Source organism: Serinus canaria, chromosome 14 (genome assembly GCF_022539315.1).
Source record: "Serinus canaria isolate serCan28SL12 chromosome 14, serCan2020, whole genome shotgun sequence".
Taxonomy (NCBI): Eukaryota; Metazoa; Chordata; class Aves; order Passeriformes; family Fringillidae; genus Serinus; species Serinus canaria.
This window is the reverse complement of record NC_066328.1, coordinates 9084213-9301690: the sequence shown is the minus strand read 5'-3', so window position 1 is coordinate 9301690 and position 217478 is coordinate 9084213. Positions and strand designations below refer to the sequence as shown.

At 42.0% G+C, this 217478-nt stretch overlaps 11 protein-coding genes, 1 long non-coding RNA gene and 2 other non-coding genes across 24 annotated transcripts; 5 read left to right on the top strand and 9 right to left on the bottom strand.

Moving 5' to 3' along the window:
• The first annotated feature begins 1588 nt into the window (after nucleotides 1–1588).
• On the top strand, nucleotides 1589–15836 carry RAC1 (Rac family small GTPase 1). Its single transcript, XM_050979925.1, has 6 exons — nucleotides 1589–1758; nucleotides 7970–8041; nucleotides 9371–9488; nucleotides 13227–13289; nucleotides 13977–14136; nucleotides 14283–15836. Exons 1-6 carry the CDS (start codon nucleotides 1724–1726, stop codon nucleotides 14411–14413), a joined length of 579 nt encoding a protein of 192 aa, XP_050835882.1. The 5' UTR covers nucleotides 1589–1723; the 3' UTR covers nucleotides 14414–15836.
• A 549-nt stretch (nucleotides 15837–16385) lies between these two features.
• On the bottom strand, nucleotides 16386–28858 carry DAGLB (diacylglycerol lipase beta). The gene is made up of 15 exons (XM_009091865.4): nucleotides 28694–28858; nucleotides 28044–28195; nucleotides 25686–25860; nucleotides 24918–25179; nucleotides 24713–24838; nucleotides 23575–23702; nucleotides 22538–22664; nucleotides 22117–22200; nucleotides 21589–21666; nucleotides 21103–21183; nucleotides 20892–21019; nucleotides 20348–20416; nucleotides 20180–20252; nucleotides 18924–19177; nucleotides 16386–17450 (listed from the first exon to the last, which is right to left on the bottom strand). Exons 1-15 carry the CDS (start codon nucleotides 28786–28788, stop codon nucleotides 17258–17260), a joined length of 2025 nt encoding a protein of 674 aa, XP_009090113.2. The 5' UTR covers nucleotides 28789–28858; the 3' UTR covers nucleotides 16386–17257.
• A 361-nt stretch (nucleotides 28859–29219) lies between these two features.
• KDELR2 (KDEL endoplasmic reticulum protein retention receptor 2) lies at nucleotides 29220–41776 on the bottom strand. The gene is made up of 5 exons (XM_030229663.2): nucleotides 41573–41776; nucleotides 34969–35069; nucleotides 32421–32579; nucleotides 31105–31357; nucleotides 29220–30432 (listed from the first exon to the last, which is right to left on the bottom strand). Exons 1-5 carry the CDS (start codon nucleotides 41661–41663, stop codon nucleotides 30398–30400), a joined length of 639 nt encoding a protein of 212 aa, XP_030085523.1. The 5' UTR covers nucleotides 41664–41776; the 3' UTR covers nucleotides 29220–30397.
• An 8645-nt stretch (nucleotides 41777–50421) lies between these two features.
• Nucleotides 50422–82011, bottom strand: OTOA (otoancorin). Its single transcript, XM_050980166.1, has 28 exons — nucleotides 81933–82011; nucleotides 81634–81662; nucleotides 81501–81531; nucleotides 81380–81407; nucleotides 80428–80515; nucleotides 78865–78996; nucleotides 78030–78265; nucleotides 77719–77822; nucleotides 75228–75334; nucleotides 74639–74778; nucleotides 72070–72193; nucleotides 71493–71708; nucleotides 70814–70981; nucleotides 70367–70507; nucleotides 69731–69786; nucleotides 69245–69362; nucleotides 68652–68725; nucleotides 67294–67429; nucleotides 66252–66442; nucleotides 64732–64825; nucleotides 63496–63625; nucleotides 60012–60199; nucleotides 56215–56370; nucleotides 54654–54796; nucleotides 54126–54262; nucleotides 53082–53179; nucleotides 51016–51212; nucleotides 50422–50458 (listed from the first exon to the last, which is right to left on the bottom strand). Exons 1-28 carry the CDS (start codon nucleotides 82009–82011, stop codon nucleotides 50422–50424), a joined length of 3378 nt encoding a protein of 1125 aa, XP_050836123.1.
• Nucleotides 82012–86754: 4743 nt separating this feature from the next.
• On the bottom strand, nucleotides 86755–104191 carry METTL9 (methyltransferase like 9). 3 transcript variants are annotated; one of them, XM_009091869.4, is made up of 5 exons: nucleotides 103924–104191; nucleotides 100252–100442; nucleotides 98033–98242; nucleotides 97412–97596; nucleotides 86755–87486 (listed from the first exon to the last, which is right to left on the bottom strand). In XM_009091869.4, exons 1-5 carry the CDS (start codon nucleotides 104095–104097, stop codon nucleotides 87284–87286), a joined length of 963 nt encoding a protein of 320 aa, XP_009090117.2. In that variant the 5' UTR covers nucleotides 104098–104191; the 3' UTR covers nucleotides 86755–87283. The 3 variants fall into 3 exon arrangements, with proteins under 3 accessions (XP_009090117.2, XP_009090116.2, XP_018771477.1); XM_009091868.3 differs by having other exon boundaries at nucleotides 86755–87489; nucleotides 103924–104190; XM_018915932.3 differs by lacking the exon at nucleotides 103924–104191 and adding an exon at nucleotides 103449–103588 and having other exon boundaries at nucleotides 86755–87489.
• IGSF6 (immunoglobulin superfamily member 6) lies at nucleotides 87496–94496 on the top strand. Its single transcript, XM_009091866.4, has 6 exons — nucleotides 87496–88310; nucleotides 89915–90262; nucleotides 91181–91287; nucleotides 92321–92374; nucleotides 92962–93045; nucleotides 94173–94496. The coding sequence occupies exons 1-6, from the start codon at nucleotides 88244–88246 to the stop codon at nucleotides 94209–94211; spliced, it is 699 nt and encodes a 232-aa protein (XP_009090114.3). The 5' UTR covers nucleotides 87496–88243; the 3' UTR covers nucleotides 94212–94496.
• Nucleotides 104192–106726: 2535 nt separating the features above from the next.
• Nucleotides 106727–126578, bottom strand: LOC103817671 (transmembrane protein 180-like). 4 transcript variants are annotated; one of them, XM_030229893.2, is made up of 8 exons: nucleotides 126220–126578; nucleotides 122753–122927; nucleotides 121918–121961; nucleotides 120299–120989; nucleotides 117457–117611; nucleotides 115914–115997; nucleotides 114742–114885; nucleotides 106727–109615 (listed from the first exon to the last, which is right to left on the bottom strand). In XM_030229893.2, exons 1-8 carry the CDS (start codon nucleotides 126576–126578, stop codon nucleotides 109483–109485), a joined length of 1785 nt encoding a protein of 594 aa, XP_030085753.2. In that variant the 3' UTR covers nucleotides 106727–109482. The 4 variants fall into 4 exon arrangements, 3 of the variants coding, with proteins under 3 accessions (XP_030085753.2, XP_030085750.2, XP_018771480.2); XM_030229890.2 differs by having other exon boundaries at nucleotides 106727–109612; XR_007778864.1 differs by lacking the exon at nucleotides 106727–109615 and adding an exon at nucleotides 116652–116768 and having other exon boundaries at nucleotides 114835–114885.
• CDR2 (cerebellar degeneration related protein 2) lies at nucleotides 126500–142119 on the top strand. Its single transcript, XM_009091871.4, has 5 exons — nucleotides 126500–126706; nucleotides 131857–131969; nucleotides 136468–136616; nucleotides 136779–136943; nucleotides 138028–142119. Exons 1-5 carry the CDS (start codon nucleotides 126628–126630, stop codon nucleotides 138893–138895), a joined length of 1374 nt encoding a protein of 457 aa, XP_009090119.3. The 5' UTR covers nucleotides 126500–126627; the 3' UTR covers nucleotides 138896–142119.
• A 2-nt stretch (nucleotides 142120–142121) lies between these two features.
• On the bottom strand, nucleotides 142122–169773 carry POLR3E (RNA polymerase III subunit E). The gene is made up of 21 exons (XM_030229889.2): nucleotides 169678–169773; nucleotides 165624–165705; nucleotides 164482–164532; nucleotides 163714–163791; nucleotides 162101–162216; nucleotides 161721–161803; nucleotides 160891–160998; nucleotides 160413–160462; nucleotides 160019–160138; nucleotides 159382–159467; nucleotides 158343–158387; nucleotides 158171–158262; nucleotides 157354–157474; nucleotides 155740–155821; nucleotides 153522–153581; nucleotides 152440–152597; nucleotides 152101–152165; nucleotides 150134–150630; nucleotides 145636–145713; nucleotides 144711–144836; nucleotides 142122–142480 (listed from the first exon to the last, which is right to left on the bottom strand). Exons 2-21 carry the CDS (start codon nucleotides 165657–165659, stop codon nucleotides 142424–142426), a joined length of 2109 nt encoding a protein of 702 aa, XP_030085749.1. The 5' UTR covers nucleotides 165660–165705; nucleotides 169678–169773; the 3' UTR covers nucleotides 142122–142423.
• Nucleotides 169774–169881: 108 nt separating this feature from the next.
• TRNAL-AAG (transfer RNA leucine (anticodon AAG)) lies at nucleotides 169882–169963 on the bottom strand. The gene has a single exon. It is a non-coding gene; the product is annotated as a tRNA-Leu (tRNA).
• Nucleotides 169964–175583: 5620 nt separating this feature from the next.
• Nucleotides 175584–199419, bottom strand: EEF2K (eukaryotic elongation factor 2 kinase). 5 transcript variants are annotated; one of them, XM_018915937.3, is made up of 20 exons: nucleotides 199292–199411; nucleotides 198340–198440; nucleotides 195015–195336; nucleotides 193189–193239; nucleotides 191316–191416; nucleotides 189716–189776; nucleotides 188848–188885; nucleotides 186506–186677; nucleotides 185239–185388; nucleotides 183588–183720; nucleotides 182789–182916; nucleotides 182186–182387; nucleotides 181863–181915; nucleotides 181043–181120; nucleotides 180218–180280; nucleotides 178814–178948; nucleotides 177672–177860; nucleotides 177197–177321; nucleotides 176459–176637; nucleotides 175584–175815 (listed from the first exon to the last, which is right to left on the bottom strand). In XM_018915937.3, the coding sequence occupies exons 3-20, from the start codon at nucleotides 195255–195257 to the stop codon at nucleotides 175706–175708; spliced, it is 2211 nt and encodes a 736-aa protein (XP_018771482.1). In that variant the 5' UTR covers nucleotides 195258–195336; nucleotides 198340–198440; nucleotides 199292–199411; the 3' UTR covers nucleotides 175584–175705. The 5 variants fall into 5 exon arrangements, with proteins under 5 accessions (XP_018771482.1, XP_018771481.1, XP_050836205.1 ...); XM_018915936.3 differs by lacking the exon at nucleotides 198340–198440 and having other exon boundaries at nucleotides 199292–199418; XM_050980248.1 differs by lacking the exons at nucleotides 180218–180280; nucleotides 198340–198440 and having other exon boundaries at nucleotides 199292–199419.
• Nucleotides 199420–199484: 65 nt separating this feature from the next.
• On the top strand, nucleotides 199485–203178 carry LOC127060169 (uncharacterized). The gene is made up of 3 exons (XR_007778865.1): nucleotides 199485–199622; nucleotides 199766–199907; nucleotides 202467–203178. It is a non-coding gene; the product is annotated as an uncharacterized LOC127060169 (long non-coding RNA).
• Nucleotides 203179–203468: 290 nt separating this feature from the next.
• On the top strand, nucleotides 203469–203550 carry TRNAL-UAG (transfer RNA leucine (anticodon UAG)). Its single transcript has one exon. It is a non-coding gene; the product is annotated as a tRNA-Leu (tRNA).
• Nucleotides 203551–204540: 990 nt separating this feature from the next.
• On the bottom strand, nucleotides 204541–216416 carry LOC103817883 (putative short-chain dehydrogenase/reductase family 42E member 2). Of its 2 annotated transcripts, XM_018915941.3 has the most exons (12): nucleotides 216323–216416; nucleotides 215001–215392; nucleotides 214382–214477; nucleotides 213332–213389; nucleotides 212592–212710; nucleotides 211110–211185; nucleotides 209602–209684; nucleotides 208233–208370; nucleotides 207176–207241; nucleotides 206447–206510; nucleotides 205883–205956; nucleotides 204541–205302 (listed from the first exon to the last, which is right to left on the bottom strand). In XM_018915941.3, exons 2-12 carry the CDS (start codon nucleotides 215220–215222, stop codon nucleotides 205057–205059), a joined length of 1242 nt encoding a protein of 413 aa, XP_018771486.1. In that variant the 5' UTR covers nucleotides 215223–215392; nucleotides 216323–216416; the 3' UTR covers nucleotides 204541–205056. The 2 variants fall into 2 exon arrangements, with proteins under 2 accessions (XP_018771486.1, XP_050836207.1); XM_050980250.1 differs by lacking the exon at nucleotides 216323–216416 and having other exon boundaries at nucleotides 215001–215892.
• Nucleotides 216417–217478: the final 1062 nt, after the last annotated feature.

Sequence of the window (217478 nt, the reverse complement as noted above, 5' to 3'; positions counted from 1 at the left end):
CTTCATCCTTGTCTTTGTGTGCTATTTTGTAATTATATTGTAAATGCTGCTGTACCTCTTTTTCATAGAAAAAGCTCTAATCGTCCCTCTGTTATACACTGGATAAAAAAAGAACCAGTGAAGGAAGAGATAGGTGGTGGAAAATCAGGAGCAGTTTTATGTATCCCTGGAATCCTCCCATGTCCGTGGGCTGACATCAGTCAGACACTGGAGGTGCTGCCCTGTTCCTGTGCAGGATCTCCGAGGCCCCGGAGGCTGCTGCAGCAGGCGGGAGCAGCAGGAGCGCGGTGACCCTGCCCGCACCTCCCTTCCGCAGCGCCCTCCTGCTGGGCACAGCCTGGCTGCCCGGCCATTGGCAGCGGCACAGGCTTGGCTTTAAAGATACTGAACTTACATGACAACTCATTTCAGGTTCCATCTGTGTGAGGGAACACGCACATGCAAGTGTTGCAAAAATAGCCTTTAGGTTCACTGTGGTAGGATTTCCTCTCTGATGGGAAATATCTGAGAATTATTTCTGCTCAATGAAAGAAAAATGAAAGGGAGTAACGGTCTTGGAATGCTCTGTCCACTGATGAAGCTGCCTTGTGTGGTATCAAAATAACTTAAAAATGTTCTGAAATTATGAGGCGATCAAATCACTGGAAAACCACCCCTGATGGTGGTTTCATTCATCCTCACTTTGCAGGAGCAGTGTGTGCATGGGTCCTCTCCTAACACTTCCTACCAGGAGCAGATGGCAATGCAAACAAAGGGAACAGTGCTTCTGTGCATCAGCCCAACCAGGACATGCTCTGGCAAGTAGAGCTATGGCAAGAACTAATTGTAGAAATTAAGACTCTTGGGATCATCAGACCTGCTCTGCTTGACTTCTGCTTCACTACTTCATGGAAATAACTGGTTTGCTTGAGGAAAAAAGGAAACCCAAAGCTCTGTGAGGCCTGACAGTCCCTGGGTTCTCCCATCTTGAGAAGGCTGGACACACACTGCTCTGATCTAAAATTTGCCAGCACAATTAACAATGTCACACACAGGACAACGAGAGGAGGGAGGATGGTATCAAGATACATGGATAAAGGGAAAGAATCTGGCTGTGCAGTGGTGGGGCAGTGAGAGAGATGGTCCCAAGGCAGGTGCCTGGCTGGGGAAAGTGGGCACCTGCCCACAGCAGCAGAGGGGGAACGTTGGGGTGACCTGTGTTACACGTGCTCAGTACGTCTGTGGGGTAAACATATTAACGAGCCTCAAGAGATGCCGAGAATGACGTTGCTGCATGATGGGTGCCAGGCAGGATAGACGGGATATATGGTGGTGTCAAAGGCAGCTCTATGTTCGACAGCGACTTGTTACACACGACGGGGCTGCTGTGGGACGATGCCCAGCCTGCTGTCCCTGACCGGGTTGCGAGCTTCTGCCACCAGTGCCAGCGCTCAGAAGGGCTCCGCCTGAATACACCATGCACGGATCAAGGGCCGGGGCTGTGCTACTGACCCAGTACCGGAGTGGGGCTCCGGCCCTCCGCCCGCTCCCGCCCCAGCCGAGGTACCGCCCGCGAGGCGGCCCCGGCGCGGCCCGGCCCGGCCGGATGTGAGCGCGGCGCCGCTTCCTGCGCCCGCAGTCCGCCCTCTCCCTCCCCGCCTTGGGTGGTGCCGCTGCCTCGTCCCTGCTCCAGGCTCAGGGCGGAGGCGGCCGCCGCTCCTTGCTCCGCTCAGCAGCAGCCCCGATGCAGGCCATCAAGTGTGTGGTGGTGGGCGACGGGTAAGTCCGAGGGACCCTCGGCCGGGCTCGGCCCTGAGCCGCTCCGTCGGCCCTGGGGGTGTCGGGCCGCGGGGCGGGAGCGGCGCCCGGGCCCCGCCGCGGGGTGTGGGCGATCCCGGCACGGGGCGCGGGCGCGGCCCAGCCCGGCCGTCCTGAGGGAGCGGGGCTGGCTGGGGCCGGAGCCGGAGCCGGGCCCTGGCGGGCGGGCGGCCGGGGGCGGGTGGGTGGCGGCCGCGGCTTCCTGCTGCTTCTGCTGCCGGGCGGGGAGGGAAGCGCGGACACGGCGGGGCTGGGGAGCGGGGTATGCAGGGGTCGGCAGCCCGGGCGCGTCTCCGAGCCGAGCCCCGCATCGCCCCGGGACCGGGGCCGTGCTGGTGGCCGAGTGTTTCGCCTTGGTGCGGGCAGAAGCGGCCGCCGTGAATGAACAGGGTGTGCTGGGCTGTCCGGGCAGGCCGGGCCGCGTCCCTGCACTGCCACTGCTTGCTGGTGTTCTTTCATCACCGAAGTAGTCCAAGTGTATTAAAATAATTACTGTTGTTTTAATTATATGAGGAAATTAATATTGATTTGAAATAATTTTTTGTGAAAGCAACAAACTTACTGCCGTTTAAGATCTTGTTTTTTGACATCTGACTTTTGCAGTAAAACTGAGTGAAATGGGCTCAACTCTATGCAGATCATAAATGCTTTTGGGCAGAAACTGTTTTTTTGCCTGCAGACATCTGGTCTTGTAAGGCTCCTGTCTAAAGGAGAATGATAGGCCCTTGAAATACAAATAGTTAATGATATTTAATGATATACTTGTCTGTAAAGAGCAGTTACACCTACAGGATCCTAACATGGTGTTACTTATATGTGAAACAAGTTGGGGATGCTTTTTAGAATTGAGTTAACTCATAAGTTTAGCAATTGGATTTCACTGTGTGGAGCGCTGGAATTGAGAAAAGAGTTTGTGTTTGGTATTTTTGAATATTCTCCACAATACCATTTTGCTCAGCTCAGGGGGATTCTCTCTCTTCCTGCATGTCAGAGCTCAGGGGAGCATCCCAGTCCAGCAGGAAAACAAGACTTGTCTTATGCACTTTGAGGTTGTTTTTTTTTTTTTTTTTTTTTTAGGAGAAACAAAAATCCTAGTGTAGACTGAGCATAACTGGTATCACAGCAAACTTCTGTAGATTACAGAGGAGTGAAGTGTAGCTAAATGGACTCAGTACAGTGGTCTGTAATTTCACATAGTGCCTTATTTTATAAGTTATTTGTGTGTGTTTGGGGAGGTTGCTGATTTTTTTTTAAAGATATAGAATCCCTAAAAAGGCAGCAAAGTATGGCTGAAAGATAAACCTTACAGTGTGCCAAATTTGTTTTGAATCACTACGTGTGATTTGAAGCTATATGAACATAAAAATGGTATCTCAGTAAATCATTGTCATAGTATAATTCTTTGATGCCAGATAGGATAACTGTGGGCTGCTCTTTTGCTTATGTTGAATTTAAACCCAACAAAATTGCTTTTCTACACTCTCTCTCTCTCTCTCTCTCTCTCTCTCTCTCTCTCTCTCTCTCTATATATATATATATATATATATATATATATATGTATGTATATATATGTATATATGCTTGGTTTTTAAAAAATTCATCTGAACTCTGTATTTACAATGTTGTAAATAAATGTGATGCATCATGTTTGGGTGGGGATAAGATTCAGTCTACTTCCTCGTCTAGAAGTGAGAACTCAGCACAAACCAGCTGTATAATGTTCAATAATTCATTCAGCAGAACAGTTCTTTGGGTCATTTGCTTTGTAATCCTTCTTCCTAGCATTTCTGTTGTTCTCTGTCTTGGAAATGTAGGTGGTGTAGTTCTACCTGACTTTTGTACATATGTGTGAACAAAATACAGTAGTTTAATTTATTTTCCTTCCTTTTTACTTAGAAACAAATCTTTCTTAAGATTCTTTTTAGGTACTGTTGCTCATTTTTGGTAGCTTTGTATCATTCTCTGTTCACTGTTTTTAAAATACATTTAACTATTTGTCTTTCTTTGTGCTGTTGCTGCTTCAAGAGCTCCAGCATTGCAGGTATTCTAGGAAACGTCTTGTTTGGCTTAGATAAGGCCAAAGTTTTAGTGTTCCTGTAAAACAATGCAGGTTAAAGATTTGCTTATGTAATATAAAACTTGGGTATTGTTTTACCTGCCTTCCACAAAGATCTGCTAGGAACAAAAATAAACAAAGCTTTAGAAGTACCTGTGGTTATTTTTCTAATTTGTTAATGAGTAGGCTGTTTCTCATATGTAAGTCGCTTTTTGTTCTTAGAGTTTTTGCTCATGTATGTTTGGACAACTAACTTGCCTGGGAAAGTGTGGCATGTGTGCTAGTTTGGGCTATCATATTTCCCCCTTGTTTTTTTTTATTTTGCTGTGGGGATTGTTTGGGGGAAAATAAATGACAACTGTTGCTTTGAGCTGTCATGATAGAGAGTAGGAGGAATGTGCAGGACAGATGAAGAGCAGCCACTGGAGTAACTGCAGGAGTTGCTGTTGATTGACACTGGAGAAAAAGCATTGGTGGAAGTTATTTTTAGCAGCTTTTGTTTTCACTCCAAGAAGGCAGCTGTTCAGTGGTACAAAACCTTCGGTTATGTTGTGTAATGTTAGGAGAAGTTCTGTGTTTGGGAGAAATTGTCAATTACTAGATGACACAGAAGTTGTTGCCCTTCATGCTCTTTTGTTGTAGGCATTTTTTAATTGTAGTAATGCTGTAAGAGCAATAATTTAGGAGTTCTTGTTTGGAATTCTGCTTGATCTGAGGCCTTTGTCTGCTAAAGCTGTGCTTTTTTGTGTGTGTATTTGCTTTGATGGCTGGGGAGAAGGGGAGGGATGTATAAGGTAATTGGCTTCTTACTGAGTGTAATGCAGTGTTTGTGTGAGACACTGAACACCTCAGATCCCTCCCGTGCCATCTGGAGAAAGTGCACTGACTTGAGATTTGGTAACTTGTGTTACTGAAAAAGTTCTTTAAAAAGCAGTTGTTTTCTAAGTTTTGAAGAGCCTATTTGGGAGAGGGTGTGGCACATTGAGTAATAGAGCTTATCTGAGAGCTGGATGTAGCTAAAGCTCCCGTAGCAGCAGTACTGAACTCTTGATCCCAGGGTGGTACTAGAGAAATCTCAGCTGCTCTTTAGTGTCTGAGCAAAGACCTGGGCATCATGTCTGTCAGAGGGGTAGGTCATGTGCATCAGAGAAACAAAGAAATGGCACAAGCAAAGCCTTTTATGAAGGTTACCACCTGTTTGCAGGTAAAACATGTCTCCAAGGAGCTCTGCTACCGTGGGGAAATTTTATAAAACTTGTTAGCATAAATAAAGAGAAGATTTGTTTTGTTCTTAGGAATTAATACATATGTGGTTGTATGTGGTTATACATATGTGGTAATACATTGATTCCTGGGTGCTACTCAGAGTCAAAAAGGGACTCAGTGCTGTCTTTTGTTAAGGTAGTTTTGTTGAGCATTTAAAGCTGGATTTCTGCAGGCCATGTTTTTAATGACAGTCAAATGTTGCTAGGTTCATTTATGTAATAGTGGGTGGACAGAGCTGTGATTAAGTAGTTGCTAGAAATCTTATGACTAATCTTGGTGTTATTTTAGATTCTTAGTCTCAGCCTTTATGTATAAGGATTTAAACTTTGCCAAACAGTTGGAATTCTCTTTAGGGGAGTGCTTTATTACAGAAATTAGTAGTCTAAAAAAGTTGATAAAGTACTTAGAGGATGTACTTTATAAAGGTAGGCATTAGTGTTTATTTTTAAGACTGGTGACCATAATGATCTGATTCATGTGGCAGTGGGCCAGAAGGCAAGGAAGGCAGGAAACCTGGATGGAGTACGTCTGAAATGGGGCTGTTGAACGTGTTTTTTCTTGTTTAAATGGCTCTGGCTGATTGGTGCTGCAGAAACACACTGCAGGCACTTCTGAACTTGGAATGAAATCTCTCACCACCTTCCTGTGCTGTTCTGATTAGCCAGAGCAGACTTGGGAGTTTCAGTGCAAGGCAGGCAAAGGAGCCTGGATGCACAGAATAATTCTCGACCTGCTGCTGAAAATGTTGAGTTCAACATTAATTTGGAAGCTCAAATTACCTGTAATGACCTTACTGGAAGCTGAAGTGTCAGCCCAGACAGGTTCCAGAGGCGTGAGAATGTGTTGTCTCTGTGCCTCAAGAGATTTCCCAGAGCATTTGGCTGTTGCTCGGGATCCTGAAGGTTTTCCCACCTGTCCTTTGTGAGCTGGCCCAGCACAGCCGGCTGTGTGGTGTTGTGAGAGCAGCTCAGCAGCACATCCCAACTGATCTAACTCATCATCAGGCAGCCAAAATAGCAAGTTGTCCTTATGGGGGAGGAATAACTTTCCTTAACTCCCTGTTCTGGCTTGTAGGAGTTAGTTCAGGAGCTAAGATGGGATCTCCTCTTTGACAGCTGTTAAACAGGTATCTGCGTGGTGGTGAACTGCTCCTGGATTGTTTCCCACACAACTTTTTTTTTAAGGGTAAATCCATCTACTTTTGAGCACAAGTATATCTCAGACCTTTTACAACGAAGGAATGTTCAGAGATTGTACTTAATGAGGACAGAATTAAATGCCTCCTTTCAAGATGCCATTATAGCTTGGTAAAGAGAGTGTGTGCTGAAAGGAGAAAACCCTCAGTCTTTGTGAGGGGCTGGTGTCGTAGAAGCAGGTGAGAAAACCAGGGTGGGAAACTGCCTGGAATGATCAGAGTTGCAGCAGATAGGGTGTTTGTTATGGAAAGGTATTAGCTAAGAAACATAAGGCAAATTACAATTAAAAATGGATATGTGGAAGAAAATCCCAAATAATTTGGTACGCTGAAGTGTCTCTTCAGTAGCTCAGGAATTTCAGGTGATGTCAGAAGCTGCTGTCAAATATCTTCTTGGGCTAATGCTGTGAGGAACTGCTTAAAGTTGAATGGAGAGACTTTAGAGGTTGAGCCGTGACTTACGGATATGACAAAGCTCAAATTCACTGGTGAAGGATTTAGTTCAGGAGGCTCATGAGTCAAACCTCATACTAATGACACGATTACCGTAGGTGCAGCAAGGTTTCAAAGCTACTGCTGACTGGCTTTGAGCAAATCGCTGTGGTGATAAAACATCTGCAAGACAATGCAGTTTTCCCTGCCCAGGAGCAGGAAGGGGGATTGGGCTGGGAGGCTGTCTGGCAGCATCCCTGGAATCTCTCACAGGGTCTAAGGATTATGCACTGCAAGTGGGAAGCCTTCGAGGGAACCAGTCTGCAGTGTCACACACTCTTTGCAGATACTATTTTAAAAAGAGAAATAAGGCCCAGTTTCAAGTTTTCCAACACTTAATTGAAACTGTAACAAAAATTGAATGCTGTCATTAATCAAATGTTTGACTCCAGATAAGATGTGGGGGGGAGGGTAGAGAGGTTATGAGCTGGCTGCCAGAGTTTTGAAGGAATCCTGGAACAGAGCCTTGTCCTGCCCCCATTTGAGGCTCTTGTGAATTAGATCAGTAGGGAGAGATTTGCTGTTCCAGGTTTTCCAATCCTGGAATGTAATTTATCTTTAAATCAGTTAATGAAATGTTTGAGTAGTGGGTGAACGTATGTGGGGAGTCACTTTGTAATAGCAGTTAATAATATGAGAGTTATCATTTGTATTCATTCCTTAAATACTCCAAAGTAATGATGTGTTGAGAAATTATCCTTTTCAAGCTTTCTTTAACTTCACTTATATGCAAGTATACAATTTTCTGGAAAAGATATGAGTTTTGGAATTGTGTAAGGGTATTTGGAAATACTTCTCAGTTTCTTTTTAATTTCAGAGAGCTGGAAGAAGGCCACCTTTCTGAGTATTCAGTCAGATGACTAGGAGATATTAGTGGTCTCATTAACACATGTGGGGTTTTGGGGGGTTTTTGTGACTAAAAATTAAAGAAATTTGGTGATTTATCACTTCACAAAATGGATGTTTATACTAGGTGTCTTTTCATTGCCAGTAATTTTAAAGCTGCAGTCTGTCAGCTGTTTTCCTGCACAGTAGTGATTGGAGATGTTCAGTTGACCTTAGGTGTCTGGATGTAATTAGTTTTCTTCCCCCTACAGGAATATTATTTCTTGTTATTCAAGATGAATGTGTTTTACATGTGAACTTTCTTTCTTTCTTTGCAGTGCTGTAGGTAAAACATGCCTACTCATCAGTTACACAACCAATGCATTTCCTGGAGAGTATATACCCACGGTGTAAGTACTTATAAAATCCAGAGAACTCATTCCTGTCAGCTTCCCAGTGCCTGCTGCCATTCCAGATTCCTTAACTGAATTGTTTGAGTTGGCTGCAAGCACCCCTCAGGTGTGTGTGAGGAACACTTTGAGCTTTTACTGTAGCACAGTCACACCAGTGTGTGCTGATGGTCCCTCAGTTTTGGCTCTCTGTGCCCTCCGGGCCTGGCTGATTAGGGACCAACATTTGCTAACATTTTACCAGAGATGTTGTTCTCTTCCAAAATAGTGTAGTGTGTTTCTGTCTCTAATGTCATTCATAATAAGCAGTCCCAAGGCTGAACAGCTTATAAAACATTATATCATAGTCAGAAATAGTTGTCTTACATGGCTGGTGGTTTTTTGTTTGTTTGTTCCTTCAACTTTTTGTGCTACTGCCAATCCTGTGCCAAGCCAGCCATGGCTTTTTGGCTCCTCAGGCGAGACTGTGGAGTCTCATTTATTCTGGTGCTTCCCTTTTTCTTTCACATAAGGATTTGTCAGTATCAGTATTAGTGCAGTTCTCTTTTCCAGGCCCTGCTGGATGTGTTTTATGCATGTACAGCTTCTTTGCCCTTTTCAGATGTCTCTGTATTTTCATCTGGCTATGCTGCTCTCTGAAGTATTGATGAGTTTATTCAGACAATAAAATACGTTCTAATGAGGTTTATAGATCACTTTTGTTACCTGTCCAAGGCCTTGTTGCCTTAGTTACTGCTGTTTCCTCTTTTTTGGTCTTAAATTCGAGTTTTTGCATTACAATGTCTTGTGTTCCCAGTGAATTTAAAACCTTTGCACCCAGTGATGAGATAAAAATGATGCCTCCACTGGCCCCTGGTTATGAGCTTTGGTATTTCATTGGAGGGGGTTTTGATTAGCAGGATTAATTAGCTTTTTTCTTACCTACTGTTGTCATTAAGGATTTCTTGGTTGTTGCTTCTGTATCTTCTGTTCTAAATTTCCCTCCATGAGACAGATTAACTTGCTGAATGTCCCACTAAGACTGGAAAGTGCTTGCGGAGTACATCACCTGCTTTCCTGTACTCACTGGGATTAACAATTCCTTTGGAAGAGCCATGACAGATCACTTCTGCTCAGACTGGATCAAGTCTGTTGTGTATAATTTTTTATTCCATTACCCAATGTCACGCTTGTTGTTTGAAGAACAACTTTACTGTCTCTGGGGAGCTGATGGATGCAATGAAAATGTTCCCTTCCCCAGTTTTCCCAGTTTTTTCCCTCTGAGGGAAAAATCCTTGGGTGCCTTATTTTACTGCAAGGTAATGCAGCTAACTCTCTCTTTATTTTTAGTTTTGACAACTACTCTGCCAATGTAATGGTTGATGGAAAACCAGTCAACCTGGGTTTGTGGGACACAGCTGGACAAGAGGACTATGACAGACTACGTCCACTCTCCTACCCGCAAACAGTAAGAGCTGCAGGGTGAAACCAAGAGCAGGCTCTACAGCCTTGTCTAACATAAAGCATTTTTCTTTTTCAACATAAGGCCAACATTGTCACACCTGGAGTTGTATTTATTAGTAACAGTGACCACTTTCATTTCTTGTGCTGTAGCTGTAATTTATAATCTCTGGGGTGTGTGCAGTTGTTAAAAAGTTAAAATTTGCATGCCCTGTGTATTTGTGTGCACTGGTACTTGCTGGGTTTTGTGTAGTTGCAGCCCCAAAATTGTCTAGAACACTTGATTTAAAATAAAAAAAAACTACCCTGAAACTAGCTCAAAAAATCCCGGTAAATAGTCCCATCAGCTAGTCCATTGATTTTAAGGTTAGCATGCCTGCCAAAGGCAGGGTTTGTTTTTGGTGTTAGGCGATTTTTGGCTGCAACCTGACACTGTCACTGCTAAGCACTTGATATTGTTTAGTCTGTGTGAAGATGTTCTACATGTGAAAGAGGCAGCACTGAATGAAGAGATTATTGGTATTGACAGAGGCTGTGGTGTCCCAGCTTTCCAATGTACTTGAGCCCGTGGTTATTTTACTGCTTGCTGTAGTTGTGCTGTGACATCGATACAAATGTGCTTCTGTCTTCCCTGTGGCAAACTGGTTAAGTCCTGCCTCCATCCTGCATCTTTCCCTGTTCAAGGAAAACACTGAAGTGATCTGCTTTGCTTTCTTCTTTCCAGTGTGACTTCAGCTACAGTTAATCTTTGTAAAGGTGGTTTTGTAATCTGTTTAGAGCAGTGGCTTTTACCTGATGGAGCTGTGCTATAAGTAAAGAAAGGGTAATTGGCAGGGTTTTTTGGGCACTGATTACTCTTGCTGTTGACTGTCAAATAAATGTTAGTAATGTAAAATGTAAAATTATTTCACTCTATAGCATAACTGCTCTTGAATAATGTGAATCTTATTTAAGGAGCTCTGGTGCTATTTTCAGTAATCTTTCCTTAATTCACTGCTCACTAACTTACAGTCATTAGGCTTCCCCATCAGTTATGATCCACAAAATTGATATGAATTTGCCAGTTGTGGGCAATTATAGTTGAAATGTCAGAAATATCTGTCTATTTTAGAAGGAGGGAGAATGGAAAGCTGTTTTTCTCTAATACTTAGATATTCATAGGATACTTAAAACTTCAGTTTTGCTTAACATCATAAAAATACTTTCCAAAAAGTAGAAGTAGGTATGTTGAAAGATCTTTAGTAGGAACAGAATGTCTGTGACAAAGGGACAGAATGCACATACATGTCTTCAGCCTGCCAAAGTAACTGTGTGTTTCTGGTAGACTGCAAAATAATTCCTTGTCTAAGCATCCTGGGGAAAAAGTGTTGTCTGTTTAAGGATGTATAACTGTTCAGTACAGTTGTATTTGGAGTACTTTCAGTTATTTGGATGGGTTTTTTGCAGCAGAAAATGAAATGGGGCTGTAAGTCTTCAAGTTGTTGTGAAAAAGTCTTCAGATTTCAGACTTGTGCAGTATCAAAGATTCATCACCCCCACAAAACTAAGAAAAAGCACTGAGGAAGAGAACAGTGGTGCTGACGAAACCTGACTTTTTTTAGGATCTGTGTTCAGCCTCTTTTCCTTCAATGTGCTATTTAAAACTCAGCCCTTGCGTGTTCTCATGGCTCTCCTTTCCCTTTTTGTGCACCTGAAGGATGTTTTGGGCAAGGTGAAAGCAGCAGGTGTTGGTTACTTGGGCAGTGTGTGCTGAGATCAGTGACCCAGCAGTTAACACCTGGTAACTTCACAGTGAGGGTTTGGCATTAATTTGTACCTTTTTCTCCTTATTCATATTTTTATTTTATTCCTTAAAATATACAGGAATATAATATCTTCTCCTTAATGCATGTGAAATCTACTATTTCCAAATATTTGGGGAAGGAAGACATTGGGACAGAAGAGGTGCTCACATCTGTTTCCTCAGGAGACCAAACCAAAGAGAAATTGTTAGTTGGGTGCTTTTTGGGAGAGGTTTGGTCTTGCAGGTTTCCCCTGACAGTGCAGAACTGGTTTCTGGGGAAGGCTGGTGTCTGCTCTGGGTGCAGCTGGTTGTGCTGAATTACAGGGCAGCGTCTCTCTTAAGAAGAAAATCCTCCTTGAGAATATCTGTGAGCAGAAATTGCTGACTAAAAACATTTTCCCTTAAATCCATTTGAGGAGTAACTTTATCTCCTGCTGTTATTAGGTTGGAGGAACCAATGGTAAGAATATATCTTCCAGTCTGACAGATCAACCTATTGCCGTATGTAAAACTTTAAATAAACTTCAGTTCCAAGTTCTGTCATCTTGTCTTGCCTATGATAGTGATAAATTGGCCCCTATTTTTTGAACAAATACTTTTCTTGGAACTATCAAATTGCTAGATCTAAGAACTCTGTTACCAAATTTATGTGAGTTGCTAAGATTAAATATTTTCTTGAAAACAAATAGCTTTTCCTACTAGTGTGCAAGACACCTGAGATCTTCCAGTAATTCCTTGTGGTTACACCAAATCTTTGGATCTCTGGAACTAGTGGAGGAGAGAATCGCCTCAAGTGAAGCCCTTGAGTCCCCACGAACCAGCAGAATTGGAAAACAGAAGTAGTGGCCATAGTATCACATTATTTGATGTTGTTTCTTTCTTCTTCTGGGACGCTGCTGCGGAAACTTGTTTGGGTGATGCATGAACAACTGGGTTGCAAGTGCTTAGCAGTGAGATGTCAGCTGCTGACCTAACAAAATGCCTTGAAATGCAGCACAATCAACTAACACTCTGCAATGCCTGATTCTGTAGCACCTTTGGTACCGCAATAAGTACGGATGCAGAGGTAGGTTGGGGAGAGTTGGGCTTGTTTGGGAGACACCTACTGAGTTTGGGTCATACAGCAAGCTTACATCAACAGAGGAGGAGGAAATGAGTGTTGGGGTTATTCTGAATGCCTGCAGACCTGGAGAGTGTCATCTGTGAAACCTGAATTGTATCCTGTGGTTACTATCAACACATGCTCTGAAATGGTTTTACCTGCTCTTATTTAGAATCTTTTGCCTTCAGTTGAAAAGCAAGATGTGCAAGATCCCTGAAAATACCCTTTTTCCCCCCTGCTTTCTCATTATTTAGAAAGGAAAGGGAGGAACTTTGAGATTTTTATTCCCTTTTCAATCCTAATTTGGTTATAGAGAAGTTCTAAATCTTTTTTACTGGTATTCAGTAGGAGTGAAGTTCTATAAGAAGTTCAACAAGCTGCTTTTGATTTGGAAGTAGTAATTGTAGAAATTCTTGTGTAAATTTTTTTTTTTAATTTCATACCGTTGAAATTTGCCTTCGCAATTTAAGACTACTTTTGAGTTGTGTATTAACAGGGAACACTTTATAACATCCTATGCTGATGAGGTCAATGAAGAAGAAATGACATTTAGGGGGAAAAACCCTTGAAAGGCATTATTGGTGTCCTGGTTGCTGGCTACTGCAATAGCTGATTATAAATTTGACTGTGATCTATTTGTTATTTTCCCCCCTTTCTCTCTGGCTGCTTGTAGCTGCCTGGGAATGGATTTCCCACTGGGAAAGCTGCCTCTGATTATTGTGTGCAACTGTATTGCTGACCTTGCCTTTTGCAAGTGTGGTAGAGCTGGCAGTGTCAAGGAGATACTGATGATATTGGCCTGTTCATGACACTCTACAGTGGCTTCTCTGTTGGGCTGACTCTGTCACCTTGTTTTGTAGGATGTCTTCTTAATCTGCTTTTCCCTCGTGAGCCCAGCTTCCTTTGAAAATGTCCGTGCTAAGGTAAGGACGAGCTGGTACCGTTTTATTTCTGAATGTTCATCATACTTTTCACTTACAGCAGAGCTTGGAAAATATTAGGTACTTTTTTTTAATTGTTTTTCCCACAGGCCCCATGAAATGCAGTTTGGAAAAGCAGAAATCCATTTGCCTAACTTGTGAGTCATGGAAGTTCAGGGCACATGACACACTTAAGTACGAATTGTTCCTTGATGTGTTGATAACAGTAATTTAAGTATTCAGCCAGCAAGGTGCTGAGATCACAAACACGAGCTTTCCTTTTAGTACAGTTTGAAAAAAAAAGTGTTTTAAAACAAATGCATGTAAAAATTGGGTGCTTGTTCCTTGCATCAGCCATCCTTCTGCACGTGCTCTGTAACTGGGAATATTTCATGTCCTCAGACAGCTCAGCTGCACAAGGAGGTGTCTCCATGGGCAAAGGCAGGTCAGGTGTGTGTGAGGAAAATACAGCCCTTAATGGGCTACATTTTAAAAGTATATGGGAATAGCTATTGGCTTCATTGACAGTGATGTGCCCTTTTCTAATCCTGCCCTGATGGGATCTGGGTGCTCCCTCTGCTCCAGCTGACCCAAAGTGAAAGACTGGGAGCTTTCAGCTGTGATGTTCCAGGGCCTCCAGGGAACTCAGCCCCCACACAGGAGGCCCTATTTTTTATTTGTCTTTTTCAGTGGTATCCTGAGGTGCGGCACCACTGTCCCAACACACCCATCATCCTCGTGGGCACCAAACTGGACCTGCGGGATGACAAGGACACCATAGAAAAGCTGAAGGAGAAGAAGCTGACTCCCATCACCTACCCACAGGGCCTTGCCATGGCAAAAGAGATCGGTATGGCAGTGACGGGGTTACTGTTGGCTGGATCTAGGCTGTCTTTGTGGAAGACCTTGTACCTTAATTAAATGGAATGCCTGGCTTTTGTTGTGCTGCTGGAGCTGTGCAAAGCTGCTCTGTAACTGTGTCTCTGCTTCCCCCAGGCGCAGTGAAATATCTCGAATGCTCAGCACTTACGCAGCGAGGCCTCAAGACAGTGTTTGATGAAGCCATCCGAGCAGTGCTGTGCCCCCCTCCTGTAAAGAAGAGGAAGAGAAAATGTCTGCTGCTGTAAACTCACCCTCCCCCAGCCCATCGACCCTGTGCTTTGCTCAAACAATGGAGCATTCACATGCCAATTTTTTCTGTTATAAATTAGTTCTCTTCCATCAGTTCTTCAACCAATTGACAATTTCATGGTTTCATTTGTTTAAAGTATGACCCTTACCTTGCATCCTTCTAAGAGCAAACTCCTGAAAAGACACACCTATGTAAAGCCTTATTTTTAAAATCCTCTTCTTGCTCAATTTAATGTTGCCAAACTATCTGCTGAACTAAGTCGCATTGTTGTGCTACAAACACTAAGCACTAAAATGTTTTTTAAAGATTCTTCTTGAAAATGACTCTAATTTCTCGTAGGAAATGCAAAATCTCTTTCTAGTTTTTCACAGTAAGTAACAGTACCGGGGAATTAGCAGAACATTGTGCTCTAATGTTTTATTCTGAACTGTTTTCCCAGCACAGCCGTTGCCTCGTGGTGCCTCCAGCACCCATCTCTGGCGATGACTGACACGCCTGAGTCACAGTGTAAATGCTTTATCATTGGTAAGGGCTTGGTTGCAATCTAGTTCTTGCTGCTGTGATTGGAAAATTAACTATTCTTACTGAAGTGTATCTAGTCCTTTTGAAAGCGTTGTATTGTGATGAATAAATGGAATATTGGGTTGGATCAGGAGATAGTGCCAGACAGTATTTTGACACTGTACAGCTGACTTACACTACACTGCCAGAGTAGCTCAGCAACCATTTTCCCAGAGGTGCAGTAGTGGAGAGAGGTTGGTGTTCATGGGTAAATTCCTTTGAATTTCAAGTAGGGCATTCATGGTAGGTACAATTCTCAATCAGTCATTCCCACTTTTATGTAGTAAATGCTTTTCTTGTAGAATCTCTTCTTATTGAGCAATATAACTTGTATTTTAAAACCTTCTGATTGATAGAAGTTTGCTTTTTTTTTCTTTTTTTTTAGAGTAGAATGTTCAAGCATATCCTCATTTTCCTGTTATTTCTGACCCAGTAAGTTATGCTTTCTGAGGAGCTTTTAGTCTATTAACTAGGTGTAAAAATCATGTGAAGCAGCTTTACACATTTTAGTAATTTTTATATTTTAAACCTCTGTAACTGACAAACCTTTCAACCATCACTATTTGCAAGGTCCCCCCACTGTAACATGACTAATGCAGCCAAGTGTTCTTTCTGTCACTCCATGTGCAGCAGCGATCGCGTAACGGTAACTTGGGTCTGTGAGGTTCTGTAACTAGTGCTCATGTTCTGTACCTTCCAAAGTGGCAGGAATATGATGTTGACCTACACCCTTTCAACCACTAAAGCAAAATTTAAAAATAAAAGTTGCAAAATTGTGAAGTTTTTACATTGATCTTTTGCTAATGCAATTGGCAGTATGTTTTGCATGTATGACTTAATAAATCCTTGAATCATAAGTGTGGTAATGTTTGAGTTTCTGAGCAAGTGCCTCATTCCTGTGCCACTCTGAGCACATTCTTGTTCCATGCCAGCAGCCCTGTGTGCAAAGCCCAGGCTGGCAGTGGTCCCCTGAGAACCCAAACTAAACACAGCACTTGGCAACAGCTCTGCAGAGGCCTTGCCCTCTCAGTGTAGTTGTTACAGCTCCTGCTGCTGCTTGTGCAGTGCCTTAAAGCTGCTGGCATGGGGGGGGGGGCAGGTTCTCTGTTCCGCTCCCCTCTATGCAAACAGAAATCCTCTTCCTCTGAACCGGTCACAGTTTGTGCTTAAATGGCCCAGATTTCAGGCTTTTATTTAAAGCCCTGCTCTGTGTTGCCTCCCCTCCTCCAGAGTGGCTGCACCCAAGGCTGGGGCCCTGGAACCCCACAGGCCCCAAAAGCAGCACGGTCCCTCCTGCTGACCTCACTGCTCTGACAGCCAGCACTGGTACCTGTCATTGCACAGGAGCCAAGGTTTTATTTCATTTTGTCTCCATATCGACTATCACAGCAGGAACATCCACACAGTTAATTCTCAACCACATATTTTACTTACATCAATTTCTTTTAAATAAATGCTGCTGAGTCTTAAAAGGAAAAAAAATTAAAATAGTTACATACTAGAAACAAGGAATCCACTTTTAAAAAATCATTACAACTGGTTACACATTCTTGGCAGAATCAGAGTGGTGCTCAGTAGCTGGAGCTAGAGCAGGTGACCAACATGATGCCAGGGCCTGAATGTTATTTTTTTTTCCTTCTCATTAAGTAGTTTTAGTTTAAAATCAATAAACGCAGTGATGTAGATCCACACATACAAAATAGATTAAAGAATATTGCACATGTATATCCAAGCAGCATTTAACCACAACAAGCCCTCCCCTGCAACCCTGGGATCCCAGCACAATCTGTAAGAAAAAATAGTGCAATCACTGAGCCTGCCCTGCCCAGCCTGAGCCGGGCTCACTCACCCTGCAGCCCTGAGCTGCAGCCCCTGGGCTCTGCCATGGCCCAGGCAGCCAGGGAGGGACGTAGGAGCAGAAGTGGAGCTGCAGGTGGGGGATGAGGTCCGGCAAGGCTCTGCCCTGCCACGTGGCCACATGGTTCTCATACACATTCACTTTGGTCAAGCGTTCAGCTGCTGTGCCAGCACACACAGGCTCGGCTGGAGCTCCTCATCCTGATCCCTTCTGGAAAAGCCCAGCCTTCAGCACAGAGCCACAATCTGTGCTTTCACCAGCACAACATTCCCCGAGTGCTGCAGAGGCAAGGGCACTAAGACCCTTGTTCATTTTATGCAATGTGAGAAAAGTACTGAAATCCACTTAAGCATGAAAGTGGAATGTGTCCTGAATACCTGAAACCTGCAGAAAAGCCCCCAGGTCATCCTCGAGCTGTGGTTATACTGCACTGGGGCTGTACTCTCGTGTTTGACAAGACAGACACGATCCATGTTCCTGAGACAAACTGTTCAGAGCTTTGAGCACAACATCTGGCATGTGGTCTGTGATCATCTTGGGACTTATTAAAATGCTGCTGAAGACGGTTTCGTTTGACCATCTTGCCGTGTATTTGATATCTGAAGAACACAACCTAGGGAAAAAACACACCACAAATACAATGGCCCTGTCAGAACTGGAACAGGCAACCTGGAGGCTCTGGACATGGCTGAGGGAGGAACTGGAACCCTCTCACAGCAGCAGGTGGGATCCCAGAGAGCTGCAGGTCTGCCCTTCAGCAAACAGCTGGAATTGCTGCCATGAAGTGTCTCTGAGGGCAGAGCTGCACCACATTACACTGTGCTTTAACAGGGAAAGAAGCCATCAAAAATTAAAATAATTCTGCTCCCAAAACCACAGAATAGAGCCTAAACAAGGAGGGGGAGGGCACTGAACACTGCACATTCATGTGGTTAATGTCAAATTTAACACACATATATCAGGGAATAAATCACAGTGGTATCAATAGGATACCAGACAACACATTTAATGCTACACATAGGATGCACCAGTCTGTAAAATTAAATCCCAAATACATGATGGGGGCTCTGGTGTGCTAGGCCTACTTAGAAAAACTCCCATTATTAATTGCTGTGCTATGGAGTAAAAGAAATTAAAAGAAATTAGCTCAATAAAGCAGAAGAGCAGCCATTGGGAAAACCTGCCCAGGTCAGAGGTGTTCAAGTATCTAACTTGTAAAACCAGTATTAAAATTGTTAGAAATTAAATATGTGAAGCTTAAACAAAATATTGATCTACTGAATGGGAGGAAAGAAGTGAATTTCTTCTCCAGTCCTTTTCCTTCCTCTCTGTAAGGGGCAATTTCTCTTTTCTTATGTAATATAGTCTTGTGCAAGTTAAAAATGCTCTGATTTCTATTTCAGAACATGAGAGGCTATCAGGGCCTGCCTGGCTTATGGGCTATTTCAGGTTGCTTTGTCTAAAAAAATCCAACACCAACAAAAAAACCATAAAAAAAGCCCTGAACACAACACTTCCCCAACATAGCCACAATCCTCACCCTTCCAGCAGTTTCAGCTTTCTGGTGTTTTTGTCTCAGCTTCCTGCATCCACAGAAAAGCAGCAAGTGACAGGAAAAACTACAGACTAGGTGGGCACACACTGGGTACTGGGGCAGCTGCAGCTCTCCAGCTGGCTGGGGCAGCACTACAGGCAGTATTGCACCTCCTTCTAATCACCAGCACTCAGGGGATTGCTCAGTCATGAGGAATTGTTACCACTCCACCTCTAGCAGGACACTGCAGATCTGCAGTCTCAGGCAGAAACTGCCACCTGGCAAAGCTGAACTTGCCAAGTTTGGGTTTAAAGTCCTCACTTCAGCAGCTGCAATAAAGAGGCAGGATAAGGCATAGAGAGAACAGTGTCCAGGGCTTGAAGTGAAACAGAAACTGGGAGACACAGAATAGAAACTGAACACTGGGTAACATGCAATAACCAAAACTGGGTGCTGGAAATGCACAGAGCTGGAAATGTGCACTTTGAAAGAGACAAGGAGCTGTAAGTGGACTTCAGGGAGAAGGAGAGTGGTATCCATCATTCCACTTACCTCCTAGAGCTGCATTCTTCAACAACATGGATAATCTTTCCAGGCAGATACAGATGAGGATACTGAGGGGGTGAATTCAAGTGTGGCTCCTCCTCAAGGGCGTTGTATGAAGGCGACCGATGAACCATTAAACTCTCCTCGGCCAGGAGGGGCTGGGTCAGGGCATCCTGGTTCCTCCCATCCAGCTCTGTTGGGAAATCATCAGGATCTCCTCCAAACACCTCATACCAACACCCCCGCAGCAAAATCTGGTACTGAAATCAGAGAGAACAGTCCAGTTGAAGTTTGGCATTCCTTAAAGTAACTTATTCTAGTTGTGTGCTTGCACACACTTCCTCTGAAAATACAATTAAAAGATTAAAAATTACTTTATGCACGTGCTCCCCAAATTTTGTTTGATAATGATCTCCTTCCTGAATTTTCCCCACAGTAACATTAATTTCAGCAGTATGGATCCTTAGCCTCCAGTAATACCACAGAAAACATTACCATCTTTACCAGCTGAATTACTCCATGTGGATTCTTGCTCTGCAGGTTTAACTTTTCTTGCACCTGGAAATTCTAACTGTCCATTATCTAATTCTGTATTTATGAGGTCACACAGACCCTCTGCTCATCCCTAGGACTACAGGGAAATCTTGGGGCATGGCAGATTCAAATTCAGATGTTAAAAAATGGCAGTTCTCAATCTTTAAGCCACACCTCTGTACCTCCAGTACCATTCTGCCTGACACCACCTGATCCAGCACATTCAAAACTGGTTCCCACTAACAGTAAAAAGAGGTAAAGAATTAACACTGTAACAGAGAAATATCTGCTTTCCAAATGAATTCTGACAGTAAAATATAAGTAAAATCAACAATTTGCTTACCTCCTGGTAGTAGTTATTACACTATTAAAGTAAGTAATCTTACTAACTTTTCGTAATTTTAGCTGTTTGGGGTTTTTTCCCCATTTTTGTTTTTTAATCGTTTCCTTTTATCAGCAAAACTAGCAAACAGATAATTTCAGGCTTTTGATGTTGTAAACCAGTGTACTGGGAGTCTTACTGAATCCTAATCTCCAACAACACAACTTTACAGGATAGGAGAGTAACACAAATGTCACTGAATTAAATGCAAACAATTTTGTTCTGAAACACAATCGTAACTCAGTTTTAAGATGAAAAATACACACACCAGCAGTCACTGCATTAAATTTGAGGCTTAACCCAGGTAACAATTCCACAATTTTAACCAGGAACTGCATTTGGTTACCTTGGGCCTGTTGCAGTTTGCCACAATTCTCACTATTCTTCTCTTTAAATCCTCCATGTTGGGCATACTTAACCTGTTTAAACACACAGAACAAAGTAAAGCAAAGCCTCCTATTGTCTACTATCAAACACATCTCCAAGTATCAATTTAAAAGTATTTTCATCTCACCTTGCAACAAGGTCTTTTCCAACAATGACTGAAACAATGAAGTGCTTAGTGTAATCTGCAAGTGATTTGCTGAAAAAAAAGAAAAAAAAAAGAAAAAAGCAGTTTAGATACACTAAGGAGATAAGGACACTTTAGTTTTAGGATGATCATTATAATTCAGTAGAAATTCAAGCAGTGGCAGCACCATTTGCAGTCAGTGCCTCAGTGGGCATTCAGATCTTGCTGAAGGTGACAGAGTAACTTCAGTGCTGGCTCTAAGGGTGTGTGGATGTCCAACAGGCCAAGGTAGACAAGGCAGGTGAGTATTTGTCTGGAACAGTTATTTTAAACTTTATTTGTATTGCCTGACAGAATTCCCCAGAGGTGTTTCATTCTGTAACACTCCGCCAAGAACTCGACCGTAACTCCAGACAGAGCAAATGAATTTGAGTGGAGAACATATTAACTCTTCCCATAGTCAGCACAGAGCTAGCAGCTAACACACCTGGCAGCTGCCTTGACTTTTCCAGCTTAGACACAGAACCAAGCAACAGAAGCCTCTCACCTTAAGAGCCCTCCTGGGGGAGAGAAGGCATAACACCTCAGCATGGGGAAGGAGTTCCTGAGCATGATGGCCAAGATAGATGCTGTCCCACCACCCAAACTGTGACCAACTATCACAAGTTTATATTCCTGCAGATAGAAAGACAAACTTAGATGGACACAGAAAAAGCTGTGGGTAATTTTTAAATCAAATTATTTGGAGGGTAACTTACTGGGGCAATTGTGAAAGCCTGGTTTAAAATTCCATCATTTATTAGTTTTCGATAGATGTAATTTGCAGCTTGAGTTATTCCCTACAAGAGAGCAGTTCAGGTTAGAAGGGTGTCTTTAATCTGAGGTGTGACACATGTGTAGTTTAAATACAACACCGTCACAGAAAAACAACTTTTGCAAAGCTGGTCTTCTCTTTGCCATCCTCCTGACAGAGGTCTGGTTATAACCAAGAGGTCTCTATGGATTGCATGTATGGGTTAAAAAGGTTTGGGGATATTTCCTAAGGACATTAAGTCTGACAAGGGGATTATTAAAAACTCTACCTTGCAGTGCCAGGGGCAGCATTTGATGCACCAAACACTGAAATAATGCATGCAATCTATCTGACAAGGAGAACATTCTTCTGTTTAACCAAGGATCCCAGGTGTTTTTAGCTTGCTACTGCTGAGCTGACCTACAAAGAGCCACAGGCTGCACACACACACCTTATGCACAAATCCATTCTCCAGGACCTCCTCCAGTGTCAGGTCTTCACAGTCTGCTGACAGATCAGTGAGAATGTCCTGTGAACAAAGCCTTGGTCAGAGCTCCCTGCAAGGCTGTGTGCTCCTGGGTCATGCTCTGCTGCTCACCCCTGTCACAGGGACATCACCAGCTGGCTGCCAGCTGTGTGAGCAGCACAACACAGCCCACCACACACCACCAACCCCAGCAAACACACAGCAAGCACAGCTCCAGGCCTGGCAACTACCTCCAACTGCAGACACCCCATTATGGATGCACCTCCACTCACAGTGACTTGGAATTGCCCCTGCCTGTCCTCCCCTCACTCTTCCAGTAGCACAGAGAATATTTCCCATCCAAGGGCAAGAGGGGGCTTACAACTTAAACCTGGGAGACTCATACCTGTGAGTGAGTTATTTTAACACGTGCCAGCCTAACACAATTTCCTCTGGGTACTGGGAGTTCACTCATTTCTACAAAGCTAATTATTGATATCAGATGCATGATACCTCAAAAGACAAGGTTCCTCTCACAGCGACCACAATAGCTTCTTTTTTGTGATCCAAAGCAACAAAAAATGGAATCTCGTAGATCTGGAGGAGAAAAATGTAATCGGTAAAGACACCAACATTTTGTAAGGGCAAGCATTTAAAAGGGCAAGCTCTTATTGAGCTCCATACTGTACTATGGAAAGAAGCTGAATTGGTCTCTTATTTGGTTAGTCTAAGTGCCTTTTTCAGTACTGAGACAGATTTATATCAATGGCTTTGTGGCTGTTCTGTTAGATTAGAAAAGGAATCCAAACTGAATGTTTTCATTTGGTTTTGCATCTTACACTTCATAAATGCTGAAGGCAAACTAGACCCTTCAGTCCTTGCTTTCCCTGAATTCATCACTACAGGCTGCCCAAAGCCTGTCCAGATTGTTTACCTTGTTATGAAAGCTGATATGAATGAAGTCTCTGTACTGCAGTCCTGTTATTTTTAGGATGGATCCAAAGTGAAAGTTATGACGATCACCGCCCGTTATTTCAGAATCTGTTGGTCTATTTCTGCAACTGAAAAACACAGAAGAGAAAAACTTTCATGTTTCAATTTGTTAGGTTTCCTTTCAAGGAATCAAACTCAGTTGAATTTGCAGAGGGCCTACTGCCAGGAATCAAAAGTGCTTTCTTTTTGCAATAGCACCAGTAAACATTCTGATGCAAGATGTTATCTCTGCCTTGTTACAGGACCACTGGCAGAGCAAACAGTGCAGTAAGAATTCTTAACATTACAAGCCACTGAGAGAAAATACAAACAAGGAAAAAGGAAATTCAAACAAAAATTTGCACAACAATCTGATCTCATGTTTTATCCACAGTATTATGGGATAATTTTTTTCCAAGTGCTTTATATTTCAGTAAATCATATGGATATTTCATATCAGTAATTACAAAAAATTATTCGTCTAGTCACAAATGCCAGTGGTCACATACAGTAATCCTATCTAGCAATATGCAAAATTACTTACTAACCATAAACATTTCTGAGTGAAGGGGTCAAAAGGAACAAAAAGGAGGCTGGAGAGATAGAACTTCTGCTAATTCCTTAGGACAGAGAAAACTACTGATACACTTTTGTTTCTATATGTAAATCTGTGCCCAAAAGGAACCTCTAAAAAGCCTCATTTTAAAACATGTCTCATTTAATTTGAATTCTTCCTTTGTCATTTTACTAATTTTTTTTTTAATCTCAATTACAAACTTTTCCCATGAAAAAAACCCTAATCTGTTTGAGGGTGGAAAGGCACTGGAATTTTGTTTCTCTTAATTTCTGAAAGAGAACTCCAGCAGTTAGGCTCATGTACACCCAAGAATGATATAATTTGATGCAACAAAAATACTGCTATTGTAACTATTTTATTTCTGATAAGACTTGTTAAATAGAAGGCAGCTGTGTGTTTTTAAGCTCTGAGGTCAAACCTACCAGTCACCATTGAGCTTACAGAGTGCAGTATATGGGTTGGTATAGACGTAGTAGGGCCAGCCATAGGCAGCTGCAGCAAACAGCATGTAGTGAGCAGCATTCTCCAGCTCAACATCCAAATCATCAGTCTGGAGGCACACAGGGAAAGAAAAGGAAGCAGAGACAGGGAGGAAGTTGTGTTAGGCAGCCTCAGAATAAAACTGAACACAGGCTAGTGAAAATCAAGGCATTGTGAAATACACACTACCCAAAAGGAAAACCTCAAGGTCTAAGAGGAACTAAAAATAGCCACCTGTATTTCAGGAAAAAGTCTGTGTTTACTGATGCAGCTACACAGCTCAAGAATCTTGAAAAGCTCTCACTGAGTCAGTTTCTTCCAATGCTGATACATTGATAAGCTCAATGCTGAAAACAACATTCACTGCAAATATGCTACCTAAGGATGTCCAAGGGAAGGCTGAAGAGTCTGCAGCAGAGCTCTCTGGTACAGAACACAGCCCCATCACACTGGCTGCATTCCAGGAATGCACTTGACAGAGTTCCTTTTAAAGGAAAGGAACCAGGAACTGGAGAGTTCCTGGTTAAAGTAAAACTACATACACCTATGAAACACAGGCTAAAAGGAGGGGAAAAATTTACAAAGGCACCTTTTCACTGAAAATCAGCAAAAATCAGTTAGGAAACTAACCTGTCACTTGAAAGCATTTAAAAGATGCTATTTTTGCTTCTTACCTTATCTGGGTATTTGCAGCAGACAAACGACCCACAATACATACTAGAAGATTACCTTCTCAGTACTATGGAAACAGTATCAAATATTCATTCTCCCTCTGTTCCTTTTCTCTCCCAACTGTTCATCAATGATCAAATGTCCTAAACGGTTCCTTATTTTGCATTTAATTCCCCATTTGAAGTTCTACTCATGCAAAAGCAGAAAAATGTTTTTGACAAACTTATTGTTTTCACTGCATTTATTAATAATGTGCATTGTTATGAAATTTACTGCAGTGTTTAATTTTATTAAAAGAATAAACAAAACAAAGAAAACAAACTCTCTCCAGAAAGAAATGCATTTCAATTTGACCTGGCACCATCTCCCAGAACAATGACACCAGAGGCTGCACCAACCCCATCTTACCACGAGAGATGATGGAGAATGGCACAGGACTTCTTCAGGCTCTTTGGGGCAATTTTCCATTTTATCTTGTTCTTGATGGAGTAGAATCAAACCAGCTGCTATGTCACTTGGCACCAGATCAGTGTCCTGCACAAAGACACGGAAGACTCTGTAGAACCATCCCACACCTCCAAGCCAAACTCCAGAGACAAAGCAAGGCTCTTACTGAGAAGTAGCTGCGGAAGAGCTCGGCGATGCTGGTGAAGGCCACCCGGTGGTCGTCGTCCTGCACGATGCAGCAGCACAGCAGCCTGATCCTCTTCTCCCACACTCTGGTGGCAGAGCTCTTCACGTTGTACAGCAGCTGCCCTGACTGGCTGCTCTCCAGGTTGCGGCTCACACCGTCGGGCAGGTAGAACGTCTTCTTCCCCCCGAGGGGGTCAAAGACAATGACAACTCCAATGACAGTAAAGATGATGATAATCCAGCTGCCAGACAGGAGGGAGTGGGATACCAGACTGTGAAACCAGACACTTCTGACAAGTGTGCAAGAAATCCCAACTACATTTCTTGGCAGACCAAAACTGAAGCTGGGTATGGAATTCTGCATGGAGACCTCTTGCTGCTGTGCTGAGGCTGCAGCTCTTTGGACTGTGCTTGCAATGCTCTGGGAACCAGAACATGGCTGCTGGCTCAGTTCACACAGGGCACCAAACCTGGAACCACAGCCCAGTGCTTTGGAAGCAGCAGCACAGAGGAGCAGCAGCTCCATTTTTCACTACCAGCTAAGTGATCAGGTTACTACACTCTTCATATTTATCCCATTTTCTACACTCCCATTGCCCCTCTTATCCTTTCTGACCTTCACCTCCTTTCCTTCACTGCAGGACACACTTTCTTTCCCAAAGCAAGCAGCTTTTTTAGGGAAGGATACCAACTCATTTTCCCCTTCCCATACACTGTCAAGCTCAGATTTGTGGGGAGGCACCTTTACCTTGCAATTACTGTCCCAATGACACCATTTATGACAGTCTTCTCACACTGCACGCTGTTGTCTGACACCCACACAGCTCCTACAACAGCCCAGATGAATTCAGGGAAATAGAGAAGCAGGCGAGTATAAAGTATTTTGGGAAGTGATTTTCTTGGGCCTGGATTAGAAATTGTTCCTGAAATTAGAGAGAGAATTTAAAACAAGAACTGTTCACAAATGCACCTCAAGTACATAAAATCCTACCTGGAAATATGAACTTCCTGGGCTTTACAGAAAGTAAGAAACTTAAGTGAAACTATCAAGTTCTTTCATACCAATAGAAAGCTATCACTGAAGCTAAGAAAAACAACAGTGGATTTATATCTGTGATTCTTAGAATCTACTCTACTAAAACCCAAAACAACTCTAGCCAGAGACAGTTCTGCACTGAACTTGAGGCAGCAGTGCTGTGACCCACAGCACTGCTGCATCCAGGAGCACTGGCTCCCCTACAGCTCCTCATGACTCCTGGGGCCTGCTTTTATTATTCTATTTAGCCTTTAGCTGGTTAATATTTCATTTTCAGATCCTATTCTGCTGGAACTTCTTCTGCTGAAAAACTTCATAGTAGCCCACTACTATGAAGTTTTTTTACTGGACTTACTAAATAATAACAGGAGAACAAAAGCAGGACCATTACCAGGTCAAATACTTCTCAGGCTATTTTCTGTATTGTTAATTTACCAATAACCTCTTTGTTTCAGCACTCTAAGGCAATAAAAAAGGGAGTAACTTTTGGCCAGCTCATCCCTTAAACCAGTGATCCCAGGGTAATGGGTAGTGGGATGTGAGTGCTCAGGTGTAGACAAGTGATTTGTAAAGGCTGCAGAACAAAAACAACTTTGGGAATTGTTCCAATAACAAAGCTGTGGTTCACAACCAGTGATAAAGCCGTTTCAAAAGCCCTCCATCCAGAGGTTGCTTTTTCCCATTCCCAGGCTGCAGCCTGTCCTGCAGCAGTGTGGATGCTTACACAGACACAATCAGATGGAACTGTGCTTCCTCTAAACAACTTTTCCTTTCTCACGCCACCCCCAGGGTGTGAGGGCTCCAGGCAGGTTCCCTGCTGGCATCACTGATCCTCAGGACAGCACAAGGGCTGGTGCAAGACCGAGCACACCCAAACCCACGCACTCCAGCCTCAGTCCAACACACCTCACCCCTTGTTTTCCTGGAAATTCAGCCTCAGAATTACTCAATTTCTCAGTAACAATGGCCTTGCAGCTGTACTTTCATACAAGGTTCTTTCATCACTGCTATTTACAGTTACATCCCTCACCTCTGCAGCTTTGGTTAGACCTGGTGCTAACAACACCAAGGCCATGGGTTTGACCCCTGTATGGTCCATTCACTTAAGAGCTGCACTCAATGATGCTTGTGGGTCTCTTCCAATCCAGAATATTGCATGAAAGTTTGATATAAACATCACAGTCTGGCTGATCTTACTTCCCCTCCTCTGGAAACTCTAGGAAAACCAGTGGTCAGAGTCAAGGCCAGGATTATCATCCACACCTCTGCTCTGTCATAGTTTCTCTTCATGCACTCTTAAAATTGCTTAAATGGAAAGAAGTAGAAATACTTATTTACAGAAGCATAAATACTTATTTTCAGTGAGTCATGAGAACCAATATATTAGAAACTGTGGAGTTTCATCTGTTACTGAGACCATACACATATTTCAAATTAATCTTCTTAACATTACTTCAGTGATCAGGTGCCTCACCAGAAAAAGCTTTCCTAGCAATTTTAATCCAAAATGAACCTTTTCTACAAATAGTTAGAAGCTGCACTGCAGTCCTTACTTCTATTCAGCTACTCATTTCAAGTTGTGGTCCTGCTCTATTTAACAGTAGTCAATGTCAGTGTTATTATGACATTTATACAATTCATTTTTCTGTGTGTTTTTCCCCAGGCAGCCCACTGCAGCTAAGGGACTTTCACAAGATATGACTAAACCTGCCTATGCAAGGCAGAACTAACAGGATACTCCAAATGACTCTGGACACACTACCCTAATTCCTGTCAGAGAGGTGGAGCAGTGTTACATCAGAGGTCACACACAGATAGTTTTCAGGATGCTCTGATGGCAATGAACCACGAGCTGAACTAAGCTGTTGCATCTATTCATTATGTTAGATTCCAGAATAACAAAGGTAATACTATTAAAGCAAATATGTTAATGCTGTTGGAGTTTTTCAAGTCTGACTACCATTAAAACATTTTAATTTTTGGTAGGTTTTTATGTCAGCTTCGAATTAAAACCAGACATCTATTACAATCCTACCAGATAAACACAAAACATCATTATTAACCATTTACCTTGCATACTGACGTATACAAGAGCACATAACGCACATATTATGGAAGCCAGAAGAATGATGAGGCCGAGCAGGTAGCTGTGCAGCAATCCTCCCCCGGGACAGTTAAACTGCCCCTTGTGAACCGTGTAAAGGACAAAAATCCCAATCCACCTGCCGGGAAGGGAGATAAAACCAGTTACAGCAGGAAGGGAGAAGTGCCTGCTGCGAGGCGATCACCTGATCGATAGTGGTCGCCTTAATGAAAGCACTGCACAAAGATTAACAGCAAGGGACCTGTTACATAAGGGAAGTGTCGGGATGAAATCACTACACGAACACTCAGAAGGAATTACAATTCCGCCGAGTGTACACGGAGCCACAGTCCCCCTGCCCGGCGCTATCACTGCCTCCCTCGAAGCCCGAACCAGCGCGGCGGGCGGACACAAAGCAGTCCCGGGGCTCATTACGAAACCAGCCGAGCGCTACTCGCGGATTAAGCCCAGCGGGTGAGGGCGGCCCGGAGCGCAGCGGCAGCGCGGGCACCGCGCCGTGAGCCTGTGCACCGACCCCGAGCGGTGCCAGGGACCCACAGCGCCCGGGCCGCGGGCACCGCTCATCCCGCCGCTGAGCGGCCGAGCCAGCGGGCAGCGGCCCCGGGGCGCGCCTTACCACACCAGCCTGACGAACAGCTCGAAGGCTCCCGGGAGCACGAAGTCGTCGCTGCCGATGGCCCAGCGCCTGCCGAACAGCACGAGCCCCGGCATCCTGCGGGTCCCGCCGCCGCCGCTCCCTCAGGGTCCAGTCCCGCACGCGCCGGGCCCCACCCCCCCGCCCTCAGGCCTCACTGCCCGCCGGGGCGGGCCCGACCTCACGGTGCCGTGACGTCACGGTGCCTACTCCGCCCTGCGGATATGGCCCCGCCCCGATAGGGCGGTACCGCGCACGCGCCTGGCGGGAGCCCCGCCCCGTCCAGGGGCGCGCGCGCGAAGCCTCGGGAAGGGCGGTGGCTCCCAGAGCGCGTGCGCAGTGCGACCCCCAGTGGGCGGAGCAGAGCCGCGGGGCGGGTTGGGTTCGTGACGTCACTGTCATATGACGTCACTATCCTGTGACGTCACTCCGCCCGGTAACACAGGCTCCAATAGGGCCGCTGAATGACGTCAGAGCGCGAGGCCGAAAAAATGAAAAAACCCCAAAATGTTTTCACCATTTCATAAAGTGTTTATTGAGGATGGTAACACAGGATAAATCATGCAACAGCTCAGTAAAAAAAGGGAATCATTTAAAGGATGAAGAATGGTAACTGGTGCTGCTGATTCTGAAAAGTTTATAAAAAAAATATTAATTGTCCAAAAGAGACATCGAAAACCACTTGAAGCTGAACATGGAAGTTGCTTATAAAGCATTCATTAATAAGAAAATGTAGATATTGTTTAAAATGATCACCCACAGATTTCTGTAATCAACAACTTACATGTCTCCCTTTCCCACAGCTGTAATGGTGGAGCAGGGCTGGACATCCAAGATATTTAACCTTCTCTTCCTGAACAAACACAGTCACAAACATTTCCCACTAATTAACACAATCGCATCTCTTACCCCTCACAACCTGGGCTGCCAAGTGCTTTCATTTTTGGGATTACCTTCCCAGACATCATGGCAGACCAGAAAGAGCCCGTCCTTGTGGCCTCAAGTGATTTCCTCATTGCCCTCTTGCCATCAGTCTGTTTTAGAAGGGGAACAACTTCAAAATGTGACTGTTCCCCTTCTAGCACCAGCATATATTTTGAATAAGGAACTCCATGTCAGCAGATGGCACAAAGACTGGGCACCAGCACATCACATCAAACATCGGTGGCTTCAGATTTAGAGTTGACATATATTCGCCTTTTGGAAAAAAAATAAATATAGTGGAATGAAAACTGAATCAAAGGGAAAGAACAGATGACTACCATCCATCAAGGATGCACATATTTGTGCACTGAAAAAAAAAAAAAAAAAAAAAATCAGTCATTTCAAAGAAAATCTTGAAAATTAAAAAAACGTTTGCACTTGTTCCTGGTCATAAACAATCTCACAAAAATCTCACTTTTGGAACTATTCCAATTGAAACCATACACTGAATTTATTAATACAGTATAAGTTTCTTTATGTAAAAAATCTTTATACATAGTAATAAAAAAGATAAAGGCAAGATGCATCAAACAGAAATCTGCTGGTTGTTTTTCCTCCGTTCTTACAGAGCCGCTGATGACTACCTGCACTATAAAGAGCTGTGTTTCTGACTTTCTGTCTCAAGCATCTTCACCTTTGCTTGTGATAAGGATTGTTCTGTCCAAGCATCCAACAGGACAGATGCTGGTGATGTTTTGGCACTTACGCTGGCAAACTGAGCTTCTTTCCCTTGAGAACTGCAAGGAGGAGTGGGAAAGAAAACAGTCAGCAAAACAAAGTTATGATGCAGGAGAAGCACACACTGCTAAAATGTCACAGGGACCAAAACCCTCCACACCAAATGGGTCCACTGCAGACAGTCCTCCTAGGCTGCCTCTCTTCAACACATACTGGTAAAACCAGAAGTAACAAATCTAGCCTTGCCCTCCTGTGGCACCCTGGAGTTCCCCCTTTTCACCCACATAGGGCACACTAGCCCCCCACCACATTATGAACTATGACTAAAATAACACAGCTTTGTGGTTACATGATGGAAACTTTCAACTCTTGGTGGTATTTAAACCACTGAGAAAGGTGTCTGTAAGCACAGGATCAATATGTAACAGTGTACATGGTCAGGGGAAGCAGGAGGATCATGCTTATCCATGGAAGGTGACAGCTATATATATTTAGCCATACTTAAGTTTTTCCAAAAGTCCATCAGACCATTTATATATTTATATTCTACCTCCCAAAAATCTTCAGAAATGCCCCACACCAGCTGAAGGTGTACTCAATAAATGAAGGGTATTTCAGAACTAATTTGCACACAGAATTAACGAGCTCGTAATGCTGACCTAGCAGACCCCTATGAACCTGTTAACTGCTACATTCCACAACCTGAAGCTAGAAGTCACTGTATTACTTACCTTTTGTAACATACAAATAGAAGAAGTCACAGTACAGAACGGTCTGGACCACACCAGCAACAACAGCTATGAGGTCAAAAAATCCCTCAAAGTAGTAGCGCCAAATCCAGTTGACTAAGTACAAGGCACGGTACAGACCCAAGAAGAAAAGATAGTGAGTAGTGATGGTCTCTGCTTCCCCAGTTTTGCTGATCATAAAAAGTTGAGGGAGAATAGCAACCGATTCAAGATAGATGGAGAAGGTCCACAGTATCTGAAAGGAGAAAACCACAGGTATATCAAGCTGTCTTACTGATAACAGCAGGACAGAAAATATTTGACTTGGCTCAACTTTTCACTCTCTAGCAATGTTATGGATGGATGAATACCTATCCATACAGGTCCAGTATTTTGGCAAACTTTCCCTGGTACAGGAAAAAGTCAGTGAAAGCTTCATAATCAACCAGAGGAGGAAAGGAGGAAACTCTCTTGGCAGACAGAAGACTCTCCAAATCAGCTCTCTGCTGAGCAGGCACACACAGGTTTACTTGTGAGGGAACTTGTGTGCATCCAGCTCACACTACCATGAAATGCAGCTTACAGAGTCCATGCTGAGAAAGCTGCAGGGAAGATGAAGTCCTTTCCCCTGCTTAATGTTCTTCCATTTTTTATCTATTTGTTTAGAGAATGAATTAACACAGAACAAAATTTAAAATATGTCTCAAACTGTTGTAATTCAAATTCCCTAACTCTGTAATAAATTCCTTCAACCCCAATATAATAATGCAGCTCAGTCCATGTAAAACAAGCATTTAAAGTTACTCTCAATTTTGTAGGAAAAAAATTACCTGTTTGAACTTCCTATGTTTACATTTTAATATAATTTTTCTGCAATTAATCACATAGCTGCATTTTAAATATAATGCAATTCTTTTTTATAGTCTAGATCATTTGCAATTCTATAGAATTTAAGCAGTAGTATAATTCCTTTTGTTTTCACAAGGTGGCACCAACTATTCACAAACTGCATTCCTGGGGATTTCTTAAAGAAAGAGAACAAAAGGAATTCTGAATTAATACAGTCATCAGAGTGTACTGGGAAAAACACAGATTCTGCTTAATAAAATAATCTACGCTGATAACAGTGCTGGTCTCCTGAGGTGCCTTAAATTCGCACAGACATCTGCACCACACAGATTCATTGAGGAAAGGATTAGCCTGAACCTACTAAACAGAGACACCCTTCAACCATTCACTTGTCAGGCTAAAAATGCTCATCCTCACATTCTAAATATTTCAGCAAAAAAAAAATTATCTCCTGCCCACAATCAACTCACCTCCAGTGGAGAGAAGTCATGATTAACAAGGAAAGAGAGCCCACCAACAGGAACTATCAGGAACTCCACTCGGAAGGTGTCGTGGTTTCCATCATAGGTGGCCTTGAACTTCATGTAGATCAGGTACACGGTGGCGTACGAGCAAGCGATGTAGATAAGCTGAAGGCAAGGAAAGAAACAACCCCAAAACAATCCACAGAGGTTCCAGGATTAAATCACACTCCCTGAATAAGCACTAAGATGAGTAAGAGTGGTCTTTTTTGATTCTTTGCATTGTTTACGTGGTTTTGCAGGCTGTTGGTGGTGCTTAACTTTTGCCAGCAGAGTAATAATTCAAAATGAGCCATTCTGGGCCCTACTGGTTTTGTTGCTCTAAAGGCATCCCATGCCCACGGCTGAAGTGACTGCCCAAAGGTGAAGACCCTTTCCAGAACTAAGAAAGTGACTGGGGAAGGGATACATGTTCTGCAAGTGCAGGGGAAGCACTGGCCCCAAACATTTAGGTTAAAAATGTGCAGGTGCATACATACACAATAACAATGGAAGGGGCCTTTCTACATTCAGAAAGCCCAGCATGGTGTGGCTCGTGTGGCAATTAAAAAAATATTCAATAAGCCCCATTCAGAAAACCATTTAACACATCACAAGTTAGCTGATTTGCTTTGGACCTTTAAACATCTTTAAAATCTGAAGAATGGCAACTGGACACTGTTCTTCACCAACCAAGAGGCCCCAAAACCTAGGAGACTGAGAGCAGCAATGAACCAGAATTCAATTTGAGCTGATGCCTAAGCATTTTGAAAGGTTTTGGCACAGTAGACTTTATAGCTATTCCCTGTGGAATAAACAAAAAGCTTCATTTTACAGGTGAGAAAACAGAACTAGAGAGAATCTAAGACCTTCTAAAGGTCAATCTGCCATCATCAGGACTGAGCTCATTGTCCTGGAGTCAACACAGCACAGCAGACTAGCCAAATATTTTAGCTTCTGCCACTTTCAGCACAAAGATTAAATGTTCCTAGCCATTTATCACATCAAAAAAAGGTTCTTTGCAACAGAGAAATAACAGATTAAAAACCCCACTGTTTGCAGATGCTATTAATCACTATATGCTCTGCCCACAGACAAAATTCTACAAATACTGTATTAAGGAGCTCAGAAGCCAAAGGCTCTGCTACATGAGCACCCCAGATGAGTGGAGATAAAGAAGCACAGGACAGGATACAGGGAGCCTTTACTATGGGTGTAAACAAATCACAGCAGATATGGTCATAGAAGACACTCAGAAAGTGTGAATGAATCAAAATTTCTTACATTACAAACTTCATCTCAAGAATTTCAACCCTCAACTTCTCAGCTAAAGTTCTCAATTGTTCTCAACAACTGTGTACCATTATATCCTCCTACATATAAATTAATATAACACAAAGTTGTGTTGGGACACTCAAGCAGCTTCATCTTGACCCTACAATAATGAGCTGAAAAGACAATTATATCCATCAGCTTCTAAGGAGTAACATTTGAAACTGTAATAGAGGCTACCACTTTGAAAGTTAATATTTCCACATTCCTTCCTTTTCTGGTTAGGAGGGCTGCAGAACAAAGATGTGCTCATGGCCCTAAATCACAACCAATAAATAAATAAATGGCAGAAAACCCCTACCTTCTCCTTTAGTGCAACTAATGGTAACTTCCAATCAGAAATTACATATGGAAAAAGCTTCTGTTTCAAGAATATTTTATTTAATCCACAGCTCTTAATCTATACTGTTAATAATAAAACTTAAGCATCCACATTTCACTTGGGAAAACAAGTGGGAGTTTATGACAATATTTTATTTTACAATATTATTTCCCTAATTTATCCATCCATTTTGTTATTGATTATTTTAGTCTCCTCTTGGCAAAGTTATACTACCCTATAAATTAAAGCTGAAAAGCATCAAGAAAATTTAAAAAAAAAAGGAATTGGATTAAAAAAACATAAACTTAACTGCCCTCTCCCAGACCACTGCTTTGTTTTCTTGTACCCAGCACCAGAAATTGCAGGAATGAGTAAGTAAAAAACTCAAATTCAGGCTCACTGGCATTCAGTGGGCAAGTGACAGGGGTATAACTCACAGAAGCTACATTCCTTAAAGCTTACTCATGTCAACTTTTCATCAGCCTCTGACCAGACAGTAGCTGCAATTCTGGCAGTGCACTCTGAATACTAATTTACCTTGTAGTGAATAAAAGGAGATTTACTTGAGCTTTAATGTCTCAAATGAGAAATACAGTTTATTTAAACCATTTTTCCAAAAGCTTGTACTTTCAATAACCAAAATGTCATTTGTTCTAAATGTCACAGTCCTGATATAAACAGTTTTTTAAAATTGCATGTACACTGCAGAAAAGAAGTAGGATTTTGAGTCCATCTTCCACACTCTTTATCCAAAGCCCATCTAGAGCTTTGGTGCAGTGGGCCATTAAAAATGGCTTTTATTAATGGCATTATGGACTCTGCATGCAACCTCACTAGCTTTTCTAACTCTTCAGCATACTCTACCTTCATAGATGTGTTATACAATGAAATGAATGAAGTGAAGAGGTCCAGGTAACGGGTAGTGAAGACCAGTGCAAACAGAAGCTGGCTTTTCCCAGAAATACCTAAAGTGATAAAGGAAATAATTAATCATTCAGAAAGTGATGAGGTGCTTTGCAACATTTGATGACCAGGATGAGAAAGGATACATCCTTTATTTTTAAGCAGGTTGATCACAAAATTAGGACAAAATCCAAGTTCCCAAGCTGTACATCTAAGCCCATATAGCTCAGTAGTGTGAACATAAGTTACTCTGTACTGGAAGACGTGCTGGCACTACACAAGGTTTAGAATTTACTCACAGCAGGTAGTATAATCTCCAAAAATATCACCTGCAAGCTATCTGTTCTGTATTATCACTGGGTAAGGCTGCATTAACTTTCAGTTCTCAGAGTGCTGTCACATGCCTCAGTACAATCTTTAGATGCTGAATAGCTGGAAAGGTACAAGGGCAATACAGAACAGACCCAGTGACAAGCAGAAGGTAAGATGGCACCAATAATGGGATTTTAGAGGAATACATAGATTTTAAAACATAAGGCAATTCAATTCACAGACTCAATTGGCCACATGGTGAGAAAAACATCAAACAATCAAACTCACATGTTATAATGTACGAAAACAAAATTTTAAAAAGGAAGAGAAGTGAGATAAAATGTCAGACATCTACACTGCACCTTCAAAGCAACTTTCGATTCTAGGTCAAAGCCCCAATGTCAAAATGTTTGTTTGTACTTAACTTCAGGCACTAGAGCACAGTTAGAAGCATAAAAGCTTTGCACAGTCAGTCACTAAAAGCTTCTGAAAGCTGAGGTGAAGCATCACTCCATAATACTGATGTGGTGGTGTGTCACAGCAGGGGGACAAAACAACCTACTCTGTGCCTCTATCTTGTTATTCCAATTATTCTTGTTTTCAGTCATCCTGGGCGAAAATAATTGAATCTGTTCAGCTAAGCATGCAAGTCTTCTTCAAAAAAACAAGAGTGAAAAATACTCTGCAGGAGAGGCTGAAAATCCTTGTCCCTTTATACAGAGATATTTCTAGAAAGGCTTTTATTAACAGCACCATAAAGCAATTAGGAGAAGGCAATCTGCTATGGCTATTGAAGTCCTCTCTCACTCCAGCTTAAGGAACATGGAATAAACTGCTCCAGATGAAGGAACTTAACCTATGAAGTACAAGAATGGCTGAAACAGTACAATTAGAAAGGGGTGTGTTTGCACATTTCATATGTGAAACCTCTGCAAGGTGAGCCTGATGGGCCACCTACAGAACAGCCCAAGTACAGCACAGGGAACATAAACCATCTCAAAACCTGCAGGCTGTAAAGCTGTAAAGCACAAGCTGCAAGTATCACACACAAAACACACCACCCCCCCAAAAAAAACCAAAACAAAACAAAAACAAATCCCACAAACAAGCTACCTCCCAAAGTTTAGGGGAAAAAAAAGCATTTGGCATTTCTTAACTACAACCACATTGCACAGACAGCTGAAGCATCGCTCTGGGCTCACCCCAGGTCTGCTTGTGGGCATCACAACTTGCCAATAAAACCTCCCAGCAAGCAAAGCTGTCCTAAGGTCAGAACCCACAGGACAAAGAAATCCACCTGGACAGATTACAGAACAGCGTGATACTACAGAGTATAATTAGGCTAAATTATTTAGCATGCTATTTTCTTTTAGCAAATAACTGGGAACAGGAAAAAAACCAAAACCAAAAACCAACCAGCATATAAGGGACATTAACATTGAAAACAGCTATAAATTTGGATCTGGATATACTGTCATAAATATATATAACATACTTGACAAATTCTTCTAAGCCATTGCCAATCTTACCTCTTCAACTCCAAAGCTGTTATTTTTATTAAGGCTTTCAATACTCTCACTGATTTGTGAATCTTTGGAATAGTTGTGAAATACTGAAACCCACCCTAGACCCAAGATTAAACTAATTTTCAAGTAAAGTAGGCTAGACTAGACTAGACTAGGCAAGGTTTAAATTGTAAAGCAAAGGCCTATGAAGTAGTGGGAGAAACATCTATACTCCAAACAAAAACAGGGAGAGGGAACAGGTAAACACAGCAGTTGTACCACTCCGTGCATTTTAAAACTTTAGGAAATGTATCAATGTATGTGTCACAGCACTGACCCCCGGCTCACCACTGGCAACTGCAATGCACTGAGGCTACAATGATGCTATTCCCATTCTTCTTCCTCTCCTTTTACTCCCACAAAAATTACTTAGTTCTTGAACTAAAAAAAAAAAAAAAAAAAAAAAGGTTTTATTTCTTCTTCCAAAGCTCTGGGCTCTAATTTGGAAGAGCCAAACCTCTCCGTTTTGTTTCATCCTCACACATGGAAAAACTCCTTTAACTTCTGCACTCCAGCTTGGCTGAAAGCCATAGCATGAAACTTTAATTCAGGTGATTTTCACAGCCAGGCAGGAGGGCAGAGCTGAAATTGTAGTACTTTCTTATCAACTTCATTTTGCTGTGGTGAGTCGGGTAAGGAGTAACAGGCAGGAGCAGAGGCACTGAACTGTGCACTGTGTACAGCACTTACCAACTATGAACTGCACATCACAGCCATAAAACCTACCAACAAAAATTCTTCTAAGGAAGGTCAGCCCATACTTTGCCATGGAAACTTCAGACTTTTAAAAATAAAATAATTCAGTTCTGTACCACATCACCCACAGAACCACAACTGCCTTGGTTCTGTTAATAAGTACCAGCATTAAGACTCCTGTGCTTCCAATTTAAAAGTCCAACCTAATTTTAAAGACAAATTTTCTAACTGAGAAAGAGAATACTTTCCTTCAGAGAGGAAAAAAAATTCAAAGCTATCTAAAGCAGCAGTTTTTGTGAAACTACAGACAAATTAGCAGCAGCCTATGGCAAAGTACTGTCAGAAGTCTTCATCTTAGCATACTATCTGGTCCACAATAGACACATAAAATTGAGATACAGCTACATTACCTAGCAAAAGTACTACACATTTACTATCTATAGCACTTTTTTAGAGTATACAGCATATAATTGGACAGCACTGCAACCGCAGGTCACCTTTAACACTTGATAAATGGCACCAAGAAAGGCAAATCAATTTTCAGGCAGTAATTTGCACTGCAAACAACCTAATTTGACTTGAAATGGGTAAGAAAATACAGTCTGAACAGGACAATGTTTGAAAGCACAGGATTCCTCAAGTCTCATGAATTTCCTAATTATGACATGAAGTCAATAATGGAGTTACCTATTACATTCTCCATGGCTCTTCCTAATGATTTTTGAACTGTTATTTTGAGTGGCAAACATTTTTCCAAATTCTAAATTTGGAAACTCAAATAACCAGACATGCAAAAAATTGTTTCCCTGCCAGCTCTAAAATTCTGAAGTCACGATTTGATTTGATTTGCTTTCCCCTTATCTTTTCAAACTATTGACTAAATAAGAAAAAAAAAAGTTTCTCAAACACAGAAAACACAGACTGCTTCAAAGTGCAGATGAGCCCAGCCCTACCTATCTTCTTTAATTAGAGGAGTCACTCCTTAAGAAAGAAAATGGGGACTATGGGTCTTCAAAAAACAGCAGGTTGCAGCAGAGGTGCACAGGCTGTCTCCCTCATTTCCAGCTGCTTTTACAGGCCTCTGAGTTCTCCTGGAACAAAGGCCTCAGACACACACAGATGCAACCAGAAGAGAGGAGTCGGCACCATGTGCTTTGCCAGCTCTCCATGGATCACAGCCTGCAGTTCAGCCAGCAGTTGGAAGCCCTTTATTTTCAAAGACTCTACTGCTTCAAAAGTGCATGGTCAAAGTAGCAGCTGGTTTGCCTGTGTCTCCTTAGTCACCAATAACCACAAGGTATAAGTTTATTTGATTTATTAATCTAATAGCCATACAATGGAAATAAATGGCAGAAAGCCCTCTAATAAGTGGCTCTTTGTAGCTGCTTAACATTAATTGGTAACTACTTAGGGGTTATTGTCGTGCATGACTTTACAAACATATGCAAATGTATATTTACAACAGTTTCATCAATAGAAACCTCAAGTGACAACAATGAACCACTAGGAAGAACAGAATAGAGCCCCCAAAAAATCCTTTGCTTGTGGTCCTTTGAGGTATTCATGTTCTTCTCATTGTAGACAAACTTGCTAGGCCTAAAACACCAATCTCACAGCAATGACACAAATCTTCTAGTTCTGCCAGAGTCCTCTCCTGAGGACTCTGGCAGAACTAGAAGACACCAAAGAAACAACCCTGACAAACACATTTATGCTTTCTTTTTTTTATTTTCCTCAGGAAAATGAATTAAGCAAATATTTTTACTGAAAGAGTTCATGCATGTGTGTTTGTGTCCAGGGAAATGGGAGAGCTGTATCACCTATGTGATACAGGCCTGTTTTTACTTTTCTGTCTTGGAGAAAGCTGTACCAATGACTGGTGTGAGGCCACTTTCTAATGAATAAACTCCTACTAGTAGAGATTCTCAATCGCAATTGGCTTAAGGAAAGCAACATCAGACTACTTTTTAAGCAGAAAGATGGGCCCAGGTCACATTGTACTATACTGTGTAAGTAACCTCACATCCAAAGGTCACTCAAGAATCTCTTGGCTCAAACCCTATCTGAATTTCAGCCTTGCAATAGAATTTCATCTTTCTTTCTACAGACATAAAACAACATTCAGCTTTTAGATCATTAACCCTCCTGCTGTTAGCAATCTCAATTGCATTTCTCGAACACAGGACAAAGCTCTACTCAAGAGCTGGAGGAGGCAAGGCCCTCTCCTGCCAGACCCAGGCAGGATTCCTGTGATGCACTAGAGCCTGAGCCAGGTAAGTTCATCAGGAACGTGCTCTTGTGCTCCATGACCTCAGGAACAATAGTTCTGCACTACCACTGCATGTGGGCAATGGAGTCACTTGCTTGACCTCTTTTGTAAAGTTAAGAACTCTTTTTACTTTAAGTCTGTTTAAAGCCAAAGGTATTAGTTTACTTATTAAAAACCAAAACTATTCATTTACTCTTTTTTTTTTGTGCTACCAAGTGATGAGCTGGTGATTTGACAACATATAGAACCTGTACTTCCTCCTACCTGTAGTGTAAATCTCTTTCATTTCCCCATTCTCAGTTATTTCAGGTTACAACTTAAACTAATTCTTCACACTTTTAACTGAAAGCTTTACAGATACATCTGTTCAACAGTGCTAACCCGGTATTTGAATAGTATCATCAACACGGCAAACTGATTTCAAGAACAATCGCCCTCACTAAAGAAGGAGAAGCTCACTGCAGAGAAAGCAAAGTCAAGCTCACAGTCAAACTCCCGTGCACAACAAAAGCGATCCACGTAACACACACCGCAAGGAAATGCCCATTTTGAATGACAACAGCTCCCAATTTTCTGAAAGAAATCAGCTACGCTGCAGTTATGGGAACTGCCTGCAATTCCCTGCAACCACCACACCGTACACCGAAGGGAGAGAGCGAACCACGGCACCAGGAATTGGAGCACGCCCGTCGCGAACGGGGGGGAAGCGGCAGCGGGGGGCGGCGGAGCGGGGTTCGGCCGGGACCCGGCGCGGCTCCCGCTGCCACGTCACATAGGCCCGCGGCTCCCGCCGGGAATCTCCCTCCTACCGCTTCCTACTGCGGGCTGAGGGCCGACAGCAAACCCGCCACCAGCCCTAACACTGCTCAATTCCTGCACAAAAGCGAAGGAGAGAGGGAGCGTGAGGCCGCCGCAGAGGGAAGGGGAGAGCGGGGAAACTTCAGAGGCTGCGAACCGCGAGTCAGCGGCGGCCGGCGCTGCACCAAACCGCGGACACCGGCGGCCCGGGGGCCGGGCGCGGCCAGGGCAAGCGAGGGAAGGGATGAAGGGATGGAGGGACGGAGGGATGAAGGGAGGGCGGCTGCTCCCCCCGCCCGCCCTCCAAACTGGCCTCCCCATTCATTCGCCTGCCGCCGGGCAGTTACGTAAGGAAGGAGCGACCCTCCCGGACACAGCCGGAGCGGCGGTGCACAGGGATTAAAGTACAAATAATGGCAACCACAACACCTTTCAGGGAAACGCAGCTCCCGCCGGCGCACCCCCACCCCGGAGCGGGGTTGCGCCTCCTCCTTCCCCCTCTCCCGGCTGCTCACCCTCTCCGCCAGCGCTGCATTTGGAGGGGGCCGAGTCGCGGGGAGGTCAGAAGGAGGGCAGAGTCCCCTACCCTGCGCGAAAGGGAGACACCGTCCCTTTTCACCTGCCCGGCCCGAGTTCTGCCCGCCCGCCCCGGGGGCCCTCGGGGGCGCCCCAGCGGAGTCAATGCCCTCCTCGCCTTTCCCCGCTTCACCAGGGCCTCCTCCCGGGCCAGTGAGAGAGGCGGGACACCCCCACCCCCCCCGCCGCCCCGGCTCGCTAGGCTCTCCCCGGGGCGCGGCCGTGCGGGGACGATCGCAGCACCCCGCGGCGAGTTCGGGGCTATGCCGCCCGGCCCCGGCGGGGCGCCCGCGGGGCTCTGCGGCCCGGAGGCACCCGGCCGGTCCCGCCCCGCGGCCTCCGCACGCACCCGCGCAGGAGCGGCTCTTCCAGATCTTGAGCAGCAGGATGATGATGGCCGCCAGGTGGGACAGGTCCCCGGTGAGGCGGAAGATGTTCATGGCGGCGGCAGAGGCGGCGGCGCAGCCGGAGCCGGGGAGCGAAGATGGCGCAAGCTCAGCGGGCACCGAGCGACGTGGCCCGGGGACGTGGCCAGGCAGCCCCGCGCCGGTGCACGCCGGGAAGCGGGGGGAGCGCCCGCCCCGCCCCGCGCCGCCCTCACGGCGGGGCCGCCCCGGCAGCCGCGGGCCCGGGCGCGGAGGGGAGCGGCCGCTGGACACAGCCCTTGGGGCGGCCGAGGGGCTGATCTGTATATATAGATACAATAGGGAATATAATATATATTATATTATATGTATATTTTAATATGTTTTGGCGGCCAACAGTGTGAAAATCTACATCAGCTACTAGAGGGAGTCCAGCGGAGGCCCTAAAGGTGATGAGTGTCTCTCTTAGGAGAGACTATGAGGACTGGGCCTTGTTAGTCTGGAGAAGACTGAGGGGGGAATCTCCTCAATACATATAAATATCTCAAAGGTGGGTGCCAAGAGGGTCACAGAATCTGGAATTCCCACAAATGGTTTGGGTGAGAAGGGTACTTACATCAGGTTCCACCCCCTGCCATGGGCAGGGATGCCACTCCCTGGACCAGGGTACCCAGGACCCCATCCAGCCTGGCCTGGAACACTGCGAGGGATGGAGCAGCCACAGCTTTTCTGGGCAACCTGTACCAGGATGAGGCCAAATGCTTTTCCATGGTGCCCAGTGACAGGACAAGGAACAATGGCCATTAACTGGAACACAAGAAGCTTCACCTCAACACAAGGAAGAAATTTTTAACGTCAAGGGCTGCAAAACACTAGGAGAGGACTGAGCAGTCAGGGATTCTCCCTCCTTGGAGACATTCCAAACCCTCCTGGACACACTCCTGTGTCACTGCTCCAGGTGACCCTGCCTTGGCAGGAGGGTTGGACTGGGTGATTTCCAGATGTCCATTCCAACACTAACAATTCCGTGATTCTGTGTAAACTTCCAAGAAAAAAAAAAAAAAGGCAATTATTTCTTCAATAATCATGCCTTGAGAGGCAGCACACTGCCTCTTCAGAGTCCTTGATCCCTAAAACATAGGACATGACCAGCAAAGTTCAGTGGGCAGTTCAAAAGAGGCATCTCCTCTTAATAACTCCCCAATGTTCTCTGTAAAAAAACCCAACAATCCACAAAACAACAAAGAAAATAAGAGTAGCTGCCCAGGAAAAGGATTTCCAGTGGTTGTAGAAAACGGGTAACAGCTTGTTCCAGGTAAACAGTGGTGCTTTGCTGGGTAGCTCATTTCTTTAAAATCTCTTTGTTTACATTGTTTCACAGCCTTTTGAGGAAATAGCGTAAGGACTTTACTGTTACAGAATTATACACTGAAAAGTTCCCACAGCAGAAGGTTATGGACTGTTTGAAATTTAAGAAAAGGATCCTAACTACAATCTTTTAATTTTTCTGTTTAAAATGTGGCACAAACATTAAAATCTTTAGAGAGTTTACATAATCCCGAGAAGGGAGAACTGATTAGTACTTGCTATGGAGTTTATCTTTTATAGCAAGTACCCACTGTGTGACAAAACCAAATTTACTTATTTTCAGAGATTAGGAATGAAAGCCTGCCCTCTTACAACATAGTGTTTACAAGTACAGCAGTACAACTCCTTGACAAGCTCCCTAGTATCTTTTACTATGTCCTAAGAGAAAAGGTTGGATGTTGCATTTGAAAAGTTTTGTAGATCTGAACTCTAACAGAATAATTATTTTAAACAGATACTGAATAATTTTGGCATCAAATAATGTTTGATGTAACCACCAGTGAGTTGCCTACTTGAGGATACATGTTAAAAACCGAAATATAGTACTGGGAGAATTTGTACTGAAGAGGACAGCATTTGGCAGAACTCCCCAAACCTGTGGTACCAACTGCAACAAGAGGGGAGAAAGTGCAAATTCGTAACTACAACATCAGCAGCTGCAGTGCTGAGGCACTTCCATCACTGCAGGCATGTGAGAGGTCTGGAAACACAGCACTGGTTGGACGAGCCTGTTTGACACAGGCTTGATTGAAATGTGAGCAGTTAATATGTGAGATCTCAACAATTCTGAAAGGCTGAATACTGAAATAAAAGTAGCTAATAGAAACACTGACAGATGCATATCTGGAATCTATTTAATAGATACATTAAAGGCAGAGAGCTGACATCCATTCTCTCAACCCCTGCTCAGTTCATGCAGTTCATATTCAGAACTTGTTTGTGATCTAAGTTGTTTTCTGACATCTGATTAAATGTTGAAACATGTCAGGCCCCAATTAAACATGACCTAGGGCAGTTTCAGCTTGTGCATCAAACCAATGTGATTTTAACTATAGCAATGGCTATTCTTTGATAAATCAATACAGTTCACAATGGTTAAAAATTATCCAGGAAAGCAGTACCAGAAAATATTCCCCTGTTGTATCTGTGACAGATTAGCATTTTCCACTGTTTTTATATTTCTCCTACAGGAATTTACTTTCGTCTTCTCTCCTTTTCTCTTTGTCCCTCAAAGAAAGGCTTATAGATATTGAGATGTTAAGTATTTGGAAGGGTAATCTTACAGTTAATACTTCAGTGTTCAGTCACTTGGACTCTGAGCTCTGAACATGCCTGGGTTCCTGCATCATCAGGGCAAGAAAATCCTCTCATTAATCCGGATAGCAAAAGCAGACTGATGCTGATCAGAAAGGGGCAGATGGACATTGGTTCCTTTCTACTCATTGCAGAAAAAAAATGTAATACATTTTGTGGCTATTTTTGGGTACAAATAAAGAACCAGATGTGAACTTTGATAAAAATATCCTATGGTGCAAAACTCCTACATGTCCTGATGCCAGGCAAGGTCCGGTGGGGTCTTTGAGGCACTCTCATAACTTCTGTGTAAGGACTAGGTAGAAAGATATGGAAAGATGGTCTGATAATGGATCACAGTCTTAACTAAAATATGAAATTATGGATACCTGGATAGCACACAGGTCTGTTTTGCTTTATGACAAGTTTGTTATTTATCTGCATTTTCCAACAGTATTGTGTATAACACAGAAAATACACTTTCTGAGGACCAATTCCAAATGTTCTGGAGTACCAATAAAAGAAATTTAACTTACAGTGGAGTTTTTGTTTATTCTTTGCAGACCTGTCTTTTCTATCCAGTTTTCCTCCTGCCTTACTGGAAAAGGAAGTCAGATCCCTCCCTTCCAACAGCACTGGAGCAAACAGTCCCTAAGGCTGTCCCACATCATATGGCACGGATGAGAATATTTCACTAATCAGGGCTATAAGGTTCTTAGCTCTCCTCATCCCATGCATAGAGATCTTGTTTAAAAAAAAAACATAAAACAACCTAAAAACACACACACCAAGAAACCCCACAAACCTATCAAAATCATGTAAATATTTTCACTGAAATAAACAGACACCATTGCTTTAAGTTGTCTACCAGCCTGGAATATCAACCTTTTAGAGAAAAGAAAAAAAAAAAAAAAAGGAAGAGATTATTTGAAATTTGATATTTACTTCTAAAGAGAACAGAGTATGACAGGGGAACGAGGTACTGCAGTTTGCTGGCTGTTCCTTGACTGCCATGGGGAAATTGGCAGTGCCCACTGGGAAGCAGTGTGCGATATCTATAACCACAACACAGCAGGAGCCAGAATACAACGGTGCACTATGGCCAGGTACCTGCTCAAGTGACACATTCCAGGTGACTGCTGATTCCTTGCTTCTTTCTGGGCGTCACTGGAGTGAGTCAGGCCTCTCCCTTAGCCCCAGGTGTGTTTGACTGGCACACCTTGAGCAATGTCTCACATCTGCTCCAAGGGGGGGGCAGTCAGTGGGACTCTGACAAGGTCCCAGCCCAATATGATGGGGCTGCAATTTGTGTTACTGGAAAGTAAATGAGGGGGTGATGATCCCTAGGCACAGAAGTGAAGTGAGAAGCTAAATCTGCCATAATGAAGTATGTAATTGCCTCTGGAATATTTGAGCAGATTATACAGAAGGATAAAGGGCTTCTTAAAATTAAGGAAGGATGCCTTTTTTGGTTTTTTTTTTCAAACAGTATCTTTAGAGCCTCACACTAAGGAGCTGGTTAGCTCTGATGTGACAGATTGAGATCACTGGAAGTCAAACATTCCATGCACTGTACAAAACCTGACAACAGCCAGAATGCCAGCTTTAACAGGGGCACTCTTCTAATATTGTGGATGGGTAGTTGTTTTCTTCCTTTTGGAGATTTAGAGATACAGCAGATGTGCCATTTACCTCAGTACCAGGTCACAGAGATATTTTCATATTTTCTCTCCTGCTGATCCAGAATCAGTAGCCCTTTTCTCTTTTCTAAACACAATTCTGAACATAAAGATATCAGGCACTGAAATAATAAACCAACAACAGTGTTTCTTCCCATTTGTTAATTCCTAAAGGATCCTACATTCAATCACAGGAATGAAATGCCTCCTCTCACATTCTGCTGGACAGGGTCACCTGCCACAGGGCTCAAAGCACTCAGAGGAGCCAGGCCTACACCAGAGTTGTGACTGTCAGCAGCTGGACAGTTGGATATGAATCCCACACAAAGTGTAGCACTGCCCAGCAACCATCAGAAGGGTCACAAGTGGAGAGGAGAGCTGCAGTTCTCACAATAAGCAAATAAAATTATTATCATGGTCTATATTCAACAGCAGATTTATGCACAAATCTGATTTTTTTTTCTCAAAGATCTAAGAGAACTAAAAAAAATGTAGGAGAAATTAAGCTTGGTTTAAATAAATGTTACCCACATCTACAAAGAGCAACATTTCTTTAAGAATCAAATCTTTATAGCACATTTCTCTGTAGCATATTCTTCCCCAAAATCCTGATCATGCAAAAAGAGAGGGACTGTGAGACACGTTTCCCATGAATGCATTCCAATGTATGTGATCACGTGCATGTTGTACACAACACACATCTGCAGAGGGGACAGATGCCTGCACTGAGGGGTTCTGGGGTTTGTTCCATGGAAGTAAAGTGTACACGTTTCAGTTTCCTCTGGCAGCGTGCCGGATTGTGAATGGATGGCAGGTCACACACACAGATTACATACCATGCATACTTGTGCTCTCTTTGCCTTTCTCCCTTTTCCATCTAGTCTTCCCACAGAAATTCAGTTTCAAGAGTTCTGATGGAAGTGTCTAATGAATCCCAGATTTTGTAGAATGGGCTTTTCCATCAGTGACCTTTACAAGAGGGACATTGGCAAGAGTAAAATTGCTTTTCTACAATACTTGCCATCCAAAATGCTCACACCATCTCATGAACCAAACAGCATTTGCAATCTCACAGTGAAATCAGTACAACATTAAGTCAGTGCTCCACATTTACCCCTCCTACACTACTTTAGTAAGAACTAGATAAGCCCTTGACTAAACGTAAATGCAATGCCAAAGTTCTTAATGTAATTATTAATTTAATAAAATATATAAATAATCAAGCAGTCCAGCTATTTAAAAGCACTTGTGCTTGAAAGAAATTACAGCACAGATGGCACAAAACAAAGAACTCACTCCTGCTCCAATTAAAAGCTAAACTGTGACTCACATAATAGCAAATGGAATCACTCCCAGGTATATTGACAGAAGAAGATCACTTTCAACTCATAAAGACTTTTGAAGGGCTTGGTAGAGCTAAGTCACATATCTGACCCAAGTGGCTGAACTGGAAATGCTGACTGTCTTCTTGACATGAAAACACTCTCCTGCATCTTCGGAAGTGCACACACAATTCAAGTCAGGCAATTTCTAGAAATCAAAAAACCTTTTAGTACTTTCACATCTGTGTGAGGCAGAACTTTCTAATGTGAAAACACACATAAATCTTTAAAATGCATTTGATCCTCTTGGTTTTAGTGGACATTTGCATGTATTTGCTGGGATTAATAAAACAAACTTCTTTCTATTTAAATATATGTCTCAATCTCTTGTTCACATGCAGAAAAGCAAACACAGCTGGAGAAGCTAGAATCTTACCGTGAGGATTAGAGAAAAAAGTGCCAGGCAGTTTGCAGCAATCATAATTCTTTGCTTATAAAATGCAGAACTAAAGCATGTAGTATTATCTATAATATCATGTCACACTTGCCAGGGTTAGTTATAGGCAGAGGCAGTTCCCAAAGCAGCAGATTGCTGAAGAGGGAAAGGAGGGGGTGAGAAACGGCTCTCACTGCCTGCTTCGTCAGTAACAAAGCCCTGAGAATCAAGCTAGCCCCTGCTAACATTACAGAATATATGGGACTGTGGTGGAACTGTTACTCCCAACTGCAGCAAGAGCTCACATGCACCTTGCCCCAGCAGCAGCTGGGCTCTTCCCTCCAGCTCTCCCTCCCTCCCACTCCTATTGCTTCCCCACCTGAGAAAAAGTTCAATTCTACTTTCAGGGCTGAGAAGCCAGATGTAATGTTTGCCATAAAGAAATACAAATTACAGTTTGAAGGGCATTTGCTACAGTACAGCCCTGAAAGAAAAAGCTAAACTTTTCAGTCCATGCATTGCCTTTTTTAGTCTAGAAAATATAAAACTTTTGCAATGGCAAAATGGAAAACTGTGCCATGTGTTCATGGTCTAGAATCATGTTGAACAACATCGAAATGTACGTTCACATTAAGAAGATTTTTAATATACCTTTGTCCTCCCATTGTTTAAAATATTGAGCAGCTAATTATTGAGAAATATTGAGGCATGAGAAGCTAATATTAGACACTTAAATCATATGCTGATAAAACACAGGAAAATATCTATGGTTTATAATTATGAGAAATTCCTTTTTCTAGGTCTTATGGAAAATACTGGATCGACAGTCCTAGTAGTGCATGGGCCCAGTGAACAGTTTCCCTTTACTATCCTCACTTCAACCCCACCTGGAGTGACTGTCTCTTGATGAACATAACCAGGTTTCCATGCTGCATTTTGTCACATGAAATACTCATAGTATTGCCAATGCCCCCAGTGTCAACAGGTCTGTATTGAATACAAACAGTCATGGGGAAACTACATTTTGTAGAGGAGCTTAAATTCTAAGAGCCTGTTATCACTTCTTGTCTGAGCAGGATTTAAACCAGCAGCTCCAAGATGAAGCTTTTTTATTGCAACAGCAGTAACTTTTACTGCAGCTTCTACTACACCACACAGAAGGATAGCCCGTCCCCAGGGAATGTACACTTGAAGTAAAAGAAAACTCAACAAAAGGACACAAGAGTGTGACCAAATTAGCCCTTATAAAAAGCACTGGGTATCAGACATCAGCCTTCAAGTAACAGTCCTCTGCCATCTCTCCTCCCTATAATTCAAGTTCCTACCTAACACACAATCCTATATTTCAGTGATTTTCTCATGAGACACATAAGCCATTTCCAGTTTTTAAACTCAAAGTATTTGCAGGGATACTGTGTTACTTGTTAATGGTAAAGCTATAGAAAGCAGACAGTTCTCATAATGATGGCAGATGAGGGTCTTGCTTATAAGAATTTAACCACTCTGCACTCAGAATTCTCAGAGCCTCTTGATTCTACTGTTCAAGCTGAGCTGACACTCTTTTATCTCTAGCATCTCTGTTGTAAGCTCCAGGACACTGAAAATCAAAGCAAAGAAAAACATTAAATCTTTTGACAGGCCTTGCTTTGCAATCTTAAAGACTAAGTAGAACACTTAAGCATTTACTTTGCCTAGCTGGAATCTAAACTTCAAGCCCACCAGTGCTCTTATTAAGTATTAGCCTGTTAAAATCCAGTGAAAGTTAATGGCAATACTCTACTAAATAGAATTGTCTGTGGAATAAAATCTTATAAATAGCCTGGAACGGGCAAAATACAAAGTAAAACCAAGAACATGTTCCAAATAACAATGCAATAATTGATTGGTGTTACATGGAGTTTTAAATATACCTTTGTTATGTTTGGCTTTACAATAAAGATAAGATAAAATGTTTTCCCTTTGATTAGATTCAAAGATAGTCTAACCAAGGTACAAGACATCTTTGTAATACAGAAAAATTATTCAAGAATTGTTATCTTTGTGTTCAAAGCAGGAAGAGGATCCCACAGGCCTTCTTCCCTGTTACAGGTGATCTATGCTTCTGTTATAAAGTTACCTCTAAAAGAAAATATAACTTACCTCAAGCTCAATCCTTGAGGGTTCAGAAAGGCAGGTGCAGTGTAAACACAGCACACAGCCAGATGCCGAAGCCACTCAAACAAGGAGCACCTGGAAAGCAGAAGGTTTTATTTCTTAGTGTCAAGCTACAGCTCAGGCCTAGAAGTCTTATCTACACCACTCCAAAGAGGTGCAGCAAATCGCAGCAATTGAATCCTCGTTACATTCAGCCCTCCAGAGATGTCATTTCCAGTTTAACATACACAGCTCCAAAGAGAAGCATTTCATAGGGAGACAGGAACAATGGACAAGAAGCTCAACAACTCAGGTGATCTTTACCTGGAAAATTCCTCCCTTTGGCAGACCTCCAGCAGGAACAGGTCATATGTGAGAGGGAGCTGGGCTAAGAGCACTTCCCAGGTGCTTCTGGGAAGGCCTGCTCTAATTCCAGCAAGGGCATCATAGCAATTTAGCTGCCCTTACTTCTATTTCAGCATTTCAGCTTCCCTCTCTCTCCTCCAACAGCTTATGTCTTGCTGGTGTCACTGGAAACAACAATATTTGCTGTCTGATAGGGAAAAGAGTTTGCACATTGTCTTGACTATGTGCAAACTCTCTCACTGTAACACATCCATTGACATTGCCCAGTATAAACTGAAATATGAAGAAGTAAAAGATTAAACTACTGAAGTATAGGTACTAATAGGCTTTATTTCCAAATAGGATGGGAATGGCAGGAAAAGTTCCATAGCCCTACAATCTGCTTACCCACCCCAGTACTACCTCCTTTCCCACATGCACCTCTGCAAACAACATTCTGCTGCACATAAAGGCTCTGACCTGAAGGTCCAGAGATGGAGACCCTTGCCTTACATTTAGGCAAAGAATATGTGAAAGAAGGAGAAGGAAAAGCTCACTGTTTCAGACTACCTTTTACACAAGCTAGTGCTTAGCACAGCGTTGTGCTACTAGACAGCTGCTAATGCCATCTGACAGTCTTCCTCCATTACCTCTTGCTGTGGGTAAATCCAACATCCTCCTGGCTGTTTGTCTGGGTCAGGCATGTGATTTGAGGCACGAGTGTAGAAGCTGATTAGTAAATTCACTGTAACGCACCCTCAGAAGAGAGGCCTGACCCTGGTGCGTGCTGTGAGCCCTCACACCCCGCTGGTGTGTGCCCCTCCCCTAGGCAGGAGCAGGCAGGACTCCACTCACCGCCGGGAGCTGGGCTTTGTTCCTCCTGAGGAGATCCTGCCGTGCTCTGTGTCCCTGGGCTGCTGCTCCTGGCTCCATCCAGAGCCAGCCCCAGGCTCTGGAGCTGTGCTGCATCCAGGTGCTCCCGCTGCCATCCTGTCACCATGGCGGCGTTCTCAGGGCCCAGGTTTGCGATTTGCTCTGGGGACAATGCCTGAGAGGAACAAAAGACAGAAAATTGGCTTAGGCTGTCAATTATAGAAGGCAGGTAAGGAATCAGAAGTCAGCACTGCCTTGCATTTGGAATGAGGGACATTAGCCTTCAACACTGTGTTGCCATAAAAGAGCTCAACAGAGCTTAAAAGAATCCTCTGTATTCATTTACTTCCCTGACCACTCATCTATCTGTCACCTTTCTCTTTGATGCTGGCAGCTGACAGCTTGAGAAGCTTTCTATGCCAGCACTGTATTGTACACTTCTTCAATATATTGTTGGAGTTTAATTTTCCAGCCATTTCTTTTCTGATTTGTTCAAAGACTGATGGTATTGTGCAACCTTTTGTGTTTTCATTTATTTCCTCTTATTTCTGCTCCCAAGCAACCTCACTTGAACTTACATTTGACCTTTGATTATAGTTAGCAGTAGAGCAATGAGATGAAAAGACCCCATGCTTTAATCTTATTATTCAGTTTTCTCTTTTAGATTGAAAATCTCCCCAGTTTGTTCATATTAAATTTAAAAATTAAACATGGCAATCATAATCTTACAGTAATTATCCTATATCATATAGCAATTAAGCAGTTTGTAAAGCCTGCATTATTGAACAGGCTGGTTTGCTTTAGTTCTAGTTAACATTCTGCAGTCACAAGCATTTTAACTCTCCTACACAACAAGCCTTTTTTTCTTGCAACAATTCTGCACCAGGTTCTGCTTTGGAAAGACAAAATTCCCCTTGCAAGTAGGTCAGATGATGGAGCAAACCCTTGCCCATTTTTCATTGTCTACCAAATGGTGTGCTGATTTAAACTCAGCAAACTCATGGAAATGCCTACAGGTTCAGACATTTTGAACTGAACATCTTCTTAACCCACTTGAAGTCCATAATACAATGTAATTTTTCATAAATCAAAATCTGAATAATTTATACAGCTGCAAAATGAGGCCATAAAAAACCTGTGTAAAAGCAAAGTCTTCTTTGAATCTTTCAAATACAGAAAACTCTTCCAAAGAGGTACCCTGCTTTTTGTTAATCACTTTTTGTAGTATCATTACTACTCTTACTAACAAAAATGTTGTTTGTTAGAAATTCTACAAGATGAGATAGAGCTGTTTTGCAAAAAAATAGTTTCTGTAATGACATTTTAGGCTTATCTGAACTGTCAGTGGTACTGTGCACAGTTAGTGCTCAAGGAGGTTTTTATGGGAGCTGACACAGTTAACTCTCTGTTTAGCTCAACTGCCCATAAGTACATTGCTTGCCTGAGCATCTGAAAGAGACCAGCCCAGGCAGAGTATTAATCTTGTCACTAAGTCAAAGAAAGTCAGGGGCAATGATCTCAGGATCCCTGTTCTAATTTCTGGTCCACATTCAGGACTGCTGTAATTAGATGTGTAATTCCTTTCTGATCTGTATCTGCCTGCACAATCTGTTTTTCAGAGCTAACTTGGGAGAATGGTGCCAGATTTCAGGTTAATAAAACAGCTCTTGCACAGTCAGCAGAGAAATCTGTAGCTATTACAGCATCCTTGCAAATGTTAATAAACAGAGACAAAAATTCAGATCTGAATCAAATGCTGGAAGATACAGTGTCCATTCCCTGTTTTGTGATACTTGCTATTTCTTTGGGATGCATTCTGAAGGATGAATAAAGCTTGTCTAGCATATTTCATGGGCATCACAAATACAGATGATACAGCTGAAAGTTAATATTCCAGTGTTCCAGATCCTTCATAGTCTCTCACTTAACAGACCATAGAAAATTTTTTCCAAAACCCAAAACCTATAAATCAGTGCTGCAGTTTATTTATACCAGAGTAAAAACAATAGAAATTTAGTAACTTCTTCAGTAATCAAGCTCTTACTTGGAAAATTTCAGGAGGTATATGTCTTACTGCTGATGGCTGGAAATATGGCATCAAGCTTTTATCAAAAGCTTTTAATTCATCCTCATTCAAACCACCTAAAAAACCCACATAATAGAAACAAAACTCAATTCATGTTATTTTTATTACATTTATTTTTAAGGTAATATAAACTTTAAGCACTTATAAAAAATATATAATAAATGGTTTATTCCAGGGTGTTATATAGAGAGATACTGATTCTTTCTGTTTTGTATCTTTCATTATATTTCAGCATTACAAATCCTCTGACCTTAGCCATTGACACGGAAAGTACTCTACCTGAATTACTTTATCTTGGAAAAGTAAATTATAAAAGCCTATAAAATCATAAGCAATGTTATCAGGGAATGCTCATTCACAGTCTCTTCTGATCTGTGGTTAGGGAGCATAATCATGCAATGGGAGTGACTTCTTCAGCACTTAGGTGGTTATGGTGGGGAATCATTGCCACAGACATTGGGGATGCTAAAAATTATGAGGGTTCAATGTGCAGTTAAGTGATAACAGGGAAACAAATCAGGAACAAAACTGGGAGTGAGCTCTGGCTCAGGAGGGCTCTGAGGCTGCAAGAGTACTCTGGAGAAGTATCACTCCAGGCCAGTCCTGCCCTTGTGCTCTTCCCTGGACAGCCCATTCTTTCCAGGCAGGATACCTGGGCAGCCAGAGCACAGCTCCTTCCAGTACAGCCTGGTTCACAGAGAGTCACTGGGTCTGGACTCCTGATAGGTTTTGCTCTCCTTGATTTACCCTTTCCAGCTTACAGGACCCAAGTAGCTGCAGGCTGTGCTTCCCAAGGTCAGTTTGAGCAGATTTACAGAACCTTACAGAGAATCCCATGACTTTTCCTTAGTGCTTCTGAAATTGCTGGATTCTGTCCCTGCAGGTGACTCCTCTCTGGAAGAAATGTCTTTTGCCAGTCTACAAAAATCCCCAGCTAGGTGAACCCATCTCTTAATAGCAATGCTTCACAACCACCACCATCTGGAGTTGTAGCTTTGTTACCTGCTATAGTACCAATTTCCTGTAAAACAGAGCCATTCCAGCTGGTAGCAGCACCAAACACAGATTCTGTCATCTTCTTAAACTGCCTCAGAACAGGGGTGCTACAAAACAACAGGCCAATTCTTGCAACTGCAGCACTGCAAAAGGCAACAAGGTCATCATTACAAGCTGCATTTACATGGAGTACTAAATGGGCCTGGAATATACTTAAGCCTGCTGTAAGAAGACTGTAAAGCCCATTTTCAATTTAAAATATATGTGCACAAATTGCATACAAATATTTCAGGTTTTAAGCAAAACCCTGTACTTCTTGATGCAATACTTAAATGGTGGGACATAAATGGCAGAAGAAAACTATAAAAGAACATGTTTTAAACAACTGCTGCATGCCTTCTGCTTTTCTAAAAGCATTTAAAATGTAAAATAGTGTCCTTTAGGCTCTGCAAATCTTAATGGAACAAAAATGGCACAATAAATTTTATCAATAGAGTAACTAATAAATATTTCATTAGATATAAAATGCAGTACCTGAATTCAGCAGTCCTTATGGATGTGATTTCTGTGGAGTTCAAAGCACAGAGAACAGCTCCTAATCCAACTAAATCAAAACTTTTTAATGTGCTGATGGTCTGGCCAGAGTCATCTAGAAAACCTTGTAAAATAGCTCTTGCCTACAAAAGCAGTAAAATAGTATGCATGAACAGAGTAAATAGAATTGAAAGGTTTGTTACTAGATGATTGAAATCTTACCAGAAGCTATGGAGCATAAATATATATCCTGAGTCTCCCCAGTGTATGGTCGTGGCCTTCAGGAGGAGCACTGTCACCACCTACATGTGACACTAAACCAGGGCACTGTTACCCTACCACTTGCTAAATGCAAACGGTTACAGAGTGTGAAAACTCTGTACTTCTTCTGCCAGGTCACAGGGAAAGCCTTCACCACAAGAAATGGTGCTGGACTGCCTCACAGAGTCAGTTAAATTGCTACAAGAAAACATTAAATACCTAAGGGGATCAATATGTAATTTTATTATTTTTAATACTCAGGATGACTTGTCTTATTTAAGTGCCATACATGAGTGGTGACCTGTGTCAAGGATTAATTTTCAGATATGAATGGGATATTGGTACCAAAGTGCCTTTGCAAGCCAAAGTAATTTAGGATGGTGCTCATTTTAAACTAATCCTTTAAAAACTGAGCCCATCTCAAGCATGCCACCAAGACATCCTCCAAAGCCAGTGAAAGAAACAATCATCTTCCAAGATTTCCTAATCTATCCACAATGCTGAGCTTCAAATAACTAGCTTAACTAGCTGCCAAGGTTTTAAGACAACTAAAATTCAGCAGGATGAATCTCTTTTAACTTACTACTCTTACTGACAGCAGGAAACCTCAAAAGCAAACTGGGTTTGTATAAAATCCTCCCAAGTGCCTCCTTATCATGGTGCCCTTCAGAACAAGAATCTATCAAACAGATTTGTGATATTCCTCCAGAATTGCCACCATGCCAGCCTCTGTGGAGCCACAGAGCCCTGATGCGCCACAAAGTCAGAAATACACTGCCAATTGCTTATATAAATAAAAGGTTTTAACCCTTATTATGAAAGTCTCATTGATCTAACTAGAAGTTATTCAAGGAAAGGAACATGAGAGAAGTCTATGTGCTAATAAAGGCCTTCTAGGGCAATGGATGCTGGGGTTGGGGCACACTACCTATTCTGTTATTGTTCTTAAGAAGGACTCCTAGCAGTACTCCTAGCAGTAGAGTCTATTCCAGGGACAGTGTGAGAGGAGCTGCTCACCTCCTTCCACTGCTTAGTGGACAAGTGCTAAAGAACACACTCATCCCCATCCCAATTAACAGTGATTGATGCTGTCTTGGCCACCTCCTTAAGGAAGCCCCAGCCAGCAGACACCAGTGCTGACCTTTGTGGCCACTTTCACTGGGGTCACAGCGTCAGAAAAGCACCAGGGAGTAGTGTGGGTCTCTGGATCTATTTTCTAGGCAATTCCAGGGCTTGAGTCCCAAAGGGCATGAATCCAGAGCCTTTCACCAGGAGTACATTCAGTACCTCACTCACTCACCTGGGTAAGAGTCCACCCTGGCTGCTGACTAAGAGCAGAGATGGTGTCGATGGAGCGCAGGTCCAGCTCTGTGATTTCCTGTGCAGTGAGTGCCAGAGCAATGCGGCCCAGGGAGATGATTTGGTAACTCCTCCAGTCTGGCAGCAACCCCCAAACCTTTAGATGAGAGTCATTAATATCTGTTAGGTCATTATGACTCTTCCTCTATATACACCATTCTCAAATCCCTTGGTTCAAAAGTCCTAAAACCTGAATATTCCTCTTTGCACACAAAAGGCAGAACTTAGGTATTGTGAAGGTTTTTGAGGTTCTATACCAATAATGATTAGTTCATCTAAAAATACTGCAATTTTTACAGCTTGGATTTGTTGATGAGTCAGAATAGGAAGTGTGGCTGTAGGAGCAAAACCACTAAGAACAATAAAAATGGGAACCTGTGCCTAGATCCAGACTGTTATACTGCCAAGAAAGCAGCACCTGCACTACCCAGGCTTCTTCCCAGCTGCAATCACTCCAGGGAACTGATTTTAAGTTCCTTTTGTGACCAATCACCCTGGCTCAGTCACTGACAAGGAAAGACAAAGTAGGGAATGAAGTAATACAGACAAAGAACCAGTTTCTAAAGTCCTGATTCCTAGATTGTGTTCATTAAATGTTAAAATAAAAAAATAATTTAAAGTGTTTGTACAGATACAGTTAAATTTGTAAAGCTTTGTAAAAAACCCAAAGAAATAAGCAGGGGCTCTTCTAAACCAGTACCAATGTATTTAAACTGACAACTTCCCCTGCTTTTAACTTTATTTGTGATAAAGTTACAGTGATTGAAAAGCTGTCACTGAGCAGCCTGAAGGAAATTTTGGTATAAGGAAAAGATCTGCCTGAGTAAAGAATAATAAAAGTCCATCAAGAGCTGAATTTTCAGAGGCCAGAACTGTCAATTACATTTTCTTGACAATGGTAGAAGACTGTAGACAGTGGTCAGTATCTCCCTGGATGTTGCCAATTGCCTTCACAGAGAAAGACACTGGGTTTTGGCTGGAGGAAGTGACTTGAACAAGCCAGGCACACATTTTAAAAAAATGCTCACTTCAAAGCTCTCATGTACTTCAGCAACTCTGCTTTGTGTCAGTGAATGCATGACAGGTTTCTAGTATAACATCATGCTGCTAACTCCACCTAGAAAATTAAAACTAAAAGCCCAGGGCTGGGCTACCATCTGAGTCAGAAAAATATTTACTCCATTTTTGACATAGCTACAATTTAAGTTTTGTTCAAAAAGTTAGAAAGGACAAAGCTAATAGGGACTTGCTGAAGAGCATCTCTGCAGATGCCTACTAAATAGTGTTTGCACCATCAGATAGACATGGAGCTGTACAATCTCCAGAAAATATAAAAATAGAGCTCAGGAATCTGGATGTCTGAAATTAAGTACTCCTTACACAGAGCTGCAGGCTCTCTGCTCTGCACATCCAGCACAGAGCAGCCTCAGCTGCCAGGCTGCTTTTCCCAGCTATGACCCTCAGGTTAAGGATTTGTTTAAGATATGCATTGCTGGATTTGTACCTCCCAATTGAGTTTCCACCAGATCTTTTATGCTGGTTTTACAATGTCATAAAGGGTCTAAGTCTGGGAAACTTCAATCTTTTCCAAAGCAAATAGATAGTAAAAAGCATTAGCCCAATTTTAATGCTTTTAATTCTCTAGCTTAAGAGATACATGAAACACATGCAGGCAAAAATGCCAAGTGTCTGTTTCCTGATCTAGGCCATAAAGTACAGAATTTGAAGTACTTCATAAATAGTATTATCTGACAGGGCTGGGTGAAATCTCAGGCAGAAGGATATAAATAACACAACACATGAAACTGAAACACTCCTTTGTCCTCATTCACCTAGAACTACAGATCCATAGAGCTGTCACTGCTGCAGAGCTGGGAGACCTTCCACTTACAAGTGAGCTAATACTTTCATTAAGATACAATCTGATAACTAGACTTTTTGAATTAGTTTGGAACAATGAATAGTTCAGGCTTAATGAAACCTTTAATCAAAGATGTTAATAATATAACAGCATCTATGCATATCATTTCAAAGAGCTTTGCCTGTACTGTCTCATTTCTCATGCTTCATGCTCAGCGTAACACCACATTGCATTTTGAAATTAATATATAGGAAGTCTTCTTTGTCTAGCAGAAATCTGTACAAACATTCATAGACAGAATATACTGTTATTCAGTGCACTACAGATCTGTGAGTCTTTGGATATAGCCAGAAATGTAAGTGTATCAACCTTGTTAGCAATTTCCACACAACTGATATCACTCTGTAAGTACACCAGTATATTGCACTGCTGTAAAGAATAGTAGTTTTCACTATGGCAGGTGAGCACTGGTTTTATTTTCTTCTAGGATTACATTTCCCCCCCTTTCCTACCCACATGTGTCCATGCTGACAGAGGGAAGCTGACTTGGGAAGAATACATTTGCTGCAGTTGTCCTCCTGCAACAAGGCAGCAGACACAACTGCAGAGTCACCATCTGCTTTCAGAAATCTGTGCAGTGCCACTTCTCTTCAGGCACCTGCAGTTCCACTGCTTTAAAAGCTGAGCTTCACTGCTAAAAATTGCACAGTTGGCCTTATTTACCCAAAATCCATGGTCAGCTCCACTGCTGGCTGCAGCTGCTGGTTTAAGGAGATGCTGCCCAGGCCCATGCTGCTCCCTGCTCCTGCTTTCCTCCAGAGGTCATAGCCCTCAGGTCTCCAAGCCTCTTGCACTCTGTACTGCTTGCTGCCAACTGCAACTGGTAGATGCTTCCCAACCTCAATCTGTCAGAACGAACTGATGGAACCTAAAAAGGACTTCTACATGTTGGATCATTTTGACAGAAGGGGATTACAGAGTAGCCATGCAGAGATGGAAGCAGAGCACAGATAACCTCCAGCAGATGCTGCTGACAGGAAGCTGAAGCCAGGCTGGGGCAGTACCCTCTTCACCTCTGAGTTTTCTGCAACCAGAACAATTTGTCTTACTGCACCCTAAAGCTTTTTCTTGCTGAACTAAAAGTATGTTTGGGAATTTGCCCATTCCCTGGCAGTGCAGGCAACCACAAAGCAGCAAGAGGAGGTCACCCCAGGGAGAAGTGCAATGACAATAGGCATGGAGCAAAGTCTGACTTCTCTGCCAGCCCACTGTGTCTCAGGCAGGGCTGCTCAGAGCTCTCTTGGTGCCCCAGACCCAGGCACAGTGCTGACCTGCCCCCATCACAGACCTCTGTCCAATTGTGCTATTGGTAAAGACAGAATGTAGGTGGGATTTTTCCTCCCTAAAATTTCCCACTGATGGGTCTGTCCCTGCCTGTGAGAAGGTGGAAAAAGGAGCTTTATTCAGCCAACGACTGCCTTTCAGTCATTGGGTTTACCCCACTGTAAGCTATATTTAGCATCCACGTAGACAGTTTAACATGCCAAGCTTAATTCTCTGCAGGGCAATCAGCAGCCCCTAGTACTGCTTGCTGATTTTTCATTTATGAAAGGAAAGTGAGAGGCAAGCAGAAAAGTAATTCAAAAGTAAAACCACTTCACTTTTTCAGCTGCCAATAGCTCAGAACTACTTGCCTGTTGACTCTAAAGCAAGGGCAATAGTCCTCTATCACCACCTCACATTATTTTTCCAATAAACCATAGATATTCTTGTGGCAGTAGTGACATTGACATAGCACAGTTATTTTAGAACTGCATAGTTCAATAACACCAAATCAAATTACAGATTTAATTTTCCTTCACAGACAGGATAGTTACCTGCTTGGCTTTTTCCTTCAAGGCAGTCAGCTGGGAGCTGTTAAAACCTGAGACACCCCCAAGAAGTTCCACATTTTTGTCAAAAGTCCCTGGATCCATGCATTTCAGTTCCTGAACTGACCAAAAGACATTTGCTTCTCCTAATTTAATGATTTCATTTGAAGAAGGAGCTCTGGTTCTCAGGCAATCTGAAAAAGGTCAAATAACAAGAGTTTTCATCAAAGAGACAACAAAATAAATCAAAGCAATATTGATATTTAAGAGATCAACAGACTATAAAAATTTACTTCTGCTGATGTGATATTGATAAATTAATTATTTTGTAATTGAAAAATTAAAAAATATTTATATTAATAATGTTCTGAATATAAAACTATCAGTATCGTGCAAGTTTCTTTCAAGTCTAGTTCTCTAAAGGCAAAACCCAGGCAAGAGCTTGTTCTGAGTTTAAGCCAGAAGCCTTGATTCAACAGGAGTGAAATGCAGATGTTTGGGATGACCCTGGTGGAAATTCACCAAAAAGAGCTTCAGCTGAATAAACATCGCATTCAAACAGTGGATCCAACTCAGCAAGAATGTAACAGACATGAGAGGTCCTTGCACTCCGCAAGGCCTGATAGAGATATATGTCTTGTAAGACCTGCCTGACATTTAAACAAGGTGAAGACAAGCTGGATGTGTCAGAGAAGCACGGTGCTTGTTGGTTATGTCAAGACTGTTGTTAAAATGTCAGGATCTAGAGAGGGCTGTACCCTCACCATAGCACTGTTTGGACAGACAAACTGCTTTAAAAATCTTATTTACAGTCAGGTTCCAGGCCTATGCATCATCAAACCATACAGTTTCCATTGTGTTTTTTAACAAATCCTAGTCTTTGTTGACATAATCTACCTCTAATGTTGATGGAAAGCAGAAATAAAAATCCTGATGTGGTTGTTTACTGCTCCCGTTCCTGTCACTAATTTAGGAAAACCTTATTAAATAATTATCTAAACCAAATAATCCCTACATGTCTTTGGATACAGTCATTACCAGTAAAAAGCATGAATTTCACAGATGCTGTGCCTCAGCTAAGCTCCCCCAGATAAATAAATTAAAGTGAGGATGTACAAAGTAGATTTGTACTTTGAAAGGAGGCAGAGGAGGGATTTATTTGCATCAAAAGAAGCTGCAGTAGTGGGTAGAACACTGAAAAGATTGAATCTGTTGAGCAAATGAAAATGCTGCTCAGCTTCCACTGTACCAGCTGATCTTCTGCTCTCCCTTTACCTCCCTCTTGTGAAGCTGCATTGTTTCCCTTTCCCCTGCTGCAGAAGGTCAGCTTTTCTCATGTAAATACTGCCCATCCAGACACAGTGCAGCTCCCTTCCCCAAGTCATGAAAACCTATGACTAGGTGTCCTTGAAAAAAACCCATTGATTTTATAATTTTTAACACACCAGATACACTGATGCAATTAAAGAGGGAAATACTAATTAGATTTCTGACCTGATGCTGCCACTTTGCTGTTCCTTCTGCTATAGATTTAGCTTGATGAAAAACACACACATATATATATATATATATATATATATATATATATATATATATATATACACACATTATAACATCTCAGTGCTTGTGGTGAGAAACTGCCACTGCCCTCTGGTAGCATCTCAGATACATAGTTCCCTAATTTTGCTTTTCATGTTCCATCTTGCCTTAAGCACCTTGAAACCTTTGCTTTTAATCTTGATATAGACACAGATGCAAGAACTCTGTCACTGGTAATTGCTGCTGTTATTAACATTAGCTCACGACTGGTCTGTGAGAAATGCAGAATAGCATTGGTGGCATGAAAAGCTTTAATGCTATTCTGGAGTAATTTTCATAATACTCAATTTTTCAGTGATTTACAAATAAGTAATTAAACTTCACTCCTTACTGAAACCACTGTGTGAGTTGGTTGGAGCTGATGAGATATTTGGTAACAGAAGTTCAGTATCATGTTTGGGCTGCAGAAGCATTTCCTGGAGTAGCACAAACAATCCTTCCACTTCTCATCTCCCAGATTACCCCAGTTGAGCTTGTGCACCCCAGGTGAAGACTGAGGAGCCTCCATGGCCTTGGAACCAACCTATCCTTTGACAAAGACCCTCAGCTTCACTGGCACTGCTCTTGCAATGCAGGTGAGAGAGCTCTGCAACTGCACTGGACATGAGCTGGGCTGATTAGAGAAGTCTTTGGGATTCATGTAGATACAGAGGCTTAAAAAAGAACACTTAAGGACATAGGCATACTGAAATACCTGCTGCTGAATCTTCAGTCCTATGGCCCATGTCTAAAGAAACTGGCTTGTAATCTGCTGATTTACTTGCTGAAGGAAGGGTGAATTTCATGCATGCAGGTGAACTAATCCCCTACTATTTCACCAGCTCAGTCCTGCTTTTTTTAGAGCCTGATGATTGTGTAATGACTCCTCCGATCAAGTGAGGTCATGTTTTGTTTCAGACTATGAAAAAACACAACCCTCAGAACTCCCTCCACCTCTCTCTGTCTATGAATATAGACAGCACTGTAAGAGGAAAAGTCATTTCCAGAGACACACAGTCATCATTCAGAGTTCCTGCCATACAAGCAGATGGATTTCCAGGGTGGCTCAGGGCTTGCTGAGAGCTTGAACCTCTATTCTGCTAGGCAGAGAACCAAGGGGGAGATTTTCAAACACAAACGCAGAAAAGATCAAACTCCTTGAATATATTTGGGTCTAAATTCCCATTGGTGCTTTTCAAAAGCTTCCCCCACAGCAGGACTGTTTTCCATGGCACAGGATGGCACAACTTACAAATTCTGCCTGGGTGAATTTCAGATAAGAGAAAGAACAGTTGTTATTATAATAATAGAATATTGTCAGAATATCTATCTGATAAAAAGAAAATTATCCATTTGTCACCAGAGATTCTAATAGATTAGTTTGGTTGCTAATTAAAATACCTTTTAGATGATTGCAAACTTTGTCCATTTGGACATGAAAAACAGGGCCACCACTGTCAGATTTAAGAACAGATCAGTCACCATATGCTCATGTCTGGCAAAGGATTAACTATGTGCAATCTTTTGGCACAATAGTAACTTGTCACCTTCACAGGTTTTTAATTCAAGGGATTTCAATTAGATTACAAAGTAAAAATAAAAAAATTAAAAATAAATAAATCCCTCTAATTCAAATTATTAATTTTTTTCCTTTGTACACTCAGAAGGATTCCAGGAAATGCTTAATCATGCAATCCTGTAATGAAGGTTTCAGCAGTTAGTGCATTATACAAACTCTGATGAGCAGCAGAATGAAGACTCTCACTGTTTTATCCTAAAATCTGTAAGTGACTCAATACTTCACTTTTATCTCAGAATGCATTTGATGACAAAGTGAGACAAAGTCTGTTTGAGTTGCACCATCTCAGCCCCAAATGGCAGCACTTGCAGAGGCCCCCAGGGCAATACTGACCAGCTCTGCTGAGAGACAGGAGAATGCTGCCAGTGCTGTTGGAGACAGTCTCAAACACAGCTGACAGGAGCTCTTCAGCTGAAGAAACTGGTCCAATTGTCTTTGCAATTTGTAAAATGGTATCTGGGAACTTCAAAAGGAAAGAAAGAATAAATAAGGCTCCTCTCCCTTTTAAAACAAATCAATTTGTAGAGAAAGTCTTGTGCAGACCTTAGCAAAGCAGGGCTTAGGAACAGTTCAGTCTTGTCCCATTGTGCAGATGTTTCAGAAAAGAGTAATTGGCTGCTACTGAAAGGTCATTGGCACACATTTGAGGGGGAAAAAACTATGAACAAAGCAAATTCTGAGTGATTCTCCATCCTGTGTGCCCTCCCAGCTTCTGGCAACACCTGAGCACTGGCTGATTGGTGTCTGTGTCCAGCCCCTCCTGCAGCAGTGAGTGCCACCATTTTAATTTGGGCTTCATTTCACTTGTCTTAAATTTGCCAGATAATTGAGGATAGGGACCCAATTAAATGATGAGATATAACTTTGACCTGTTTGCCTTCTTTAGGCTTTTCTGCCCTCTCTCCTCCACCCTGCTAGACACCTTCCCTTCCTTTGAAGAGTCCTATTCTATCTGGTCAATTATAAGCATTATCTCCAGTGGAAAAGCTGCTGACTGTGCTCACATATTTCTGCTGAAGAATGAATCCCTCCTTCCAGTATAGTTTACTCCTCTGCATAAAAAAAATTAAGATTATATGAACTAAAGAAGGCAGGGAAATTACAAAGTGCAATGCTGAGGCCATCAGATATTGTTACTTGTGCTATGCTGGCCCTGGGGCAAAGGCCACATGAGTAAATGCTTATTTGATCAGTAGGATCCCATTAATAACAGGATAAGAAACACAACTTTTATGGTTGGAAGGCAGAAGGATGGAGTAAAGAGCACTGCAAGGTGTAAAGTACTAAAAATGAGTCTGTATCACTGTAAGTGCCCCTTTTTTTTCCTTTGTGACTGTAAAATTGTCATTGTACACATGCAAGTAATTGTTTATAGTAACATTACTCTCAAGAAGAAATTTCTTTGATGGAGTCAAGAATATATGAAACATTAACACAGGGTTCTTTGACAAAAGAATTATTTACCTAGTTCAGCATTCAGGTTATATAATTTAGACTGCATTATGACATTCACAATTCCAAGTTCTAAAATATATGTTAAAAAATTAAAACTTTTTAATAAAACCATACCTTTTCAGCAAGGATGTTTAACTCCTCTTTTGACAGCAGAACTAGGAATGGTCCAACATCTAATGTTGTTTCTGCTGTCCAGTTGTTTGAGGAGCTGAAAAAATATTTTGAAAGTTTGTATTAATAAAGAACATTACAATAAAAATAATACCAAAACTTCAGTGGGTTTATGATACTTTATCATACAGGAAACACAATTCTATGCCAATGTGATGATTCATTGCTACAAGCATCAGATTGCATTTTCTCTGGACATAGGGCACACAATATAACCAGAACTCACAATACAATCAGAAAAACCCTTCAAATATGGTGATGATGGAGTTCTCCCTCAATAGTCAAGTGTTCTTAGCATTACAGTGTTTGAAAAAGGAGAAATAATTCTTTCTTTGAAAGAAAATTTACTATTTTCCATCAGTTCATATTGCAATAGTAGCCTGCAAAACGGTTATCAAAGGAGAAGTAGAAACATCATCCAAATTTGACAAATGCCAGTCAACCCATTTGGTGGGTGACTTAATAAAGCACTTAGATAAGTTATTTTCAGCCTGACAGAGCCTACAGAAGACTGTAGTAAGAAATATATTACTATCTCATGTCCCCACAAACAATTTTAATTGCTTTGTTGCTCCACTATGAGGATGTTTAAATATCTTCAAAATTCAATGATATAAAATAACATAAAATCTTATTTAGCACAGTGTGCCATGATTCAATAAAACTGATTTGTATCAAGATCAATGCAGGGATGGGATCTGCTGGAAAATACAGCTATCAGCTATCCTACCACAGAAAAATGCTAACTAGCAGGAAGCTGAACAGCATCTAAGGTGATCAGGTGGATCAAGTGACCAACTTTGGGGTGAAAGGATGGTTAGAAACTGTGCAACCAGGCTCCCTTTTCAAAAGCAAGATACTTCCAATGGAAAATGCAAGACAGAATCAGTGTATTTTTGCCAGATAGAGGATGGCTTTGTTCTTGGCATGGCTGATAACAGTGAGGTTCCCTTCGCCCTCTGAATCTGAGTCCTTAGTGACACCCAACACACTGCCCACTCTGCTGCTACAGATGCTTGAACTTCATATCCCTCTGCATGTTTTCTGCTCTCTCCTATTGCCACAGGTCCTTGCAGTCTTTTTTTCTTGTCTCCTCACACCAGCACAGCAAATGCCCCATTTCCATTTTCCCATTCTTTGTGTTCCTGCACCATCCTCTGCTTGTAACCCCTTTCTCTTGCCAGGCCAGTGAGCCTATTTTCCTGCCCCCCCTCAAACAGTACACTTTCTCTCCTTTTCCTCAGGGATTTAAGTCATGCAGGGTGTCCCTGGGGTTGTATTTTGTTCCACAGTTATCACATTACACACAAGAACAGAAATGTCATTCTAGTGGACAAGAACTTGGACAGTGACAGAAGCTGCTTTGTGCTGGTTTCACTGCAGTTCATCTGGGCAAAGCAAATGTTTGGTGTTTGCATGGCCTAACTACCAGCATGACCATGGTGGTGTATCCAATACCTTACCCATATAACTGGAGGAGTTTGTATTTAATTTCAATCTTCTGCTCATGGCTGAGCTGTTGGCAAAGTTTGAATTGATGTAGGGCTGCTGCCATTGCCTTCAGGGACATTCTGCCATGTAGAAAGGCTGGAGGTAAGTGGCAGATTAGATTTCCAAGGAGGTCAACATCATATTCATCAGCAATGGAGCTGTTCTGAAACAAGAAGCATTTTCCATGTTGGCAGACCTAACCTGGGCTCTTGCCCTGTACCACTTAGCTGCATCACAACTCATTTAAGCTGTAAGGAACAAAGACACATCAGTTTGCACTGGCAACTTAATCTACATTTTTTGCTGAGACTGCTTTACATTTTTTGTTTTACCAATCCAACTGTTGATATTTCATAAGAACTTCTCAGAGCTTTCAGTATCCTTTATTCCATACTGAATCACACACAAAGAATGTGTGTGCACCTGCAGAGCGGGTGCAGTTCTGTCTAGCAGCACAGCCCTCACATGGCCCCTTGCAGCAGAGGGGCCCCAAGCTCTTGGTATTAGAAGGCTGAGATCTAAGGGGTTTCTCAAGCAGCTGCCAAAACACTGGGGATTATACAGCTGGTACTGTGTATAAGGACAGGAATAGCCACAGCTACATCAAAGAACTAATTTCCCCTAAAAATTGGTGAGTGCTGCAGCTCCCAAACAGCAGAAATCACAAAATCCTCCTCGTACCACCACCTCTCTCATGGAGCTTCCTGTGCCACAACAGCTCTGCTTGGGCTGGCACTGCTTGGAGCCAGGGGAGCAGCTCCAGGTGCAAACTGGTAAGCTCCAGGCTGTCCTGGCCAGCAATGACATTTCATGAGAACACTTTGGAACATGCATGGAGTCAAGGCAAATTGCTAAGCAAGCTATAAAAAGGTTTGTTTGAGGAGTAAACTATAAAATTAAAACAGTTCATAAATCCCCCAAAAAATACAGATGGATGGGTGAAGAACTCATGTGGTGACTCCCTCCTCCTCCACAGTGTCTCCTCCTATGCTGACCCCTCTCAGTCATACCCACCAAGCACTCCTGTACTTTTTGCAGGACAGCATCCCTTTTGTGAAGGCTTGGGTTCAGAAGGTCCATTCCAGTCTTGCCCACACGTTCAAGGAAAGGGACACACAAAGGGCCTGTAACGTACTCCAGGTACTCAGAACTGCAGAAAGAATTCAGGTCTCAGAATGCAAATCTGACCTTCATACACCCACAACCATAGCCATGAAATCTGTGACAGAAATATTTAGAGACAAGGCTGGACTTGAACAATCATGACCCAGACAGGGCAAAAAAATTGCAATTAACCCTCACCTTCCTTCAATATCCATCTCATTCCAGTCCATAAGGACATGAACTGAACTTCAAAAAATGGCTAAGAATTATAAGTAGTTGCAAGTATATGAAAGTGCTCTGAGATGCTTTAACACCATATGAAACAGGTTAGAAGCTTCTCCCCTTTCTCTGTTTTATTAGGAATAATTCTCTGATGAATGAAAACGGGGCAAGTGGCCTGAGGACCACAAGTCGTTTTAGAGTAGGTTTCCTTTTTATCAAAATCCGAAAGTCCTGCCAAATTAAAAAAAGAAATGCTCTTCTCCACACAGAATGGCAGACAACATTTGCAAATAAAGCCACAGCCCACATGGGCACAGGCCCAGCCCTGCCAGGGTCTGTAGGCAACAGCACCAGTAACTTCTGATGGCCCTGAACAGCCAACATGCAATTGCTGCCAAATAACTGAGTACTGCAGTTTATGGGAAGCTTTGCATTAAAGTCTATTATTATTTTATAGTTGTTAAATAGAATAGAGCCTTTTCAAATGGAATATTTTTTTTTTTCAATTTAAAAATATTCCACAAAAAGAATGGTTCTCAGTCTCTTTTATCCCCTCGAAAGAGAGACAGAAAGTGAGAAAGGGACAAAGAAAGAAAGGAAGGAAGGAGCTAACAAATTTTACAATTCAGGAGTTCTCATACATACACAAGTTATTTTTTTCAAAGGAAAAAGGCTGTCACTGAGAAGTTTCGCTAACTTACACAAATGTCTTGAAACACACTGGAATGTTTCCAACCATACAGAGCAATATGCTTCAGCAGTATCCATTGGTTTTGTCTTATATATCCACTCTCAAAAAGACCCCTAAACAAATAAGCAGACCTAAACAAAATCCTACCTAGGGGGAAAAGAATCCACCAATGTGCCAAAAATTTACTGTACTAGAAGACACAAAGTATTACCAACTTTCACTTGAGACAGATTTTGCCTACAGTCAGTGACCACTTCTGATAAATCACCATTTATTTGAATCATCAGTGCTCTTAGGACTGAAGAGATGATTTGAAAAGTTCTCAGAAGTTAAGATAGACTAAGATGTAACTCACGGAAGCGCCAGTAAGAGGAAGGGAGGAATGGATGCATTGGAGACTTTCCAAAATTTCCAAGCCAAACAATTAACCTAAAGGCAACAAAAATTTAGGATCTTAAACCTCTAGCAGTTTTGAAGAAGAATAAAAAATATGGCTTGTTTATTGCAGCATATACATAAATTAGCATATATAAGACTGTGCATATCATCTTCAGAGAGCATTTTTATCTGGCTTGTTTTAGTTTTCTTTTTGTAGACATCTGAGATGAAACATTATATATTTGGGAACATGAGAACATTTGTATGTTTCTGAAACTTCTATGTATTTCCAAACAGATTACTCATGAATTAACAAGTCAGAAGGGCTGTAGGAATTTCTTGCAATTTGTAAGTGACAAATGAAATTGTCAAAATGAAGTATGATAACAGACCAATTCACACATAAAAGATTTAAATAAAATATGCTAACAGACAAGTTGAGACATACAGGATTCTGAAAAAAGATCCCAGAAAACCCGAAGACAAAATAGAATTAACCAAATTTTATTCTACCTAATTCGGATATTGGGTAGTATGTTTATGTACAAGAAGTCTTTTTTGTTTGTTTACCTGATATGGAGAAAGCAGATGAAGATTATTTTCAAAGAATTTAAAACTGTTTAAAAATAAGTCTGTGTCCATACTTTCAAAGAGTTGACAAGTTACTCCTTTCACAAGCTGTCCTGTGCTGATAGGAAAGGCAAATTTCAATCTTATGAATATTTAAGCAGGATCTAGTCCTTCCTCCCCACGACCCCATCCTAAGACACAGTTTCTTCACCTCTCCCATTTCCTGTAATTAAAAGGCTCTTGAAAGTAAAAATGCAAACAAATTGAAAAATATCAACTAAGCCTTAAAACACCCAAACCTCTGCAATGCTTTGAGCCTCATTTTGGTTTTGCAGACCCTTTTTAATAAGGAAGGTGAATTATCCTGTATATATAGGAATAAATAAACATAAGGCAATACTTAACAACCACATATTGTTTACCTCAAAGTTGTTCTCATCACAAAACTAGTCTTAAACCCCATTTCAAAAGAGATACAGTACATACCTTAGAAGGTCAACAAGATAGTTTTCCTTGGACAGTAATTCATACAGATACAAAGCCTGAAAATAAACCCACCACAATTAAAGGTAACTTCAGTTAATCCAATTTTAAGAGACAATAACTACTGCAAGGTTTTTTGTACTCTGAGCACTCTTATGTTATCTAAAGGTACTTCTGTGGTCCAGCTTGAGCAACCAAAAGGTTTGGCATCCAGTTTAGCTGAAATTTTTCTTCACAAGACAAGCCATCATTGACTGGCATTACGGGATGATGTTAAAGCTGTACTGTCCCACAGCCACTGAAAAACTTAGGGCTGAAGGGAGCTCTGGAGATCATCTGATCCAACCTCTCATCTCTCTGGACATTACATGCAAATGTCTAATATGCAGTACTGGAAAGAGAAAATTTACATGGCAGAAACCTGGGGGCCTAAATTCAGCATATTAATGCTTCCTTTTCCATAGCATTGTCTCATAGTGCTGTCTGGGCTCTAAATGCCCTTTGGTGTTCATGTTGAGATAAAATTGGGGCAGTTACTTCCTTTCTTGTGTTCCTTGAACACAAATATATTACACCACTTTTCCAATTCTCCCATCACATGACATTGTAGTGGAATGGGAACTGCATTGCAATTTTTACCTGGCTGCTTCTGAGTTCTTTTTCTTTCAGTATTGCGGAATTATATCCAGTTTGCTTCCATAAACCAGAAAGAGAGACTTCTTTAAAGAAAGCTCCTTGTATATCTTTCACTGATGAAGAAAAATCTCCAGATGCAGCAATCTAAAAAGAGGAACATAAAAATACATGACATTTCTGAACTGATGCTTAGATTTATAGGATTTGCCCTTCTTTCTATTCTGTGTAATATTTCCCTTAAGAGGATAAAGGAAAAACACGACAGTATTAAAACCCCAATGAAATAACCAAGAGAGAGCCTTCAAAATACACTTGGTGTTCAGCAAAAAAGCAGTAGAGCCATTAACCATTGAGCTAAAGGACATATCTTGGTTTAATTCATGCTCCACAATTCTAGTTATGGTTCTCTTGTGCTGAGAGAACCTGCCACAGACTGGAGTTAATAATCACCTTCCTGAGGATGCCCTGTTGCTGTGCAGGAGATAAGTCAGACAAGTACTGGGACGTTGTGCCTCGAATCATCTGAGCCAGCTCCCTGGGGCTCATGCTGTGCAGTGACCAGGTGCCAATTCCTGTCACCAAGGCACCCATTTGGCTCACATTGTAAAATGATAGAACCTGCAGGGAGGACAGCACAGGCAAACTGGAAGTTTTATTGAGAGCAGCAGATGTATTTAAAAGCAAAAGTCAATAAATAAGCAAGCTATTTATTAAGTACTTAATATATTTCTTGCCTGGGAACGCATTTTCTGTGTCTGTCCATGGAACAAATGCCTGAAGTTCCTCAGAAGTTCCTTTTTCTGAAACTTCAACCAGGACCTGATTCCTTGCATTACAGTATATTTGAATATACAGCCTCAGATCTCTGATCATGCAAATTCTGCTTAGGGCAGTGATACAGACTAAATAATATATACAACTGCCAGATCCAAATACTCATTCTCTCTGTTACTAGAGAATTACTTTGGGATGTACAATCTTGCATGCTTTTATTTGATTTAAACACATTTTCCAGGCCACTAACTAATTAGAATTCTTATATCAAACTTTTCAAAATCTACAGTTATTGTTGAGAAGAAGTCATTTCACTTTTAAAAACAGAAGGTAGGAAAGCTGTTATCAGAGGTACCTTTTCATAAGAGAGATATTTACTGGACAAAATCATAACTTGGCTCTTTGCCCACCCAGAGACTTGATTTAATGTTGCAACAGCATTATGCACTGCTTCAGGTGACAGAGATTCCAGCTGACTTGAAGTTAGTCCAACCACAGCATCTGACAGAGATCCAAGGGTATCATTCAATGTCTGGTTTTGCATGGCAATGCTCAGGAGTTGAGATTTGAGCTAAATCAAACAAAAAGAGCAGATCAGAAATAAAAAATCTGCCAAGAACCAATTTCCATTACCACCGAAAACATTAACTGGAATCTCTGGAATAGACATTGGCAAATATTCACACACTTCATAAAATTTCAAAAATAGAACCACAGTTGTGAAAGGAATGTGGAACAGGAATATGAAACAGAATGAGAAAAGAAAAAGCAGCCAAAATGGGTTTCTATTCTTTGCATTCTCAAGAATTATTTTCCCTAATTTCTGAAGTCCCAATAATTTTTCACTCATTTCTTTCCTTACTTAAGAAGAACATCTTTCCTCCTCTGTTTATAGGATTCAGTTAGGCAAGAAGAACAAGTGTTGTACACACCTCATGAACCTCGGCCTGGAAACCTCTCAGCTGATTGCATTTAATCATTTGATGAAGTAGAGCCCGGGCCACAGCTGCATCCATCTGTTCCAGGTCATCATAAAAACAAACCAACAAACCCAGCCTATAGAGCAGAAATACATTAGCTCCCTTCTGACAGAAAAGGTGTCGCTGTTGGGCAATGGAAACACACCTTGGTACCCTCTCCTTGTGATCACAGATTGAGCCATTTCTGTTTGTCACGAGTGCTTCAACCTGCAGTCTTTAAAACTTAGCCTGCAACAGGGGTATGAGAACATGCACTGGCCTTTGTATTCAGCTGAATGCTGCCTGGATTGCTTGTGCTTGAGGATTTACCTGTGCTGGTTCCATTTGTTCATGGCTGGATTGTCCCAGCTAATGACTCCACTCCCCTCAACAGGATAATTTTGAAAATGATGGAGGGCTATTACCAAGTCTCTAGAAGTGGCTTGCTGAGTTCTTATCCGGTTTGATTGGATGTTTTGAACTCTAAGTCCTGCTTGGACTCCACGTGCAACACAACACACTTGTGTTTCAGAGCAGCAGCTGGGGCATGACATGGCCTCTTTATCATTTTAGGATTAAACAAAGCCTGCTGTATTTCACATCAAACACAGGACTGGCCAATGAATGGAGACCTGTCCAGTTCAACACTGCTCAGGAGAAAGCACACTGAGGCTCACTGCCCACTTGCGCCAGCACAGCAGTCTGCAAGGCAGGGTTTTGAACTGAGCTCATTTTCCTTCACAGTTCCCATGCTGTAATATTTAAGTCAACATTTCCATTAACCTCTGTAAAGTGCAACCACAGGAATACTTTTTGGAGAGGAGGAGTCACACCACCATGGGGAAATGCCTGTTGTAGGTGTCCTTCTGGCTTAGACCTTGTGCTTATTTACTGCCTTTACCTGCAGCCCTGCAAAGAAAGAGCTCTGAATTGTGCATCACTATGTCGGGATTTTAAACTTGATAGTGATGAGGATGAACTGGTTTGTAGGAAGCCTGTGTCAATTCCCTGTCCCTGCAAACTCTCAGCCTTTGCTTTTATTATTTACAAAGAAAAAGAACCTCAAAGATATGGACAAGCCCAGCTCTCCTGCTACAGTCCCTGGTTTTCACAGTTCAGTGAGACAGGCAGAGTCTGGGCAGTAATGTCCAGATGTGAATCAAATCATCAGTGGACAATGCTGCAGCACTATCACAAACTCAGTCAAATTCTGCAGCACAGAAAGGCTTTTAGTTCCTCCAGTCCCTCAACAACAACCTGCCAGTGATATAACAAAACACTGCTCCAGCAGCACATCTGAATTCATGGGAGATCATCAAACCAACATACAAATCAAAGAAACATCTCTAAGAGCATTTTTATAACAAATAATTACATTCTGATGCATTATTGCATAGCCACCAAAAGCTCTTCATCTCCTTTGGGATTAGCAGAAATGAATAACACTACTTCTTAAAAGTAAAAGTGCATTTAAATCAACAGTATGGTTAAAATGAGTAACATAAACTAAGCGTGTCGTAAAAATGGAATATATTAAGGATTATGGAGCATGACATTTCTCTCATCCATGAGAATGTGGCAGCTCTTGTGAGTGACAAAATAATTTTTAAGATTTCTGACATTGAAATTTAGAGCGTGGGCATAACTCTTCTCTCGCTTACTCCTCCGACAAGAGCAATGCTTCATGGCAGTCAGCGAGCTGCACTGCAGTAATGACAGCAGCTCTGAAGCCATAAAGCATATTCTCCATTAGTTTAAAACTCCAAGGTATCCCCCAAGGAGACTACAAATAATTTCAGACAGCATTGTCTTGGGACTAAATACATCCATTGATATGACAATGTAAATGTAAATGTGGAGTGCAGAGCTCTCTCATGCTCGCTGCGTATTTATGAGTAACAGCAGTTTATTTTGGTTTTATATTAGTGGTAAAGTTAGTTCAGTGCAGATTTGACAGCCTTGAAAATTCAGTTTCCTGCTTACACACCTAACATCCAAACATATTTAAGCATGGCTCATCTCCACCCTGCAGGACAAAGAGGACAGCAGGGCAGGCTTTACACTGCTTCACTTTGTGGCTTCTCTGGTGACACCCACGTCAGTTTAAACCCACTTGCAGTCCTGCTGGCAGGAGCTGAGATTTCCTCCTTCAATCCTAACTGTAAAATGATTTCCCCCAAACACCTCCATGTTCTGTGATTCAAGCAGCCAAGACAACTCATGTCCTGCTGTCCCAGTTTATTTTATTGCTCTGTGATGTGGTGGAGCTCTGCCTAGGTCCCCCAGATACTGCTGCAGCCTTCCTACAAATGCTACAGGCATCTCCTCACTTTGGAGCAGGAGACAAAGCATTAGCTAATTAGGCACACCTCCAAAAATTCATAAAGTAGCAATTCTTCACTGTTGCTAAACAGGGCTGGATTTCAGCCTAGATTTTTCCTCTGGAATGAAAAAGCTGTGCCACGCCATCAATTTCCATTTTCTCCTTAGTTAGTTGTTCCATCCATATACAGCCATAAAAGAAAAGCAAAAGCAGCCTTGCCTGTAGATAGTTGAAGTGTTCCTCATATCAAACCCTGATGAGTTTATCCTTTCCAAGAGGGCCTGTGCAAGCTCTGGTGTGATATCATACACGGTGTCCAACTGCTTTGTTGCGTTGTCATAGCTAAGGAACAGTCTGATCTGACCAGCACAAACAAAACCATGCATCAGCACTGTGAGACAATGAATCCTGTAAAGTCTGTCTGACACACAAAATTAATTGAGCCTGGTCATGTTATAGAGAAAGCAAGAAGATTTGGATAAACCAGTATTTCTGAAGGCAAAGTTGAGAGAGAGATTTGAGTGATTCTCTGCCAAAATGTCATATCATTTGAGGGTCTTCTATAATTGGTCCCTTTCAATAGAAGCCATGGAAGGCCGATACAGATAAATAATTATATATTAACAACAGGCACTTTAAAATTAAAAAGATATAAGAATTTTGTAAAGAATACATTTATATTTCTCCTCTGTAGTTTCTCTTTATAATTAATAAATTAAGATATATTAAGTTATTTTCATGTTTAAGTTTGCATTTGTGTTCATATTGTTTGTAGCAATAATAAATCCAACCACACTTTGTTACTTACTTCATTGAGACTAATTTTCAGAATTTCTTCTAATGGGAGATGGACCATGTATCTTCCCAAAATCCATAAGCTTTCTGCACTGACCCAAGAAGTTGATTCATTGAACTCTGTTTTGTACAAATAAATACTCACTACAATGTTCAGAAAGTAATTACTTTTCAAATATATTTTACCCAGTATATTGTTATTGTTAAATAACAAAAAAATCTGCAAATGAGAAAAATCCTTAGCAGAGTCAGATTCCCTCCATTTGCTACATTTTAGCACCACGCTTTTATGAGTCCATACATTTTTAATGAAAATGAAATAGTGTTTCAAGTGTCTCAGATTTTCTCATACAAAAACAATTAATGTTTTATGTTGTCAAAATAGAGAATGGATAAAGTGTGAGATAGGAAAAAATTACCCAAAAGTATTAAATATGGAGCAGTGTTTTTAAATTTCACTTTTCCTAATCAATTGCATTATTTAAGAACATCAGGAAGGCTCGACACGTCATATATCTTATATATTATTATTGATGATGCTACTTATTTCAGCAATATGCAGTAGCAATAATGGAGAAAATGAAAAACTGTTCAAATACCTACATGGAAATAGGCTGACAAAACCACAAAACACTGCATAACAGTTAAAAAATGGCATTCATTTAGTAACATTCTCCCAAGGATTGAAAATGAAATCAAGATCCAAATATCCCTGAGAAAAAACATATTTATGGACTCCATGGGTACCCTGAGCCACAAAGACTGTTTTCTCCAGGGTGTTGTCATTTGGATGGCTCCGTGTGTGACACCTCTGAACACATTCCTCAGCAGTGCTGATACTCACAACTCTGTTAAAATAAAATCATCCATGCACTTTGAAGAGTTTCCAGTACTGGGAAAAAAAACCAGCCTGCATCTATCAGAAGCTGAAGGACTCCATTAAGTGATTTTTTTGAAAACACAGATCTAAGCTCCTTAACTGAGACAAGATGATGATCCCAGCAGACCTGTCAGGCCTGTGTTTTTTAAAGTGATATTACCTCCCATTACCCAGAATATTACGAGAGTTGAAAGACATGACAAGAGAACTAAAGAAAAAACCAGCACCATTTAAGGATGTTGACTGCGGCCTTTAGCAGAACAGACCTGCAGTTACCAGCCATGGCAGCTGTGATCCCAAAAACTGATCCCTATCCCAGGTGGTCCCAGAAAAAAAGTGAATAAATCACCCTCCTACAGGACTGTTCCTGCATTCTGCTGTGGCCTGGGGAGTGCAGATAAACAGGAGGAAGCCTTAGACTTCCAGTCAAAGTGTGCCTGCCCAGGGCTGATGGTTCACACTGTCCCAGCCAGCTGGGAACCAGCCCACACTTGATGCCCTGGGGATTCAGCACATCTGTGCTGCTTTCAGCAAGTGAAACAGCAACCAGGGAGGAAAAAGAGGCACAGCAACTCCCAGACCCTCCCAAAATCTGTGATCTTCCATGAACTGAGGGTTCACCAATGCTACAGACATAACTCAAACTATGCTGAGGAATTTACCCAGCACTGCTGAGTAGCACCAGGCAAATTCTGCATCTTTGCTTCCCCAGCAACACACTGCCACTAACATCACCTCACAGCAGTAGCATGAACCTCCTCTTCACAACTTACTGGCTTACTCTGATATTTTGAAATGGCAGGAGACCAAGAGGCAAATTTAGCTCCACTGAAGCAAGTGGGCATTTAACCTTTGATTTCTAGGGAAGGTGGAAAAACACACACACCTGTAAGTCTAAAATGCTCCCAGGACAGCTGTGCTGGGATGTTCAGTGAAATCCGGGCACTAGCTCTGGTGTTCAGTGCCCTGCACAGCCCCCTTGTGGAGCCCATCCTGCCTGTCCCAGCTCTGGAACAGCCGTTTCAGGCACATTAGCCAGGCAAACAGATGTGGGAAAATGCAGCCAATCAGAATTAATTAACTTTGGTTTTATCATGTCCTTTTGCTGATCGAGTAGGTGCCATGTGCTTTCACAACATCCTGCATTTCTTTTGTGGTTTTAAACAGTGCAGTGGATAATGTATCCTGAGCCAGAGCTGTTTTTCTCATCTAAACAGGAGATCAGAAGAGAACAACAGGCCTTGGCAGAGCACCTGGCCACTGTATCCTATTTCAGACTTAGAAACAGTACAGAGAGAAAAGACTGGAGTACAAGAAAAAGACTTTGTGTATAGCTCTGTGCAGAACAGAAGAAGAATCTAGTGGTTGCACTTGAAGATCCTGGAGGTCTTTTCCAGCCTTAACAATAGCAGGATTCTACTTTACAAGTTCAAGCACCTTTGGAGAACTATTTGTCAAGAGTAACACGAACATTATATTTACTGTGTTCTGCAGAAAAGGTGTTCCAGACAGCTCTCCTACACAGACCTCTGTTAACTGGAGAAACAATTCAATACAATAAGCAGGCCTTTTGCTGAGTGCTTTTCTCTTATGATAAGCAAGAAGAAAACACTTTGTATCATACCACTCATGTTGTAAGATTTTTGTAGAATCTGCTTCATCCAGCCATAGAGAGCTCTCTGAGTGCTTGCTGAGGTTCTGTCATAGAGGTCTTTGAACAATGATGATCTAAGTGATAAACAAGTTTGTTAGCTCACTAATGAGTTAACTATTCATTTTATTTAATGACACATGGACAAATGATTTTAGAAACAGCATTCTTTACACAGAGACAGAAAGCTGTATCTGGAAAACAAACTAAGACCATATAGAAACCTATTTTTCAATTGCCAGCAAATCCAATATAGCACAGGGTCTGAAAAATAAATGGCTTACAAGTTTCTGAAAGCATCCTCCAGCAGAAGGTTTGGGAGACTCCCAATGACATCAGGTTGGAGATAGTTCACTGCTGACACACGCAGAACCTGGCTCAGGATATCCACACAGTCCAGGGCACTCAGAGCCAGGAAGCATTTATCCAGTGTTACAAGGAACAAGGTCCTGTTTACTCCTGGGCTTTGAAAAATTCTCTCTCTAGTCTTGCCCCAGTCAAGAATAATATTTCCTATTTCCTGCAAGCAACAAAGTGTTAAATCAACATCTCTGATTAATTCAATATATTGTCCATTTCGAGGCCTGACAGAGAGCACTCTACAAAGAATATGAAGCTGTTCTCACAAAAACAGCTTCAAACAACTGGTTGTTTGCCTTACTTCAGATAATTCCCTTCTGGCATTGGGGAGAGACCAGCTTGAATTTTTTTACAAAATCAAAATGAAATCCAGAAAGACATTTCAAATGGCTGATTAACAAAATTACTAATTTCACCATCTTTAGCCATCTTGGCTCTCTTTCCAGCCACCAAAAAGAAGACACTCCCTGAGAGTAACTGGCCCTACGTACCTTAGTTGCTACTGTAAGAGAGTGAACTCTTCTCTGGAGCTGAGTTTCTCTCCACTGATTAGAGTGAAAATCCAAATGAGTGACCTTGACTTGAAGCAACTTTTATACAATAAGAGTTAAATAAAATAAGTCTTACCTAAGAGGAGATTAGTCCAATCCAAGCCAGGTTAACTGCAAGGCCTGCACTGTGACCCCCCAGTCTGTCCCTTTCCATTTATCTAAACCACTGAGAGCAGATTTTCATTTTCACATGTGGAAATTCACTTACAAGATGCTCCTTTTTGCTGTTGAAGAGGTACTTCATTGCAGTTTGGAACTGCTGCTGATCGAGCTGTTGCAATTCAGACAGTAGTTGCCTGGGCTGGTTTAAAAGGTTCTTCAGGTAACTTTTTATGGACATCTGAAGTGTAGAAAAATATGTGTAATATACATAAAACTCGTACTATTGTACTTTTACTCCCTGAAAATCTGTGCTCAAGGAGAACTAAGTGCCTAGCTCTGTATTGTCTGTGCTGCCAATGATCAAAATAACTATTCACACAAACTGAAAACAAAAATAATCTAAATGCATTCTGAAACAGTAATTTTCAAATCCTATTCTTGGCTTCATGAACAAGTCCTCTCGAGGGAGCTTTTTAACAAAGATGCCTCAGTTTCTCACTTCATGGAACAAGAGTAATAAAGCTTTTCTGCTTCACGCAGCAGAGCTGGGAAAATGCAACTTCTACAGAGCTAAAAGAAAAGCTTAAAAAATTATCAGATATCATGTGCATATTACTTAAAAAAGGGAAGGAAATATGCAATTACATGGGAGGAAAAGCCTCTACCAGGTCATAAGCCAAAAATATTCTCTCTTGCATCAAGCTGCATTACCAGCTAACAATCTCATGCCTGTTTTGAAAAATTGAAGGGGAATCTTAACTTTGGAACAGAAATAAATTTAAGGCTCATTAGCAGCAGACTGGAGTAAAATCCCTTATATTTCCTGACAGAATTATTTCAGAATCGGTTTTGAATTTGAGTTGCAATTGTTCTTTGCTGCCTTTGCTTAACTTGCATTGCCACCACCAAATATTCAAACAGCTCCTTTATGCCTCGGGGTTCAGCCTGCTGAGAACATCAGGCTGCCAATAAACCTGACAAAGGGAAGGGGCAGTGGCATGAAAATGTACGTGAGGATGAGCTGTGACAGGGACATGGAGCTTGGGACAGGTTTCAAGCACTGTGGAGCTTCTGGGGATGCCTGAGGCTCAGGGATGGCACAGCTGACACTTCCCTGTTCCAGTGAGTGCAGGGACGAGGGAGGGGCTCAGGTGTGATTAGCTGGGTACAGCTCCACTGAAAGCAGCCCATCACTAACCCTCAGCAGCAGGAGGAGGAACAACTCCTTTCTGCATCACTTCCACATCTACAATTTACAAATACAGCACTGAGAGGAGCTTTAAAAGGTGGAGGCATTTTGTAGGATGCTCTGGAGCCTCTCATTCCACAAAGAGCAGTGTGAACTACAGCCAGCCAAAATCTGGGAGAAACCTGTCATTTTCTGGGGAAACAGCATTTATAGACTCTCAGAAACAATTAGCATGAAAAATCCTAATTCCTGCTTTCCATCAGAGGAAAAGCAAAAAAAAGTTGTTATTATTTCTGCCTTGCATACTCCTGCAATCTTTGGGGAAAAACACAACCTATTCCTATTTCCTATTTAGCTGCTACACTGAAGGAGTATTAAGTACCTCTATCATTGACCACCTGGCTTTGGCTACAGAGAGAGGTTAAGTTTTTTAAATTTCTTTTCAAATAAAAATTTTCATGCATCTTAAATGTCACAAACCTGTAGGCTGCTAAGAGTAAACATAACTTCCTGGGCACGAAAATATGCCATGACTTTTGTAAGCAGATCTGCTGTCCAGACATTAGAGCTGTAACAGAAAACAGGATCAAAAATGCCAGAAAAATAATGTAACAAGTTAAATAACAGATTACAAGAGTAAAAAAGAAAAAGGGAAACAAAGAGTGACGCTAACATCACAATGACCAAAATATTCAGGTTTTTGCCTAGCCAGAGGAATAGCTGATCTGTTTAATGCAATGAAAATACATGGTTCAATGGGGAATGGAATTAATTAGGTTTTTTTCCATTTAATTCCACAACCACCCACAATAAACTCAATTTTCCAAGGTGCTGCCATTAGTACCATCTCCAAGGCATGTGCTTTCTGGCACCCCATTATGCCTGTTCTGATCTGCTTGCAGAAAGCACAGGGAGTAACTGCTGCCTTTCCTTCAGCAGAGTCATTAATTTCACTGTGTCTTCCTTACACAGACTCTGATTTTCTCAAGATATGTAGGAGTGGAATGGCCTTTGAGGTTTATCCTGCTCTTTCAGATTTGGACAAAATTTGCAAATAATTAAAAAACCACCAGGGGGTGGAGGATGGGGATGGAGTGAGAATGAAAGAAGGAGGTGGACAGACAGCTGGAACTGCACTTAATTCCTTAAGAAGCCATTTGGACACATGTGAGCCAAGTTAATTATCAAAACTTCTGAAAACTGGAGCAAGTATTTATTTTCAGCCCCATTCTATATATTTTTTTCTTTTTCATGACAAACAGGTTTTTCCCTGTTAACAGGAAGTACTCCTCCCAGGAGACCTAAATCCAAGTAATCATATATGCCAATTTCATTCTATCCATAATGTTCCAGTTTCTGTGGATATGAAACAGATAATATCTGAAGTGCAAGATAATATTGAAAAATCAAGATGGGGAGAGTAATACATTACCTTTGAAAATAAAGTATATCTAGGAGGGCTGCACATGAAAAATGGAACATAAAAAGTTATGGTGAGATACTGAGTTTTACTTCATTTTAGAAGCATAAGTGGGAACAACTGTGTACATTACCATTCAGATATTTCCCAGCTATCACTTCTTCCTAAGGAAAAATTACAAATATATGTAATAAATTACTATTTTTAGATTATAATATAAAATGGTATAATGTTAAAATATAGAGAGATCAAATAAAAATACTAACCACAGCTTTGTGTAACAATTGAGGCAAATCTGTAAAAGATTATCCCATTATTAGAAGTTAATTTAATGTTTTATCAGTAAATTGTGTTACACAAAAATACATTTATTGTATGCAGTGATTATATATACATATATAATTTATTTGCAAATATTTAATTTGGTGAAATTCTTTGCTGGCATAGCTCCATGAAGCCAAGAGAGCAGAGACCATGGTGCCAGTCACTAAACAGCACCTAATTTATTCCACACAGCTTTTTCTGTGCCACAAATACATCCCCCAGACAGGAGTTGTGCTCTTACCTTCAGAGTTCTGACTGTGAGTAATCTTGACATGATTCATTGATATCAACAAGAAACACATCTTCAAAAGTCTGGACATTTCTTCTGGTGTTTTTAGAATAAAAAGATACTTGGATTGAAGAGGAAAATAGGAAGAACAGAGTCAAAATGCAATATTCACCCCAAATTTCATAGCTATAAATCAGAGACAGCCTACACTACGGAGTACAGATAGAGATCAGAACAATCCAAAGCTGCTTGCTCCCAAGTTTTTAATTTAGATCTTTTTCTAGGATAGAGATACACTTTATGCAAACACAAGTCTATGAAGAGTGTGTGTGCAGACAGATTTATCCTCTCTATAGCAAGTGGCTCCTTTAATTTTCTGCCTTGTAGCACCATTTATTTACTAAGTTACACTGTACCTAAATATGACTTCAATGCAGTTTTGTTAAAGCAGACAAACAAATCCTTTTAAAATCAGATAAAAGAGAAGAGAAATTGAATGAAAAAGGAAATTGTAAAGAAGCTTCAAACAAACCCTACGCTTTTCCTAGCTGGTTAAGTCTGCAGTCACTGCAGACTTGGTCTGGGACCCTCCATTTGCAGATCTCTGAACTCAGGGGTGGGACAGCCTGGCCCTGGTCCCCTGTCCCTGCAGGGTGCTCCAGGCAGGGAGGGGGATGAAGCACTCCCCTTCCCTGCTGCCACATTTGGCAAAAAGGGAGAAAACATCCTTCTGATCTTCTGAAGCAGAGGGAAAGTCACACATGTGGGAAACTGACCATGTCACTTCACCTGGACAGATCAAGACCGTGGTCTTTGTACTCACAAGAAGTGTCCCATCAAAGTTTCACCACCACCATAGACACAGTTGGTGTGGAAAGAGATGTTTTGGTAGCTCTTGCTATCCCTGCTGCCCTGTGCTATGCAGCATAAAATCATTGAAAGATAAATTGTCTGGAAGGGCAGTAATAGGGTACCCAGAGCTTTTCACTGGGTTGTCACTGAGTGCCGCCAGAAAAAAATTGAGTTTCACAGTTGTCCAAAACAAAATTAACATGTTGCTTTTGGTCTAGTTCTTGATGGACAAGGATACACACAGAGCTAATGCAATGAGGTGGAAAGGAAGCAAAGACTGGGCAGGTTTCACTCACAGAGGAGTTTCTGCAGCCACATCCCCTCCTCAGCTCTGAGGGCCATCAGCTGCTTCAATCCACACTGCAGAGAGGATTTTCTGCCTGGCCCTCTGCTCAGCCTGAGAGTCACCACCCCCACAGGTAAAACAACAAAATAATCTGAGATATTAGATGATGCCTTCATCCACAGATGGCAACTTCTTACACTGGGATTAGTCCCTGATTTAACAAATGACACACAGGGTCCCATCGGCCGACTTGGCTCTGACCATAAAGAGACTTTGTTAGGTTTGGTCTCCCTTTCCCTCATTTCAAAGGTTTATTTGCAAGACAGTGAATTTCTGCATTTCTTTTTGTTACTGAATTCTGTGCTCGCTCTTTTTTTCCCTTACAAAGTTCTCTGCCACAGCTCGAGTTACAGATCTGAATATTTGATAAATGACACCTTTTTTGGACTGTTTTATCTCATGTACCAAGGCATTCTTTTATAGAAATATCTTTCAACAAGCCTCCAGCAATACCTCAGTCTATTGCAAATACTTAACTCCAGTCTTGTAACAGGAGTGACTCAAACTGACAGACGACAAAAAATTTAAACTTTAGACTTCAAGAAGCTATCACCTCTGTCCTGTTCTTACACACACTGAAACCCCTTTCAGTTACTCTTTTGGGAGCACCACAGTCAATGTCTCTCATTCAGATGTATCTGGTTTCCTAGACAATGAACTTACTTGTGTTTTTTTCTGCCTGTGCCCTAATAATTTTGCAGTATGGTTTGATTACTCTGCATAGGTTAAATCATGCTTCCAATGTCAGTCCCGAATTGTTTATTCCGATTCATTCACTTTGATCAGGGAGTGTATTTTAATTAAAGCATGCTAACTTAATGTATAAGGAGATTAAATGCTAAGGAAAGTGCTTTTTCATCCTGACTAACTCAAGCGGACAATCAGCAGGGCACAAAAAGGGCTGTGAAAAGCCCTGCCTGGCAAGACAACCTGTAGGAAGAAGTAGTTAATTTTTTGAGTGAAACGGGTCAGTTTGCAGCTCACAGCATCTTCCAGACAGTCCCAAATCCCGCTCTGGGGTTCTCCTGCAGATCCCATCCAGCATTTCCCCGAGATCATTCCTTGCATGTGCTGGGATGAGATTTCTGAGCCTTGCAGGACTCCCCGCTGAAGAGAAGCTCCCAGATTGCCTTCTCCTCTCACTCCCAGAACAGCCACCCTTCCATGTACAGAAATCCTAGACATTTTATCACCCACTCCATGCAGTCGCTGCCTTATCTGAAGCTTGATAACCAGAAAACTGACCTTACAATCACAACTCGTGCTGATAAGCCCTTACACTGCCGGCGCCCACCTTCCCCCGGCACCCGCGCCCTGAGGAAAAGCACCACATGCATGGGGAAAGCCGCAAGGGCTGCGGGCTGGAAGGGGAGGGCGGGCAGGAGAAGAGAAGGAGCGCCAGGACCCCAGAGAGGTTTACCTGCCTCAGCCGTGTGCGCCTCCTCCCCGGCTCTGCAGGAGCTGGGCGGCTCCAGCCAGGGACCCTGAGAGCGGGGCCATGCCCAGCACCGCCCTGCGGCCTCAGGCGCCGGCCCAGCGCCCCGGCCCTCCTCAGGGCGGGCGGGAGCGGCTCCCCCGCCCGGGGCTCGGCACTCCCGGGGCCGGCAGGAGGGGACTCTTCTGTCCCGAGGTGAAAAGAGCTCAACAAGCCGTGCAGGGGGAACACAGGGCAGCAGAGCTGGTGCTGCCCTGCTCCCCCATCTCCCCAGCCCAAGCAGGGGCAGGTGGCCCTGGGTCCCTCAGAGCATGAACTGACTGTACCTGGGTTCACCCCGCAAAAGGGGGTTCGGCTTTGGAGGGATGAAACTGTTCCAACTTTGCTTTGAAAGTTTCTGGCTAAATCGGGTGCTTGGACAGCATCGTTTTCCTGCAGTGCAACACACACAGCCCACCCTGACAGAACAGTTCAGTCGCTCTCCAGGGCAAAACTCTGCACGTTAGTGAGAGCACTGACATCCAGCTTGGATGGACACGGCAGGATTCCAAACCCAGGAGTAATGAATTTGGGCATTGGAATTGCAACACTTGTTCCTTTAGATGGAATCTTTGGGGCAATTTAATGAACTATTGGACTCACAATTTTCCTTCTGTGGGTTGTGAGCAGCATTGATGGCACACAAATGCTCTCTCAGCACCTGCAGGGAGAAGAACTCCCTTGCCTCCCAAGGAACTCTGGCTTTAGAAATACAGGTGTAGCTACAGTCCTGGGGCTATTCCTTTTATTCATCAGGACTAAGCAGGTCTCTCTGACCCTGCTGAATTTAGGCTTTGTAGAAAGATTTTCTTCATCATTGGTCATGTTTCAAATCCTCATCTCAAGTGTAAGAATACTTGGTTAAATAGAATGAACAAAGTAGAAAATCATAAGAAACAAAAAAAAACCCCTATTGCTTACATTGCACCTTCTGTTCCCAAACCTCTCAAAGCCATTACAAACTGAAATCCTCAGTGACAGGACTAAAAGATGAGAGACATGAAATGCAGTCTCTTGTGTGATTTTTAACATGTGGGATTAAAACACTTAAATACCTTTGAAGAAGGTTATCTTACTACATATTTGCTACCTTAACCTAAATTAATGACACATTAAAAAACATTTTCCCCCTACTAGATGAGTATAAAATGAAGGTAGCAGAAGATAAATTAATGGATTCAGTCCAGAGCATATATAGCTCATTTTCCCAACAGACAAATCTGATTGCACAATGTGCCAAAATGCAACAGCACATCCTGAAATGAGAATAACACTGAGTCTAAATTACTGTTGAGAAGCAATTTGAATTTCAGCATCCCTTGCCCTATACTACAGAATACTATTCCACAAAGATGACTGACAACAAAAAGCTAATAAATTGGCAGGAGAAATCATTAGCCATCAGTTTGAGGCAAACCTAAAATGACACTGTTAAGCATCCTACATGGCATAAAATCACCATTAATTATAAAAACCACAAAAAAACCCCACAACAAACAACATTTTTAGACGTCAAAAGCAACGGACCTCAGTTCTTACTTTACTTACCTGAGGTTTCTCTGCTCTGTCACACTTGCAATCCAAGCACTGCATGACATACACCTGCCAGGTCTGCAGTACTTATGATGTCTCTTGTTTTAAAGAGAATTTATATCCCAACTAGCAGAAATTATCCACTTACACAGTTTTTAAAACAAGACATGTTAAAATAAATAGCATTAATTTAGTGTTCTTGAAGAAAGGAAAATGTCTCAAGCTAGCTAAAATGAAAATGTCTCAGGACTCTACAGCCTGATCCTCACAGGCAGTTTGACTCAGAAAATTTGCAAGAAACGACCTGCAACTTTTTAAAGCTGAAAACATTTGGCAACAACTTGCTTAGAGGGTTTGTTTTAAAGCCATCAGTTTAAAGTGCAGTTTTGACAAGTTCTGCTGTAACCCCTTTAGCTGGAAAGTGGCAAATGCAAAAGCAATGAGGATTTATGAGGCTTTGACAAGGAAGAACACGAGGGAAACCTCACAGACATTTTTTGTGCACTGTTATCCCATTAAACAATAATTAAATGCAATGTTGTATTGCTACTGAAAGCGTGATTCTCAACACAAAGAGCAGTTGCTGCAGATAAGCGTGGCTAAAATGAACACAAAAGTTAATGCAAAAGTCATCTCAAAAAAGTTTATTAGCATGATTAAAAACGTGAAGAATGACAGTAAGAGAGACAGTAACTTAGCATGGAAGATTATCCATTTCAACAGTTTTATTCAACAAGGCTTAAAGTGAATGGATAACTTTATTGCCAGATTTTGCTTGATTTCTTTCACAACAGTTCACACTGTATCAGTTTCACCATTATAAAGACTATTGCTTTTATTTGGATATGATCCCTGTTGCAGGTAATTATAAAAAAATATCCCCCATTGCTGCTGGATTGCAGAATGCAATGTTGGTTTAGGAGCTGGTAAAAAAAAATACTCAGCTGAGGAGTCCATTTTAAAAACAACCTTTTTCTTCCCCCCCCCCCCAATCACACTACAAAGAAATACATTATTATTTTGGCCTTTAAGTTTCTTACATGGTATTTATTTAGCATGGCAATCCCAAAATTCCCTCCCTTTAAGTAACCATAAATCAAAATCCTCTTTCAGAGGCTGCTTCTTGGGTTAGATTGTGGAGCTTTACTTCACCCAGGCTTACACTGGCTTGAGGACAAAGACAGCATCATCCAGCACGTAGTAGTCATTGTACATGTCACCTTCACAGAGGTAGGGCAGTCTGGTGAAAGCCTCGATGGCAAAACCAGCTTTACTGAAAACTTCTGGCAGGCTGTTCACCTGCTCTTCCCAAGTGTGCCCTTTGATTTCCAAAACTTCTGAGGGCTTTTCCCACTTGCCACCTACTGAGAAAACAGAACAGCTTTGTTTCAATTATAAAGAAAACCTTATTGTGTGCTGCTTTTTGCTACAGAAAGCATAATTACACTAATTATGTTTCATTCCACTCCACACAGGAGGTTGCCACACCACTCACAGACTTGTTGCAAGATCAGTTTCAGTTTATCCCTGCTGTTCAAAAGCAGCTTCTTTAAGGTTATCTTTTGTTACATTTTTAACTAGAATCACCAGGAGGGGCTAAAAGATAACTGCCATTAGTTAGGCTGGTGTCCAGCAGACAGGCACAGAGGTAATTACACTAATTAGAGTCAGCAAGTTGAAAACTACAATTTGCTGTGCAGCTTTCACCAGCAGATCTCCACATTACAGTGGATGGCTACTTGGTGCCTTCAGTGGCCACCTACCAGCTGATCTGCTAAAGGCTGCTTAGGGTCATATAAAATTAAGAAGCTGGTTAAGTAGCATACTGGCAAATGTCTTGTTATTTGTTATATCCAATGAAATAATCTGAAGGATTATAGGTACAACTCTCAGGAATTCAAAATTTAAAGTTCTTCACTCATTTTCCAAGTAATGTCATCCACAACAAAAAAAGCTTTCTGGTCTGCTCTGTACCTTTAACCAGTTTGCTAAATGCAGTAGTAAACACCCTTCTAAACAGGAAGTTCTACATCTTGTGATTAAGACAGTTCTGCAAATCCAAACATTTCCTAAGTTCCTCTTCCTTCAAGAAGATTCATTTCCACAGAGATACAAGAAATGGCATCTTTCAACAAATTAAAAAACGTGCTAATGCTGGCGTTTGACTGGATCCTGTATGGTGCTGGTAAGCCTTTCGAAAAATTTCTTACATTTTCTCACTTAACAGCAGTTAAACAAGACTGAGACTTTTGTAGTTATAATTTGCAGCACAGCTACAAAAGAAAAGCAGTGAAAAGTTTTGCTGAAAATCAGGTTAATTTCTGCTATTGTCATACAACTTCCAAAGTACACAACTGCTAGCAAATGCTTTTTTCTTCCCAAAGTCTGAAACGCTGCTGTAACCTGTAATTTCTGGGTCAAATCCTGCTGCACTTCCCTGCTTGGAACACTCCAGCAGCAGCTTGGTTTCAGAGCAACTGTGTTTGTCTGGGTGGAGGGTTTGGGAAGTTCAGCAGGCAGCATCTATATGACCTGAGGCCATGGAGTTCTGCTCTGCAAGGACCCCAGAGCCTGTGGATTAGGTGGAAAAGAGAAGGGGATCAGCTGCAGAAGCACAAGCTACTGCCTTACACCTACACGGTGTAAGTACACCCACAACTTACAATCTTCAGATTGCTGTAGCTGCTGTGGAATTGCTCTGATATGGACCTGACACAGAATCAATTTCACTTTATTCCTGTAGAAGTCACAGCCACTGAATCTGATTGGATTTAGTGAGAAAAATGATGAAGGGACAATGCTAATTGTTCACCATGGACACATTTACAAATAGTGTCTCAGCAGTACACTAAGAGATGTCAGTTTATTTATCTTCTAGTTTGTTATTTTCTGGCAAGCAGAAAAGGATGCTATTTAGATACTACCTTTATTCTCACTGCAATAAGCTCATTGCCATAGTTTAAACAACTACACTATTTATTTGAATAAAATTAAATATATTAACACAGAATTCACATGGATTTCAGTAAGGACTTAAAAAAAAAATCATCCAGACTAGTCATACTAAACCACACGTGTTAGTTCCTTAATTAGAATGCTCTTCTCTGATTAACCTTCTTGTTTTCTCTGCATACATTTTTTAAATGTCAGGACTAACAAGCACTATTATTCTTAGAAACCCAGAGTCAATATATGTGATGAAGTGGAAGAATATCTAGGAACTATTGTGAATTCTAATCAATGTTATGAAGTTCCTAAATTATAAATGTCTTGATTTATGACATTTCCACTGCCTGCCTTCAGCTTGTCTGGTTTGACTCAGACCAGGAACAGTGGAGGAGAGAGAAAGCCCTGCAGAACTGCTCCACTGAGCAACTGCACTTATGTCACACAACATCCACCCACACTGGTCAGCACCCCCACAAACATGCAGCACTAAATCTCAGGCTAGAAACTGCACAAAGTATTCTTCTGGTCTTTTTCAGTGCCAAAGGAAACATTCACATTGCTTTGGATCTATCAGTCTTCCCTATTTTGTCAAAAAATAGAAAGGCAAGCAAATCACCCTGTAGATAAAAGTGTTAAATGAGCTCATGTGCAAGCTGTAGGAACTATTTAAAAACAAAGTTTGCTGAAAACAACCTTAATAATTTCAAGTTTGAAACACAGTGGATTTCGTCCTTTCCTCTCACCTTTCCTTGAATGAACCAAAAGTAGTTGGTTTAGCTTTTTAGACTGTACCTGGCTTTTTAGCTGTCCCTCCCATCACCAACTGTTCCTTCCCAACAGGTGTTGCAGGTCAGTGCCGAGTCACTGTAGCACAGCCCAGGTTTCAGCAGGCTGACTCCTCCATGAATGTGTCCCTAACCTGCTCCTTCTCTGCCTCTGGATGCTCCTCATCCCCACCTGAAGTTCTGTGGTTTCGCTTTTTAACTAATACACATCAGGATTTGTGTACTCCTGGCTGCAGAGATCATCAGAAGTATAAAGTACATTCATCAGGAAATAACATCTTACTTCAGATAAAAGATCTGATTGAAGATGACAGTGCTGTTTATATCTGTGGAATAGCATTTTCAGACTCAGAGTCACCCCGTTCTAAACAAACAGGAGATGGAACAGTACTAATGGTAACAGGTCAGTTGATTATTCCTTCTTAATGAAGCATCTTAGAAGAAAGAAATTATCTTTTCTAAATACTCTCTTTATTTATGCTTTCAAGAATGACATTTAAAATGGAAATACCAATAAACCCATTAGGAGTAGTATGGCTATATTAAGATGTTATTAGTAAAACCAGAGGGATTCCACGAATAAGCATCTCAACCTCGTTTGCTAATTAGGCTGTTCTGTCATATGATGAAGATGACTCTAGAATTCTGCAAAAGAAAGAAGTTTTGCACTTATTGCTGTCTAACCACACTCTACATCCTCTTACAGAAAGACTTTTGTGGCTGTCAGAAAGAAGTGTCTACTGGAAAATGGGAAGTAGAGAAACCAGCATTTAGTAGAAGCTGCCAAAAGAGTGCAGGGCCTCAGACCTGGGGATTCACACTGCTAGCCTGAGAAAAATGCTCCAAACCTTTGTATCACTTGCCTCTAGTAAAGAAAGTGATGAAACTTTAGTAACCACATTTCAGTTTTATATGCCTAAAACAGAAAAAAAAAAAAAAAAAAACAAAAAACAAGAAACACTCAGCTGGATTATTACTTTCTTTATATTCCTTCCTTCCTCTAATTCCATTTCTGAACAGAAGTCTATGAGCTTTATTCAGATACACCTTTACAGGAGCAGAACACTGGATGTCATTCTCTTTCTACCCCTACAGGAAAGGTTTGTAATCAAAAGTAACAGGTCTCCATTGCCCTTGCAAACATATGAGTGAACAAAAGGAAAATGATCTCATTAAGGAATTTAGACTGAAAATTACCCATAAAAATATTGCTGGTATATGGTTTTTTAATTCCCCAGAGAAAGGGAGCTGGAATGCAGAGTCTTAAAAAAATTAAGTGAATCAGAAGCGCCCTTTATTCTAACACTCATTTTTAATAAAGGATCAGGGAAGCAGCTCAGCCATGGAAAACTCATCTCCATGATCATTGCCTCGTCCTTACTGTTCCTGTACAGCTCTGCTGTGCTCATTTCCTTTGCGGTCTACAAGGTAGGCTCAGAGTGATTTTCTGGTTTTGTTCATTTTGTAAATCAATGAAGTCTTAACATCTCCATAAGGGGAATAAAAACACATTTATAGATTTTATAACTCCTATGGTCAAGCTTTAAAGAGGAGGTTGGTTGAAGACCATGTGCTGCACACACATCTGTGAACTCCTGCGTGGCACACACCTGGACTCTCAACAGCAACCACATTTATTTTTTTTCAGTAAAGTGTCTAAAATAAAAGGTATTCTGAAGCTAAAATTATCCAGAGAGTATAAATTTCCAGTAAAAGTAATTTAAATTCACATCAAAGTATTTATGAGCTGCAAAAAAGTTACTGCAGACTGACCTCACCTGTCTACTGATTCTCTTCATACATGGACAGAAGAGAGACCTTGGTAAAATTTAAAAATATCAGAGACTTGGAATGAGGTTTAAGCTTATAGAAACAAACCCATTTAAATGAACGTAGTTAAAAGTTATGTAATTATTGCTGGTTTTTTATTTAATCTAGAACAAAATTTGTGTTTAGATAAAACCAAACAGAGCTACAACAGGAATCTTTCCGTGATAATGAGATTTTGACAGGAGAATCAGGACTTCACAGTCCTTACTGGTATGATATGGTAAAATGATTCTTTCCTGTACTGTCTAAGCATAAAGACAGGACTGGCTTTTTTATTTTTGTTTTTCTTTAGAAATGAAGGTACAGTGTGAAGAGTACAGTGAGAAAAATTAAACAAGCCTTCTTCAGGGGAAAAACTGGATCTGTGATGCCATTGGATTATTTTTGAGAATTAAGTAGTGTTTCAAGCAGGTCTCACTGTGCTCAAAGCAAAAACACTTGCAATATCTACTACCAGAAGCTGAGAAAGGTTTCACACGTGAAAAGCTCTCTGATTTTTCCAATGACATAAGCTGATCTAGTGAACAATTACCTACAAACTGACACTGCAAAAGGGCAACAATTTTAACTACTCTGCTAAGTTCTCATCTTATATTTTAATTGCTTTTTCATTTATTTTCCCTCCCTCCAGTTAAAACCAAAGCTTCAAAAGAAAAGTGGGAAAGACCAAACAACAGAGAACTGTGTATGTTAACATGTTATTTGCTTTGTCTGTGATTCAGAGCTTCTTCCTGTCTTTTTGAAGTATATTTGGCATCAAATTTGTGATTAGCTGACGATTCCATTAAAGAGACATCTGAGCTGCTAAGGCTTCGCTTTAGATTTGTACAAAATTAGTTATCAATTTCTATTTAACTAATTTCAACAAATCAGGTAATTTATTTTTAACACATTGGATGCATGGTAAAGTTAATCTCTGTAAAGGCTATCTCTAACACACTGTTTCCTTCAGGTTTTAAGTAAATTTTGTTCAAACTTCTGATAAGTTTTTACTTGGTTTTACTATTAATTAACAACAACCTCCACCACTTGTATGAAAATCAGAATCCATGCATTTAAAGAGCCATTAAAGAAGGTGTATATGTTAAGTAATGCAATCAAAATGTAATTTTAAAACCTTCTGCTTGTCAAACTGCATGCTTTTAAAAAGCTACTTAGTAACAATCCCAAAGACATATCCAGGTAAAAAACCTAAATTAGAAAAGGTAGAAAAAGATATTTACTCCAACTCAAAATGTTGCACTGAACCAAAATATTTTAAATTATTTGCAGAAAATAAATAGCGGACGAAAAATTTTTCAAGCAATTGCTCAAGAACTTCAAAAGCAGAGATATGCTCAACACTGCCAGCAGCCTGTGAGTATCCACCCACCAATACCTAAATTGATGGGGAAAAAGGGAGACCAGAAGGTTTTAGGATTTTACTGTATCTATTTCCTTTAAAGTTGATAGAGATGCAAAAAAAGTATTCTGAATGCCAGTCAAGGACATTACAAAGCATTCTAAATGGCCATATGCATACAATTACATATATATATATATATTTACATGTGTATACACACACACACACACACCCCTTTTTAAATGTATGCTTGTACATTTAAAATTAGAACTGCCATAAATCTGTATTTTGCCAACAAGAGGTCTGGTTCCGTACTGTTTGGTGAAATGCCTGGAGCTGTTAAGAGGTTATGTTTGAAAAGTACTGCTTTTTCAGCTCCTCTTGCTCCATTAACCCAGAGTAGGGGACAGAAACATAACAAACCTTATAAAAGCTCTGTAATATATTTAAAGGTATTTCCTTTCCTCCAACACACAGAGCCTAAATTAAGTGTATTCAACATCACTGAGTAAAGCCACACAACTTATTTCATCATGCTAAATTTAAGCCATTAAGTCTTGTATGACAATAATTTTATACGTGCCATGTAAATTATTAAAAAACAAAACCAAACCAAACCAAGCAACTTCAGAAATCACACATATTTGCAAGCAAAGAAAATTGCTTCAAAATCTTGCTTCCAAAATCTTGCTTGAGAAACAATGTTAATTCTTTCCTATTCTGAGCACAGAGATCATTCAGAGATGCAAGGAGGAAGCAAATGACACACAGACCAAAGTCAAGCACTTCTCCTGTAGACATTTCACTTCATTTATTTCCACACAGCTTCAATTATTTTCCTCTGTAACTACCCCTTTAAAGCCTTCCAGTCCCTGCTGACATGACCTGGTCCTTGGTTTGACCATCAGATATGAAAATCTGGGCTATGTTTTACTGCCCCTGTGCCCCCTGGAGATTAGGAAAAGCCAAGAGGATAAGAAACATGCTCTGAAGACTGTAGATACCACATGGACAAAAACAACTGGATAAGAGGGGAGAAAGGATTTCACTGAAACACTAAAGGGATGGAGTTTGCTCAAAAAAGAAATTCTGCCTTTATTAAAAAAAAATCAACTCAATAACAAAACACTTCTGTCCCTAGGATGATCTGGAAGATGACACTGTTTATCAGAACAGATGAGCACATGCAGCACTTCAGATTTGTTCAACAGTTCTCCTGCATGCAAAGGAGCAGGTGAGGAAGTTAAGCTTCTTCACAGACTTCCTCTGCTTTAAAGGAAGAGGAAAAAACCTTGCAGGGCAGCGTTCTTCAGGAGTATTTTCTAAACAGATCACCAGAACCAAGTGCATTGTACCTTACACCTGTGTTACATATTCTATTTTCCATTTCCAAGAACCCTGGGAAAAGACTTCATCTTTGTAAGATACCTGCTGATGCTTCATAAAAGTTTCCCTTTTCAGTTTAGATTTAATTCTGTCTTTTTTTTTCTCTTGACATAATCTTCTATGTATTCCTATTACACAAAACAGGATGTGAGAGATGTTTGACAATTGACAGCAACAGAAAATAAACTCGGTTCATGGGTGAAATTCTGGATTTGCTCATGTTAATGGGGTAGTTATTGATGTAACATTTACAGACCAACAGTAAATAAGCCTTAGACCAGTTTAAACAGAGCAAAACCTGTGTATTAGGCAAGCAGAAAACACTGACAGTATAAACACACACACTATCCTGGAGAAGCTCATTTGGGATGGGAGCATCTTCCAAGCATCTTTCTATTTAGGAAAGTAACTGTCATTGTGAAAACACTGCTCCTCCAATCTAAAATTCACCTGCTAGGCTGACAACCCCCATCTCCCAGTCCCACCATCCCAAGGCAGGAATACCTGGAGCACCACGTTTTGCCTTTACAAACCTGTTCAACATGGATCCAAGCACAAAAAAGAACTACACTACCCAGTATAGTTTTTTTTAAGTACCTTTTTCAGCAGTTACTACCTAGCCAACCTGCAAAATCAGCACTTTTACAAGGTACCTGTTGGTATCAGGCATTTTCCCTTCTAAAGAACAGCTGCATCTTTTATCTTAATTTAAATAAAGCAAGGCTTTGTTTAACAAATGAAGTGGCATTTTGCACTTCTGCAAGATGAAAACTGACAATTGAGACAAAGCAAGGGTCCATCTTACACACTACTCTGTTTCCAGCTCAATTAATAGTACTTCAGGAGGACAGAATACACACCTTTGCCTTCTCATCCCTGTCAATTCATTACAAGGATATGAAAATGTTCAAAAAGGAAATTTCACACTCCCAGGCTCCCAACGTTCACTGCTTCTGAAGTATAGCATGACATTTTTATTTTAGAGAAATTTACACCAGTCCAGTCATGTATTACCCAATAATGACTTTTTCTGTCTATATTAGGAAACACAAAGGATTCTTATATGACTATGTGAGACACCTATTAAAAATGAAGTTGTGGTAGTACTTGTTCTTAGTGACTGGTCTAATACCTGATGATTCATCAGGCTCTCTTGCCAATGTAGACACCTGCAGTAACTGCATTCCTGGTTGTTCTGCATGTTGAAATAAAACTGAAAAGCCCCAGAGAGAATTTATGACTGAGCTCCTCTGGACTCTAGGTGTCACTGTCATTCCACAAACAGTGAGCACAGACCTGTATTTTGATTTCTTCTCCACCTTGCTTTGTTCTCTTAGAGCAGGTTTTATGTTATTCACATAGACAGCTTCCACCATTACCATCCCACTATACTGCATGTAACAACCCATATATCTCATTTTGATTAAAATAATTTCTCCACTTCAATCTATGGATCTATCACTAGATCAAACACCTTACCTGCCTCAACACTTCCATTTGTTCTCCCTCTACAAAATTAAAAAGTTTCACTACATGGGTCCAAGCTGGTTTTCATGAGCTGCTACAAGAAGTTACTTGAGCTGTGGAATGTTCTCCTCTTCAAATGTTCCAAGTATAATTTTGTTATATATAAAACATATGTACATATCTATTTTTAAAATGCATCATGTAGAACAGCTGAATGAAAATACTGAACTTCTAAAATGGATTTTACATCATGAAGACAGTCTGGCAGCTAATTGTCTGTTTCTTTAGCCCACAGTTAAATCGGTCTTTAGTGGGAAAGCTGTAACTTTTGTGTGTACTAACCTGCACTGTCAACAGTTTACATGGGTCCATATCCATAATTGTGGCAAATAGTGGCAAAGGATTTGTACAAGAAGAAGTCATATTGTTCCACATTACAGGAACAATAAGTTATAACCAAATATGCTTGAAATACTTTACACAGATGCCTAAGTAAAACACCAAATCTAATTTAAGTCAAACAACTTTTCAAAATAGTTACAAAATTGCAAGCTCAAATACAGTATTATAATTAATTCTTCACCTGATGGCATTACTTCTTATACTTATTTTTTTCCCTTTTCCCATCAAAATACCACTAGCATGCAAAAAAAGAAAACCAGATTCAGTTTGATGCACTTGTGATTGCCAGAGCATGATGAGTTCTGTATTTTCTGGGCATCCATGCCTTTCCACAGACAAGTCTTAACACTCAGGAAGAGCCAGAAAAATGACTGATGAACATCAGCCTCTTGGAATTCAAACCACCTTCAGGGTGCTTCAACCTGAATCCACAATCACAGGCATGGAAAAAGGTTCCTAGTCTCTTTAGAAGTTTAGTCATAAGGACAGATTCATCTGAAAATCTCTCCTATATTTCTTTAAATTCCAAGTAGGGTAAATAATTGAGTTTTGGCACTCAATTTTACCTTTTTATTCCTGTTACTAGTACAATGTAAATTCATACAATATTAATAGTGGTTGATACTTTGTATTTGTAGGGGTCCATATTTTACTTTGAGAGCTCATGCTGGAAAGTGAAAGTTAACTTTCTATGGATTTTTAGGTGGGATTCATCTGGAACACTCAAAACAGCTTGACTTGAATGGCTCTATTCAGCATTAGACAGTTCTGGTGGTTTTGCTCAACTGGTCACTAGAGACAGCTGGGGTAAAAGGCCCTAATCAGGGACCAGTTTTCCAAAGTTGCTCCAACACAGCTGAAATGTGGTAACTTGCAAAACAGGATCTGTGACTTCAATATTTGAGCTTTTTGTTGGTGTCAACAATGTTTTCTGTGGAGTTAACAAAACAGCTTACATCATGTGGCCTATTTACCTATGATTTCATACTTCTGAACATGCCTTCTACTAGTTATTAGTAAAAAATCAAATACAAACATGTCACTTATGAAACATTTAATCTGGGAAACTAGATCCTACAAATGCTTTCTTTACCCACCTAAACAGCTGTTAATCTGTGCACTTACCATTTTCCACATAGGGGTGAAATGGCAGAACCAGTGCTAGGATGACTCTGCCTCTGGTTGGCTCCAGTACACTTCTAATGTCTTTTAATACAGTCAGTGGCTGATCACAGCGATCCAGCAAATTCAAACAGCTGATAACATCATACTGAAATCCTGTGTTTTGCCATTCATTTACACCAAGCACCCTATGAAAGGAAAGGGAAAGAGATACAATCTGTTAAATAAAAACAAGCTGATTTCAGACAGAACTACTGAAGAGAAGAATTCCCTGTGGACGTGTTGACAGTGCAGGTAAGGTCAACCACTTAGAGAAGAGACAGACATGATCCCTTCTGGTCTTTTGGAAAAGGAAACTAAATCAATGATCAGCATGGCTGCATGTCCAGCCCTATGAACCTTTACACTGTCTGATAAACAGCAGGTAATAAAGGAGACAAAACCCAACACTCTAAGAGGGATCATCACATGTGCTTGGTTTTTTGCTGTTGTACAGGCTAACCTTTTCCATAACAACCAAACAATAAAGGAATTGACTGACAATACTGAACATTCATTAAATTACAAATAGATTGCTTGCTGTAATGTCTGATATAAAGGATATAGGAATTATTCAGTCAATACCTGTATTTCTTCTTCTGAAGCTGCCATATCATCGTTTCAGACAATTCAGTGGCATAGATTTCTTCAAAGTGAGGACTCATAACTTTAGTGACTTCTCCATCTCCAGCCCCTAAATCAAGAAGTCTATGGGATTTCCATTCAGGATTTATTTTAAGCAGTCTTTGAAATTGTTCTGGGGAAAACACAAACATTGAGCCTCTTCCCAGTAGCCTAAAATGTAAAGAACAAGAAATGACCAATTTTGTACAAACTTTAATAGGACAGGCAGTGAAAAAATTTAGAATGTGCTTTGGCAGGAACCAGTCATACATAATAGTAGACAAGGTCACTGCTCAGATATATTTTAAATCCTGTTCAACTTGTCTTGCACTTGTAAGAGATCAAACACAGAGCCACATGCAGTTACAGTGGTTAAGACTCCAGAAGGAATTTGATTAGGCAAGGAAGAGCTCATGGGGTGCAGATCAAAAAATGATTGCATTTAAAAATAAAAGGGGGGAAGAAAAAGAGTAGGAAAGATAAAGACTGAACCTTATTTGTCACATCTGCAGATTTGAATCTCTGCTACCTACCTTAAAGAAAACAACAGGATGAAATAACAGAGGAAATAAAATGGCTGCAGACACAGAAGTATGCACAATGAATGAGGAATAGGATGTGGAACGAGGAGGGAAGACAGAAAACAGATTTGAAGAAAGCATGGGGGTAACGCTGCTGGAGGGGCAAAAGAGATTTTTAAAATTCTATGCTACAATGGCTTTTGCTGCTATCTGCAAATCCTGCATTCAACATGAAAAGCTGTGGAACAGAAAATAGACAACTCATTAAGGAATTGGGTAGAGGTGACAGTTGGATTCCTTATGGATCAAGTCAATGCCATACCCGCCCATAACTGTTTGAAGACTACACAGTGACACGTTTCAGCTGTCATAGCAGAATTCAATGATGAAACAGTTAGAAGAACTGGCAGAGGAAGAAGAACTGGTCACTAATAGACTGCAGGTAGATAAATACTATTCTTTAAACTCCTGTTGGATAGCAGGTTAAACTTAAAGACAATGAACAAGAAAAAAAAAGCAATCAGGAAAAAAGGTAAACAGAGACAAAAAGACTCCAAGAATAAAAAATGTGAGAAGGAGCTGGCCTAGGAAAGACTGACTACTAAAACCCAAAGAAACAAAAAGGACTGAGTATACAAAGTCATAGACAAGAAACTAAGTAGGATATCAAATGTATGAAAATAAACACACTACATCCAATTTAAGTAGAGCCCCCTTGCAGCACACATGTGTCAGTCCACACTGTATAATTGGCTCATAGCTATTATTCCTAACAGCATTATGAGGTGTTATTCAAAGCCCTGAAGAGCCTTTGAAAAAAAATGGAAGAGAAAGGAAGAAGAGACCAAAGGAACCTTTATATAAAGCTACACATAACTAAGAACACCACAGGGAAGCTCATAAAGTCATCTGAGTAGAAAATAAGGAAAAGGACTATTTTTCTAGCCCCAGCAGACAGCTCCTATTTTGTATCAGACTGTGCAGAAGTATGTAGCAGGTGCAGAGGTGGGGATACTGGAGAAATTGGCTAAATGTAACAAAATGCATTTTTCATAAGGTCAAAGCTGATAAGCTGTTAAATGTGTCTGAATGGGGTAAGGTGAGCAAAAAAGAGCCCTGCCTTGTTTGAAAAAAATACTAAAGCACCCATGAACAGCCAAACTCCCCTGCAACTGATGCAATAAGAATAGAAGAATGCTGTTTTATCAACTTATGTTTTCCTGCTTTGCTGATGGTTCATAAGTCAAACATGCTCCTTCAGAAGTCATCTGTTCCAGGGCAGCTTACACACAAATTGAGGTGGAATTGTTTCAGGGAATAAGAGGAAGGACAAATAGTCAACATTTGTGTTACCAGACACAACACCTGGCCAGCTTTGCAGTGTTTACAAATGTGCCATGATTTGCCATGGACAGGCAAACACTCTCCAGCAGGAAGAGTTTTAGGTACAATACAGAACAGTCTGGATACAGCCACCAGGACAATCAAACAGTGACTGACAAAAATGTGGCAGCAGGGAAAGAGCAAGGTGGAAGGGGGGAAGCAGCAAAGGGAAATTACACATTTTGAAAAGCTGGCAGATCAAGGGGTAGGGCTGAACACTTGAAAACTCTAAATCCAAACTGTATTTAGCTTACCCAAGATCAATGTTTCACTTACCCATTGATAGATGTTCTAGACATAAAAAGGCTAAAAATAGAGGACACAAAAGAGTGATAGAGCTGGATAAACAGCCAGCCTGACTTCTCAATGCTGTTGTTTAAGAAGATCTGTGTTCCTTGGTCAAGGTAACTCTGGACAAAAATAGGCTGAAGGGATTCAGACAACTGTTCAGTGTTGCAGACATACCACTAGAAAAAGAGATAAAGGATAATTTTAAAAGTTCAGCAGTGTAAACGCAGAAGAAGTCAAAATTAATACATACAAAACTATTACCAATTTCCATAAACACAAAAATTTAGCTTTTCCTACAGTCTTTCCAACAAACTTCAGGATTAACTTAGAATTGTAACAAAGTGAGGACTGACTACTTGCTAAGAAATAGTGGCTTTAATTTTTGTCTTAATTATTACCTTGTACCTGGAAGAGATCTACAAGGTAAATTCCCTAGAAAGCCAACATAGGTCCTCTAGGCAAAAGCTGTATTAAAAAAATTCAAATTTCTTTCTAATGAAGAATATCACTATGATTTTTTACTCTCCTACACTTACATGGAGTTGGTGCCAGTCCTTCTCATAAAATGCCATTGTGTCTGTTTTCTACCATTAAGAATTATTCTCTACAGCCAACACCCTCTCATCTCCCCCTTAAATCTTGCAATAATGTTCCTTAATCTAGCTGCATGTGTTCATTGTGCAGATAGGGAGCTTTAAGTATCCTAAAGTGAGATGTAGAGTTTTAGCAGAACCTTGTAAAAAATACACATGGAAGGACAGGAACTGTCAGCTGGGGTAACTCCCCAAAGATTTAACACACATGTGCTCAGACCCTGATCCCATCACATTTGTTTGCCTTGTTGGGAGAGGAACATTCACTCCAGGCAGGTTTACACAGCGTTCAGCACAGTGGAACTTGCAGTCATCACTTCAATGGGACAGGGCATCACTTCCCAGCAGCAGGGCCAGCAGCAGAGGGGAGCACACAGTGCTCTGGGGCCCCTATGCCAGATTCATGAGCAGGGGCTCCATCAAACACTGGCCCAAAGCAGAGAGGGGAGACCCCAAGACCCCTCAGCTGAGCAGCAAACATACTGCTGAGGTTTGAAAACCTCCTGCACAGTGGGTGCATTTCTGGCAGAATCAGGCTCTGGACTGTACTTTCAAACACACTGGTGGGTAGAACAAGTGAGTGATCCTTTCCTCTGAAACACAGGTTCTGAGCCTGGCACAGGGATCCCCAAAACTGCTGATTCACCAGTTTAGGTCTCTTCTCACTGCAGTTCAGCACTTGTTAAATAAATCAGCATAGGCCAGTGATACCCAAAAGGAATCCTTAGTGGCTCCTGAAAAACCACTAAAGCAGCAGCTTGTGTACTTTGTCCATTCCTTCAGAAGCCAATTCCAAGAGTGTGGCAGAAGAAGCTGAGGAGCAGGCTGGGATGTGTCAGCTTCTCAGGGCTGCTGCCTCACTCCACTGAACAGGTTTGGAGTGGCTCAGATGATTTTGCAATGTGTTGCCAGTTTCAACCCAGACAAAAACCTTTTCAAAGCCTTGGGAAACAGAGGCTTTGTTCCATAAGCAGCATGACTACACCTGAGCTCATACACCTCAGGGTTCTGCACTGAACTCTCAACCTGCAGTTCCACTGAAAAACAACAGTCCTACAATTCTTGCCTTTAAAATTTCTAAATATTGACATAACCACTGACAGAAGGATGATGGTGACAACTTAACAGAAGCTTGTTTCCAAAAATTAGCTGTTCACAGATCTCCAATTTCTTCTTCTCAATATGGTTTAGTGGGTATGGCGGTATGTGGTCAAAAGTTGGACTTGATGATCTTGGAGCTCTTTTTCAACCTTAATGATTCGATGACTCTATGATCTCATGGTTAATCTTGCCAATAAGGTTATTGACAACTATCTATAGAACACTGGTGAGTAACAGAAATTCTAACGCATTATAAGAGTGAAAAAAAAAAAAGCCCCAAAAACCCAATCTAAATTTCAAATTTGAAAAAAAGGTGAAAACCAGCTTAATTCCAGAATTACTTCATCAGAAGAGAAACTGCTTTTGTTTTCCTCCACATACAACTTATGAAAGGCCACTAGTTATGTGACAAAGTGTGTGTCAATATATTTTCAGATTGCTGTTCAAAGACCTTTGTTATAACAAAAATTACAAACATTGCAACTCTTGCCTAATATTAGTAAAAGGATGAAAAACTTCTTTTAAATAATTTACATACAACTAGTTAAGTCAGTAAAACCAAAGAGTCAAAGTACCAGCAGTCTGAACATGTAACATTGCTTACCCCACAAACTCAGAAACCATAAATCTTACCAAGTGTACTAAATAATCAATACCTACATTTAAAATCTAGATCCAATAAAACAGAGATGGAGATTATCCACTGCAGACCATCTACCTGTGAATGACAAAGGCACCTCCACAACACATTTCCCTGACTTGTCTTTCTACTACAGCTCTTAACAACACAAAAGACTTTCAGATTTTCTTTGTTCACCAGAAGGAAGTTGTTCCCGTAAACCTGAATTTTGCTTCTCTTTGTACTTATGTCCTGAACATTCCCAACAGCAGACCACAAGCACTAAATTCCAGGGATACATCCACCCAACAAGGTTCTGGATGTCAGCACCCACCCAGAGCAGTAAGAAGGCTGCAGAAATGGATCAGCAGGAAGAATTATGGTCTTCCTTTGTACAGCAGTCCTCAAGTGCTTATACTACATCTTCTTCGTTAGCTCGCTTCTGCATATTTAACGTAGATTAAGCTGCCAGCTTCCTTCTGCACTAAGACTTTTTATTAGCCTTCTAACTCCTGTCAGATTTTCAGCAGCATTTCGCCAAAACATAGTGCGGATCTGAACGCATTCCAAATGAAATCTATCACACAACCACTGCACTGCAAGGGCACGGCCCCTAACTTCACAAGATACCGACCCATGTGGCCACACTGCCCAAACCCAGCACTAACCTTTTATCGCAGTCGGATCACATTGCAACAACTCATTCCTAGTCTGCCACCTCCTACTGCTCCAAGGCCTCCGTGGGAGTCTCAGTTTCCCACTTTTTTTTTGTTTTCCGGTACTAATTACAAACACCTCTGTGATTACAAACCCACCCCCGTCACCACCACCTGCAAACTTCCCTGGAGCGCTCTTCTCACAGGGCTCACCGGACAAACGGGGGTGTGCATTGAAAAAGCGGGGCGCACATCCAGAACCCGGGGCGCACGTCAAGAACCCGGGGTGCCCCTCTCCCGGGAGGAGCTCCGGCCCCGACCCGCCCCGCTCCGGGTGCCGGGACAGGCGCTGCTCCCCCAGCCGGTTCCGCCGGGCTCTCCGCGACTCCCCCGCGGCGCCCCCCGAGCCCGGAGCCCCGGGAGCGCTCGGCGGCGCGTTCCGCAGGGAGGGCGCACGGCAACTTTCTCACCGCAGGACAGAGCAGTTCCCTCTCTTTGTCTGCGCTGCCCGGCCCGCTGCCCCCTCAGCCCGCACCGGGGTCCCCGCTCCTCCCGCCGATCCCCCCGCCCCTGCCCGGCGGAGCTCCCCGGGGACGGGGGGGTCCCTGTGCCGCCCCCGTCGCCAAGTCCGGCACGATGAGGGGAGGGAAGGGAGGGGCGGGCAGCGCGGCCGCCGCCGGGGCTGTACCTGGTGGTTCTCCCTGGCGCCCGGGGCTGGCTGGCGGTGGCTACCCATCATATTCACGTAGAGGGACCTGGATAAAGGGCTCCGCAGGTACCGGGCCGGGCCAGCCCACATCGTCCTCCTCAGCACCCACAGGAGCAGGGTGTAGCAGCCCAGCCAGCACAGCAACAGTCTCATGGGGAAGGGGCGCGATCAGCCCCGCGCGCCGCCGCCGCCCCCCCGCTCCATGGCAGCGGCGGCTCCGCTCGGGGCCCGCGCACACGCTCCGGGCGGAACGCGCCGCCGCGGCAGCGGGGCCCGCCCGGACGCCTTCCCTGCAACACGCCGGGGCCTGGCGCGCACACCCGCTCCCTCCCTCTCCCTCGCCAATGGCCGGGCGGGGCCGCGCTGCGTTCGAACCGGAGCGGGGCTGAGCAGGGCGGGCTGGCGGCGGCTCGGCCGGGCTCCTCCTTCGTCCCCGCCCCGGGCTGCCGGGCGGGCGGAGGCCGCCTCGGCGGCGCTGGCGCACGTGCTCGGCGCCGCCCTGTCAGCCGCGCGTGCGCAGAGGGGCGCGGGCCGAGCCTCGGTGGTGAAGAGCCCTCAGCGAGCGGGGCCGGTCCCTCAGAGCGGGTTTGATGGCAGGGTCCAGCCCCTGCGTGGCCTAGGGAGGTTGGCACTGGCAGCCAAACCCCTCTGGGATCCTGGCCCTTACCTGGAACGTCCTCTGGTCAAGCACTGATCACATCCAACCTTGCCTATCCTGGGAAATCAGCAAAACCAGAGCAACGACAGACTATTGCCAGAGGATTTTTGTGTGCAGTTCATTTTCACTGATGTTTAGCCCCCTTGAGGAAGGTTTTTGACTTGAGAGCTTTAGACAGTCTTCCACTGAAGACTGTTTGATTTTTTTGGGTTTTTTTCTCTCTCCCATAGCTAGATGGGCTAGAATGCCTTTTGGTCTATTTTTATTTGGCTTGGGATTAAGACTCTCCTTTCCATGCCTGTTCTTATTTGTATAGACAGACTAGTTTTTCCCTTCAGGAATAAAACAGCTTTGTAATCAAAATCCGAAATGACAAAAGATTTGCTGCTTTTTAAACAGACATCTGCTCACAGTAAATAAAATTACTTCAGGTTAGTTATGTATTGTTAATAGGGAAACATATCTTGGTTTTATCACATAAAAAAATACAGATAATTGATTGCATACCAAATAAATAAAGAAATTTGCTAGCTTTTGTCTTTGCACCAGTAGCATACAACCTGGGAGTGTTTTAATGGCATTTTTCAAAATTCCTACCCAGTGTTACATTTGTCATTAATATTCTGATGCAGTAGTTGTATACTCAGCATATTTTTCTCTTGACAAGCCATAAAGAACGCAGTATTCATGCATATTTAGGTAATAATTTTGATCTATAGTCATTTGCATATAAGCTGGTGGAGCTGTAACCAGCTGCTGGACAACCTCAGCAAACCCTCTGTGGGGCAAGCAAGCTTTGTCATTCAATTAGTGTGCTGGGAAAGAATTCCCAGAAATATTGGAATCACTTTTTCTACTTCTGCTCCACTATTTGGAGAGCGTTTTTTCTTTATCTTGATGGAAAATTTCAATAATCAATTGAATCCTGGAGCAGAAAAGGTCCCAAACCCAGAGGGTTGAACCCAGCCATTGTTGCTGTGTGCTGGCCCCCCCTGGCTTCTGGAACAGCCTGGGGGCAGGGCTGGCTGTACAGCCTTGTGTAGTCTACGGTGTGAATCCTCAATTTTCCCAAAAAAATGTGATGCCTCAGGTTTTAGCTTTTATATTTTTCAGATTCTGTACTGCTTTAGTGCGTATTTCTAAGCTTCATTTTAGGGGAGACTAAGCTCTCTTCACAGAGCAGGTAGACAAAACATTTCCTTCTCTAGCTGGGGACCAAGGACAAATGATCCAAATCTCACGCTCAGGAGCAGAAACAATGTGGACTGAAGAGAGAAAAACAAGAAGGATGTGACTTAATAAGCTAAAGCTGTAATTGGACAATTAACTCCAATAAGCAAATGGACCAGAACTTATAAAACTGGAGACCCCATGACTGGGGTGCATTTTGTGACCATTTTGAGTTGTCCTGGGGTGAACCAGGGCTCGCCCTGGCTGAGCTCCTGTGCTGCCCAAGGTGGATTTACTGGGGCCTCCTAATAAATCCCTACTTTATTCTTTAACTCCATTTAGTCTCTGTTCTAGGTCAGCCTTCAGAAAGCATCAAATGCAGTAATAAAACAACTTCTCTTACTGAAACATTAGCTAGAAAGGGATTACCAGAAAGAGGTCTTTTAGGTAAACACAGATATCTGAAATCCTCTCCCCCAAAGGTAACCCAGGAAGCCCAGTTGTGGGTCCCTCCAGACCTTCAGGACAACTCCCCCCAGTCCCAGCTTTATGTTCCTTTACCAAACCAGCTGGAATTCTTTTGTCTGGATGTACTACTGAGCCTTTTCCCCCCACAAGCTGGCTTATTGATGCCAGGAAGTGCCTAGATGTACTTGAGGAGATGTGGCTTATCTGAAGTGTTCCTTCCCCTTCCTGCTTGTCTTTCCTGACAGCACCCATTAGGCTGTGGAACTGTATTCAAATGTAAACATTCCTACCAGCCATGTCAACAGAGTACATTCATGAATTACTGAGCAGTTCCAAAACCAGGGCAGCAGGAGACTGGGAAGGTCATTTTCTACAAGACCAGAACAGAAGTGAGCATGTAAGCTCCACAAAACATCATCTTTCCTCACTTAAAATTAAATATGCTTTGTTGTCATTTATTCAATATTTTCACTCTATCACTGACCATATATTATATTACTACTATATTAGACTAACATTCTTTAGTGTCTATTGGACAACATCCTTTTAGTCTAGCAGACATTTCTGCTTATTGATTTTCAATAAATAAAATTCATTTTGCATATTAAGTTCCATATTCTCAGAATTTATAGAGAAACTCTAAGAATGGGATTCAAGCATCACATTTCTATTCCTCTGAGCTTACCACAGCATTTCATATTTTATACTATACACACACTTATAGCCTCTTTATCAGTTATGAGACTATTTTAGGCACTCTTAAATTATCCAGATTAATTTGAGGCATTTTTCCAGCAGTGGGAGTTCAAGCTCAGATACTGCTGGCTAATAAGGAGAGAAAGCAGGGAAACCAGCTGTTGTAAGACACTGAACTTTAGCCTTTGATCATCCTTTACTTGATTCACAGCCAAAACCAATCATGTAGGTTTAGCAGAAGATAACAAAGTTTAGTGGGTGACAGAGAAATGGAGAATAAGCAATGTCAGTCACAGCATAGTGCCAACCTTCTATTCCCATAGGAAGACCACCACCCAAATTTAAAGCACCCTTCCAGAACTCTTTGGGATTGACTATTGATGCTCTAAAAGACATTTTTCCAGCCCTTACAGCAAGGGAAATAGGACAGACAAATGGGAGAACAGTGATTAGATTTCCTGTTGTATAGTATGGTCCTCTTCCAGTTGTACAATATATTCTAATAACTTAATATTAGAAATAACTAACACAGACACCTAACAAACCCTGTTTATGGTACAATAACGTTATTTTATTGTATTTGTTAAAATATATATTCTATGAAGATAGGATAAACATGGGAAATTTAGGATATATAGAAACAATAAAGAAAAAAAGAGACTATTTAATGTTATTACCAGTTTAAAGGAACTGTCAGAGAGAAGACTGTTTCATATAATGAATCAAAGATTATATTAACTTAAATTCCTTCAACTTCTGCTCCTGCCTTTCAGACATGAAATAAATACATACAATGCAGGAAATCTTTCCAAATTCAAACCCTAAACACACAGGCTGCATCTGCTCTGGTATTTGTATTTACCCATCCACAGAGCACACAAGTGATGCTGTATGTGCACATAATGCTGTCAGCATGCACAATGCAAATGGACAACAGTGTCTCTGACAAGACAGATAAAAACCAGATAAGGCAAGTTCAAACTTCACCACACTTCTGCCTTCTTACATTTTAACATAAATCTTCATATTTCTATCAAAGGATTCATTTGGATTTCTAAATATTTAATGATGATCTCCCTCTTTTTCATTCATCGCCTTGAAAGCACTTCACACTTCAAAAAAGGCAAGGAAATGATGTTATTTCTGCTCTACAAATGTAAAAGCCGAGGCACAAATGAATGTTTTTTTCAACTCTAGCATTTCAAATCTCAAACTATTTCAAATCTCAAACTAATTCATTAAATTATGCTGGTGTCCACCAAAAGGCAAAGCCATTTCTTACACTCCTTTCTCTTCCAAGTTACCTGTCACAGTAAGTGTAGAGCCTTGCAAATCAGCTCGCTCAGCCTTTTAAAGCTGGGATCCACACAATGCTCTTGTACTTTCAAGTGGGACTCCCTAAGAAAGGTGCTACTAAAACTGTGTTTGCCCAGGCAAAACAAAATACAAAAATGCAGTGATTGTATTATGCTAAAGGTATTTATCACTGCACTATTACACCGTGGATATACTGGAGGAAGAATAATATTGATTAAATGGGAGTACTGTAAACATGCTAATGTGTCTTATCATTACAATGTGTGAAATGAAGAGAGGACTCAATGTTTCTAAATTTTGGTCAAAAACCCTTTGTTTTATAAAAATCACAGGATTCATTTAAAATCCTAACTGATAAGAATTAATCAGGAATTAACTAACTTCAACTTGATGATTCAGAAATTTACTTCAATAGCCACACCAAATGAGTTAGCCAACATAACACCACTGAACAGGTAGAGCTTGGTTTAGTAACTGTGTGTGCCTACATCTGTCCAAGAGCTAAACCCTACATCCACAGACTAATTCTGTCCTTGCCACAATGACGTTTTGTATGAGGCACTATCTATAGGATACCTTCAAAATTATTTTCCCATTTAAAGCCAGAGATTCTGAAAGCCACTGAGGACTTACTGAGCTTTTTCCATATTGAGCAACACTGAACAGCACCTGAATCCTTTTATTCTTTAGCCTTACATGGACTTTCACAGGGTAGTTAATTACTCTTGGCTCTTCCCATGGTAGCTGTCAAATTTGTCTTGATCCTGGCCAGCTAGACACCATCTAAATTTTTGTCTCCCTGCCATCCATGAGGGATATCTATTGGGATCTTCCATATTAACTTCAGAGATCGGCCATTTTATCAGTATGGCAAAATTAATCCACCAATAGGCTTCAGAAAATACAGTTCCCTTGAATTCCAGGTGTTGGGTTGGGTTCCCTTTCCCTGATCTGCCACATCCTTTCTTCAAATGAGTTATCAGTAATCATTATATACCAGAAATTACTTTAAATAAAGTAATTAGGATAAAACCCATTAACAGAAAGCAACCGAACTGGGAAAAATTTGTATAGGCTCAGCATTAAGGCTGAATGTGAGTCACAGTCTATAGAGACTGAGTTAAACAGCTCAAACTGTGTTTCATCTTGCAATTTTGCTCTCTCACATGAAAAACTTACTGAACTCTCTTGTGGTTCAGCAGGAGATGCACTGACCACTGGTTCCATATTTACTGTGGAGCTGCCAGGTGGCTGTTCTGGATGGAAAAAGGAGTCCAGGTCAGGATCTGTAGGACTGCAATGCAGAGGGGAACCAGACAGACCAGGTAGAACATGGCATCATGGAGATCTAAAAATGACCTGCTGAAACAAATGAGAACACAGCTTTCAATACGAGGATGAACTTCCATGGTCACTAAACAAGTGATTTTTAAATCATACTGTACTGTCAATGCTAAGCAAAAGAAATAGAAATATCTTGTGTATTTTTTAATTCTACATACAGATATGTATTATATATTGTTTTCTCTAGGTGGGAGGAATTCAGACAATTAGCATAGAAAGAGTTAATTTTAATACAACCTAAGAAATCCTGTTCACTACCTTCCTGATTATGTAATATAGAAATCAATTTAAGTAAATTTCATCCAATTATAGAACAGAGCATCCAAAAAGCTATAATAAGACTGAAAAATTTGGAGGAGAAAGAAAAGTAGAAAATGGAAGCAAACATTTGAACATGAAAGTAATTTATTTGAGTTGAAATCTGTGCTCTAACTATCCACATAGTGTGATGTTTTAGATGCTGAATGCCAGAGAGAAATAATGATAATTGCACAACATTCAGGTGTGGTTTCAAGGGCCATTTGAAATATCAAGCCTTATTTAATTTGGTTTTAAAATAAATGATTACAAGATAATATAAGCCATAGAAAGAATAAATAAATAAATTATTGTTAATTTCAATAAATGTTAAATTAACACTAGTTTTATTTTTTTGTAATGAATGCATGGCCTTTCCTCATTTAAATCTTCTCTAATGAAAAATAAATAAAAGCATCAGCAAATATGAATGAAGCAAGAAAATGCAGGAATGAAATGAGCTCCCTTTTATGAGCAGTATGGTTTCTGACAGCTCAAAGCATGCATTTTGGCATTCATCTAGTAGGATTCATTATCTACTTGCATTCTGTTAATTATGGGATTCTAATTACTTAAATATCAGGAAAGTCAACTCAAGCTGAGAAACACCCCCTAAGTGAACTTTCTCTCCATGAGGCAGTTTATGTTCCTTTCTCATTTTTTTCCTTAGCATTCAGGGATGAGATAAGAGACTCACAGAACAGCTATGGACATGGTCCAAGAAACCTAAAATCTGTGAAAAATCCCCCAAACCTTGAACGGGTTTTTGAATAAAACCTAAGAGCTCCTCTGAATCATGAAAGAATCAACTCATGTCTCGCTCAGTTTAACAGAAAAAATGTTTGCAACCTCCAACAAAGCCCAGATTCTGTCCTTAGTACAGACACAGGCTCAGAAATGAGCACAGTTTATCTCAAATCATGTACATGCTAATGCTACAGGAGAAAACAAAAGCCCACAGGCTCACAAGTGAATCATTTAATCACTCGGGCAATTGCATTTGTGGCTGGAAATGTTCAATAGCAGGCCACTGGTCCATAGCCAATGTTTATTGGCAGGGACAATAATTTACCATTTGGAGTTGTTTACTGGCCTGGATCCAGTGCATTTCCAGTGCACCTACAGGGGAAGGAGCCCACATCATGCACAGCTCTGGCACAGCTGCCCCCAGGGACTGCAGGAGTAGTGCCAGCAGGGAGGCCACAGACACATTATTTAACCACCTAATGATGAGAACAGGACTCAGACACAGTTAACAGGATGTTGGGGCTTGCATTTGGCCTGCTCTGCACACTAAAGAGGATTGCAGTTTTCAGTGCTAACATTATTCCACCTTTACACAAAGAACATCTGCAAAATCACTCACACTGTGCAAGCCTGATTTGGTTTCACTGGAATGATGCTGATTTAAGAAAGTAATATTACCAATTGTACTCTAAAACCTTAAGTTATTGCATGAATTATGAAAATATATAATACATAAAACAAGGAATGGGAAAATATTTCACTAAGGGACTGAGATAAATCAAGAGCAGATCTTGGATTTTATCACAATTACAGCTGAACAAGTAACTTCAGAAATTTCCACATCTACCTTTTTTTTGCACACACAGGAATAAAACATACAATGTTTCCCTAAACAGCCCTAAAATCACTCTGAACAGAATGTCAGGTAGTTCAGTAATTCAGTATGAAAGCACTGACAGTTTAAAGTGCCTTCAATAAATAATGAAGAATTGCTGCCAAATAACTTTATTCTGAGGAACGAATTTGAGAAGCACTCTCAAGAGAAGCTGGTGGTAATTGCAGTGGCTCTCCAGAAGAGGGAGTTTTAAACTAGGCATCTTTTCCATAGCAAAGTTAAAAAAAATCAAGCCAAACTAAAAAAAAAAACCCCAAAACAAAACAAAACAAAAACAACAAAAAAAAACCAAAAAAAAAAAAAAAAAAAAAAAAAACCAAACAAACAAAAAAAAAACCAAAAAAAACAAAACAAAAAAAACCCCCAAAAAAACCCACAAAAAAAAAAAAAACCCAAAAAACCCAACCAAACAAACAAACAAGAACAAAAAAACATCTCAAGCCATACAGGGCACATACTGCTTTGCTATGATGATGGAAGAAAGGAAAAACCAGGACACTCCATTCTGCAAAGTATTGCTCAAATGTTAAAGATATTAAAAACCACTTTCCATGATAAAGTGCTTAACTTCTGTGCAGTGACCACACTTCCTAAGGATGTGGCACAATGTGTGAGCAGAGGGGAAGGATCACCTTTGCCCTGCTGCAGAACTTTGTCTAATTCCAGCCCATTTCTCCAGCCTGCCAAGATCCCAATGGCAGTGTGACCCTCTGTGCACGTGCCACAGCCCCAGTTTTGTGTCATCCCCAAACTTCCTGAGGGTCCATCCTGCCCCATCATCCTGGTCATCAGGACTGCAGCCCAGGCAGGCAATCCCCACTGCCTTCCCTGCCCACCAGGCAAGTCATTCAGCTGCAGAAGTTTATCAAGTTGGTCAAGCATCACTTCCCCTTGGGGGAGCCATGCTGGCTATTACTGATGATTTTATTGTCCTCACTGTGCCTGGAGCTTTCCAAGATTAGCTGCTCCATCATTGTTGCTATAGTTTAATGCTCAGTTCAAGAAAAAGTAATAATTATTAGTAAAATAAATTATTAAAAATAATTCAGAATGCAGCAAATAGTGTATAGACTGCATATTCTGCCTTGTTCCAGTAAACAACACTGCTGGAAACTCTTCAGACATATTTTGGTCAGGGCCCAAATATTTTTTTAATGCAGAATAAGGGTCCTCTGTACTATCTTCACAATTCACTGCCACTACACCTAATAAAGCAAATGCTTTCCAAAGCACTTAATAGATATTGCCAGCTTTGGAGAAGGAGGAAGGACAGAGCTGCAACTGTATTGGTATGGGTCATAACACTTCATTTTATATCATTCACAAGTGTGAAAAGCTTTTTTTCCCCAAAACAGTTTGGGTGTATTTTAAACAATCTCTTGTATTTAATTTCTGTTTGTCCTCCAACAACTTGGTCCTGGGGCAAGTGTATTTTAACTGTCTGCCTATGGCTGAAATATGAGATCAGCCAATAGGTTTTTTATATATATATAAGTAGTTTTAGCTCAGTCAATGGTCTGAGAACAGTGCCAAGGGCAAACTGACTCCCTAGAAACAACTTGGAGCTTTCTGGTCTTCGTGGGTTGTGTATCAACCCTGTACTCCATTTGCAAGCAAAGGAAACCCATTCACACACCAAACATAAAGCAAGCACAGGCAAACTGCTTCATATTTAAGAAATTATTTTTGAAAGGATAGGCAAGAGAAATATGTATTTCAGGTGCTCTGATTCACTAATCTCAGCTTTGTACATTTTATGCTGTTCCTGGCCTTAATGAAATAAATAAAATTTCAGCATGACTCAAGTGAAACCATAGGATTTATAGATTGAGCATTCCAAGTATTTCAACCTCTATATAATATATTTATTGTTGCTATAGTCCAGGGGCTATTTACCAGGCAAAAAAAGATTTATCACTACTGTGATTTAAAATCCATCCACAAAGGGATCATTTCTCTGATTGAAAGGGATCAGAACTGCAGTTTTTATGTTTCAAATCTGAATTTCTCTGAATCATCAAGATGAATATATTCAGCCCTCTCATATCCACATCCAGTTCAACCCACCACTCTTCTGCAAAAGTCACTCATCTTATTTGACATTATCATGAGGTTCATGTCCTCTGCACATCATCTCACTGGCTATCTACAGAAAGCATTAAAATAAGCTGTTCTCAATCATAGCCTCAAACTTAAACTGCCTTTGCTTCTGTCTGGATGCATTTCTGAAGACCACCTGTTGTTCTTTTATGTCATGCTTGTCCTCATACATTTTTTTTAGAAAATTCCCCAAATATGGAATGTTCTCCTAACCTTATATGACTCGTAACCAGACCTCTCTCCCTCAGGAGCTATCTCCACAAAAGTTCATATAAAATTGTCTTTATCTGTTCCTTTAGGTTTTTACTAAAATTTTAGGAGAACTATGTAGCTCTCAGGATATTCATGTTGTTCCTTCAAGTAAATCCTAATCAGGACAGAATTTTCCATTTAGCCCTGACTTCAGTTATTCCTTCTGTTGCCACTTCCTCCTGATGGTCATAAATACAACCTGTGACCCTTTCAGTGTGGTTATTCCCTGTTAATTTATTTTTATAAAAGCCCACACATGTCCAACTAACCAGCAACCACAGCTTTATGCTGTATTAAGGTCTCCAGGGACTGCAATGAAATCATTAGCATTAGAATGGTAAGGACTGCTGGAGCCAAAATGATACATTCCTCTCCAGGCAAAGTCTCTCCCTCCAGTAATTATACTGCTTTCTCTCAAAAAAAACCAAACCAAAACAAACAAACCAAAAACCAACAACAAAAAAAATCTGATTAACATTTTATATTATATATTTAAGGAAGTAGGTTTATGAGGAAAAAAAAAATGCAGATGCCAGGACAACATGTATCTTAATAAGAGCTATTAAGTGATCTCAAATATTTTCTTCTTTTATTGCAAAAAGTCAGGGGATGAAAGGTATCCTTTGCTTTTCAAAATAGGTAGATATTCTCATGTCTATTGTTTAATAAATGATTTACTCTTTAAAAAACATTTGTACTTCTACACAGACAAAAACAACTGATAAACATTTTTAAAATGTTTATGTTTTTGAAGTGCAGTTGATGCAAAGTAATTGCTGATCAATTTTATTTTTAGATTACAGGAGTATTTAATGTTATTTTCTAAGATTTAAAGTATCTTTTTTGAACTCACCTCATATCAGGAAGACCAGGTACATTATTCAGGTTATAATATCCATAATGATTTAGTATTGTAACCACAACCATTGGAGCCAAAGATTGGGCAGGCTTGGTAAATAAAGCATTGGTACCAAAAACCATAGAGGAAAGTGGTAATCTAAAATATTTGGGGGAAAAACAAATTAATGCACAACACAAACTTATTAGTGTATTAATTACAATTGTGATTTTAAAAAGCTTGAAATCTTGTTAATATGCAAATGCTAAATATCATGATCCTTAGATTTATCTAGTTCACACATTATAGCAGATCTACTCACATAATGAAATTTAAATTTATTTGGAAATTAAAGATTACAAAACTCTATGGGGTGTGTGTATGAGTGTATATATATATATATTTATATATATAAATATACACACACACATAAATACATAGACACAGCTTGGCCCTAATTCTGAAGTGACTCATACTTAAATTCAACTTTGTGCACTTTGATTAATTATTGAAGTTAAATTAGACTGAACAGTGCATGGAGAATTAATTACAACTGAAGATTTTGCATGCATAGGCCAGAAAATGAGGTAATTTTTTTCTCATGAAAGCAACAGATTTGAGGGGCAAGTTCTTTAACAGGAGTGAATCTACACTTACATAACAACTGATTGAACCAACAGGAAGTTATGTGCACTTTGATAAAAATCCAAAAGATCAATGAGTTGCAATATGCTATTCTGCAGCAGGTTTTATCACTTTTCAGGGAGATAAAGGAACCAGCTAGACTTTGAAACCTGCATTTTACCTAGCATAGGCAAAGCTTTCTTAACACCTTTTCCATCTTGGAAAGGCCTCATTCAGAAAATTCCTTACATGATCACAGATGTATCTAGTTACCAAGTAATTCAATTGAAGCTAACAAAAATAAAGCTACAAAAATTGGAAGAACTTGGCTTATATTATAAAATAAGAAAAAAGAAATTACCTAATAATCTGTTTAAATGACTCTACTGAAGGAACTGCAGGAAACTTTACTCAAGTTCTGATCTTCAGTTATGCTAAGCTGCTCTCACAAAAAGTACTTCTGTATCAAGGATCCCAGATCATTTACAGTCTTTATTTTGACACAACTTATTACCAAAGAGTAACACGGCAAATAGCATGCTTAAAAAAAATGACTGACATACCTCCTCTTGTGCTTTATAAAATCTGCATCAACAATATCTGCCAAAGGCAAATTGAACAAGCTAAATGAAGCTTGTACAATTACCCTAAAGAAAAACAAAATATTTTAGATGTTCATTGTTCTTATATTTACTTTATAATGAAATTGTAACTGACATTCAAACACAAACACACCAACACTGATATTCTGCAAACACACAAAGCTAAGATGTTCTTTAAAACATGGTGATCTATCTGAAAGCATTACCAGATCTACTCTTAGCTGAGAATTAGAAATCAATATGCAAACCTAAAAATGGGGAGTTTTCTTCTTTTTTTGCTGGACATTGGTGTAAAAGATCGTGAACACTTTGACAATAAATTTACATTATCAGTAAATGTCATTTAAAATGATCAGGAGAAAAGTAACACCTCAGAAAAAGGGGAAACTGAAAATTTGCTCCTGAAGTCTGGAAAAGACACGACCATGTGGAAGATAAACTTCAAGGTGGAAAAATTAGAACAGAAAGAATAGTTTACATGCATTTCTAGATCTGTATTTACAGTGTACATAGATGTTTATAGATATGCCACACACATATAGAAACACACACATACAAAGCTGGTTGTTAACAAATAGCCAAATGACACAATAAATTAAAATATTACAATTTCTGTGTCATTAAATTTTGGGCATGATGAGCTTTTACTAACAAGGTACTTTGAACAACTAGCACTTTAAACATACAGTCTTTAGGTACCTCAGAATTTTTTCTTGGAGAAATCAAAACACATCTTCATCATTTAAAACATGCAGATAACGAAATTCAATTTATTGTTCACACAATTCAGTGTTAGAGTAGCCCACAACTGCAATACTGAAAATAAGAAAGAAAACGGGGTGGGGAGGGAAAGATGAAGAGGGCAGGAAAAAACATGGAGAAAGACAACAATGAAAGAGAACATGAAGAAATAAAAACAAACTGCTGTAACAGTATTCTAACACAAACAGCTCTTTATCTTGAAATAAGGTTTTCCTTGTATCATTATGTACTTATGTGAAAATACTGCAGCTTGGCATCCTACACTGAGCACCAGTGGGAATGGGCTCAGTGCTGGTTACCCAACAGACACCTGAGCTACCCAGATCTGCCTGCAGTGCAGCACACAAGTGGTCCTGCAACACAGGGTGAGCTCTGAGCTTTCCTAGCAAACAGTCCCTGGGGAGAGAGACTGTTTCCTCTGCTGAGCTCTTCCACGTCTCTGTAAAACATGAGATTCTCCTTCCCTTGCATCTCAGGTTAAAGTGACTGGAGGCAGGTGGCTGCAAGCCATAATTGCTGTTTGCATTTAAGGCTTTTTTTATTTCAAGCGGAAAATAAAAGCTGAAACAAAATAAAATTTAAAAAAAAAAAGCTGTAACTGGAGTTTCAACTTTTCTAGTAAGTGAAACAGAATGAAAACCATGAAAGCAGAGGCAGAATCTTCATGGTAAATAAAAGCAAGTGTCTGCTCTGTTAGAAGGATTTCAGCTGTGTCTATGAACAGGGGAGTGGATTGACTTACATGTTTGTTGTGACATAAAATGCCAGCAGATAATAGTGTTCTTGCCCTAGAAGACACATGACAGCAGCAGCTACTCCTTCATAGTAAAAGGAAAATAAGATGATTCTGTAATAACCAAACTTCTTCAAGAAAGCATGACTAAGAAGAACAAGGCACTGAAAAGAAAATATATACACATATAAGATGAAAAGGTACAGTATAGTGTCTCAGCATTAGCAGAGCTATAAAACACAGACCTGACATAATTAATACCTTCTAAAGAAAAGAAAAAGCAAACAATGACCCTAAGAAGATAGGGTCTTTGACAATGACCCTAAGAAGATGTATTTTCAGAAATTGCTTTTTCATTAATATTACTATTTTCATTGGCATTTATAGAAATCAAGCATGATTTTTAATCAGGCAAAGCAAGCTCACCAGGACAGCTTTAATTAAGCAAGTTGGAGGCTTTACTAGCAAGGAGAGAAAGGCAGAGGCCAGTGCTTGTGCATGGCTGAGTTAATTTTGCCAATCTTGGCAAGGAGCAGATTCCGAGAATCTAGTGACTGGCTAACTCATGAAAATTATAGTAAGTGCTGATTATAGTATGAACAAAATTTAAGTTCTACGTTGTTTCTCACTTTTCAGTTTGAATAGGACATTCTGTAATGAATTATGTGCTTTTTATTATATGGGCCTTTGTCACCATCTACGTGTTCATGGTCCTCATCTCTGTCACAAATATACAAAAAAGATCTGTGGATCTCTATAAAAATCCACATTTTCTCCTTCTGTGTTACAGAGATGAACTCTGTCATATTCAGATGAAGAACAGGAAAGAATTTTCCTTGTACAATTGTTCCCACACTGAACTGCTTTAACATAACAAATAAAACCAGGATGCTACGGTCAGACAAAGATTATCATGGCAAATGCTATTGTTATAAAAAGCTCAAGATTTCTACTTGAACAGCTGGGGGAGGTAAAACAAATCTGGAAAGGTGGTATAAGAAAAATATCTTGTTATATGAAATTTAAAACATACTCCTCCCCCAGCTGTTGTCAGGTATTTTGCTGAAAAGTGCCTCCACTAGAAATATTAAGGGATCATGTAATGCCTGCTATTGTAAACACCATGTTCCTGTCTCCCTGTAATTGCAAAATAACCCTGTCTCAGGAAGTACTTATGACTTAGAAAATTCCTCACTACTTGCAAGTCTTTAAGACTGTGTGTTTGTAAGGAAAACACTAACAATGATGCAAATTCAAAGTTGTTTGTCTGTATTACAGCAACATTTTCCTTGTGGGCAGGTTGTGTTCCTCACATCCACTACTAGAAGGAACCTAAGTCAGAAGCTGAATTCTCGTAGAGGCCACTGAAGCAGAGTTCATAAAAAGGAGCTTTATGTTACAAGGGTCGGGTGTTTTTCCAGTAAGTGAAGTTCAGGACATTGCCATCAGAGAATTCTCTTATTGTATCTTGAGCTCAAAGGGACAAAACCTGAGAAAAATAAGGTCACAGCAAACCCTCCACGGTTCAGTGACCTTCTAGAAAAAGAGTCTCTGGGGAGCAGAGAGGGACGCATTTTCTGAAAGATTATTCTTTTCACACTGTCACACTGATTTTATCAATAAAAGTGATTGCTATATATTAAGTGTAAAATTATTTAAGCTTTCCTAACTTCTGTAGCTACTGATTTGTCTCCAAAGTTCATTACCTAACTGCCTGAGGTACAGGGGAAAACCCCAAAACTATTAAACCTGTGATAAGGACAAAAGTTGAATTTATAGATAGTTAGGAGTTATGGAACAGAAGGTATGTTCAGGATCTGTATGTTTTATATGCAAAAGCCCAAATGGGAACTGAAATTGAGCTGTGAATTCCGGCTGCATTTTCATTTATCTTCTTATACATATTACTTATCAAAACCCATTACAATTTAATGAATATAACAGCCTGATTTTAAAAAATTCTCAACACCATCAGCACCTATGATGAGTGTCAGAATACTCATATTTTGAGTATTCTAACTTTCAGCATCCAACAGGTAAGCACAGAGAAAGTTTTTAAGGATCTAGAGAAGAAGTTAGAAGGCAATGAACAGAGGAATTTTTAATTTGCTGCTGAGACGTATGGTCAAATTCTGTGGGATATACTTTTGCTGCTTGTTTTCACACACTACTCTTTTGGGTTCTCTTTCTCTTTTCAGTTCATTATTCCTCCCCTCATCCCTGACTGGGCTCTTAAAAGGATATCTCTTCCCTATAAATACTGCTGACCAAGAGAACAATCAACAAAATAAATGGGAATGTACTATTCTCCAAAAGCAGCTATTTAGAGTTTTGTTTGGTTTCCATGACTGAGACACCACATATTTTAACAATGCTTTTCATAGTTTATAACTTTTTTCTGGTATTTTGAGCATTTTATTTCAGAAACTTCCTGAAGAAGAGCTTAGTCTTTCATTTTTAATACACAGTATTGGAAAACAAACAAAACAAAATAAAATTCAGAATTCTGAATAATTTGCTTTAGAAATGTTTCATCTTGGCCATGTTTTTCATTCCTTTATGCTTAGGTATTATAAATGCTGGAGGATACAAAACATTCATTCCTTGCCTACTCAAGTCTCACATTGTTTTAAACACATGTTCCACCAGCCTGTCTGCTCTCTCTACCTCTTACCCTTGATCAGCCTGCACTGAGGTACCTTCTTCTTCTAGAGCACTAGTGAGTGAGATTTAGTACTCATTTTGGTAAATGCCTTATGCCAAATACAGCATTTTTTGAAATGTTAAATGGATACTGTGAACTACTAAAACACCAGGTTTTCCTATTCAGAAATAAAGTATGACTACCTACCTGAGGACAAATAAAACCTGCTCCATACATGATACTTCTTACTGAGGAAGAAAGGACATCCTTAGGAATAAGATTATCCACAAAGATCATCATAAAATTGTTGTAGAAGGCTAGGTGGAAGACTTGGAAGAAGTTCATTGTTACAAAACATAGAAAATTCTTCTCTGTCATGATCTGTTTGGTCAATGACACTACTGAGGCCAAGGAGAAAGCTCCATCACCGTTTTCCAGATTAGCATCCTCCATACAAATTTCCCTCTGCTCATACTGACTAGTGCTGTATTTACCCGTACAACACATACAAGCTGTCGCTAGCGCTGCGATCAAAACAGTGAAAACCTGGAAATACCCAAAGTTTTCCATATTATCAGATACGAGCCCACAGAAGAGAACGCTGGTGGAGCCCAGCAGCGTTGCCACCTGGTTGTACTTGATGAGCCGGAGCCTGCTGTGGTGCCTGCTGGAGCTCTCGGCGAAGAGCGCGCACTGCGCCAGCAGCACGAAGGTCAGCAGCCCGTCGAAGGCACACAGCGCGACGATGAGGTGCAGGCTGCTCAGCCAGTCGCCCTCCCTGTAGTGCCTCCAGGGGAACCAGGGCAGCAGGAAGGCCAGGCCATACAAAGGGGCTCCGTACAGAATGGAGAACTGGCGCCGCGCGCAGCACTTCAGCCGGGAGTTGTCTTGAATGTACCTGAGAAAAATGCGTATTTGATTACTGGCTTTTCAAAAATATTAAAATGAATATTGGATGTGTTGGGTTAGAAAGTAATGTGTATTAATTCTTGTCACCCTCATTTTTTAAGATTTTCTAAGCCTTCTGATATTTACATTCTTGTAGCAAATTTTCTCACACACTTTCTGTAAATAACTTATTGTTTTCCATTCTTTTACGGAGGAGGAGAAATTTGATGGACTGTTGGTTTGTCCAGCATCACTGGAGAGGTGGCACTGTCACCCTCCAACCCACTGTCACTTTTGGAAAACTGTAAATGTTGGAGTCAAAAAATAAACTTCCCTTTTTCTTCACCTTGAGAGCAGCGGTGTGTGCACTCATGTTGTTTTGTGTCCTATAGTGACATATTCTCTTAAGTAGTGTGCTAAATATAGTTTTAGTTTATAACAAAATGTTAAAATAGAAACTATGCTATGTAGGATACTTTTTTCTAAAAGAAAGGGCTCACACTGAGATAATGGTCACAGGACACCTCAATTTTTCAGAGAAAAAGAATTTATTGCTCCATTATCAGGAAAAATGAACTTCTTCCCACCTTGCTCGGGCAGGATGACACCATTAGGATTATGAGGAAGAAGCTGACACTGACCAGACAAAATCCTGTATTTGAATGGAATTCATGCATAATGTATGAGATGTATGAATATGCAACACGTTATTGCTTTTAAGGGTCAATCCTCTGTTAATGTGGGTCCTTTTTCAGGCTTATGCTGCCCAGAAAAAGGTACCCGGACGCCCGTAACTCTTTGTTTCTATTGTCTCATATTGTCCAAATCCAAATTGTCCAAATTATTACTACTCTAATTGTATGACTATTTTTATAAACATTTTATTACTATTAAACTTTTAAAATTTTAAAAACAAGTGATTGGCGTTTTTCACGTACCCAAAAAGGGGATCGTTGATGGCGTTCCAGATCATAAACACAACCTGCCACAAACAAGGGGATTTGTCACTACTGTCATTCTTCTACAGAGATTATGCAAATGCAGCATATTAATTTAAAAGAAACCTCTATTCAGACAATACATACACAGAAAAGCCACTCAGAGTAGAACAGGTCTTAGAGTCTTAGTACAGCTACTCAGATCTTAGTAACAGCTACTTAGAGTCAAAACAGACTCTAAAACAAATTCTTATGGGTATTCATAGGTTTAGAGAAATTTTGAAAAAATAAATTGATTAAGTAGGTAGGTGACCAACTACATGTGAAATAAACTGTCTCTAAGACTCCACTCTTTCAAAACCTTATATATCTGGGCATTCATCCTGCAAAGCTCAGATATTCTCACAGTAAGTTAATTCACAACATGAGCTGGCCCATTACTTTCAGGAGACCATTTACAATGTGAGTTACTCACATGGATAATGACTTGCAGGATAAATGCAGTATTTAAGTACTTAAACTGTTCATAGGAAAGCACTAATGTCAAACTTATCTATGGAGCTGAGGTGCAAAATCAGTTTAGAAAATTACTTCAAGCTATCAAATGTAAAAATCTTTTCAGCAATTAAGTCTGGAGATTTTTACTCTACAGACTGTAAATGATGTGCTTTATCTGTAAGTTCCATTGCTTATGGATTAAGTAAAGTCAAAGATAATTTACTGTTAATTAATTGCAATTATTCCAAGATTAATCTGTCATTAAAAGGATCACTTCGTTATAATAACTCTGACGCATAGCACAACATGGTTATCAAAATATTCCATTGTACAGTACCTGTGCTACATGAAATCCTGTTTCTGAAATTTTGTATCGGTTTAGGAAAAGCTTAACGTAGTAGAAATTAAAAATGCTGTTCATCATTCCAGCACCTAAGGTAGTCATAGAATATGCCAGTGCATTAACATGAATTCCCCATAGAGTCTTCATCTTCCAAGAGTACAGCTCTCTTCTTCCTCAAGTTACAAAAGAGAATTACAACAATTAGTAGAATAATTTTCCAAATTAAATAACATGGGGGATTTGCTTGTTTCAGAGGGTGCAGAAATATACTATTGGAGGAAAATGTTCCCATTCTTCCTTTTTTTTTAAATCAGAAACACATTTTACTGAGTGATAAGACACTGAGCCCAAAATAATAAGTTATTAGATGACATTTCTAAGTATAATCAGTACTTCAAAGTCAATGGAAAAAGTAGACAAAAATTTGAAAGAAACCCTTCCTAACCGATGTATAGACTCCACTTAAAACCTGCTATTGCAAACACTCATCTTGGTGTAGAGTTCAAAGTAATTGAATACATTTTAGATCTTTCTTGCTAGCTATATATTCTTAAAATTATGGACTGTGTTGGAATGAAGTGACTCAACTCCTTATGTATTCCAATGCTATGAATGTCAAATGCAGCATGCACGTAGGTGAATATTTCTTTCAAAACAAACACCAAGTTTTGCCCTTCTATTTTAAAATACTAATTGTTAAGAAGTCATGGAAGCAATATTTTCACCTAATAAACCATAAAAAATTAAAACAAAACACTTTTAAATTAAAATTTTCATGCTATGGAAGAGTGCCTGTAAATAAAACCTAACAAGTAGCACACACACCATTTTATGTATGCTGAAATAGCACAGATTCAGCCCAAGAATACAGATTTCTTTAATTTACCACTCAGATATTCAGCCAACAAATTTTTAAGATGCTGATCTTTTCCATCAATTTTCTTAGCATGTTTGCTGTAAACTATGACAGGGAACCTCTACCTTTTAAAGCTGTTTAACAGCTACCTAAAAGTAGCCCTTGACCATACTTGATTCTAAAAGCCAAATACATAATTACTCTCAGGTATCTGTTTTTTAACTGAGGCTTTATTCATTTTTACATCTGTTAAAGGAAGCTGTCTGCTATTAATTTTGATACCTCAAGTTGAAATTTCAGCCATACTATGCAGAGCTTTCCAACCTGCTTTATGCCAATAGTTCACACTTTGCTCCTCTGCATATCAACTATTTTACCGTAAATGCAATTTTCACATATCCATCAAAGCACCTACTTTGAATATCTGCTTGATCAGCAGCCCTAGAAGCAGCTCCCTGAACTCCTCATAAAAATAACCATGGAAGAAACAGGAAATGAAAGCCAAGGCTCTTTCCAGCCTTCCTGTGGTTTACAAGGCGGCTGAAGAGAGGCTGCTGTGCAGGAAGGGAGGAACTTCCGAATCACCGGGCAAGGACCACACAAAAGCCACAGACCAGGTAGGGACTGGGGAAGATGGAACAGGCAGTTTTTCCATCCCCCCACCATGGGAAATGAACTATTGAAGAGCAAATAAAGTGTGGATGCATATATAAGATGCTGTGATATAAAACATGATGCAAACAGTAGGTAATTTCATTTTATAGCTAAGAAAAAAGTCAAGGTGACAAACAACTGGAACCCTAGGATTCATTTCATTAAAGCCAATTTATTTCTGAGATTATGACTGATTTTTTAAAAATATTTGAGAATGACCATAATATATATCTTCAAACTTATTTTTCTACACCTCTTAAGACAATATCATTTTCAAGGAATAAAATTTTGCATTTCTGCAGCAAGTTTGGTTTTGAAATCTTTTACCGAGAAACCTAAAATGAAGGAAAAAGTTACTGAAATGTTTATTTTTAAAAATAAGTGTAATATTACTATGAAAGTCATTACGATGAGTATGTTATTGGCAAGTGCCACATTTGCTCTTTCAAACCTTCACAAATATACTTAATGAAATTATTTATATGGTGGATATTAGGGCTTTTGGAAAGGTAGACATTTCACCTTTTATTTCTACCTGGGGCACCCCGCAGAGGTTTTCAAAATAGAGAATTGAGAAACTTTACTTTCCTTTAAATTCCACAAACACCAAGAATAAAAGTGCTTCACACTAACATCACCAGCAGTCATTTCTAAATTGTTTGACTCGATTCCTTCTGACACAAATAAAAAATGGTCCCCTAAGAAAATCTGAAAGATATTTGAAATTTCTTCAACAAAAATCTTCTAACAATGCACAAACTGGTCTCTAGTACTATGACTAATAGTAATATGCAGGATCTGACACAACTCTACCCTAATTGGTACATCTAGTCATGCACCGTGTTTATGAAATAGGTTCAATTAGAAGTTGAGGTACCACACTTCCTTCCCCAGATGTTCCCTTTAATAGCACTACAATGAAATCATGCATGAGCATCCCCTCCCTCTTCTTAATAGTCAGCCTTTATATTGAGCAGGTTAAAGCACTGGTGCACATTTTGTGACTCACAGAAGGCAAATCGGATTCAGAAATTTCTAGTGGTTACAACTGTGTTAATACTCAGAGGCCGAAAGAACAGGCTGTTGGGCCAGTGAGATGTACCGTGACATTACCTGCGTTTCTCCCACAGCAGGATGGCAACTGCTAAAAGAAATTAGAGCAAAAGTCTAAAGAAGAAAAGTGGATTCCGAGATAATAGCAAACGTTGCCTGAGGCGCACTAGCTGACATCCTGCTCTGCCGTTCTGGGTCCCAAACCGCTGTGCAATGCTCACAGCCCGTCATGACAGACTGGTTGGACACACGGATCTTCCTCATCCTTCTGACGTGACTGCACCACATTAAGACGGAAACCAGAATAAACGTGCTGCTAGTCCCGAGGGGTAGCACTGAGGGGAGACGCTCGGGGGTGCTCACAGAGGCAGCCGGGCTGCGGCACCGGCCGGTGCCCGCTCCTCTGAGCCCGCGCTGCGAGGCCGCGCTCCGGCCAGGCGCGGGGGTCGGGGCGCTCGCAGGAAGGGCTCGTCTGTTAAGAATGGGGACGTTACGCTCGTTTTTCTCAGCAGGTCCCTGGACAGTAAACACGGCTCTCTCCGCTTTGTGCGGCAAAGAGGCTAGAGGGAGCGGCTCCAGCGAGGTGCTGCGGTGGAGCCAGCCCTTGGCGGACTGCAGGCTCCCCGTTCCGCCCTCCCCTCCCGCACTCCGGCGGAGAGGCGGCCCGCACCTGGACGCCACGCTGTGGGCCCCTCCTCACGGGCTCTTCCCTCAGCGTTCCCAACGCGGGGCAACAACGAGCCCCGGCTTTCCCTATGCTAAGTTGCACTGTCCCGACCCGGCCTGTGACAGCTCTGCTCCGCCACAAGCCGCAGCCGATATCCCTCAGCAGCTGCGCACCGCCATCAACGCCCCGAACCGCCGGCGACCACCGCCCCTTCCAGAGGCACCGACCCACCTCTTCTGACGGGAGGCTGCGCACCGCGGGGCGCGGTTGTCTCGGGCCCGCCCTCTCTTCTCTCTCATTGGCCGCTTGATATGAATTCGCCTTATGATTGGTGTACCCTCCTTTCGATCTGTGCGGCGGGCGGCTCTCCATTGGCTGCTTGCCGGCGAGGCGAGGCGAGGGTGCTGTGTTTGAATCGCGGGAGGCGGGGGGCGGGCGGTGGCAGCAGCTGCCACGTTGCCGCCGGCGCAGCCCGGCCAGAAGGGGGAGAGGTTCGGCAAAGTCCGGAACCGCTCGGCAATGGCCGGAGGCGGCTGCTGAGGCGGGGAGCGGCTGCCGGCTCGCTCTGCCCCGTTCGGCGCAAGGGGCATCGTTGGGTGGGCGCCGCCGGCTCAGCCGTCCGTGAGGGGAAGGGGCGCGATGCTGGCCGACAGCCTGGTGGAGGAGTTCGAAATCCGCGAGGATGAGCCCTGGTACGACCAGCAGGACCTGCAGCAAGGTGAGCCGGGGCGGCGGCGGGGGGCGTGTGAAGAGAGGGTGTGTAGCGAACTGGGTGTGAGGGAAGGGGCTACGTTGAGCGGGGCGGGTCAGGCAAAGGGCTGCGGGGGATCGCCGGGCGCGGGGTGTGTGGAGGGCAGGGGCTGCGGCGAGGAGGGCGGCGTGGGAGGGAAGGGGCCGCGGCGGGCGGCGGTGCGGGGCGCCGGGCGGGGCAGCGGGAAGGGCGCTCCGGGGCCGGGGGTGGTGGGGTGGCGGAGGGCGCGTCGGTCGTGCCGGGCTCGGAGCGTCGGAGCCCGAGATCCCCGCACGGCCGCGCTTCCCGCCGACGCGGAATCGCTGTCACCGGTAACGACTGCGGCCGTCTTTGTCTGAGGGAAGGAGGTGCGGCAGCCGAGCTGAATGGTGCCGGGGTCCCTCTCCGCCCGGAGGGAGGGAAGCGGCTCTCCGAAAAGTTGCACCTTGCACGGAACGTGGAGATGCCTTGTTGGGGGCTGGCGCTGGAAGCACCGGGGTCGGATGCGCTATTGCGCCCTGTTGAGCTCTTTGTAAGGGCTTCCAGTCGATGAAGTTGTAGTCGTAGCAATGCTCGATTACTTGCAGGTCCCTTATTAGAAACTCTTTAGGTTTTCTTTTTAAAATATCAAATAACGCCGCTACCCCTCAGATACATACACGTATAGTTTCTGTATGTAATTCCATCAGTAGGTCTTAAAACACTACATGCAAGAGGTAAATGCTGTTCATTTCACAAATGAGAAAGTAGACGTAGGAATACAAGTATAATTGCACTAAAAATCTTTAGCAGGCATGATACGGAAAGAACTTGCAATTTCCTTAAGAGCTTAGTTGCATTTATGACTGGTATTTTCTTAAGTTACTTAGTTCTACTTTTTGTTCTTAATGCCGAATTGGTTTTGAAGGGCAAGTTCAAAGCTGTGGCTTCCTGAAAACCTGCTCCAGTCTTACACGTTTTGCTTTTATATTGAAATACATTAATTCTTGGGATTGGTGGGTGCTGCTGTACTGTAAACCATAAAGAAAGCTAAGCACTATTCCCACTGAGATCAGGTATCTGACCACAGAAACTCTTTTTGAGACAGGCCAGATCTCTCTAATTGTGTGCTATAAAAAATAGCTGACTGAAAGCTGTATTTAGGTACTCTTCACCCAAAATTGATGTTTTCCTGGCTCTAGGATACAAACAAATTAGTTGAAATAAGATCCTGAAACTACAGTATGCTGTCACAGGGAAGAGAGTGAAAAGTTTGAAGACATGATTCAGTAATGTTTTTACTATGTCAGTGTTTATGGAGTTGAAGACCTACAAAGAGACTGCACAATGTATAACAACTGACTTCTTGCCTTCTTGATGTTTCTCTACTTTCATCTTTTAATTAAAATGAATGAAATAATCACCAGTTGACTCTGCTGTCAGCTTTTAAGAAACAGTATTCAATTCTAGAGGTTTAGTGCATTTTGGGGGTTTGGTTAACGTACCCCCAAACACGTGGACACAATCTTTCTGGGGATTCTCTCTTTTTCCTAAATGGAAGGCAAAAATAGCCTTGCCAAAAGGAAAAGGAGGAAAATAAAGTGATAGGCAAGTTGAAATGTAAAGAAGAAGTTCCTTACAGGAATGTTTTTTAAATGTTGTGCTGTCCTTTATTTCTGGACTCTGAAGGATCCACTCCTCCTGCTGCTAAAGCTAAGACACATGGATGTGTGTAAACAGGGTAGTAAGGGCTTATCAAGGTCTCGTGAAACTCCTCACAACCCAAACAATCAGTGCATGTTTAAAAACCGATGAGTATGGTTATGAGAACCTAGGCTGTAAAACGTTAGAAAGCACCTTGAAACAAGCTTGAAGTCCTTGTCAGTCCGTCTTTGAGACTTAAAATTAGGGTAGGGGTTTTGGAAAACCTTGACAGTCTTCCTATATACCGAAGATTTTTGCCTTGACAATGGAGATGGGTTTTTCTGACATGCTGCTGCTCATGCATAAAGTACTCATGGAATTCATGTAAGGGTTGGGAACAGACATCCTTCTGCAATGTTTTGCTGAAGTATGCTGACCTTTAAAAAAGAATTTTTTTATATGGACTGCTCTTTTTCATCTTGCTGTTACTCACTTTTAGAGAACAGAGGGTACTCCGAATACAGAACAGGAATAGGAAACTAGGTAGAAAAAAAGTCTTTTTACAATTAAGTAAACTTACACTAGGCTTACTTTTACATCTTGCACAATTAGTGCCTGTTGCTGTTTTAAGGAATAGGCTAATTTTAGATTGAAAAGTCTCTTAATAATTTTGTTAGGCGAGTTATGAAAAAGTAGAAGAGAAGGATTTTGGTACTGTTTTTATCTTTTTTTCAATGATGGTATTGCAGTCAGAAGGGTTTGTGAAACACTGGTAAGTGAGGGCTGTTCAACATCACAGAAGACATCCTTGAAGTCTTGTTTTGGAGATTTCTGATGGAGCTGTTAAACACCAGTACAACTAATCAGATTCAGTAAAACAAGGATCTTTAGATCTGCACATACGCATTTTGCATTATTAAAAACCTCTCTGCTTCCATCTTTATGGTGAAAAGGAAAAATGTCTGTCAGAATTTAGCTTTGCTTTACATAAATTTACAACAGAAAATGCAGTTTTGCTTCTAGTGTTCTACCATAACTCTCTTCAGAGAATTGTAAATTAATACTTTCCATTTTGTAGCTGGAAAACATACATGACACATCTCTCTTGTAAAATTTGCTCTTTATAGGGCTTCCAGGTACTTGACAATGTAGAAAAATGGATGCAAAAAAAATCTGAATTTTAGAAGAGATGAAATTATTTCAGTACTTGCTTCCTCTAGAGTTAAGGTTTTATTGTATGTTCCTGAGTGCTCCCACTGTACTTTCCCCCTCAGAAACAAATGCCCTTAATTATGAAAGTGTTTCTCCCATAGTAACCCATTTGTGCTTCTGCCAGTCTAACAAACAGAATGAGTGTGAACTATGATATGAATTCCATTATTCACCTTGTATTCCAAGTACTGTGTGCTATGTGCTGTTTGATTAGTAGGTGAGAGGGCATTTAAGAATGAAGCTATAAACTCCTAAATGTACTTAAACATGAAAACAAACTTTCACTTTGGGAAGAGAAATGGTAGTAATTCCATTATGCATTATGCCTTTAACATAATCCTAAATCCTCTCTAAAGCTCTTTCTTCTACTCTATTAAAATGAAAGAATAGACTATTTAGTCTTTGCTTTGAATGATGCTAGTATTGTTTTAAAGATGGTGGCTCCTAGTAAAGATCTGTGCAGTACAAGAACTTGGGAAGCAGGACTCCATTTTCTATAGGATAATGAATTCACTGAATTTGAAGACTACAGTATTCTGTAACAAGATAGAACAAACAGCTTGGTGTTTGACTGGGAGTTATTCTGTCCATGGGTAAACAATGTGCAATCTGTTTACCAAATGGGAAAAATTTAAGCAGGATGCCTTAGGGTTTCTTTATCCAAATACTTTAAATCCTGCTTTGTAATGAGTAATGCTACAGTGAAAAAGTGATGTGAGGATAAACTCCTAAGTACAGACCAATATGCCTTGTGCCTTCTAATTGTACATCTTTTGAAACTGAAGAACTCCCATGCAGTGGGATTTCTTTTAAATAATTTTATGGCATTTAAGCTAAGAATCTGACCTTAAGGTAGGAAACAATGCATTGTGCCTGTAAAGAATGTGTAAAGAATAGCACAGCTGTTGTTTTGGCAGAATTGGACTTCTACAGCTTCATAGACAAATGTTTGTACTGACTTGTCCTTGTAAGTCTGAATTTGGTCTTTGGCATATGTGTGGAGATGGAGCAATCATTTTGGACAGGCTTCCAAACTGAAGGTTAGCACAAAACAATCCTGGAGCAGTATTGTATGTGTTACAGTTCCTAGCTGATAAGATAACTGTGAGGGAGGCAGGAAAGAGGTAGCATAACATGTTAAAAAAGGGCATTGCAATCAAATGAAAATGGAATTAATGTGTTTGCTTCTCTGGCTGTAACTACTGATGATGCAATACATGTCTCCTGTTTATTCTTTTAAGGCTTCTTGATGTGACTCAAAGTTTTTCTTGACTTTTCTTCTCTTTCTGATTAATGATACAAGTTCTGTGTGAGAACTAACTAGATGATTATTGCAGGCATGCATGCAGGTCATGGGTCATGTGATAGGAAGGAGGTGGAAAATAAGATATTTCTAGAAATCTGTTGGATCCTTGACATGTAGTTCCCTCCACAGAGTAACTACAGATTTAGCATTAATACCAAGATTTATTACTTTGTCACATTATGTTAGCTTTTAAATTACACTTGTCTTTCAACATAATAATACAGAATATTTAGCATTTCTGATGCTGTTGAACAAAATCAAACTTCCCTCTAGAACAGATCTGAGTGTTCAGATGACTTACTTCTTAATTTGCAACAGCTACAGTCACTGCACCCTGGAGGTGATTGAAGATGACTGAAGTGAAATTGAGATTAAATGCCTGAGAACAAATGACATTTAAAGTGATGTTTTGAAGCACATGAAACAGTTCTTGTCACCTGAGTTTATGAGCTTGAAAAGCAGAATAGCTGCAAGTCTCCATCAGTTTTATGTCTTTTGATATTATTGTTTCACCATGAAAAGCATCTGAAACCTTCGTTTAGTACTGTGATCCTGAGTGACCTGAGCTCTGGTAGAGGGGTAATGGGGAGGAACAGTCAAGTCAATAAAGAGTTCATCAGCTTTGGCCTGGGTCTAGACTCATGAGCATTTAGAGGGTCTGCTGTGCTTATTCCTCTGAGTGCTGTGAAGAGGGTGAAGCCTAAGAGACCTTGGGCACAGTGTGGGAGGGGAGCCTGGCTGGGTGTGTCTGAAGGGCCACGGAGGAACTGAGGAAGCTTCACGACATAAAAGTGTCCCTGTGTGTCAGGGCTGACTTAGACTTGCATTAGTGATGTTCTGCTTAGCTATAAGCTAACTTCCACGTCGGGTACTGGAGATAACTGGAAGCAGCTGTAACAGCAATAAGAAAATACCTCAAGTATTTGATAGCAGGCTTTAAAATTAGATTACATCCTTGTTTCTATCACTTACATGCAAACATGATTTCTTTGTTTAGATCTTCACCTTGCTGCTGAGCTCGGGAAGACACTACTGGACCGTAACACTGAACTAGAAGAATCCTTACAGCAAATGTATGCAACAAATCAAGAGCAATTGCAGGAGATAGAGGTAAAATATCTAAAGGATCCTTGTGTGAAAGCATCTAGACCTGCAACATACAGTGTATAAGTTAAGATCTGAATTTCTTGAGATCTAATTGAAAATACTGAACAGTCTTTCACCACTTCTGCTATTTAGAGAATTTGAGAACTAGTATAGGTGGCTCATACTTAGAAGTGTTTCTGTGATTACCAAAAGCTTTGTGCCACTAAATGATGGATTTGGTTGGTTTAATGACAAATGACTGGTATGTTTTGGTTTTGTACAGAGAAGATAGATACTTTATTTTTATTGCTAAACTTTTCTGATCTTGCCAGTTAAAGTAACATTAAATTATATGATGATAAAGACATTAATAATTTAAAACATTACATGAGAATTAATGATTGCAGCATTAAATGCTGATAAGTGCAGAAGTGAGATTTAGGTAAAATCTGAAGATACGTACTTCCAGTAAACTGATCTGTGATAAAAGGAGCTAAAGTCTATTTCAATGTAAAAGAAACCCTGCAATGACAAAAAAAAAACCCCACAACAAACAACAACCAAAAAGAAAAAAAACAGGAAAAAAAATCCCATTTAAGTAGCATCTAAATATAGGATGTAGTAGATATATTGTTCCATATTTTCCAGGGAAAAAACCCAAAAAACATAACCATCCTTTCAAACCCAGTCATCTTTAGGTAACTGTGGAAAAACCTGGCAGTTTTTTGGCAATTTCTCTTTTTTTAATATCGCCTGTGTTTTTGCAGACCTAGCATTTGTCAGCATAATGAGATTTTTTTTCAACTATTAGAGGGCAATGCATGGTCTCTAATAATTAAATTATTAAATATTCAGGACTTTGCTGACTGACAACATATTGAAAATGTAGTCAGCATTTCCATTTGGTTCTGGTGTGAATCACAGGGAGCAGGCTTTGACTGGTATGTACCAGATTTTTACAAAATCTGAGTTCCTTTGTTCTAGCAGTACTGCAGTTAGAGATGTGCATTTTGTACAGCTGCAATTTCAGACTGAAAATGCTCACTATTGTAATGGCAACAGGTAACTGAAAGAATTCTAATCCTAATAATTACAGAATTATAGGTGTCTTAAAGTAGTCAACACCAATGCAGCATTTTTAGTAAGTGATGAAGAATTTCTGATTTGTGGGTGTGTATTTAGAAGTTACTTTAGTTTTGTACCTCAGCTGTTGGCTCTGTCTTCTGTTATGTGCTAACTGTAATCTTTGTTATCCTGTTCATTCTGATATACAGTGGTTGGAATGGCTGATATTTATATCACTGCCACTGCATTAGAAGATGTATTTACTTCTGCAGAGACTGAAAATACCTCATTGCCATGAATGGTTTTTATAAAAAGATCAATTCTTAAGGTGTAGAGAGGACAAACACTTCTAAGGTGCTATACAAATACTGTACACAAGGTACTTGTATGAACAACCATATTTAGGAAAGTGTTTAGCAGAGTTACAACATGCCTTTTGAAATAATTCACCAGAACTTTGTGATAGGCAACTAACCTGGCTGATGGAGTGTAGCTACTTAATAAGCAGCTGCATCTTAACACTGTCTAGAAGTGTGGAAAATGCATGATTGCTTGGCTACACCGATTTACAGAAACAGTGCAGTGCTGTTAAGAATGCAATATCCTATTGGTTTAAGCCAGTTTACTTGCTTAAGCTGTTCTGGTGGTTCAGTGTTTGTAGAGGACATAAGAGAGCTGCAGCTCCAGGAAGTGTCACCCAAGTCCTTCCAGCAGTGATCTATAGCTGGTGTGATGCAAGGTCAAGTACACGCGCGGTCAAACTCAGACACGACAGATTAATTTTTTTCTCTCAATGTCTTGCTCTACCAAGACTTTGGCAATGCTACTTTTTGAAGGCTTTGTCTGATACCTCTTCAATCTCTTTCCTCCTCTCCCTCAAGGAGAGTAGATGTGTGTTGGATTGTCCTATTAGCTCCCTCCAAGAGGAGGAGAGGGAGAGCGGGAAAACAGTTTTTGTGATTCTTCTGATGTCTAAGTAGTGTCTGCACCTTTTCTTTGCCCAGCTTGTTGAGCCAAAGGCTGTGTTTGTATCTGTTGTAGTAACATGCTGTCTTCCCAGTCCTATCTCCTCTTTCCCCAGTGCCATTTTAAAGTGTAATAGCAGCACAAAGAAATTTGTCTTGCACCTGGATTTTCTGTCAGGAAAGGGAAAACGAACCCCTTGTTCAAATACCCAGAGAGACCCTCCAATCGAGGAACTGAATATGTTAGCTTACTGGCACAAGGAATTGTTACAGGAATTCACTGAAACATGGGAATAAAACCTGCAATGTATAAAGTAATGTATAAAAATATGTAAGCTATAAAGCAGTTCAGTCTATTATTTTCATACCAGCATTTCTGGCCCTTGTGGGATCACAGGATACCATGTTGCACAGGATACACGTGCAAATGGCATATTCAGTCTCTATGCCTGATTTTTCCCAATTTTCAATTGCTTGTCTCTGTAACCTACATGTGATCATTCAGCTACTCCACTGAATTTCTGTACTGGCTTTTTTAGTGCAGTATATCCATGTAAATCTTTGGGACTGCTACCCATAAGATCCAAATTAATAGGGAAAGAAAGTCTAGAGCTGGCTGAGAAATCATTCTGAAATAGAGCATTGCCTTGTCTGTACTGGAAGAGAAGGGTCAAAGGCTGTGGTATGCTTAAGATTACATCTCCTATATTAAATTCTACACATTAAGCATTTTACAGCTTTGGATCATTATATCTGACCTTTGTGCTGAAACGTGTGCCGCTAACTAATCACTGTAGATGTAATAAAGGCTGCATGGAAACAGCAACTTTATTTCTGCCTGAATCTGTTCTCAGCACTCAGACGTTGGAAATCCTAACACTCTCCAGTTTTCATGTGCTAGAATGCAAGGTGCTGCTTCATGTTAGGTGCTCCATTGTAGGGGACATAGATTAAACATGAACTTCTAAATATTTATTACATATCTTTGGTGGTCTGGTTATACCAGGCCAACTGGACACCAGCCCTGAAGATACTGGAGATGGAAGGTGGAGGAAGTGGTGCTTCACCCCTTCCATTCACCTCAAAGGTCTGCAAAAGCCCATTGTAATAAGTCCCAACATCTCAGGCACCAAAGCCTTGGCTCCTGTGCTTCACCACACTTGTATTGCAGAAGAAAGTCTGAGGATCTCCAGCTCCTTCCTTCAGCTATAACCAATAGGGAAAGTTAATCTGAAATGGGTCACATTGAGATTCTACTGCTAATCTATGTTCTATTTTTGTGTAAATCCTCTGTCATGTGTGCACAGGCTACAAAAGGATCTAGCCAACAGCTATCATGTTGATCTTCTAGAAGTCTGTATGGAGCAGTTACTAGTCCTAGATTAACTTATTATCTGTTCTTAAATTGCCTAAAATGTAAACCCAGCAATCTTTTAATGAGGTAAAAGGTTAAGTAGAATATTAAAAGTTTTGAGTATGTCACAAGCCTATGTAAAGAGAAGTAATTCTGCCTAGGAGTTTGCTGGATGTTCCTGCTTGAAGCTTAGTTTTAAGAAAGTAACATGTAGCAATACAGAATATATTGTAAAACACAAATTCTATATAAGAACAAAATATTTCAGATTTCAGGGGTTAGACTCAAACAAAAAAGAACTGTCTCATGTAAATGCTCATGTCCTGAGTGGGAGACTATAAGGCACTTTTTTAAACAGCTTTAGGTAATTGTGAACTACTTTGACTAAATTCCAAGCTTTCTGACGTTATTCAGGAAACGAAACTGTGTGTGTAGTTGATTGTAAAACCCAAAAAGATTAAATTGAGAATACTTAATGTGAGATTTAATTTTTTAAAAAAGGCCAGGAGACTTTTGTTTGGTGATTACAGTAACTCGAATAGTTCCCTGTGAGTAATTAAAAATTTGAATTCAATAACTTATACTTCCTGACACATACTAGTCACATACTGTCTTAAGAGCGACCACAACCTAAATTCTGCCATGCTGAACCTATTGCTGCTTCAGACTGGAATAACTTGGGTCAGCTGAAAATATGTTAATTATGGATGGTGCTACCCAATATTTCAGTTTTAATGTTGAGAAAATTGTTGGGTCAACACAGATAAGAAATTTCTTTTGGAGCAGAGTGCAACCTTTTGAACCCAGGGGACAGGTAAGGGCTGTGTTGGAGCCTGAAGGCTCTATCAGTGCTGACTGCAGCACAGCCCCATGCAGAAGGCTTGGGTACAGATAAAGACAGCTGGCACCATCCAGCACAGCTCCTCCAGGTAAGGGCAGCTTCATCAGCCTGGGGTGACCTCCATAACAAAGGCAAGCTGCCTAGTTACTGATAGTGTCTCTTCAGCTTACCAAAGCAAACACAGGAATTTACATCTGGAAAACCCAGGAGTTTCTCTCTGAATGTGAGCAGAAATGCAGGTAGGGGCTGTAGCTGGTGTTTCAAGAGTAAACCAGTAACAGCAGGACTGTCTTGCAGTACCTCACAAAGCAAGTGGAGCTCTTGCGGCAGATGAATGACCAGCATGCAAAAGTCTATGAACAGCTGGACGTGACAGCAAGAGAACTGGAAGACACTAATCAAAAACTGGTTGCAGAGAGTAGAGCTTCACAACAAAAGATAATAAGGTAACAGATTTTTAGAGATTTACTCCCTCCAGCTGTTAGTATCAATAAGAGCAGTCCAGGTGTATTTGTGTAGTTACTGGGTGTCTGTATCTGCCTAGTGATATTCTACAATACTGGCAAATTGAAAGGTTAGTTTTATTTAAAGGTCTTTTCACCTTTTAGCTTGACAGAGACTATTGAAAGTCTACAAACACACATAGATGACCTGCAGCGACAAGTGGAAGAACTGAAGAAGCCTGGACGAGGCCGGATGAGCCAGGAGAGATCTGAGCAGCCAAGATCAATGCACAGTTTCTCATGCTTGAAGGAGCTCTATGACCTCCGCCAGTAAGATTTTTTTACCTCACATAGTAAAGAACACTGAAACTATTTTAAGCAAGCTGGAAAAAAAATTACCTGATGTTCACAACTAGCAAAGTATCGCTGCTGTATGATACTGTCATTACTTCTGGCCTGCTTCTAGACCACACCAGTATTGGTGCTCCACTTTGTCCCCAGAGCCAGCCATGTCAAATGGTAGCCTAGAAAGCTTACAACAATTTGTACTCCAGTGTTTTCAGTCAGATAAAAAAAGCAAACACACAGATAATCTGAAAAACAAACTCACTAAAAGCAAAATATTTCCTGTAACTTACTCTTTCCTTGGATGTCCATGGATATTTCCTTAGCTTTTTCAAGCTGAAGCTGGGGAAAAGGACACCTAAACTGGGAAAATGGTACCTGGGCTGCTGGGCTGCCTTTTAAATGTAGAGCCATTTGACCCAGCTGAACTGCATTAATGGAGCCATCAGGACAATCACCTGGTAAAAGCTCAGACTCACTGCCAGCCTAGAGGGCAATTTTATAAAGAAAGCATCTGCACAGATAGAACAGGCTCTTATGTCTACATGGAGGTACTCTAGAATAAATCATAAATCCAAACATAAGTTATTTCTTGACAATTCAGAAGATAACTGAATCCTTCAAGCTGCCAAAGGCTTGTGAAAATACCAGCCTCCAGCATTGCTTTGTCAGTTATGAAGTTTGTTTTTACATCAGTGATGACAAAAGTTACAAGAGTGGAGTGCTGTAGAAAAGATTAGTGTTAGAAAGTACCGCAGGGAGGCAATGTGTATTTAAACTTTAAATTATAATTTAACTTACATTATTTCAATCAGCTTGTCTGTAATATGAAACTGTTAACAAGCTGCCATTCTCCCTAAACTGTGAGCTTGGTTCCATGGCATGAAGGTCCTTACAAACTCTGTTCTGATTACTGAATTGACTGACTGGTCAGTGCAATGACCCTGTTAGTGCTCTGAAGTGTGTTAACACACAGTTTAAATATGTCATTAGTTACCCAGGACAGGAAAACTTCAGGTGTGGTCAGTTGTACTTCCTATCTTTGATAATCCTTATTTTGTTTCTGCAGGTATTTCGTTTATGATCACGTCTTTGCAGAAAAGATTACTTCGATGGATAGTCAGCTAAGTCCTCTAGAAGAAGAAAATGAGAAGTTAAAGAAGGCAGTGACAGTTCTGCAAGCCCAGCTGAATGTGGAGAAAGAGAAGAGGGTAACCATGGAAGAGGAATACAGTCTCATGGTGAAAGAGAACTGTGACCTGGAGCGGAGGCTGGCCGATACAGACTTGTATCGGGCTCGCGCGGAGGAGCTGGAAGCAGAAGTAGCTGAAATGCGCCAGATACTTCAGTCTGAAAACACACTCCATAATGCAGAGAAACTGGTGCCAGAATCCTTCTTCATTTCATTCAAGGAATCTCTAGACAGGGAGCTTGGTCAGAGCCTGGCAGATGATGGACTTCTGACAGTATCGGAGCTTGAGAAGAAGGCGCTAAAACGGAGCAGCAGCGAAAGCCTCCTGAGCAGCTCTGCCGGTGCAGACATTCTCAGGGGCCATGAAGAAACGTGCATTAGGAGAGCTGAAGCTGTGAAGCAGCGAGGGATCTCTGTACTCAATGAAGTTGATGCTCAGTACAATGCTCTGAAAGTGAAGTATGAGGAACTTTTGAAGAAGTGTCAAATGGATGAAGATTCTTTGAAACACAAGGCTGTACAAACACTGAAGCAGTATTCCAAAGACCTAAATGTGGGGAACACCCAGTATGATCTTTCAGCTAGCAATCAAGAATTCACAGTTGCTGAACTAAGTGACTCTTCCACAAATGCTCCCCCTGAATATAAAGCACTATTCAAGGAGATTTTTAGCTGTATCAGAAAAACAAAAGAAGAAATAGATGAACACAGAGCAAAGTACAAGACTCTCTCCTCTCAGCCATAACCTTATCTGTTAGTCAAGAAAACACTTCATATGAATGTCAGAAGACCCCTTAAACTGATGTGTTTCTTAAGCACTTAAAATGAATGTTTTGGATAGGCTGGTAGCCCTGTAGTTAACAAGCTAGTTAGTTATCAGCTAGATTCCCCGATCCTGTGTAGCAGTAGATTTAATGTTTAGCACTGTCACACAAACCAGTGGTTGTAAAGCAAACAAACATCATAGCTTTATGCTACACTACTACTTCATATTACACTTCATCTCTGGCCAGAGCAGTGACTGGCACTTGTTTCCTTAGTCCACTTCAGAAGTAACAGAGCTAAGAACTCTGAATCTCTCACAAGAACCGGACTAAAGCTCTCCTTTGGTTCACAGGGATGATCTAGCCCTGTGACTACACTGATGGAGAAAATGAACAAAAGCAAAGCCCTGACCAGTCCCAGGGGCAGCATCTCCTCAGCTCCAGGAAGGGAGCAGTCCAGCTGATCTTGCTTTGGCAGGGTGGTAGAAAGCTGTGCTTGCTTTAAGCTAATACCACGTTTTCACAATCACTAAGCTCTCCCACAGATTAGTATAAATGTCTTTCTACTAAGAAAGGATTTGATGTAAAGTTTGTGTGGCTTTTTAGATAACGGTTTCCTTTGTAGGGCACTTTGTCTTAAGGCAAGATACTGTGAATTGACTCTATGTGTTACTTGGGACCTACGGTTCTCTGGTGGAATGTCTGCAAAGTACATTTTTATGTGTATTTGGTGAGTTAGAGAGTTGTTATTTAGCTATTTAACTTTAGAAGTAGCATTGACATAGTGGAGTAGCTTTTAATGTTGCATACCACAAACTCTTAAGTGCTTGAGGAGACAGGCCAGGTAAAACCTTACATTGTTTTGTCTCTTGCTTCCAGTGTTGGCCTCTCTTGACCTATTCTATGCTGCCTGGGGGCTGGGAGGATGGACATAACACTGCCAGCACACATCCTACTGAAAATGGGACCATACTCTTGTTCTCCCTCTCCTTTTCCATTCCCTCATAGTAATTGATACAATACTTAATTTCTGAAAAATAATGAACGTGGAGAAGGTTGTTCTTTGGAACACATTGAAATTAGGAGGGAGGAAGAAAAGCACAGTAAAAGGTGCCATCCTTCTCCTTGTAAAGGGTCTCATAGCTTAATGTGGCCAGCAGTTCTTGGGAAGCAGCTTCCTGCTGACCTGCTGCAAGGTACCAAACCCTTGACCGAGAATGTTGACAGTTTCTCAGCTTTAGTCCAGCTGCTGCAGCTGCAGCTCTGCTGCCTTACACTGTTCTCTGTTCTGCTCGTCCTTCAGGTGCAGTATTAACACTTCATGTTGTGGGAGTTTTTCTAAAACTTGTATTGCAGTCTGAAAATTATTTAAAAATGGGAATCTGAATCTTCTGAATATTTTTCTAAGCAAATAAATAATCCAGTCAAGCTGCATGTGTAAGTAGTAATTACATCCATCTGTGCCAATCAGGAAACTGGACTTGGTGCAGCTGGCACCTGCATTATCTAGTCTTGCCATCTTTCCTACAGAGCTCAGATGGAGTTCCCACAAAATTTGTATTTTAAAAAAGTTATGCTACGTGGAAAAGAACAGGCCTGTCTAGGACAGAAATCCAGATGGAAGTAAGTAGTTTTTCCTCGTTCTTGTGGTTTTTGCCAGTGCTGTTCAAAAAAAAAGACAAGGGTGGGGAAAGCAGAAAAGCTGCTCTGCCATGAGGTTTCTTCCTGTCACTGTGTCCCTGCCACCTGCACCCGTCTCACTCCAATTCAGAGACTGGAAAGCAGAACCCTGAGAAAGACACAAAGTGGTTCACTACCAGTGTTCCTTACCACTCTAGGGACAGGGGCAAACCACACCTACTGGGCAGAAGACAGGTAAAAGCAGTTCCAGATTTTTAGGTAAATAGGTGATCTTCAGTGATTTATTGCTTTTGTCTAATTTAGAGCACTGCAATAGCAACACTTTCTATGCTTTAAAAATACCAAAAATATTTCCTCAGAACTTCTCGATTCTTCTGTACTGTACTCCCCCCTTGGCTACCTGTGCCATTGCTGAGCTCTGGGTGTCCTGCAGCACTTACCTGTGCAGGCTGTGGAATAAATCCCTCCAGGCTGGACTCTTCTTAGAGCTTCTCCTGGAGCGTGGCTTTCCCAGAGAGCTTTCCAGCCACAGCCACTGGGTCACTGCCAGCCAGGGCTGCCTGAACATAAAACACATCCCAGTTTTATTGATGCAGTTAATAAACTACACTAACCTATTAAATAAGGTAAGTTTTAGCCGTTCAAAAATAGCCATTTTCCACCAAAATGTGAAATGCCATAAGTATGGGGACAATATTCTTAGCCAATCTTATCTGGATTAACTACCTTAATCTTCTTACTTTGGTCAACAACTCAACTCAGCCTTTTCTGAGCATAAGTAGATGAAATCAATAGAATCCCCTTTAGCTTCTCATGTGATGGAAGCTGCAGCAGAGAACAGGAGCAGCAGTGACTGTGCTGTGCAGAGCCCACAGCAGATACTCCTGCTGGTACTGCAGGTAAGGCCAGTTCAGGATGAGCCACCAGGGCTGGGTCCCTGTCCCTGCTACTGGGCTCCCCAGGGAGCTCAGGGACTGCACTGCACTTTGCTCTCTGCCTCTATCCTTCCTCACCAAGCCTTCAGGATGTAAAAGGAGAAGGTGCAGCTTCTCTTCTTCTTGGACAAATACAAGGCGGGGTAGAATTGACCTTTGAGATAAAATTTTATTTAAAAGTTACACAAAATAGAGGTTTTACATGGTTGCCGTGTGGTAACTACAGCTGGATGCCTTCCAGAGGGTGCCCTCGGTTACTTACCTTGTTCTGTCACATACAGTAATGCACAAGGTCCCTCAAACCAACCCCACACCAGTAGAAGAAATCCAGTAGATGTTCCCCATGTCTCAGATGCAGGTACTTCTCCAAATAACTCATTTCACAGACAACAGGTGAGAACAATGCTTATGTAGTACAGAGTTCACAGACAGTGATTTTGTTCCCCCCTCCCAGGCCTGACATTCCCATGAACACGACTACCTGCTCTCTATGAAGAGGGCTGCAAGGGCTAATGCTCACACTAAAGTATGAGCATCCAGGGATTTAACAAAAACTGGGATGTTTGTAAACAAATTTAATTTATTGGCATTACTTACAAAATAAAGTTTTAGACCATGATTTTCCATCATGTCTGTGTCACTATATGGTTTTATTTTGTCATAACGAAACAGAAGGAGAATTGCAATACATTAGAAATCCCAGATTAATCAAGCTGCAGACAGGGTCCCACGGTGCCTTCCCGGCGGCGCCGCGCCTCGGAGGCCATGCAAACTCTGAGTCTTGGGCTGGCAGGGGCTGCCCGCAGTGCCCACGGGCCCCAGGGCAGCTCAGATCCCGCCCTGGCTGCCGAGGCCACGGCATTGCTCTGGCTGTGCCACCTGCTGGGGCTCCTCCTGCGTCCCCGAGATCACCTGACACCTCTGCCCCCGCTGTCAGGACTGCACCGTCCCCTTAAGATACCACATTCCACCGTAGCTCACGCAGCAGTCCTGGGGAGACGGGAAAGAAAGGCTCTGTTAGGCTGCTCAGCCCTTGAGGTTACCTAGAGGCTGTAAGGGCTGTGTGCATCTGGGGCTGGGTGATGTTTCCTGGTTGCTGTGGTACTGCTGCATTGATGGTTGGACTGGATGATCTCAAAGGTCTCTTCCAGCCTTGAAGATTGTATGATTCTAAAGTCCATAAAGTCCTGAGAATGACTGGCCGGCTCTGGGACAATACACATGATCAGTAACGAGCCCTTCTCCAGTGCACAGGAGAGAGCATGAACCCAGGGCACAGGATGTCCCCACCCTGAAGGACAGAGGGCTTCAATGGAGGGGACACATGACGGGGGGAAGGCTGAGAGCCACAGAGGGACAAATGATGCCAAGGCAGTGAGGAACAGCAATAGCTCCTGGGGGAGAACCTGGGGCTCATGCAGAGGCCAGCTGAGGGAAGGAAGGATATGTGAGGGCTGAGGAGCAGGGAAGTGGAAGGGTAAAGAGGAGAAAGAGGCTGAGGGGAGCAGCAGGACAGAGCAGGAGAGTGAGGGCAGTCACTGGATATGAAGCCTTTTAAGAAACCCTTTCTATGACAATGAAGTGTTAAACCGCAGCCCTGCTGTGACCACACGTGCTCTGCTTACAGCACCTCAGCAAAGGAGCACAGGAATTGGGTTGTCTTGGGCCTCATTTCCTTGTTTCTATTAGGTGAGCGCAAAGTCTCGAGTTCTGAGCTAACAGCTTCCCTTTCTTTTACTCCAACCTCCCTCTTAGGTAGTATTTCAACACAGGCTCAAGTACTACTGCAGAACAGAGGCTGTGGAGCTTAAATGTATCTTTGTTTCTGAAGTCTTGTGGCTTGTCCCTAACAAAAACAAATCCAGAGGTTAGAAAGAGAGTTTGCAGACTGATCTATAAATGCAAAAACACAAACCCTGTCAGTCTGTTCCTCTGTGTATAAAAATGAGCACAGGCAGACAGGGAAATAGGAGTCAACAAAACCAATTTCACTTCAAGTGGAATCCAATCTCTTGTGGCTTAAAGAAGCCAGAGAATCTTCCCATTTCATTAAATCATACTTCTAAATTTTATTTCAGAAACAAAGGTAATTTCCCTTAGTCCTGTGACAAATGTATTCAAGGCAATAAAGCCTGCCACAACACAAGGCTGGTCACCCACTCACATAAAAACTGCCTGATGACTTAGGGGAAAGTATTTTTTCTAGAAATAGGTTATCTGTAGCAACAGCATCATGAAAAACTAATGCCAGTACATTGTCTAGATGTTCCAGGAGGGCTGATACTTGAGCTCATGTAGTCGCTAACAAATCCACCAGCACAGGGAGCCAAAGGAAATATTGTCTAGCAGGCAGAAATGTCTGAGCTTATTTTACTGCTAAGACGACCAGGTTCTTTTGAGCAAGACCAGTTTGCTTATTATCACAGCAACAGATCTGTAGTTCTTCAAAGATGCTATTATTCATTTGCAGATCACAATGTAATAAAGTACTTAAGCACTTGTCTTATTGAAGTGGGTGACAGTGAGCAAAGGCCCAGCCACAATGATTAAAGTATTACTTTAGTAGGCAACTTTCTGCTTGGCCATCCTGCATCTCTTTTAAAGTCATGGGCCTGTGTGGTCTGTATTTATACCTTAAATTTCTTGAGCAAGTAAATGGTGCATCTTCAAAGAGAGATGAAAGGATTTAAATAAACATTTAAAATGAGATGTGTTAACTACTACTCTGCCTGCTGGTTTTGGCCAGGATTTTGCTCTGTGCAAAGATGCACATCCTGCCAGAGAATAAAATCCACTTCCTTCTGAACATGTGGCACTTGTGCTCTTCAGCATTAACCAGCAGCAGTCAGTTGGTAACTCAGAGCACTGGGCAGAGCCCTCCCACCTCCTTAATGTTTAATTCTGCATTATTTAAAAAGAACTCAAGTATCACATTTACTACACTCTATTCTCTGCTGCTCCAAGATGACAGACAGATTTGTAGCAATAATACAAAATAATGTGTGAGCCACTGTTCCTTGGAGGGAAAGAAGACAGAGAGAGACAAGTGCATTTTTAAGAAAACAAGCTGAAACACAGGCTTTGTCCATATTCCAACAACAACAACTATTCTGTCATCCTTATCATTTGTCAGTTCAACATCAAATATAATCCTTTGCTCAAATCAAGCATTAAAACCCATGTATTAATTGGCTCAGACCCAAAGTGATCAGAAGCTCACCTTTAACACTCTATCCACCTCCTGCTTGTTGAGATCCTCCCCACACTCCTGACTCAGCTGGCTCTGGATGACATTCCTGCGCACTCGGTAGTTTTTCGAAAAGATTTCAAGCAAAACTTGGCGATGCTTTAAAAGAAAAGGTACTGTAAGTACACAGGGAACAATTATTCCTGCCTTTCTAACCCAACTGCACATGCCTTAGTCTGTACAAAACATTCCCTGAACTTCATCAGAGGATTCTTGCTTCATAATCCTGAAACCATCCCATATATTCCTGCTCTCCAGCAGTGCCTTATCCTCCAAGGGCTCTACAGGGGTCCCTCCAGACCCAGACACCTGGTCTTGTTCTGCGACCTGGGGCACCCCAAAGGTACAAAAACACACTGAAGAAGGCATTGCAATGTATTCCTCTCAAATGCTTGCATGGGAGTTCACATCACTCCAGGCAAGAGGTTGGCTAATTCTTGCCTCTTTCCTACAGAAATGTACTCAGTTCCTGGAGCTGGGAATTGCACTGCCCATCCACAGGTCATTAGGCACCTGCCCTTTACCTCGTTTACCCTGACAGCAGTGAGAACTCAGCAGATGCTCACGTATGCTGCAATCATTTCCTGCTCTTAAGTATAAACAGATACACCTGGGAACCTCTGGTTAATGCTGCATTACCATCAAAAGGAAAAAAAACTGAGGCCTGCACTGGAGAATCCATTCTTCTCACAGGTTCAGAAAGAACCACTGAGATGGTTACTGACATGATTACCAACATGTTATGAGTTTCCTTTCAGCCAGAAACAGGTTGGTTTGTTGAAAACACCAATAAGAAAAAGGAAAACTATCTGCTGTACCAGTTCCAGAAACATGGATGTAAACAATGCCAAACACTCGATAAAAATATAGTGGGGAATGTCACTTATTTTATCATTACCTGATCATAAGTGTCACCAGCTTCCCAAAGTGCATAGACCTTTAGTTCATCTGGTGAGGCAGCAGTCTGTGGAGGAAACTGAGAACAAGAGGCTGTTAAAAATAACCAGCTATTTAATGAGTTCTGCTTAATGATTCCATGATACTGTATCCCTGGACACCCATTACTGAATCAAAACCCTGGCTGCCATGGAATAATAACTGCTGAAAAAACCCAGTTCCTGTCCCACCCCACACTGGAAGGGGTGCCTTGGCTCTGGCAGCCCTGTGCCTGCTCAGCACCCTCTCACAGCCCCACTGGCAGAGCAGAAACATGGTCTGGGTCACACCAGGGAATGGGATGAGCACCATGGCACCCTGAGGTGTCTCAACGTGCCCAGGTTTGACTGATGGCTCTGCTCAGGGTGGGACACCCTGCACAGGGCACTCATGCCACATCTGTCACACACCAACCACAGGTGGGCTTTCAAGGGAACTGCTGGACATTCTGGAATTCCATGAACTGTGCATGGGGACAGTTTCCCACTGGTGGAGAACTGACCACCATGTACCAGAACAATCCCAGGGCTTGGACCTTGATGGTATCCCATGGCAAAGAATCTCTAGATTTTTCCTGTCAGCAGTGTTTGCTTCCAGACCAGCTGAGAGCACCAAGTGCATTGCAGGTCCTTCTGGCAGTTTTTACCTTTACAGTGGCAGGTTTTACAGATTCACTCCATCCTGCAGTTATCTGCCTCACTAATCCCAGATGAGCACTACTGACATGCAGGTGCTTCTGCTGTATTGCCATCTCTGTTTTGGGGCAGACTACAGGACTCAAAAGACTGAACACTGAGGGACAGTGAACCAGCTATTTGCTCATTTCAGCTCCAGAAGTGACAGAGGTTTTGCGTGTTTTGTTTTTCCCCCATGTGCCAAGCTAGAGAAACACTTTCATTTTTTCTGAGGCAGAAGCCTCACACCCCTGCAGACAGGAAGGAGTACAACTGCCTCTCCCCCTAAAAAAATAAAATACCATCCATTTGCCTTAACATTTCCCCTTGAAGCAGTGACTAATGAGCACTGCTGGAAGATGCCTTCACTCCTGACATGTCCCTTCCTGTCTGTCACTAACGATTTATTCCTTGCTAACAGCCCAGATGACCTAAATCAATCATCTATGAAAAGCTAACAAGCCAGGCCCAATCGTGCCAGCATCCCTCAGCCCTGGCTGCTGGTACAAACCAAACCTTTCTTCCCAGCCTCCCTCACCAGCCAAAAGACTCGTGCATCACAGAGTGAAAAGATCAGCATTTCTTTCATGCTCTGCCTCTGATCTTATTGCAAAGGGGAAGGGTTTTGTCCACTGGGAGCTGCCTAGTGGGATTAGCAGCTTTGCCTTGCAGGTTAGTCCAAATGGCTGGGATATAACAAGGTTTTACACTTGGTTTAGAGCCAGGATTCAGGCTAACTAGGCTCACAGCACCTGACATAATTCTCCTCCCATAAGGACACTTGCTTTTGAGGAATAATCTCTCTTGTAGGTTTTCAGCAGAGATAGAATCAAATACTCCAGCTTCCCTCCACACAACACAGCAGGAATGGCAAAGTGCAGCAGGGCACTGGGAGCACCCAGGCACAACCTGCTGGGCTCGACAAGTGAGCCAGCACAGCCCCAGAGTGCAAACTCCTCCTGCCTGAGCCACAGGGCTGAAACACAGCTGTGTTTATCCAGCCATTCTGTGAGGAAACGGCTTCCAAACAAACACAATACTTGGGAAGAAAATCACACGGAATCTCCTCCTCCCAGCCAGCCTCCCTCTGCACACTGCTGCAAGCCAGCAGCTCCCTGCTTGCTTGCTCCTGTCACACAGCCTGGCCTGGGAGTGGGAAATGCCATCAGGGATTCTGCAGAGAGACACACAGAACTAACAGTTCACTGCCTTGCCATCTGCTGTCCCTTTGCTGGTTTATGTCACCTGGATCTCCCCAGCCTCACCTTGATAACAGTTCTCTGCTACCTTAAAATCCTTTTTAAAATATTTGCCCTGTGCCCCTTCCTGCTCTAAGCTCCTGGAGCAAGTGCAGGCTCTTGGGAGATGAACTCTGTGCTACCCCAGGTCCCAGAGCTGCCACGTTCAAATGGAACCTCTCAGGGAGGAGCCCTGGGCTCTGGGAAGTTCTCACTCAAGCACGGAGCCACTGCCAGGCAGCCTCAGTTATAGCTACACCAGATGGAAGGGGCTGAGAGTGCCAGAAAAAAACTTATCAGCTGGAGAAATCCTAAAGGTAAACTGTTGATCTCAGCTCTCAGGGAGCCTGGCACTGGCACAGCCTGCAGGGCTCTATGAGTGCAGGGCTGCACTCCCCTCCTTCAGCCCAGCCAGGCAGGACACACAACAGTTACATCATTTCCTGAGGCCTCAAAAATATCCTCAAGTTTTGGGCAGAACCTTGCCACTCCAGGGGCCATGGGAAGGGAGCCATGGCAGGAGCCAGCCACCCCCAGCCTGCAGGAAATGGGTGTAGGTCCTCAGGAGCCAGAGGGCCCTTCCCATGGGGTGGGAGAGTGGCTCAACTCAGGGCACAGGCACTGAGTCTTGCCTGCCCAGGGCTCATCTCCTCTCCTCTCTGTCTGTCCCCTCTCCTCACCCTTTCCCATGACAGCACCAGCTCAGGATTTGCTCTTTCCTGACCTGTGTTTTTCGCTTACACTTGATGAGGGACAGCAAGGACAGCACCATGCAGGCATCCCCACAGCCTCAGCTGCAGCTGCAGTGGCCTCTGCTGGCTCCCCACAAATGCTGTTTATCTCACACCCTGGGTGCTGCTGGTCAGCTCTGGAATAGATCCTGCATCCCCCTGGGAAGGTTTCAATTGCCATTTTCAGCCACACGTTTTCCGTAACAGGTAAGCAGTCAAGCCAAGAGTGTCTTCACCCGCCAAAGCACATCATTTTAATTACCTCAGATCATTGATTTTTATCACCAAAGCACTTCCAATTACAGAAAACTAATGAGTAACTGTGAAATCCCACGCTGAACCCTCCAGGCTTTCCCTGAGCTCAGGCGCCCTTGCTGGGTTTTGACAAAATTGTCCAGGGGAACAATCAAGAAACACCAAAGTGTCTGAGCCCTTGCAAAGAGTAAAAGCCAGCCCCAGCACCTTTGCCATCTGCACAGAGCATTAGGGCAGGCTCAGGGACAATGATTTACATTGCTGCCAGCAGTACAGGCTCATACACAAGAGCTCAAGTACTGCAGCAAATTCTGAGTCAGCAGAACTAAAACTTGCAACAGTCTCCTTAAGAGACATTCCAGGGACCCCTCTGCACCTCTGCAGGTCTCCTGTGACAGGGTTTCCCACACAGAAGGAAGCTCCTGGCCACCTCTCTTCAGCAGGATTTTATTTTGCTTTTTGAAAAGAAAAATGATCTCGCTTTCACTTCTTGTGTGGATTTCTAAAATCCTCAAATTTCCAAGCCCCAGTCCCAAGGAACAGAGCAGGAATGACCTCAGCTGTTTACCATCAGCATGGCAGAGGCACACATTACACCAGGTGCAGGGGAGAGCCTGGCCAGCACCGAGACAGTTCCAGGCAAGCACCACCCCAGGACTTGGAAACTGCCAGGAGAGAAAGCAGCAAGCACCACAATTGGTGCTCTCCCTAGTGACATTTCCAGGCTGTTACTGGGTTCCCAGGTGCCACAACATGTACTTTGCACACGACTGAACACGTTCCTGCTGCCCCCCCAGCAGCTCCCATGCTCCAGGCTCTCCCAGCCCTCTCCTGCTTCCTGCTCTGTTGAGCAGTTCACATGTTCCTTCTCCTCTCTCCCCAAAGGCAGCTGCTCCCAAGCTCCTTCTGGTTGTAACCCAATCAGCAGTGCCAGATGTCTTGTAAAATTAATTTCCTTTCAGGCTCTTTCCCATGATGCCAGATTCCCTTTGCTCTCCTAAGCAGGGCAGAGTCTCCCAGCCCTGCTCTGTCTCACGAAATCACCCACATTGTTTCCATACAGACAAAGAAACAGACACCTCTGCACAGCCTAGGAGGAAACAGAGAAGCCAAGGAAACCTGCTGCAGATGGGCTTTGTCGCTTCCCACAGGCTCTGCTGGGTGTGCCCTGCTGCTCCCAGGCAGTCAATGTCACCTTTCCCCTCCCAGCTGGGTCCCTGTCCCCGAGGGAAGGAGCTTGTGCAATTCCAGGAGAGCTGATGGGAATCTGGGACTGCCTTAGATCGTGTTAACAGGAGCAAGCTGGGACAGCAAATCACTATGGCCCCACACCCTGGATGTGGAAATGGAGTCCCAAGGACAACAGGGCAGAGTGCAGAGCCTGCCAGAAGTAGGATTCCAGACAGAATTCCAGCAGCTCCAACACATCAGTATCGGACAGGTACTCAGAGCACATCTGTCCTTCTGGTCCATCAGCACAGGACATAAATATTTCACATCTCAGATGTTTAACTGTCCCCCCATCTCTCCCCCAAAGCACACCAAGGGAAAACCATACTTACAGGCACCAAAATCTGTTTGCAGCCAGTGTCCAACACCATGTCCTGTAACATTTTGTCTGAAATGCCACTGAACAAGGTATGTCCTGGAGGCAGACTGGCTAAGTGAAGGTTAAATAACCGTTTAAGCTCACTCAGGGTGAGCACAAATTGTTTCTTAAACGTGGAGGACACAAAGGCCTTCAGTTCCTGGGCGACCCTGTCGATGCAGCCCCCGGGCAGGTGGCCATTCACAGGCTCCATGGGGCCCTGGGCTGGGTGCAGGCCATTGACCAGGCCGTTGTTCAGGCCCTCGTGGGCTGAGGTGTCCATGGGCTCCTCCACACTCACAGGCTCCTCCTTAATGCGGATATTGGGAGCATCCGGCTTGGCCGAGCTGTCGTTGGATTTCATCTCTGCCTTCTGCCTCTGCAACTCCTTCTCCAGCTGCCCATAGTTCTGCTTGACTTTTGCTTTAGCCATGTTGACCCTTTGCTCCCCAGAAACCAGCAACGGATGAGCTGGTAAGAAACAAAAGGTACCATAAATCTCAGCAGGGCTCATAGTGAAATGAAACCAGGAAACATCATCTGCTTCTGAAATCTAAGGCATAAACCCAGTCTGTTGATTAGATTTTACATTAGTTTTGGGGGGTTTTGCTGGATTTTTGAGGGCAGTGTGTATTTGTTTTTCTAAAGCCAAATGTTTGGGGAACGGTATTCCAGTCAAGGAATCCAAAGCAAAGTGTGTTTGTTCAATCACCAGGGCCTTTTCCACATTTCAGGAAATCAGGATACAAACTGCTTACACATCTCTGCTTGTGACCCAAATACTTCTTTGTCCAACACCTCTTCTTTTTGTCTTTTAGATTCTCTAGTGGCTGGTGGGGCCTGGGGCAGCCCCTGCCAGAGGCAGCACCAGGATGTCACCAGGTACAGGGAGGAGGGTTAACAGTGAACCTGCACAGCAGGGCAGGAGAGGCTCAGACCCTCTGCTTAGTGCTAGCACCCAGAAACGGCCTGAAAGGGACAGGAAGGACTTCTCTCCCATGGAATCCTGCCCTTCTTCCCCTCTCCACACCCAGCCATCCAAAGGTGAAAGGAAGGGGTGTGTTGGCAGCAGAGGAACCCAGTCCTTGCCGAAGCAAGGAGTGCAGTGTTTGAGGCAATGGCATGCCCAGCACAATTGCTGTTACCTTCTCTGCTGTCAGGCTCACTAATCCTGTCCAAATAACCCACCACCTAATCCTTCTGAGCAGATCAGACACATGCTATTGAAATGGTTTCATATGCTCCTTTGTCAGTTCTGCTTACACTCCTCAATTGCTCCAGTGTCTGGCACTGAGCCAAATGTCCAGTTAAAACTCTGGAATCTCAAGTTTTCACAATCTTTTAGGACTTTGGAGCAGCTACTCTAATACTCCCACTGCCATCCATAGTGGAGAAGGATGTCAAAAGCAGAAAGCTTCACACCTCCTTCCAGCCTCCTGCCATCACATTCTCCAGTGACTGCTTGGCCCTCAACCACACCAGAGAGCCTCCTGCAAATCAGGGAGGTAAAAAAACCACCTCACTCACATTAAGTTGCATTAACACTAAATTGAGAGGTGAGAATTATTTGTGCACTGGGTCTGTCTGTCCTCCCTTCAGGAGCTGGTTACACCCCACAAGCTGCCTTAAATGAGCAAGTGGGTAAGAGAACCAGCTGATTTTACAGTGTCAAACAGTGAGTCACCAGGGCCACAGACTCCTCCTGGCTCTGCTACAAGGATGCCACAGTAGCTGGTGTCACCCCAACTTCAGTGACGTTAGTACACACCAAGATCTGTCTTAAATATTCCAGAGGAAAATAGTAAGAAAGAAACATTAAACAAAACCAATCTCCACCACATTCAAAATCATAGAGAAACTCCAAAACATCACTTAGGAATAGGGATGGGCAGATGAAAACATGCAAGTGCTTCAGCATGATCCAAGGACAATTCTGTTTACCTGATTGTGCCTCTTGTTTCTTTGGTGTCAAGTGTTCCTTTAAGAGATTATAGACCTTTTCTAATCTGAAAGACAAAGACACAATATTCCAGGATAGTTTCAGTTGTTATGTCTGCATGCAGCCATGCCAGCTTTAGCCATTAGCTAGAACATTCCATCTCTCCAGGGAGCCAAGAACCAGGAATAACTTGAGTGATGCAACAACACCTGCCACCACACCACTGCCTGGGCACTGTGAGGGAGAAACTTGGAGGCAATGCAGATCAGTGTCCACAGAAACCTTTTACCAAACAGTTCTTTGCTTTTACCTTATTCCCCAAAATACAGTGAAATATTTACTTGGCCTGAATGCCCATCCACAGCATCTGCTGCCTCTGAACTATATCTGGATGCTTCTTAACAAAATCTTCATCATAAGGGAGCATGAACTCCCAGCCTTTGTTTATCCTTGCCACAGACATGTGCTCTAGGAAGTCTTTCACATCTTCGGGGCAAAGCTAAAAGAAAAAGAAAAAGCATAAATAGCATGGAAGTCAGTTTACCCAGGACAGATACAGCAGGGAGCATTGTGCATGGGACAGGAGAGCTGGGCTGATTTGGTGTGCATGGAGCACCTCCAGGGGCACACCCCCAGCTAAGTCAGAGATACTCATCCTGCTCTGCAGCACAACACTTTCACACACTGTTAAAAGCCCAGGACTTCAGAGAGCCGTGGTGATTAATCACCCCAGAGTCAAATAGCTCATGGCCTGTTTTGCAAAGAAAAGGGAGTTTCCAAACTGAGATGAAAAGGCTCTATGGGGAAGAGAAACATATTCTACAATGTTAATCTTATTTTAGAGCTGCAGGCCAGACATGCTGCACCTACACATGCCCAGCTTTTATGCAGTACTGGTTCTTACATTCCAAAAATAGATGGTATGTGCATAAACTGACTCCTGTTTCATCATTTTAGTGCATTTAAAGAATTTGGGGTTTGTCCTTTTGACTTAATGTTTTTCATTCATTTGCCACTTTTAACAGAATGTTCAGGTGCCTGAGTTTTTACTCAATATTGTAACTGACAAATGCCAACAGAAGAGTTGCTCTTAAGACACCATGCAGAGCAGCTTCTGTGGGCTGGGTAAGCACCTTCAGTCAGCTCAATTCAAACTGTGCCCAGCTTTCCAATGAAACACAGGAGAGGAGAGGATGCATTCCAGTGACTCAGCTACAAGGCCAGTCTGGAGTCGTGGGAGCTGCTCAGAATGTTTTTCTCTGGAAAGAGTATTATCTGTACCTGTTCCAGATGGAGAGCAAAGCAGGCACTGTGAGAGGAAAGGCTCACAGCAGCATCCACTATCTACACCCACACAATGCCCAGCAACATTTGGCCAACTTATCAACACCTCTGGATTTGGGAAGAAAAGGAATCCACTCACTTTTGTAACTGCTGCTACTTCCTTTCTCACCACCCAGCGGTCCTGTGTGAACTTCCACATCTAGGAAGGGAACAAAAGAGGAAAACCTGACAACTGCAGGTAGCAGTAGCTTTACTGAACTTGTAGCAATGACCCTGTTCAACCACATTACCACAAAAATAGAACCCCCATTCCTTTCAAGAATGTAGAAGTGATTCTCAGCCAGATAGAGGAAAAACATCTTCTGGCTCCTTCTGTCCTCAAAGGGCCATGAACACAGGCCCAAAAGCTTTGAGAGTCCATGGTGTGCCTTGGCAAATCTTTGACTACAAAAGCTACGAGGAATCTCTTGAACTCAAACTCCATTTGGTTTCAAAACAAAAAAACCAACCAACCAACCAAAACCAAACAAAAAACCTCAACAAAACCACTGCAGTGATGCTGGGACCCCAGAAGTCACTTCTCTCATACCTCATCATCAGCCTAGAGACACTCTCCAGGCACTCTTCCATAGGGGCCTGTGCAGGCTGATGCTGCTGCCCTTCAGCAGCACAGAGCCCCTACCAAGTGCCTGTTCTCTTCTTCCACCCCCATCACAGTCACAGTTATGCCAAGATGTCCTGTCACTCACACACGTGTCCCCAGGTAGGGCACAGCCAGGTGCTCTGCACAGCAGCTCCTGAGCTCCAAATCCTGAGCTGAGGGCAGGCTGACAGGACTTGGGCAGAACACTGAACATGACCTTTCATTTCTTCCTGTCTCAATTTCAATAAACTCTCTTGATCTGTGTGTATTAATAATGTTGTTAAGAATCCAAAATCTCACTACTGACAATTTCTTCCTGGCCTACAATATCATCCATGCCTTCTTCCCTCCCATTCAGCTTCTCTCTGCCCACAAACACACAAACCAAATCCACTCACTTTAGGGCACAGGGCATTTCTGTCTTAAACCACAAGAAGTCCATAAATGTTTTTTAAACTTATTAATTACTTTGCACAAATATATCTAGGGAAATAAAGTTCACTTTTTAAGCTAGAACACATTTTCTCCACAGATGCCATACAGCATTAAACACAATTTCTGAGTCTTAAAACCACACATTTCTTTGTCTGAAAGCCAGAAATATTGATCCTTTCTATTTTCTAACATTTAAACTTTTTCCTTCTTGTAATATTAATCAGCAAATTATTTGCCTTTACGATCAACACAGATCCATTTCTCATGGAAGGTATATTTAACATAATCCAAATGAAAATAATGTATCTTTTCACCCTAAATATTAAAACAGCATCCCTTACTTAACTGAGCCAAATAATTCTAGTCCCTGAACTTTACACAAGACGTGTCACCTAATCTGCTGTGTCCTAAACACTTATGTCACTGGGTCACACCTGAATCCAGGCCTCCATATGGCAGGAAAAGTCAGTTTCAATCACCATCAGTTTGATCTTACAGTAGTACTGTAATACCCTTAAAGTCTCTTGCACAGCATTCTCCTGTTCAGAGCTAAACCTCTGAACAAACTCTGCAAAAACACTCAGGGCTAACTGAAACAAATGAGAGCTATGCACTCAGACTTGCTCTGGTGGGGCGGAAGCCATAAACTGATTATGAACTTAGGAACCACTTAGGACCTTAATTCTTTCCATGGTTAGTGAAAATAAACACAATGCAGAGGTTGTTCCTTTTTGCTGTGGTTATGTGTGTGTTTACAAGACCCATATTCATTTCAACTTCCATGTGCAGCTACTGCTCACAAAAGGTGCCTGGGAACAAAGTCCTTTCACTGATTAGCAGCCCTAGGGAATAAAGTCCTTTTTAAAGATCAACAGTGCATGCTCAGGGAGCACAAGGATTACCCACACTGCCCTCCTGAGCCCTCAGTCCTGAGCCCTTGGAAATAGAGCTGGAGAAACAAGCACTTCATTATCCAGTCCTGGCTGCTCTGCAAGCCCCACATTGGGGGGGCAATGTGATAGTGCTCTGCAGCATGCGCTAGAAAGGGATGAGTGCTGCTAATGACAGATGATCTGAACCTGCCAGGCAGACACAAAGTGAGCCTACATCAACATTCCCACAGAAGACTTGTAACAACACCTTCAGGATTAAAGCACAAACAACTTCCTTGGAGGAAACACCTCGCTGCAGTAGAGCAGAAGAGTTTTGCAATGCTGTGGCCTCCCAGGCAAGCTTCACCTGTGTTTTCATTAAAAGCAACAAACACTTTTATACTTACAACAAAATCTCTCCCTCTACAGAGCACTTCTGCAGGAACTCCACTGTGGGGACTAGAAGTATCTTTTGGGTAGAGAACATCACTGTTAATTAAAAAGGAAGAGAAATTAGTTACTAGGTACTCCAGAAAAATGGCATTAGTGAAGACTAACATAACAAACATGCCCTCCCTGTTCTGCAGTTAAATTATACCTCTATGCAAAGCGTGGTTTTCATTAAAGGCATTAACATTGGTGTAATTACTCCACTGCAATTACACTAGTGCAGAAAGGCTTAGGCCAGCAAAGCACAGCCTTGTGGCAAGCAGGTGTGTGCAACACAGCTACAAGCTCTGCTTTGTTCTTGCAAAGGCCACCCTCCTTTGGATCCATGTAAACAAGACCAGAATGATCCTAAGAAGTGCTTAGGCTAACTTGGTATGCAGCCTTGAAGGCAGCATTTAGCCAAAATGCTGATGTATGGGCAAGAGAGTTTTTTATTTCCTTCCCAGCAATCAAGGGTTTAACAGAACAGTATTACAAAATGCCATACTTGAATCAACAGCCCCGAGACCAACATTACTCTGTGTCTGTGTCCTTGTCTGCTTGCAGGGCCAGCTGATGACATGTGTTACCAGGCTCTCCAAAGCCCCACAGCAACTCAGGTTCATGATCTTGATCCTACCCAGGCGAAAGAAATGGGCACCCACTCTGTTCAAGGCTCTGATGTGTGCTGCTCAAACACCCCATCCACTACAGATCCTCACATCCTCCTTGGACTAGCAGCAAAGAATCAGCTATAATCTAAGAACAATCTCAATGCTAACATACTGTCTTTTAAGCTGCTCCCAACTTCCTCCTGTAACAGCTGGAGGGACAGCAGGGTTGCTGTAAAAGCTGGTCACATTACTAATACAGGCCTGCACCACAAGAGCTGAAACATCCTGCTGGCATACTTGGACTGGCAGCTGATGCCATTCATCTTAACACAGCTATTCCAGAGACTGTAAATCTCTGCATGCAGGGCTCCACCCAGGTTAAAAAATAAAATCATACTGCATTTTAGATTTCAGTTCCCAATAGGATGCTCTATCCTAATAAACAGGAAGATGATACAGACTCCAATTCATGTGGTACACTCAGTACCTCCATGCTTGATTTATTGAGGGTTGTTTTCAGCTGACAAGAGCAGCATCCACGGATGAACAGCAACAGGACTGCACAGAGATCCTTACAGGACTGAATTTTGCTAAGAGATACTAGAGCTGACATTGGTTTTTCTGTGTTTCTATTTGATGCTAATCTCTGGAAGAACTCAGAACAGCTCTCTCACAAAAGAACATGAGAGCAGACATCAAAAACCTGTCACAACTCAGATGCAAACACAGATTACATCACTGCTCAGCCACAGTCCCACCTGGGACCGGTACTAAGGCATGATCCTTTCACAGCAACTCTTTGGATACAGAATAGCTGACTGCACTGAGACACAGACAACACGAAAGCAAAGGTTTCACCGGCGACTTGGGAGCGCGGGTGTTTTGGGCCACGAGGGCGGGGACACAAAGCCCGGGGGCCCGGAGGGTCCCGGAGGGGTGCGGGAGGGATGCCGGGGACAAAGGCGGGCCGGGCCGTACCTTTTCACCACCCAGTTTCCCTGGACCAGCAGCGCCACCTGCTGCACGCAGCGCAGCACGGCCGTGGGGTCGGTGCCCGAGCCCAGCAGACCCAGCAGGTTGGCGAACGGCATCACCTTCACTGCAAGGCAAACACAGAGTCACAAACTGCGCTCACACCCCCAGGAACGGGGATTCGGCATGGGCACGGGCAAAGATTTATCTTGGGGAAAGAAATAAAGCCTCAGTTTAACCGCCCTGTGCTGTAGGCATCATCTGTTCTGAAAGTAGCTGCTAGTGTTACAGCAGAGTTGACTCGCTGGTCACAAATTAACATCTTAATAAAACAAGAATTAAAAAAAACCCCAACCTAAATCTTTGGCAATATCTGTAAGCAGAGATACCTGACAAGGCCGGAAGCTCCTGAGGGAAAATCCTCAGGATTTGCTCTCATCAGAGAGTAATCCTGAAGAGACAAAATCAAATTCCTAGGTGACACTCATGAAGTGTATATCATTAAAAACGTCCAAGAAAATGCCAAAGTGCAGACTGTACATGGTCAGACCCCCACATTCCAGGAGATACTTGCTGAATGTGTATCCAGAAAGCTATCATCAAATTAGAAGTTTCTAAGAGTAAATTGATGGCAAGTGTACCAACAGTGAGATCAGCTGTCTCTGCTCTTTTTAGGGAAAGGCTTGGGATTTAGATTCTTCAGAGAATCAAAGAGCCAGACAGTCTGTCTGATGGGGTGACAGAACTGGTAAAACTGGGGAAAGCACCTTATCTGAGGCAACTAGAAGTCATAAAGTGCAAATGTATTACAAGAGCTACAAACCATTCTTCATCAGGATCTTGATCTGATCAGCAAGGGGTAAAGTTCTCAGCTGGGCCATAGAAAGCACGTTGCTTGGAGCCATTGGTTTCTCACTGCAGATAAACAGATTTGCAGCCCATGAAAAGGAGAATCCAGCCAATGTGGACTTTGAACATTATGTACAAACACTTACTTCTCTTCCTCTACGCTTGGAGGCATCAGCATCATTAAATATTCACTAGAAGAAAAGGAAACACATTCTTCAAAATGCTTGTCTTGAGTCTTGCCACGTTTAAGTACAGTAATTTCTCACTTAGAGTAAACCCGCTTGTGTGAATCTACAAAGCAAACATCAGCCTGAAAAGAGCTGTCCCTTCCACTCCCACCTCCTCAGAACTATAAAAGCTACTGACAAGTGAGAGTATGAAGTAAATGTGAGTCACAATCCCAGCTCTTTTGTACAGCAGAGGTGTCCAAACAGAGGATCTGCACAAGCAACTATTTAAACACAGGTGATCTGACAGCCATCAGCAGGGTCATATGAAACTCCACAGAGAGAGAGAATCAGGTCAGCAAAAAGCAAAATTTCTGTCCCACCCATGCAATTACCAGTGTCTGTGAGAAAGAATCAGATCCAAAAGACTCTTCAGAACAGCTATCACTGATTTACAAGAAAAACATGCCAACACCATTACCAGAGTCAGACTCTGCCTCTTCACTATTACTTGGGCCATGGCTGTCCCAGGTGACAGGGAAGCACTGACTACATTATGGAAGGCTCCTGTAGAGCTGCAGTCACCAAGAAACAGACACAAACACCTTTCAAGTAGTTTCAGTTGTCCCCACAAATCACAAAGGGAAGTTTTATAAGATTTGCTAACAATGGAAGTTATTGGCTTCAGAGTATTAATTTATATTATCCAGAAGAAGTTTTTGGTTTAATTTTCCTTTGCAGTATTCACAATCCAAATAATGTAGGGCTGTGATAATGTACAAGAAGCTACAACCCTGAGTAAAAACAAGAGGTTTTAATCTCAAGGGTACAAGGAAACAAAGAAAGCAACCTCAGTAAGATGAAAGCTAGTTTGTTTCTGTGTTTTTTAAAACAATTCAACTTTTATAATGAATAGGATTTTCAAAGAGCAGATTTTTAAAGAATATACCTGCTTATTACTCTGAAAACCGTCCCACCCAATTAATGTAATTTCTGTAGGAAACCACCAAACCATTACCTGGGAGATTTAATTAATTCTGTGTTTTCAGCAAGGCCATGACCTTGACTAAATAAATACTGGCGCTCGTGCTCAGAACGGCTATCCTGGAAACAGGGAAAAACAAGAGTCATTATCAAATATTGAAAATATACAAAATGCCAGAGAACTGGATTTCTCATTCCAAACTATGACCACCCTGTCATCATTCCACCACTCAATTGTTCCACCTTGCTAGCTGATGTTTTGCTTTCACTTCCTTGTATGATGCTCATGTGATGTGGGAACATTTCCCTTGCTATGCCTTTGAAATCTCCTGACAGACATGCGCAAGTCAGCCAAACAGGATTTCTCACACCTGACTAAATGGGTTTCCCAAGTCTTTCACAAATTCCAGTTTATAATCCAAGACCCAAGTGATTCTTACACTCAGACCCCCCGCTTTAGATTTGTCTAGCCCTCAGTTTTGAAGTGTGGAGACTCCAAAGCATTATCCAGCAGGAGATACAGAGCACTTCAGGGTCTGTTCCAGCCTACAGAGCTCCTCTTCATTCTTTTGATGATTCCCTTATTCCCATGGGCCCAGATCAAAAACGGTTCTGGATTTGGCTGAGCCTTCAGGCTCAGTCAGCCTCCTCAGGAGCCAGCACACACCTACCTTCAAGCCATAATAATGCAGGTGAACCCAGTGCTCTTCTGCCTGTCTCTTCTGCAGGAACTCATAGGACTGAACACGTCGCTGCCGAGCTTGTTCGGTCTCAGGGCGGGAGAATCGGACCTAGAAGATTTGGGAATCATTCAAAACAGCCCTAAAACCCTTGGAAAAAACCCATCTGCATTACTGATTTGGTGTATCAGTATCAAGCTAGGGGCCCTAGCTTGCTCTCAGTGCCATCTTTATGCTTGTGCAACAAGGGCGAGTCCACCTGGCTGCCCCCACCCAAGCCCAGGTCAGCAGGACAGCTGAGGTTTGCTGTCCTTTCATTTCACTCTGCCAAGCTTTCTTGTGAACTGTTGCCTGAACCAGCATAAAAAGGAAAATGTGGACATACAGTAATTTGCTTAACATCATCTTCAGCTTCATCCTGGGATGAATCACCACCTGCCAGAAAACACAAAAATAAACACACCGCTGCAGTGAAAGAGCCAAAGCTGCTCTGGGCACCCCTGCAGGAAGAAAGCACACTGAAAACTCCACATACCAAACTGTGCCATGTATGACAGCACCACACTGCTCCTGGGATAGGATATCCTGTTGCCATGGCCTTCCCAGTGGCAGTGGGGACACAGTCCCCACCACCACCCTTTGTCACTACCCAGCACCTCCCATCTCTCTGCCAATCCCCCATTCTGTGCTCATAAAAGCATTTATGTAAAAACCAAAATCAGTGAAACAATCTAAGAAATGGCCTAATAATGACTGTGTTGTTAGAATAAACACCTTCAGAACAGAATGACTCTTACCAGCCACATTACAGAGAGAACTTGTATCCCACCTCCCCTAAGAAAACACAACTGTGGAGAATTTACCTTCATTAACAGCTTCTCTTTCTCGGTGTTTTGCATCAGCCTTGTCCAAGTAGGTGAAGCTTGGTCTCAGCTGAAGAATTCCATGTAGTGGAGTCAAGTGAAGTTCACCTGAAGAAGAGAATTAATGTTGGTTAAAATTGATTTTTTCCACTGCACAAGGACACAACTTTTCATTATCTCCCTGTCTCTGTAAAGCCACAGCTTCAATTGAGCATAAATATTTAATACAGCAAAACATAAAAAAGGATTGAAGTGAAAAATTCATCCAGTGCTCAGGATTTCAAGGGAATATGAAAGACCAAGACCTGTTTCTGTTATTTTGCCTTTTGTGTTGAAACCAAATCTTGCAGAGAGCCACATTCTGGCACAGGCCTGACCCATAGTCCAGAAGACCCCTAGTAAAACAGTCATCACTGAAAACAATCTACATTTTGTCATCTCAAATGACCACCAGATCAAAACTCTCTGATGGCTTGGGCAGTCAAGAGAGGGACAAAAAGTGCAGAACAGGAAAATGAGAGAGACAAAATTAGATTAAGAAAGCAATATAAATAATAATGATAATTTCATGCTGCAAATGTTTATTATTTCAGGCCACCATGAACTGTCAAGATTCTGGAGGCATCTACAAACCCGGGGTGTTCTTACATGATATTTACAATTTTGCTAGACCTACTCAAGGACTCTTCGGACATTGATAAGGGATAATTTTCCTTTCTTTAAAGACCCATCAGTCAATTAAAACTGAGGCCCCCAAAAAAGATCAAATAGGTCTTAACACTGAAATGAGTATGCTTCCCTGATGGGAGGGTTAAGCAAAACAAACTTACCCTTTTTATAAACAGCAGCTGCATAGCGGGAAACATTACTGGCAGCCTGGGAAGAGCAGAAAGTTTGCTTGTCCATCAGCTTCCTGCAGACAGAGGAGGGCAGTGAGATGGAATTCCACAGGCAATGTGGCATGCAGGTACCAAAAGTCTAAAAGCACCAATTCCCAAAATGGACTCTCAACAACCACACCAGACAAATATCCAACACTTCTGTCTGCAAATCTGAATTCATGATGCACCCCAAAAAATGTAGGTTACTCTCAAGAATACTTGCTACAGGACAGTGTCCAAAGCAGCCCCTGTAACTGTACAGCCACTGGTGGACACACAGATATCTGTGCTCACCCCAGAAAGGAAAGGAAGGCAAAGAGGACACCTACGAGGAATAGGTGCTTGTTTCATCTGTACAGGTGCCATCCACGTTGAGAGCGATCTGCTCTCCCTTGCTTCGGCAATAGTTCGGATTCAAAGTATCGATGGCCATTTCGAGTTCAACCTAAAGAAAACCAGGGAAAGACAGCTAATTACCATGACACAACCCCAAACATATCAATTAACACCCAGCCCCACACTTTCTAACATTTTCAGAGGTTTACAGCAAATTTAAGTATGTAAGCAGCATCATTCAAATCACAGGGCAAATCTCACACAGAGCTGAACAGCAGGTAGATGGGTTTGGTACAGTGAGGTCATTTGAACAACAAACTGGAGATGCATCAACTCCCATGTACACAAAAACAGAATCAGAAAAAGCAGAGTTCTTTAGGCAGCCCTGAAATACACATTTACTTTGCTGGAATCCTTCCACAACACTATCAGTCTAATTTACTTATCAGTACAAATCAGGTGCACAAGCAACCTTCTTCAAGCCTCCCCATCACAGAGGAACCATTCAGAATCCCTCATAAGATGGATCTCCTTCTAGTTTGGTACCAAGAATACAAAGTAACTCTGTCCTCTTCAGAGGCAAAGGTCTCCATTCTGCTAATTCGAGACTGCAGCACTCAGCACTGACTTCAGTTACTCCTGACTTTCACTTGTCAGAGCACTGTAACAAGCTCTAAATCTTTAGTTATAAGAACTATTCCCCCCCACTTCAACTTTAAATTTCAGACCAATGTCCAAAAATAAGCATCCTCCTGCATAATAATTCTATTTATATACTATGACAATACAGAGCAGATTCTCCTTCAGGGTGTGTCAAAGCCCTTATAAATTTGTGTATCACAGCTATCATCTTATTTTCTCTTTCCCTTTATGTTATTCATAAACTGAACTAGTTTCAAGTCCCTGGATGAGACAGCATATTTACAAAGGTTTGTACAGGGCTTAGAGTGCAAATGTTTGCTGAATTTAATAAAAGACTTCATGAACACAACATGCATTCTAACCTTAAAGTTCACCAAAGCACTTCCCTTAACCATTTCCCAGAACCAAGCAGTAACACAGACATCTATGCTGCAGTTTTAAAATAAGATATTGTAAAATAATAGCCAGATTTCTGGGATACATTTGCAAGTGCAATGATTGTGGCTTTGGCTATACTTTACCTGTAGTGCCCCAGTGATTTCAAAAGGACTCCTGATGATCACTACCAGGCAAGAGAGAAATCAAGACTTGCACTGACACTGAAACAGAGGATGGCTCCAAGGTTCAATCCTTCTTCAACCCTTCTCTGAATACTGTACAGACCTTTTCATTCAAGCTCTTTTCACACAAGCATCCACAGACTGAATAACCATTAGTAACTACATTTCCCTGCGTGATTCTGTTTTCTGTTTAAACAGTGGCTTTCCCACCATGATTTATAAACTTTTATTCTAAACCCTACCTTACAGACACAGTAAAAGACTCTTCATACCTTCAAGCACAGAGATCCGGTCCTGCAAGCAGCTGCATGGTTAGACAGCTCAACAGCATAATGTGCTTTTCTTAAGTACATTCTGCACATCATAAAAAAACTTTTACAGACTGGACTCAAATGATGACCAACCTTTTGCTGCTTTGGTTTTATCTTCGCTGACAAATGTGTAACATCATCGTAGGTCATGGAAGCTGGGCGAATGGGATACTGGAAAACAGAACATTTCATACACCCCTCTTTTGTTGAAGATCAAAGAATTTCACAGAAATCAACTCAATTTCCCCTGTCCCCTCACATGCAGATCCACTTGCCAGATCTCAGACACAAGACACCCAGAAAAAACATTAACTGACTGATTTGTGAGTCATCAGAGGATTTGGGAACATGACCTAGAAAGTCTGTTGTTTTCCTCCCAGCCCTCTGCTTTTGTCCTTCACAGCCCCCTTCCTGCCCCTCACACACCACAACAACCTGTAACACATTAGTCCAGCAGAAACAGAAAACCTTATCCATCAGCTTTAATTCTCTGTAGAGTTATTAGAAGTAAAATATCTGTGGGTATACAAGTAAATGTTAGTTTGGAAAGTACAGGCCACATGTTGCTGATCAGAAGAGCAGACCCAGGTTTAGCCACATGGGTCTCTCTTCTGACCTGGGAATGCTGAGAGGACAGTGTGCTATCCCAGGGAGATCTCCCAGCCACAGCAGCATCCTGCTAAAGCTGCCAGGTCTCCTGCACACCCACAGACCCCACCACCAACCAGCCTCGCTCCTGCCTCCAAACTGAGACCCAAACAGGTTCTCTATATCCAAGTCCTTGCAAGACTGAAGCATTAATTTATGTTCTTTGCATTTATTTTAGACAAACTATCACTGCATAAAAGTTAACAGAAATACCTGAAACAGATAGAGCTTCTCCAGTAGACTTCTGGCCAGGAACACGTCAATCTAAAAAGCAAAACAAATAACTTTCATCAGATGCCAACTGTAATAAAAGTATAACCCTTAGAGCTCAAATACTGACAACATTAGCTTTTCAATCTGAACTCTAATATAAAATAGATTCGTGACTCTCCTGTCAAAAGTTTCCTCTCTGCTGACTTTGACATGAAATTCTACATTTGGTCTTTTTACAAACCAAACCTAAAAATCCCACTACAAAGAGGCAGCAGACAGTGGCTCTAGCTGTTTTTCCTCTCTAAGGAAACCTGGCAAACAAATATGAAAGAGGAATTTTTTTCCTCCAAGGATCTGAAGCAAATCTGTTATCACAATTATAGAAAGAGGAGGAAGTTCTCAGTTTAGCAGCATGACTGAAAGGTAAGTCCCTTATTGGTTTTTTATAAAATCTTTCTAAATTAGACAAGAGACACCCACATCCTCAAGCTGGTTCAACACTTGCACTTGGCCATAAGAACTGAAAATGCACAGATGTTTCATGAATAAGACATATGGAAGGTGCCATTTCAGACACACTCCTGACAACTGCCACTGCTTTTCTCATGGCTTTTCACCTTCTATGGATTTGCCCTTCCTTGTGCTTCTGGTGTGCAAACTCAAATATCAAGTGACAAGACACTGTGGCTACTTCTTGGGACACAGCAGTCCTTTAAAGAAGTCCAGACCCAGAACTCAACTCCTTACTTCAGCAGAAGGCATGAATACTGTAGATTCATGTTTAACAGATCATCAAAGTCATTCCAGTTTTTTCCCAGAGACATGCAATGGAGCTCCCTGGAAGCACACCATGGTAGAAGCAAATTCCCCACCTTCTCTTCTGCCATGGACAGATTATGAAGGGTGAAAAAACTGAGCTGCATCTGCCAACATGGACAAGACTATTCTGACAAAACAGATACCATGAGCCCTATACTTGGTCCACACAACATAAATCTTGTACAGCCCCAGCCATTGGTTATTAGACAATCACTGATGTTGATGACACAGTGTTTCAGCAATGTAGAAATACTGGGAATTGTAGGGATAAAAATAATAAAAAATTCTCATGTACAATCACTGTTGCTACAATGCACTTTTACCTCTTGTATAATTGGATCATCTTCTTCATTTGCCATGCTAGGATAAAACAAAGCTTTTTCTTGGCTTATTCCTTGGCACAACCTGAAAGAAAACAGGAATGTCATATGAATAACTTCATCTGTGTCACATACCACATGCAGCCCAGAGTATTGTTCAAGTTAACTTGGTTCCTTTCACTGATAATCTGTTTGGTCTGTATTTTGAAGGAATGGATGTGTTTGCATGAACAGGTCCCTGATACTCAACAATCTTGACCAAAGGCCACAAAATTGTAGAGACAAGCAAATGTCTCAAAAATAGGTAAACTGCTATAACTGCTGGGAAAGCTGCAGTTACCAAGAAAGCCCTGAACTAGTGCCCTAAGGAGGGAAAGGCAGCCCTTTGCACTGGCATAAAGTGTAGCTTTTTTACACTGTGTAACAGTAACACACAGGTAGCAGCTGTTTTCCAGCCACAACTGGCCTTGCAGGGTCCCTGTCTCAGATATTCCAGTCTGGGAATACCCTGACTTTGATTTCATCTCCCTGACAAGCTGCAGCCTCATCTCCTGACCTGCACTCTTCAGACTGTACTGCTAAATGAGAGCTCCAGAACACACTGCTCAGCCTTTCCTGGAGTCCTCCAAAACCAGCAGAAGAGATTTTTCTTCGTAACTACACCAACTCCAATGAAAATAAGACTCTGATATTAACTGAGGACTGGATATTCTGGAACAAAAGTTCATTATGTTCAATCCAGGGCTGGAGTCAGTGTTGTGCCTGGTTCAGACCTCTGAATAAAAAATGATCTCTCAGCTAAATCAACAATAGTTTTTCCCTGCTGAAATCAAACAAAAGGATTTACAAATCATTCAGGATGCCACTGCAACAATGTTAAGGTAATCAGCCAGTACTGGTCAAGACAGGCATAAAAAAATAAGACCTCTAACAAACTGACCAAGGAATAAGTTTTAGCAACAAAGATGATCAGGCAAAGAAACAAGATCTGTGTTCAGGAACCCTCCCTCATTGTCCTCACTCCTTGAGGACAGCTTACTTATTCTCTGAACCTCCTATGGAGGAAAAGAGAGAAATAAGCAGCAAACAGCATCAGCTGGGAACTGAGCAGCAGTTCCAGCATCCATGTTACATCTAGAACAACGGCATTTTTCTCAAATACTCAAGCCACCACACAATTTAGGCAACTCAGTATATTTCAGCTGACATACAGGCTTCTCAAATGTCACACTAATATACACAGAGGTATCTAAGAAACCTTTCAGAGAGGCTAGACATTGTGTTATTAACATCCATTCAGGCTTACAGGGTTTCTGCCATTGCACCTGGAAATATTTTAATCCATATTTTTCAGTTACAGACTCTTGGCTACCAGAAAATGCCCCTCCCAGTACTGAGCTGGCATTCTCCATTTCTTTATGCACCAGCATATCCCAGGGTCTTTGTATTTTCAAATACAATTGTATTTGAAAATTTATGCCTCAGTATTTCAGATTCCTATCTGAGGTAATTTTGTAGAAATGCAGAACACCTTCACAGCAAATAGGCAGTGAGCAAAACCACAGGCTGGGCTGTGAGCAAAACCCTGAATATGTGATATCAGACTGATTTCAGTGTTTTCCGTGATCAGGCACCCAGCTCCTCCCAGAAACACACACTAATATGCTTCAAAGAAATGAGGTTTGTCAGTTCCATTTTTGCTTTCCCTGCTCACGTCCCTGGTGGCCCAACACCTGACAGCTCTGCAGACATGGAACAACTGCAGTCTGCACTCAGCATAGAGCTGATGGTGGGAGGATGCCCAAGGTGTGTGAGGACATGTGGTAACACCCAAAAGGTGGGACACCTTGATCCAAACCCTCTTTCCTCACACCCCTGAGAGAACCAGGAACCACCCTTCCCTTCCTGACAGCCTGCATGCCAAGTGCTTGTTCTCTCTCTTCTGAGAAAGTTATTGCACTTTTGGGAAGAGAAATAAAGATTCCCTGAGCTAAGGAGGGACAAAGAAACTCAGCCTGAAGGGCCTGGTCTCTGGCCCTCACTGAACACTGCCTATGCAATTATACACAAAATCTCTTTGTGAATCCACCTGTCACTACACAGGGGAAATGCTGTATTACAGAAACTACATTTTTCTCTTAGTCCTGTAAAGATAAACCACGACTACAGATCCTTATACTGGAAAGTGAGACTGACACATCTATAAATAGGAAGCAGTGTGTCCCAGAACAACTTATAATACTCATGCAACTGGAAGAAATCCTCTGAATCAGAATGAAGGCATGCAGACACAATCCTGTGTCTGATACATACACACACATAGAGTAGTGTTAACTTCCACACTTCTCATACACATATATTTATGATACCACAGGAGTTACAGAATGGAATCAAATATTAAGATACAGCAAATATGGTCAGCAGGTTCAAACTTCTTTTGGTAGAACCTTTTTGTTTTAGGGACTTTCCTTTAAGGTGCAAATCGAAGTATAATGTGAGTTATCAGCTCACAGGAGGGCAAGAGATCTAAATCTTCTCATTTCTCCTGCAAAGTGACCAATGGAAAGGCCACTCCATTAAACTGCTCGTTAGCTGCCCATAACACCATCAATGTAGAACCAATGAAGAAAAATGCTGTGGTTAAAGAACCATAAAAATCAGTGAGGAAGCAACTGAATCCTGCATCTCACTCTGAGCTTAGAATGGCATTTGAGTATTAGAGATTAAATTTTATTTTACTGCCAAAGACTTAAATATATCTGTAAGAAGGTAAATCGCAAATCTGCACGTAATTTGACACACAGACTTTTAGTCAGGCCTGCAAGAAATGATCCAGTATTTAATTTTTTTAAACTAAATTTGTCAGTAATAATGGATCCCTGAAGTGCTAACACTAAAACCTGACATATACTTCATATAATCATGTAGTGCCAAAGAAAGGCCAAGAATTCCTGCTGGATCATTGCCTGAAAGCATAAATGCTGAAACAGCACCGTGGAAAAAGTGCCATCTCCTGAATCACTACCACTACTACCTCTGGCACCCGGGCTCCTCTAGAAGGGGCTCTGAGCAGCCCTCGAGCTCAGGGTGGCCCATGGCACACAGTAAAATGGAACCTGCCAGAAGAAGCTAAAGCACCTTCCATACATTTATGGCAATTATCATTTTGACCCAATTACTTGCTTATTTTCTCCTCGCCTGCAAGCAGCTTTGCACAGTCATCTTCTGGCAGTGAACCCAAGAGGGCTCCTCTGCACCAGGACCTCTCTCTGGAGGTGATGTCACCGAAGCACACCTTTGGGGTTTTACCTGGCTATGCAAGCACGAACCTTTCTTTACCACCTCACCTCGTGTGCAGCACTGGACGTGCCAGGCCGTGCAGCCAGGGGCAGGGGTCACTGCCGCCGCTGTGTGACACTCCCGGGGCAGGTCGCGGTGCCCGTCCCGTGGGGCTCCCCGCGGGCAGCGCTCCCGCCGGACGCGGCTCCGCGCTCCTGGCGCTCGCCCTCCTCTGACACAGCAGCCAGGCAGCGCAGGGCTGCGGGAAAGACCCACGGAGAGGCCACACCGAGCCGACCGAGCCGCCCCGACCGCGGGGACGAAGCGAATCCCCCCGGGCGGGACGGCTGAGCTGAGCTGCGGCCCCGCAGAGCCGGTGCCACGCAGGGGCAGCCGCTGCACTTCGGGGCGGGTGCGCCGAGTCCTTCCCGGGCGGAAGGCGCGGGGCTGCGGGCCCCGGTAGCACCGGCGGGGCCGCCGCTCACAGCCCCCGGAGGAGCGGCCGGCACCCCCCGGTGCTGCTGCGGGAGCCGAGGGGCCGCGGCTGCGGCCGGACCCGGCCCGGCCTCCAAGCGCCCCGGCTCGTGCCGGGTCCTGTCAGGGCGCTGCGGCCCCGCGCCCCCGCAGCGCGGAGTCCTCGCAGTCTCGGCTCCGCCGTCTTCCCGGGACAGGCAGAGCCCACCCCAGCCCAGGCCGCGCTCCTCCCCCGCCACCGCCCGCAGGGTCCCTTGAGCCGGGGCGGCCCCGGGAGGCGCAAAAGCAGCGCGGCCCAGCGTACCTGTGTGCGGGCCGGGCGGGCGGCGGCGGCGCCGCTCCCCCGCTCCCGGTGTCGGTGGGGCAGCGGTCAGGCAGCCGCCATGTTGGTGGCCCCCGGGCCGGCACGTGGGGACGCGGCGCCTCCTCCTACCCACAATGCTCTCCCGGCCGCCGCCGCCGCCGCTAGGGGGCGGTGGCGCCGGCCCGCGGCGCAAAAAAACGCTACTGGCAGCGGTGGGATTCGAACCCACGCCCCCGAAGAGACTGGAGCCTTAATCCAGCGCCTTAGACCGCTCGGCCACGCTACCGCGGTGATGCCGTTTTATTTTGCCAACACTTTTACTCTACACCAGTTTTTTCCCCAGTCTGTCTCACCTCTCTTCGTCCCCAGCAGCCGTTCTGCCCACACACCCCTTCTACCCGGAAAATAAAATGCGGGGGATCCTTTTCAGCCCGTTCCCAAGCGGCGGCACCTGGAGCAGCGCGATGCATCCAGGGACGGACGAGCAGGAGCAGCTGTGCCCGAGCCCTGCGCGCCGCGCCCGCTGCCACGTGGATGCCACGGAGCAGCACAGCCCCTGCGCGGTACGTGTGGCACCGCCCGGGCACCCCCTCTGAAAGCCTAAAAGAAGCTCTAAATGATAATTTTCCGTGGCAAAGCCACAGCTCACTGAATTTGCAAAGTCAAAAGTGAGCAGTTTATGGCTGGGGGGCCGTTCTTTTGCCTATAGCACAGGGACCAGCACGGCAGTACTCAGTACACTTGTGCAAACAGGTGGTAGCACACCTCAGCTGCTGGTGCTTCATGAACGTGCCTCTGGGAGTCTCTGGTGCCTGAAAGTCTGGTAAGTTTTCTTAAAGAATTAATGTTATTTTCACCACTTAACTACAACTGAAAGGTTGTATTTTGAGAAAAATTCCAGCTTCTGTAAGGTAAGGTCACATAGCCTTAATGCAGCTTGATTTAATTCTGTCCTTGTGGTATTTCATTTAAAGAGGACAGAGAAAATAAACCTGCTGGAGCCCTGCTGACAGCATCATTCAACCCTTTCCCCTGGCACCTCCCACAGCGTCTCCCTGCAGCACACGGCGGTGCCGGCTCTGTTTCCAGGGAGCTGCTGAAATAGAAGCAAGGAATGATTTGGGTGGGCATGGAAGTGTCTAAAAAAGGTCTGATAGTCCAACTCCCTGCAGTGAGTCGGGACATCTTCAAGCAGATCAGGTAGCTGAGAGCGCTTTTCAACCTGACCTTGAATGTTTGTAGGGATAAGGCATCCACCACCTCTCAGGGCAACCTGTGCGAGCGTTTCAGCACTCTCGTTGTGAGAGGCTGCAGCACTGCAGCCTTGCTAACAAATTCATTCACTGCCTACAAGTACTGAGGAATAACAGCACACACATGTAAACATGAATAAATTCCTCTAGTGCTGCTAAAGTTTCACACCCTCAGTTCAGTGCTTTTTCAGGATGTGGGGGTTTTTTAAGAACAGAGGGAGCTGACTGCAGAGCAGCAGGAGAGGATCAGGGAGCAGGGAAGGTAGGCAGACCTGAATTGGCTTCACACATCAAATCATCTGTAACCTGCTCAGGCAGAAAAGTCAGTTTTAACAGTCTCCAAGCATGTGTGTGTGTTTTGTGTGTGTGAAGGAGGCTGCATGGAACACCCATTACAAACCATTCCTTACTGAGTGGGCTGCTCAGTCCCACAGGTCCTTTTGTCCAGGCAGTGCAAGGTACCAACACCCTTCTGAAAAGTGCTTTTCTGCCCTGTCATAGCTGAGCTCAACCTCTGTCCCTGAAATGTTTCTGTGCCTGGCCACAGAGACATTTCTCCTGAGCACCAAAGGAAGCCTGTGTACCTGAGATTATTCACATAAGCCACGTGTGACACAGGGGGCAAGAGCACAGGCTGACCCTTGGGGGTGGCAGGTGGGTCACCAGTTTTTTCATTTCACCTGTGCAACAGTTACAATGGCAGGACCTTATCCAATTAAAAGATAATTAACATAGAGGAGAACTCTAACATAACACAAGCTACCAGGCTCATTATTTTGTTTTCCTGGCGCAGGATAGCCAGAGAATAGCAAGGACCCAACACTTGGATCAAACAGTCCTACACTAAGGGCCAGGCCCAAAGGTTACCAAGCCCTGAGCTGTCCCATGCAGGAGTTAGTCCATCAGCAGGAGCAACTGAGAGATATCCCTGAACTTAAACCTGAAAATACCCTGACTCACCCCTGGCAGCACTGCCTTGCATCCATCCTGAGAGGTTCAAATGAAATTCTGCCTGTCCAAATTCAGATGAGAAGTCCTGACTTGACCCATCGTAACTACACCTGGCTCTGTCAGCACTCATTCTACTCTGAGTGAAATTACATCTGTGGGGAAAACAAGATTCAAATCAGTCCCACAGACCAGTAATTAAGAAACAGGCAACATACTTTTACACTCTATAAGCTAAAAGAGTTTGCTGTCTCCATGGTTTTAATAAGAGTGCTATTCTTACTTTGTTACACTGATAAACACTCCATCTCTGTGACAGCAGCTATATCTAAAAACTCCAAAGGCTATAAAGCTAGAACAGTGCCAAATTCCACCATTTTTCATCTTAGTAATTCTACAGTGCAGAAGCCCACATGGTGCTTCTTTTTGTTAGGAAATTCTGCTATTTCACAGTGCCCTTGCTAGAGGATAATTTCCATTGTTTAAACTACACAGGTATAAGAAGTTCCACCTGTCTGAATAAAGCAATGAAAAGGCAACACTAAGAGCTCCCTTTTGAACAGTTTGAAAGGGCCTGTATCAAACAGATTGTTCTGGCACATAAAGAGAAATAAACCATAGCAAGATGACAGTGTATCATTAGATGTTGTATCCCACATCAAATCACAGAGCCCAGGAACTTCCAGCCCGTTCTCAGGACTAAACAAAAGCTAAAAGCATAGGGAGAGGCCTCTGTAACACCCTGCAAATGAGCCTTCCTGTCCTTGTATTTTATCCCCCATTGGTTAGAGACACTACACGTGTAATCAAATGCAAATCAAAGAGCACATCAACCATTTTGCTTTCTGGAGGAAAACAGATTTTGTCGTTACACATCTAACAATGTCCTCCCAGTTAGTTACTTCTGATTGTTGAAAGGGAATGAAATTGGGAATGGAATAATATAAACAACAGAGGGGATTTCTGGAAGCTTGCAATGGTGGGGTTGAATTTTGGCAATTTATAAAGAAAAAAAACAACAAAAGCAAATGCCCACAAGCAATGAGTGAAACTCTACTGAGAAAAGTGACAAAAAGAACTATTTTATTAACTAGCCAGAATGAACCCAGAAAAGTGAATGGGAAGACTAAGTCATGCAGGCAAGCAGGATTTGCTAGTCTGACATACAAAGTCTTCCATCTCACTGTCCTTACCCAAACAATATTCCCACTGACATCTGGAAACACTGAACCAGGTAAGTTGTGGCAGGCTGAACCTCAGACTTATTTTCACATTTTTAAAAAATACAGATTTTTATTTATTCATTGTGAATAGATTAAAAATACAGCATAAAGCAATATCATTGCAAACGTCTTTAAAATATACAGTTTCTCCCTTGAAAAGAATGTCACAGAATAAGTTGTGAATATTTCTGTAAACAGTTTCCATTTTCATATTATTGACAGTCCCATTTATTGTATGCTAAATCATCTGATACACATTAGGACAGAAAGTACTCTTCATCACCAAAAAGTAGTATTTGCAAACAAAGATTAACCCTAATGATTTTTAAACTGAGTTGTGTGCACATTTACATACCAGATCTACACAGAGCTGTCAGCAACATTAGCAACTACTGAATTTAGCAAATTAAACTACACCAAAAAGTGTCAATAATTATACTCTACATCCTTTGCATGCACATTTTGGATACTTTCAATCTCCTCCCTACATGGTTAGTGGCGTTGTCACACATGCTTCCTTCTCAAGGAAAATCTCAAAGATTTGGCATCACCACCTTATAAGGGAAACAAATCCTTTTGTCTGATTTAGAGTCTCTCCACTGTATAGGTTCTGCACAAAGCAGACTATGCAACTGTCTTCAGAGGTGAGGGGCTTCACCTTTCATTGACAGCTGATACCTTAATGCTATGAACTGAAATAGCAAAAAAGGCCACATCCCAGAGAGGCTTTAGGCATCTAAACCAGAACTTTGGAAAGGCACTGAAAACATTCATCTGAATTGCAGTCCTCTGGTTCTATTTCAGCATGTACAAAAAAATATTAGTTCCAAGAATCTGGTCATTTTAGTACCTCTGCCTAAGATCAGCTGAGATCTAGAAATGCGCATTCCTCCATTAATGGGTGAGAGCTTTGCTCGCACTCTCAAAACAAAAACAAAAAAACAAAAAAACAAACAAACAAAAAAAAAACAAAACAAAACAAAAAACAACCCACCAAAACCAAAAAAAAAAAAGAGAAAGGCCATGGGCACTGCTTTCCCAAAGCCTCTGCAATCTACAGCAAAAAGATGCTGCTATCTGTTGCAAGGCTGCTCACAGCTACAACTGCCTGCTGGTTACAGCACCAGCCAGAAGCACATCCAAGGGTAACTTTGCCTTCCCTCCTAGAAAGGATTCAAATTCTCCCTTAACCACCAGGAGTTCACCTCTTTCAGACAGAGGCAGTTGTTACTGACATCACCCTCGGATAATGTCTAAATAGCAACTCAAGATCCACTTGCCATAAAGAAAAAAATGGGAGCATAATCTGATTCCAGGGACAGGCACTTGCACAGGAAAGGAAGAACTGATTTCTGTTCCCTGAACAGCTTCTGAATTTTACAAGAAATTAATATTCCTTGCCTATGCATGAGAGAAATCCTAATAAATTCTGCATCATCTCATGGCTGCTTGGCTGAAGTGGTGAGCACTACAGGTCATTTAGCACTTCACAGGGGCTGGCCCTCGTGCACATCAATTCACACATCAGAAGACTGCCAGGTCAAGGAGGCAGAAGCTTCTATCTGAAATCTGCAAAATGACTGTTAACCACAACCAAGGAACAGGAACAGCTTCTGTACTGTCCACACAGATGGCACAGCAGCTTTGGAATAAAAGACTGGATTTGAAGAAACTTATCTCTATGCAATGATAATTCAACTACCACCAGGTATTTCTCCTCCCCTCACTGATTAGTATTAGGCAAAGAGGACACAAATTCAAGTGTTCTTTACTGAGATTTGAGATGCCCCTGTAAACTAACTTCAAATCACCCATATATTACAAATCTTGCTACTGTACATTATTGGACAAATATAAGATCAGTAGACTTTTATACAAATAAAATGTTATATGGTGCAACATGTGAAAATGAGAGAGAGGTAGCTGGATGCCTCACCTCACCAGGAACATGAACAATTTTCTAATGGTATAATATGCAATGTTGGTAATGAATAAAATATTCCACCCTGAATATCCTCACTGCCAATCTGAATAATCTTCCGTACCCTTCACCAAACTAAGGATTCCATCTGAAATTCATTTGAGAATAAATGTCCAACAATGTCAGCAAAATAGAATGGGACTACTTCTTAACATGAGTAGCTGCATCCACAAACTGAAAATTTATGTTCAAGTGCAAATTTGGTGATCATTTTCTTCAAATGATGAAGAAATGCTTAGAATTTAGGAACATGTTTTTCTGTATGTGGGGAGGAGAAGAAAAATGTAAACATACTGATCATTTGCTGTGTAAAAAACAGGACATGTAAAACCTAAACAATAAGGCCTTGTTTTCTTTTGTCAAAAAAACTAGGCCCCTCAGTTCTAACAGTAAAAAAAGTAGAAAAGGTTCAAGTGTGTGTGTATTACAGCTTTAAAACACGAACAGAAGTATGCTATGGCACCCTACATACTACTTATATTTATATTTCTACCCTCAAAAAAATATAAAACTAAAATAGGAAAAGTAACAACCTGGTAACATCACATAAAAATACATCTTTGTAGCTGCAAATGCAGCAAGTCTATAACAAATTTATATACAAGAACTGCTCAATTTCAGTGTCATTCTTCCATCATCGCCCAAGCCTCTTCTGCTTTCTGGTAGTATTGATTTGCCAGTCTGCCCTTCATGGCTTCCATGGCTGCTTCTGCTGCTTCTGTGTAAAGCTCACCTAGAGAGGAAACAGAATCAGGTATGTTGACAGAGTAAAGAAGGAATATGGTTTTAGCCTGAAGCAAATAAAGGACAAAGGGAGAAATTGAGGTCAAACTGCAGGGCCGGATGTATGGGTGTGTTTTAACAGTGTAAGAGTTACATCAGCTGGGAACCTGGCCTCTGCTCTTCAACTTATACAACTGGCTGCTGATGCTCCCCAATGTATCTGGAAGGACTGCAAACAGGACCAGCCTGTAGGAGCCCCCCAGGACAGACATCTAGCATGTAGGTTACACAGCAACTAAGAGAATGTTATGTAGGGCCTTGAGAATCATGGGTATAGCTCAAACTACAAGCAGCAACCTGCAGCTCAGGGGAGTGACCCTGAAGAGCAACCTCAGAGGGAGTGAAGGTTGCCTGGCAGTGACTCAGTGTGCCACAGATTGGACCTGGCACCACCCACTACCCTGTCCCTGCCAAGATCTCTTCTTTCACTGCTACTAGCCTTGTTACACCCAGCACCATTAAATCTGAGGTAGAGAGGTATTGACCCTCTCTATGTTTTGTAACAGCTGAGGCAAGAAATCTATTTTTGGGGTACATGCTGGGGGAAAAGGGAAGGAAAAGCAAGACTATAGATAACAGAAACGAGGCCTCACCTGATCTCTGTGGATCCTTATCCAGGTTGAACCCTCCCATCATTAACATCTCTGCTTCCCTGGCCAGGAGCAGATACCGTGGCTCATCCTGAGTGCCATCATATTCACCTCCCTCATCGTAGTCGGTCATGTTCAGCGCGGCGTTGTACCAGTGAAGTGCCTCCTTCCAGTCCTGGGCCCTGAAGTCAAAAATAATTTCTGAAGATGGTTCCCTTAGGAAACAAATGTACTTTGCATTGGAGATTCAGCATCCAATTTTGTACTGGCTTTTCAGAGCGCTAATGCTCTCCAAGAAAGCAAATGTTCTCATGGAGACTCACTAACATTGGCATTAGGTCACCAAGCAAAATGAGGCTGGGTCACTTTATGCAGGAATTACAGGAGAAAGTATCAGACTGAAGTGTTTTCCTGAACTCCAGAATCTGAGCTTCATTATCAGTTGTATGGCATTTACATTTGTGAGAGCAACCAATTTAGAAAAAAACCTCAAGTTGCAGAGTTTTGTTTCATAAATACTTTAAAATCAGTTATTTTGCAAACTGAGAATGCTCAGTGAAGTTCAGTTAGAAGTTTAATGTTATCTGACAGTGGGAAATTAAAACAGTACCACTGTTGTGTAAAACAGAAAACTCACATAAATAACAAAGACATGCTAAAATACAAAAGCAGAAAAATCATTGCCCCAGCTTTGCCTCTGTGAAGTACCACCAAGTTAATCCACTCAGCCATGCACAGTACCTGTCTGCACCAAGATTTACACCTGTATCATATGCTCTTGCTACCAGAATCATGGAAGGCCGGTCTCCAGCTTCTGCTGCTCTCAGCAAGTAATTAAATCCTTTATTTCTGTTCTCCTTTGTATCCTAGTAAAGAAAAAAAACCCTTTAAAATGCATGCTTCTAAAAACCATCGTTTTACCATTAAAATGCAGTTTCTCAAAGTCAGCCAGTATTTAGTATGTCTGAGAAATGGCACATCCACAAGAAACAAAGCAGCTGAAGAGCAGAGGTGGCTTCAAAAGCTTCCCAAAGGCATGCAGTAATCTGCTGGCAAAACCAGAAAGAGGCAGCATTTTTTTGCTGCTTTGTCCAGATCCTTAATTACAAGAGGCTACACAACACCTAACTGCCATTTTCGTTTCATCTCCATTTCCTACTATTCTAATGTTATTTTTACAATGGACCACAATTCTCCTTTTTGGCATCTTCCATACCTCAAGAGTGACCTCAGACAGAATGTGATGTGGCAGCTGAGAGCACATGAGGCCTAACCCAACGATGGCTTCCAGCTCCCCACAGTCTGCAGCATGCTCCAGGTGGAACAGGGCTGACTCCCGATCCCATTCCTTGTCCTTCTCACAGAAGCGCCCGCCCTCATGATAACGAACCATGGCCAGGTGCACCTGGACACAATTGCACAGGAGAGACAGCATGAGGTAGGATCTGATCCTCCAAGAGCCCTCTGCTCAGACTTTACCAGGTCTTAGAGCTAAGTCCTGGAGTAAGAGGAGGCTCAGGGGAAACCTTAGCACTCTCTACAATTATCTGAAAGGAGGTTCTAGCAAGATGGGGGTCAGCAGCTTCTCCCAAGCAGCTGGTGACAGGATGAGAGGACATAGCCTCAAGCTGCACCAGGGGAGGTTCAGGTTGGACATCACAAAGATTTCTTCATGGGAAGGGCTGTTAAACATTGGAATGGACTGCCCAGGGAAGTGGTGGAATCACAGCTCCAGAATGTTTCTTTCCATTTCCAAGAAACAACTGGACATGACAGTATTATGGTCTGGTTGACAAAGTGGTGATTGGTCAGAGGCTGGACTTGATGATATTAGAGGTCTTTTCCAACCTAAACAGGTTTCTTCCCACATCAAAAGGTTTGAGAACACCTAAAGCTTCCAGAATATTCGTAAGATTCACATAATGTTTTAGGAGTGGGCTTAAGGCCATACATAACCCCTTAATTCACATTTGCATTATCTGGAATGGTCTGGAGTAACAAGAGTCAGTCCATGCTACCAGTTTTCAGGAGCTCAGCTTTGCTTATGGCAAGGTATGTGGGTCAGGCACAGCACGCCCATCCCACTATATCCTCCCTGTGTGATGCCTCTGGAAATGCAGATTAACAACAGCAGGGTTCTTCCCAAAGGAGCCCAGAAATTGCAAGGCCAAACGCAGATGGAATTCATGGGTTTCTGAACTCAGATGTCACTTATACAACATGGGTAGGTGACAGAAAGGTATACATGTGTTACTTTCAACTGCACAAATAAATGCAAACAGGGCAACAACCTCTATGTAAGTAATAAATACAAGATGTTCCTTGTTGGATAAAACAGTATCAGCAGACCCATCCCACCTTTCCAAGGACTGACTTCCCAATTTTCTTTTCAAGTTCTAGTGCATTGAGCCTCTGAATTTCTTGGGCAACACAGGACGGTCTGTGGATGTGGACTCTGGAAGAATTGTAAAGATTCCACTTCTCCACACTGATCTGAAACACAAAATACACTGTTATTCATATTCAAAATTAAAATTCCCATCCATATGGATTACCATCCCAGAATCAAAGCCTCTATTAATATTGTTACTTAGTAGTAAATATTGTATTTAAAAACACAGCTTTCAAAAGTCATGTTAGTAGCTGAATAATTGGTTGTTACTCTTCATTAAAGAAATGGTGTAAACCCCTCTAATCTGAACATCATCACTTTGAAGAATCATTTCAAAGTTCTGAATCAGAAGAAGTTACTTACACAAATAAGCAGCTGAACAGTCACACCGCAAGCATTGAAGTTAGCCATGCACAAAAAAAAAAATGAAACCCACACTTTTCTGCCCAGAATTTCAGTTCCCAACACTTTAAATTCAGTTTGCATTCTAGAAGTCTAGAAAAATTATATGTAACCATGCAGAAGATCACAGGCAGATACATGCATTGGCATTTCTCAGGAGGAGCAACCCAAATGAAGAAATTTTTTAACATAATGAATCGGCGAGAAACAGTAGCTGAAAATAATCCTATCACAATTAAGGTCTTTGCAGGTACACAGAGAAATCACAACAGGAAAGGCTGCTGGCACATAACTTCAGCCTGTTAAAGCTGTTTCAATTTTCTGAAACAGGAATACATAACAATTAAAAGGAAATTCTGAAAATTGTATCTAAATTAATTATTAATTGTTGTCAAAGCTCTGTTTTTATCTTTCCTATCACAGTAGTTATTTGTTTAAGCTTATAACCAAGACCAATTTATCACAGAAGTTCTATTTTCTAAAAGCATATAAGGTCTGGTCTTTCCTAACTCAGGTGACAGCAGCTCTCTTCACTGTGTATCTGTTTCAAACACTGCATGTTTTTAAGAAATCATACAGGATATGATTTCAACTACAGAACAACTACATACAGGATAGAATTCCAAAAGTAATGTGCAAAAAGGAAATATAATTTAGCTAGGTAGAAAATAAATCCACAGAGCTGTAATTTTTTTTTAAGTGAGAAACCCATGCATAATCACTAATTTATGACAGAGGTCAGCTACAGAGGTGACAATTTGTTTCACAGTACTTCTTTCACGAGAAAACAAAGACAAAACATAAAAGGAAATAACAGAGTGGTAAGTTGATATTAATAAATATTTTCTGTAGCTGAAAAGGAAGGGGAACCAGCATCTGGTTCAGTGATGTGGTTAGGTGGCAGATGAGTGGAACAAAGGACAAGCAGAGCAGCAAACTCAGTCTATGAACATTTCTGCTTTATTTACCCTTGCTGAGCTTCCCAAACTGTCTTCATCAGACTCCTGCCTCCGGTTGTTGTTTGAATGGCCCTACGTTAATATAAAGATTTGTATCATTGAATTTGCAGCAACTGATGTGTGCCAGATATGCCTTTAGGCTGTTCCTACCTTCCAGAATTAGTAGTGACAGTGAATTAATAAAGACCAAAACTGTTTCCACTGGATCAATTTCTTTCAGTGATATCACAATATATTAAGACATACCAAAATGATAAAGAACTTGGCACACATGGGCTTCAATCCCATAATCTGGAGATACCATGACAAGTATGTCTTCTAATTAAATATCTTGGTATGATCTCCATGTCAGGAAGCATTTATTAAAAAATTTGTATTTTAGAGGAATAAGCAACTAACTCCTAGGAATTTTAAAGTTCCATATTATTACCTGACAACAACATTTAAGTTCTGTAATACTTCAAGCCATACCAAGCAGAGAAGGTAAATGAGTCTGAAAGCAGATCATACTCATGGATTCCACATGACAAGAAGATGGCTACACATCCTAAATGCAATATATAATACTCTAAAAACCCACACAACAACATCTAATCAAATACAATATTTGAAATTAAGCTACTCATTACAAATCATCTTTCTCCTATAAGAGTGTAATTCCCAATATGAATAAGTAACTTTGCGACATGGGGGAATCTCTTTGTTTCCTCTGTTTTCAAAGTCTAGAGCAGGATCAGATCTAGATCAGAAAGGATAAAAAAGAAGATTCTTCTACAAAAACAGTTTAAGTAGGAACAGACTATACCAACTCTGCTATACCAGTCAAGTTCTTACCCTCTCTCTATGATCCAGATCTTCTGTCTCACTTCTCTTTTCACTGGGATACCCACTGTCTCCACCATTTTCAAAATCCTACAGAAGTCAAGAAATAGAACAGCATTAGCATTACACTTTGTCAGGACTTCAGTTTGACATCTCTCACAGAGCAAATGGTTTGCTCTTTCAATGAAATATATTGGATGGTCAGACTGGATGAAAATGATCGTGTTACCTTTGTCAGAAGGAGCAGGACTTAATGATACATAAAGTGGTCTAAGATTGTCTTCTCCCTTACATACATTTAAACAAATCAATGACTTCCATATTTTATCAAATCATGAATCCACTAAATATAGTTTTCAGCTTCAGTAATAAACCAGTAACTGACAGCCCCTGGCACTAAGGCCCAGCACTGGAAAATGCCCATTGCAAACTTCCTGCACCTCCTCAGGCAAGGTTCTGTAATGTTCCATGGTACCAGTACTTGCAGAGACCAAATCCATAGGGATTCTTTAGCTTTAATACCACAGCAGCTGGGACAAGCACTAAAGACACAATATGCAGGCAGGAAAACGGGCACATGCTTTAAGTATCTGTTAAAATACACCAGATGCAAATAAATTTCTGGTGGTAGAATAATGAATACTAAAATATTAAGATAAAATGTTCTTCCTTTACTAGAAACAGCCAATGCACAGAGGTAACATGATCTGCAACAAGAGAAATAGGCAGAGTACCTTTATGTGCTTTTACTGAACAAAATCTTTGGGAAGTTCTATAAAGAGACATTTTATTAGGCAACTGCAGCCTCATTTTCTGTTGGAAAGACACTCACCCTTTTGTTGTCAAGCTGATCCAAGTTATCTACTTCACTGAACACAGGCCAATCTAGGAGAAAAAAAAATATTTGCTGTTATTAGAAGGATAACATGCTTGAGGAAAAAGCTCTAGATATCATCATTTTACTGCTGTATTTTTCACAGAAGCATCTGTGTATTAATAGAAGTATGTTCAGTTTTACTTCTGCTCAAAGAGGAGCACTAGAAACTGTTCTGGACTAAATCAATGCTGTTGTGCTTAAAAACAAAAAAAACCAAGGTAAGACACGTCCAATGTTCAGGAACCCCCCCAGAGGTGATGTAGGAGAGGCTCACTCACTAAGCATGTCCACCTTGTGGCTGTGAGGAGTTGCAGAGGAGGGAGAACAGGGCAGGGAGTCAAATGCCACATCGCTCATGCTTTCATCCCCGGAGTTTTCAGACAGGCGGAAGAGCAGGGGGGGGCGGCTCCCGGACACCGTCCTCACCCGGCTGCTGCCGCACTTCTCCTCCGTGCCACGGAGAATTGTTTGAGCAGATTCCTCGGGAAATCAACGAGAAAGTCCTGTCAATAATCCTTCTGTCAATTCTAAGCATGCTATACAAGCCAATGTAAATGTTCACTAGGAGTCTTCTATAAATATACATAGGTATCCAGAAGTATTTGCTTTGAAAAGCTCTACACTGCAGCAAAATATCAAACCCTGACATTTTTACTGTCAGAGAGAGTTTTATTTAGGACTGAGTTTCATTCCAAGTATTACATCAAGTCCCACTGCCACCAAAATCTACTGAAACCAAGATCAGTTTGCAACAAGCATCAAATCAGGTTTGTGAGATCCAAAACTTATAAATCATTTCCTCATTCAAAGATCTACTTGGTCCCAAATATACACTGATTTCAAGGTTCCCTGTTAATTAAACTTTTTCATCAAACACTTACAAGCAATTTTTTATTATAATCCAAGGCATCTTTCTCTTTGGATGAAAGATCAAATGGTGCAAGCCCCATGCTTTTGCAGATGTTGTTGCAGAAATGAGAATGAAAGAACAAGGCCATACCTCGAACACCTAAGGCATTAAAAAAAGTTAAGAAAGGGTTTGCTCAAATTTTATATTACAATTTACTTATTAAAACCAAAAGTCTCAAAGCTTTTCCTAAAAAGCCAAGAGTGAGAAAATGCTTTGTAGCACAAAGCCTAACCCTCTTCCATTTCAACACCTGTAAGAGCTTTTCACTCTCTGCATGAGGAGTGACAGAAGTGAGAAAAGTCTTGGAAAGCTACGTATGAGCAAGATATAACAAAAACCTCATCCATCACTGAGAAATGTGCCTAAATTTGATCCTGCTTACAAAGCTTGCAGTGTCCTACGAACAACTTCATATATAGACACTTGGAATTTCAAAAATACATAGTGCCTATCTGTCTGCATTCAGCTGTATCCATTCCTGCAATGTGGCAAGGAAATCGAAGGCCATGTTATTGTTCTCACAAGATAGAAACTACTTAATTATGTTACTTGTTGAGGAGGAGGCCAGGAGACATGAGCCACGATCAGCTCTCATTTTAAGACTGCCCTTATATGACAGCTGACCTGTACAGGACTCCTTACAACAGGACTTCCCCAGCTGTTTGCAAGACCCTCAGGAATGTGTCAGCTCACCCAGTGCAGTGGCTACTCAGCAGAGCTGGGAAGAAAAGAGAAGCACCCTTCAGTGAAACAGAATCATTGATTTTTACCTAGGTTTCCATCTCCAAAATCTGCACCACTCTCTGTATGGATCTGAGGGTCTGTGTAAAGATCTCCAACTCCCTGGATATCAACAACAATGAGCTGGTGTCCTGAGCGCTCAAAAGTGAAGTGACTGAAGGCCTGGAAAGAACCATAGAATATGTCTGAGAACACTCTCCCCTCATCTACTGAAAAGAGCAACACATACTCCCATTATAGAGGGGAAAAGAAGTCTGATAACCTTATCAGTGAAATATGAAATATTTCAGAAATATAACTGGTATAAACATCATGATGAAAGCAGTGAGAGAGCAAAGCATGTAGTACCCTGTCTCTCCAACCTGCTCCAGCTCACAGAGAGGCTAAAAAAGGCAAAGTAAAAAGCAACAGTAGGCACAGGCAGGGGAAAGGAGATTGCTTAATTCCTCATTTTTGTACTAGCAATTGTTTTCCACTATAGTCTTCACTTTAGGTAGTGGGGAGCTGGCTGGCAGAGAGAAAAACAGTGGGCTCTGAAGCGAGTGCAGAGTAACTTCTGTATAAACATTTTGGCTGTGCCTGTGAATCTGCAAGCTCTGCATCTCTGGGACACTGCTTCCTTCTGCCAACAAGCATTAGCTCTGCCACAGTTTGGAGAAAGAACCAATAAATAAATGTGAGCATCCCTACAAATTCTTCTTCCCCTTTGAGTGATCCCCCTGAGCAACTGCTCTGTGTCTACATTTGTGTGCCAGATAATGAAATGTACATTTGTGCTCTTGAAAAAACACATTTCAAGAATCAGATACAAAAAGCCCTTCTCTTTAGAATAAAGTTGAGATATTAGGAATCTTCTGGGAAGGCCTCCAACAAAGCGTTGCCAGGCCTGGGGGAGGTGACCGGTGGTGATAGACAAACATTTTAACTGCAGCAAATACCAGGGAACATTTTGTTCCCAACCTGTGAAAGCACAGCACTGATTCAGTGCACAACTGTTCTGTGACAGCCCAGAACACAAATTCTCTGCTTACATTAAGCCTCATGACAAATACCTTAAAATAGTGTAAAAAAATGTAAAAACCAAAACTCTCAAGGCCCAGTAAAATACCTCTTTGTTACACTGACCACTCTGCATTTTTCAATAATATTTTAAATGAATTTTACAAGATTCAAGAATCACTTGAAATCTGTCCTTGTATTTCTATATGCAATCTCAGATTCAGCTATTCAGAGGCTGCAGCTAGAAAAACTGACATTTTTATATGCAAATGGACTAGATTTATTTACATGAGTTGGATGCCAGCCACCTCTTGTGTATTACGTGAGGAACCAAAAGACTATTCAGTACACAGTACATGAGAGATCTCTTCACTGCCTCAATTTGAAGAAAGTTTGAAACATTTTGATGCCTGCAGTTATAATTAGAGTCAAAGGGCTTAAGGTTTCCAAAGAGTATTAACCCTGTTCAACTGAACTGTAATCAAGTGAAATCCAATAAAGAAGCACTGAGCGCTTGAAAGAGCGGGCCCCAAGCAAGGGGCAGACAAACTGCAAATAGAGAAATTAATCTGGCATTGTACTGCAGATCCTGCAGTTTCCTTTCTTGGCAGTAATGCAAGACCTCTGGAGAGAGCCCAGAAATTCTCTGCAGCAGACTCCAAGCATTAAACAAAGCCTCACTTGTGGAGTTAGACGAATGTTGTCGTCTCGCACAAATCCAGAATTTGAGTTGTATTTGATGTATTTGCCCTCAATGTAATGTTCCAGATGGAAGAGAGGCTTTCCAGGCCTGTTCTTCATTTCAATAATACAGGTCTGCACTATATCCACCTGGGGAGGGAAAGAAGATAAACATGACTAACAGCATACTGTCTTCAGATCAAAGTGTGTGTGAATCCTTCAGCTGTGAAAACTTTCCCAATGCAAGAATTTGAACAATTGCAAAGATCCTTCTGTTTAACAAGGGGGTGGGGGAAGAGTCATGTGCTTTTTGAGTTATTGGAGGAATTCCATAAATTAAAAGCAGTCACTTCAAAACAGCTCACTTCTGCAAAAAAACCCTCTGAAAAAAATCTTAGCAACTGCTGGCTTTCTGTTTTATCTTGTGGGTACCTTAAAGAGTACGCTGCAAAGAGTCTGCACCCAACTCAAAGAAATGCATTTTCAGAGAAGGGCTGAGGGTATCTACTGTTCAGGTATCTCTGTATCCTGCCTCACCTTCTCCCTCTGTGCCACACACATTCCTATAGCAGAAACCATCACAACTCCACTTAAATGTCATTTTGGAGAAAATATGTAAAACTTCTAGATTTGTAGATTTCCCTCTGCATGCTTCACTGTAGACCTCACCTTGCCATTAGGAGCCAGGCAGTAACAGCATAGTAGTAACAGCTCCTCATAGGGGAGGTAATGCCAATATCCCCCATACCAAAATCACTCATTTTGCCCATTAAAATTCACTAATTTTGACCATTAAAATTGCTAAAGTCTCCAGCAGGTTTCAAGCTCTTTTCAAAAATCATTGCTAGTTACATGTTTGGATGAGTGTAGAAGATGTAAGCATCTACCTTCCTGGAGCACTAACAGTTAAATGCTTGCTGAGACTGCTGCTGGCAATAAATTCTGTGACATCTCTGGTTATCAAAAAGCAGCTGGGCACACATCAAAGAGAGCAATACAAACATCATTTCATTTTGGTTTTCAGCTAAGGACAGTCAGACATTCACAAACACACAGCCCCTAGTCCTGGAAATATAAAGCAATTTCTGTATTTACTCCACTCAAAATCAGCTATCGTTTAACAGAAAACACAGAAAGGCAAAAGAATCTATCCAAGCATTTAAATGTGATGGAATGTGAACAAATAATTCCCTCTAAATTATGTCTGCAAACTAACCCAATAGAAGAACAATACTTCGTTTTTGCTTAGCAAGATCTTTGAATGCACCTGTTTTGGTGGCTTGTGCCGGTTGTACTCTTCTCCCCAGAGTTTTGCTTCCATCTGCAGTCGAACATCCTCAAAATAAACATCCCTGCTCACACTCTCTATGTATTGCTTGGCAACATAATTATAGGCAGCTTTCCAGTTCTGAGTGTGTAAGAAGTTGGACAGCTTTTTTCTGAAAGATAAATCAATAGTTGGTGAAAGGAAACCCAAGGATTTTAATTCAATCTTTCCCATTTCCTTGCCTGCATGGACAGAGCCAGGCTCCAAGATGAGCATTACCCTCAGTCATTTACCAGGTATTTCACCTGAAATATGAAGCACTGGAAAGGGACAAGGGAAAATGAAACATCCCATGGGAATGGCTGGGATGTGCCAAACTGTTTGGTTTAGCTGCAGCTACTTGTGCTCTGAACTTTCTCCTTTTCTCAATCCCTTTCCCTTCCTGTTCCTCACAAACCTGGAGTATGAAGGGTTGGTGCCTGGTCAATAAACCTGTTCTATTGTCAACAATTATTTTCTGCAGAAATTAACAGGGAGTGGCCTTTCAAACATGAACTGAGAAACCTCTCCTGTATAAAAGCAATCTGCTGCTTCTCAACACACAGCAGTGACTGCTCAGTAACCCTCATACTCCCAGAAGGAAAACTGCACCTGACAGTTGTCATCATGCAGCTTTTCCCTTTTGTTGATGGGCAAATCTTTAATCCACAGATCCCTCCAAAGCAGAGGGGCTGAGGCAGGAGGCTTGGTAGTGTGTAGCACAGGAAAACTTTGATAAGAAAGGATCTGCTGGCTGCCAACAAATGCATTAGGCAGGTGCTTTAATTAGTAGCAGCACTCGGTCAACCCTTCCCCCTCGTTCCTCTTCCTCTCCCTGCCAAGAACTTGGTACAGGGGACACTCTACAGGCAAAGCAACTTCATGCTGCCTGTCCTCCTGCAGGGATGGGCACACAGTCACAGCAACAGAGGCCTTGGAAAGAATGAACATGGAAATGAGGTAAAAATTTCAGCCAGATCTCAAACTTTCCCAGTTCTTCAAGGAACATACTCCTCTGCATAAAAACAAGTCAGTTCATGTTTTTCTGAAGTCAGTATCCTCACAGTGGTTCATTGGGCCATGGGCAGCTAATGCTGTCACTGTCTTAACTAAAAACTTGCAGAGTTCCAAAAATCTAGGAAAGAGCTCCAGATGGGAAATATCCCTGTACCACTGACACACATGGGAAACCCAGCAGTAGGAAGCTGATATTCAAGTTATGCTTTTTTAGTACCAGAGGTTAAGACAAAAGTGTTAGCAAATTTCTGTTTATGGCATTACTCAAAATATTGTGTAATGGGGAGTTTGGTAAGTAACAACAAGTAAAAGCAATGTCAGCAGGCTGACATGTTACTTATGATACTTAAGATATGTTACTTCCTAGGCTTCATTCACTACTGCATCCAGCTGGCTTTGCAGGAACAGAGCCACCAGCATGAACTGATACTGAAATGCCAATGCTAAACTGGAGCAGTGTGGGGTTACTTTTTTTTCTTTTTCCTCATGTTCAAAACACCACATTTCCATCTTTCAGAAGTGTCTATATTTCCAGAGCTGAAACCACACATCAAGTTCAATTTCTCTGGATTCTATATATGATAAGATGAGGGAATGTTTTTAAATTCCTCCCCCCCGCCCCGACATTTTCCAGGAAACATTTATTTCCAGAACCTGTAAGGGGTGGGGTAATTTCTTAGCACACACCAATTTATAGCTGGATGCTGATCTCCACAATAACATTTGATAACACTCTCCAAGGAAGGAAAAGTTCCTCCTCAGTCTTCCCCCACACTTTATCTTTCTGGAAGTACAACTGTTAGCGTTCAAGTTCTGCCTTACTCAGAACATTATTCTGGTACATGTGAAACAAAGCAAACTCTAGGAGGATAACCTTCTTTACCAATGGAGGCATTTCCAGTTGAGACTGCACCAACCAGATATTCTTTCTCTTTTCTCTGCCTAACTATGGCCTCAAGTTGGTCTCCAGGTTGCACACACCTATGACCTCATATCAAATTTTAAGATATTTTAGCACACAAGGAACACAGAAATGAAGTGGCTGTTACTATACTTTCATGAATATTTTGCCTCCCAGAGTTGAAGTACGACATTCAGAGAACATTCTCCTTTCTGAACCCCACTCCCTGCAGGTGGAGTCACACAAACAGGGATAAACCCCTCAGCAAAGACTTTTAGAAAGGAGTTGAGCTTTACACAATTTCCACTACATCTGAGTGAAATTCAGTTACCACAGAAAAAATACTGCAAGGAGGCCAACAAAGATGAAGTGGGCAGATACTCACGTTCTGAAACACTCTCGCATTGCTCCACGGCCAAAAGGCTGGGGAAGAGAAAAAAAGCAAAAACTCAGCATTGCCATTTCCACAAAGTTGATTTCTAACCAGTAAGAGACACAACCATGGCTTCCCCTTTATACCATGCAGAAAGCAGTTTCCAAGCAGGCTCTATAGAAATATTTCCTCAAGGGAAAGTGAAAACCCACTGGTAGTGTTAGCAGGTATCAGGGGAAAAGGCATTTGGATAAACTCCACCTACCAATATCCCATGGAGAAGAAATGGTATGTCTTTTAAATAAGCTAGTTAAATTCTCTCCCCAGTTGGGGGTCAGCTCTGTGTGACTGCCTAAAGAAGCTTCGCAAACTTCATGCTCTCTGCATTTAGGCTTCCATAGAGGATGTGCCAAAGAGCATCTTCTCCCCAGATGCCAAATACTCGACCAGCAGCACAGAGCAATGTAACCCCAACACACAACCCACCCCAGGACTTAACCGGGAAAGGACAGTGCCTTCTAGTCTCCCATACAGAAAATTCGGTTGGTTTTCATTCTAGCAACAAAAATTATTTGGGAGCACACAAAATAGTAGGACTACTGCCAGGCAGGGAAATGATGCCAGAAGGAAATGGGAGGGGTGATATGGAAGGGAAATTACTGGCAATGGAACAAATGCCTCATGTTGCTGACAGGGAAGGTCTGACTCCATTTTCTACTCTATTCTGGAGAGAAGAATACAAAGAAAAAGAGGTTGGTGAAAAGAATTACACTGAGACTTCAAAATTTCTATACGGAAAACATCTTGCTGCCACTGTTCAGGAACAGAAAGGAAATTACAAACTTGCTGTTAGTGAATATGAAGGACAGTGAGATCTTACTTGAGAAGCCATCTTGATAAGGACTTCATCTTCAACCCAGTCCCCAGTAACAGCATTGTACCTGCAAAATCAGGAGATACATCTCAGAAGAACGCAAAGGGAACCCAAATCCTCCCATTTCCAGCACCTGTCCTTCCTTATCTGTAACTGAGCCTGGAAAATGCTGCTGCCACTCCCACACAAAAGCTTCCAGTCTTGCCACTACACTCTGGCCCTCCTCATTTTGGGCAGGCAAGGAGAAACACATCCAGCTCTTCAAAGAGACACTGAACCCTCCTATCAATGAGCAGATTCTAAAGAAGAATCTAAACTTCTGTAACACTACAGATCAGGCTTTATCTGCCTTGAAGTTAAACCTCCTCTGTGATGCCTGGGCAGTACACTGGGGGCAGAAAGGGCCTCACCAAGCTCTACACACTGGACAGGTTGTCTCCCCCAACCCTGAGCTTGCATAAGCCTGGTTCTGGCTGGCTATTTGCCTTGGGGCTGTGAAGAATGTGAGCAGCACCAGCTGTGAGATACAGTGGGACCAGGAACTGCCCAACACTGCACTGAGGGAGGAGCAAGGCCCTGCACAACCCTGTGATAATACAAAGAGTACAACTGTGGTTTCTCCCCACCCCCTGAGCTCCCAACACAGTGAAAGCCAAATTGGGAACCACAGCAGCTGAGTCATCAACACATGATTGCTTCCAGCCTGGTTCCCCCAACCTGCAGAGAGTCATTCTTGCATGCAGACATCCCATATTCTCACATATATTATTTGCAGCAAAGAAAGAGGTAAAAACAGGAGTATCAGAGCCATCTCTTTTTAACAGGATATTGAGTAGCCCTGAACTAAAATCATCGCTTATTTGTATTTTAAAATATGCAAACTATTTCAGGACTTTGTGGCTGACCAGGGACAGATGTAGTCTAAGGGGAAGAGCAGCACTGCATGACTGGTAGGGGGATGGAAGGGAGGACTCCCCAAACACTGATGCTAAGTGGTGATTACCTGGCCTCTAACCCTAACCCTTCCTCCCAGAAACCTGTGTCAGTAGAGTAAATATTTTGGCAAAGCTCAGGTTAAAGCACTGAACCCAGTTTCAGAGCCAAACTCCTTTTAGCACGTAGACCACACTGAGCCATTCTGGGCTTTATAAGGATTTAAATTCCAGCTACGTGCAAAAATACTGCATGGAGTAGCAAAACTGAAACTGCTATTTTGGGAAAGTCATGGAGGGTTATGTTGCTTTCTTTCCCAAACCAGTTAAACTAAGAATTCTGCCTCTTTGTTGGGATTAATTTCCTTATTAAATTACATTTATGGCATTAACAAATCAACCAGAAAATACTTTTCAGCCTTGCTTCCTGGCTACAAAGTGGAAGTCCTAGATACTGCTTAGGTGGGAGAGAAAGTGTGACAATGGTTTGCTGAAAGGTTTATTTTTGATGATGTGCAGTATTTACATATTCCTGAGAGACTGAATTAAGACCCCTTCACTCTGGGCATTATGAAAGTTCTTCAGCCAGATATTCTGCACTACACAAACTCAGCCCTTGCACAAACCAGCAGTCCTACTTAATATCAGCATCCAAAACAGGAAGACCCACAGACCTGTAACGAGTGGCATGCTCTGTCTCAACGTCCTCCAGATGAAATTCTGCCCAGGGATCAGGCATGTGCTTGGCTTTCTCAATAGCATGCTTCCAGGTCTCCTGAAGAAGTTACAGATTGGCTCTTTATTTATAACCAGCAGCAGCTCACAAAACCAGCACTTTCTAGAGCACACCAGGATCCCAATGCTGTGGAGATGTGCAAATACACAAGCCTCCAAAGCACTACTCAGAGCAGGGACCAAGTAGTACCAGAGACAACTCTGACCTTTTTATTGTTTCAATTATAATGAAACCCAGCTCAGATATATCAAGCATAGATTTCAGTTCAATTTGCACCACTGTGAAGTCACTGAGAAGAGAACCTGGCACAGTATATACCAAATACAATTTACAAAACCTGTGGTAATTTGAAGAAATCTCTAACATGCTCTGCACATGGCAGTAAGGCACATCCAGATGATATTAATTCACTCTTTCTGTTTTGATTTTTAGCTTTTCATATGTAGCAGCATATGCTGGTTTTGCATGCATAAAAGTAAGTCCAAAAAGTCTTTTAAAGATACAATCAATATAGATAAAGAAAGAAGTTCTGTGAACCCCAGGGTCCCAGACTGTGCTCAGCAAAAGAAAGAAGAAATTAGAATGTTGTAAAAATTGATTATTATAACAATTCCAGACAAATAGCTATTTAAATGTTCACCAAGTCAAGAGTAAAATATCAAAGCAGTTTTCTGGAGTACAAACACTCTCTCTCTACCAGCCAATTTGGATGCTTTACTCTTAACATTTTGTTCTCCCTCTCTTACATTGCATGTTTCCAAGAAAAGTGGAGATACGATCCTGTGATGTGCCAAATGCCTTCTGCAAAGTGAGCAGGAGAAAAAGCACTCTGCACCCTGTCAGTAAAGAAGAACTGGGCTCTGAGATATTATTACTGCCTCTCTGACTGAACTCCAAGTGTGCAGAAACAGTAACTTTTAAAATATTGTGATTATTTTGTGATTAATTTGTGATTATTTTGTGATTAATTTGTGATTATTTTTTTATCTTCAGGAATTAAAATCAGTCCTTTTTTATAAAAAAAAAATGCACTATAAATTTGTGTTAGCAATGGCATCAAGGAATTTTTTGAAGCAGCTAAGCTTTAAATGTTTGTGTTTATTTTGAATTTCAGCTTTAACTATGCAAACCTTGCAAACAATTTAAATGCACCCCTTTCTGACAATAATAACACAAAATGAAAACAACACTACATTAAAGAAAATGACTTTAAAGGACTTGTTGAGAAAGATTTCCTACGTTTCATAAGAAAATGAAATTACCTCAGGTCATGCAGTGACAGCTCATATGGACCTGAGAATTTCCATACTTAAATACCTATGACAGAAATAAGGAGAGAAAGCAACAAGAACTGCTTGGTTGATCAGCTGTATCAAATCGTTCTTGGGCAGATTCCCTCTCCAAAATGAGATCTGTGTTCATGTTAGATGATAATTTAAATAAGTTAATTACTTGTGCTTGATCTCTTGAGGTGCTCTGTACAAAAGCTGTATCCTAATCTTCAAACAAACACTAGTTGGATTTCATGGAAACGGTGCTAACAGTGCAATTTTTCTCCTGCTGGAGGCATATGGCTGCCACACAGTGAAATTTCAGGGTAGAGAACACAGGATGGGTATTATTCCATTTAACAGGTACCTCTTCTAGTTTTGACTTGATGACTCTTATGGGCTGAAGCAATCAATCCTCCCAAACAATAAAATAATGAACAAAAAAAAGTCCATAAAAAGGAAATAAACCCCAACAATACCAAATGAAAAAATCATAATGCATCTATTAGATATGGTGTTGACATTTTCTTTTGAACCTACCCGACCATGGTCAACCACAGAGCCATGCTTAGAACGATGTTGTGTGTCATTCTAAAGGATCCATGAGAGACATGAAAGTAGGAAAATACATGTGATAAGACAATGATTGACAAAGAGTCTTGATTCTCTTTGTTAGTAAAAAAAACCCCAAAAAACTTCCAGTTAAAAGTCACTCTTCAATTTATATCCCCAATTTAAGTTCCTTCTTAGAACATCTGCGAAGAAACCTATTGAGGTAAGTTGGTAATTTTTTAAATGGAAAGTATTTGTTAAAAGGGTATTGCCTATTAACTAGCTATTTAAACATTGCTGAGTCCTGTTTAAAGCAGAAAGTTAACTTCTCTGTCTGGCTCTGCCTTTCATTATCAGTGGCCCACTGCCTTGCTTTAGCTTTGAGGTCTGACAGGCAGACTCTGATAGGCCAGGCTGTGGGGTTTAGGATGCCATCAGCCCTGCCTGTCTGCTTCACTGTGCTGGAAATCACCATCCCTGCAGCTTAAACAGGAGATGGAGACTGGCTTGCTCCACATCTCAACTCAAAGCAATTTATCTGTGATAGGAGCTACAATTCCAAACTAGACATTATAGAGACCAAAACATGGGTACAAACATTCTGCAGAAACAAAATGACAGCTTAGGAAGGAGGAAATAATTGCAATTTCTGAAGTCCTTATCAGTTTTATCTCAGAGCACATGACTCAGAAATTGTACCGCAGACCCAGAGGCAAGTGTTTAGTGCATGTTAAAATGTACACACAAATGAAAACTAAGCTCCCTACCAGGTCTTAACTTGCTTAGTTTAACATACACCAACAGCTGTCCCATTTCTATACTAAGCTTTTGCTCCTCACCTTCCTTAGGCATATGTACCTTTAAATGTTTCTATTAACTAGCTTTGGCAAAAATGTTCCTGCAGACAAGCCAGCTTCACTTTCAATGTGATACTCACTATGTTATCTGACTGAAATAACCCCCAGTATTTTTTCACAATTAAAGCATGCATTAGGCATAACTGAGATTTTAGAGTATCTATTAAATAAATGTTAATAACTATAATAAGAAATGTGTTAATAAAACACATCAAATACAGGAAAATCTACGAGATGTGCCAGTTAAGCATGTAAACACAAATAACAAAACACAAACTGTGTTTATTTAGGATATGTAAGTTACAGAGCGGATGTCACTTGAGGCTCCATTGCCTGGCTTGATCTGTGTGAAGGGAGCTGAGTGAAAAAGGACACACTGCCAAGGAAGCACCAGCTACAGCCCCTCTGACCTCCCTGCAATGCTGTAGCTGTTGTTCATCCCAAAAAGGTCAGATACTGCTTGTGTACACTGGCAGGAACTGCTGCCAGGGTGATGCCTCATGCCCAAGCATGACAGTCAACATGTCAAAAGCTCCCTAAGGAGTTATAACATAAAAAGTTACCCTTACAATTTTATAATTTGCAATTTTATTGTCCAACTTAAAATATCACAGACTAGCAAAATTCATAATAACTTATCTTCTGACAGGCCCCAATTTTTCTTACACCAATTGTATTATCTTCTGAATCTCCCAATCAACATACTGCACTGTAAATGGCAGTGAATTTTCTCATGGACTGAGGGGAGGAAGATCCCCCCACTGACCTGAAAGGGACAGTAAGCAATTCCATGGCAGTGTCAGACTATTGGCTTAATGGAATTAACTGCAGGTCTGGAAAAAACAGATGAGTATCTTAATTGAAAAGTGTTAGTTACAAGAGATGAAGCAGTTAGAAAATGTCTCATGCCAACTAAGTAAAACCAAAGCCTTAATGAAGACTGGAGCCAATACTCACCTTAAAGCTAAAGCTTCTGGGAGATGAACTTGAACTGTACTGCTCAGTTTTTGCTAAGCTGCTGTAATAATTGTCTACTTTGGTATTGGCAGACTTGTTAGAAACTGGATCATCAGTTATTGGACAGATAAAATAATTGTCTTCATCATCACTATCAGCATCAAGATAATTCCCAGAGTCCCCTGGAGTCGTTCTGGCATTATCAATCCCTTCCATACGAAAAATCAGGTCCTCGTCTGCCATGTTTGCAGGAGGTTGGTTTAACTCCTGCCAGGACTGGAACACCCACTACTCCAATGCACATGCAAACAGGGGGAAGAAGCTGGGTGAGAGAGGAAGAAAGGAAAAGGTTGTTAATAAAGAACAAATAATGCATGACATTGATGTCAGCACACTGGCAGAAAAGAAATATATTTGCACCTGGCTCTGTAAAAGTAATCCTCAAGTAGTTTGAGCACCTCTGCTAGAGCTGCTGAGAAGCAGCATTCTGGTTTTAAACTGCTACAGGACTGAGAAGATAACCAAGAATACTAAGCCAGTATCTCCTCTTCCAAATGTCTTTACTCTTTCTTATCTGAAATGCTGAGTTTCACACTAGTTTTAGAAACTTGAGAGAGTTTTACCGCAACCACCACAGTCAAATTTTCAAATCTTTTCAGAACAAGTCCTCTCAAGCATATTCTGTACAAATTATCAGTCAAATGAATTAGAGAGTATTATAAGAACGACACATAAAATTTTCCACCATCCGTAAGACTTAAGTTGGCTTTTAGCTTACATAGCCCATAGGCTGCTGAAAGTATAGCACACTGCAGAAAAATTAGGTGGAGGAATGACTAAAGCCCTTGGAAGAGGTGGAAGTTTACACAGATACTCTGGAAATTCTGGCATGTACAAAATAGAGGATTAGTGAGAATACTCGAAATTTGGCCATAATGCTTGCTGAGCAATGGGATTTAATTTAAAACAGACACTTCTAAGTGTCGCACTGTTTACTTCCTCACCCACCCAGAAAAATCAGGGATTTTCACACAGCTAGTTTAATAAAACAACCACACACCAATGTTTTCAGTTTTGCTTTACAGTTATTCCTCAGCCCTTTGCATTTTCAGTCTTCTTTCTGCATGAAACAGGAAGATGAATACACTTCTACAGAAGTATTCATAGCTGCTGACCTCACTCCCCAGTTACTGAGAAAGTGGTCACCACAGAAACAGCGCCTTAACATGAGGCAGCTTTCAGCAGCAGCATTATTTGCTACTTAATGCTCTTCTGACGGGGGGCAGCATTCCCACACTTCAGCCAGCAACACAGCTAACTCCAGCACTCCATCAGGCAGCAGCTGCTCTGGAACACCACTGCTGGAGGAGGTCTCAGTCACCTCACCTCACTCCGCACTGGAGCAGCTCTGGAGTGCTCACCTGCTCCTCCAGCAAAGATCGTGGGAGCTGCCGATTCTGGGAAGGGGCAGTAGCACATACCTGGAAGGGGAAGGTGTCACTGCACACACACCTGGCAGGGGGAAGGTGTCCTCAGCTGCCACTGCCCTTTTCACTGTGATCATCTTACCAGTGTGCACTGACCGCTGGAGAACCCCTACTGCCTGTCACACACACAGCCAGCAGCTGTCAAAGGATGCCTCAAGGACGTGACTAATCCAGGACATACCACAGTGCTGCACAGCCCCATCACACCCAAGTGCTGTCCTGCACTCCCTTCTGCTCCTGCTATCACACACATCACCAGATCCATGGGGCTCAGGACAGTCTGAGAAGCAGCAGCAATACAGGAATGCGGGTTTGTGCAGCAGTGACTGCAAACATTCTGATTTCTGTGACTTGTGTAAATGAAATATCACCACACAAATCAGTTTCTATTTAAAGCTAATGGTGTTTATGAAAGTCTCTTGGTTTTTCTTGGAACCATAAGTCTTGTAAAGTACAAGATGTTTACTTTGGGATAATAATAATTTTTAAAACAGAATTCAATAACCACAATTTGAACGATACAAACACTGCTCTATACCTCACAGTTTGCTTGACAAAAAGCCTTATAAAAAGCCTGAGCTCTAGCCCAAGAGTTATATTCTGTGCTTCTGCATTACAGCACAGAAGTTGTACTATATAGGAATTTCTGTTACTACTGCTGTTGTGTTTTGATAATTTCATCTTTAATATCCATTACAGAAGTATTCCTAAGGCTAAGCAACAAGGAGAGCGAGACTGCACTAAACCAAGCCTGCCAGGCTGCATTATCACACACAACCTATAATTTTAACTACCCACTCCAACCCACTTTGAAAATTCATTCCATTTTTTATCAGCCTTATACTATGCCATTCAAAATGCAGATAATTTAAAATACAGTTCTTAATCTGCTCTAGTCTGTATTTATTTTTGTTTTCCCAATGCCTGTTTTAAGTACTTTTCCTTCTCTTGCCTTTATATCCAAGAGCCACACAGCCAGGAGGGGCAGGTGAGTGGCAAGGACAACATGAAAATATGCAAACACAGATAAGCAGCAGGGAAAATTCACATCACAGGGCTGTTAAAGCATGAGACTTGTTTCTTATAGGTGTCTGTTGCTACAAAGCACTGCTGACCTTAGTAAGACTCTTGGCCAAAGCTCCATAGTGGCCTCAGCATCTAAACCTTCCTTAATTAACCCCGAAGAGCTGAGTGACAGAAATACTACAGTCAGCAAAAGAGGGGACAACTGGAACATCTCCATTTCCTTCTAATTCACTGTTTCAGCTCAGACACAGCACCCTGCAACTCCTTAACACAGGACAGGGGGGCAGGAACTGCCCTGTATCAGAAGTCCCAGCTTGTCTTGTGGAGAAGCATTAAAGCAAGCATGACCCAGCTCTCCCTGGTATAATACTAAATCCCTTTTGGTTTAATACCACATCAGTTAAAGCCACTTAACAGGATACCTGTAAGAGTAACAAACAGTTTTTTTCTTAAAAGAGAGAAGTCACCTTTCAGATCAACATTCTTTTGAAGTCCAGATTCAAAATTTAACCTAAGCAACCATACAGACTATGCAACTTAAAAAGTATTATCACCTTTATGAGCTACAGACACAAAGCTACATAAACTTGTCCAGAACAACCCCACTAGCTATGCTAATGTCCTGTAGCATATACAGAACTACGGTGCTTTCCAAACACCCAACTGACCCCTGCAAAGTAAATGTCTATTCTCATCTGCACCACACACTGCAAGAAAACAGGTTTAGTGAGTCCAGGTAAGAGCTATGATAAAAAACAAGATTAAAAACCCCAGAGATAACTCGCTGTCCATCTTTGAAAACCTTGTCTTACCAGAGACAGATAATGAAAAGCCTTGAACACAGGTCCCTTCCAGTGTGTCACTAGTGCAAACACCATGGCACAAATCCCATTCACTTTGCCTGCAAGCACAGCTAGGATAATAATTTTATTAGTCTGAGTGTTAGAGAGCAACAATGCAAAATTCATGAAGCAAAGGGGTGAGTTCAGCTGCACCAGCTCAGAATACGAAGCATTTGAGACAAAACCCTGTGCAAGGAAACACAGCACGGCTTCAAACACACCAATGGCTTTTAGAGCTGCAGGCAGTGAGGCACAAGAACAGCCCTTCCGAGTGAAGCCCAGCCGGCTGCCAAACAGCAAATAAACACTACGTTAAGAGTATCCAAAACAAGGGGGGTAGAAAGGACAGAAAAGGAACATCCAAGATAACTTTAAAATACCCTTCCATTGCCATTAATAGACCTGTCACTTCAACTGGCTTTAAATACTCTGCACAATTAGCTATCGCTGACTTTCTGTAGGCATTTGCTCAGTACCCCACGTTGTTAATTAACTCCATGCTTTATGTGCATTGAGGTATTTGAAGAATTCTCCGAACACCAACCCTCCTGGAGCCGTCCCAGGCTGTCAGGGCGGACTCAGCCGCAGTCAGCCCGCGCATAGCAGCTGTTCCACGGTCACAGACAGCACCTGGCACTTTTAAACAGCCTAAGCACCAAATTATGCTCACTGTCGTGGAAACATATATGGACGAAACGCCAACCTTCAGGTGTGAGCGCTGCACTGCTGCCCAATGCCAAAAATCAGGTTACTTTTGGGCCCGCGCAGAAGCTTGCCCGCCGGCCCTTCGCAGGCTCTGACCACCCCAGCGATCGTCATTTTCCGCAATTAAAAACGCCCTTCCCGCGCTTCCCGCCGCGGGCGGCGCTGAGGCAGCTGCCCACCGCCTCCGGGCCAGGCCCCGCACCGCGACGGCACCTACCGGCTTAGGAGAGCCCAGATCCGCCGCGCAACCCGGTACGGAACGATCCCACAAGCCCCACAACCCCTTCGAGCTGCCGCCCTGCTAAAGGAAGGTGGGCGGTGGGAGGAGAAGCCGACCCGCTGAGGGGAGGGAGGAGGCGGGAACCCGGCAGCGGGGCCGCCCCTCACCGCCCGCGGCCCCGGCAAGGCGCCGCCTCCCGCTCCCTCAGCGGCCCCGCGGGCTCCTGCCGCGCCGCCTCACTGCACTACGGCGCCGGGACCCTGCCAGATACTTCATTCCAGTGAAAACCGACAAAAATCTGAGCAGAGCTCCCATCTAACACCGTTAGGTATTAGCGATGGGGAATCCCGGGGCCAGTGCGGACAGGAAGGAGAGCGGGTGTGCAGGTCTCACAGGACAGGTCTCAGGGGTGCCCGCAGCCTCACAGGAGAGCCGCCCAAACTTACTTTCATTTCTGTTCCTGTTGGGCAGGGAGCTGAAAGGAGGGGGTGTCCTGGGACAGATGCTCTCATGGGAAGCACCCACTGCACGGCAGCCCCCCGAAGATCCCAGCCCCGAGGGAAGGCACAGGGAGCAAAAATGGGCAGCGACCAGGGGCCTGTCTGCGCTTCAGGTTGGTCTTTGGAGCTAAATTAAATTGCGCTATTGCACATTTCCCCATAAGAAATGGCAGTATTGTGCACCAGATTTCACGTTCTAAAGACTATGTTTCCTCAAAGCACCCACATTTGCGTTTGTTCCAAAACACTTGGCTTTCTGGGTTGAAAATGCCCATGTTTAAGCTTTTCCTAAAGCTAGAATTTGTGGAAAATTTAAACAAAACTCCTTATCCTTTAATGAGTTACATGGAAATTAATGTAAATAGGTTCTGGCTTAATTGTATTACTTGGCAGCCTGCTAAGAATCTGCCTTTTTTACTGCTCTTCAATCCCTTACTCATGTAAATAATCCTCATTAGTGCTTTTTACCATGAGTAGAGGTTACAGAACCGAGACTGGAAGATGTGACTACGTCCTTTGTGACAGATGGATGGTCTCTTGCAGAACCACAGACAGAAAAATGCACAATCCCTGTGCTCTCCAAAGAGAGCAGAAAAACACTGCTGCTGAGATAATCTTCAGGAGGAAGATTACCAATATTTAATTAAAAACACAGAGCAGACGCTCTGACTCTCTGCCAGGAAAACCCGCCATTACTTACATAAATTAAACTGTGTCTCAGCATGGGGACTGGGGGGAGCAGCACACATTTGCAGGAACACCACCTACAATTTGACAGTACCTGTAATTTTGTCACCAATTTCTAGCACCATGCTGAGGCTGCAAGCCCTGGTTGGAGAATGTCAAGCAGACACTTGACTGAGCCCCTGTTTAATGGTGCTTCCTAAGGGCATATTTTTTCTCAAATTCATGCAGAGTTTAAACTGAAACACATTTGCAATGTTAGTGATTGTGCAGAAAAACTCTTGAGGTCTTATTCATTTCCCAGCTGCAAATCACTGTGGTAAATATTAGCAGTTAGCAATAACTGAGCACTTTTGCCCCATGAGCACCAGAACTTGCATTTCTTCATTTTTCACTCTGCTGTCAGCCCAGCTGAGCACCCTGAGGAGAGCAGCACCCGGCAGGGCTGATGTTGGGATGCTTCATGGCAGGGCTTGGGAAGAACACAGACTCATCAAATGAATTCTGAAAGCCTAGAAGAAGCCAGATGTCTGGTTCCCACTGTGTGAAATCGTATTGATAATGGTTAAAAGGTCACCACCTGCCATGGTAGGCTACTGATAATGGTGGAATACTGTAACTGGTGTGATCCATGAGCACAACTGAACACGTCATGAGAGGAGCTCATTTTAAACTCAGGCAAATCATGGGATCATTAGGGTTGCAAAAGACCTCCAAGGTCAAGACCAGCCTTTTACTGAATCCCACCACACCCACATGACCATATCACAAAGTGCCACGTCTACTTGTTTTTTAAACACTTCCAGGGATGGTGACTCCACCACTTTCAGTGGAGAAACTTTTCCTAATATCCAACCTGAACCCCCTCCCAATGCAGCTTGGGGCCATTTCCTTTTGTCTTGTTACTTGGGAGGGGGAACTGGTCCCCATGTTGCCACAACCTCTCTTCAGGGAGTTACAGAGAGCCTCCTTTTCTTGAGCCTGAACACCCCCAGCTGCTCCTTGTAGGATTTACCCTCTAGACCCTTCACCAGCTCTGTTGCCCTTCTCTGGACACAAAATACTTTGCATTATTTTGGACTAAAAGGAGCCCCACAGCTGCCTTCTGCCATAAATCCTCACGGAGAATGTTCTGCTCTATCAGGAACATGGGTTATGCCTTGTCAAGCTACACATTTCTCATGCTTTTAAATAAGCCAGCTCTGTTACCCTGGTGCAAGGGTGTACTTATTCCCAGGTTTAAGCCTGGAGCTTCTCTTCTATTCTCTGTAACATTTTCTTAAAAGAACAGACAGTGATGATGAAAAACTAAAGACATGTTGAAATCAGGCATTGGCCCAGACATGCTGTATGTTCTAGTTTTAGTTTTCTATTTATACATTATGTATACACTTAAAGAGTTTGAGTCACTTTTTTTGTTGTTTTGAAAATATTAAAAATTAAATTAGAAATGGCAACTTAGAGAATCAGTGACCTGCAAGTCTAGTATGTTATTCTTCCATTGAGTGTTCAGCACTGCATAATTTTTTTCCCAAGAGCACTACAGCTTGGAAAGTTTCAGTATGCTAATTTTAAATAAGGTTTCTTTTAGAAATCATTGTTCTAGGGAAATGTGGTTTTTGAAAGGAAGAAGGAAAGGACACCCATTATGATATTAACTTGCAGAGCAATTTTATTCTGCATTAGTTTAAATCTGTAGATTTAAAAATTGCCTTTAAATAAATCAATTTCTTGACAATTTTGGCCCTCATACTCCTATGATAATCTGGTCTTACAAGGTGAATCAAGCTGGTCATAAGCCTCACTGCAGTCATATGGGAGGTGCATATAACACACACCTAAAACTTCCTGGAGCACCAATGCATGATTGTCTGTGGGAAGAAGGGCAGTGATGGACATAATTTCTCCATATTGTTTTAATTGCATTGCATTTAGTCTTGATATTTTTAGCTCTGTCCACAAAGTAATTGTACACATTTCTCCTGCAGGCCTCCCAGAACATGAGAATTCATCGTTCTACTCACCAGTGACCGAATGTGGCTCCGGTTGCCAAAGCCACTCTCTCATTGAGGTGGACAGGGAAACCGCCTGCGCGCACCGTCTGGAGCCCAGCAGCAGGTAAGGAGGCACCGACGTGTCAGGACAGCAATCTGTGTGCGGGCTGCCCGACCCCCAGCTGCCAGCGAGATAAAGGCGGCAGGGGCCTCCCGTGTCGGGTGGGAATGGTTCAGCTGAGGACACACAGCCATGCCAAGGGAGCAGCTGCCAGGGAAGGTCACTGGCCTCGCAGCGAGCTGGCAGCTCTTGGGCAGCACGTGTGCTCTGGTGGGCCAGAGCGACTGCAGCGGGCAGGGAAAGCAGTGGGTACCTGAGACGGGGCGGGACGGACCCTCTTTCTGGCCGGGAGTGTGTGCACACCTGCTATCGCGGCCGCCAAGGCACCAGCCAAGGGCTGCCCACCACCCTGCGGGACCAGGGCACGGGGAGAGTCCTCCCGAGGACCAGCTGGAGCTGATCCACCACAGCCGCGGCTGCTGTGGGGCACAAACCGCACGGTAGCGCCTTGCCGAGGTGCAGGCCTGGGCCTGCCGTGGACAAAGTGCCCCGAGGGCACCAAAGCCCCTACAGTAGAAAGGGTCGAGGCTCAAGGTCCGGCCGAGCCCGGGAGAGGGAGCCGGAGCCCCGCTGCAAGCCCGGCCGCTCGTCCGGCTGAGCGTGGGGCCACGTGCGCAGGTGGCGCCGGGCATGGGGCGGCGGCGCCACCTACCGGGCGGGGGCGGGGACTGCGCTGGGCCGGCCCCGCTGGTGCCTACGCATTCGCGGGCATGGAGAGCGCGGGGCCGGGACCGGCTGCAGGAGCGGCGTTCACGGGGCGTGGCGGGTGCTGCAGGCCGTGTGTAGCTGCGGACACAGCAGTGTGTACAGATGAAGGGGAAGAAGGCGGCCCTTCTCCCGTCAAAGAAGCCAGGCGGGCGGCTAAACTATCAGGCGGTAGCGTGGCCGAGTGGTCTAAGGCGCTGGATTTAGGCTCCAGTCATTTCGATGGCGTGGGTTCGAATCCCACCGCTGCCAAGTTGTTTTTGTCCCCGCCGCGGCGGCTCCTTTTCGCCTCCCGCACAGCAAAAACGCGGGAGCTGCCGGCGGGGGCTGCCCGGGGCCGGCCCGGTGCGAGCGGCACTGCCCGGGCCGGGCCCGGCATGCCGAGGGCGCTGGTGGCTGTCGGTCACAGTCGGTAAATCAATATTATAGAAAGTTGTGATATGAGCTACAGAAAAGGGATTATCTACTGTGCGAGGCTCTTGCTTTAAGAATAAATCGAGGAACACGCTAATTTTCAGGGGTTCCGCCTTTTCGTGCTGCATTTGTGTTATAGCACCCCCACCCACGGGCTCGGCCCCTGGGCTTTGTGGCCTGCCTTGCACTCCCCTGGAGAGGAGGTGCCAGTTTTTACACCCTCTCCAGAATTCTCAAACCCATCCATGATTACTCCCCTCCAGACCATGATTTCTCCAGGTCTCATCCCTAGTTCTTTCCCAAGCTCTCTGCTGTTTGCATCTTGCCCTTGGTTTTTGTCTCTCCGTGTTACAGATTGCAAAGATGCACGTGGGAAAGAGATTTCTCTGATAATTCCCACCGTGAGTGGTGGATGGGAAGGAGCTGGACTCTGCTTTAGGTCCATTTTAGCTGAACAGTAATGTGAAAAGCACATTGTTCACATTAGCTGCTGCAGGAATTCACTCAGCACAGCTGCCATACTTCAGAAATTTGGTGCCAAAACAGACTTGAGACTTAAGTTCAGCTGAGGAGCAACTGAACTGTGTTAGTTGTTGCCCTTAACTACAGGAGGTGAAGAAAGCTGTACAAAGATGTGTGCAAGCCATAGCAGCAGATTCCTCTACTGTGTCATAAATACACTTAACTAATGTAACTTACTTAGTAATTTCCAATTTAACTAAAATACCCTGTGAAAAGCCCAACCAGCATGTAGCCACAGCTCTGTGCCAGGGGCAGGGCAGGGAGCAGTTCTGGGAAATTGTGCAGAGACACAGCACAGACTTCAGCAATGTTTCAAGTACACTTTTATTTTCCCTCAGATGTGGTGCTAGAGCTAATTCATGAAATCACACAATGTGAAGTCTCTGTAAGCCTGGTGTGTGTTATTTGTAGTCATCTGTTCTGTCTGTGCCTTTGTTTGTTCCTCTGTTCCACAAGGTAGTGAGCCATGACAGAAGCTGTGGTCAAGTCTTTCTTCTTATTTCAGCCATTTTTCTTCAGTGGTGAAGCACTGCAGGCTGTCTGCAGCTCTTGTTTTTCCTGCAGGTTCTCATTTACTTCAGCAGTCAATGTAGAAAGTTGTTTTGGTTTGAAATAAAGGCAACAATCATGACTCTGGTTGTGTTTCAGTGATTTGGCAATTATTGCTTACTGTATTTTAATTTCTCAGGTCCAGCCACTCGTTTGTTATGATATTGTTTGTAAATTCAAAAGTAGCTGCCTCTTTGTTGTGCTGTGCCAGTAACTATTGTGGAAGTCAGAATGACATGGGTAGCAATACTGTGACCCTGCAGTTTGTGCAGGTCAGTGTCGTCTTCCTTTAAGAAAACGAAAAATTGAAAGGCCACCAAGTTTTGAAAAAAGAAAAAGAAAAATTAAAGTAACAAATAAAGTCAGGAAAATATTGAGGAAGAGCTTATAATGTGAGGGTGGTCTGGATTCAATGTAGTGGTTCACAGAATCAGCAAAGTCAAACTTCTGTGGGCGGTACCCCAGCTGAGCTCGTGCCTTGTCTATTCGAAATGTGTGAGTTACAGAAATGTTCTGCACCTGCAGGGCAAAGGAATCAACATACAGAGGTGTGACTACACAGGCAGCTGGAACAAACTGTAAATGGCAGCAAAGACACAGTTAAAGGAAATGTAAAATGCAAAAAACCCCACAACATTATATCAATGTCCTATGAGTATTGCACACATTATTTTTAAAATTGTCTACTCAAAAGGGGATTCTTGAAAGCACAAAGAGACATTAAAAGATGCGAAGTAGAATCTGTAAATGTCACAAAAAATGTTCTGCAAGCGTTCTCTTGCTTAGGTACTCAAAGAGTCAGGTCAAAGCCATCTCGTAGGTTCCTAAAGGCCCAGCCAAGGCTTACAGGATACTGACCCTTGGAAGAGAGGAGCTGAAGAAGCCTCTCCCAGACTGCAAGCATAAGCTCTTTTCAAAAATCATGGCAGCCAAGCACAATATATTGCCTGAATTGAACACAATGCCTGTATTTGCCCTGGAAACTGGAGGCTGAAGCAGCACTGGGTGGATTTTACTTCCTACTGACTGAAAGCCTCCCTCAGATGAACATGTATGGATCCCGTGAGAATTAAGGAAAGTTTACAAACACAGACTTTACCTCATTTCTGGTCAGCAGTGGGGGCAGGTCAACAACTGGTCTCAAAATTGCATGAAGGCGTTCCATGAATGTGGCTGCATAACAAAAGATTTTGACTTGAGGTAAGAACAGTAAATTGCTTTGCCATTGTGATTGTGACATCTCACACTGTAAATGCTCACTAAGGATAATCACAGACCTGAGAGCTCATGGTACCATTATGAACACCATCTAACTACTTGCTCTCAAGGGGCTGGAATTTAATCTAATCTAATTTAATTTAATCTTAATTATTGTGCTTGTGGAAAAAGGTTTTGGAAAAGGGAAAAAGTTGGGCACAGATCTAGTGAAAAGGTCATGAGGCTTCATAAAAAATATGGCAACAGAGAACCTCTTTTAGTGGGACTTGAGTAAGAGGTCATTCTGGTTTCAACTGCACAGAGGTGAGTTTTACACTGCTGAACGCTAGGTGAGCAGACAGCATTTTTAGACATGAAAATTGTGGGAAAATTAAACAATATTATATTACAGTTATGAATGAGGGTAGCATGAACAGGAAAGAGAAATGTTGATAAAATATTTTACCTGATGCATAGACTAAAGAAGTAGGAATACGTATCCATGGCTTACTGCAACCTAATCTTTCAAACTGAAAAAGATTTAAAAAACAATGAAACCCCCCAGAAACTTTAAACAAGTTTTAAAGTTTCAATATAGAATATATTTATGGAAATATTTACTGTGAAAATAGAAAAATTAATCACGATTCTTAGTATTTACTATTTTTCATTTTTGAGGAGATGGCAGTTAAATGTCACCCACAGACACTATGTCATTTTTGTATCTTAAAAGAATGAAAGAAATTACAATAATTAATTGAAATGCCATTGTGTGGTGATTCCTAATTTAACATCATGACATGTTTATGGTTTTGAGCCTATCATTAACAACATGGTATTTTGAAAAGAATGAACAGATGAATACTTAAGATTTCTATTTTGTGCCCACCCAAAATGCTCATTATTCCCATCTGCATGCCCCATAAATGAAGACAGTAACAGCTCAGGACAGGCTGCTGGTGTAGGTGGTGCTTTGGTCTCAGGGAAGACATTTCCTTTAACATAGTATTTTGGATGGGCTTTGTTACAGTGCTAATCACACTGAAATTCAAGCAGGAATTAAACCCACTTTCAGAGAGTTCCAGGTGGAACTCTCACACCCAAAGCAAACATACAAAATCTAGCATGCACACAAAAACTGCAATTGTATACAGTCAAAGAAATGAATGTACTTAGAGATCAGTATTGCACGTACAAGGGGAGTTAGCCATTCAAAAAGGTTGGATTTTTCTCCATCATGAATGAAATACACTTGGCCACTCTGTTAAAGAGGTAGAGAAGAGACAAGTCAGTAAAAATAGTAGTGCATATATATTGACTTCTTTTTCTTTATCTCACCCCTTATGAACAGATTATAAATAATACAGCAATATCAAATATGAGTGGGTGCACACAGGAGTCACACACTCTGCTTGTGTTGCATTCAGTGGCACTGTTGGGTGCAGCAGAATTGGTGAGCAGGTGGCTTGTGTGGTTAACCTGCCTTGGAATAAATGGTTCATTACAAATGTGCCTGTTCAGAGTTGCTGTACTGACTGTGCAGAGACACCACTGGAGCTCCTACTGGATCTCACTGGTGCTGCTGGCACGTGTCAACCAAAGGGGGGGACATGTTCTGCTCTGGGTCTAGTTAAGGCTCACTGGAACCCAGAAGTCTCCTGTGTAGCCAAGCTCTATGTTCCTGCTTTCCTTTTGCTTTCAGGGTTTTAGAAAAAGCAGTTTAATCTACTTTGATCCCCTTTCTAATATACTCTCGAGACAATGCTTCTAGGTGATTAAAAACCTGCATTTACAAGGAGGTAAACTGTTGTGACTGTTTTTGAAAGCAATGAACCCAAATGAAATGTGCCTCTGTTGGCACACGGGATGGGAAGAACTGACCATCACAGTTCAGAATATTAAATCTGGACCTGTACAGGGAAACAGGACCAATCTGCCTGAACTTCCACTTTCATTTCCAGCATAGCAAACATTCTTTGCTCATCTTCCAGAAATTATAAATATTGCATTTTAAAAATGCAAAGATGGAGACTTTGTTACAGAACTGAATATTCCATCTCTTAACCAACACCGACAGCCAACACTGTGCCCCATCCCACATTGCTCATAGCACACTGATCAGCTGAAAACACAGACAACAATGTGAGCTGAAGGACAATAACTCTAAATACTGCAGTGGTTACTGTAGCACAGGATACAGTGGCAGGATCCACTCTCAAGTGAGATCTGTGGTGGTTTTACTGTTTACTTACAGCTATGTAGTTCTTTTCAGGGGTGAGAGCTTGAGCAGCCAGAATATGAGCTTGTACAAAATTCTCTACATGTATCCAGTTCATTTGAACAGTAGGGTCCCCAAACTTGAAGCTAAGTAGCCTTCTCTCAATAATCTTCTGTAGATATAAACAAATATGAAACCATAATAAAATGAGTTTAAGAACGGGGTAAAGTGTCTTGTCCAGCTAAATGTAGGTCTAGCTCTACTTAAAAAAAAAAAAAAAGAAGGAAATACATGAATCAATTAAAAATATTCAAGGGAGCTGCTCATGAGAAAATGTCAAAAGATGTATTGCAATATGTCCTGAATTTACAAAAAGTACAAGTCTTTACTTATCTAGGGATAAGTAAAATATTGTATGGAAAGGTAGATTACAGTTCTCAGTGGAACAAAAGTATTCACTAAATTGGATCAAATTTATCAAATAGCTTTGGCTAGGAAAAACTGGAAGATACACTTTGGCTGGAAGGAAAGCGTCCCAGTTTTCACTGAACAGGTAAATTTTAGAAACTGCAAAACATGACATTTGCATGATGCCTTAAACTTGGCTCAAAACCAAATAGAAATTTTAAAGTATTATATTTTTAAAGGGGCTAAACTAAAATCTCAAATTTAACTAAAATGATATTTTCCATTCTTAAAATTATTTACAAGATGATAACATATAATTTGGCTGACTGCAATATAATTTCCTACCTCAGCCACAAACAAGAAATATCTATTATGTGGTCAACTTGAATATATTATTTCCTGAAAGCTGTGTATAACTTTATATTACACTAATTCTTTTAAAATAACTGGCTCACAGAATTCTACAGGGATCATGTTCTAAACATCATCTGTTGGCCCTGCAATTTAAAAGCAAATGAAAAAGAGTAAAATGTGAACACCTCAGCTGCTGCCCTTCAGTAACCTGTTGTACCAGAGGGTGCTTCCAACTCTGGAACCTGCTTCACTGGACAGGGAAAGCTGTTAATAGTTGAGACTGGAAATAAGATATTTTGCTGTATCTCTTTTCATTAATATTTAAAACCATTTGGTGTAAGTTGCATGTAAACAGGCATTTAAAATATCATGGATTGGCCTGAATCTTACAGTAATCATTACATTATAAAGCTGGATTTTCATGTGTTTGTATTTAATTTTAAAGAAAAGGCTTTTAAAATCTACACTTTACAGATATAATACTTGTTAAAAAAAGGTATAATATCCTCAGCAGAAGATTGAATTGTTGAATTGCTACCCAATGAGATCAGTCAATCTATAATACAAATAAGTGATGCTCCTTTCAGCTTTTTACCCATATCACAGAAAACCCTGCTGGTTAAAAAATTCAGATGACATACTGCTAGCCTTGGCAAGTGTCTCTGCTCTTCTGGGCCGTAGATTCCTGGTGGGCGGAGAACACAGGTATGGAGTATTCCACCTCCTAGAACATGGGATAAGATCATGCTTGAGAGACCTTCACATCACTGCATTGTATCTTTGCTTGTATGAACCAAAGGCTGAGGCAGCAGAACTTACTCTAAAATCATTTCACTACCTTAAAAAACATTACATACGAAAAGGTGCTGCATTAGTAGTAGGATAATAAGATGGGAGAATTAGAGCATGCAAAATAGCAAGAAAAGATTCAGAGAAGTCCTGCAAGCATAGATGTGTTCCTAGAAAATACCAGATATTTAAAAATCTCTTTCTAATTAGTCCCTTGTCCCTGTGCCAGAGCAGTGAATGAATTGTTGGCTGTGGTGATGAATTCACTGAAGTGAGCAGGTTGTTGGAAAATATATTGGATTGTGGAATGAAACCAACTAATCCCCCACAAAATTATTGGTGGGAAGCAGTGACCTGTTAGCAGTACAAGGTAGAGCTTAAAGATTCCCTCAGCAGCACGTTCAGCTACCACTGGAGTGAGGTAGAAGCTCTTGACAATTTCAGTGGGATCATAAAAATCAAATCTTCCCATGTACATCAGCTGGCTGTTTCATCATCTGCTAATAACTGTTCTTAATAGTACTTGTAAACATAAAAAATATCAGTCCTGCTATGGCACAGAATCAAAATGGGATGTTTGGTTCTATTTAATTGACAAATACAGAACTGTGTATTGGTCCTGTAATTAGGAGAGGCTTTGATGTGAAGAGCTGCTAAGGAAATAAAGGGAGAAAAAACCCTTTTCTTATTTTGAACAAAATAATTTTGTTGGGCTGGAGTTCCCATCATGGACTTTCTATCTGTTATAGCTTCTGTAAGTATCAAGTGAAGAGTCTTTTCTGTAAGTTGTCCACGGCTAAATTTAGCTCAGTATCACTTGGTCACATAGAATCATGTTGCACTTTACATTAATTTGTTTTGCACTGGCAGTTATAGTATCTCACAGGTGAGCTTAAGTATTCAAGTGTATAACTGGCTTCCTCAACATGGAAAACTTTGGGAAGCACTAATAAATAATTCCAGGCCCTAGGCTCGGGTACCTACTTCAGATTTTAATTTATAACTTGAGGGGGTGTGTGGATGTACCTATTTAATCAGCATTCGTGTTTTACTTATGTTGCATGAGACAGTGATATTAAACACTTGGTTTTGTTTAATTTATAGCTCTCTTATTATTTTTCATTAACATACTGAACTTACTGCTACCATGCTAAAACCTTTTACAGACATTGTGGGAACTTAAAACTAATTAAAAGTAATTTTTAAATTAAACCACTTTAATTTGTGAGAGGGGGTTGGTAACTTAATTTCATAACTGCTGGGCAATCGAATCCACTAAGGATTGATTCAGGACAGGATTCTGGGGAGGAACAAGAGGAAGAGTAAATCCTACTATGAATTCATGCTCAGACAAAAGTACCTTCTAGTGAAGTTCCGTCAGCTGCTAGTACCATTTGTTCTGCAATCGATTTGGTTCTGGAATAGTGGTCAACAAGCTACAGAGAAAAAGCAAAGACATTTGTATCTATTCCTGAAATGGTGGGACAGAGAGGCATCTCTTCTTCACTAGTTTTCACTTACCAGATGGCAACAAATACCTCAAAATACAGAAGTTGTGGGGTATTAGGTTCAGACTAAAACACATGAATATTTCTAGAGTAAGGAAGCATTTTTGTATATGCAAATCTGGTTAATTAATTTCAGCACATTTGAGAAGCAATAAATATATGTATGCTTTGGATGCTGCCAGGAACGTAATTGATCACTACTTTGTAATCTGGATTTCTTCTTCAGGTAACGGAAAAGTCAAAAGCCAAGTTTTGAAGTCATTACACTTGCTCTGAAGTGTCCTGCTCATGTCCATGTGGCATTGTCCCAGAGAAAGTGTTATTTTAAATGTTATTAAAAATATTCGTATTTTATATCCATCTCTACTTCTTGAAACACCATGAAGTAATTGATGGAGAGAGGAGGGACACAAAAACAACTGTATGCAAAGCAGCCAGAAGTACTTTCTCCTTTTTTAATTAAATGCAGTAAAACCATATAAAATTATGCTGCTTTTCCAGATCAGCTATACCTTGAATATATGTCATCCTCTAAGGGAAAACCAGAAAAATCATGTGGATAATAAATAGCTAAAGAGGCAGCAAGCCATATAACAGAATCCTCATGTCCAGGTGGAATATCCCTATGCTAATGCGGCACTGTGGGATTTATTTTCCAAAAATCGAGACCTTAATAGGAAAACAAAAAATATATACTTTGAAGTACATAAAACTGATGTGCTAAGGTTGTAAATAGCATCTTCAAAGAGGGTAAAGAGTTTTCTTTTTTCTTTCATAGAATGACAGGATGGTTTGGGTTGAAGGGGACTTCAGCAATCATCTTGTTCCAACCCCCTCTTCCATTGGCAGGGACACCTCCCACTAGACCAGGTTGCTCAAACTCTCATCCTGTTGTCATCTTATTGCAGGGGTTCCATGCTGTTGTCTCCTTATCGCAAAGGTTTCATACCTTCTTGGTGTTTTCTCTTGGGCAGCTCCTCAGAGCACTGCCTCTTCCTTCTTCACAAAGCTGCCAACTGACTCCAGTTCCCTTCTCAACCAGCCACCCCACTCTTTTATAGCACTCTTCTTCTCTTTGGTTACAGCTGTGCCCTGGTAAAGTCAGGCCTGCTCCTGATCTTTGATAATTGGGTCAGCTGCAACTCCTTAGGGGTAAGGTTACTTTCTACACTACCTTTATTTTCTTATATTCTATCCCCCTACATCATCACCTGGCCTTTCTTGTGCCTGGATGCTTGCATCACATCAGGCGAAACTCTGTCATAAGCACTCCAGGCTTTTTCAGAAACATGGAAGTAAACAGAGAGATTGGAAAATACAAAACAATGAAATACCTGGTCAATGGGGAAATACGGCAAAGATTCCTCATCCCCGTCTTCAATGGGAAGCCCTCCAAACACCACGTTCACTGAGCTGGTGTACACCAGCCGAGGGACGTTTTTTTTTTTGCAGGCTGCAGCAATGAATAATCAGTTACTTTAGTGGAAAATTATTATTTGAGAAAAAAGTTTGTGTGACATTTTTTCTAAGAAAGTGTCAATTCTTAAAAGAGAAAATCCTTCTATTTTGTGACTGGGTGAGTTGAAATGCAGAGCATATTGAAAGGGAAGACATCAGTGTAGAAGCAAGTGCTTTAGTCGCTGGCACATCCTAAGCTGGGTGCCAGCACTGTGCCTCAGGGGAGCTCCTCCAGCCTGCTGGGCATAGGACAGAAGTCCTACTGCTTCAAGGCCTGCTCACTGCCTGTACACAAGTTGTTAGCAAGCAGGTTAACTACTATAAAATACACAGGGAATTGGTTAACTCCTTACATGGATACAGATTCCCACTTCACTCAAACAAGGTGTTGAAAAGCTGAAGTAGTTGAACTACAGTGCTGGCTCTCATATCACACCTCATAGCAGAACTGAGCATAACCCCCCCTGCCCTGTGACATGTTTCCTCATTTTCTGCCAACAATGTAAAGTACTTGGTGACAGCCAGAGTGTGCCAGAAAGGCCAACTGGCTTTCTCTAAATGGGATATGATGTTTGATATGCTGTACTAACACCCAATGGCACAGTTAAATACATACCATTAAGGATTAATCTTGTTCCATTAATGTTGACAGTTTCAATCTCTTTTTTATGCAACTAGGAAAAGAAAAAAAAAAATGGTGCATTTTATAGTAAATATACATATTCAATTCAATAGGGGGATGTTATAAATGTCCCCAAATAAACATAATTTAGTGCTTTGATTGTTAAAAATGCCATTTAGATTGCTGTTTCAGACTTAAGGAAGTCTAATATAATTTTTAAACTATATGTCTATTTTTCTTGTATTTTTACATACTAGTCTGCTTGAAGCAAAGAAAATTGTAGTGCTCCTAAAAATATATGTCCGGTTGTTACATATCTTGCAGCAGTATGTTAAATACATGTGTTTCAGTAGCACTTTAGGGACCAGTTGCCTCTAACCAGAGCAATTCAAATTATGCATTGCTCAGTGGCAAACAACTTCAAGTGAGCTGTTCTATCCAGACAGGGTAATTATTGAAGTTCCTATTATTAAATAAAGTAAGAAAGAGGTGTTGTTTGTTTGTGGATGTGTGTGTGTGTGTGTATGTGTGCTTGTAACTCTAATTATAAAATTGTGACTCAGAGTCCTACATCAAGTGCATCTGTACAGCTGTTTACCCAATGGTGAACAATTAAAGACTTCAAATATAGTTATTGTTATAATTCAGGTAAATGAAATAATTTATAATTCAGTTAAGGTTTTTATTCTTCCTAGTGACCTTACATCTAGGAGATCCATGTGAAGGTTAAGGAAGAGTCAGGGTTTTGGAGGGAACCAGCCTCCCTTGTCCTTCATTTTGTCTTCACAGTATTTCAGAACTTTTCAATGCCATTTCCATCTCAAACACCTTCCCAGGGTGCTGGTGGAACCTCTAATGGAGAGGAAATCACTGCAAGCAGCCTCCAGTTTGCAGAAGGTGGCACTCCAGTTTGCACAGAGCAATTTACCAAAGGACCAAGGCAATATGAAGAGATGAAATCTGTCATGCAGTGTTACAGCATCAAAGTCTCTCACCCTATGTGTGGGCAGTCACACAGAAAAAACCAAAACTATGTGGACTCACCTGCTCTGTTCCTGACATTCCATATGAAGCTACGTGAAACACACAGTCAGCCCCTTCACAGACTGCCAATATGGCACTGTAATCCCTGATATCTGTCTGTAATACACAAAACAAGATATTTGGACATGAGCTCAAAGCTGTTGGTGAGCATTTGTCATACAGTGGGTTAGCACAGAGGGAATCCATAACTAGAATGCATATATAGAACTGTACTTGCTGTACAAGTATCCTGGGACTCAAAACTATGCACACCTCCCTACTTGCTGATAATTATACTTTTCTTCCATAGAATCCAAAGAACTTTAGAGACATTCATTAAGGTTCACACTACTCCTGTGTTCATTCTATAGGTGGTTTAACTAAGGCATAGATGAAGGCAGGATCCTGAGGAGTCAGGAGTGAAACTGCTCCACGCATTACAGGTTTTGCTGGTTTCCTTATTTCAGATATACTAAAATCCATTCACCAAAACTCATCTGGGATGTTCACACAGGTAAAAAGGTTACTGAAATTTGAAATAATTGGCAATAGGTATTTGGATTCTGTGAAAACTAGGAAAACATTATGGAAAAGGCAAGTGAACTAATTTTGACTGTTGGGAAGATATTATTTATCATACCTGGATCCACACCACTCCACTGGGAATCCTCCACAAAGGCTTGTGTATGTCACACAGAACAACAGAAGCTCCTATGTTGGCAAGAGCACATCCCAGCTTATATCCACAGTAGCCACCACCTCCTGTCACCACGGCTCTCATACTGATTTTATTGAGTGTTCCAGCACGTTTGCTCTGTTTGCAGTCAGAGTTTCGGTGGGAGGATGTTGGTACTCCACTCATTTTTGGTTTTGTGTCAATAAAATACTGCCCAGTGCTACCAGATAAATGTAAAAATTCCTTCTACATAGTGAAAATTGCTCCATAGCACTCCTGGATGCAGACAATTTCAGGGAGTTGCATGTTGACAAGATCTAGTCACAGCAGCAAAATCTGGCTTTAATGCAGCCTGCCTAAGAGATAAAGACAAAAGCAACCCAAAATTTACAGTTCCCAGATTACTGCCAAGACAGACATCTGAATGAAGTGGTATTTCCAGCTTCTTTCTAAGTACCAGCAGTTAAATTAAGAATACACTGAGTTGTTATCATTGGCAGTGCTGGAGTTGAGATAGATGAAGATGTCAGGAGGGAAGAGGGATGCCTGATCCTTATAACTTTAGAAGGTGTATCAGAGAACAAGGCTATCAAATCCCTTGCTTTCGAGGGGAACTCGAATAAATAGCTGCTATACTACAGAAAAGGTTAACAACTGCATTAAGAGAAAAGTACTCGTGAATCACTTATTTTCTGAACATAGAGGTTCTTGCCCTTCTAGGGGCTCCTCACCGGCAGTTAGGACATTTCAGAGCCTGTGGCTACCGACTCCCTCCGACACCCAGTCCCTGCCCCGGCCGCAATTAAACATTCAAAGCCACCCGAGCCCCGCCGGGGCTCTCTGCATCTCACTTGCAAATCGGCCGGGCGGCAGCGCAGGGCCCCGTGCTCGGGCCGGGCCCCCGCCCGACCCCCGGCCTCGGGCGGCTCCCGCGGGCGGCGCCGTTGGGGCCGTTGGGGCCGGGCGCGGGCAGCGGCCGCGGGAGCCGCTCCGGCCAGGGGCGTCCGGCCCGACCCTGCAACAGCCTCCGCACGGCCCTGCAGCATCCCCGCACCCTCTCATCCCGCAGCATCTCTGACATCCCACCGCATCCCCAGGCTCCCACAGAACCCCTGGGTCCCACTCATCTGGCAGCAGCTTTGGGATTGCACATCTTTCCTGGCATTCTGCTCATCACACAGCATCCACGTAGCGCACATCATCCTGGGGATCCTACAGCATGTCACGGTGTTCTTGGGTTGCCAGAGCATCCCTGGGATCCCAGAGCATCCTACGGTGGTTCTTACCTCCGAGTGTCTTCACGCAGCTGTGACTGCTGCACAAAAGCATCCTGGCAGTAGTGAGGGCTCCGGTCACACTGAGGTACCTGTTGAACAGGTTGTTCAGGAAGAAAACACCACCTCCTGCCTACTGGTTGGACAGTCGGTGGCAGGACATGGCTCATAGAGATGCAGAACTTCTGAGACACCTGCAAAACAGCAGGAATTCCCAAAGAGGCACAAATAAACAAATAGGCACTAAGGTCCCTTTCCACCTGAGCCTCCCTGTGGTCATTTGAGCCTGGGAGGGTGTGAAAAGGGTCAGGAGGTGCAGAATTTTCAGTTAAGGCAAAATTTAAGCTTGGAACACGTTTACCTCTTTTGTTACAGCTGTGCTATGACTGAACGTTCATATTAAATTTTAATCACTTAAAGACACATTGCAGTTATGTTAGAGTGGGAGTAACTCACACAAGAGCCAGCTTAAGAGACTCAGCAAAGACCCACAGAAATAAGAGAGCTGGCTATTCCCAACTGGTACTGAGTATTGTTTTAAAATCTCAAATGCTGCATCTGTAAGAAAGATATACAAATGTACTAAAGCCAATTATTGTTAATCAGTGCTGGTATAACAGTGATGCAAAAGCATCCTACCCAAAATAGCAAACCACAGGTTTGGCATTCCAGGACTGAAATGATGGGACTCCATGGGGACTTACAAGCACAAAGCCAGTAAATTCCTTGGTTAGTCCCTCCTGAGGAGCATCCGAGCTCTTCAGAGCCTGCCCTCCTGAAAAGCATTGGTGTAATCCAGGATGCATCCTGAGCTATTAGTCCAATAAAAGTGATATGAAAGATTTATAAATAACTAATTTAGAATCAAATTGAATGTTTACATGCAGCTAAAATGCTCTCACTGGGAAGTAACTTTACACATGTTGTTTTCTGTTCTGGATTTCTAGGGAGTAAAGGCTTCCATGGTACTGCCTGCCTGCAGCACTTGCTGGCTCAGCTGCAGCTCTGTAGTGATAAATTGTGAATTTAACTGATTTTGATCAAACCTGGATAAAGGTCTCATATATACAGATCTTCTTGAAGCTTTCTGTCAATTGTCAGGAAGAGGAGACAGAGCTGAGCAGTGCCCCTGCTAAAGGAAGATGTACAGTGGGAGCTCATTTTAAAT

Bases quoted from the DNA above. Each gene is read 5' to 3' on its own strand.
- RAC1 (XM_050979925.1), top strand. From the start codon at position 1,724: ATGCAGGCCATCAAGTGTGTGGTGGTGGGCGACGG. The intron at 8,042-9,370 runs GTAAGTACTTAT...CTTTATTTTTAG, and splicing joins GGAGAGTATATACCCACGGT to TTTTGACAACTACTCTGCCA. The intron at 9,489-13,226 runs GTAAGAGCTGCA...CTTGTTTTGTAG, and splicing joins CACTCTCCTACCCGCAAACA to GATGTCTTCTTAATCTGCTT.
- DAGLB (XM_009091865.4), bottom strand. From the start codon at position 28,788: ATGCCGGGGCTCGTGCTGTTCGGCAGGCGCTGGGCCATCGGCAGCGAC. The intron at 25,180-25,685 runs GTAAAGGTGCCT...CCTGTCTGGCAG, and splicing joins ATTGGGACAGTAATTGCAAG to CTGGATTATCATCATCTTTA. The intron at 21,020-21,102 runs GTAAGTTACCCT...TTCTATCTGCAG, and splicing joins AGGCTTTCACAATTGCCCCA to GAATATAAACTTGTGATAGT.
- KDELR2 (XM_030229663.2), bottom strand. From the start codon at position 41,663: ATGAACATCTTCCGCCTCACCGGGGACCTGTCCCACCTGGCGGCCATC. The intron at 35,070-41,572 runs GTGCGTGCGGAG...TTATCACTTTAG, and splicing joins GAAGAGCCGCTCCTGCGCGG to GTATTTCTGGGAAAAGCCAG. The intron at 32,580-34,968 runs GTAGAGTATGCT...CCTTGCCTTCAG, and splicing joins TGTATAACACATCTATGAAG to CTTATCTACATCGCTTGCTC.
- OTOA (XM_050980166.1), bottom strand. From the start codon at position 82,011: ATGTCCAGACTTTTGAAGATGTGTTTCTTGTTGATATCAATGAATCAT. The intron at 66,443-67,293 runs GTGGGTATGACT...TTCTTGTTTCAG, and splicing joins AAAAAGTACAGGAGTGCTTG to AACAGCTCCATTGCTGATGA. The intron at 56,371-60,011 runs GTAACTATCCTG...TCTCATCTAAAG, and splicing joins TGAAGGAAAAAGCCAAGCAG to GTTTGGGGGTTGCTGCCAGA.
- IGSF6 (XM_009091866.4), top strand. From the start codon at position 88,244: ATGGCATCTTTCAACAAATTAAAAAACGTGCTAATGCTGGCGTTTGAC. The intron at 88,311-89,914 runs GTAAGCCTTTCG...CCTTCCCAACAG, and splicing joins CTGGATCCTGTATGGTGCTG to GTGTTGCAGGTCAGTGCCGA. The intron at 93,046-94,172 runs GTGAGTATCCAC...TTCTGTCCCTAG, and splicing joins CTCAACACTGCCAGCAGCCT to GATGATCTGGAAGATGACAC.
- METTL9 (XM_009091868.3), bottom strand. From the start codon at position 104,097: ATGAGACTGTTGCTGTGCTGGCTGGGCTGCTACACCCTGCTCCTGTGG. The intron at 98,243-100,251 runs GTAAGTGAAACA...TTTACATTTTAG, and splicing joins TCTAGAACATCTATCAATGG to GCTACTGGGAAGAGGCTCAA. The intron at 87,490-97,411 runs GTAAGTGCACAG...CTGTTTTCTCAG, and splicing joins TCACCCCTATGTGGAAAATG to TAGGTGGCAAGTGGGAAAAG.
- LOC103817671 (XM_030229893.2), bottom strand. From the start codon at position 126,578: ATGCCCCTTGCGCCGAACGGGGCAGAGCGAGCCGGCAGCCGCTCCCCG. The intron at 120,990-121,917 runs GTACGTGAAAAA...CATTTTTCTCAG, and splicing joins ATCAACGATCCCCTTTTTGG to GTACATTCAAGACAACTCCC. The intron at 117,612-120,298 runs GTAGGTAGTCAT...TTTTCTTTTCAG, and splicing joins CAGGTTTTATTTGTCCTCAG to TGCCTTGTTCTTCTTAGTCA.
- CDR2 (XM_009091871.4), top strand. From the start codon at position 126,628: ATGCTGGCCGACAGCCTGGTGGAGGAGTTCGAAATCCGCGAGGATGAG. The intron at 131,970-136,467 runs GTAAAATATCTA...ACTGTCTTGCAG, and splicing joins AGCAATTGCAGGAGATAGAG to TACCTCACAAAGCAAGTGGA. The intron at 136,617-136,778 runs GTAACAGATTTT...TTCACCTTTTAG, and splicing joins TCACAACAAAAGATAATAAG to CTTGACAGAGACTATTGAAA.
- POLR3E (XM_030229889.2), bottom strand. From the start codon at position 165,659: ATGGCAAATGAAGAAGATGATCCAATTATACAAGAG. The intron at 160,463-160,890 runs GTAAATTCTCCA...GTTTTCTGGCAG, and splicing joins AAGAGAAGCTGTTAATGAAG to GTGGTGATTCATCCCAGGAT. The intron at 152,166-152,439 runs GTAAATATTTCA...TTTGTCTTTCAG, and splicing joins TGGATGGGCATTCAGGCCAA to ATTAGAAAAGGTCTATAATC.
- EEF2K (XM_018915936.3), bottom strand. From the start codon at position 195,257: ATGGCAGACGAGGACCTGATTTTTCGTATGGAAGGGATTGATAATGCC. The intron at 181,121-181,862 runs GTGAGTGTCTTT...TGACTTCTGTAG, and splicing joins ATCAGCTTGACAACAAAAGG to GATTTTGAAAATGGTGGAGA. The intron at 180,281-181,042 runs GTAAGAACTTGA...ATATTAACGTAG, and splicing joins ATCTGGATCATAGAGAGAGG to GGCCATTCAAACAACAACCG.
- LOC103817883 (XM_018915941.3), bottom strand. From the start codon at position 215,222: ATGAGTGGAGTACCAACATCCTCCCACCGAAACTCTGACTGCAAACAG. The intron at 206,511-207,175 runs GTACGTGCAATA...AATCTTTTTCAG, and splicing joins TTGAATGGCTAACTCCCCTT to TTTGAAAGATTAGGTTGCAG. The intron at 205,957-206,446 runs GTAAAATATTTT...TTTGTTATGCAG, and splicing joins TTCTTTAGTCTATGCATCAG to CCACATTCATGGAACGCCTT.